Below are 278425 nucleotides of genomic sequence, written 5' to 3'. Positions count from 1 at the left end.
AAAAAAACTTGAATTTTCTTCAGATTTAAGTGCATTTTTTTTATTTTAAGTATTTAAAAAGATCCTACGCGTAATAGAAACGTTTATTTTTAGGATAAAATCTGATAAAATTTAGTAATTTAGGCAAATTACGAAAGTATTTTAGCGCTTTTCAACCTTTTTCTTATCCCTTTAGAATAGTCATCATCTCTAGGGTTCTCGGTCTACCGGTTGAAAAATTAGACTTATAATTTCTACGAGTAGCGACTATTGCTCTTATATTAATTTTTAATTATTATTTAAACAAAATACAACTTTTTTATGTCCAAGACACAGGTTCGAATCTTCTTTCTTCTCAGTAGATGTCGCCACCATCGAACTACATTTAAAAAAATCCTCCTCACTGATTAATCATTTATTAATTAAATATATATATATATATATATATATATATAATACGTAAATATTTAATATAAATTTAACATTTACATATCTGAATTAAGGAAAATTCTTTTAAATTAATATACTGTAACGTGTAGGACAGACCTACGAACGTGACCTTTGATCTTGAATAGCTTTTGATCCTCCCTTAATAATTTTAAATTTATTAAGAATTTTTATTAATTAATTAATTTATTTATTTATTTTCTTATTAGTTAAGCTTTAAATATGCTAATTTGTAAGATAAATTTACTGAAAATCTCTTAGAAACATTCAAATTTCTTCCTTGTTACCTTATCTTACGTTCTAATTACTTTTATATAAATATTACATAAATTTATATTTAAAAATGATTAAAAATTGTATAGGGTCTTTATTAAATTATCAATATAAAATATAATTTTTTTTTTTAATATATTTAAGTGCGAATTTTCTTCTCATTTCGAATCAAATTCATTTGACATTTCTATTGAATAATGTAAACTAAAAGCGAAATGTTGATGTAATTTTATAATTAAATTTTATGAGGAAATTAATAATCACTTTAAAATAATATTTACATTATTTCAAAAATCAACATAGTAATTATCATTTTGATAATTTGATGCAGCTTATAATAACTAATTTTATGGATATATTCAAGGGTTTAAATATATTTAAAATGAATTTTATTACTTTTTTTTTAAATTATAAGGGAAAATAAGGGAATAAAATTAAAAAAATCAGCAGAAAATATACCAAAAAAATAAAAAAAAAACAATTTATATCGTTCAATTTGTGTGTTTTTAAAATGAAAAATAACAATATCTCCATTCAAAAACACAAATTCCCTTATTAAAAAAAAATATTATGTAAACTTATCAAAAGAATTTACAAAAAAATAAATATATATTCCATTGTATAATTATAATTTCAACGTTTTTTCCCTCTAATTTACACGAAATTTCCCTAAAAAAATCCAAGTGTTAAGGTAGTTTTTTCCCCACGTACTGTACGCTTCAGTTCGTAACTCTTATAGTTTAACTCTTACTTACTGGACTCTAAATTTAACTTATTCCTATAATAATCAGTGAATAAAATAAAAGTAAATTGGAAAAATTGATTACAAATCAAACCGAACGAACTGAGAAAACTTTTTTTATTTTATTTTTTATTTTTTAAGTAAAGTAATGACAAATGCAGAGACGTCAGATGGTTGGTGAGTAAATCTTATCATTTCAGAACAGATGTTGCTGACAGAAGATCTAGTGACTTGTGTAAGTTTTTTCCTTTAATTAGAAAAATCCTTCGATAGAAAATAGGATCGGTGAAAGCAACAGAAAAGCATAGTTTGTACTCCGAGTGTGTCAATCGCATCCCTCCTTGAACCACGTTTAGATCCTTATCTCCTCTACGGACTGTCTTTCATTAAATCTAAATCTTATAAAAGAATTTTTTTTCTCTAGTTTAAATTACATAAATTTATTTTACAACTTGAATTAATTAAAATTAGAATAATTTAATTAATTTGTTTTTTTACAAGATTAATTACAAGACTTAACGGCTTTTTTGCTTTAAATTAATCCTTAAAAAACAAACAATTAAATTAATAATAATAATACAGTAGGAGCGACTTATTAAAATTAAAGTGTGAAAAGGAATGATTCGAATTGCTTCTTTTGTTAATTTTATTAAAGAAGAGAGGAAGAGATTATATTATACTTTATAAAATTAATTATAATTATGATTTATAGTATGAATAATATCGAGAAAAATAAAGGTTTACCGAATATTATGAGAGTTATCTTGCAGTAACGCTCCACAGCCTCCAGTCATTTTGCATCAAAATGAAGTGTGAGGAACATAAATTAGAGGAAGCTAATATCATATTCAATAACAAATGATAAAGATCATGTGAATGAGTGTGATATAATCTTTTGTCAAATCGTAGTTAAGCAGATTAATTAAATACATTTCTTCTCGGATAACAGGAGAAAATGTGCGAAGAGTCACATAAAAATGGTTTACATTGAGATTTAATTTATTATATATATATATATATATATATAAAAGTTGAAAAATTAATTTAATTTTTATTTATTTAAAGTATAAATTAATCGTTATTTAATTTTTGATTGTTTCTAATTAAAAATTCTAAGTTGTGAAGCGTGGATTACATAACGTTGTAGTAGTGATATTTAAAGAAATGTTTGGAGTAATATTTAAAAAGAAAATCAGTTATTTAATATGATAAAAGGTTTTTTAAAGAGATAAATATTTATTTTATATATTTAGTCAACATTAAAGGTAACAAACACCTTTATTTTGAGCGTATGAAAGGGGGAGAATAAGCCGTTTAAGAAACGTTTCTGGGTTGTGATCCAATTATAAGCATCTGTTAAAGATTGAAGAGTCGCCATCTTCTAGAAATGTATAAAAAAGTGAGGGAAAAAAAGGTGTTAAGTCAGTTGTAGAGGACAATAAATATTGATACAACATTAAGTTAACTGCAAAAAGCAGCTTGAACATAAGAATATTTTAAAATCTGTCTTGAAGATGATCTGAATGAGAAAAGAGAAAAAAGTGATTAGAATTTATTGAACGCAGATTTGAACATCATTCGGTCAGGGTAGGAAGAATAGTGCGTGTGTAATCCAAGAGAAAAACTAGCAGCTTTACAGATTACCCGATACGTTTCGTTTAGTTTTAAGTAAACAGAAAATTTAATAACTTGTAAGAATTACGGAAACGCCTGCGGAAGGGACTTTCTTCTTTGATGTAGAAGATGAGGAACGTGCAGAAGGATTTCCTGTGGTTCACTTACAATTCAGAAAACGATGAACGTTGAAAGAGAAAGAAATTTGTCGACAATTTTTCCGCGCAAAGGGATTAATTCCGGTAGCGTTAATCCCCCCTCCCCATCGTGGGTTAAATCCGGAAACAAACTTTAATCTTTGAAAAGCAGTGAAGAGAAGAGAAGGAAAAAATCCAGCAGTTTTGAGTAGAAGTTATTACATTTTCCAAGTGAATCCGGTAAAAACCGGGTTATTGCGGTTGTTGCCCGAAGGTATGTCGTTCTGTAATTCATTCGCCTCCTTTAGTTTCTGTTGTTTGACTGAGAAGGATTATAGACGTTGAAATTTCAGTGGCATGCAACCACTGGGTAGACATTTTAAATCCTCAGAAATACCGCTGAGTCGGTTGCGTACATAGGGGATTGCAAATAGCCGAAAAGAGATAGAAACAGCGATTCTTTGTGCATATTCAGCGATTATATACTAGAATATGCATGTTATGTATGGTTGTGCGATTTTAGTCACCCCTATGACGTCTTTGTCGGTTGCGTTTCCTTCCCCTTATACGGAAATAAAGTGCATTGAATCAACATTATCACCCCAAAGTCTATAGCAAGAGGCTTTGATCCACACCTCTTGTGCCGATGTAGAATTCATCGCGCGATGACATGGGGAGATTATGTCAGTAGACACATTTGACAGCAAATACAGTAGAGTTCTTTCCGTGAGTACCTCAAAAACTATTCACGATGAGGGAGGATTATTGAGAACACAAGTGTCTGCCGTCTGCTAAGCCGATGTATGGACTTTTCAATTCTTTTGCCTCGCTACAAAATGTCTGCTCTTTTCGGCGTCCTCTGCCTCACCACCTACCGACAGGGGGTAGAAACCCCCCCGCAAAACGTAAAGTTGGAAAGCAAACACAAGCCTGACTCATTCTTGTGGGACATTGGCTATTACTTCCCCCCTCAGGTCAGTCCCATTCATAGAATCGTTGTTGCAAATGTAATACTGTTAAATAATGTGCTGTTTAACTTACAATGATGTTAGAGAATAATGTGTTAAAAAACTGTCTTGTCCTCTCGATAGAACGTTCATCCTTTTCTGTATACAAATAATATATTCTTTTGCAAAGCTTCCTAGCGGGGTACATTGTCACATCTGTTACAAATGATCTATAGTTGTGTAAAGAAGTTACAGTAAATGTTCTTGACATAAAACGATGGTTCCGAAGAAAGACTTCTAGCACCTGTTCCAAACAATTCACATTCAACCACAACAAAAATCATTCAATTTATTCATTAAAAATTTAGCAGATGTACTGTACGGCCCGGAAGCTTTCAAAATTTCCTCCCCTCCAATATATTTAAAACAACTTTAAAACTAAAATAAAATTCTAATATCTAATAGGAAACGTAAGCAGCTGTCCGTGTAAGAAAACATTTAATTTTAACTGGAGTATTTAATTAATTCTTTTAACTAAATAAATCCTGTTGTGACGAAAGAGTTTAAAATTAAATTTAGAAGGAACGGTTCTACCTTGCTGACACATTGCTGTGAAATTTATTTATTTAATGTCAAAGTAAAATACATGTGACAGTAAAACAAATAGGCTCATTAGATATAACAGTGAATTTCGATTTCCTCTCTAAAAGCTTTTATAAATAGCCAATAAAGAGTTGGACAACACAACACGGAAACAAATTTTCTATAGATGAAAATGATCTTAGATAAGATCATTCTTTCCTTTTTTCTACATTAATTATCTTCCTATCCTTTCATGCAAGCATTTTAAACTCTTCGATTTTACAATTTTGCATCCCATTCAGTGAAAATATATATATTATTTAGTGAATGGTTATCTACAGATTTCCTAGTTTGCATGGTTTTCTACGGGTTTATATTGGGTTTATTGCAATTACGAGACTGACCAAAGAGTTAAATGGATGCAATGTTTACAACATAATGCAAGATTTGCTATAGCTGCAATGCTTAATGATTCACTAAACGAGAGTACGTTGTAGTGCAAATAATGTAAATTAAATTAAAAATATTACATTTGTGTAATAAAAAAGTAGTTAAAATTTTCAATTCCCCAAACGTGTAAAACCTTAAAAATATTAAATTTGAAGCTGCAATTTTTGTTATTGTTAATGTTAGATTCGATATTGAAGAAAATATATTGATTGTCGGATCGACAGAAAGACGGATAAGATTTCGGGAAATTTTGTTTGCATGGAAGAGGAATTTATAGGGGAAAAAAGGAAGAAAAACGCAATTTTTTGAGAAGAAATGAAGGCATTCTTTTTGCCTTTGGAAAGCTTTATGGTAAGTTACAAACGAGTCGTTTTAGGGGACCATCCAAACAGCTTTTGACACGGTCAAATATCGAAAAGGTCGAAATCGAATTTAGCATCCTCCCCCAGGCCTATCTTGCTGTTTTCGCCAAGCGATAGAAGAGGGAGTAGATAGGCTTTGTTGTCTGTCTACTTAGCAGCCAATCCCGAACGTCACATTCGATAAGGGGTAGCCCGACACCTAAACTCTATGTTGTCACCGATTTTAAACTTGCCAATGCCCATCTCCGTCAAACGAAACGGGGGGACGAGAGAGAGAACAACGCAGTCGTTCCTACAGAAACGAGCGGTTTTCCGTGTCGCGTAGTCCATATCTACGTCTACCCCATCACTTCCAATAAACCGACTGCAACGTGTCCAGAGGCTATCGAGGGTTGTCGGTGAAGAGGGGGAGGACAGCGGACAGATTAGGCCATCCCCCACTTCTCCAGTCTTGGTGATTTGATTTTAATTTAGGAGCTCGACGGCAGTGGAGCAGAAAATGACTTTAAAGGACGGCCATTATCGCTCCAATGCCAGCCAATTGGAAAAGTGATAAGTAAATACCTATTTCATTAGGTGACCAGTTGAGCATGCGCGAATACAGTCGATCTGGCCAGATCTAGAGCTCTCCCTATGCCATTTCGTGCATGCAATGGCTGCAGGAGCAAGGCTGGAGAAACGGCTTCCGGCTTAAGTCAATATTTGACCACGTTCACGGGTTATCCGTGTGCGAAGAAAATAGGTCCTGAGAGTGAACGAGGGAGAAAGAGGGGGATGCAACTCGTCTCTTCGCCTCCTCCTTGTGCATCCCACGTGGCAGTTCTCTCCGGCTTGGATCAGAAACTTTTCAAAAATTAATTAAAACGCCAGGTAAATATTGACCACGGCATATTAATTGTTTGCGAGAAACGGAGCAGAGAGCCCGGGAGGAAGCCAAGCGAACTGATGGATCCTCTAAAGCGGGAATTACTAGTTATTCATGCTGGATTGAACCAACTGGTAAATGTCCAACTTTCTTCCATCTCCCAGTCAAGTGGAGGTGTTACAGGAAAGCTCTCAGACGCGACTTTTTTTGCACTTACCTCTTTTTTTATCACGTGCTCTCCATCTTCCTCCCTAATGTATATTATTCGTTTTTTATCTCCTCCACCAGTCATCCTTGATTGCAAAGTCTAGATCTAGTTAACTGCATCGCTTCTTCTGCATCTCGAGATCGTCTCTCTCTCTCTTCAAAACAAGAAAAAAATAAATAAAAAACTCCCTTCCACTGGACACGATTAACTTCTCGCTTTTTCCATCGTTAAATACTTATCATCTTTTTTTATTTTATTAACAATTACAAAAATTTAATTTCTAATTCAAATATCTGATACGCGAATATTAAAATATTTATTTAATGTTTAAATTATATTTTTCGTTGAGAAAATCGACCAGAAATTAGAATTTTGTATATAATTTATATTTATTTAATTTACGAGTAATCTGGGATTAAAATTAACGTATTTAAATGCCTTATAATTAATACTTACTCACAGTCTTTAAGCAAAATGACAATTGTATCGTAGGAGAAGATGTTCTAATTTGAATTTATTATTAAAAAATTTGAATTCTTCGAGCTGAAGACATTCGAAACGAGGGATGTTGCACGTTTTACTAAGGGATGCGGCTTGTTTAAAGTTATACACAAAGTTACGTTCCTTTAAGAATTGATAAAACGTGTGTGTTTACGTCAGTCGAGAATAGTTAATTCTGAACGAAAACAGAATTAAACTAATGACGTCGAGAATGCTTAAATCAAGCGTTAAATTCAACAAGGTAAGTAAATTGGTGTGGCATACGAATAGCGCCATCTAGTTAGTGATGTCCAAGACTCTATTCGTAAAATATATTTGAAGTGTCATCGTTTGATAGCAATCGATATCCTTCGAAGATCCTCCCAAATTGCTCCTACGCTTCTTCTGCTTCTATGGAAAAATAAACTAATCCTTTGTGTATTCTCTACGTTCCATTTCGTATATATTAATTTGTGAAACTTAAACAGACTGCAAATATAAATTAATAATGAATACGGACGATGACAAACATAAACAATAAACGTTTAATATATGAAATATTAATCTATAGATTGAATTTCTAAATGTATCGAGTGAATATTTATGGGTTAAATCTACATTGTTAAACTAGTATCTCCCCCCCTTCAGTTAAGCTTAAACTAAATAAAAATTATTATTTCATAAATTTAATCTCATCATTTTGCAATAAATTAAACAAAACATGCCTAAAAATGTATATATCATACCGAAAAGAACAATTTAAAGTAGGTTAATTTATATCAGTATTCAGTCTGTTATACGTTAGCATTGACGTTACAATGGAAGAGATAGAGGTGATAAGACACCCAAAAATACTCGAAGTTCAACCGAGTACCTGCATTTATCTGGACTTCAGACGAAGGCCGAGCTAAACAAATAAGGGTGGACTTATAGACGAAATCTACCCATTTATTGTCAGTTAAGAGGACCTCCAGGCGATCTTTCCAGGTAAAGGGAGTAGTAACTTAAACACAGATTTGGAATGTTTTACAACCAGAATTTAAGCGAAATATATTAAAATAATAATTACTAGAATGTAAAAATAAACGTTCTATATATAATCCAGGAAGTATTATAAAATTTAAAGCATTTTAAAATAAATTTATTAACATAATTCTCACTCTACTACTATTTATTCCTCTACAAAAGTATCCTGTACGTAAGCTACAATCATTCTATCATTGACATTTCCTTACATGTTGTAAATATAGATAAATGAAAATTATTATTTTCTAGTAGTCAATCAAAATATATTTGATCAGACCTTTAATTAATATATTTTTATTGCCGAGTCCTTCAATATTCGCATCAACAAGTGATGTCTTTTCAAGCAATTCATTAACTTCAATTCATAAACTATACCTAATACAATATACATAAACCGAAAGCTTATAATTAACTCTAACATCAATGGTACTTTTTTTTTAAGATTCTTCCTTATTTTACACTTCAATAAGAACTCGAATAATCTTAATTATGTAATTGTTTGTACAAGGAAACATTCCAATGAGAAAAATTAAGGATTTCAATGCAATTAAATATAATTCTTTCTAATTAAAGCGCATAAAAAAATACAATAAATCCTAAAGAAACGTTTCCTGTAAACACACATTCGAATTGCTTTAATTCATTAAAAAAATAAATAAAAATCAATATATATTTTACAATTTTAAAATATTAAGCAGTTTATAAATTTAAAAATTTTCTAAATTAATAATTTTTAATAATAATCAGAAAGTAAATTAAATAAACTTATTATCTATGAAGAATAATTACGCATTTAATAATCCAAAATTATTCGAATTAATGATTGCGTGTGTACATGAAAGGATAGGCATAAAGTGATTAAAATTCTAATTTTCATAATGATTAATTGTTTATTTAATTACTGTAAATATTATCTTTTCAGTCTAACAGATAAGCCTGTAAGCTATTTTGTTTAACGAACGAATTTATTACTTAATCTTTTGTTATGTAGAAAATAATATATAAATAAATAAATAGAAAATCATTTTTATTATTTTTAAGTTTAAAAAGTCTTATTATTATTATTTTTTTTTTTTCCTCCTCAATTTTATTAAAGTTTTCATATTTTTATAATTTAATTTGACTCGAAACGTATCCATCTTAATGGCTAATTACTAACATCGTGTAGGATAAGAGTATTAAGAGATGAATATTTATATTTTATATTAAAAATTTAGGTTAATTTTCTATAAAATTGGATGTTATAATTTTATATTTTTAAATTGTTTACGTTTTTATAATGATTAAGTTTGGAGGAAAAGAAGAGGAGGAAGAGCAAACGAACCTTAATAAGCTAGCTTCAGTAAAGTAAAGAAAATTCATCATTTATTAAAAATATAAATGTAGATGAGAATTAACATAATTATATTCATTTTATTACAATATAAAACTTTTAAAATTTATTCTATATTAAATTTACTTTATCTCGTTTCGTATAGGTTCAATTTATAATTTTTCTACACGTGTTTAATAATGAATAGTAATTATATATGTATATATATGGAAATATCATAAATTTATCTAACAATGCGTATACATTTTAACTAACCATTCTATTTTACTCCTATTTATTTTGAAATTTATTCTCGCCAATTTTCATTTAACCATGTGGAAAATGGGTAATTTGTATACATCATAAAGTATAGTGAAGAGTGTATGGACGGTGCACTCATTGGTAGAACAGTCCCCTTGGGAATCACTGAAGTGTGTGATGTATATTATGTTCACTTTTCACCACCCATTGATGCAGTTTCGCTATGTGGAAAGTGTGGGACCACTTTTCTGCCGCTGTCCCGTTGGACAAGTTGTTTTTCCCTTGTCCAAATACCAAGAAAGACGTCATTTAACACGTTAGTCCAAAACGACACGTTATAGCTTTTAGTAGGGATGTGGTTAAGATTTTTACGACCCCCGGTTTCCTGCTTCATCTCATCAACTTTATAATCCTCACGCGTGGCACTTAATCCATTAAATCACGCAAATGTATGTATAATGTAATCATAAATTTTATATATTTTACTAAAAGGACAATCCTCCGGAGCCATTTCTGGATCATTTAACTTCAAAACAAAGAGGGGTGGAAGACGTTTAAATTTTAAAAGAAGAGCATCACTAAAGATAGATGAGAAGCGATAGAGGTTTTCTAACTATTAAATCGATGGAGTTATAGTTAGGAGGGATGAAACCGAGAGCCATAACGTTGGAGTCAATAGGTAGATGTCAATTACGAGTCAAGCTTTATTTATATCGCTCGACGTCGAGAGGTCATTATCAGAAATGTGGCCTCATACGGTCGACGCTAAGATGGAAACAATTTAATGTTTAATTACAGGCCTCAGTAACGAACTCGTCTAGCTGGAGGCAGCGTGATTTAATTTTGTCCTTATGAAAATCGTCCGTAGTTCAACATTAATTTGTGTAACTGTCTTGGCGCCAGTCGAGCTGCAAATTGAGTTTCCGGACGACAAAAATTGGGTCCCTTCCGACTGAGAGTCCGTTCAGTCGCTAAACGGATTCAACGGAACGTTTGAGAGAAAATGGGTTTTCCACCCTCACCACTTGTTGGTGTAATTAAGTTAGGAGGAGAGAAAAACTCTCCTGTCCATTAGCCGCCGGCTATCGACTGTATTTACTCACAACCAGTAATCATTTTTAACGTTTGTAATTTTACAGCTGGACTCTGCTCCATTGAATCTCATTTCTAATATCGTGTTGATGGATCTTCCAATAGTAACTGGTTATTAGAACAAAAATTTCCTTTTTTTTTCTTTTCTTTCTCTTCCCCCCTCATCTTTCATCTCTCCAATTGCATCGTTTGTAAGCTAAAACTTCATTGGTTGTAACTTACTGCATAATGTAAATCTCTCCATACTCCTTTCTTCTTATAAATTTGGATGGAAATATTTATTCTCTATTTTCTTCATAAAACAATTAAATTTTTGATCGGCTTTAAAAAATTCTTTTCGTTAATTTCCATTATTATTTTTCTAAATCAAATTTTCTCGTTGAAAAGAAGTTGTTTTTTTTAAAAAAAAAGAGTTCAATGAGAAAATTATTAATGTAAAATGAAAGAAAAAAAATTAGATTTTATTAGAAAAGAATAAAATTTTTAATGTTTAATTTTATAAATTGAAAATTAAAAATTTTTAAATAAAAAAAAAAAACATTTGTTTTTACACATTGTAGCTTTTATTTGCTAATTTTTATTAATATTTTTAAATAAATATATTATAATTTAATCTACTTTACACGAATAAAACAAATTAAAGATAATATATAATATTAATAAATGCATAAAAGGAACGTTTGATTATGCAAAGAATTAAGATAATTTTTCAGGATGCAAAGATAAAAATATATTTTTCCCCTGCTAAACTTAAAGAAAAATCCTTAAAAATTAACTGGATTCTATTCAAAAATTAAGAATTTATTATTATTATTATTAAATTGTATTAAAAGTTAAAGATAAAATCAATATTTTCTAACGATGCTGATAGAGAATGCATAAAGCAAAGCATTATAATGCCATTCAGATAATCTCACGCTCTAATGAATAATTAAGTTCATTCTTACAATACCAGATGGCGCTATTAAGGGGTGATAACATTCGCAATTTTTTAAAAAAATATTTTTTTTCATCTCCCCAGCATCTCCTTTCTGCTCCCAACTCATCCCTTTACATCTCTATGGAGAAAGATTCGGTAAATCTCTCACAATTGAAAAACTGAGAATAAATTTATGATTTTATTTTTTAAAATTATTTTTTAAAAATTGTTTATTATATTTTTTACAATTTTTTAAAATAAATTAAATCAAAAACATACAAAAAAAAAAAAATAGTAATAAAATTTTTAATCGAATTCTCCACTCGCAACAAAGAGTGAATTGAAACAAATAACATCTTTTTAAATTTAATTTTATATAATATATTTTTTAAATTAATTTTTTTCTAAATAAAATATTTACTTTATATATAAATAATTTAATAAAATTTAATGTATTTTTTTCTATGGCAAAAATAAGATGAGTTCTTATCTACTGTATATACTTATAATTGCATTTGTTGGAGTACAGCCAAGAGAATTTCTGTTTTTCTCCTTTTTTTTCTTAACTTTATTAAGTATTTTAATTAAAATATTTATCAAATATGGTGCCTTTTCTAAAATTTCCATCCATTTTAAATATTTTCTTTTAAAATAATTACGTTAAATGTATCTAATTATTCATCACAATGATCGAAATGCTTTAATTACATCTACTAAATCCAATCACTTCTCAATTAAACTTAATGTTCTGTTCTTATTTTTATCACGAAATATTCAAAAAAAAATATCAATTTTTTTCGTGTTTAATATGAATATTTTATTTAAATTCATCAGAAATTAAAGGGGGAAAAGCCTCTATATCTACACTTGAAAGTTGTATTAGCTGTAATAGTTTCCAGTGTAGAAAAACTAATTTAATCTTTAATAAATTAAAATGCTTAAATTTTAAAAAAATTCAAATTAAACGATATTTTTTAACCTTTAAAATTTATTGATTTAATGTGCTTTTATATATATATTTTTTTTTACATAATAAATTGTATTTAATCTTGTGTAAACTTTGTTATATTTAGCATCTTACCATTCAGATTTTATTAAGTCCTGTTTTTTTTAAAAAAAAAATATTAATAATATTTTAAAAAATGAAAATTATGAAAATAATATTTTAAGATTTCTTTCTTTACTAATAAAAATATAAATTTTTTAATAGAAAAATTTATTTCTAACTCTGAAGTGGAGAGTCATCAATTATTTACACGTATAGATTCTGTGTTATTAATGTCGTGTATTAGTTTATTTTACAGTAAAATGCTTTATAAAAATATTTTAAAAAATTATTTAGATAGTTTAAAATACCGCCAATCATTAATTTATCGAATATATTTTGAAGTAAATGCGTAATTTCTCAGTTAGAAATCATAAACAGATAATCGTTTAAAGCGTGTTAAGTATCTCGAAAGGTTATGAAGATGGGGGAATTATTTTCGATTGGCTAATCTCCCAGTCTAGTTTCAGAATCTTCAGTTCAATTCCAGAGTAAATTGCAACCGTGTCATTTCCTGCGATGAATATGAAGCAGGAACCATACACTCAGAGTTGGTTTTTAGATCGATTTGAGAGCAGGAAACTGGCTAGAGACTTCTATTGTCTCCAGTATATACTTCTCTTCATTCTAAGAATTAGATAGAATTCAATTTTGACGGGGGCAAACACAATGTAATTTAGATAATAGTGTTGGCGAAAGTGAAATAGATTGAATTCGCAATATTGGATGCACCTTCTTCACAGTGAAATATTCCTAACCATTTGCAATATCTTGTGCATTCTATTCATTCGAATAAAATTATTTTCTTTCTAGTAATTACAAAATAGCCAATATTCACTAAAAAATCATCGTCACTCTCTTAGAAAACGACGCATCTCTCTCTCTCTCTCTCTCTCTCTCTCTCTCATCTTCCTTATCTTTTTTTTCCCTTTATACTAAATTTAATTTTAGTCCCGAAATTTTGTTTCTGTGCCGTTCTTGATTTTTGGATTTCATCTAAAACTATATTTTTATACTTAAATTTATTATGTATATATATATATATTCAACTATTCATAGATTTGATTCAAATTATATTACATTAACATAGAGTAAAATCTAGTTTTTATCTTACAAGAATGATGAAAATTATATATTATTAATAATGTAATTTTTCTATCTTTAAATGGCTAAATATTCTTTCAATTTATTTTTTGTTTCTTTAATATTTTCCTTGTTTCCTTTACGTTATTAATATATAATTACATCAGCTACGTTTCGCATCAAACACTTCAACGTTTGAAATGAAAAGAAATCATTCGCCAAGATGAATTTTGCATACAACATTTATCAGAATCTAATGTATTTATGTTAAGTTAAAATTAAAAATAAATTGTCTTTAAGTTTAAATTTAACTTAAAAATATCTTTCTGAATGAATAAAAAAATATATAATTATAATTAATTTGAATAGAAATTAATGATGGTGTTGCCTACGCGTTACTAAATAACCAAGCTTACAACGAATAAATTTCATATCTATTTTAATATGACTTGGTCAAAATATAGAAACAAAACATGGGAACTACCAGAGGATCCGCGAAAACATATGATACGCGAGATGAGAAATTTTACATTCCTATTTTGTTTTTTTTTGTTTTTTTAATGGATAGGGTAATATCTACACTAGGGCATATCCTTTGTTAATCAGTTCAACATGTTCTTTAGCTTTCATCCTCAAAGCAACGATGCTCGAGCTTCGAGGATCTTCCGCCAATTTCTCGTTGGAGGCTACCGAAAGATTTAGTGGACTAGATGGGTCCAATGCCGCTGTCGTGACCGAAGAATTGGGCAAAAGTCCATTGAGCCCTCCGGATAACGCGAGTGATGTGGGAGCGGCGGGTGTCAGATAACTGGGATATACGGTATGAGGATGAGCTAAGAATCCTGGCAATCCTGTCAACGAAGAACCGAGTAGAGGAGATGTGATCCAAGGATCGAGAGTCAATGGACCAGATGGACTGGTCGATGCTGGAGAGCAGGTACCGAGAGACGGAGAAATTCCTGGAGTCGGTGATTGAGACCTTGGAAGATTGGAGGATGCTCCCGAATAATCTGAAGTCACGTGACTACCCAATGTCCGTAACGCGTTTTGACTTTCCAATTTCTCTTGTCGTCTCCATTTTGCTCGTCTATTTTGAAACCAGACCTAAAAAAAAAAATAATAATAATAATTAAAATATTTTATAAAGCTAAAAAAAGTTATCTAATTTTAATAAACTGTAAATTACTTTCTTTAATATTTAGTCGCTATTTAATTACGATAAACTAAGAATAATTGAAGAGGATAAATGATTATAATTCATCATCTTAACTTATTTTTTTAACGTTAGAAAGTAAGAAAACGGTACAATATATTAAGTTTATGTGAATAGAATTTTTAATAATATCCATAAAATTATTCAAATTAACTAAAATATTCATATTATAAAAATTATTTTTTAAATTAAAATGTAGATCAACGTCCTATAAAGAGGAGAGAGAGAGAGAGAGAGAGAGAGGAAAAAATGGACTTTTCGTAAATAAATGATTTACTTAATCACATTTTAAGAGTGATGATTCACTCGTATCATATTTAATTCGTCACGAAATCATCCTCCTCTTCTATTTACTAACAAATTTCTAAATTATTTTAAAAATTGCCACCGATTTTTACAGGTTTACAAGTAAAAAAAAACGAACCTTTATTACCGACGATACGAGTAATTCATGTATTGACGATACAGAGAAAATTAGTTTGAATAACATTAGGCATTAAATGAATTTAGTATGCAAGACGAGTATGCATATATCGGTATCAAGGGGTGGACAGAATTGCCGTGACGCACGCACAGCCCGTCAAAAGTAACAAACTGATCCGAGAAGACGATTGCGTGATACTCCGCCCCTCCATTGGTACAGTTCGGGGTCAGAGGTTGACAAATGGAGTGCTGATGGATTCAGAAAGAAGTGAACAGCAAAGAATAAGGAACAGTGCCAGAATTAGCTGATATCACGCTATCAAAACGTCAAACTAGTAATCAGCATTTGCTCTAATCAGTTCTCTTTACTTTATTCTCTCATTTATAACTCCCATCTCAAATATTATTCACTAGTTTTTATGACTCGACTACTCTTTATTAAAATATCCATATTAAAACAATGATTTGCAATAGTTAAACCGCTTTAATCGATAAACAACTTTCATTCAATAAATTTAAAACTTGCGACGTACTGTACGTAATTAAAATATTTATATATACGATTATTTTGACGTGATAATATAAGTGGAAAAGGTTGATATATATTTTAAACAATTATATATATATATATAATTAATATTAAATTATGCAATAATCATTAGTTAGACTTTAATACTATTTAGATAAATTAGGAGATAAGCATTATACTGAAATGTAACAATGATTATTTCCTGATCTGCATATCAAGGCCGCATGTAGCGAATATCTTTACATTCTTATTAGGTTATTTTAAAAAGGAATTAACCCATATAAAAAATTTTAAATAAAATTAACAAAATTTTTAATTTATTTATAGATCTTTTCAGCCTGTAAAAAACCTATAAACACATTTATATTTTAACATTAACATATATTTTCGAGATATCTAAATAATGTATAAATTTAATACAGATAATAATCATATATTAACTAAATATCGATTTTCTAGAAAAAAAACTCATTTTTTAACTCATATTTATGCAAAATTTAAAAGCTAAAATAGGCTATTTTCTTATTCATAGAACCTTTCCCTCATTCATCAGAATAAATAATAAAAAATATATGTAATATATTATATATAAATCTCTCTACTTTTTTAAAGCATTTTCTCAGAACCAAATTTATTTTATTTTTAATCCCTTTTTTTACTTTAAAAAAATGGTTTTTAAATATTAAAACGATGGGAAATATTTCGGAAAAAAAATATATATATATATATTAATTTTTTGGTGTGAAAATGTCTATCATAATACAAATAAATTGCCGTGTTATTTTACCATTGAAAATCATAATAAATCATGAACGTAGTTATTTGTAAACTGTATAAAAGTTGTAGGAAAACAAATTAAAATATCAGAGTTAAAAGTCGCAGTTTAATCATAACTCATCAAAGTTTTAAATAATGAATGTTATAAATATATAATGAACTCATTAGCCTATTTGTTGTAATAACAAATAAAAAGCATTACCTCGTCAATTCTGGGAAAATTGAATAGTCGAGCACTAAAGTAGACTAATTAAAACATAGTACTTTAATTATATCTCGGTGGTTCCATTTTGTACACGTCCACGTACGCAGAAAACATTTTATTCGTTCGAAATTCCAGATTAAACGGAGTGTGAAGTTAAAGAGTAGAAATATATTTTTATACATCTAAATGGTATTAAGATTTTTTTCTTTTACGTATAAACTAATAAATCACACAAAATCTCAACTATATTTTATGCTAGAGAATAAATTTACACTGATACGGTAACATTTTAGCGCCCCTGTAAATCAATCTTTCCTGTAAGATTTTAGTATTATACAGGCGTGCCTGACGTACAGGGGCAATAATAATTTCAGACTAGAGAATAATAATCAAGGAATCTCAGTGGATTTGCATGTAATTCTTGTAGATTCAAATCTTTCAGATAACGTCAAAGATAGTCAACTCCACCCCAGATTACTTCTTCAGTAAATTATTTTTGACCTTGACCTCATCATTAAAGAAAATTTTTACGCTTTGTATAACTCAATTATTTTTATCTAAAGGAACAAAGATTTAATTACGTAATTATACGAATAAATTAATTAACTTAATAAACGAACTTCATACAAAGTTAAAACTAAAATTTTTAAGGTTTTATTTTAAAATATTTTACATCTTTAATTAACTTTAAAGCTGCATTTGATTAAAAAATTAATTATTTAGATTTTTCTATTAGCAATTAAGTAAAGAATGTTATTTTATTACATTTATAACATATATTTTTTTTTTCCTCGTATTTTTAAAGATATTATTATTATTATTATTTTAAATATATTTATTCGTTAAAGGCAATCGATTAAGTGAATTCTATCTCACTAATTAAGGAATTTAAAGTAAAATTAATTAGGTATTAAATTTTAATTCTGTAGATTATAAAAAAAAAACGTTCATGCATCATTATTTATCGAAGAATAAAGTAGCTTTCATACTAGTTTAAAAGGAGGGGAGGAAAAAAAAAAAAAAATTCAAATTTACGAATTGTTACAAAAGAATAAATAAATAAATAAATAAAAAAGTGGAGAGAATTTTTTTGAGTTTATACCAGATCAAAATTTTGTAGAGGTTTCCAAAGCCAATATTTCAAAGAGATTGACCAAAATTTTTATTCATGGATGGAAATGTCAAATAGAAAATTTATATTTCCATTCTTGGAAAACATCTAGAAGCGACTGTTGCACTTTATACAAATGGTTGACGCTTAGAACAGAATAACTTCACTCTTTACACAGGAAGAATCACATTTTTTTATTTTTTTTATTTTTATTTTTATTTTTTCTGATTTTTCTAAAAGAAAGGTTATCCTTAGAACAACTGGGTTTTTCGGTGAAAAATGTTTGAAATCGCCCGGAGATAAAGAAAATTTCTTTTGGAATCTTTTAAGTGTATAACAGTAGAAAAGAAAAAAAAAAACCCTCTTCAAAAGTATTGAAAATTCAATGACGTTAATATAATGTTTAATACATAAAATGGGCTTTGTAAGACCTGACCTTTACATGTTATATTTTAAACATAAAAGTCTCGTTTCTAAAACATTCAGTTGGAATATTTGAATAAATTAAATCGAAATACGTTAATAATTGTTAAAATTAAAATAATATACGATAATTGTGTATTTTTAGTGAGATATAACGCTTTATTACACGGTGAGAAAGCTGTAGGTTTATCCTCTACTTTGTTTTAATATACATTGAACAGATATTTAAAATATATATATATATATATATGTATTCTTTAGCAATAAAAAAATTATGGAAGGAAAGAATGTTTCATTTTAGTATTTTTGTTTCTAGATATTAATTTCCCTAGAGATTAATTCGTTTCTAGCTGATTCTACCAAGATACTTCCCGTCTTTTAAAGCAGGAAATGAAGATGCAATTTCCTGAACACGTTTCTAGCCAATAGTGAAGAAGATAGACCTGGAGGGACGTCTTCTGTGTGAAAACAGCCATAAGTTTTGTAAACATACCAAGTACTCTTTTTATCAAATTGTACAACTTAGTTAATAGAGAAGAGAGTTACTAAAATCGTGATAAAATCTTAATAAAAATTTTAAAAAGAGGAGGAGAAAAAATTCTATAACTTACTTGAACTCTAACTTCCGGTAAGTTAACCTTCATAGCTAACTCTTCACGGCTATACACATCTGGATAATGAGATTTTTCGAAAGCTCTTTCCAATTCGTGTAGTTGGTAGGTGGTGAATGTTGTCCTGTTTCTTCTATGTTTCTTTTTAGGACCGTCGTCTGTACCTCCATCTTCCCCCAAATCGTCAGAGGGAGGGTCTTGTCTCTCTACTCCTTCTGCTGCCAAAGAGAACGAAGCCGGTTAGCCACAACAGTCAAAACTTCTAACCTAACATCTGTTGTAAACATTCTCCCATTCACCTTGCTCCCAGCGGGGAAGGAAATTGGGCTAAGCCTTTGTGAAACATTCGCTTATTTACAGATTAGCTGGAGCCAAAAACTGGCGGCACCAGGCTTACCCCCAAGGCAAAAAGATCTACTGGTGAATAGAATACTTGTCAGCCTTATAAACTACTTTAGAGGGTTAATTTTAAGTACTCTTGGCTCAAATTACACATTTTGTAGTCGCTTCTTTTTGTACAATAATCTTTAAACCGTTTAATTTTGCTATTCTTAACGATAATTTTTCACCGGTTTTCTTTAATATATATATAAAACCGGTGAAAAATTATAACGTTTAATGCATTCGTTGAAAAATTATTAAATCTTTTCAAAGATATTTCCATGTGTAATATTTCATGCCATGATTTACCGTATCGTTTAATACTTCGCTATAAAGCGATCACGCAATGTAAAACTCCCATTTTTTTGATAATTATTAACATTATATGATTAAGGCCAAAGATTATTCTTACATTATAACAATTTATGTATATATTTATATAATTTTATAATAAAAAAAATGATCTTAATTAACTTCTAGCTTTATAATATATTATATACAAGAAATTCTAAGCTATAAATAAGTTATAAAAAATGATTTTTGTCTATTTTAAAGTAGGCCCGTATTAATTTAACGCGAAATAATAATAATAGGCCTGTATCTTTAACATTTTAAAGTAAATTTTTAAGTAATTCTGCTTACAATTTCATAAAGAACGAATTCTATAAGCGGCTGAAGATGCGGATAAACTCGTATCAATTTATGGATGCTATAACCAACGTATCGTATTTAGAATAAATAAAAACAAGGATATTTTAAAACCATATAAAATTACGATTTTAGGATATATTAACTAATTATTTACTCTATAATTTATTATATATATACATATCTTCTGTATAAAAGCCGTAAACATTCAGAGACGTATCAGTTAAATTCGCCTACAAGAAAATAGAAAAAAGTCATTTTAATATTAAGAATTAAAGCATTAAATAGAGAAGGCCTACAACTTTATAAACATTCGCATAATATTCTAAAGAGATTCTAAATAATTTTAACAATATCAAATTAGAAATAATGTCGATAAATTTAAATCCTACTCGACCCAGTATGCTTAACGACTATTTTCTAGATTTAGATGCTGTAGCTGTCGATATATTTATTTAAAATAATAATAAATAAATTTATCGCTTGTTCCTTTTTTAAAAAAAATCGAGAAATTTCATTCTAAAAGCGTAAGAATTTTCATAAAGACCCTTACATCAATATCAATGGATCAACTAGCGAATTTAAATTTCTATAAAATTCAATCTTAAATGCATTTTATTTCTAACTTTCTGTATTTATATTTTAAACATTTTATTGCTTATATTTTCCTATTTTTAATATTTATCTCGAATAAATTTTCTACTAGATATAACATTTTTATAAATATAAATAACCGAATCGAATGTGTTTTATTATAAAGAATATTTTTCGAAATACCTTTATTTATTTATTTTAATTAGATATTTAATTCTACTTAAATTTATATCTTGTTAATAAAAGTAAGTTTAAGGCCTGCTTAACAATATTAAATTTATGAAATATAATTCTTCAACGAGGCCTTATAGGCTCTAAAATGCTTGAAGATAGGTTCATTTCATTGAATTTATAGAGAAAGAATTCATTCCTAAAGTTACAGAGTTTGTTTCGTGTTGAAATTCTTCTCCATAATTCCTACGAGAGACTTATTCGTGCATTTTAGAACCTTACCTACGCAAATTCGGGCATTTTAGGACCCGTTTCGTGTAATTTAAAGCCTGAATAAAGCATTTTGGAGCATGTATCGTGGCTTAATAACATTCAAGTACATCTACTCTATCTAACGTTTTATGCAAACGTAAAAATATATATTTATATTTAAAGCATCATTTCTAATAATTTTAATGTTTTCCTTGTGATTCTAAACAAAACCATTACATTTTATTTATAAACTTATTACTTATACTAATATAAATTTACCAAGTATATGTTTCTGAAGATCTTAACCTGCTGTAAGCATTTTATACAATGGTATATTCGTAATTAGTACCTGAAAATTGACAGAATTAATAGTTTTGAAGCTGTAAGAATATTCTATCAGTTTAAATTAGTCATAAAATTATTTAAAATTTACAAAGTTATAAACAAAAGCATTTACATAAGGTAATTCAAGATGTCGTGCAGAGAGTTAACGTATGAAAACTAACGTGATAGGCGTAAAAATTGAATTTTTCATTATCCCAAACTACAGAAATTACACAAGAAATTATAAAAATTAATTATCCGTATAAGAGCAGTAGAAATATATACATACAAACCCCCACGCATAAGCTGGAAATTCACTCATTTATCATTAAAAATTCGTCACATCTTTCCGAAATTTATACAAAGAATAAAGATATTAAACACCAAAGAACCGTGAAATTGCCTTTAATTGACTTTAAAATGAGAGATTTTTTTCACTTTAGACACCGATCTATCGGCTTTTTTCTCTATATAATCCTTTAATAGAGATGTCTTTAGTGAATGGTCTGTTGCACTTAGTGTAATGATGGTTCACTTATTGCTATCATCGACGACGTAACAATAATACAAAAAAGTGAACTACAACAATTACTTCGCTCCTATCTATCTAATCGTCGGACAATTAATTGAAATCATTAGAAAAGATGAATATTTTGTTAACAATTTACATGATTTAGTTAGTTCTTCCGTAGAAATTTCGATTTTATAAGACCAATTGTCCATAGAGTAGTAAACGTGACCGTCTGTCACGCACCCCAAGCAAAATGATGGGAAGTTAAAGCCACTAAACTGTGGCTGCATTTGTTTTCCCTGCGGTGACTCCGATAATTGATCAATTGTAAATTATATACATAAATTTCCCTTCTACATAATCTGTAAAGATTAAAATAAATATAATTTATTGCGCTATGAAACTGTAATCGCATATATTTAAATGTCATTATTTATCAATTTATCATCTTGTTTTTTATTATTATTATTTATAAAAATTTAATCTTTAATAGATCTAAATTTATCTTCGTGTTCCCATTAATTACAGTTTAGTTTAATAATAAATATATATATATATATATTAAAAAATCAATTTTATACTATAATTTCGTACGTTCGTTATGTCTGTATATTTTTTTTTAAAATCAATATCATTCGACTGATACGCTCCTTACTTGTAATTTTCTATAGGCCTGAAGTATGGATGTAAATTTAAATTATTGCTGAAGAATTAAGCAGGGATTAAATCATACCAATTTGAAAAAACATTTAGGCCTATTCCTTTTGAGTTATACTCTTAGTAAAAGAGCAGATGTGCATTAGGAGGAGAGAATTCATTCTTATCTTTGGTCCAACTTGTAAGTGGAACTTCTAACACACCAAAAAATCGATATCTATCGCCTTTATCTAATGCCATCTGCACTTGATTTCTCTTGAAAGAAAATAAGACAATTTCCTCTCGAAATTTCATTGTTTATGCTATAATATATATATATATATATAATTTAAAATTATGTATGAAATTTTCCTTTAAATTACACCACACGACGAACTTTACGTGTTTATTTTAATAAATTGTAACTTGATCCCGTTGATGATTACAACCGTTTTAGATAATTTATCGACTCGCTAATGGATTTAAGTCGTTGTTTTCCTTAATTTTATATATTTTTCTACAATTTTTGATCCACTTATAATCAGAAAAAACGTTCCTAAGACGACTTTATCACAATTTTAACGCAGTAATTTGGTAATTGTCAATTGAAGAGCATTTACTAAATTTATAGACAGGAGTAGATAGATCTAATAAGATTTTAGTCCCCGGAGATCTTTCTATCTCAACAAGATTATAGAGAATGGAGAATCAAAGAAAAGAAAAGAAGAAAAAAAAAAAAAACTATATGTAACTCATAAAAACGAGAAAAACATTCGAAATCTGTTTATCTATAATTATTTTTTAAACTAAAATATCGATTTCCTTATGGAAGTTTCTTCAATTTATTTATTTGATAAGGATATATTTTAAGCATTTATTCCTCTTTTCAAAGATGATAATCAGATTAAAAGAAGATTAATCTTTACTTACCGAAGGAATTCTGGCAAAAACTAGTCGAACGGAACTGTTTGAATAAGAGAACCAACAGATTGAAAGTAGAAAGGTGTCGACAAAGTGACAAGCTCAGTTAAGTAGTCCTCCATCTGTCTGGTTTGTCCTTTCATCGCTCGTACCGCCATTGATGGGTAAAACTTAAATAGCCGCTATTAGACACAGCGCAAAGATATAGAATTACAGTACAGGTGGGGGGAACATTCCGTCTTGTGAACAAAGAAATCCCCCAATTGCCAACAGCATAGGGAAGGCTATTTAGTGACAGCTTAAGTTCGCTACCGACTATAAACCTTTATAGGCCCAAGGGTTTCTCCAAAGAAAAATAAGAGATCTGCTCTTCTAATTCTATACATCAATGTACATCATCCCATTCATTAGACTTCTATGTACTTTAACAAATAAAATTTTTACAAGATAAATAAATTTCCCTCTCTTTTTTTTAACGTTCAAGAATCTTTAAAAGAAAATAATAATAATAATAATAATTCGAGATTTACGCGATTTAATTTAATTTTATTTTATTAAAAATCTATCCATTAACTAAAGATCTTTACGAAGTGAATCTTCTCGTCTTTTGTTTAAACTTGTAAAGAGCAATTAGAAGACTTAATTAGATTTTTAATGAATCTGTTTTAAATTGGAATTATCTGTAAGAAACTAAAAGAAAAATATATATATATCTAAAACTTTAATTCTACGTAATTGGCAAATGTATTGGTTTGTACTTTAATTCAAAGATTTGAAACTGTACACTAAACCTTTAACTGAAGAAACTGTTGGTGAATATTTAATTGAATAAATTGTACAAAGAAACAGTATAAATAAATCTTAATTGAAGAATCCGTGCAAGAAACTATACATAAAAAGCCTTTAATTATATAAGAAAATGTACCAAAAAAGAAAACATCTTAATTAAAGAAATTGTGTAAGAAACTTTAACTTAATCGCTTCTTGAACGTTGGAAAACAAGATTTTCTAGTATAAATTACTGTTCTAAATTCGAAAATCACAATAGAAAACGAGAAAATTAACAAATTACAACTTTTTATATATCTCTTTTGTATGAAATCGGTTGAAATTATGGGAAAAGAAAAAGAATAGAAGCATTAGCTATTGTTTAATTGAAGACTTGGTACCCAATGACTCAGATTATCAACGGCAATTGTAGAGTAAACAACGAACTAACACACAACGGTGTGTAAACAAAATTATACGTCTCGTCTGAACCCAACAATATCAACGGAGGTCCATCAAAGTACCGTAGTCTTCCCCACTGTTCAAATCCGCTGGAGCATAGAATCTGTATTGACAGGTGGGTTTGTGAATAGTGTTCTGTCACTCTACAGGATGAAGCTTATGGCCGGCATCTGCTAAAAGAAACTTTCAACAAAATTCAAAGAGATTTGCTAATATTAACAAGAAAGACACAATAGATAAACCCCAAAACTGGATTTTAATGATGTAATTCTCTTGTTAAACAATTTCGTTTTACGAAAAGAAAAAAAAAAAAAAAAAAAAAAAACGTTAAGCCCTTCTTTAAATAATTATTAAAACCATTTTAAATAATTTGTAAATCAAGATTTACATTTTAAAATGTATACATTAACGTTATATCCTTCATAAATATTCATACAAATCTCTTAAATAATCGTAAATTATTGAAGATGCTAGAGTGATAAGGAGGATAAATTGATGCGGAAGATGCTGGAATTTTAATGCTAAACAATTTTTCTAATTATATCAACGTAAGAATAAAACCCCTTACACAATTTGTAATAAAATATATAACATTACAAACTTTAAAATTATAATAATTGTGATTAACATAACGTAAATTATAATTAATTTAATTTATTTTATTATTCCGAAACTTCGTAGGCCTACTATAAAATGTTTAAAGTAAGGACGATACGTAGACGTATATAAAAACATTTTAATTAATATTTAAATTATAAGAAAAATAACGATTTATCGTATTTAATTTTATATTTTTAATCACTATCGTTTAATTTAATTAGGAAAGTAATAAGCTAATGTGTGTAGCAGACTCACCTAATCAATTTTTGTTATTTATGCTATCGGAAAATAGAAATTAAGAAAAAGAAACATTGTTCTAATCTACTAAAAATATAATAAAATATGCTTAGACATTCATTTATAATTTACTAATGCTCTTAATATCATGCGTGATTTATTTAAAATATATTTAACCTTATTTTCTTAGGAATTTAAATATCATTAATGCATTTGAATGATATAAATTCTCTCTACAGCTGTTTACGTTCGACGAACAGATTACGTATCTGTAATAATAATAATAATATTTAAAAAAAACCCAATTTAGAACCTATCTGGATTGAAGATAATGGATATTGAGCGATACGTAGGACGTAGAAAGTGCTTAATGTAGTCTATTGATCTAAAAAAGGCTAATCAATAAAGTTCAATCATATAATAGGACCAATTAGTTTTATCTCAAATATGATTGATCTTTAAAAAAAATCCCTACGCTAATGAATTTTGAATAATTCTTTGTTTAATTTTAGGTAATGTAAATAGGTAAAATGGTAAGTCTGTTCGATTTTTTCTGTATAAAATGAACTTTTAAAGTGGATTTTAAGAGTGTTTTGCTGTACGCGAGGGCCTTTTTTGTGTTGTAAACTGGATCATTTTAGTTTTAAACGATTTTATTAAGTTAAATAACTAATTTATTGTGTGTAAAAGTAAGTTTTTAAAGTAGATTTTAAAGCCATTTTTATTATAAAATGAAAGTTTAGTTTGTTTTTGTATAAGAGAGAATGACAAATTGTTACGTTTAGTGGTGGAAATTCTTTCTGTATATCTCAGTTAGATTTTGTTAATTGGGCGAAAAGAGATTTTTATCGAGTAATTTTAAATGTAATTTTTCAAGTTAAACAGATTTATCACCTTATGAATAGCCCGTTCTAAAGGTAAAATAAGATTAAAGTGGCGACTCACGAAATTTTTACGCCGGCTTTTCAATGTCATCCATTTATGTTGAGTTGGTTGTGTTTGTATAGAGATGGGAGCCGTGCTTTACTTGTATGAATTATTGTAACATGCTAACTTGTCACGCGAACAGAAACTTGTCCTGTTCGAGTCTAATTTGATCAATGATACACAAGAACAGGGTCTAAGGTCTGGAAATCGACTTTAGTTACAAAACCGTAAGTGACGGGACTTACGTTTAGATCTTATTATTTTCCACAAATATTTAAATTCACGCAATTAGGTCTTATCACGTGTCATGCAATATTTAGCATACAGTCACCGAATAGGCGCTACAACGGCTCAAACCAACGGTACAAGCTAGATAAATCATGTACTCCGCCCAGTGTCGCACGCTGTCCGCATGTCAAAGAGGCAAAAGCACACGATTGTCCACCACAATCGACCCATTATCTTAATTACTGTTACAGAGGGAGGGTCGGAAAAAAAAATATATAACATTCTAGCTACCGACTTACCGTTATTGGTTTGTTCACGTTCGTTAGACACCAGACTCAACAGGGGAGATTCTAGAGTATGTTGAACACTGTCCGAATCTACCGCGGGTCTCTTCCTTCTTTTCAGTCCCAATATGGCATCGATGGTATGCGTAGGTGTAGTATTAGGTCTATTTTCGTCCTGACCGTGTCCGTTACTGGAAGCCTTAGCTCTTTCTGTAGGGCAAACAGTACACTTCTGACTTGTCAGACCCACGTCCATGTTTGTATAGAGTTTCAAGGCACCAATGATGACGAAACGTCAGGAAGCCATAATCTGAACCATGCAGCAGGTGGATAGGGCACAGAGAGGTCGCGCGATGTCCAGACAGATCGTGGAGGTTCGGCTTTCACGCGCCAACAACTCTCTGTGATTGGGCCTTCCTTTTCTATTAAGTAAGTGCACCGTGTTGTTCTATTGATCGTCGACCAATGGGATTACGTAGCTGTATATGACAGAAGCGAACGTCTAACCAATGGCACACGTTGGTAAGGGTGAAGGTTAGTCGAGATTTGTGCAATTAAGTGTTGTGTGCCGGACTGATTAGAGATGAGGAGTTAAAAGGATGGGGATGTTGCCCCGTTTTCAGGAAACACTTGACTTTAATCGCTCGATAACTTAACCTGGAAATCCGCAAATTATTTGCATTTATCTGGATGATTTAATGAATCGTTTCGCCCATAAACTAACATTATTCTATATAGAAATGCTCCTTTCTCTCTCCGACTCTGCATCTCTGCTACAAAAAAATAAAAAATAAAAAATAAAATTAAATATATTTTTATTTTAAAATCAATTTTTATATAATTAATTCATTTTAGAAATTTTCATTTTTTAAACTAAACTTCGCCTTTAAAAATCTACACATATTACGGCAATTAAAGTAATTAACGCTTTAATTCAGAAGAATTTTTCTACACGAAAATCGTGCAAAATATATTTTTTAAATTGTCAAAAGAAAATGTTTTTATCATAAAAATAAAATTAATCTAACGAAAATTTCTACAATTATCGACAAATTTTCATTGATAAATATAGATAAACTGTACTAAAGTCTGGGGTGTAGCTTATAAATCAGTTGTTTATCCAGGTTTAAATTCATGTTTTTTTTTTTTTTTTGAAAAAACATCGAATGCTCTGCTGCTAGAAAAGACGTTATTTAGCCCATATTTCTCAACCAGTAGATCGCGATCCCGAGAAATCCATCCAGATAAATCCACGTTTCTCCAAAAGAGACACCGACCCCCCCCAAAAAAAAACAAGTTGGAAAACATTAGTTTAAATTGCACACAGCACATAAAAATAGAGAGAAAATTAGCATTAATTTTTCAACCCTTACAAATAATAATTTTCGGTTATGCGGGTTCGAACCCCCCTCGATTAATCATTTTATTTTTAAAATAGTGGATTGTATTGACAAATCTTAAACCGTCGATAGCACATTTCTATCCATGCTGTTACGAACCATTTTAAAATACCTTTATAGTAAGAGGATGGGGGTGTTTTTTCCCCTGTTTGGGTCTTCAATTAATTTTTTATACCCAAACAAACGGAGGATTTCTTTGTAGAAAACTAAAAAACTTATCGATTATATTTTTTTAGCTAATTGTGGCTTATTTCATCCCCCTCTTTCCATAAAGTCGATAGAGTTTCTCTACGCCCCTGCAACGGTGAAAGGTCTTTACGGCCCTTCTATTTTCCAATTGATCCATTTTTCTACTTTGCGTGTAATTATATATTTTAGTTATTTATAAATTTCAATCATAATTTTTCAAAAATACGCGAACATTTTTTTTTTTGGCAAAAAATTACAAATTGATAAATCTATTATTTTCGAATCAAAAATTAAATTTTGCAATGGATGAATTTATAATTTACCTGTATTTAAATTACAAATACGAGGGTGTGGCATTTGTAAACGACGATCTCGAGCAGTAAAAATATTTAAAAAAATGTATATAATGCGATTATATTATTCATGAATATATACTTTTTTTTTTCTTTTTTAAATATATAAATATATTTAAGATACGTTTCGTTGATTATGGATTAAAGTACGAGAATCCCCCTCCTCCTCCTGTAATACTAAAAACATTACTAGTTAAATACTTGTGTGAGTTATACTTTACTAACAAACTCCATCACGTAATTATACTTAAGTTTTCATTGATTTAATATTCTAGACGGTTTTATGTAATAGGTTTATCGCAAAATAATACTTGACAGTATAGAGTATGGCCTTGTGATAGTTTCCATAATACACTCCACGTGACCATATCTGTGTAATTACATTAGCAGTAATTATTAATTTCACTCAGGTAATTATGAATGTATCAGTTTTTCTGCACACATCAGGTGTCAGCCTTAAGTGTAATTAAGTAAAATAATAGTTAATATAAGCATAACAATGAAAGATATTAATCATTTTAACGACTGGGGCCTATTTTAAATTTAATTGTAAAGTAATACATTATCTATGGTATATTTCGTATCGTTTATGTTACAATATAGCTGTGTGCTATGTTTAAGTATGGAGAAAAGTGCCCAATTTTACTCGTTTTAAATGGATTCGTAGTTATTTTATAATATTTTTTCGTCATTTTTATAAGAAAAAAAAAAAAAGAATTTTAAAACGTCAATAGAAGGAGTAGAACTGTTTATTATGGAGCCGTACACAATTCCTGAACACCATTTGAATGGGTGTTGAGAATGTGCACAATTCTATTCTACTTTATACCAATTCTTACATTTTCTTACTCGAGATCATAATCTGATTCTTGTCAACACCTTTTCAATAGGCATATCTGTATAGATGGTTGCACTTTTGCTATTTGTCCCATGGGGTGTCTCCTACTCGTGTAACACCAGAGGCTTCATTGGAAATTCCGTCTGTGTCACCGCATGCAATAATAGTAGCGTGTCACAATTTACATACCCTCCGTCTTTATTCATATGTGAATTGGACAACCTCTATTATTCACAGATACTCATTAGCGATATTTATTGTTGTACCATCAACCCAGTAAATTAATCAAACTTTCTAAATGTAAAAAAAATAAAGGAAATTATTTTTAAAAATCTCATTAATTTTTTGAGTTAAATATATATATATATATACAATTAAAAATTAATTAATAAATTCGATCAAATTCCACTTAAAAAATTGCAAAAAAAAACCAAGCGTGAAATGGTTAGTTTTTTTGCGTTAAATTTTTTAATTAATTGCCTATTATTATTATTAAATTGCTGCTTTTGTGTTAGGGAATAGAAAGAAGAGATTCTCTGCAATTCTATATAATTAAATATTGAAGATCCACCCCCTGCTGTATCAAATATTAAGTTTTGTAACAGAGCCGAGCTAGTTGTACCGTTAGACACGTTCGAGTTTTTGTAGACAGGGTGTGGAGATATCGAACACACATCAAACTACCACGTTATTGCTGTAGTCACAATGGTAACTCTATAATTCATGTTACGACTCACAATTTAATGGCGCAATATAGGGTATAAAAACTCTCTTTTCTCTATCCTTAATGCTGCTTATTAGGCTGATACATTGTAGTTAATTCGTTTGTAATACAAGTTGCTGATTTTAGTGTTTTGTTCTACTGTAATTTTCCAAGTTAAATTTATATTCTATGCAATGTATAATGAATTTATCATCTCCAATATAATATGGATTTTAAATAATTGACTTTATATATATATATGATTGCAAGGGTGAATTGAGTATATTATCAATGAGTTAACGCTTCTTATATTAAGTTATATGGCTTATACTCTGCATCATTATTCCTCGTAACAATTTTGTTACACGCGCCATTAATTTTTAGATTAAAGCTGTGTAAATTTTAAATGAATACGCAAATTCTCATTATCTTTCTGAATGTTTAATTTGCATTTTTGACACATTAAAAATAGAAAAATTTAGTAAAAAAAAAATCGATTTTTAGACTAAACAAACGTGTATTTACGTAGCTAAATACGTGGCACATAAACTTTTGTCATGGTAAAATGGTAAATTAAACAGTTTACTAAAATGATTTTAAACTTTTTTGTGTAAAACTTTAACAAAATTATCAAACCATCCTTGGGAAAATTGAATAAATCAGTTATGGATAAATAGAGTGTGTCCGTATGACGTAACGAAATGGCTGTAATTTAAAATCGAAAGATTACACATCACCCAACTATGATTTTCTTAACTGTGGCTGCACTAAGTGCACAGGAAATCAAACGAGGGTACACAACAGTGCCAGCACTCCCATGTCGGTAATTGTATTAGGCGTACAAAAGCCGTTTTTCTAGGCCATTTGCTACTCCCTCATACTGTCTATTACATCCATTAATGGGGTAGTCAGGTACTAGGAACAACTACGCCCTTCAATCGAGCGGGGGTAGCTGAAAATATTAAATATCGCGTAATTCGGCGGACATACAAATCTAGCGCTTTGTACTGTCGGTGCAAGGTCGGTGTATGAGTTTTTTTACGTCAGCGGGACTCGGCAGATGCACCAGCCGACCCCACGTGGTGGGGTTACACATGGACGCACTTGAATAGGGTGCCCTGTGTAAACCTAGAACCCTATAACATAGTTTACCTGTACGAGGCATTCTTCGGCCGAGACCGGTGTCTTGAATAACTCCTGTGGAGAGCCTTGTTTGTAAAGTAAATTCTACTTCCTCCTCTACTATACTTGTCATTGGCTTTTCTTTGCGGTAAAGAAGTTTATTCTTTATTGTTCGTGGTCTACTATATGTATTTCTTCTTCTTTTTTGTTGGTACTCCGCCGAGGATGTGAGCAGACCCAATGAGACAGGTTAAGAAAACTCTCCAGACCACACCAAGTAGAAAAAGTTGAAAAAGTCGAGTGGTCCTTCTAACAAAATGGCTCCGTTTGTAAGATTAACTCACTTCTGTCGTTTGCTTTGCTGATTGGATTAACTTATTTAGTTATAAGGCTCTTTAGTAAAGGAAACTTTGATTTTTCTGCCTGTTTTAAATTCATTTCAAGCCGTCGAATTGCTCGATTGTCTAATACGGGCGAAAAGTGTAAATCCGCATATAACTTGCAAATGCTTTCTAATGTAGCCCATATCCGTGTTAGAAGGTGTGAATGTAGATCGATGAGTAAAATTTCAAAGTATATAAAAATTAAATTAAAAGAGAATGAAAGCTGAGTATAATAAGATCAGTCATCTCGGTCGTTCTTTACAAATAATGTCAAGGCATGCAATAAATTAAATATCCTTAAAAGCGCATTTCTTTCTAGTTACTTGGCTGTACTTTGACAACTAGCTATTCACAAGGGAGCCATTTTCTATCGAAACCTAAAAAATTCTTGTTTCCTCCCTGCAACGTCCTGCTAGTCAATTCTATTTATTTGTCGTGTCATCTGTAAAACAGGGTTTCCATCAAGACTAGGCATACAGGCGATAACAGGTAACTCAATCACTAGACCTTTTGATGTCGAACGGCGGGAAAACTTGGTGGTACTATTATTAAATTTCCTTACTCCATGGAACGTTCAGATCCTGCCCTAAGTCATGCTGATTCAATTAGTTAAAACGCCTGATGGAATTGGACAGCTACTTCTTGTGGCACATCAACTGCTAGGGGTATGCTGGTAGCAATGTGGCAAGTCGACTCGACTTGTCACCTGACAACTTAATTGCTTTTCTGTTAATTACTCACCTACCTCTCTAATCGTTTTTAAAGCTACGTCGGTGAATCATTCTACCTTTTCCTAACTCTTCCAGACATCTTCCAGCCAGTTACTACGTTGTTGTTTGCCTATAATTTGTTCGAATTTTCAAATTTTTCCTAAAGTAGTTTGCTCACATAATATAGTTCGAGTTATTTATTTATTTTTTTTAAAATACGTACAATGAAAGGTAATTAGCGAAGGAATTAATGTTTCACGCCAGTTATTCCTGAATGAGTAGCGTAGGAAACGTCAGATAGGGTCTCTTCTATTCGACATTTCCACTAATAACTGGAGCGATAAGATCATGAAATTTTTATATACATTAAGTCAGTGACGATTAGCATACGTTTCATATTCATTTGGCGAGATGAGATAGACAGGGAATTATGTAAATGTATGAACTGAAGTGCTACCGATCAAATATTTGTATTTTACGGCCAAATGACAATAACAGGGAATAGGCGGGTCTCAAACCAGATTGCTACTGAATAGTAGGTCTATCTCATTTGCTTGGTCTCTTAGAGCTTCAAACTTCCTCCTAGTCGTTAACTCTTGGATAAATCTGATCGCGCCAAGCTCCGGAGGGATCCTAACTCCTTAACTCATCCCCTTCTTTTCATTAGTTCCTATGGACCAAACTTGTTCCAACTCTCTCGGCTTTTAAACGCTCTCTGCTTTATCTTTTCTAGAAAAAAAATCGATATATTTTAATCCCGCAGAGCATTTCGGATCGAGCAATAAAGATAAGGTAAAATAGATTTTATTAGGCAATGTTTAATTATGAACAATTCCCGTTTGATAAAAGTTTCCCTCTCTTAGATAATCGGAATTACTCTAACTTAATCTCGTATATTTTTATTAGAAAACCAGCTAGAGTTATGTCTATAATTGATTAAACTTACATAAATTATTAAATATCTTATAAAATATTTGTATAACGTGCCTAGTTAGTCGCACACTTTAAAATTTAATAACCGTACACGAGCCTACGCGTTGATACATCATAACTACTAATATTATATATATATATATTTTTTTTAAACTAAATAATTGATTTTATATTATGGTAGCGATTAATGTAAATTTACGAATCGAAAGAAAATTGACTATATTTTTTGCCAAAGAAATTCTCGACAATAAAATGGTTTTTATGCGTACAGAAGTGCAAGCACCACGCGAGTGGATTGTATAGTAGCTATAGTTTGGCGAGTGATTCCGCCCACCCAACAATATTTATGAATGTCAAACTTGTCTAGTACGTGAGAGTAATCTCTAATGTAATCACCTATTAAATATCCCGCTCGGTAAAGCCAACACAACACGCTATTTAATTTCCTCCTCGCCCAAAGCGTAGTCCGGAAGATGATAGCGTGATCACCTACTTGAACTGTATCTGAAAATTAGGACTGGCACATTGAAGAACTGTTTCTCTTCGATGTCACGTTCGTGTGGTGTCTATAACACGTGACAAATCACGTTCGTTTCCCTCGTGACATACAGTCCAACCTTCGCTTACGATAATAGAGACGTCGACAATGGCACAGCGGGATCGGCCTACCTTAATGTAAATCTTAGTAACTAACTGGATGTTGTCTAATCTCGATAATGCAACCTTTACGTGCAGAAGAGTCATTTCGTTCTCATCTTATTTACAATGTGGTTAATTGGTACCTAATGATCTAGCCAATTAGGATAGTGGTTGATATAGTAATGCTTGGCACACTATGCTATTTTGTCACGAATTAGGGCGACAGTTTCTTACCGATTTGACGTAAACATCGACTTCCTCCGTACAGTTAATCTTATTATAGATCTACCACATATTAAATATTATATTTTAGCTTTAGAAATTAAATTTCTCGCTATTTTCCTACTTTGTTTCCAAAATTTAAATGTTCAAAAGCTTAAGCCAACTCATTAAAAAAACAAAAAAAAAAGTATAAAAATTTAATTATTTTCTACCTGTTTTTATTAATTGTGATTCATTTTAAAGCGTAGGAACCAAACTGTAGCACCAATTCGATCATATCGATCACATTAAAACCTTTCAAAGGGGAAGAGGTTTCTAATCCAGATCGGTCGTAAAGTAACCACGAAGATAACTCCTATGAGAATTTAACCCCCCTAACAAAGTGGATCTTTCCATATTTTATCTCGTATAAATAGTAGAGAGGAAAGTAAGGTTGCCAATTAACCTTCGAGTCCATTGGACACACCAATGGGACACATTTGCGAGTAGAGACGATGAGATGAATACCGGAAAGAGAACGATCTCAGTATAAATGGGCGCTAATAAATTTCTTCCGGGCTTCCCTATTGACTGCAGTCCAGCAGAAAATAGGAGGGAAGTACCGGAAATGGGACGTAAATTCGGTAGAGAACGTACCACTCAACGTAATGGTCACGTCATCTCGAAGAACAGTCGAGCTAAAAGTCCGTCAACATTTCGTTTTCGTGTAAGCAACACACACACAAAATGTCAGATGCATCTAATGATCGAGAAAATAATTTTTCCTTTATGTAATTTCATTAAAAATATTTTTTAATTATCAATATAAGACCATTATTAACTATTTTATTTACAATTAGAGAACGTCCTATTACGTTTCCTCCCCCACATCAATAGGGATTAATAAGCCAATTTATACTAATTTTTAATTATTAATGATTAATTTCTGCATTTAAACTTTATATTAATTATAAATAAGGAATTTTTACTCAAATAAATGACGTTAAATGACATTTTTTTTATCGTTAAAAATCATTAACAAGGAAAAAATAATTCAAATTTCTATAAAACGTTACACGTTTCGGTTTAAATTTATATCAAATGCACGTCTAATTTCCCTTTTATTAATTATTAATTTAGATTAATTCATTATTTTATATCAATTATCTGCACTAATTTACCTTTAATCACTGCGAACAGAACAAATGACGAATTGGTGAACGTGATTAATGATTACAAGTAATATTCATTATTATAATTTAACTTAAAAGAATGTATATATTTATAAATTCTTATCTCTATATAATTATCAATTAATTATTACAAATTTAAATAATTATATATATATATATATTTCAACTGTTTATCTATTTATAAATCACTTCTTTATTTCTCAATTACGTCGATAATAATTCGAATTTCTGTGGATAAATCTTCATACACGTCATTTCTTTTTTAATTAATTATTTTTTCGCTATCACATCAATTTAATTTAAAGTTTTTTTTACTTGTTTTATACTTAATTAAATAGTTAATTTGAATAATTTTTTAGTCGTTTTATACTTTAGGACAGGTGCGTTAAGATGGTTTTATTCGAAACAAAGTTAAGATTTCTATTGTTTCTTCCTTATTAACATTAAAAAATGAAGATTTTCTTTAATTTTTTGACTATTTTGAACAATAGAAAACAAAGATTTTCATTATTTTCACGAATTTAAGCGGTAGAAAATAAGGATTTTCATCATTTCCACGTAGTACTTGAAGTAGTAGACAGTAAGGATTTTCATTATGTTTTTTTCGTGTATTTTTTAGTAAAATAAACTAAAGTTTCCATTGTTTTTTTTCCATTCTACAGTGTGGTAGTTTGTAACTAACTCGGACCCGAAAATTAGCATAGAAGTAAAAATACGACTAGACTAGAAGATGGTTGAGATGTTATGACGTTTACATGGATTGTAAGAGGCAGTCAATGGATTAAAAAAGAGGCATCATTTATTAATAACGAATTTGTTAAGGGAACAAAAAGTCATCAATTGAGAGTTTTATTTAATCAGCGCTTATTGGTTTGCATTCATATCCAGATGCGACGACTTGTTTCCTGCAAGTTTAACCGATTGATCAATATTTGATGTCATTCGAAGAGAAACGAACGAACGAACGAACGAACGAACGGTCGCTCTTAGGCCAATTTAAAACATCTCGACTGTAGTATCCCCCCTCCAACTTGTAATTACTTTCCAACATGGCGACTTTTTTTTATATTATTTGTAAGCGTAGAGAGTGCTTTTTATTAAAACTCGTGAGTGACGAGAGCAATCGAGTTATCTACAGAACTTGATGAAAAGTCGACAACTTTTCCAATCCCGTTTCCGTCGAAGATAACAGCGTTGGCAAAAGTACACTATTTGCCATTTAACCTCTTTCTAAGCCACACTTCTATGTTAGATATTAAACTTCTGGTACCTAATCTTCGATGGATGATTGATGTTGGTCGTTACAAAGTTTCTTCTCCCATAAGATACGTGTATTGCAATAGGTACTTTATACTCTCCTTGAATGAATAATCTCCGTCCTTGAAGACCAACACACGTGTTTTCTACTCCAAGTTTTATTCACTTTTCCACATTAAATTCCATTTCCCCCCCCCATTTTTTTTCTAATAAAAATTTACCTGGATTTATATTAATTTTTCCAATAAATTTTACTCTTTTTATCCCGTTAAGAATTTTTGCTGATTTTGATGTTTTTAGCTACGATTTTCGTGTTATTTACTGTTCTAAACACATTAAAATAGTTAATAATTCACATTAAACAATAAAAATTACGGTTTATATTAATTTTTTTTAAAATCATTTAAATAATTAATTAAATTATTGTTAAATCTCAGCCGAAATGACTAGAATTTAACTTGAATGATAATCATAGAATTCAATAAATTCATATAATTATTCCATTCATTTATATAATTAAATCTAAAATATATCTTAAATGAAATTTTATGACCGCCACATCAAAATTAAATTCTAGTTTAATAATTATTAAAATTATTCCATTCATTCATCGCAGAATTTAATTAAAATCTAGAGATTCCATTTTGTACAATTGTTACCCTCTCTACGCCATTTTAGTTATAATTGTAACATTATAATCTACACAATATAATATTATAATGTTTTTAATTCGCAGAACCATAAATTAATTATAAATAAATATGAAAAAAAAAAAATTATATATATATAATCAGTTTTTAAAATGTGGCATAAACATTGAGGTTATATCTATGGAAAAATGGGGTTTATAGGCCTATATATATGGAAAAATGGGGTGTATATATGCAGTTTTAAGCTTGATAAATAGGGAAAAATCATTAGATATTTCTTTAAAATATACTATATGCAAGGGAATGATAACAGATATTGATAACTATGAAATTGATAACTACAATAACTAAAATTGATAACTACAAATTGATATTGATAACTATGAAATTGATAACTACAATGCAATTGATAACAGATGGAAAAATAAGTGTCAGAAGATGGGAGATGCGGAAAAATAAATAGTGATTATGGAAAAATCAAGCATATATGATGGCTGTAGGAGAATAAAACATGAATAATAAGTAATGGAAATTGATATAAACTTAATGGTTATGGAGAAAATAAGCTCTGAACAGTAGCTATGGAGAGGTGAGACGAGTATCATAAGTTAGATACATCTCTGTTTTAATATACATTTTATTAAAATTAAACTTTATTTTTATTTTAATTTACAGAATAAATATACACTGCTTTAATTTTAATTAATTAAAAATATATAATTTAAAATTTTAATAAGAATTCTTTTTGGTTTAAATATATATATAAAACAGTCTACTACTTCAATTAAATTGACTTTATTCTCATTAAGATTTTTCTAATTTTTCTACGAATATTCTTTAAACGAACAACAGGAGTTTATACATTTTAAATCAATGCTACAACAAAATCGATATTAGTTATCATTTATAGGCCCTATACTAAGAAATCGATCGATATATGTTTACAGTATTGTAAACGTTGAAGAAGATGGAAAAAGTTGAATTTTTTTGACTAAATTATTAATTAATATGTTATAAAATTAGCAATTTATAAGCATTTTTAAGCAATAAAACTATTTTTATTCTTGTTTATTGCATCCTAACGGGAATAAACACGGTTTGTTGAGAACCATTCGTTCGGAACATTTAATCACGTTCGATCTGGACCAACTAAAATTCTATTGACATTTCCCTTGTAGTCTAACTCGGGTCTAACGTCACTCATAATAGCCCGGGGTAAACTCACCTTACGATACAATTATTGTTCTTGTTTCTAAATGAACTAACAACAGATATTAGGACAGACAACCTAACGCTCTTTTATTATTATAAAATAATACACGATATTACTTCTCCACCGATCGATAAATTTAAATTTTTATATATTTATGAGAAAGGATCGAAACTTATTTTTAGATGAGGGGAGAGAAGATGAAGAAGATGAAGATTTGAGTGTGATATAAATTTAGAAAAGGATGCGGTGGAAAAGATGCATTTAGAATAGGATAAGGACGGTAAATTAAAGAAAAGGATGAGGATTTAAAAATCAATTTTATTGAATAAATTTAAATTAATGCATTAAACATTTTTCTAACAAATCAATTTGAAAAACTACGATTCATTTTATTCTTTAATTCGATTTAAAATCTGTTTATTAAGTTACAATTTCCTTTCTTCCATTTAACAACAGAAAGTGGAAGATAAGGATTAATAAATAAAAGTTCACAGTAACAATCGATCGAAGATATATATATTTTTTTCCTCCCCCATATTTAATTAGTAGACGGTCGAAAATAAGTAATTAACAGGAAATTCTTCATAGAAAAAAATTTAAAAAAATAAAAAATAAAATAAAAATTGACTAAACATGGATCCACTTACAATAAATACACAAGGAATTCTTCTAAACACGTAGGAGATGGGAAGCTAAAATGACACGTGCACAACTCGCAACAATACACAGTTAGGCAGATAATTCTCTTTCATATCTATCTAACCTTCGGCCTTCTGGACTCCTAATTAGGGATTGCAGGAAGAGACAGACGAGTGAGGAGCAGTCCACCCCCGTGAGACTTCACTGACTGCGGTCACAAGCGGATTAGGTTAAGAATCCGCGACGCTCATTAAGCAAACTTCACAATGTAGTCATATTAACATGAAGCACATCCTAAATTGCCTTAATCGGATAGTCGCCTAGGCTCCCCGATTTGGTACCACTCACAGCAATAGAATTACCTGCAACGGAGAGAATGAGACCAGTTCAGAAGCTTTTATAAGCCATTGAACTCCATAAGGGAAACTAATATAAGAACGATGTTTGCTTAAGGCAGCTACTAACATAAAAAAAAGAAAGAAAAAATGATTAGAATTTACTCTCTTCTACGTAAGAAACGTCATTCTTCTTCCCCCTTACTTTATATGTATATAATAAATCTTAACATGCCATACAAATTTGTACTTTAAACCCGCATTATTATTATTATAAATTCAAATTAATATTTTCTTTAGTGATTTAATAAATAATTCATGAGCTTATAAATATTTTTATTTTTATTTTTATTTTTTTGGATAAGCCCTCTTAAAGCATCTTTCCTATTGAATTACTTATTTTTGATTCGGTTAATTAGCAATTATTTATGCATTTAATTCGATTTTAAAAGTGTAAAAATATTTAAAATATATAATAATTTAATTTAATTTTTATATATATATATTTTTGGGGTTATTTAATAATAAATATGCTTAGTAATTAATTTAGTAGCGATATATTGGAAAGAAATAACGATTTATAGCGTGTAATTAGGATAATGAAAGTAATTATGTAAGTCGGAACACGTTGTAAACAGGTTTTTTTTATCGTTTCCGTTTGGAACAGGTTCCGTTTTAGACAGGTTGTACCGTAATAATTCTCAAAACTGCAATGGAACTCGCCATTGTATGTCAACACTTATAACTCCTCTCCGGATTGTATATTGTATAGAAGATTAATTAATTAATTAATTAAAATGATAAGCGTAAATATAAATGACGATTTTAATATTTAATAGAGTTATCGAGGATGCGAATTGCAAATTGGTAAGAATAATTTGTAAAGAAATGTCAATCAATGGCGACTGTTAATGTTATTAAGTCGCTAACACGTTCGGAGATTTCATATGAATGAATTGGAAATAATTAATCTGAAAACTACCCGAGTGTATAGCTTTGTTATTCCTTCGATAACCTATTTATATCCTTTGATACTCGTGTAATCTATGATTGTAGACAAGTGTAGGTTATCGATTGAATTCGCTTCCATGATTCATATCCTTCGCCCATTAACTAGATATAGAAAATTTTCTATGATTAACTTAATGTTTACTTTCATTAATGTCTCCATTTTATATATATGAGAAATATTGTTTAATTTATAAATATATTAAGAACTAATTACTACAGTAACAATCCATTATGGCTAAGTGTGTTTATTATAAAACGTTACCCCACTTACTAAAATTTCCATGGAGTGAAGCATTAATGGAATTATTTTAATAGGAAAATTCTATTAAAATGTGTAAATATAAACTAAATTTCGTATTATTATTTTAATGAATTAATGCGATTATTTCATAAATTAATTCAAATATCTAAGATCTTTATGGAGTAATTATATAAGTAAGCATCCTGGTAGGATAAATGTGGTGTTTGTATAGACGTGGATATCCATCAAATTATGAAAGGAAAACAGAAATTTCTAAGATGAAACAAACAAATTAAGTAGCTATTATTATTATTTTATAAGTTTTAATATTAGTCCATTTAGATACTTAGTGAAATTTCCATAAATTATTCTTAAATGTACAAAAGTTTATAATATATAATGCATAAAAGTAACTTTTATTAATAATTTATTATTGAAAGTTAAGTAAATCTATCAATTTTGTATTATGTTTAACCAATTTCTGACCGAAGTAGGCCGATCTATCATCTTCGCTCGTATAATTAGTATGGATGAATGATTGAATCTATATAACTGATGCCTTCCATATATAGTAATTGATAACTATCATTTTATGATAAAACCGTAATTTGGAAAGCTTAATCGCTTATTTAGTGTGATGTATGTCATAATAAGCTGTACAGTTTTCATTCGGATTAACTTGTATGCAATGGCAATGATTTCGGTTATGTCAAATGCCGTACAATTGTATGAAAAGACGTGTTAACAAAATGCAGTCTTAGATTAATTTTTACATTCAGAATGTAATGATAAGTGAGGTAAACTTACATAAAGATGCACTGCATGCCAGTGGCACGTTATGCTTTCATGGGGCCTAAGAGAATTTGAATTAGGGGGCCCCACGTACAGTGTCGACTTCGGACATTTTTCTTTTCGGGGGAATTTCTTTTTGCATTTAAAGCATAATAATTTTTGCATACAAAGAAAGAGAACGGAATAAGCAGCGAAAACGTACATTTTCCTTCTACATAATATAATATAAACCCCCAAAAAATATATTTTAAAAGCATACAGTGTACGAAACTCGTACACAAAAAAAGGTAGCTTATATGCAAGAGTAATCATTTTTAAAGCATCACTCTTCTTTGACAGCATTACCATTAATTTAAGCGAATTTATAAATAAAATAATAATTAAGAAATATAATATCTGCATATATTATTAACGATCATTGACTAATTATAATACATCATAATATCTCTCACTAAATGACTTACCTTTACTATTGGAAAGCATGGAACGTGAAAGCTTTTAAATGACGTGGCGCATTATTTGAAGAGGACGTTAATTATTAAAAAGCTAGAAATCAGTACATGACTCAAAAGCTGTTTCTAAATTGCATTTCTGCACAAATTTTATTGTGATGAACGTCAACCACGCCTCTGTCTCTCTACCTGTGAATGGAAACGATTGCACTTTATATCTTCAGGTATTAAGCTGATTACCTGTCACTTCTCATTATATCGACCGTTTTGGACATTTCAATCTAAAACTAATGATCTTATCTAATTAATTGTTGATTATCCATACTTTCGTTATCGTCCATCGTCTACCATCAACGGGTCTTACTTAAATTTCCATCGAAATTCCCCCTTCAATTTAAACTTTGAATCCGTCTTAAATATCGAAATAATTAACAATATTTCGATATTTATTAATAATTTAATGCCTTCTAATCATGTTTATCTTCGCATATAATGATATTTTAATTATATTTTAAGTTATTTCAACGTGTATCGAAGAAGATCTCGCCATTGTGAAGCATCGTTTACTCAAGCGATTTTATGTCTTATTTTTTAAGTTTCATTTATTTTATAAATAAATGAAATTTAATTCTTTATATTTAAATGAATTATATATAATATTTATACGTTGTTAATACTAAATATCTCTCAGGTAATCACGTATAAATTAGTCAATAAATCATCAATAAATTAGTCATTACTGATGATTTTTCTCGTTACTTTTGATGATTTATGAAGTATTCTCGATGTTTATCCATCGATTTTAAAGAATATATTACAATTTTTAAATATATTAGATATTTATTTTTATATTTATCTAATTTATTATCAATTTAGCATCAATGTTATTATCTCTTCTCCATCAACGTTACACAGTGTAAGATGTCAGATTTGAGGTAATTAAGATGTAATTAAGATGCGTAAAAATTAATTTCAGGTTTTTTTTTTATTTTAAAATATAAAAATCAATAATAAATCTACGACAAATTTAATAGAATTTTAAGTAGCTTCACTGTAAAGCACGTAAACGTTGCAGAGAAGTTGACTTTAAGGGATAAAAGGACAAACATTTTTCATCTGTTAAAAGCTAATATTTAAAACTTTATATTAAAAAATATAACATATTTACATCAATTCCTATGTGATAAATGTGTACAGATTATAATCCTATTACCCATATATTGTTAGCTGCAGCTCCATATCGACGATGGAAATTCTCATTAAAACATAGTAATTTGCCCACAGTTGTACATTATAATGTATTAAAATGGGCTAAAAAGTATCAAAATAATTTTATAATATAAATTCACAATTTATTTAGCAAGCAATAAAGCTTTTTAAATAAATTATTTCATAAATCTGTAAGTAAGATGAAGGCCATCCTCTCTACTTAGCATCATCATCAAATCCATCCTAGTATAATAATATATAATGGGCATTCTAGTTGTAATCATTTATCATTTCTACTACTAAAAATGATTCACACTGAGTGATAATTTAGTGGAATAATAAAAATTGACTTAATATAATTCCATAATATTTGACATACAATTATATAACAGAATCACATTTCAGGATAGACATAAATATTAAGGAGTAAGAAACTAATCGATTTGGATAATGGGCAAGTACTCAAATTATCTAAATCGATTTTCTTTCTCAACATATAAAGCTAATTTTCACATTTTAGAATTTCCTGTAGGGTATTTTATACATTTTTATCGAAATAATAACAGTAAAAAAATCACAATTCTTCCAATTATAATGTAATAATACTTATTAACGATTTAATTATTATTTTTTTTTAAATTTTAGAGTATATTTTTAAAGATTTACAACTATATTTTTAATGATTATCCTTATAAATAAGCAAAGAAATCCATCACCTTCCATCTTGGATGCAGATTTTCGATGTTGTTCCTTTATTAAATTAATTAAAAATATAATAATATAATTATATAAATATATAAATGTATTTAAAAATAAATCATATATAAAACATTTTTTTACAATTAATACTTTATTTTCTAAATTCTTCTAATTTGTCTCTATTCTCTCTTAAATTTCTACTTAAAATTTTTATATTGAAAAATCTTTAATTATAAATGGAAATATAAAATAATTTTGTATTAAAATCATATAAATAAAATCATAATCGAGGATTATTCATTATAAACAATTTATACTTTATTAAACATTATATTTTTGTATCTTATCAATGTATTTTTATGCTTTATTTTAATCAAAATAAGTGACTTTATGTAACATTTAACTTTAAAGGGATATATTCTAGACAATTCCCCCTTACTTTTTTTTTAATTAATTAGCAAGGAAAATATTTAAAAAAATTCAAATTAAAAAATATATTTAATAAAATTCACATATAGAAATGTTAATTCATTAGAAACATTTAATCTCAATTGGAAAAAAAAGTGCAATTAATCAATCCTAATTAGTGAAATGAGAAATTTAATGAATAGTCGGATAATATTTCTTTCATTTCAGATTTTTATTCGAGTGTGTACAGTACAATAAAAGAAGAATTTAATGCAATTATTTTTGGAATAAAAATTGATATTCATTAGACATTATCACTCTCGATTCGTCGAATGTACTAAAGTTACTAATCGATGCTAATATCGGGAATAGTTTGAATTGTTTGATTTTTTTCCTCCTCCTCCTCCTCCTCCTCCTCCCTTTTCTTTTTTTTTCCTTTCCTAGTTAACATGGCTCTGCTTTACAAGAAATTGCTCGTAATCAGATTGAATTTTTACTCTTTTAATCATTTATGAATCTCGTCTTTTTTTAACCAAAAATTTCTATTCTTTCTTCCTCGTTAACCGTGATTTATCCTATACAAAAGTGTTCGTTAGTCACTTTACCATACAAAAAAAAAAATATATTTTAAATTATTATTCTATACTTTTATCGCTTTTAATCGGTAATAATATTGTATACACTTTTCTGTACTTACGTGAAGTAAATTAAATATATAGGGGTATATATTGTGTGTTATACAAGCGAATTTTTACAGTAATGACTCGTAGTAAAAAAGCATTATATATATATATATAATATATATATAAAATGAAAAATAATTATTGTTTATTTTTAAACAATCTCTTTAAATATTCTTTCTTTATTAAAAGGCAGAGATTTTTCAAAGAGAAGAGCAAATAATCCATTGACAATATCTGCATTTGACTAAAAGGATTAAGCAGAAAATATATTTTTAACAAGCATGCTAATGATGTGTATAGATTCATGTAAAGGCTCTTCATACTAATCTCAGGTTTCTTAAAATTAAATAACTTATTACAAAAACAGAACTTCGAGCAATCACTATCGTAAATTAATTCTCCATCGTAAACCATACGCAACTTATCAATTAAAAAACGAGTAATCTAGCGTAATTTTTAATAATATGTATTCATTTATTTAAAAAAAACAATCGAATAAAGTTATATTTTATATCAATAATGCCTATAAAATGCTTATGTTTATATATATAATATATATATATATAATAACAAGATGGACCTTTAAAGTGTCCATATTAATATGGAAAGTAGTTATTTTATAAAGGTATTTTTTTGACTATTTAAAATGGATTTATATTTTATATATATTAGAAAAAATCGATAAAACTTCGTTGATGTCAATGAGAACAATCAGAATTATTGACAGCCATTGTAAAGTGAAAAAGAAGCTGATAAATGGATTTCCTTTTTTTTTTTGTTTAACCATTTATAAGATAAAAATTTCTATCTTTTCTACAAATATTATTGACATTTTTCTTGATTTATAGAAAATTCTTGACATATCCAATATGCCTAGTCTATATGAATTTCAGGATTTTTCTCAACTTCACTAAACAGAAGAGAGGAAAAGAACTATTTACAAGAATATAAAATTCTTTTTTTTTATTGATTTACGCATATATATGAATAATTTACACGTTAAAACATATTGTAATCATCGCTCTAATGTAAAATTCTAGTTTTAGTTAAAAATAACTTAGATTTTAAACAGTTATAATATAACTTCCCAACCTTAAGGTTAAACAGTGTGATTTTCCATTTCCGCGGCGATCGCGAACTACTAGTTGGGTAACTAGAATTGATAATATAAATCTAATCTTTTATAAAAGTGATTTTAATACGAACTTTCGTATATTAATTAAATGTATTTTTTGTTGATAGAATTTAAGAGTATTTAAGATAATTTCCATTGAGAAATCTTTCTTTATCTAACCAATTTAATATAAAAGAGATGGAAAACATTGTTTTGAATTACAAATGAGTGGAGTAAATGTTAATTTGTATGCGCTCGTTACCATCCAGTTCTTGATTCTTTGATGCTCTTATTACAATTGATTTCTTACCGAGTTAAATCGATTTTTATCGATTTAAGCATTCCACTCCAACTATCGCTCGTTTAGAGAAATTGCCACATATTCTGAAATTCCATCACATTTGAATGGAAACTTAATGGAGAATAGGCTCTATTTTATCTCTCCTTCTCCTTGCTCTTTTGAGTTTTCCATTGTTTTCACATCATCTCATTTTAATCTAACAGATTTTAAACATTTCTCTTGGAAATTTTACGTGGCAAGTGATTAAATCTTATGTAATTTCAATGAGGGAATATGTATAAAGTTATGGATGAAGTGGAAGCGTTGGAATTTGTGTATATATATATAGTTATACCGGGTTAAAATCATTATAGACACACCAATGACGTGACAGAATTAATAATACCTTGGAATAATTTACAGTATATAGGACCCGAGTTAAAAGTGTTACAGACGTCACAGAACTAATTCCTCCAAATAATTTATACGGGATCCAAGTTAAAAGCGTTACAGGCACACCAATGAGAATGAATACCCTGGAATAATTTATACAGGAGGCAAAAAGTGTAATTTGCAGATATTAATTTTTCAGAAAAGCAAATCAAATCAGGAGCATCTTTCGATAGCACATACAGGTAAATAAGAATAAATGTCAGTTGAACAGTCTTGGATAGGCGATCTATTGCGACCTTCCTAATACAATAACCTGAGCATAGTACGGATAATAAATCTAATCAGAGACTTTCTGACCTGTCTCACTCAGCTGTACTCTGCAGGAGATAAAACTAATCGAATAGAAATTAAAGTGGATTTGTCTGTCCTTTGTTCAACAACATCTTTTCCTCCGAGCCTTGTTTACATTGCTTATTGATACGCAAAATAAATATATCTTCTATATTTTCTGGATTTACAATCCTCAAGAGTTTAATTTTCTAATATCTTATTCATTACTTAATCTTCTAAATATGTTTCTTAATTAATTACTCTGTAGTTAAAGTTGTTCACACCTAAGACCAGCCGCATTTTCTTTTAATAAAATCTTTTGTAATATATATATATATATATATATATATATATATATATAATTAATATATTAAATTAATTTTATTTGCATAAAGGTGCTTCAAAAATGCTTAATACTTGTATGGGTGAAGGTGAGCATCCACAGCAGCAGATGTAATAGGGGCCATACTATATTAAGAACTTCACAATTGGCTCGTAATTCTCGCACATGATGGACCTGTTACACATTCTTCGTAACAAGTTACTTCTATATTAGACAGGAGCGTATCCGAGGGATCCTCGAGGTGCCTCAGCAGCCCTCTTGATGCAAAAACAATCGGTTTTGTTCGTTTGAAATAAAAATAAATATAATAATTAACTAACTAAATTAATTGTAAGTTAATTGAGTAACATTCTCCGAAAAAAAAGACAGGGGCACGTGCCTTATTCTCCCCGAATCTGCCTCGAGCAACACCCACATTCTCAAAATCCCGGTTACGTCATTGATTTTAATGTTAACATTTTTTGAAGCGTACTGTATAAAATACACACATGTACAGTACACGAATCCTTAATACACAAAATAATATCATATAAAGGCACATTTGTATGTGTATGTATGGCATTCTTATGCGCCCAATTATCGTAAAGAATTCGAAAATCCCACGGATGATAGATAATAAAAAAAAACCATAATAAAAACTTTGCATTAATCGATATTTAAAGAAGTTATTAACTAATTTAATTAATATAAATCGAGGAATGAGTTAACACGATTAACATTAACCTGCCCGTGTTTACCCGTGAATGGCCATGTTAAAGAATTAATATAGAATTTTCTGCGATTGTTTATACGTCGTAATCGAATTTAACTCATTTGAATTAAAGGCATGAATAATTAATAGACATTTTAATAAATGGTTAATGAGAAAACGCAAGCCATACTTTAGAAAAATCGTTCAATTGCGGATACAGACCGTTGAACATAAAGCTGTGGGTGGAGGTTGTTGTACAATCGTTTTCATCTCTGACTCAGTAATTAGTCGGATTGATTGCTACTAGTCGACATGCAAATGAAGACCTGAATTGCGATCCTTTGATTTATAATCCACGTTCATTGCCCGATGTTTGTCACTTTAGAAACTCATCCAGCGTGTCCGAAGAATTATTGTATGGTTCTCCCTCTTCCTCTACATCAAAAATATGTTAATCGACTTTCACTAATTGCCAAATGGGAATGAATAATTGGACATTTTAAACAAGCCTCGTACGGAATGTCAATGTTAAAAAGACCAAAGAATTGTTTAACAGCTTGTTATATTAACGAATGAGTAATGATATCGACGATTTATTAACTTTCTATGCTAAAATTAACCAACGTTATCTATGAAAATTTTATGCTTCTACAGTAATTTCTCTCTTAATTTATTCAAAATTCGTTTCCGGTTTGATGAATTGTGCAGTTGAATGCTATATACAAATTATCATCTATTCTATTGTCCGGTCTACCTATTACGCCAATGAGAAATGAATATAAATGTTTACTATTTTTATACTATATTTACACCCCTTACTGAAAAACTATTTTTCTATCATCCTCCATTAATTCTTCTTCTACAATCCTCCTCAATTCTTCGCGCAATGTTTAATACAATAAATTTTTAGGGAATTAAAATACCAATTCAATTGATAAATGATTATTTGTTTTTCCCTCATGAAATTCTTATAGATTTTTCTAATTAAGTTTCAATTTTTTAGGAAGAAAGATAAGATAAAATAAACATTAAAACGTGTTATTATTATTTATCCAATAATATTGACAAAGCGATTGATGGAAAGATAAAAAGGATAATCAAAAATGGCGGATCCTTCTTTGTAGGATTTAAATATAAATTTTTAAAGCTTAAAGTTAAAAAAAAAAAAAAAAAATATGATAGATTTTATAATTGAAACGTCTAAATTTAGTATTTTAATTTTAAGTAACATACTTAATATTTTTTATCGATGCTATTTATACCACGAAATACATCATTGTGACATAAATATCGGAAAGTTACAAGGTAAATCGAGTCATTTGTGTAGAAGAATTGGAGAAAAATAGGCCAATTTTTGATCTGTAAGTAGATTTATGCTTAATTTTCTATTAATTAAATGAATTTTTCCGTCGTTCCTTATTCCCCGACGCCATTGAAGGTTATACCATTCCGTAATGGAAAAAATTCTTCAAGAATTTAATTTGCGCTGGAGAAGTTTGAAAGGAAACTTTAGGCCATTCATATTTGCAACACAATGAAATTTTCCTACTTTAATTTGTAGAAATAAGCGCTATTACATTGAAATTTTCTCATTACAGATAGGGCCGACCCGAAATGGGGTTAATGAATAGAGAACAATAACTATCAATGAATAATCCGATTCGGACTCGGCGTTATTAGATTTTAGATGTTAAGCCGTTATTATATTTTAAAATACTAATGAATTGCTTGTTTTGAGGTGTTAACAAATTAAATACATGAACGGTTCTTACGTAGAGGAAGTACTGAAGGATATATTTGTAGCGCCATCCAGGAGCGGTTATCATAACTATTTTTGATTTTCGAGGATTATTAATAAAAATCCATCGACATTCGAATAATATAACGAATTTTAAAATAAAAATGTGTAAAAATATTATTTCTTTTATTTTCTTATAACTTTAGAGTAAAATTAATATTAATTATAATATATGATGAATGAAATAAATCTTACTAAAGAAATTTTTTATATATTAAATTATATATTTTTAAAAAATATTTAAGCTTTATTTAAAATTTTAAAAAATCTAAAAACTTAATAAGAATAATTTTTTAATTTAAACTATTTAAATATATTTTTATTAATGAAAATTAATATTAAAACAAATATTGGAACTTGAAAAGCATAAAAGCGACATCTAGTGAACTATTAAAGCATTAACTAAAACAGCCGAATTTTTCTAGTAGCGCCACCTGCAATTTTGTTTAAAAAAGTTTTTTTATAATAAAAAAATAAATGTGAATTAAAAACGATATAATAATATATATATTTATATTATTTTATTTAAAGAAATATATTTTACTTAATAATATTTTAAAATTCTATTGATATTTATATTTTAAGATGATTAATTACATTCTAATCAGCATTTTTCGTGAATGACCTCGTCGATTTATTGTAATAATCGAGTTTCTATTTTGATAAAACCGTCGCGTTAATTTATTCAAATATCTTCAATAAGCTCTTAGGAAAATGTTAAAGTTCAAATAAATCTTAATATCTTATTTTATCGTTTATTTAAATTACACGTTATAATATACACGAGATTCGCCATAATTTAATTCAAAATTCAAAATTTTAAATTAAAATACATATGTATTTTTTAGTTATTGTAAAATTTATAATTTTTAAATTTTATTTTTTAAATTTATAATGGTTCTATTACTTTATTTATTATTATTTCTTTAAAATGTAATTAATTAATATTTATTACAAATTATACGTAAAATAACCAATAAAAGTTTTTATATTTTATTATTATTATAAACTTTAATTTATTTTATAAAATATATTTTTAATAATTAAAATCTTTATTTTGTTTATTTTTTTTTAAAATTATTATTTATTATTTATTTATAAAAGAACGTAAACGTAAGTGTTGCCATCTATTGTGAGAAAAACAAACGATATTTGAAACTTTTAATTTTTTTCAAAATAAATAATACGAAATATTTATTTTAATGCATTAAATATAAATTATATTTTAAAATAAAATTATTTGTGAAAGATTTCGACGAAAATATTTCAATTAAAATACACAGACAAATACACAGAAAACACAATTCTATCACAAGCCTACCTGGCAGAGAAGAATAGAAACACAAATAAATGACATTAGACAGCAATTAGGCAGGCTGACACAATACACTAAAAACAACATAACACCCAAATTAAGGAAACAGCTCAAAAACATTTTCAAGAAAATAAAAACACACACAAAACATGAACGTCACAACACACACATTACAGAATACATTGATACACTAAAACAAAAACTTGCTGCCAAAGCACGTAGACTCAAACGATACAAAACATGTACACTACGAAAACAACAAAATAAATTATTTACAAACAATGAAAAACTCTTTTACAGACAAATTAATAACAAAGCAAACACTGATACACAGCACAGTGGCACACCAACAGAAGAAGAACTCGCAACATATTGGTCTTCTCTTTGGTCCAGTGCTGTCACGCACAATGCTGAAGCAGGCTGGATCGAGGAGGAGAACAGAAACTTGCACAACATACCAACTATGCCCTGTGCTGAAATAAGCATACATGATTTCCAATACACTGTTAACAGAACGCACAACTGGAAGACACCTGGTGTAGACAACATTCACAATTTCTGGTACAAAAAGTTTACATCACTGTACCAGGAACTAGCTAAATACCTAACACACACCATCATCAATCCACAAGACATGCCAAATTTTCTTACTCAGGGCATCACCTACATGAAACTTAAAAACAACAATACCACAGACCCCACACAATACAGACCAATTACATGTCTTCCAACACTACAAATTATTGACATCCTGTATTGCAAACAAAATATACAAACATGTTGAAGAACACGACATTCTAACGGGACAACAAAAAGGTTACCGTCAGGGCCGGTTCTAGGGTTTTGAGCGCCCCGGGCAAAACAAAATTTGGCGCCCTTTCATACAAGAATATACAAATTTACTGCAAATTAAAAAAAAAATAGTAAAAAAAAGGCAAAAAATCAAAATTACACAATAAAGAACTATGTAAAAAATTTATTTAAAGCACGGCAAGTGTTGTTAATGCAAAGTTATTTAACCATTAAGGCGTATGACAGGCGCCAGTATCACTTTGACTATTCATAATTTTGTTGATATTTGTAATTTATAAATTTGATCTCGTCCATTTTTTGAGTAGATTGTTGTGATACCTGATACTGATTACAAATTATCTTTTCAAAATAAATAAAAATAAACTTTTTAGAGATTAAGAAGCATTTGTCTGCATCAATGTTGTGTGATAAAAGCCATAAAAATTCTTAGGTTTCATTATTTTAATTAGTAAATTTTTGTTTTTGTCTATTAATTTTTTTTTTGAGGGTTTATAAATTCTGACTATACAAATAGTTTTCTTTGAATAATTTGAATATTATTTATATCTGTTGACAATAATAAAATAATTAGCGGTGTGACCTTTATTTGGTATTATGGTTAATGTTACCTTAGGATCCAAAATGGCGGCAGTGGAATTTTTTCCCTACTTCGGAGACTACTACGGGGAAAAAAATTTTCCCTAGAGTCGTGACGTCGACGCCATTGAGAATTTTTCCCCGTTCGGTTTCGACCCTGCGTTCGACGTGGCCGAGTTTCCTGTAACCTCGAAACGGACGGTAGTGTGTATTTGCGACGGTAGAGGGAGCTTTTTCGTAGCGTCGTGCGAGAGTAAAATCGGCGGGAAATACGTAGGGGTGTTACGAACGAATATGCAAATGCATGATCTACGACGTGATTCTGTTCCTTTCCGGGCAATTTTATGCAAATCGACTAGTTTCCAGTTGGAATCGTTTGCTGTAGTGTTGCGACGAATTGCGTATTGGAATAATTGCTGTTTTATTTCGTTACGATATTTCATTCTCGCACAATTTATTATCGGTAAACGTATAGTTTATTTGCAATTGTTCGATAATGAGTAGTTTTGCAGATTTGAGTTGCAACGACGAATTTTGGTCGAAATGCACCACCCGTGATTTCTCCATGTTAATTGAAGACGACTTTTTGGAACCAGGTTTGCCTCCCAGTATCGATAACGCATTGAAATTTGCTGTAAAATTAGGCATACAGCCGACCGAGTCCGTTTGCATTCATTGCGATTCTTTATGCAAATTATACTATCGGAGTAATAGAGAAAGCTGTTTCTTGCGATGTAGTAAGTGCGGAACGAAGACCTCTGCCTTTGATGGAACATTTAAAAGTAAATTTGGCCACATTTCTTGGAGTTGCATTCTGTCGTTTATATGGCACTAACTATGTCTGGAATGTACGGCGACGACCTCGGCGATTGCGGCGGGCAAATCCAGAAAAACGGGAGTCGATTGGTCCAATCACATACGGTTGGTATTGCTTATAGCTTTGAGTAATTTGACATCGTTTAAAAAAGGAGTGCCGAATAAAACGGTGGAAATCGACGAGACCGTAATATGTAAAAGAAAGTACGAGAAAGGGCGTATATTTAAAAATACGTTCGGAAAGGAAAAAAAAGATAGGAAGAAGCAGGCAACCACCATCGAGAAGTGAGTAAAAAGAATTCTTTATTTTTTTATTGTTTATTTCGGTTAATATCCGCGGAGTGTGCAGAGAAATTCAAGATGGCGGCCGGAAACGCAGCCATCTTGAATCGAGGGAAAATTTTTTTCCCCGTCGCAGTCTCCAACGTAGGGAAAAATTTCCCCCGCCGCCATTTTGGATCCTAGGGTAACATTAACCGTATTTATTAAAGAAAAAACAATTTATTGCTTGCTAAAAATTCGATGTCTCATGAAAAATGATCAATTTTAATTTATAAAATCTAAAAAAATAATGAATGTAAAGAAATATTTTATTTTTATATTGGCGCCCCTCAAAATTTGGCGCCCCGGGCAGTCGCCCGGCTTGCCCGCCCTTTATCCGGCGCTGGTTACCGTAGAAATCACAGGGGATGCAAAGAACAGTTACTCATAGATTCAGTCATTCTACGGCAAGCACACAAACAACACAGAAACATACACATGGCATATATAGACTACAGAAAAGCATTCTACAGTGTTCCACACAGTTGGCTGCTACATATTCTACACATGTACAAAATACATCCATCACTCATTGCATTCTTCCAAAACACTATGCAGCACTGGAGAACAACACTACATCTCAGGGTTAGTAACACTTCCATACAACTACATCTCAGGGTTGTAACACTTCCATACAAACAAACCAAATTTTTATTAGGCGAGGAATTTTTCAAGGAGATTCCTTGAGTCCTCTCTGGTTCTGCCTAGCCTTGAATCCATTATCCAACATGTTAAACAACACACAATATGGCTACAATATCAGGCATGAAAAAACAACACAGTATACACTGTCACGTCTCATGTACATGGATGACATAAAACTTTATGCATCCACACAAAAACAACTTCATCAACTCCTACAAATTACACATTCATACACCAAGGACATACAAATGGAATTTGGCCTAGATAAATGCAAAACACTTCACATAGAAAAAGGAATCCTGAAGAAAGAAGATTTTGCACTTGGAAATGGAAACGTTATTAAATCCATGGAAGAGGGCGAGTTCTACAAGTATTTAGGATTCCAACAGGCCAAACTAACAGAACATACACAAATAAAGCAAAGATTAATTAAAGAATACCAAAGTAGGTTAAATGCTATTCTCAGAACACAGTTAAATGCAAAACACACAGTTAAAGCAATAAACACATATGTCATTCCAGTACTCACATATTCTTTTGGAGTTATACATTGGACTCACACAGATCTTGAGCAACTCCAAAGGAAAACAAGAACTACACTTACTAAGCATAAACAACATCATCCTAAATCCGCCACAGAAAGATTAACCCTTCCACGTAAAGATGGCGGACGTGGCCTGATTGACATAGTTAACCTTCACTACAAACAAATAGTCACTGCGAGAGTTTTTCTACAAGAAACAAGAAACATCACAATTACATAAAGCAGTAACTCCAGCAGACTCAAACACATCATTAAACTTACACTCACATCATATGGACACAACACAACATATAAAAAGCATAGACACCATTAAGCAATCGTGGCTCGAAAGGCACTCCTTGGCAGGCATCCTTGCGACCTGGCCCAGGATTTTGTTGACAAAACTGCGTCAAACAGCTGGTTAGCTCGGGGATGCCTCTTTGGGGAGACGGAAGGATTCATGATCGCCATACAGGATCAGGTCATAAATACTAAAAACCTACAGAAAACACATACTCAAAGATGCAACACTCACAAATGACACATGCAGAAAATGTCACATCATGCCAGAAACTATACAACACATCACCTCTGGTTGCAAGCTCTTGGCAAAGACAGATTATTTACACAGACATAATCAAGTAGCAAATATAATACACCAAGAGCTTGCAAAGAAACACAAATTAGTAGACATCCACGAACCATACTACAAATACATTCCACAGACAGTATTGGAAAACAACACGCACAAAATGTACTACGACAGAGCCATAATCACAGATAAAACAATTTACCACAACAGACCAGACATCACACTCATTGACGAACACAATAAAATCACATACATTATAGACATATCCATTCACATACACACACAACATACAAAACACTCACAACATACAAAACGCATGCACTGAAAAAATTAGCAAGTACACAGAACTCGCCCAGGAAATAAGGCATCTGTGGAGGATGGATAGGGTGCTTATTGTACCTGTTGTTCTCTCCTCTACAGGTGTCATACCACACACACTACACAAAAGCCTGGGCACATTAGAATTGAATAGAAACACATACATCACACTACAGAAGGCCACTATATTGAATACATGTCATATTGTGAGAAAATTCCTGAATACAGACACACACACTGATACACTTCTTTAATTTCTGTTTTGGTTACTATGCCTTGACTTTGGTCCGGCATAGTACACAGCCACCGGTGTTAACCGAGTATATCTCACTTAACCCAACATAATAACAATAATAATAATAATAATAATAATTTTACTTAAAAATAAGAATTTAAAATTATTGATACAAATTTATTTATTACAATTATATTTGATAAAAATATATTGTTCCTTTCCTGAGAGTTTAACTTAAATTTCGCACAACAGATGGCGGCACATTTACTCACTTCCAAAATATTAATAATTTTAGATTTTTTTCCTCTCTTTTTATTAAAGTATAACATCTAAAATGATAGATTTTCTCATTTTCGAGTAAATTAATAAATTTATTCGTTTAATTTAAACCTCTATAGCGAACTTCTCTTCCTCATCTTTTGTAATGATCATCTCTTCCGCATCCTCCACGTATACACTTTTATAATTCTCTTCCAGGATGATTATTGAAACAGTAAGGATGAATTTAATATATAGATACAGGGAATATCATTAAGTACATTGTTTAGTTCATTGAGAGATTGCACCCTTGAAAAATTCCTAACGTGCTTACTCCTATTTGATCCCACTAGAAGTGAGAATGAAATGTAAAGTAGAAACGTGTGATTCACTCTGCTACTACTCAATTAACCTCTATAATAGAAAAACTATTCGCTGTTGTCGATAAATCCGCTCTACGACTAATCCTGAAAAGTAATTATAAACTAGTCTTCATCGGATCCTAAATATAAAACATTTAAATATATATTTAAACAAAAATATGTTTAAAATTTAAAGCTCTTTTCTCTTAAATTTAGCTGTTTTAACTTAACTTATATTAAATCTATCAACCTTTTCTTATGCGACGTTATTGAGAAATACAGTTTGTGGATCGCGACTCACCGGTTGAAAAGTTCTAAATTTATCCATTTTTCTTAATTATTTATATTGTATAAATTTATATAACAATACAAATAACGAAATTTCTTAAATTTTTTATCGTTAGAGAGATTAAAAAAAAAAAAAAATGGAGAAAGATTATCACCATTAAGTCCACTGATACATATTCAATAGGTAAGTATTTAAATCTCTAATATAAAGAGGAAAAAGGACTAATCCTGAGAATAGAGAGGAAAAAAATCTTTTAAATATTTTAAATAATTAACAAAGAATATTTTAATCGATCCTACAGTTTTCTTAGCAAGGTTTAAACTTAAGTCCAAAGAAAGGAAGTAGGGGAGGAGGAGGAGGAAGAAGAAGAAGAAAGAGGAGGAGGAGGAGGAAAAAAGAAATGCATTTTAATTTTATATTTGAATTTTGGTGTCTACGGAGCATTACTATATTTTTCTTTGATCCGAGAAGATTTTTTTCGCGGATAATTCACAGTAACAATACACTCTTTCACACCAAAATTCCCTACAGTGTATTGTAGAAGACAAGTTTTGGTATAGCAAAACATGTTTACTTGGCCCATCGGTGTAAAACACCAGATACTATCCGAAGCGATAGCAGTAAATCTTCTGTATCCTTCTGACAATTTATTACACCAGTAAAGTACACGGCATTAAAAAAAAAAAGAAGATAAAAGTTTTGACTTCTGATCTTTCCTGAGTGACAGCGCCCTGCAGAGACTTTTATTAAAAACCCTGTCCCAGCAAGTGGTCACGTGGCCTCCCCACTAACACGTGATTAATGGAATCGGATGCGCTTGCGCCAGCTGTAGATGACCAAAACGTAATCACATCGACCCGTTTAAAGTCCCGTTGGTCCAACTAATACGAAGTACATTATCCATTAAATGCATATGGCTGGGGGTTGTGACGGATGACATGGCACATCACGTGGCTTCATTTCGCTTTTCTTCCTTTTTAGCTAATAAAACGGACTACCAGTAATTGGTGGGGGGATATTCGATTTGCCGACATCCGATGTGTTGTCATCGCATCCGATCTGACGTAGTGCAATACGTTTGTCACGTGTCGATGCTTTTGTTCGAGACACAAAATGGAAGGCAGCGCATGTTAATTTATGTCTTTACTAATCAATAAATTGTCTGGACTACTTAAATTATTTTCTAATGTGACCTTTGTCGGGTTATTCTTCTTGGTCACCCGCTTCGTTCTGGCACGTGAAACGTTTATAACAAATAAAAAAAAAATGCCACGTCTTCAACATCAATGCGCTTTTTTCGCATAAAATTTACGCTTCTAACTACTTAAAGAATGTTTTATAATAATAATAATAATAATAAAATATGTATGATAAATGCTTTTTCTTTGTAAGTTAGATTAAGGAAATTAATTCTATATTTTATAAACTAAAATATATGAGAATTTATCCTGCGATTTTCACGAAATTCCAATTTTAATTTGCTAATTGAAGTCGATAATCGCGTTTATTCGCACAATTTATATACCTATATTTATATGTTAGACATAGAATCACGATAAAGCTAAGATTTAAACTAGTTTCTCGTTACGTGAAGCTGTATTTTGAATCAGTAATGGGTTGAAAAATATAATATATTGTTTAAAAATGTGTACAGAAAATAAAAACCATTGATTCTTATGTGAAGCACGAATCAAATACGGTTGAAAAATTTCAGGATTGATTTAGAAAATAGTCACGAACCGTCCCTACAAAATACGTGAATTTAGTCTGAATCGCAAGGGCTGATTCTTATAGAAATTTTAAGAAATTTGCCTTTTATTTCTTATGAAGTAAGTTGTCAAGGAAGCGCACACAGTTATCATCTTGCAAGTCTATCCAAAATAAAGAACTTTCAATCACGTTCTGTATTTGGATATATCCAATTTTATCAAAGGGGATTTATGGTAACCTTCCATAATATTTTTCTATCATAGAATGCTTCTCTCTCTCTTACTCTCTATCTAGATTTTTTGCATAGCATCTCAAGAGTTATACAATCATTGTTTCATTAAAGTAAATAATTAAAGCATATTTATAGAAATTATTCATTAATACAGTTATAAAACTTTTATAAAGTTATAATTATGTGCTTCAAAAGAGCAGGAAGAGCTGATTGTCTACCTTAGAAGCAGGAGGAATTGATTATCTTTTAAGAAAAATAGAAGATGAGAGATTAAGTGAACTTCTGCTGAATATGAGAGATAAAGACATTAAAATATTTTTATTTTTAAATTTAATATTTAATTGTTTATCTTCAAAATTTGGTAAATGATGTAGATGATAACTCTGATCACAAAAATAACTTTTATTTAATTTTCAATCATTATTATCTTTATCTTTCATTATTATTATTATACTTATCAATTCATTTAACATATCTTTAGATTGATTAAATTTAAAATAGGACTTTTAATATTTTTAAATAAGAAAATATAATTGAGTTGGGAATATAACACTTCAAAAATTGAAAACAATCACTTCTGATTAATTGCATTTTCTCTGCTTGTAATTTTTGAATTAAATGTAAATAATATATTTTAAAGTAAATTGATTATTTTCTGAGAAATTTAGTAACGTATAATATGGAAAAATATTACTAATAACTAATTATTTTAGTTAGATTTACCGTGGTCATTAAAGTTGCGGTTTTTGAGTTTGTAGTTGCGAATGATTTAATCTCAATTAAAAATCCCTTTAAATATTTATTAAATCTATATGCTTATATTATAAAATATACCAGTTTATACAAAAAACTGTATAAAAAGTTTATGTTAAGATCTAAATTTTAAATTAAAATTACACATTTTCTCCTCCTCATCCTGTTTATCCAATTCATTATTATTATTATTTTCTTTATTAAATTAACACATCACATGCTTATTCATTAAAACTTTTAATAATATATTAGTGATTTATAATAATAAATATATTACACTTTGTTATCTCTAAGAGTACTACCTCTGTCTAACAAAATTATATAATTAATTTGCATTTATGATCACAAAATTGTAAAATTCTTTTAAAACTTTTTCTAATTAATGTTTATTTTATTTTAATTTAAAATTACACTCATTAAAAACTGATCAATTGTGCTTTTTTTTTTTTTTTTTAATGGTTTGTCCTTCTTGTAATACAAATAAATTATTCATTGTCAATCACACATTGCTTGTTAAATTCACTTCCCAAGAGAAATTACTTTGGCCTATTCATGGATTAATTTTTAAAATATCTTTTAAATTACTTATAAAAAATTTTTAAACCCTTCTTTGATATATTAAAGTCATTTCTACAGTATATAATAGGTTTTTTTTTTTCTATTAATATATAACATCATATACAGTAAGCCTTCAATTTAAAATCACAAAATGATTTATTTTTTAAAATAATAAAATATCTTGTGGTTTTTCAACAATTTTGAGATTAATTTCATGTTTATTTCCTTTGAAAAATATATATTTTATGAATAATCTAACTAATCTATAATAAATAATGATGAGTTATCATAATAAAATTAAAGTTTTTTTTTTGTTTAATATATTTAATATTTCTTTTAATTTTCAGAAAAAAAAACCTTGCTATGATTATTATTCAACTGTGTGTTTTAAATTTTTATTTATCTCATATTTTAAGATGAGTTTTCTGTCCTTATTCATATTTATATTAGCAGATTTTAACAAGAGTATAGCCACTAACTAACCTTAAGTATAAGATATCATCATTATCATCATTGTCTATTCTTTCTCTCTCTCACAGAAGGGTGAGATCTTGACATACCACCCCTCCAAACTATCCTACTTTAAGCCATTTTCTCATTTAACTATATAACTGATTTAAATCATTCCTCACTGTTAATCCTCAACTATTTGTCTTCATCCTTTGCTCCTCTTCTAATCACATGCTCAAGCCATCTAAGTATATTTTCCACAATCTTCTCTCTAATGTCCTTGCTCCTAAACTATTCCTTATATGCTCATTCCTAATCCTATCAGCTAAGATAGCTCCACACACAAATATTTCTGTTACTTGAATCTTCCCACCTCTCTCTCTTTCTCTCTATGCCTGAAATTTCTTCATCCTCAACACCCAGATTAATGCTAGCTTTAAGAAATTTTAAATGAATAAATTAAAGCAAAAATTAAACATTACAAAATTTAAGAAAGAATAAACTTTATGCTTTATAATTAGATTTTACTTACTACAAACAGACAATCTGACAAACCAATGGAAACATGAAAGTATAGAAACTGGCATTAGGAGTATAAAAAAAAGGTAAAATTAAATATTTTAACCAATATTTTTTAATAATTTTATAATTAAAATTAATTTATGATATAATAAATATATTTATTTTAATAAATTTAATATATTTTCTTATTATTTTAAGCGCTTAAAACAGAAATTAGTAGAGTTAGAATTAAAGAAAGAGAGGAGAAAAAAAAAAATTAAAATAAAAAGCAACAATTGTTTAGTTACAAGGAAAATAATCAAATCATTAAATAAATAGATTAAACATGTAAGTAAATTGTATAAAATATTTAATGATTACTTTATTTGTAAGAGTTAAATTGTAATTTTTATATATATATATATTTTTATTTTGTCCTAAGACAATAAACTCGAAAGAAAAATAAATTATTAAGGAAGTAATTCGTTTATTTTGTTGTACAGTAATTTATTTTATTTTCCTGTACTTTAATTATTGAAAATATAGATTTATTATAAACATCTTACCCATAAAATTAAGTTTATCTTAAACTTTAAATCTCTTTTGTTTCTTGATTATAAATATTAAGTTTACATTTTTTTTTATTATTATTTTAATTTTTGTAAAGAAAAAAATAATTCCAAGATGAATATTTTCATCGTCAGATTTGAATAAATATCGTTTCATAATACTATAAGTCCCCCTTTTGAGCAAGGTAAGTAGACGTATTATGATTAGATGTGGTTCGAGTGTCTTATTAAGATTCAAAAAATTGGAATTTTATTATTTTTTATCGCCAAAGAAAAGTTCTAAAAAAGATTAAGTTGTCTACTAAGATATTAAATTTGTGCTCAGATAAATCTTTTAAGTCGCAGGATCCTTTGTTTAAGGATGCTGATCTCTAAATTCCTAATACTGTACGTGTTCTATGTCTTAATATATGTATATTTTTATGATAAAAATGAAGTTTAGAAACATTGTTTTTGAATAAAATTATCTATAATATTATCTACTAAGAGTTTTCTGAAAAATTTCGGTGATAAAACAATTTTCCATTGGTAAAAATCGTGTTGCAATATAGGCTTATCATTATAGATTAATAACAATTTGTGTAAAGATAATTAAATAAATTTATGATAATTGACTAAAAATTTTTAATACAACTCGTTGCTTAGATGAGATAAAATGATTTTAAAACAAAATTTGAACCGAATTATTACGTTAAATTATATTTCTGAATAGAAAAATTTCACTGTATGAACTTCATTACGTTATAATACGTCTTAATTGTAAACGGATTTCAAATAATTCAATTAATTTTAACTATAAAATTCTTATTACTAATAATTTAGTAGTAAATTTAGTTTATTTTAATTATAATTTAGTTAAATTTTAATTATATAATTTATGTTAGCAACAGGATTATTGGATCATAGTTTAATAACAATTTGATGAAGATAATTAGTAAAAAAGTTGAATAATTATTAACATATTGTTTTTATGATAAATAAAATAAGTTTAAGATAAATTTGGATTCATTTTACTTTACAACAATTATTTATAAATAAATAAATAAATCAAATACTTAATTATTTTATTCTTAATGAAACACTTCTCTAACTTATTCAGGTTTAAAACAATGAAATAAATTCAGTTATAAAATTCTTGTTACTAGCTCGAAATGCTATCGATTGTCAGCTGAAACAGGGTTCTATCCAAGAATTTATCAATATAATTCAGGCATTAAATTATTCGTTCCACACAATCGATTTTTACTATCACTTCTTAAAGATCATATATATATATATATTATATAAAAAATACAGAATTTTATCTTAAATGAAGGTCATAGATAATTATGTGATAATCTAAATTCGAATTTGAGCAATAAAACACGAATTTAAATAAATACAATTTAAGTTTTAATTAGATTTAAAAATGTTTAGAAAATTAATAGTGATATTTTAGCGAAAGAATTTTTTTTTTTTTTTTTATACAAGGATTTATTATTTATAATTCTCAAGAGTTAAAGTAGATCATTTTAAATTTATGTAGTAGTAGTCTGGATATTTTTCACTTATTCAAACATCGTCATCTCGATCCTCGTAAGCACAAAGATGCGGAGAAAAGAACAGTCAACCATTACAGCAACCTTTATATATCTTTGAACAATTCTTTGACTGTTTACAAGGACAATAAAGATATATATATATTTCTTTTTAGTTCATTTTAACAAATATAGTAGGCCTATTTGTACCAAAAAATATCAATATCTCTGTTATTTCATGTTCGTTCAAACGGTTATTGAAAAACTAAAGTTGACAAAGCGAAAATCTTTGAAAATAGCGGTCATTTTAAAACTCAGCATCCAGTAAATCGCTCGGTTGAGCCTCTTCTCCCTCCAGAAGAAGAAGAAAAAAAAAAAAAAAAACATAAAACTGACCGTCGTGCCCTTCATCTCAACGACGAAATAAATCTGATACCTTCTTTTCCACCCCCAAAAAAGAAGAAGAAAAAAAAACCACTTCAATAACTTCCCATAAACAAAATGATCTTTCTATGGCATCCCAGGCATCATTAGTTGACATCCAAGATCTGCTCCGCCTCTTCTTTCCGGTTGCTAGGTAACGACGACCAATGATGGTGACAGACAGTAACACTCCGCCCTATAAAATGGCCGATACAAAGTCTAGACTCGACGATAACAACAAGCAGAGAAGATATCTTAATTCCTTTAACTTTCTATCAATTGTTGCAGAAATTTTTAGTTTGTAAGAATTAATTTTACGTGTCTATAGTAACTGAATTGTATGTAAAATAAATTAAAAGATATTTAAAAGAGGAATGTTTGGCAATTTATTTTATTTTATTTATTTTTTCCTTTCTTTTCTTCTCTTTCGATTCGATATAATCCGGTTCTTTAGATGTTTAAAATAGAAAATATAATTGAAGAATTGCATACACATTTTGCAAATTATTCTTTTTCTCCGTGTATAGAATTAGAAATAAATGTAGAAGTAAAAAAAAATGAAAGAACAGACAATTACCTTCGCATCAGACGATAATATGACGTGGAGATTAGATCACGAAGAAAATAGGTTATTTGGTAAGAGAAATAAATGGCACTTTTATCACCAAAATTACTTGTCATTCTTCTTTGCAGAGTTTTTTTTATTTTATTTTATTTTATTTTTTTGACATAATCTCATCACTCGTGATCCGCAAATAGCTCAACGCTATTTGCTTCTATTAACTAGCAAAATAGGTCTAATTCCTTAAATTTTCACGAAAAAAAGTGTTTAAAAAACGTAATTATAGCGTGTATATTTTCTAAAATACATAATATTTTCTTTATTTAAGAACTAAAAATGGTTAAAACTCGAGTTTTAATACGAAATTATGATTTAAGAGCGAGAGAGAGAAAGAGGAAATTTGTTATCCGGATGAATTTCGATGAAGAAAAGTTGACAAATATGTATACATATTTTATTTTTTCTTCATTTTATTCAATTCCCAATGACACCTATTAGTTGTACACAGATGTACTGTACATTCATATGACTTTCACAAAGAACTACACGAGGTATTACTAGACAAACCGCTGTTTGTATTCAAATAATTAGCATACATGACGTTATATTGATTATCGAACAATTTTTATTCGTTGCCGATAACGTATTAATTCTAAGAGAAACAATCAAGATCAAGAATTTATACGAAGAGAGAAGAAAATCAAATCTTTCCAAAAAATTTCTCTATACTCAAAGTATACAATTGGATATTTCATTATTATTATTATATTTATTAAAATTTTAAAGGAATTTAAAAGAAAATCAAATATTTAATTCGTAAATAAATGAATTTTATATAAAGAATTTTTTGGAAATATTTTTTTCCTTCTTTAAAAAACATTTTTTTTTTAATAGTTGAATCGAGTCGACATCTTCAGATTATGTTGATTGTTTTTTTTTTTTTTTGTGTGTGTGTGTGTGTGTTTTGATTGGCAATGTTTTATAGTACATAATAATTTTATAACTTTGTAAAATTGATTTTAAATTAAATTATTTAAAAAAATAAATTTAATTATAATGTAAAATTGTCTACGCTTAATATAAAACTAAAGCGATTAAAAATTTTACATTACTTCACAGCATAATTCTTGATGAGTGTGAAATCAAATCATTAAAATTGAATAATTTCTTATTAATTTTATAGTCCATATATATATATATATTTAAATAAGGTTTATTGTTTTTTAAATGGAGATAAAACAGGAGCAATGACACAGTTCTTCAGGTTGAGTTCGGATGGAATTATTTGTAAACTGTTGATAGGCAAAAGCATTGTTCTTGATTCGAATGTAAACAAATTGACGTTAAAGGAAGAAAATGAAATGTGTACTTAGAAAAATGATCAATTTAGAAACACGAGATGAAATCGGTTCCTCTGTCTTACTATATTTTTTGTCTATTTTTGTGTATTTTTTGAAGCCGAGTGCGACTTTCTTTACTAAAAAAATCAAGGTTCCTAGAATCGATTCTTGGAACATTTTTTTTGTTTTTGGATATTTTCTACGGATATTTTAAATTGTATATTGGCTGCTATACAAAATAAAACAGAGGAATGGAGTCCAGGACATAAATTGGCATCACATTTCTTCACAAGAATTATTATTATTCACCTAAAGACGGACATAGAAGCTGTATGTTCGAGTGCTTTCCTTCGTAGGGATGCTATGCTTGATCCTCTCCACATATCGCACGTATCAGCCGTTCCTGCGTGGCCCATGCCCATACTACAGGCACCGGCGAGTTGCGGGGGTGAGGACGAGCCCGAATTGGGCGGACTTGAGGCAGTTGCCGTCTGCATACCGGCTGCTGTAACGGGTGCCAAACCCGGGGGTGGTGCCACGCCCGCGTGCGTGTTGAGCGTGTTGAGACCACCGTAAGGTGGCTGATAGACGGCCGAAGAACAGGCGCTCGTCGTGATGGAGGGGAGAGAATTGGGAGACAATGGGGATGACACTTGGTTCATGCCTCCTATAGCAGCCGCTGCCGAAGGACCAGATAATGCTTGTCCCAGAGTCGGTTGGCGGGATAGTGTAGGACCCAATGGAAGTCCCGGATTTCCCATTTGGGACATGCCAGCTGTCATGGACCAACGAGTATCTGGTGCGGCGAAGGAACAAAATCCGTCACTCATCGATCCGAATGGTGGCAAACTGTGTGATGGCAAAAGGGCACCAGGGCTCCTGAAGACGTTTGTCGTCTTCTTTCGTTTCTTCCATTTGGCTCTTCGATTTTGGAACCAAACCTGAACAAATTAACGCTTACGTTAGTGCATAATTCAAAACAAATCAACAAATTTACATTTCAATTCAAAATATTTCATTAAAAACATTTTAACGCTATACTTAGAAAGAATCAAATATTAGTTTCTATCTACGTCAGAAACACTTATTTCTATTTAAATAATAAATAAAATTCTTTATTTATAAAAATCTACTATCGACATTATCTCTTAAAAACCAAAAACACACGAATTAAATACATACAAGTCAAATTTTTGTAATTAAATAAAAATATCCACTAAAGATATCTTCATAAAATATATTTTTATTTATTAAACAAAATTATTTTTACATATTACCAAGTACCAATAGAAGCTGAGTATTTAGGACGTGTCACATTTTTCGTGACAAACATTCGACTGTATATTGTCAGTCAACGTGTATCTCAGATTACCAATTCTTTGAATAATTCATAAGAATGGATATTTACGGTGCGTATCCTCTTTTTTTCAGCTGCAATTTACGCTTATTTTGACCGTGTTAATGCATTAAATTACATTAATATGCAATTTAAAGCGTTTAAAAACACAAGCATCGCTAGCGACTTGTTCCTTGATTTTCTACTTTCCTCGACGAATTTCACGTTTGTAAATGGTTAAAAATCGATGATAATAAGTGAAATTAATCAAATAAAATGATTTTTTAAAAATAAAAATCAAAGTTATTTATTTCTAACAGATGCAATTTTCCTAAAGTAATATTTAGAATTCAACTACTTTCTATCAAAACTCAATCGTCGTGTACTGTACAAATGTTTTGATTTTATTTATATTTTAACAATTCAATTTATATTATATTTTAGTTTTTAAATGTCGTTAAAACATTTATTATATAAGATTTGTCTGCAATGTCTCGAAGGATCTACTGTCATTCGAAATGAAATAAATATATCTTCTCAAAGAGGAAAGTGTTACTCTGGAATTCTATTAATGAACGTTAGAAAATTCTATTAAATTTCTAAATATTTAAACGTTTGTTAATAATGTAGGATATTGAACTTTGCTCTTAATACTTGAATTACTTTATCGTTAATATTGTTAAATTTAAAGGAGAAATTCGCGCGTAAATCCTTTGATCTTATGAAAAAAAGATGCTAACATGAAAATCCGCATCCCTCTCTGCGGCCTATATAAACTGATAGGAGATTTTTAGCCTGTATTTTCCACCAAAAAACATAAGGAAACGATCAAAAATTAAATTTTTATCGTCTAAAAAAATCTTTTCGTGCTAAAATACTCTTTAAACTACCCCTATTTTGTGAAATTTTAAGCTTTAATTCTCAATATTGAAGCGTATAAGAAGACTTTTTTTAAGATGAAATCTCGGTCCTCCCAATCATAAAGAGGAATCCAACCATGTTATAAGATCAAAGCTATTGAGATGTTCTATTGATGATGCGGTTACCACATCATCCGTTGTTATTTGGGATGTGGATCACATTTTCTACAGCCTTAGATAAGCCAGCACTTATAAAAGAATGTTTACAAAATATTTAAATTATTATACAACCCTAAAGTAAGAAATAGAAGAATTTGCAAATAAAAATTCGCATCTTAATTTATTTTAAATCAAGTAATTTATATTTTAAACAAGGAAAATTCGAGTCCAAATTTCCTGCTTTAGCAAATTTAAGCTACGTTCTTCCACTTCTTAAGCATCAAATCCGTAACTAAACTACTTAAATCCACGTCTAACACTACTTATTAAAATCATACCTTAACCGATTTAAATCCGTAAATTAAACAGATTTAAGAAAATTAACGAATTACAATTTTCTCTCCTAATGAACATCACATAATAAATTTAAATTTAGAATAATTTAATTGTAAACGAATCGTGTATACAGGCTGTAATTAAAGCAGTAATTTTACCCGTGCCCTTATTATAAAAATGTTGTTATTATCATCATCATCATCATCATCCCAATTAACACGGAGACGAATTAAGTTACATTATATAAGAAGAAGTTTAGGACGAGAAGTTAAAAATTATAACCAACAAGATAAGCAATAAAAGGTGGTAGAAGGAGGAGGAGAAGACACTTTTGTATTAACCAAGAGGATAGAGAAAAAGCACGCTTTACGTCCTCCTCTATATTCATATTTTCTGTCCTATACAACGCAGGTATATATACGTGTCTTCTAATGAACGTCGGGGAGTCGGTCGGAAGCAGTCGAATCCCTGGAGAGAAGCGGAACCGAGTCAAACCGTGGCTCAGTTTATAAATTATCCATGAACACGTTGACAGTGGATGGTATAGATCGACTTCGTCCTCTCCGCTGCCAACTATGCTCAAGGGAATCGTTAGCTACGAAGCAATCTCAAGCAGCCAGTCCTCCACTAGCAGGAGAGTGGGGTGGACCGTACAGCAAACGCGCATTTGATATTAATGTGGTTTTGCTGTCCCATTAAAAAGTAATCCGTCCCAGCGAGACTGCATCCTTGCGGGTACCACCTGAAACAGATAAAATGTCACCTTGCATTGAAGAGGACAAACTAAGGCAAGTTCAACGTTGAAAGAAAAGTTCAGGGATTTCTATAGGGGAACGGGGGAAACGGGGGAAATGAAATGATGCTACTCCTATGCCACTCTCTTATTTAGATCACTCACAAAAGTTTCGTCTTTAAAACTTTTACTTTTTTTCCCCTCTGTTTATAACCTTCTATCAATCCAATCACTGGATACCATCCTGATTGACAACTGTAACTCTATTGTTAGATGCATCTGCTGATATTCTCTCGGCGCTAAATGCTCTCCAATCGATAGAAAAAACAAGAAATTTTCCTCTAAAACTTTATTAATTATGAACATTTCTTTAACACTTTAATAAATTCGTTTCTTTTCTTTAAAGATTAACCCGAAAATCTTCACTTTTAAGTGCTTTTTATAATGATAAAGTATCCTTGGTTAAAAAATTAATTGGTTATCCTTAAAAGTGAATTTTAGAAATTAAATACATTCAATTTATTTATTTTTTTAAATCTTCTATTTAATCTATTCTTATATCATCAGCGGAAATTCTTCGTTATCCGAGTTACATAATTCGAAATCTATAAACAATTCTAACTGTATATATATATATATATATATTAGAGATGATCTATAGTTTAAATGGTTGTTTACTTTATACGGAAGTAATAAATAAGATCTAAATCTTATTTATTACTTCTAGATCTAAGCGAGATTTATTTCATTTCGTTGAAATTTATGTTTCGAAATCTGATTTCCATTCCGTTATATTCTAGCCTAAAATGATATTTTCATTCAAACAAATTAATTTTCCATATTCTCTATAATCTACTAATATAAAATAATATAAACTTTATATAAATATCTTAATATTTACCGTAATTATCACCGATAACGTCTTACTAGTGTATATAAAATTTCCCAATCGGTAGATCGCGTACCCCGAATTACATTATGAAGTTTTTCCAGCGAATTAAAACAAATAATTTAATCCGAAATACGAGAAATATTAGTTTAAAGTAAGGCCTAATAACTTATCAAGTAATACTTGAAGTATTTTTTATATTAAGTTTCCTATAAACAAACTAAAAACTAAATTTTTATTTACGAGTATTTTCTCCAGAGAATCTCCATCTTTACAGCATTTTAAAAGTGCAAAAACCTGTATAACTTTGTAGATTATCCTTCTAAACTTTTTATTATATTTTCACTCGATAGGCCATCGATAAATTCCTCTTTTTTTTATATTAAAGTAAAGAATTAGAATAATAATAATAATCATTTTTCAATGCCGTATCTAGAAACTCTCTACCTTTGTATACCATTGGAGTGAGCCAAACGTAGCCAAACGGAACCATTTATAAATGTGTTAAAAAAATAACGATCTCGTTTCGGGAGAATACGACAAACTATTCTAACTGATAAAACATCGCATATCTTATCGTAAAGATGCTGTATATTCGGGATGAAGCAAGATCACTTAGAGAAGTAATGCCCCATTTCATAATCAACATCCGCTCCGCATCATATATATAAAACGTTCAAAATAATCAAAGTTTTAAAACATTTTAATGCTTTTAATTATATGATTTTTACGAAAATATCTTCTTAATCTTATCCACAATTTAACATTGATAAAATTAATTAATTACGATCTCTGGTTGATAAGAAATGATCATTTTAAAACCTTAAAATCCAATTTAACATCATCCTTTAATAAATAAATCTTCATAATATATTTTTACTTAAATTTATGTATAAAACTTAAACTTTAAATCGTTGAAAATATTAGTTAACACCTTAATTTAGGTTAACAATTTGTAAATTAATTGATTTATCATTAAGAAAATTCTTTTTTTACACAGCTGAATTTCGTATGCATAAAAATAAAATTGAATTTTCTCGATTTTCTTAACGCTTGATGAGTTTTTAATTACAAAAATTAGTGAAAAAAATCTATAAATTCGCAATTTCTTCAATATTTATTTATTAATTCTTTAAAATTTCTAATCAATTGAATTTATTTTAGTATTATCGTGAAGATTTCAGGCCGTTAATCGAGTGAAAAAATATCAATTTTTTTTATTGTAAATTTATATATTTAATTTTAAAATAATAAAAACAATTAAATTATTCAAAAATATAAATATTTCTTTAAGTATTTAATGTAAACATTTTAAATTTACATCAGGAATTAATGATGAAAGCGTCATCTTTGTAAGATTAAAGATTAAAGATGCTAACTTCATCATCATCATTTTTTTTTTTGGTTTAAAACCAATTTTAAAAAACACTTTATTGAATCATTATCTTTAATAATCGCTTATATTTTCTACAATGCTTACACCTTAAGGTCTATCATACATATAGTCTCGATAATGATCCATAAATTTTGATCAAGAAAATCGTTTTGTCTGCATTTAATTTCTATCTTGGAATTGACGAAACGAAACCAAAAAGAATCAGAAATAAATTAAAGTTTTATTATATTAACGTCTATTGATGTAAATTTTTGTTATTTAATAAAAATTTACTTGTCAAATTTATCGTATAATATATAATGATGCTGTTGATCCGACAGCATCCTCATCAAACAACATCTTCATCAATATCAACATAACAATGACTTTTACATAGATTAATTAAATTCCGATGAATTTTCTATTATATTTGAGTATTAATTAAACATAATTTACGTGAAAATGTTAAAATAATTATTTAAAACGATGGGATTCTTCTTACTGGATACGTCTTAAGTTTGCCTATTCTATCTGTAAACTTAACGCAAAATAACGAGTTTAAATCTAGTTAATTTTATAAAATTTTCTATTATAATTCTACTAAAGTTTATTTTAAATATATATTTATATAAATATGATTTTTTTTAGTATTAATATTCATTAATTAATTCAATTTATATGCTTATTTTCTTCCTTTATCGTTCCGACTCAAACCGAACAGTGATAAGTTTTTTGCTTATTTTTTGGAAATTTGAGATGAAATATATATTAAAAAACATGTTTAAAATTTAAAAAAATATATATTTTTATATTATAAAACTATATTTATTAATATTTTACAGAGTATTAAGCTAAATAATTTTCTCGAAAGGTAACCATCTCCGTAGAATGTAGCGCAATGTCATAGGCCTAGAAACGATTTTTGGTAGGTAGAAGTTAATTATTTTTATTTTTTAAAAAATCACCAAATAAATGATTAAATTTACTAATTATTTATTATATAAAATAAATATTAGATTTTATAATAGAACTTTTTTTTTTTAGACAAAGAAACGGTCTTGATACAAACTAGACGTGCCTTTTAAGGAAACAGGTAAGTATTTAAGGCAAATTTAATTAAAATATTTTAAAGAATAACGAAAATAAATACATATTTTAATAAAATAATAATAAATAAATCGTAATATTTAAAAAAATTTGAAGAAATTTTACATCTTTCCATCTTTTCTTTATTGCTGAATTGTTGTCGACGAATATCGCTTAATATTTATTCTTGTATATACAAAATTAGAGATAAGTGATCAAAATTAACAAAGATATTCTATTAAATTTAAAATATTTTAACCGAAAAACACTTAAATTTTGATAATTAAAAGTCTATTTATCATCAATTGAGCGTAGAAAATACATTGACCCATTCAATTACTTAGTCAGCTTTAAAAACTTAATAAAAATGACTAATATAAATTAATAACAAAATTTTAAGCTAATTAATCTATTAATTAGCAAAAATATTTTGATTATTAACATAAAATGACTTAAATCTGAATAAAATTTAAGCCTTTTCGATGATGACTTTTCCATACTTGACTATAGAATAATTTGATTTTCGGTGTTACATCACACGTAAAATTGAAAATAAAACTGAAAATAATAATAATAATAATAAAGACAGGAGTGGGAATTTTATTAATAAATGAAAATATTTTCTAAAATTCATCACAAAAATCTATCAACAAATCATAAGATCTATGGAAATAGAAGAAGAAAAAATATATAAGTCGATACATTTTGGAGATGATAAACATCTGGAAAATCTTAAAAAAACAGGGAAATATTTGATATTCTAGCTTTGTTACTCATCTAAAAATGATCTCGAGCATTCAGATTAGTTTTATTTTATTAAATTTATCAATAATAAAATATATAAATCATAGTTTCCATGTAAAAACATTCTACAGAACAATCGAGTCTTTGAATATTTTAGCAATTTATATATTTCCAGATCGAAGAAAATTAAAAAATATATATATATATATAAAATATTGATGGTTGTATACTTTATTTTGCAAAAATAATGGAAATGCATATCTTAGACGGGTATAAAATTCAGGAAATGTCAGAGAAATGAATATTTTCTGACGTACAGATGACGTTAGAAAATATGCAGTTCCGGCTGTTTTCTCACTCTACCGAATAATGTTATAGCCTATAGAAGCCCCATTTGGAATCGAAGTGGCAATAATGCTATAATTTACTAGCAATTCAGAAACTAATAATGTAATACAGTGGGTAGATCTAAGGAGAGTTAACTCGACCCTTCTCTGTGTATCACACTATCCATTGATGTTGGATATCATAACTAGAGAATAAATTGTAATATTTTCTGTAATAAAATAAAATTTAGGATTAAGAAATTAATTAGATTAAATTTAAATGACTAAAATTACATTAAAATTTTAAAGGGCCTATATTAAATTCTCGTATTATCGCTCGGCATATCTTACGGTTTCGTCGTCTTCATTTCGCCTATTTTTTTACATCTTTGGATGGGAATTTTTCAGAAATTTAACTTCGTATTGTCTGAAATTTTAGTTTAAAATTATATTTTATTTTCGATTTCTATTTATAAATCATAAATAGATCTAAATTTTACTTTTTAAAATGTGTTCTCTATGGATACGATCAGGAGTTACATGTGATACGTCTTGTGTGAATTTTTGGGTAATTTATAACTAAATCCGTGCTTAAAGTTTAAAAAAAAATGATTATATTTTGTTGTCTGTAGCCTTAAAAAGGCACTAATTAAAGAAATTTGCAAGAGTTTCCCTTTTTTTTCCTGTACGAAGATGAATACATATGTTACGAGAATATGAAAATTACTTAATTATTATCATCGCTACCTTAGCTGTCTTAGGTCTTTGGAAGCTTAGAGATAGAATTTATTTAAATATAATTCTATTTATAGGCCTCTTACGTTTCTAAATTTGATAACTGCTATCAATAGGATGGACCTAAACAAGCCCTGTTTATATTGTCATAGCATAAATAAACTTTTATATATTATCTTACTATATACATATTTAATAATATCTTATTCGAGTACTTATGTTGCCATTAAATATTTGGCCTCCTATCGTTTGAGAATGTATATAAGTCCACACCAATGAACACATTGGCCTGGGAAGATTTCTGGCAAGATAGCTTATATTAATTTAAATTTCTAGACGGAATAGGACTCGAATGTCTACTAGAGATATTAATACGATTATTATTAATACCAAAATCGCTAGCAAATTATCTTAGGCCACAGGTTGAAATCACCCAAAATGCTCTTCTATATAATAGCTATATAGTATGTTATTTTCTTTAGGCCGACGTTTCTCAACTGGTAGGTCGCGGCCCTTCCGAACTTATTTATGAATCTTTCAGTACGTTAATAGGGAGTGACCATAAAAAAAAATTGGGGAAACACCGCATTAAACTCACACAAAAGACTGAACTGAATAGGTTTATACATTGTTCACTTAAATAAGCCGCTTCCTGTTAGTCAATGAATCACCCATTGTACGTATATTACCATAAGAATATTATCCATTCTAAGCTATAAATTATAAATATTAAATAACTGTAAAAGCCAGAATCGAGGATGTTTTCCAGATTACAGAACATAATGTCGAACACATTATGTTCTGTATCTAGGAGCTTGAATCTTTTATATAATGATGAAAATTGTTGTTTACCTTAAGAAAATCTTAGAGTATAATTCTCAAAATTACATAATATATGCGTTAATCTATAGTTTATTGTAGATTAACACATTCAGATCATTACGAAAATCACCAGGAAAAAGTATTTCGCATCGTTTGTAAGCGGATAAGTCTTGGCAGCAAAATTAATTCAGTTATATAAATTGAATTATTTTATTATTTTCTTATTAAATTTATAAATTAAATTAATTTAATTTGATTTAAATTCATTATTTATAAGTAGTAGTCAAGTTATAACATTAAATTTAATCACCGAAACATGTTTTGGAATGAATAAATAAAATTAAGTGTTTGTTCGATAACTTTCAGCATCAATTGTATAGCAAATAATCGGATAAAAGATATTGTTTAATGATGTACAACTCGTTAATCAGCAAACCAAAGACAAATTCATTGGAAACCATTCACCGTAGGGATTCTCTATTTTGGTCTTTAATTCTGCTAATCCTATTTTCCAACTGATTTTATCGCTCCCTAATTGCAGTCGATTGGCGTGGGAACTCGAATGACCATAGTAGGCCACTTTAACCCGGTCTACTCCGTTTAACTCGGGTCCGTTACGATTCTAACGTCACGATTATCCATGTAAATCCGATATGTCTATTTTAAGTCATGCTCTGCTACCTTTCTTTACTCACAGTAGGCCAACTAAACCTCTTTTAAGTGAAGTCCTCTGTTTCTATGGCATAGCAAACGTTTTAAATCTGGTCTATGGCCCGGTAGGCCAGTTTAAATGGCAAGTAATAATTATAGTCCATAAGTTTCTTAGTAGTAGCATTTAAAAATAGGTTCTTATTTTATCCATCCCTCGTAAATCCGCCCTACCTTATGTTTGTATGATTTGTTACGGTTTATAGATTATAGGCCATATAAATCGGTTTATCATTTCGAGTAAAGTTTGTTATATTTCTTTAATCGTATTAGATCGAATTCATTTCGTTTAATTTAATCTATTTTAAATATATGGCTTTATAGTAGGCCGCTTAACTCAAATGTAATACATTTAAGAGAAGTTTGTTACGCATCTTAGGCCACTTTCAGCCATTGTACTCGGTTTAAATAAAATTTTGTTACGTTCCCGTATTCGTATAAAGCTGCATTAATCAGTATATAACGATTAACCGAATACTGTTACGTTTCTATAGTCACAGTACGCCATTTTAATTCAAATCTATCCGATTAGTGAAGCTCGGTACGTTTTCTGATCTCTGTAACGACGTCGAACGATACGATTTTTGAATATTAAAATAATCAACAATAAGATAATAATGATACTTGTTCTTTCTTCTCTTTATCTTCAATGAAGTCGAGTCAATAAGACTTTAAACGATTCGTAAATCGGGTGCCATTCGTCATTTATTCTTATTCTTCGCGCTATTTGTTCTCGTTAAAGATGTCGACTTCTTTCTTTCTTGTTTCTAATACTTAAATCTAGATCTTCTGATTAAGGAATAGATCGCTCGTGGCCTAATTAACAAGGTGTAAAATTTATTCCACAGTTTCGAGTTGCGGTGTGCTCGTATACAGTCTTAAATGAATGTTTCGCCTCGTTTAGAATAAACTATTTGCTTCACCTAATACCAACATCCTCCAAAATATTTTCTCCCAAGTTCTCTCGATCGCCTGAATGTCTCCTTAAGGAATGCTCTCGGTTATTTCTGTTTTGATTGTTAGTGCCGTTATGGTATCTTTCTGACCCAGTGCGTTACAGCTTCCAAAATTAGAAGAATAATTACTGCCTCATCAAGAAGTAGAGAAATTTTTACGCAACTCTGATTCTTAGACAGCTACTAAGCGTCTAAATATTCTAAATTATAAAATTTGCAGCGATTTGCAAGCGTCTAAAAATACTCCTCTCGCTCTCTCTCTCTCTCTCTACGAGTTAAATGATGCGATTCTCTAGTTAAAGAACGAAGAGTAAACTACTTAGTTAATATATGTAACATAATATATAGAAATAAATGTAATTCTCTAATCTAGTTTTTTACTATCCAAAATTATAAAACTTGGATTAAACACGTCGTATAAATCGAAATTTGATATTTTCCTTGGGGTTGTAATTTCATTACAAGTAAATTTAAACTTTGTTGTTGTTTGACAGTTTATTTCTTCTGGTTGGTACTCGCTTCACTTTCGGAATGGAGCATCAAACGAGCAAGACACCTTAATTCCCGATGTCGGCATTGACTGTTGTTTACGCGGCATGTCTACAGTACATGACATCTTCCGCCATTACCAACACACGGAGTAGGGCTTAACGAATTCGACCAAAACTCTGTTTCAGGTAAAGGAGAAAAACCACCGGATGATTAGAGAGTCGGAAACACCATAAATATTAGCGTCACATTTTTGTCACATGGTAATGTCCAATTCCGCCACCGGAGGTCGCTAATCCTACCGACAGGCAACCTCTCCCCTCCAACATTCCCTCCACCGTGTTAAACACAGATAAATGGCCGGGATTAGATGGACCACGGAGCGAAACGGGAGGCTGAAATTAGCCGGGGACCCAACACGTCGCACTGAATGTCAGCACAACTTCTCTACAAACTTCACTAACTTGTGTGATTTTTCGTCTTTTTCTTCCATGCGTCGACATATTTGCACAACACTTAATTGTTCTTTATTTAATTTAATACAAACGCGACTTGGTTCAAATGACCCTACTTTCCCAATAATGACCCTATATTAAAATAAAGATAGCAGCATTTTTTTTAATATTATAAACTCAAACAATCATAAGTCTTGACTGTTATATGATATAATTTCCTTGCCTATTCCGTCTCACATACTATCAAGAATAATTAAGCAAAAAATAATAATTAATCAACATCATTAATATAATAACTTATTTTTTATTAGTTTTGATCTGAATAAATGCTTTAATCTACGAGTATAAATGCTTCAAGAGTGAATATTTAAGCATCTTGATTTAGAACAATAGTATTATTTAAACATAGAGAGATGTATTTATGAATATTTAATATTGAATTTCTATAATTAGATTGCTAATAAATTTCTTTAGATACTTCTCTCTAACTTTTCAACTTTATAAAATTAAAATTAATGTGACAAAATGTAAATATTAACATTAGAATCTTTGAAATTCTATATGAATTTTGCTTATGAATGGAGTTTTCGAAGTAGTAAACACGATATTAAATATAGAGTCGTGTACACCTTTTATTTTATTTTCAAACTGAAGTCGAAAAGACAGAGCTTATTACATTAAAGCCTAAAATATTATCCTAAAAGCTAAGTGTTTTATAAAAGGAAAAAAAACGTATCCAAAAGTCTAAATCAAATTTATATACCTTATAAAATCAAAATAAGTAGGCATAGGCCTACGTTTTTATTAACTAATGAAAGTTTTTCTTTAGTTTAAACAAACGACAAACACATTAAAGAACAAAATAGTAAAACTTTCAAATATTTCGTTGTAGCATTTCCCGAACCAATATTTGCTCCAGAATTTCTAGAAAAATATAAAAAACAAAAGAAAAAATTCATTACCAAACAAGATTATTTCGAATATTACAATTATTTTTAAGGCCTTTAATGCTTTAAGCCGTTTGTATGTCTACAAATATATATATATTTTAAACGAGAGATGCGATCTTTAATGATACTATGAGATGTAGTAAGCATTGTAGGCCTTACACATTCTGTATGGCTCCGTATTTTGCCTTTCGTTCTTTTAAAACTCGACATTACGAGAGAGGAACCAAACTAAATTAGAAATTATTACGGTGGCTGACACAAGCCAGTGCATCTATAAATTATGACTGCTACCTGAAGTGATATTCTGACTTTGTTTTTCTGAAATTTATGGAGAGTTTTGTAAGATCGGATTGTATGTTTTGATATTGAGCGACAACATATTGTCTAGTTATCTACAAGCAATTGTAATATTTAAAGAAGAAAATAATTAAACAAATAATTTGTTTCGATTGAATCCAATCTAAGAACAATCGTCCAATCATTCAGAAAATAATATTTAAATAATAATGTAATTATATAAAAAATTTAATTAATTCGTAATTTACGTTTTTATCTTATAAAATTAAAAACAAATAATTAAATCACTGGCACAATTGTATTGCTCTATTCGGTTCTAAAATGAAATGTCGCGTAGATAAGAGGGGAAAAATAATATAAATTAATTTAATTTTGTAATTAATACATAAAACTTGAATTGGTCCTAAGTTCTAATTTTATATAATTCCAAAATAAATAATTAATTTTGGAAAAAAGAATTATTAATTAGCAATAAACGTATAACAATGACGAAGGGAGCTTCACTGCATAACAGAAGTCAATGCTGTAAAGAGACCTTTACAGGGGAACTGACTAGTCCTTTCAAATGAGTAAAGCTTAAGAAAATTATAAACCGTTTAATGATATTTAATCGGAAAGATGGAAGAAATGATTAAGAGTTTTTTGCACGTTTTTAAATTTATTTTTATAAAACCAAGATTATATTTTTATATTTCGTTAAAGAAAATTCAAATAACAATTAACACCATTAGTCTAGGAACTAAACAATTAAACCGCTTCACCTAGAAATAATTTGAATCAATTAATAATACAATAAATAATTGTAAATATTAAATAAAACATTACTTAAAACTTTCGACTAAGCTTAAATAATTTTTATTTTAACGAATTTACTGAAGTTTTATAATTTTATATCTAATATACAGTAGTAATGGTATAAATGAATTTAGATTTTTTTAAATATAAAATTTAAAGCGTTATATCGTTCCTGTTTGGAAATTTTTAGCTTTTTTTTTTTCTACATAAAAATCGTCCAATACCAATAGCACTCTCTTCTTCTATCAAGCAGACCATCGGATCAATTTGAGAAACGGTAGATCACAAGAAAAGTCCACTGGAGATTTCATCTTCTTGAGAGAAGCAAACCACCGAAAACATCAATGCATGTTCAGTTCCTCTTATTCAATTCGTGTCAGTTGTTTGTTGTAATCTGACGTATCTAAACCTTTCAAATCATATTTAACAATAGCGGAATAAACAAAACGAAAACTAAAATCCCTATTCCATATATACAAAGCATATCAGGTTTTACGGAAGCGCAAAGAAAAATTATAGAAAATTTAATAAATTAATCTAAAATTTAAATTATTTATTATGAAGCATAATTTTTCAGATAGAAAAAAAAAACATGGCAAATTTTCTTTGAATTAAATTGAAAACTTTTTATTTTTTAAAATAATATAAAAGAATAAATTTTATAATAAAATATACAATAATAACAATATCGTTAAATAAAATGGCGATTTAAATTTGATTTCATATTTTTCTTTTATTGTTATTTTATGGAAAAGAAAACTTATATAAATTTTATTTTGACGTCAAACATTTATAGTGATTTAATTATTTAAATTTTATATTTGGCTCTACTATTATTTAATTTTATGTCAAAATAGAGGAGAAATAATCTTATACAATATAGAATTTTTCCACTATCGAGTATCATTTTACAAATAAAAATGATTATTTTTTAGGAAGAAAACTAAGATTTTCATTATTTAATAATTGCTTTAAAGTAACTATTTTAATAAATATTACTTCTTAAATACTATCATTCTTCTTTTTAAAGTTATATAACATATAATTTATAATTATATAACTTATATATAACATAAAAAAATAATCAGTAGCATTTAAAAATAATATTTTTATATATTTATAAATTAATTTTTATGTTATTTAAATATGAGGCATTAATTTTAAATGGAAATTTATAAAACGCGTTAAAAAGCTTTTTCTTAATATAAATACAATTTAAATTTTTATTATATAACTATTTAAATTGTTTTTATTAAATGTTTTATAAATAATGGGATAAAAATAACAGATTTATATTATTATTTAATAGATTCAAAGCTGAAATTTTATTAAATCTTTAATATTTTATATTAATTTTAAGATGTAGAAATGAAAGCTGTTTATTTGCTTTTCAGTTTTATCCTTTGAAGTAAATTACAAGTTTTAATGAATTATATTGTTAATCTGATTATATTCTATTTAATTTGGCAGAAAATTAAGAATATAATTCTCAGTTTTGTATAAAAATTAAGTTTGAAACAGTTACGAGAAGAGCGATAAATGTCAACGACTCCAAGTGCGTTTATTAAAGAAAAGAAGGATAAATTTGGATTCGCAAGAGTTGTCGCACAGTTAAGAATGGAAAATAAATATTTATAAATGGAGAATTATGGTAATATGTGGAAAAATTATATGTTTTTTATAAATAAAATTACCTGAACTCGAGATTCAGTGAGTCCAATGCGCATGGCTAGTTCTTCTCTCATAAAGATGTCAGGATAATGGGTCTTGGCAAAACTCCTTTCCAATTCCTGAAGCTGAGCCGGTGTGAACCTTGTTCTATGACGTTTTTGTTTGACAGGTTTCTCTCCATCGCTTCCGGAAGGACCACCTGAATGCGAAGTGTTGTCCAAATTCTGGATGGTTCCTCCATGACTTACTTGCGTCGGATCGACTCCACCATTCGGCTTCAATACATCACCCGAACTGTCTTCTTTTGCCACTGAGACATGAGGAAAAACACTGTTTATACTCATCACCTAATTTCAGCTTCATTAGTTTTAATTTGTGAGGGGTCAAGCAAGTGACTCCCTAAACAAGAGAAAGAGTCCAACACTAAAGAATAAACCGTAAGAAAGTGATAAAAGCGAACGAGAGAGCGAGAGCAAAGAGGAAGAAGAGGATGGAGAGAAAAGAAAAAATGGAAAAAATTTTTAAGTGGGGGATAAACTACGAGAACGGGCAAGTGTCCGTTGACTGTAAAACTATGTACAAACACAGCGAAATGTTTGTTTTAGGAGGTCTCATTTTTCCACGCCTCTAGTACCTGCGCCGGAGCAGCAGTCCCGTCGTACCGGCAAATTACATTTAGGAGACTGCATAGAATAGGCCGACAGTAAACTAGTTAATCCCTGTTCACAAATTTAATCAGCAGCAAACCTATCAAATCAGAACGAGCTAATGAAAGAGCGAAATAACTCAATTAATTGTCTTCCCTGACTGCCAACGGCTGGGGAGTGTGGTCTTACCTAAGGGAACGGTTGCTCCATGGAGATTGTTGAGCATCGAGTCTGACTGAAGGCGCCAAGCAAAACTCGGTGCCAAAAGTTGCGAACGGTTGCAGCTAGCCACCACGACAGTTTCTGTCTAACCCCTCTTATCAATTGCAGTCCTGTAGAATTTGCCAATGCGTTTAAAACGCCAATATACACAGCCAGTCCTTTTGTTCTAGGCTTGCCACCGCGCGCAAACCAACAACGGACCAATCAGGTTCCAGCTTAGTTGCCTGTCAGCCATTGTCAGGCCGTGAAGCACACGTCTGAGGAAACCGGGAAGTGTTTCGGCCGGTTGCGGCAGCCTCGCCTCCTCTGCTTCCGTCTCAAGCCGTTAGAGGTGAGAGGAATTTCTATCCTTGCTTGATTCAAATTTCTTCTTCCTCTCGTCCTCCTCCCTACGCAAATGCACACAAACGTACTCCTTGCTTTTCCTATACTAAATTCTCCGTCGTATATCTATCCTCCATTTAAACATATACTCAAATCTTAAGCCATCCTCCTAAAAAATTCCTACAAAAAACTCTTCATCCCACAGGATCTTATCTCCTCTACATCCATTCTTCTCTTTACTCTTCCTAATGTGATTTTTATTTTCTTACAATTTAACATCTCGCTAACTTTTCTACAACTTTTTAATTTTGTTTAAACATCTCCAACATATTTTTAAACGCCTTTAAATTCTTAAATTAAGTAAGAAACACAACTAAAAATTTACAATTTTCGAGTAATTGTACAACAGAAAAATACAGCAAAGATCAGGTCGGATTTTTATTTCCTCTAACATCTTTATAAAGTAAACAAACTCGTCTACTTGTTTCAATTATTAATTTTTATTAACGAAGATTTTCTACAGGTTTTTTTTTTAACAGTTAAAGTTATACCTTATATTGAAAGTAAATTATAGTAAAATATATAGAGAAGAATTCATAATTTACTTTACATACATTTTTATTCCCTTGTTGACTTGATTTAAGTACAAAATAAGCAGAGAAATGAAACTATTTTAAACTTATTATTATTATATTTTAATTTCTATAACAATTCCAAAAATTCCTTATAAATTCTCACTTAAATGGCATAATATAAAAATATCTGTAGGCCTACTCCACTCTAATTATCTGGAAACTTTACTTTACTTCTTGTTAACTAGAAAAAAAATTATCTGAACAAGCTAATCTATTGATAAATTTGTATAAATTTTAAAAAAATTAATGGAAAATAAAACGTAAATAATCGAATTTTTGCCACCAAAACGTGTAGAAGTATTTAAAATTCATTACATTTAGTCTCCATCATCTGCATCCGCATCCTCATCCGCATCATCACTTAAATATTAATTTAAAAATTCGTATCGAATATAACTTAAAAATAATAAAAAATTTAAACTATTTATTTATTTTTATTTACAAATTACAGATATAAACTTACATAACTTAAGGCCTAAACATTTTTCTAGTTATAACTGATGCTCATATTACATAACCCGTTTGTATCACTCTTCAGAAGATACTATAAATATAATTAATTTTATAATATATAAAAGCGTTGAAATTACTTTATAATTATAGTAGAAGGAGTAAATTTTAAAATTAGAATTAAATAATAATATTTTTTATTAAGATATATTGTAAAATTTACAAATATTCTAATAATAATAGAAAATAAATTCATTTTAAGAAATAAATCTTATTCTGAAAAATATAATTATTTTTTAAGGTTTTTATAAGAATATTTTCTTGTTATATATCCTTATTTCAAATATAATATATCAACTTTATTTATAGAATTATTTAAACAGGAAAAAAAAAGAAGTAACTTCAAATGACATGTAAATTTTAATCTGAAAATTTATTAAATATTCTTTTTAAAAAAAATAAATAAATTATTAAATTATTATTTTTTACTCTAAAAAATATCAAATAATTTATTTTATAAAGAAATTATTTTCATAGATACACAACTTATTTATTTACAGGAGTAAGAATGATAATTCTTTAGAATTTTTTTTTTCTAAATGTATTTTCTAGAATTTAAATGATATTTTTTATCATTATAAAAAAATAATTGAGAGGGATTTTGAAATAATAAATTTAAAAAAAATTATTTATTTTAGTTGATAATGTGTATAAATATTATAAAATAATTATAAATTTTTTTCTCTTAATTATTTCACACACAAAAAATTTGTAAACATGTTTTATAATTGTAAAAATGTTAATTTAAGGAACGAAATTAAATTTTTGTCTATCTTTTTTTGATATTTTCTCATTCGATATAACCATTTTTACGAGCAAAAACATGGTTTGAAAAAATTTTGTTTGTTGTCCTTGATTGCCCAAGGTTTTGAGATAATCCTAACTCTGAGCTATTTTAGATGGGTCCTATGAGGATAACCTGGTTTTCTGATGACCAAAACCATGGCATTTGGGGATGCTTTCTATCAAGAACTTTAGACCCCAAGAAAGAACATAAAGCTACGAGCAGACTGATGAGACCGACAAAATTGACTTGTTCCTAAGTTGGATTAATCTTCAGAATTCGTTCAATATTCCTTTCTGTTTTACTTAAGATTATTGGGAAAATGTTGAAATTTTTTAAATGATGTTAAAATGATCATTTGGAGAATATATATATATATTTTAATTATTTTAAATTGTTTCTACCTCATAATTGTGTCATAGATGCATACAACGTTACAGCTAAGTTTCTCCGGGAATTACGGCTTTAAACGTCGTTAAATTTAAGTAAAAATAAACATTCTCGTCTAAGATTAACGTAAAAAATATAACATTTATTAAGGAATATTTTATATATATATATTTTTAATATATATATGTTTTTATTTAAAAAGAAGTAGAAAGGTTCGCATTTTCTTCTTTAAAAGTCATTTTTTATAAAGTTTATATAAATAATTTTAATTAAAATAATTCGAAAACTTTATTATAAGATTATTTTAATAAAAAAAAATTCATATTTAATTATAACTTTTTATGAAAAGGTCCCTAAACAGAAGGAAGATGAATCAGAAAAATTCCTCTTCTTTCATGTAAAAACCTATGTGAAATTTAATCAGGTGAAAAATCTTGATAATAAACGTTATCAATTGACTACTATTAATAATGTCGACAATATAAAACTGCTTATAATTAATAACGTTACAAATTTATTGTTAAGTTCCTCTTTTCATCGTTCTTGTCATGTTTAGGTGATGAGATATGTTACGGTTTCCTATTTCGCCAGTTGACAATTTTCCATGCTATAGCAGGAAGGGTGCACAATGGAACCTTTGATAATTAAGTGGTGAAGCCGTCTCGATCCACGTGATCGTTCGGGTGGACCATTGCTAACCATCCCCACCAATATAATGGCTTGTAAATAAATAGACACGTGACTCGATAGGGAGAGAAAATATACCATTTTTTTTCGCGAGATGTTGGCAATTTTGATGAAAAATAAATCATTTTATTAAAATAAAATGTCACAGAATTAAAATTAGATGCTTTTATACATTAAAATGAAGGATGTAGATTGATTTCTAAGGTAAAATTCGGAATAAAATGACACAACTCTGATAGTGTTCTGGATCAATGAAAATACTATTTTTTAATGCAGAATTTTATTATATTAATTCTTAAATAATCCAGTTTTAAATTTTCTAAACTTAAACCTTTATATATAAAAATTATAATACATTTTCAGGCATGTTCCCTCTCATCTGGAAACTTCTATGATGGATTTGGTTATTAAATTCTAATATTTCGTCTTCTTTTATCCAAAAATATACTTTATAATGACGAAAATATACTGATAAAAGTCCGAAAATTGATTCAAATTTCTCATTCAATTAAAAATTTAATCGAAAACTTTGTCTCTGCATCAATTTAGATCTTATTAAAAATTGTATTATCTTATTTAATGCGAATTATCTTAAAAATTTATAAAAAAAAAAAAATACTTTAGATCTAATATATTTTAAGTATTTTAGTTTATTTTCTATTTTAAATTCGGAAATATAGCGAGTTTATATACAAATGTAACAACATTAAATAGGTCTCTACATATATATTCAATTAATCAATTATAAAATCGTAGTATGTATACTAAATATCTATTTTATAGATTTAATAACTAATTTAAACGTGCAAAACCGATTTTAAATGATAAAAAAAAAACATTATTGGACGTGATTATAAGCAGAAAATTGTATGGAAAATCTGCAATTCTATATAAATTATCATAGTTATAAGCAACACTATCTTATGGAATTATATATGATTCTTAGAATTGATTCTTCTTTTTGATATTTTAAAATGCTTTAATTTTAAAAAATAAAAAGAAAAGTGATTAAAAAACAGTTTTAACTTCAAATAAATAATGTACATAAAGGAATATTTACAAAATTTTAAACGAATTTTACGTAACTTTTCGACTATTATAAAGATAAAAGGCGATAAAGTAAGAGAGAAAAGTAAATAAAAAAACACCCAAAATTTCGTTGTAAAATCTAAAAAGAACAATAAATTTTTTAGATAAAAATTAACTTTTTGGAAAGATATCAAAACGAATTTGTTTTTTTTCCTCTCCATTAAAAAAAAAAAAAAGATAAAGAAGAGCATCGATCGCTCCTCTTTATTAAATTACTTTCCAATTAAAGTTATGTAATAAAAAGTTAAATTTACGGTTAACTTAATTAATTAGGTCATTGTTACTCTATTAAACTATTAATGAATGGTTTAAAAAAGAAAAAAAAAACGCAAATTACTCTGTGTTTTTTTTTTCTACAAGTGCTGAATTTTTATATTCGTTTAAAGATAAGCATTTTCATTGATAAGAGTTGATAACGTGGGTTTTATACATTAAGAATTATAATAAATTAAAACACGTGTTGAAACATTAAGAGATAAATTTAGTAATCATTACGTGTGATTTTGTTCAATAGAAATCGGGAACATTGCCACGTTTGAATTATTTATATAAGAATAAATATTCTATTAACTGATTTGTAAGGAAACAAGTTGATCTTTTAGAAAGAGATTGTATCGAGTAACGCTCTCGTGAGGATGTTAGTGAGTTAACATCTTCTAGGAATTAGAAAATTCTAACTAAAAGAAAAATCTTGCGGCTTCAAAAATTAATTGGAAGATTAAGAATAATTATAGAGTTGTATTTTACTAAAGTTTTAACAAGGTTTAACCTACTAATTATCAACTAGAGACGATTCTCTTATACTATTTTCCAATATTTTGATTGGTTTCTTTCTTTTTTTTCTTCTTCTTCTTCTGCTTAATTTCAATACTTTCTTCCGTCTTATTAGGAAATTATAGGCCTGTATAAAAAGAAATTAAATCCAGGAATTAATATTAAACTTCTATACAATCCTAATTATAATTGAATTGTTGTTATTTAGAAACCCCTCGTGTTTACTAAACGGAGAATCTCTTCGACTTAATTTATGTCATTTATTAAGGATTTCAGTTAATAATACTAATTGTTATAGTAATTTTTATAAATTGAATATAAACTAAGCACGTAGGCCTTGCTAGATTTCGATATTCTTTGTGTGTGTGTAGATCCACTACTCTCTCTTGATACATCGATATGGCAAAAAGACAATTTACTAAATGATTGAGAATTGTATTTTTGATATTTATATACAGAAGAGAAAATAGAATTCAGGATTGAGAAAATTAATTTTGCAAAGATACTTACGAAACTGTCATAGAGATTGTTGCAACTTATTTATAAACTGCAACTTCATGAAATCTTCTGCCACATATTGTGATATACATCTCAATAATCCTTCACTTTTTTCCTCTCTCTCTCTCTCTCTCGTTGGCCTAGATTATTATTACAATTTAAAATTTAAAATTATGAATAGATAATATATTAATAAATGCACAGTTAGTTCTAACGATTATGAAGATCGAATAGATTATTGTAGAAGGGTTAAAATTAAAATCTACATCATCTCAGTGCTCTTGTTACTCTTTGTACAAATTTTATGGATCTTTATTGTTTATTGAGTGATTTTATAGTATTTTTTTTTTTTTTAAAGAATTAAATGATTTTAATCGTTGAAGAATGAGTGAAATGAATTCTATAAGCCTTTATAAGAATGAAAAAAAATGATTACTTATAGACGGTTTTTCCACGAATTTTGGCAAATGAAAAGAGGTTTAACAATCGCTAAACTGCATAAATTCTTACAATGACGACGTTTAAAATACATGCACAAGTCAGTAATTCCGAAATTCATCAAACGAATGGAAAACTCAAGAGGAAAATATTCGGAAATTCGCATTACACGAAGGCTTTAAAAAGAAAAAAAAAATAAAATAAAACATCAACACGAATAAATCTCATTTCAAATTTTTTATATTTTAAATATTCGAGATTCATTTAAAAAATTATATAAAATGAAAAAGAAAAAAAAAATGACACAGACGTAGGGTCAATATTTACTAATGAGACCTTCGAAGTACATATTTCGTCTCGACTTAATCGTGAGTATTATTTTTTAATCATACTAATCACTTTTCTTATGCATTATTAAGAATGTATTTTCTTTCTCTAATTAAATAATTTATCTAAGAATGTAATACACTTTTTAATTTGTTTGCATCCTTATTAAATATTTGTTACATTAAACTTGATCCTTTTCATTTTTTTTCCTTTCCTATCTCCTCCTGTTTATGATCATTTTTGCTAATTAATTCGTTTGTTTGAGATGGTAAAGGACTACTACTTATAATTACAAACGAAGAAAATAGCATGAAAAAATTTATATAAATAAATTATTATTATTATTTTTTTTATATAGATTACTTTTTAAAGTGATGATAAAGAATTATTTTTAAGTTATTTATAATCATTATTTACTTAAGGAAATTATAATTATTTTGTAGTTTTTAAACTAATTTTATTATTATTATTGATTTACTATTAACTTTATTAATATTTATAATCGTATGTAAACTTTACAAAATTGGCTTGACTTTGAAAAATTTAAATAAAAATCTGGATTTTTCAGAATGCATTTTGATGTAAATCGATGCAGGAAATTCTTTTTTTTTTTTCCTTTTTTTGAATGTTTAGAGACGATAAATAACCGAATGGCATAGATGGACTCATAAGTTCCAACACGCTTTTCACTACTAAAAGCAAAGTAAAACAACTTTCTTCTATGTTAATGTATATAACTTTTACAACAGTTTTTTTTTAAAGCAATTACGCTTTTTTTCTATTCTTTTCTTCTTATAAATTATATAAGAGAGAATATAAGTGAGTTTTTTTTTTTGAAAAACAATCACTAAGATAGCATTTGTACTTTTTCGATTTGAGAAACGAAGAAGAACCATAATAACACTAACCCATTCCTCAAAGAGGAGGAGAAAGACAAGGGAAAAAAAAAGAACACAAAACGCCTCCCCGCTGACGTCACAGAGGACGGGTATTGGGCACGTCCCCTGTTTATGGCAGTGATTTCCTGTGACGGACCGAGTAGGCAGGCGCCCGTTCAATTTCCTTGTCTTCTGTAAGTAAACGGGTGAGCAATTTCCGTTCCGAGATAAATGGTTCAGGTCTATAACACCTGCTAATCGCAACACATCATTTGCCAGATGTTCCTACCAAAGTCCTCCCCCTCAAAATGTATTCAATTGAATGACGACGAATTAATGCAGCCTTCTGCTAAAAACTTTTATAAAAAAAAAAGAAAATGCCGAAAAAAAATCTTAATTCTAAAAAAATACAAAAATCTTTAATTTAATTTAATTTTATTCTTCTCAATTCTCCAATCTTAGAACACTCCTTTTTATAGTTTACAGAGTAATGCGCTGCTTAAAAGTATATTTAATTAATAGAAGTAAGTCCTATAGGAGTTTTCCTATACAAATCCTATCTTTGGATATTACTTTATAAAGAAATCAAATTATAAAACTTAATATAAATGCGCTTATTCTTAAGCAAAAAATTCAATTACAAAACAGTGTTTTTCAGACTTAATCGAGGATTTTTTTAATATAATCATCACACGATTGATTATTTGTTTATATTCTTCGGTTAAAAATATAAATTGCCGCATTTAATAAAATATAAAACAATTATTTAAAATGAATAATTATTGTACAAATGAAGAGTAAATAATGCTTTTAAAACTTGCATTTGTATTCAGGTTATAGGTTTTGTAATATAAGACCTTATAACCAATAACAGTTACTTATTCCTTTGTAGGAATTAATAATAAATGAATATTTTTCTTACGTATTTCTACGAATTTATTTATTTCTGATATATTTTTTAGGACCAGGAAACAAATCTAATAATTTATTTCCCTAAAGGAATATAATTAATCAAGATGATTACATAATTTTGTTATCTTCCTGGTTTAAATTAATTATAGAATTATATTATTTATGTTTGTGTTAAAATTATAAATTACGAATTTAAAAAATTATTTTTAACGTATTTATTATATTATATTATGTAGTGTATGGTTTAAAGAGGATTGCATTCAGGCCTATAGGAAAAGTTCGAAATTCTTATGACAGTTTACTTTGTAACGATACTTTACTCAAAATTACTCTTATATATAAAGCCTAATTATAAATTTATGCCGAATAATAGTTTTTAAAGGGAAATTCAAACGTGTTTTATAAATATAAACGGATGTTTTACTTGAAAATTTGATCATAAACGATTTTCTCGTCATCTAAAGAACGTGATTTTAAGACACGATGCGTGGCTTCGAGAAGATTTTAACGATTAAAAAGTATGAAATATTCGTTTTTAAACCGTAAACTAATAAAAAAAATTGTCGAATTTGAGCTAAAAATGCGTTGAAAATGGTAAATGCGGATAATTGAAAAATAATTCATCTTAATGTTTCTGATTACAGGTGATGTATTTATTCTTCTTGCGAGTTTTTTATGCTTTTAGAGTTCTTATCGAGTCAACCTTCATCCGCCATAACACGGCTTGTTGAGGGAGGTTTGTTGTCTCGGTTCTCCATCTTCCAACCGTTGTCAAGGAGACCATACGTGTCGGGATAACGACTGTCATATTTAAAGTGTTGCCCGAACGTGACTGTCTTTAGATAATCAGTCGAATTCCGAGTTAGAAGAAGGGAAAAAACAAGCTATCATTCAATAATATTTTCGGCCTATGGTCCTATTTAAGGTCACTTTATTGTCAGATTGTTCTCCTGTTTGGCCAACATTAAAGGAGGGACACTAAGCCACCTAAATGGTTTTTTACTCTCGGTCTGTTCGTCTACTCCAACGTTCGACAATATAGGGTCCGAAGGCTAATAACACAGTCCGTAGGGGGTCCATCGGTCCCCATATCCAACCTTTAATAAAGACATCTAGCTTGTCGGGGTGATTTTCCAAGTCCAGCACGTGCGACCTCGACTGGGTCACGTGCCATAGATCCCACGATACACGTGTAACTCCGGATTACTGTTGGCTTATGAGTATTGCTACTGAGTGTTATCTCTGCGGCCGTAATCTGATCGCCGTAATCCGTTTTCTGGCCAATAACGCTGTCAAACGGGTCTTTGATAAGAATGTCTTGATTAATACGACCCTTTTGTCCACCCGAAATTGTTGCCGAGTTAAGTTATCTTCCGCACTGCAGACATTAACCTATATACATGGAGATAAATCCGTACAAAGGGGGGGAGGTTGGCATTTAATTGATTACGTCGAATAAACGTGTCGAAAGACACCAAAGAAAATTACATTATTTCCCATACGGAAAAACGCGTTTAACGTTTCTGTTTAACGTTTCTCCGCCGAATTATTATTTCGTAATCAGATGATGTCAATTGATAAGTACGGCTGAGAAGCGTTTGCGCTAGGATGCCGAATAAATCGAGAAGTTTACAGTGTAGAATAACACATGACATTTTGTCATCGTGCTGTTTTCACGTGTCATCGTTTGACGTAAATAGGCCTAGATTTTCAAAATATATCTACGACATATTTGGCATTGGACAGGTGTAGAATTGTTGTCACATTCTATATACGTGAAGAAGATGGAAAAAAAGTAGAAAAAATAAAATAAATAAATAAAATCTGTAAACTCGATACGCTTTACTATTAATGTCAAAACGTAAAATTTGGGAATGAGTTGGTTTCTGACGTGTCCTGAAGAACGTTCCGATTAATTATTTTCTTTTTTTTTTTTATACACTTCTAAATATATCACTTTCTTCCTCTTTGATGGAAGCAACTACTTTATAAAAATATTAAATTTAATTATTTTATTAAGTAAATATAATAATATAGTAAGCTTTTTACACAAGACAAACTGATTTAATGCTTTAGCAAGACAATCGAAGTTTTCTTATAGATTTGTTTATATTTGAAACTATTTTAAGAATAAAATTTAACAATTAAATTAATTAGAATTGTTTAATAGTTAAACTTTGTTTTAGGCCAATTATTTTAAACTGAGCTCTTACTAAATAATTAATAATTTACAATTTAAATTACAGACTTTTGTAGTACATAATTCATTTAATACTGTGAATTTAAATATGAGTTTTCTGTGATATTTTATGTCATTTATTTTAAGGTTTTTAAGGTTTAATGTAGTTATATATATATATAATATATTTATTTTTTATTAAAAATTATATAATTAAATTTATTAAAAAAAATTATTGCTTATAAACAGAACAAATAAACAGTAAGTGCTTTTAAAAGTTTTATAAATTAGTAGTGTTTAGGCGATGCAATCCTAGTCAAATTAATGCATAACCCATTTACACAGATATAAATTTAGTTTATTTTAATTTAAATATAAGAAAAAAGTAAGTTAATTTGCGTATAAATTGGTTTATAATACATTAAAGATGCTAAATAAATTTAAATTAAGGATATGCTCAAAATCATGTTACCTATCTACCTGAATGAATGCGATAATAATCTTACATTTTGGAAAATTCAAGAAGTAAATTTATGATAATTAAACATTTAAATCCACAGAATGGTTTAAAATATTTATTTATTAATAAGTTTTATTTTAAATGGATTATATATGAGTTTACAATTCCGTAGAGAAATAATGAAAAATTCAAACGTAATGTTAATCAATGAAAGACGAAAAACGAAGATAAAAATTCTTAAAAAAAAAAAAAATTAATTATTTCTAAAAAAAATTCCGATAAATTTATTTGTATTCATTTACAGATTTATTTAATAAATTTTATCAAATAATTCTGCTATATTTAATAAGAAATTTAACAGAAACTTTTAGTTTTGATCCGTATCCGTTATCCTTTCAGGATGATGAGGATAACTCCGTTATCCTCATCATCCTTTCAGGATAACGGACGATGGAAGATAATATAAATTATTCAAATTTTATTAACAAATTTTAAATTTATTTTAATTTCTAGATGAGCTAAATATAACAAAATGCAACGATATCATTTCTGAAGAAGTAATTTTTGAATTGAAAATGCCCTTTTTAAAATAATAATTCTAATCTAAAAAAAAAAAATGTATATAATTTAACTTAAACTTTTGAAAAACTTATATTCATATAATTTTTTAAAAATATATAAATTAAAAAGTTAACTTTGTACAGTTTAATCGTACACACGTTTGAAGTAAATATAAATTCTGTTGATATTCACTTGTTCGAAGAATATTTTACTTAATAAACTCAAAAAATAGACTATTTTTAGATAAAAATATTCTAAAATATTCATCAATATTTTTTTAATAAAAAATTTTTTATAAAATAAATCTCAGTAAAACATTTTTTTTAAATAAATAAATAAAAAAAAACATTTATTTTATGTAATTTAAAAGAAAAAATTTATTTATTATATTTTAATTTTTATATTATAAAAATTAAATAAATTCACTCGATAAAACACGCTTTACAAATTGGATTTTTATAGTTATTCACTTAATAATAATTATAATAATTATTATTATTATAGACATTCAATATTAATAAAATTAAATTTAATGATTTTAGTGACATTGCTGCTGCTCTATCTTTAATATTGCTAGATAATTGTTACTTAACGATCCAACTCTGTGAAATTGGGATGAGTCATGTTGCCTGACACAATTTTCAATGCCTATAGCAACAGGTATTTTGGATTTATTGAGTAAATTTGAATAAAAATCTCTATAAAAACCATAATTAATAATTACATTTTTCATGTTTTATCATTATTAATTAAATATAAAAGATTTCTGTATACTTAGAATTAATTTATAAATTATTAAATGTGTTTTATAACTCATAAATAATTAAAATAAATAAAATAAAAAGGATATTATCACTTTAAATTTTAGTTTATATATATATATATTTAATGTTTTCTTTTGTTAATTGTTAGAGATAAAAAGTAAAATTTGTAAAATAAATTTTTGCTTTTAAAAATAGATTTTTCTGACATTTTATTAAATAAATAATCACAGATTTTTATTAAAAAAAAAAAATTAAAATATTTAAAAGATTACTTTTTAGAAAGTTATTAAAATAAAAAATAAAAAATATGTATAAGATTAATTTTCTTAAATTATCTATTATTTAAAATGTTTCTAATAAATAATTTAAAAAATATATATTCTTTTAACAATTTATTTATTTTTACTATAATAAATAATAATATATATATATATATAATATAATTTCATTTATTTTTGATAAAGTATATGTAAGAAAATTTTAAAAAATAATATATATATAATATATATATATTTTATAAATTTAAATGGAAAAATCTGCTTATAAACATAAATTGAATTGAAAAATGAAGTTTAAATGGTAAAAAATTATTTAAAAATATAAATTAAATGATTAAATTAGTCAAGAAACATGAATTAAACCGAGAAATATATAAAAGTAAAATTGTAAAAAAATTGATCGAAATTTAATATTAAAAAAAAGACGAGAAAATATAATTAAATATAAGTAGAAATTGTTAAATATGATAAATATAATTAAAATTATAAATTAGAATTTTAAAAAGTATGATAAAAAAATTAACCTGAAATGTGACCAAAACACAAACTGAACAGTAAAAATATATTTGAAAATAATTATAAATGATAAGGTAAAATATATATATATATAAAGAAAAATAGTTACAATTTATTTGAAGAGTACATTTAAATATTAAGCAATAAATCTATTAAGTAAGAATTATTTTATCATCGGTTTTTATAAGGTGAGAGAGTTGTTCATTCAATCAAGATGATTTTCTTTAAGAGGCAATTCAAGCTCAAATGGACGATATTATTTCAGTAAAGAACCTCTTTGAAAAACTTTCATTAATTCATTTATTTTATCTATTATTTACGTTTTGATTTTTTCCCCCTCTTTTCGTGTTACGTTCGTTGCTGACACGACTCTGGCTTAAAGTAAGTTCAGGAAAGAATTGAACGTTCGTTGAATTAATTATCATCGTTTTCATTTATTTATCTAAAGATACACTCGTCAATGATAGAAATATTTAATTTTTCTTTATTACTAATTTAAAAAAAAAAATTATTATATGAAATTTAAATTCCCCATAATTTTCTTAAGAAAGATTATTATAAAAATGATCCCAAATCTTCCATGTTATTTTTAAAATTAGAGCTTAATCCATGTAAAATCGTTCTTAAGAAAGATGAAAAATCTTGGATAAATTTTTAATTTATCTTTTAAAAAAATAAAGGAAGAACTTGGATGAATTTTTAAGATCATTTCTAAGAGAGATCTTTCTTAAGAAAATGATCCAAGAAAAACCTTGATAAAAGTTTTTATTAATCATTATGAAAAGCATCTACGAATCTTGATTATTTTTAAGAAAAATTCAAAATTTATCCAAGATCTTTCTTAAGAAAGATCATAAAAATTCATCCATAATCTTTCTTAAGATCATAGAAAGTTGATCATAAAAATCATATACTAGAAGATTGAAATATTCATTATTAATATGCAATATCACATAAAGATATTATTAATATTGTAGATGGATAAATATAGTTATATATATATATATATATATATATAAAACGTCTTTGTTCGATTGAATACGTTTGAATTATATATGAGAAATATTTATTTAATAGAATTTATGTTTATATCAATTAATTTTTAATAGTTTAAACAATTTTATCACGATTTTCTAGTCTATAAATTTATAATTTTCTTATAAAACTTTTTCTTGGTTATTTAAAGTATAATTTAAACTGTTTAGAATTATAAATTCGGTTTAAATATTTTTACATTTTTAGAACTTCTTTTTTTTTTTTTTTTTTTTAAAGTAAATTTGAATTTTAAATGTGTTTAGATTATTAATAATTACGTTTTATTTATTAAATAATTAATTTAGCCTTAGATATTTTATATTTAATCGTTTTTTTTTTTTCCAATTTTTGTAAATAGGACTATAACGTCTATGTTCACGTTGAATTGAATTCATTTTGCATTATAAATATATCCTCTTTGCCGTAATATATCATTGTATAATCAATAAAACTATCTTTTTAATTATATTTAAGGCTTTTAACTTGAAAAAAATCGACGTTTTCGTTTATATTTACGAAGATTCTACCTCCAATTCCATTAACGAATTTGGGATGTTCTCGTGGAGTGAGCCGAACTTAAATACTAAATATAAATATTTTAAGAATATATAGGGCCTATATATATGTTTTTTTATGAAAATAGAAGAGATTCGTTTCTTTTTGTTGGAATAAATTCTAAAGTTTTAAATGAATATCGATTTTATATAAAGCTTATAAAGATATATTCTGTATTACTTCATGATAATGAAACAAAATGGAGGCCTTATCAATTTTTTTTTTTTTTACATTGACATAAATTCGAGGGTTTTTTGAATTGATTTACATAAAATTTAGAACTATATTTTCATTCGATGCCTGAAAAATCATATGCCAAAAGTATTGATATTTGCCACCATTCCGATTTTTACTGATTTCTAACTTGTTAAGCTTTAAAATGGCTAATACATTAAAAAAATATATTTTTAAAGTGCACTTATAAGAACTTATTTTATTGATTCTTATTTATATAAAGGTAAATTAATAGTTTTTTCGTCTGTAAATTAGCTTCTTAAGTGTTTACAGCGCATTGAAACTTCAATAGACTTACACCTAAAAAAAAAATGAATATTTTAATATTAAAAAACAAATTATAAATTATTCATTTATAAACTATTTTACTGTAATTTTTTTATATTAATAATTACATTTTATTGATAGATATTTTCCTGAAGCAATATCAGATAATGTATATGTATATATATATATTTTTTCTTCTATATTTTTAAGCTTATATAGTTTCGGTTTTTCATTAAATAATAATAAATTTTTTTATAATTTTATTGCTATTTTGTTTTCGGAGTTTAAAAAAATTCCTATCTCATTTATAACGCTGGAAATAAAAACCCGTAAATAGTCAAAAAGCTGTTTAATACTTGAACAGAAATGAAAGGCTATTTCCCACGTGGGATGTTAATTAGAATGAAAGAAAAAAAAATAAAAATAACAATTTTTTTCTTTTTTTTCCACACAGAATCTTTTAATTTAAAATGAGAAAAGAATGTAATTCCCTCGCGTCACAGCAAACGTCATGATATATGAAGTGTTCGGCAAGAACAGGACTAAAAATGAAGGCAAATGTAACAAATTTTGAACTTTACTTTCCTAGAAAATGTAAAGTTTTTTCGTTTCTCTCTTCCTTCCGATTGGTAAAATTAATATTATTTTTTTTATTTATTTATTTAAATATTTTTCTTGCTGATCCTTTTTATTATTTAAAAACTTCAATATAAATATTTGTTATTTTTACTACAAATATTAATATGAAAACAATGCTTTTCTTTATTAATTTTGTACGAGAAAAGAGGAAATTTGAGCTTAGCCTATATATATTATATATATATATATATATTTATTTATTTTTCTTAAGATTTAATTATTAAATATTATATTAGTAAATGAGATGCATAATTTTTCAATATTTAAAGAGGAAAAAAATGTATTAATCTATGAAAAATTCTCAGTATTTGGATCATGTTTAACTGGGAATCTTTATTACATTCTTGGCATTCAATGGGTTTTTTGAATATAAAAAAATACTTTCTAAAAATATCCTGCTTAACTCGATAAGATTATTATCCATTCTGAAAGCATTCTGATCATTTAATGCTTAATAAAAGTCGTAATTACGGTAGGAGACTTAAAAAAATCGTTTAGAAGACTTAAGACAAGGATGAAAAAAAGAAAAAATTTAATATGTTTATCTCTTCCGATCTCATATGTACTGTTTCTTAACTTTTCCAAAACTGGAGACGAAGAATAAATTAATTTTCGGTACTTCACAACTGTATAAAACCTTCATCGCATCGGGAGCAACAACGGAACTTGATTTAATAATATAGAGAAAATAAATTCACGTACTTATAAAAATAATAATTTAAACCAAGAAATAAAATAAAGTTTCTGATATTGATTACGTAAAGTTATTGAATTAAGCGCTAAGAAAGAAGAGATGACTGGCAAAGTAACATTATTGGGATGATGGATTGCTGCGTGTATCACATAGACCATGCCGAAGAATTTTTCTTTTATCAATCTATACGTTTGGAAAAATGAAAAGAAAAAAAGAAAAATTAATATTAGAACGTCTCGTATTATTTAATTAAAGCGTTACAAACGTGTTTGAGAATTTCTATCGAAGAATTTTCTTGTGGAAAGTGGAGCTCGTAGATTGACCCATCGGTGGTCAATCAACTCGAGAGAAAACACGTTACCAAGCAACGCTACGTCATGCGAGGATGGAAGGATGCTGTATGAATTCGTCCACTATAATAAAAATATATTAGGGAGCGAGAAAAGACAGGCTGTCACTACATATTAGGACCATCACTGGTTTCTGAGTGCCGTGGATGAAACTTTTATGGAGAAGATTTCTATGCCGTTTTCATAAATATCACCTCAATAGCTATACCCATAACGCTTCAATCACATTTACCGGATGGTATTCCCCCGGTATCGTTTTATCCAATTGACACCATATTTCCAGACGGGTCGTGTTCCTGGACATTGGACCGTCTGATATTGTGGAGTGCGAATGAAGTACACATCACCTCCAACAAAATTGTCTTCGTCATCCACTTGGATCTCGACCACTGCAAAAACTGTCAATGGCTACCGAGAAACGAGAATTTTATTAGTAAATTTAGACTGGCTCTCGCATTCCCATCAACTTTCATTACTTTGCTTTGATTGAAGATAACAGTTTTCTTACAAATTTCATTGTCGTTAGATTACGTTCATCCAACTTTTATTGCTTATTAATTTATTATTATTTTATTTTATTTTTTCCGCTGCCTGATTTCATCGTAAACTCATCGTTTGATCGTGATTTAATAAAATCGTTTATAATAAAATTTTTTAATTAATTTATTCTTGTTAATTTTTTAATTACTTTTTTACATCTTTCTCTCATATTTAATAGGTAAATATTACATAAATTATTTAAGATTCTTGAATTTTTCGGTTTCCTCGAAACATTCGGAGTTTAAATATTTGAATTCTTATGAATTTCTACCGTAGGATATTGTAAATTTTTTAATTAATTTATATATTCGGTTTGTATCTTAGAATTTATTTATTTATTTTTTGGATTCTCGGAGTTTTTAATCGACGAAACCACGCTCTGATGTATTCACTTTGAATCAAGCCTGGAACTCCTTCCATGGTTTTAACAGTATTCTTTCATGGTTTCTCCTATTGTTAACACCACAGATTTAACGAATATATAGTAAACATAACGATGCATCAATAAACAAGCATTATATTTACAATCTCGAAACATAGATTGAAAATATATCATTATAAAGAGGAGATAAATACATATCAACTATTGAAGAATGTGACTGAATAATTTATTAAAGAATTGCTAAATTACACCTAAATGTTTTGTTAAAATGACATTTTGACTCTTAACATTCAGTAATTCCAGCAACTATATGGATACAATGCAGTAAAAGGGAGAAGCTTACAGATTTCTCCAGAATCATAGACTTAAGCTGGAGAAAATTGGATAAGATAAATGTAGAAGACTGAATAATTATCCAACAGGAGAAAATCTATTAAAATTCGAGACATCAATGAATATATTTACAATCATTTTCTCTCAAAAATATATTTTTAAATGAATAATAGAAGTTTTAAACCATCATCCCAGGAAAATTTAACAAGTAAACAACGTGGATGAATGCAAATTATATCATTTAAAAGCATTAATTTCACAATGGTCTCTCTTAATTTAATTGTGTTTGTAAATGTCTAATTAATAATTAAAATTCGAATTTATATATTTTTCATAATAATTTGTTATTTTATATATATTTTAAAAGTTAAAATTTTAATAAGAATCGAATTTAAAACAATGAATTTTTTAAAATTACTGTTTAAAATGTAAATCGCTTGATAATCTTTAGAGAAAGAGAATAAAGTATTTAGTATATTCTCTGTTGGACTTAATTGAAGATTATTTAAGTGATTTTCTTTAGTTTTATAATACAATTCTATACGCATTACACTAATTTTTATACCTGTAAATATTTTTCTCGTGTCGTTCCTTTCAATATCCATATATTATAGCGGATATCAACTAATTACAGTGATACACGCGAATGTTTTAACTGATTTAAAAGATAAATATTTCAATTCTTTATATTTTTATGTATAAGATAAAAGATAAAAATGGAGTTTAATATTCTTTTTTTTTCCAATAAAATTTAGAGAAATAAAAGAATTAATCAAGAATTTTAGTGATGAGATAGTTTGAAAATAGACTTCGAACTGCAGAGTCGAAGATCATTTCAGTCTCCCTCTCTCTCTCTTTTTTTTTTTTTTTTATTATTATTTCTTTTCGTTTTATAAATTTCAATTTCATTTCCATGCTTGATTTTATAGAAACAAAGTTTTTGAAAAAATAAAAATAAATAAATTGGTATCATTTTCTTCAAGTAGAATTCAAATTAATATACAAAAGGAAAACACTCGGAAATAGCATCGTTCAAAAGAAACTACAAATTTTAGAATAATGAATTATTCATTTGCCAATATTTGCTCTAACCGTTCTCTTGGTGACAGTAGAATAGTGTGTGACAACAAATCCAATTTCCTAGTCAAAAACAACTCTTAGATGAATATTCTTCTGTTTGATAAAATAAAACTTGTATCGTGAATTTTCTCAATCACTTTTTAAGTAAGTCTTTATAATAAAATGTCGCTTTGTTTGTCCGTTTTCTTTATTTCTCTCATTGAAAATGCGAAAAATAATTCTATTTTTCCTATTCAAATAGCCAATTTTGTCATCGGGTATCGGACTTTCTTCCCCTCCTCTTTCTCTTCCTACTTTACACAAAGAATTTTTTTCTTCTTCTTCTTTCTCTTCTTATATTGATGTGAGAAAGAAAGAAAAATGCAAACCTCAGTTTACTACAAGTTGAGAGAGAATTTGCACTTTAATATATAGCAGTATAGGCGTGGTATTTTTTTTAATTATAGAAGCGATTCACGCGTAGACATTCGCACTGTATTAATATTAGTTTATTCATTATTCAAAGCGCTTTCATTCTCGACTTATCAAACCAGTTTTGGAGTTGAATTCTAGTAAGAAAAGCGTTAATTTTAACCAATATAAAACCGTCCAACAATATAAGTCAATCCCTCTTTCATCTCTCTTGAAATATCCACTAGATAACAAAGAGAGACGGCAACTGTTTGCAGTAATTACCAAGCACAGACAATGATGTATTTAGTTGGATGAACAATCTCCCAGCGTGGCCTAGTACTAAACAAGCGGTTACTGTAACCACCACACCCTCCATTAGAGAACTAACGGAGAAATTACGTCTGGACGAAACGTTGTATATTCTAGCATCAGAAATCTAGAAAAAAAAAACTAGGTTTTGCTCCCTCGATACTTACTCAGACGTTTGTTTCTGACAATAACAGATTGCGTCCGATGGCTCGCATCCGGATAAGAAAGAAACGAATAAAAACTTAAATTACCGTAAAAATCGTAACGCCAGAAAGAAAATTCTCCTGGAGAACAGTAATGTGACTAATGGTTTTTCAGGGAAATCCGCCGGGGTTGGGTAAGTGCAGTGCATTGTAAGCTTCTGGGTACTTTGATAAATCTCTCTTCTTTGAAAATTTCCTAAAGTCGGTTTGGATGTACGAGTAATGACAGTCAGCCCCTTCTATTTATGCACACACACACACACACACACTACACCTCACTATGTCCATTCTCTTTTTGCTCCACTTCCTCTTCTTTAATGTTTAAATCGGTTTTGAAAATTATCTCACGATTCTGCTAGAAAGTTCATCGTATTATTCCAATCGTCTTCCATTACATAACGCACTGAAACCTGTTCGCAACGTCGAAGTAATCGAATAATTGAACTGATTAAAGATATTCGTATGATAATTTTGTATCAGAAATACGTTCTTTGGTTGGTTTATATATGTTTTATTCGATTTTAAGTATTCATTTTGGCACAGTTGCTATCGTAACTTTAACTTATGAGCCTCACTAGACTTGAAAATGAGTTTCGTAAGGCTGAAATTCTCTTCGGATATTCCATTTTTTTAATGTTCTTTGTTCAAAAAATAGAAAAATTTCACGGAAATTAACAAATTTTACATCTAAACTGCATTTTTGAAGTGAATCTAAGCGTTATTCATCAGAAACTGTACGAAAATGGTGATTATGAAGAGTTCGATTATCTACCATTATTCCTTTATTCTTACAGGCCTTCTTTACAAAATTAATATATAAAAATATACATATTTAATAGATCAGAATATAAACATTACGATTATGAATATGCGTTAAAATATTTTTCTTCCCTTCTTCGAACATTTTTCTTTTCTTTAAGTTTTACCATACATTCAATATTATATGTTGTTATGAAAAATAAACGTATTTCTTTATTAAAAAAAAAAACAAAAAATGTCTTCTATTTTATTCATTTAAGATGCTGTACGAGATATTCACTAGAATTTGCTATATCCTTGTAAAGACTGAATGCTAAAAAGGCCAATGCTCCGTAGACCTATCCTTCAATCTTACAGTCATGCTGACACCATTGTGGATTATTGATCGTGACATCATAATCAGCATCTTATGTCTTATGTTAGAATTTAGGAAGATTTTCAACTGAAAATTTAAAGAAAATATTCTTATATATCGTTAATTTATTAAAGTTTTATACAAGAAGGAGAAATGTATGTAGAATTATGTGTAGAAACAGTTGCAAAAATCACACCGAATTTAATACCTGTAAGTAAATTTCGATTGTTTAAATGAAGAATACTTTAATTTTTATTAATTTCCTTGATTTTTTTTTAACCTATTTAGCAATTTAAAATTTGATTTTATTGAAATTAGAGCGTATAATTGATATTTATTTATACTTTTATTTGAATTCTAAAAGTTTGGATTATTTATAAAATATCTGAATTACTTATAAATAAAATTTACTATTTTCTATTTTAGTCACAACAGTTAAGAAGCACAAGCGTTTATTCGATATTTCTGAATGATGCCAGATGGCAAAAGTGAGTTCCCCTGTCGATATACTCCACCGCAATCCACCAGTGCCTTGCACGAAATGCCAGTTCTGCCACTTTCGACGTAGCAATGGGTGGAAAAAAAAAGGAGAGAGAAAAAAAAGAAGACATCAGGAAGTCCCATCGTTTTCTTCCACCTTCTGACAGCTAGGGGTGAAATTTATCATTCTGATAGGTGACAGTTGATTTATAGCGATACCCGGAAAAGAAATCCAGAAGTTTGTCGTAGCTAAGACGTTGATGTCCAAGTTTTCGCCATTTACGGAAAACTGTAGAGAAGAGAAAAACACGAGCTTCTTAAAAGGAAGGTGAAGTCTTTACTTTGTTCCAGATATATACTGATATTAAAAAGAAAGTGAAATTTCCTGTCAGGCCTCTATTGTCCACGGTCAAATCGTGTTGAAAGTTTAAGAACTTGACTCGATTCAAAAAAGTTCCATCTGTAAACACAACTTCCAGTAAAAAAAGAGAGGAAAAATATATATATATATTGTTTTGGCTATCTTTTTATGAATTTTTCTGAAGATTCACGTATATTAAACTGTTGCTTTATATTTTTTTTCACATTTATACAGTATATCTTTCATAAATTTGCATAAAAACGTCAAAAATATGCTTTAAATTTTTACATGAATCAATAGAAAACTTTCTTATAAATTCGTAATTATTAAATTTTGATGGTGTTTTCTTTTGAATTGAGAATGTCAACTGAAAAAATCTGCATTTAGATAATTATTTATGAATATAAATTTTCAAAAAATAGCTTGGCGATTAACAAAACTTTTTTTAGAATTATCATCATCAGTAGCAGAGTTTTCCCAGTTCTTTCTTTATCATATCCCGTAAATCTAGGTGTCGGGTCTCCCCATTGTCCCACTAATGTGGCAGGAGGGTTTTCCTGGCGGGCCATTATCACTGACACCACGTCGGAAACCCGTGAAATGCTTTATTTACCCCTGGGTACATCGCCTTCCAAAAGATACTGGATCGATTTCCTTTATGGTTCAGAAATACAGGAGAGGGTTACCAAGTGTTTCTTGTGATTCATTCGCTTATTGCTATAATGAAGACGGTTAAATCAGTATCACTTCTCTACATACCCTCACGCTTTTAAGAAGAAAATAATCCCATTTTAGTATAATATTTATCTGAGACTGTAATAGATAAGTGTAGAAACAATAAATAAAGATGAGTAACAAAGTTAGAAAACGAATTTATCAGTTGTTTTCTATCAGATATCATTTATTGACAAGTTATTCAGATAACAATTTGCGTCTAAGATCCGAGATGTTCTGGAGCAGGGAGAAGAGAGCATCACTTCTATACTTCATCATTAGATGCGTCGAACGCAAATATTTTCAGTTACATGATTAATGTTCGCTTTAAATGTAAAATCCATTATTTGAGCGGATACTTTCGTCGATCCACACCAATTTTACTTAAACATTCGCATCGTCTAGACGTATAAAGATCCTTTACGAAACTGCCAACAAATAAGATTTATCGTCTAGAGCGAATTTAAAAGTCTGGTTTTCCTAAAATTTCAAAATGAATTAACGTTTATTTTACTATAAAAGCTATTTCGGATTTAAATCCGCTTGCCTAATGCATGCATTTTATTGAAAACTATACGCGAGTTTTAAATATAGTTAACAAGGATAAAAATGAGAATTCGACAGTAATTTTGTGGATTATATTTAGGATTTTTGTATAAAAAGTCATTTCTGTTTAGCTATATCTCAGTTGGGTTAAAAGTCTAGGACGGTTTACAAAGGACTAAAAGTGTTGGAGATTTTTGAATAAATTATCAATTGAACTATTCTTGGTTATGAAAAATCTAAATTAATTACAAAAGTAACGAATGTTCATTTATAAGGAGACGCAAGAAGCAACTGGAAGTTCCATTGACATGACAGACATCCCGATACCAGAAGCTCGTCTCCGAGGAGACGGACCGACTAGGAATGTCACACACAGACAACCACGACACAATCCATGTCAACCACTCTCACTTCATTAACGAGAAACTTTATTTCCATCCCTCTCCCAACGCTCGTCTCTGGGTTTTTGCTACCCCTCGCTCCAACGGAGACAATAACAGGAGCAACGTATAAAGTCTGCAACCCGCTACCTCCCATCGTTTCTCGTGGACAGAGGGCGGGATTATATCAACGGTCCAGGTATTTGTCATCGGGCCTGATCCGACTTGAAAGTTTAATACAGGACCCAGGTCCCTTTGGACGTCAGTTCCCCGTGGCCAGCGAGGTGAGAGGCCAGGCGCTAGATACCATCCGTCATCATTCTCTGGCACCTCGTGGGCACAGGGTGTCGATTTGTCACGGAGCAGCCCCCGGTCCCAGGGATTAAAACACAAGCCGTGTTTTGTGTTACTTCCCTCTCTTCTCCCCTCTATATCCTTACTCCTATTTGTTATCTGAGCGACTAAGGAATGGCTTCTTTTCTAGTTATTCTGTCTTCCAATAAACATTTAACCGAGCTGTTGTTTACAATTAATAACACTCGGCAGCTTCAACTACTGTGTAAAATTCTCTCTTTCCGATCTCTGTAATTTAGCAAATATTTATGAATTTATACGGAAAATTTTGAACCCAGGATAAATCCACAATTTAGAATCGTCGCATAATTTGACTCTATTAAAAAATTACCATAACTTCGAATTCTTCCAATGGAACTAATTAAAAACAACCGAAAGAACCCCTTATTTTCTAAATAAGAGAAAGTATCCCTCATCAAATGGTATTCTCGTATTCCCTAAACAAAACGGACATAGAAAGAATTCACTTTTCCAATTCGTCTCTGTTAATTTACAAAGCGTTGTATAACATATTTTGTAAAACAAAATACCATAAAGATACCAAATATTTTCATTTTATTAAAGAATTTTCCTATGGTAAAATCTCATAAGATAGAAACGTACAGTATTTTACGACAGAGAGACAGTTTATGTAGACCTCATCTTAACACCACCTAAGATAAATCTCAATAAAATCAAATCTCTTTTTATGGACTCTTAGTGTGATTTTGACGTTAAAATCTTCGAGCAGAAATTTTATAGGGATTGCCAGTGAGTTATTTCTGTTTAACATAATAAAGGCCTACATAAGTTATAATTAGTTATAACTATCGATTATCATTTGGCATGGGATCTTCTTACTTAGTTTTGCCAAAAATATTGAATTTAATTGGATGAAATTCGTTACAAATTAACTTCGGATAATACCGAATTCGGTAATAAGTTGTACGAATGGAGTATAAAGCGCTACATGATAATCTTCCGTTTGGACATGGCGATCAATACATCAATCAAATGTTCTGGTCTATTCTTTTCCACGCCTTCGTTCACGCCTCCCCACCACAAAATATCGTTCAACGATAACTGGAGGAGTGTTCTCCACATTTCCAAATGACATCTTTCTATCTTGCGCTTCAACTCGCTTATTAAATAACTTGAATTTCTACAATTCTTTACTTACCTCACTTCTAATTAATAGCAATGAGCGAGAAGGTATCAAATATTGATACCTGCACTCTTATCTAAATACTGATGAATTCATTAGAGGAGGAGAAAAAATTAAATAAATAATATAATACTAAGAGTAGATAAATACTTGTATGCCTTTTATTAAAACTATCAATTTTCAGTACGAATTATAGAGTTTAAATAAATATACAAAAATATGTAAGAAACTAAATTTACATGCTTATATATTCTAAAACTTATATTCCCAATGTTCATGCTATTAAAAATAATTAAATTTATCATAAATGTTTTTCTAATTATTGTTTTCTGAAGTTAACTTTGGATTTTGAGTGAATTATGTCTATCTATTTCCCAAAGTTGCCTGTTTTCATATGAAATTCTCTACAGTTTATGAGACTGTTCTACTGTTTTTTTAATATATATATATACTGTAGATCTGGTTTATAGGAAAAGTAATTATTTACAGTTCATTTATATACAAATTCGACTTGTAATAACTTGAAACCGATGCAAAAATTTGCTATCAAAAGTCAAAAGATTGAATCATAATCTAAACTTTGGATTATGATTCTAATTTTTTTTTGTTTCTTTCTTTAGATTCTAAAGAAACAAATCCATGCTTAGAATATATAATCTGTACTGTTATTAGTTTGATTATATCATCTAGACTACTTCATACATCTGAAATTATCCATTTAAAAGACTGATCTAATATATATATATATATATATTTTTTTTTGTAGAAATGATTTTGTGTAGATTCTAATACTTAGATTTATCAGAATATAACTTCAACAACATAATATTAAGGAAAATTTCATAGAAAGAATTCTAAAAATCTGATTTTTCTAATGATTCTTTTTATATTTTAAATCTAAAACAAGCATATTTTGATAATTTTTCATTGATTTATTAATGTATTGATTATTAATATATTATAAAAAAATTACCTGTAAATTTCTTGCTTTTAGTGATAACCAAATTACAACTTTCTCATGAATAAATGTACTTAAAAAAGTCAATCTACTATATGAAGTCTCTTGTAATTGTTCTAAAGATTATATTTTCATATAATAAAATTTATTTTAATTATTTTTCTTAACATTCTTTTTGTTCGTCTTCTGAATTTATATCTGTCAAATATAATCATTATATAAATAAATATTAACGAGTTTTCCATTAAACACTATAGCAAATATTTGAAATACATTTTTTTATTACTAATTTAATCAATTGTAAACATTTTAGAACAAAATTTATATAATTGTGTACTGTGAACATTCCACTGTCGAGATCTACCGGATAATGTGTAACTTGAAAAACAGAATTTATTATTTGGCTATAGAATTAAATAAATAAATTCTAATTTATTAAATATAATTATTAATCTATGATATATATATATAATAAAAATTTTTAACTTTTCTCTTTTTGAAATTATCGTCTATCGTTTTATTTAGAAACACAGTTAAATAAAGTAAGTTATTAGTACGAAAAATTCTCGCGATCATCCACAGAAAATCCTACGAAGTTCGAAAAGTCCGCTTATAAAAGAATTATAAATCTGTGAATTTTTAAAATATTTAAATATTACAGATGACGACAGTTGAACTCTACTAAATTTATTTTAAATAAGTTTTAATCTCAAAAAAAAAAAATGTACACATTTCTGCTATCTTTAAGAACTGAACTGAAAATATAAATATGGAATAGGATTTAATAAATATCGCACTCCAATTTTTTCCCACTTTCTTTAAGAATATTTCGAATTAAAATGATAAAAATTAGAAAGTTCCAAAAAAATTTTAAAGAATAGCAATGCAAAATTTATCTTTTCAGACATTCGGATTAAAATACAAAAGAAAAGCGACTCCGAAAACTTTTAAATATTTAACAAAAACAAAAAGGGAACTTGATTATTTTTTAAAAGTAAATGGTGCGAATTGTGAAGATTCTATTATTTTTTCATCCGTAACATTTCCAAGTGTGGACTTATTATAATTCTAAACACAAATTTAAAAGTAATTTCCCTATGCTTATACTTAAATTTGATAAAATATTTTATAAATTTAATTTTTAGTTGCATCAGTATTAAAAATATATGATAATTATTATTAAAAATACAGAAATATAATCAAATATAAATTACTAAATGCTTTATATTTTTTAAATTCATAAACTCTAAACAAAGTTAAACTTCTTATTAATTATCAATACAGAGTTCTGTCCATTTAATACAATCAATTAAATGAATAGATTTTAAAAAAATTAATTTATCCTAATACATGTATACATAAATTATATACAGATACACAATACTTTTTGTATCTTTAATTGAATAATATGTAGATCTACTTTTAATATCTTTATTACTTAATTAAAATATAGAAATTATTCCCAAATTTTTTATTTATTTAAATCTCTTGTAATATATAGGCCTACATTATCTATTTATCAATGTAATATTCTATTAAATTAGTGCATTACTCTAAAATATAATTTCTACTTTTTCACTATTAAAATATCATGGTCTTATTTAATACATTCACTAGTATAACAGTATCCGCTATCTCTTCTAACAGATTTCTTTCTAATAAGAATGCAATCAGCATAAAAATTACTTGCAATACATATAAACTAATATTAGCAATAAATATATTTTTCCAACTTTAAAAATGTAATATATTCACACAGATATTTTAAAAAAGTGATTTACCGTACTTTCCGGCGTATAAGACGACCCCCGACCTTTGAGAAGATTTTCCCGGGTTAGAAAGTCGTCTTATACGCCGGAAAATACGGTAATTTTCCTATGCAAATATGTAATAAATTTAAAGTGATTTATTAATACAGTATTCTAATCTATAATAAAAAATATTTGGTAATATAATTTAAATAATTTAAAATGAAAAAAAATATTAGAAATATTTCCTTTTATATTGGTATTACATTAACATAACATATTTAAAGTTTCTATTTAAAGAATTTTTCTTTTGTATGAGAAATTTTTCTAATTTATTTATTATTACATATTATAATAAGAAATCAAAACAAACAACAAGATTAAGTTATTCAAAACAAAATATTAAAATTGTTTTATAAAGAAGTTATTCATAAAAATTCATTTGTTAATTTAAAAAAGTCAGTTTTATTAATTTGTATATTCTTAGAATTCTACTTCAGAATTCTTTCGATATTTCATAATGTTAAGTTTTCAATGTCATAATATATATATATCTGTTTCTGAAAAAAAAGGAATGATTTCTTTAGAAAACTGTTAAAAAAATAACAGACTAATTTACTTAAAAGCATTGTCATTTTTCTTTTCTTTTTTGATAAGTCAAAACTATACTGTCAGTTTAACTATGTCAAAACAGTTACCGTTTTAAATTTAAAAAATTATTTATATTTTTAAGAAGGCTTTAACAAATATTATGAATAAAATTGCAATTACTTCAACAAATCAAAGATTCACAAAAATGATATAATTAGAAAACGAAACATTTTCAGACAAAGATTTATAAATACTGTATAACTTTCTCTTTGAAAAATAGTTTTTAAAGTAAAAGCAAATGCTTTTTGAGTTTATAAGTTCAATAATAATAATAAATATTTGTTTATGATAATTTCAATAAAAAAATTTTTGAAAACTTTTAAATTTAGTATCGACTTTTTAATCAAACAGGAAAAATCAAGTTTGCCGATACCATATAATGCATTAGCTCACCATATAAACTATCTATACGCTTTCCAATATATACATAGAAAATGCTGTTAAAAACAAAAGAAATAAATATAAGCATTAAAATAAATACAAATTATCAGATTTGCAGATGATATAGCAATATTGTTAAATAACAGAAAATTACATAGATTTCTAAACACATTAAATAAGAATCAGAAAGGATATAAAATAAAAACGAATGAAGGAAAAGTAAAATTTTAGTAACGTCAATGATATCTTGTAATAACCAAGTCAATAAAACTAAATGGCAAAGAAGTAGATTATGTCAGCAGCTACAAATATTACTTGAACAATATAATAACAGAAGATAGATCAAAAACAGATATCGGAACAAGAATTAGCTATTGCAAAAACTAATTTTTAAAATTATCTAACTTATTACAAGGACTAAACATCACAATAAAAAAAAATCTAATAAAAGATTATATTTGGACTTCCAGAAGTGAGATATGAATTTTAGAAAAAGACTAAATGAGAAAACTGGAAAAAATATATATATATATATGATGTTAGAGACTAATGCTGAAAGTAAAGTGGTCAGACAAACAGAAAAGAAGGGAAGTTGATGGAACACAAAGTATCTTAAACATAAGAAAAAGGGAGAATAGAAGGAATTATCACATTAATAAACAACATAGTATACAGAATACTGGAAAAAGTATTAAAGGTTCAAGATTGGGGGACAGAAGAAGAAAGAATTATACTGAACAGATAAAGGGAGAGCATAGTATCAAAATCAATCCAGGAAATGGAGATGAAAGTACAGGACAGAGGAACAGAGAAGACTGTTGTGAAATTACGAGATCCTAAGACTAATGCCACTGAAAGATTATAATGACACTAATGCTTCTGAAATTATCTGTGGTAATATACTGGCAATAATTTTCCAATATTCCATGGAATGATACAATATTTGAACCATATTATATATAAACATTAAGCCTAAAGAATAAATAATATGGTATAGAAGAAAAAATTTGCAGCTAATTAGGAAAGGAACAGGATAATATCAGTTATCAAAAATCCAAAATAAGGTACTGTACATATTACTTATGCATTTCACGTAAAATCTCTACAGACTAACACTGATCCATAGAGGACTATTTTGAGCAGAGCTGCCATGCACTATCTTATAATAATGTAGAAATCAACTTTTTGAGCATCAATATAACCCAGTGTTTTTCAACCAGGGTGCCACCATTGGGGTGTCGCAAAGTTTAGAAACTTTAGGCATTTTCTTGGAAATTTAATTAAGTGTAGTTCAAGATAATTCATTGTCAGTATTTTGGCAAAATTCAATGGACTTAAATTTTGATTTTGAACACATAGAAACACTATTTTTGCATTAAAATACTACTTCAAACTGTCAATTTTTAAAAGTTTTCTTTCTGGGGAGGGAGTCCCCGGACCCCACCCCAGCATTGCACATAACATTTGTTTTCACAAAAAATTCATCTCCCCCCATTAAAACCCTCCTTTTTCAGATTTGAGATCTGCCGCCGGTTAAGGGTGCCGCGATTTTTTATTTTTCAATCAGGGGTGCCACTCAATGAAAAAGGTTGAAAAACACTGGTATAGCCAATAGAAATACTGCTTATCATATCCATATTTCAGTTCTAGCCTGCTTTATGTTTTAAGGTCAATTTATAAAGTTAAGTATAAGGTTAAGCCAGAACAGCTAAAAATTGAAATCCACTTATACGCTACAATCTGTATATATATTAAAAGCAAAATGTTTCATCCCACCGAAACTGAAATAAACACTTTATAAGAGGGAATGAACAATCTGACACAGCTGCAAAGTCAGCAAGTTCTTTAGAGCATACAATGCCTATTGAAGGAGGTGATTTGAAGCTAGTCATAAAAAAACGACTAGCAGAGAGATGGCAAAACATGTGGAATGCACAAGTCCACAATAAACTACATGAGATCAAACCACTAATAGAAAATTGGACTTACAATGAAGTACAAAAGAAGTTATGAAAGGAGATCTGAGGTTTTCCTTACATATCTGAGGATCAGACATACTCGGCTGACTCATCAATATTTTTTGAAGGGTGATGACCAGCCAGTATACCAGTATTGCAATTGTACTTTAAGTGTTAAACATATACTGTGTGAATGCCCTGAATTTGAGGGTGCTCGCACAAGTTGGTTTGGGATTGGAAGTTCGTTAAGAATTTTGGGTCACAGGCCCAAGTCTTGAGAAGATACTGAACTTTGTGAAAGTCATTAATTGTTACAAAGAAATCTAATCAATGAGTTATTTATTTATTGTAGTACAGATTACACAATTTTATTGCCATTGTAACAGTTAAATAGTTATATTTTGTATATATGTATTTACCTATTTATTTATTTTTTAGTACTAATTGTACCATGTGTCATGGCACAGTATAGCCTGTATGGCTCTTGTGCCAATAAAACCCAACCAACCAACCACTTTACAAAGAAACAGTGTATAAGTAGGTCACTTTGGGTCACAGAAGGGGGTCTACAATTCATTCCTCGAAAAAACCGCCCATTAACTTCCCCTGTATACTTGGCACAAATTTGTGGAAAGGGTTAATTTAATGATATACATTTTAAAAAGTTCAAAACAACTTTAAACAGTTTTTAAGAATGTTTTAATTTTGTTTCGGTGTAAAGGCCAGAGTTTTAATTTTATTATTTTTAAATTTAATTTATTTTTAGTATTAATTTATTATTATTTATTTAATTTTTCCTGCATTTTTTGAATCCTTAATTACAATTTTTTAAATTAATTGCAACTCTCTTTTATTTTGCGACTTAAGTATTGAAATTGTTTTAGCATTGTTTCACACAAAAAATAATCTAATTTAAATTTATTTTAAGTGAGTTAACATTAATTGAACTATCAGGCTACCTAGTTTATAATAATGTAACATATTTATAAAGATTAACAAAACCTGAAATTCAAAGGATTATAAATATAACAAAAATCAAATTACAAATGGTTAATGACAAAAATTCTTGCAGTTAAAATCTGTTTAATTAAAAAACCAAAAAAGCCATCTTATAGATAGTGCACTGTTTTAAATGTTTTAAGAGAATTTCTAGAGGCTACATTATACATGAAATAAAAGGTTTTCTAGATCAAGTGCTTTGAAGATAATGGATCAAATATGTCAAACACAAGTAACAGATTTCTTGCATTAATAAGATAATAATATTTTGTTGTTTGTACAATATACTGCACTGAAATTTGACCAGCGTATGTTATATATGAATGGAGTTGTTGATTACGGCAGTCTCCTGATCATAGATTCCACATTTGTTACACTTGATAGCTAGCTAAAAAAAAAATTTATACACACTGATCAAACTTTACTGCAGCATATTGTACTTTTATGTACCTATCTATGTACCTAAGAAATAACAAAGATATATATATATATAAGCATCACAGTTAAACTTAAATGTATCACAATATTTATGATTTCATTAAAATAACTTTCCATAACTTGCAAATTCACTCTTTCTACATCAAGTTTTTGAGACATATATTATAAATTTTTATATATAGATATTTTAGATATCTATTACTCTTCTTCAGTTTATATTTTATTGGTTTAATTAAAATATATTTAGTATATTATTTAAATCAGTGTTTCTCATCCTTAACCCAGTATTTGTCTATGGAATTCTGGTCTGTAAAACAATGATAAATTTCTAATTAAAATAAATTTGATATTTTTAAAAATATTACTACTATTTAAATAAAATACTTTTTATATAATATTGTGCAACGTTTATAAACTTCACAAGATTCTAATTTTGATGGAAGTTAATGCACATGCAAAACGCATTTTTATGTTCAAGGTAGTTCTGAAGGAAAATTACTGGAAACCTTTGGTGCCTAGCTAGAAAATTTGTAAAAGAGATTTAAGAGAAAAATGTAATTCAATAGATAATAAAATATATAAAATAATATTTATTTAGTACAATATTTTTATTATAATATTGTTTTGTAAAGTCATTTTCTGTGGTAGGTTTAAGAATGCATGATGTTATTACAAAAGAATTTTAAAAAAAAATAAATAAATCACAAAAATTATTTATCAACTTCATTACCTAATACTTTAAATTTTGTATAAAAGCTTTTTAAACATTGATAATTCATTGCTTATAACTCCAAATATAAGTGTGAATAAAACATGGTCATATTTTTATGGTATTTTTTTTAAATATAAAAAAAATATTTGTTTAAATTAATACGACATTATTATTAACAACCATGATTTGAAAAAAATCAATTATATTCAATCACATTCTATTTAAAATCATAAAATTTTGAAAATTTTGATGATTTAATTGTAAAGGTAAATGAATGAAAATATTTAGATTGCAATTTCTTTAAAAGGAATATTAAAGCTTTAAAACTCTAAAATATATCATTATTGCTAAACAATGATCGTCTACTAGAAAGAGAAACCACTGTTTTATAATATATAAAACATGTTTTTTAACACAAAATACACAACAAAAAACCTAAGTCCTTCCAGTAACAATGTTTTAATGAAATACAAACATTTTCCTTGTTATTTCATTCATATTTATTACCTTTTCAAATTTATTGATTTAAATTTGAATTCTGCAGAATTTATAATTATTTGAGTTTTGCAAACATTCTGTTTGTTGGGGCATTTGGGGCCTGTGCCCAGGGCCCCCACAAAACTGAAAAAAAAAAAAAATTATGTTTAAACATAATTTTTTTTTTCTATTACCATGACAGCCTAGTGTGGCCTAATCATGAGGGCAACAGGCAGAGAAAACCAAACCCGGGAAAAAACCTATGAAACATCGGAAAATTTCGGGAAAAAATTTCACATAGGTATTTTTCAGTTAAATTAAAATAATTAGTTTTACACAATAAAATATATGTATGTTTACAATAATCTTATTTTTAAATGAAATTTACAACTTCCTAGTTCAAATCTAATTGAAAGTACAGTATTTTGTGTAAATTTTCTAAATCATCAAATTTGCCTACTCTTAAAGGGGGGACCCCCACCGAATTTGTGCCCAGGGCCCCTGGATTGGTAAATCCGGCCCTGTCAGGAGGTAGAAAATGTTCATATTTTGTTAAAATGTTCTTACTGGAAGGACTTAGGTTTTTTGTTGTGTAATTTGTGTTACATACAGTTCAGTTTGCAGAGAAGTTTTTTAAAATATTTTTTCCGTATATTTTTTTTAATATCAAAAATAAATGGATGAAGATGTTCGTCATCCACTTCAATTTCTTTAATTTGTTATTGATGCAGACTGAAATAATATGTTAAACTAATTTTATACAAACTTTTTCAAAAATATTTAGTAATGCTAAATTTTTAATATCCATTATATAATTTTACAAAAAAATTATAAATTTATCAGTGACACTAATATTCTCACAATATGTGATATTACAATGCAATATTAAATGAAAATGCTCTAAATAACAATCATTTGCAATTCAGTAAATATTTTTAATGACAAATTTAATAATTTTGAATGGTGTATGCGATGTGTGCAATAGTTATAAAAATCTTATTCACATTAAAAAAGAAAAATAAATAAATAAATAAAAAATGACTTAAAATAATCCAAATAAAAATTGGCTTGAAACTAAAACAAACCATAACTAATAAAATATTCTCGACTTCATTAATGCCATCATATTTGTATGCAGATGCTACTCTATTATAATTTTAAATTAAAGAACAAAATATATATATTTTGCACTCAAGTGATAAAAATCATGTAAACTTTTAAACTGAATTTTATTTATGTATCATCATTAGTAACTTGCAGTTTATATCACAATAATTTCAGTACAGCTGCGATAGATTTATCAAATCTATCTTAAGTCTTAAAGTGTTTAAAATACAGCAAATTAATTTAATGAAAGAATTATTATTTTTTAATCAAAATGTACATATATTTTGAAATTGAAAATTATAAAAAAAAAATGATCACATTATTTCATATTATTTGGATTAATTTCTTTTTGCAAAGCATTGCAGATTTAAAATAAAAATTTACAATTATTTTAAAGATTCTTCTGTCTCCTGTAATATTGTCTGAGCTAGTTGATAGTCTTCATTTTCAGCTAAATCATTTTCTGAATCCTAAAAGAAAGAACAATTATTATAAATTATATTATTTTAAATTTTAAAATAAGTTTATTTAGTAATAAAGAAAATTATTCACAGTAAAGTTTTAATTAACCAAGACATATTTCACAAAGATTCTACATTATTCAACATGAATTCATGTATAAAAAAATAAAAATGATATAATTCAGTTCATTTACATATCTCGGTCAGGCAAGTTGCAATATTTGAAAAAGTTTCTAGAAGTTTTAAAAATTTATTCTGATGACTTCTTACAACAACATAACTTAAAAAAGTTCAGAGGAATTTTTAATTATAATCATAAGTTTACATTTATTTTAATATAGTTGTAAATAAAATTGAGTGTTTAATTGTGTCATTACATTCAATCAGAAGATAACTTAAAATAGAATACAGTAAGTCTTCTACTTGCAAACTTAATCCGTTCGTAGCGGTTGTTCGCAAGTCGAAAAGAAGATGTTTGGCGCAAAAACTCAAATACAACAATGTTTTTACAATTATGTAATGTTTAGGCTACTTGAATAATGTTGAATTAAGATTGTTAAAGGGAAGTATAAATTCAAATCAATCACATGTACAGTACATTATTTATTAAAATTACTCATTTAAAACAACTACAAATGTACATATGTATGTACTGTAAATGTTTTAACGTAAAACTTCAAAAATAAACTTGACTATACATAAAAAAATAACCAACTGCACTTTAACCCACCATCTGTCGGCTTTGTTCGTAACTTCGAAAGTTCGTAAGTAGAGGACTGCCTGTATATCACATCAGATACAAAATTATAATATACAAAACATAAAAATTTACATATTAAAAACAATTTAATACGTGATGATACTTATAACTTTCTATAATGCAATGCAATATCTTGAATATAATAATTAATATTACATTCTAAACATTTCAAAATGGCATTCTTATAAAAGAATAGTATTCTTTTTTCTGAACTTTTATCCTTTATCCATATTATTCAGAAAAAAATTCAGCAATGAGTTGTGTAACTTTTCTGGAAAAAAATACTTATAATTAAATTTAAAATTAAATTAAATTCTACAATTTTACAGTATTCTACAACTGAATTTAAAAATACTTATGTTTAAGAAACACATTACCACAAAGATAAAATTGTTTGTGAAGCCATCTATTATGAGATGTTATTTAAAAATAACTTTTATATTATTAATTTTCATAAAAAGGCTTAATTTTAAGGATAGAGACAAGTTTCTAAAAGTATTGTGCATGCCAATAACAAGTAAAACTTTCATTAAGTCTGACTCCATTTGAGATATAACATGACCTCCCCCTCAATCTCTCCATCCCCTTGATGCTTAACCACCAAAACTTAATAGCATCAATGGCCTTTACATAAAAGCTATCAGGCCAATTTTATTTCTTAAACTTAATATTAAAAGATATTAAAAGAAATAGACACCAACACACACACACACACGCACATATCAATTTTTTTCCCCTTGACTTTTTTAGCTTCTCAAAATGTCAATATTCAAAAAACACAGAGAAACGTAATGTGACACAATTACATTATTATATTATAACAGCCAGGAAAGTAAAAGTCTCCACTGAGGATATGAAGCTTTCAATTTTTTGCTAAATCTATGAAGAGTTTTTGTAATTATACCTTGACTCGTCCTTAAAAAAAAAAAATTTTATAAAAATTTAATAAACAGCGTTTAAGGTTAGAAATTTCTATTATTTTATGAACATGTTCTCTTGATGATTAAAAAAATAAATGTGAATACTGTTATCTTTAAGTAGGGTGAAAAAATTAGACTGAATTAAAATTAAGTACTGAATATGAAAATTTATAAAAATTTGGGTGTACGCAAACCATTATATGAATTATCTGATATTATAAAAAAAATGTTCGACAACAAACAAAACAATAAATGAAATTTCAAGAAACAAATATTTTACTATTCTGTTTTTTGTAAACTGCTTTCTGCACTTTAAAAATTACAAAAATAATTGAAAGTTCTATTATTATTTCATAGAATAATATTTCTTACATTTTCATATTCAAAATAAAATTGATAACAATAACTGTGCTCAAATAAATGCAATTAAACAGATCAACATCTTATTTTTTAAAAATCTAATATAAATAACAATAGAATCTTAAAGGAATTCTAATGAAAAAAAACAATCTAGAATATTTATGATACAGTATTATCCAATAAATAAAAACAAATTTGATAAAATTGAAACAGTAAAACTCCTAGATAAGTATCTCAAAAATATTCTAATGTTTTTAGATTATTTATTGTACTGTATATAATTGATATTGTAGAAGATCACAGCAAGATTGTTCTAGAAATATATTATAAAACAACCAGTTTAATCTTTAACTTCTGGAAATCAAAGAAATGGATTAACTTATTTTTGTGCTTATGCATCTTCAAAGAGAGAAATTTCGAAGAAATTTGCACAAATCTATTTCTCTTAATATGCATAATACAGAGTGCAATTCTGTTAAAATCTCCTCATAAAACTTTAATTATCCCAAAGTAGTGTTGAATAAACTCAAACAAATTCTCTTTAGAAATGAGTTAAAATTTAGTCTTCATACTGATTCCTAATGAGTCAGTTTTTATTTGGGAAAACATGAACATGATGGTCTTTACATATAAACCAGTGATGAGTTGGTCAACTTTCCCAGCAACATTTAAATTTTTGGAGGCACCATCTGTTAAAAAGTTTTTAAAATAAAATATATATTTTTAAATGTTATAAAATGGCATAAACCTTAATTTTGAGGGCAGGGATGAGTTTTATAAGAAACTGTAAATGCTAATAATGTGTAAAATCGTCATTAAGTCCGACTCTACCGGAGCTATGCACGATCCCACGTTATCTCCCCATCCCTGCAACCTTTAACCACAAAAATTCAATAGCCTCAATTCCCCTAATAAACAAACCTCCCTGCAAACTTTCAGAAATTTTTGACAAGAAGCACAGGAGTCAAAGAGGATGAACAAAATTGTGCCCCTCCCACATACACACACAAACATCCATATGTACTGTACATAAATTACCCCCCAATTTTTTTTACATTTCTTGATGTGTTCTATGTCAAAAAATGTAAAAATCTTGTGGGTCATTTCTTGACCAATCGCCATACTTTCCCTGTTATATATAACAGTCGGGAAAGAAATATATACATACAATGCAATTTAAATATCTTCTCAATGATGCCCGATGAAACTATTTTTAACTGTGTTAAAATATCTGCTATAGTTAGGTTTTATATTTACTTATTAAAAAAATTGAAATAATGATAGTGATTTTTATGCAGTCCTTATATCAACACTCATAAAGTAGATATAAAAACATTGGTATTCAAATGAAATTCTAAAATTACATTTTTTTGTATGCTTAACTGATCTACGATTTATCTTTGTAGATGGCAATTGTCACGGTCACCATATACACAGTTTGAATGATGATCTGTAAACAGATAATTAATCATACGTTTATTAAACTTCTTTCTTATCAACATATCTGGGATGGTATAATGAAATTTGATACCTTAACTCTTCAACAAAACTAAAAATTATTGTACTACAACTTTAAACTTTTCAAAAAGTTTATCAATAACTTGAAAACTATTGGTTTTTTACATTCCTAACATAAGTGATGATAATTGCAATAAGGGATAAAATTATTATTTGAGTTTAAAGATAATTATTTAAAATTTTTATGAAACATATTTTTCAAATATATAAATTTCTTTTAAGATTAAAAGACAACTTTTATAAAAAAAAAACAATACTATGTGTTTTTACTTTATATTCAGTGATATAATAACTGTTATATTTTGAAATAAAATGTCTATTAAATCATCTATTTTACTCATTAAAAAATAAATATTTATTCAAAACTACTACAATACTCTCTCTCTTATATATATATGATTGTCTTATTTATATTTTATACATATTTAATACTGCTTTCAAAGATATTTTGTTTTTCAATGAGTATATTGTACAAAATTTATTTTGAACTGCTCATATAAAGGAATATCAAAATTTTCTACTTTTCTATTTTTGTATTAAAATTTAACACACTGTTCTAAACTGTATTAGACTAATGCACTTTAAAAAAAAAATAATGATTAACATTATGAGTGTTTTAGCATTAATATTTTATGTAATTTAGTACACTTTTATCATTCAGTAAATGGTTATTTGGTTACAGTTTAATTATTGAGCTATTGAATTATTTCGTGTTTTTTATTGTTTGTAATAATTCATTGCCATTATTTAATAATGAATTATCATAAAAAAATAATTTTTAATAATTTCATAATGTAAAGGATTGTATGTTCTAAAGAAGTGATATTTCAAACAAAGAATATTAATGACCTTATTGAATATTTTATCTGCAGACAATATGCCTACTATTTTTATTAGAAGTTTAGAGAATAGTTTTGTAAAGAAAATATTAAAATTTTGACAACAGATTTTTTAAAATAATTTAAATTTTGTGTTTCTCTACAATTTTGAATTACCATATCTATCATTTTATTTTCAGTATTAGTATCTAGAGCAGGCCTGGCCAACCTGCGACCTGTCACGTTAAATTGTGTGGCCCGCTAAGCGATATTATATATTTATTAGAACTTGTGTTTGCCGTTATGTCTATACCAAAACAATTAAATAAATGAAAATTTGTCTGTGTCATTGTTATAATGCAAGTACAAACTCTTGGTATAACAATAAAATTTTACTCATTCTGTATTTGTTTTACTTTTTTAAAAGCATGTTTGTCTAAATTGTGGCCCACCGTAATGTTACGCGTAATCAAAGTGGTCCGCAATTTGGGTTGGCCAGGCCTGATCTAGAGTTAGAAGTCTACTAGCATTTGCATTAGCACAGTGTTATGTTACATTTATTATAAAATTTTGCATTAACAGACAGTTATGGTTAAGAAAGCAAAATTTTATTTTTATTACATAAAAATGTTTTAACAAATTCTGCAATATTTGAAATTTTACAAAATTTTGAAGGAAAAAATTTTAATTAATTTGTGTTTAATTTAAAATTCTTTTAAATTATACAAATACAATGCAAGAAAATTATCATTTCTGGCATATTCAACAAAATTAAAAAGTGAATGTTCCATGCAAAATAATAATTTTTTTGAAAAATAATTGTTGTTTTCATTACCATCTCAAAACACATGTTTTTGTATGTATATTTTAATTACATCATGTTTTGATGATGATGAAATTTATAACATCAAGACATGATATAATGAAAATCCACATACAAAAGTATTAAGTATTAATTATAAGTATTAATTATCATTTTTCATATTGTTAATATGCTTTGGTAATTAAAAATGTGAAGACTAAATAAATATTCTATAGTGTATAATGAAATATTCCTTACCATATGATTTGTTATATACTGTAAATATAAGATTAGTTTAAAATATTTGGAAAATTTTTTCAATATAATAATACAATTAAACAAAATAAAAAAGTAATGTTTAGGGATTTCCTGATATCTATCAAAATAATATCTAATTATTAAAAAGAAAATAAATATTTGGTTTTTACCTGTTTTCACTATTCTCTCAAGCAGTGAATGCAGTGAATTAAAATTTGTTTATTTCAAGTAAAATAAAAAATTGAAAAATCAGCAAAATAAGAGAAATACATTCTAAATCAATAATAGTGTAATGCTTTTTTTTAAGTTTTATTTTTATTCAACTTTGTCATTCAACATAAGCAAAAACAATGCTATCATGATAAATGGAAGTCTAATGGAATAAATAAATAAATGATCCCAAATTATAAACCATATTAAAAAATAATTTTGCCAAATTAAGTTTAAGTCAAAATCTTATTATTATTCAACAAAACAAGCACTTTTATGATTGCTATTCTATAAATCTTTAAACTGTTTTATGAAACAATCATGTTTACACTCCAACACACATGGGTATTCAAAAAAGTTCCAAGAAATGTAAATAAAAAGACAGCAAATTAAATTTAGCATTTTATTTTTAACATACAGTATATTCAAGTTAAAACATTTTTATATACAATGTCACCGCCCTTCTAAACCCTACCAGTAGATATCTGTGCTCTTTCTAGCTAGTGCACTAAAAAAATATCACTTGATCTATTGGCTGCCAGTTATTGCTTTTAAATTCTTCTTTTTTTTTACATTTAAGAATAAAAAAAAATCTGATGGGGCTAGATCTGGACTACAGGGATAGCACAGCAAAATTTCCCATTGGTATTCATGCAATACTGCCTTGGTAAATCTTGCAGAAAGAGCCAGTGCATTATTGTGATAGAACAAAATGTGCTGATGAGTTTTTTCCAAGTTGTTTTTCTTTGAGCTGCAGGCAGTTTTCTTAAAACTCTCTCATAATAGCTTGCAGTTATTGTTCTTTAGTCTTCAAGATCTATAAGCAACATGCTATTAGAATCCCAGATAATTGTAACCATTACCTTTATAGCTGATCTTTCTGCTTTAACTTTTATGTGAGCATTTGCTTTGATGATTGCTTGCTCTCAAGACCAAACTAGTAGATCCAAGTTTTATAACCTGTAACACTCCTGTTTAGAAAAGTTTCAGTGTCAAATTTTTTAAGAAACTGAAGTAGGTAGTAAATAGACAATGCCATCTTCATGCAACAGCTTTGGAACCCATCACAATGAAAGCTTGCTTACATTTAGATTATCTTTTGGAATACTCTCTGCTGATTCTATAAGTATATCTAAAGTCTGTGCTCTCACATTTGTACTGTTATTTGATCATCACTTTTTACTATAGTTCCAACAGCATGGATATTTTCTTCAGAAACTGAAGTTGGCAGTCTCTCATTGTCACTGTTATCTTTAATGTTCTCTAAACACTAAAATGATTACTCCATTTATAAAGTGTGGTTTTCTTTGGTACATTCTCTCTATAAACATCTGTGATGGCCTTAATAATATCAGGTTTTTTTCCAATCCAATTTAACTAAGAATTTAATGTTAGTGCCTACTTCAAGTTTGACTGAATCCATGTTTGCAAATGCTTGGGTAATTTCAAACTGATATAACACCACACACAAATCTAGTGAAGTGCTGTTATGAATATCAGATAAAAACAATGCTTAACAAGTTTATGCTCACATCAATTAATTATAAATATAGCACCCTATTTTATGAATAATAATCACTATCAGGGAACTTTTAGAATGCCACTTGTACATATATCAATATATACATATACAAATACACACGAAAATTAACAGGCAACTTAGTATTAGTATAACATTCCAAAATACTTGTTGAATATTTTTCTCGGTTTTCAAACAGCTCATCAATATTCTATACTATGTAATGTGTATTTCAAAATCTAAGTAATATTCTGTTTTGGGATTATTTTGTGTTCCATGTTTTGAATTTTTGTAATGTGTAAACTTATAGAATGAGTGTTGTTCTTAAAATTTCGAGTTACTGGAAACAGTTTGATGCTAATATTTACAGTGTCGCCATCTGTTAACAATTGGAGAACCTGGTAAATTTTGAATTTTTTGGTAATTATTAGAAAACAGAAAATCTACGGAAATAAGGTTTCTTACAACCAGCACAGTGAGTCCTTGCTTGTATAGTTGTGTCATAACTCTAAAAATCTTATACATACAAAACTAATTCTATTCAGTAAACTCAGCATAATTAATGACAGATAGATAAATCTGTCATTAATTATGCTGAGTTTGGGAAAGTTTGGGAAGTTGTAAAAAGTTTAAATATTTTTCAAAGTAGAATTGCCATCTTTGGAAAGTAAAAAGCAAGACAAGCAATATTTTTGTTGTTGTTAGGGCTGCATGATGTAAAATGGCATTGAAAAACCAAAACAGTAAAATGTGCAAACATAAGAATGAAATACATTAATTTATTAGATCATACACTTAAAAAAACACATGCTATGGCTACCAAGAAAAAATACTGCAATCCTATGGCTATTCTCACAGAACAGCAAAGAATATAGCAAAACTGTGCATGTTAGATGAGCTATCTAACATGCTCTGTTCATTGTCACTTGAGGCTTATTAATGAAATGATCATTACATACAAAATGGCACCAAATAAATGCCAAATTAAAAAATACTTATGTTGGAAAAGTGGGACATTTTGAAAATTGAGTGAAACATGAGACTAAATAAAAGAGGAATAATCCCACCAAAAGTAGGATAGTGACAACCTTAATTCCAAGCAATGTTATTACTTTTCATTTAGCTGATTTAGAGATGAACTAAAAGATAGAAATTGCTTGACCATTTTTGTCTTAAATTATCTACAATCATGTAATTTAGCATATTTACAACTATTAGCAAATTCTACTACAGTACACTGTAAATATGTAATTATTATATTACTCAAACTTAACAATATACATGACAATATAAAACAATAAAATTATATTTTAAAAGCACTGTCATCCTGGAATAATTTAAGACAACTTTAGTTACTTTACAAAAATTGGAATATTTGATTATTAGAATTTTAAACACAATTTGCACATAGTCAATATATAAAAATCAAATAAAACTATTTACCTTATACTACCATTGACATAACAGAAAGACCATTAACAAAACAGATTTTAGAGCATAAAAAAGATAAACAAAAGAAATAAAAGTGGTACTGGAGCAGAATATAGTAAAATTATATATTCACTTCTGATTCATGATCTAAGGTTTTATTTTTAACAAAATCAATATTTAATTAAGTTACATAATTATTGTAACATACTAACATTACATCTGTCTGAAATTTGAAACTATGTGATGTGATAAAATAAATATTTTCTACTTAAAATCATTTATAATAAATACTGTAATAAAATTTTAATTACTTTATTTAAATTTGTTATAATTTATAAATATTTATTTTATATTTAGTTGAATTATATATTTTATAGTTTCCTTTGACATTAATATTTTGAATATATTTGATACAATATTCTACATTTAGACATTTTGATTTTGCAAAATGATTGAAAACATCTTAAATATATTACAGAACACGAGTACTTTCTATTTTAAAGGATACTTTAATAAGTTTAATTAATTCAACAAGTAAAGTTATTGAATTATATGAATTACTGTAATTTCTAAGAATAACCTCATTGATTAGTTGCCAATTTTAATATACAATTATGAATTTATCAAATGGTTTTTCCTTTGTCTAGACTTTCTTCAAGCATCTTTACAAATGTAAAATATTCTTTCTTCACTGCAGACATATTCATCAGTGAGTAAAGGATTTTCCAAACAATATTACTGTATTACTTTTCATTTAGCTGATTTAGAGATGAACTAAAAGATAGAAATTGCTTGGCCATTTTTGTCTTAAAATTATCTACAATCATGTAATTTAGCATATTTACAACTATTAGCAAATTCTACTACAGTACACTGTAAATATGTAATTATTACATATTTACAGTGTAACAACCAAAATCGCCAAAGACATACATATGCCTCATCTTTAGTTCTGTTCCATTCATTTTTATACATCAATCCATTCTTTAATTGATGATATTAAATACTCCTACTTTAACTTGTAAGCTGATGAATTTCTGATAATTTCTCTCTTTCTATATACTAACTCTCAAGAGAGTTATTTAGAAGCTAATTTTATCAATTTTAATCATACATTAGCTCTTTACAGCAAACAAGTTTTCAAGATTTACAGAGATGGGCACTAAAACCCATGTCATTGGATATAATCAACATTAAAATTTTTATATTTAATTTTTTCAAGTTTATTTTAGCATTCATTATTATTATATATTTAACTGGCTGTTATCCATCAAAAATGAAGGAAAAAAGACAAAGAATATTTTTACTTGAAACTATGTGTCGTGGCTGGAATCACTCAGACGTGTGATTCCCACCTTTTTCGATTATAACGGAATTTGTGTAATTCAAATCGATAGCCGTTACAAAGTCCATTGGAAAGCAACCGTTGGAGAACAGTGGTTAAGAAACTGCCGTTTGTTTGAAATCTACGATTGGCGATTGGCTGGCGGAGATCGTACGTTGGCCGGACAAGCTGGAGACATCGGACACTGATTGGTGGAGTGGCATCTTTAACTTCAACGAGTATAAAAGAGACAGCTTTAGGCGGAAAAGAGGTTCCCTTTAAACTTGAGAAAGTGTGTAGCTCTCTTTAGACTACCAAGTGCTGGGTGTGCTAAAAGGACTCGAAGATTCTACTGCAGATATGTCTGTGCAAGAAAGGTCGCAAGGTGTTCTTCCAATGGACCTGTTATGGATTCAGTAACTGTCTGAACTCTTAGTTGTATGTGTGTGGAAATCTGTTTAATCATTGCATCTTTGTTTTCTAAGTGTCGTGAACTTTGTAACCTTTGTAATATTCATCAGTTAATATAAATGTTTGTGTTATTGTCAACTATATGTAGTGGTGACTCATTTTGAATTTGACTCTATGCAAGCTTTATCAAACTATAAAATTTTTAAAAATCAAAACATTTTTCATATAGATTTTGTTGTCTACTAGTAATTTGCCTCAGAACCCTGAACCCAAATTATAAATGTTTAAGTTCTCACTGTAACAGCAATACAATCTTAACTTACCCAATTTTGCCAGTCTGGAATTTGGATATGTATCAACAAGTCAAACAGTATTAGATTGGGTGATACATATCCAATTTTTAGTGGAAAATGTCATCTATCACTATTGTAGTGAATTTTGTCAATGCTGTATTCTAGATATAATTTTATAACAATTTTTAAAGTTTGATTCACATACATTCAAGAAAATTAATTACTTCCAGCTATTGCCAAATTTAAAATTAACTAAAGTACACTGTAAAATGCAATACACTATATTAAGATTTATCAAATGATAATGGTGAGCAAAACCAATTGATAATTTTTTACAAAAATGTAAGAAAAGTAATTTTACAAATGACAATGACAAAATCTAAAGTGATGTGATTTACTTTGATAAAACATATGTTTATACTGCAACTTGTCTAATATAAAAGCATCAGTTAGAAAGTTTTTTTCCTGTATGTAAACTAGAGTTCTACAGATTTATTTTGAAAATTAATTTACAATACTCACAATAATATTTTTAAGATCAGAATGTGCTGCAAAAAGACGTTTTCGACAATCTGGAACCATCATGATTGATTCTTGTAATACTTCTTCCTACAAAACATTTTTTACTTTTCATATTATTATTCCTAAATATTTAAAACATTTAACAATTCTTATATTATTATTATTAATACTTATAATTAATTGTAAAGCAATCCAATAGTTTTTTTCCGTATAGGGCAAATGGCATCATTATTGAACAGCAGACAGTAATTGGCAATTTCAAATTTAAACCTCTTTAATAAGCATTCTTTAAGAGCTATTCTGGAAATATTCCATGGCAATATTAATACAAGTTTCTGATGTCACTAGATAGCAAAAAATCCTGCAGCTTTTTCTGATTTGCATGTAGCCAATAACTATACAATTTTGCATTTTGTTAAACAAACCAAATCTTGGATTAAATTATTGGCATTGTAATTTCTAGATGTTGGCAGTTTCTACTGTCAACATCTAGAAATGAAATTCTTTTTCTTCTATACAAAACTGGATACATATAAATGATAAATATACACCTTTAAAACCTTAAAATCTGGGAATTAGGCTATATGAAAAAAAAGAGTTCATTGTTTTAACAAATTGCTTGGGTCACTGAAAATCATCCATTGTTCTGAGAATCTGTTATATCGAGAACAATGGATTTCCTGCATACCCAGGAAAATGTGTGTTACTAGCATCCTCTGTCACGGCCTTGCCCACTCTTATATAGAACTTTAAAAATTTGAAGTAACTGTTCATTAATTATTTTTGGGTAATCAATGTGTAGTATTGCAATAGAGTATTGCAAAATATAAAATCATAATACTTCTGAATAAGTTATATTTCGAGTTTTGTCACCCGTTGGTATCAAAATTATTTGATTGTTATGATTTCCAGTTCCGGAAAGCCCTACATACAATTGGCCATGGGAGAAACTCTCCGTACGAAGATCCACTCCAATGTGTTGGAATGTTTGGCCTTGCGATTTGTTAATTGTAATAGCAAAAGAAACTTTAATTGGAAATTGTAAATGCTTAAATTGAAATGGTAGATCGGTAGGAATCATTGGGATTCTAGGAATAAATGCAATTTCCCCAGTCGCTGGTCCAGTGAGAATTATAGCTTCAATGATATTGTCATGCATAGCTGTAATTTGTAACTTGGTACCATTACAGAGATTGGGAAGTTGAACATTATGTAACAACATAATTGGAGTACCAATTTTTAATTTTAATTTGTGGTGGGAATCCAGATGGGCTGAGACCATTAAGAAACTCTTGTGGATAATGTCCAGGAGTTTCATCATACCATTTTTTGGCAAAACAATGATCACATATTTTTGATCATTTTACCTATTCGAACCTCTTTCATATCCAAATAGTCATTTTCAGGATGATAATCAAAAGCTGATTTGAAACCTAAAAAATTCCTTGCAATACACATTCGATTTTGAGCTGAACGAATTTGTTGCTCTTTGAGACCGCTCTGCAGTAAATTCACGTTGTCTACAATTATGATCAAAAATATTCACTTGAGATAAATCTAATAACTATTTCGAATATTTTGTACAATTACCTGCAGAAATTAATGCGTAATGATTCGAAAACCCACCATACGTACTGCCATCTAGCATGATGACGTCACTTTTTTAATTCCCCGAAGATTTTGCTAATTAACTAATTATAATTTAATGTCAGTTCTTCAAATATAATAGTAAACTTCAATATAATAGACTTTTCTTATAGACAGAAAGTACTAATTCATGTGTCGCCATCTAGTGAAGAGAGAGACAAATAGACAGACAAAAATCCATTGCAGTTTTATTTAATTAATAATAAATCTGAAAGTTTCATTAGTGGTAAACATTCCGGGGATCATAAAGATGCTACAGTTAAAATTTGGTAAAGATTGGTTCAGTAGTTTTCATGGTTAGTGGTCACAAACAAAAAAAATACGTTCTCTCTTTATATAGTAGTATAGATATAGATATAGATTTAACCCCCTACATATAAGAAATACCTGTACTTGAAATCATTCAGTCTCTTGAGATCTCTATTTTTTTATTATATAAAAACGCGTTTGTCACAAGATCGTATATTATGCCTTACATGTATATGATAAAGCTGATGGAAACTGTATACACTGTATGCACAAAAAAGGGCAAATTACATTTGAACATTAGCACTTCACTCAACTTAACGATTTGTTAAAAAACTCGTTCACTTTGGTTTGTTTTGATGCCACTTTTCTGCCTATTGAATACAACTGCTTGATAATAGCAATGTCATATACAGCCAGTTTGTTTATGGTGAAACTCGTCAGAAAGGTCTTCACGTCTTGAAAAGACTTAGTGGCCTTGAAAAATTTTGGCACTACATTTGGACCTGCGTCATAATGTTCATTAGGTGGCTCCAGCTCAATCATATCAGCCTGCTGACTCTCTTCGTACAATTCTTCAATTGTACTGTACATATCCCAGATGTATCAAGTTTATCAAACTGTATAAATTCCCAGAAACAACCAATAATTAACTAAATATTGAAAAAACACAAAGTTTACAATAGATGGGGGCTAGAAAAAAATCTGTTGTTCTATGATCTGTTAAAACAAATTCTACTGTATACATGTAATATTTTTAATGTTTTCTAGACAAACCAAAATTTTCATGGATTACCCATTCTCAAGTTGAAAAAATCTTACTCTCAAAATATCCAATGTTTATTATTATATTTTTATTCTGTGAATAATGTAAAACTGATAAAATTATGAATTTCCAATAGTCATAAATAATATATATAAAAAAAACCACCTTTTCATACCTTTCCAGCACTTCTTTATAGTTCTAATAAATATTTTCAGCTTGATTTATAAGCCTTATTTAGGCTAGAAGCCATTCTAAATGGAAGAACTTATGCTGTGTTCCAAAATGGAACAATTCAAAGTTTCTTTGAGGTTATTTAAATTTCTTATGTTGTAACTTGTTATGTATATATAAATTTAAATAAAATTATTTTTTGAAAATATAAAATAACCTATAATATTAATAAATATTAAGCACATGGAGGTGATTAATAAAAATTATTAATTGATTTAAGTACATTTAGATAAAAACACTTGCCAAAATTGGGATATGTTTAGGCTTTCTCTATTGTTAATGGCTTCACTTTTTAATTTTTGTATATTAAATATTTTTCTTAATAATTTTGCATATTTCTAACACAGGGCCACCCCGAGCTCGCTTGCATATTGGGCTAAGGCAGTGTTATAATTGCCTTTAATGACGTCATATTTATGTTCTTCTATTCTGGCCTCGATCGATCTGTTAGTTGAACCTGTATAGGTTAGGCATTGCTGAATCTAGAATCTTCTAGAGATATGGTGTACATTCCAGGGGCTTTTTCTCATTTATTTGATCTTTTCCATTGGTTAATAATGGTTAATAACCTGAATATTGTTGGGTTTCTTTTAAATGCTATATCTATTTGTATACCTTTCACTATGCTAAAATAAACTTTGTGTAACCTGGGATCAAATTCTACTGTTACATATTTGCAGTCAGGTTTTCATTGTTCTGTTTCCTGATCTGATTTGGTTTTTAAAGTTCTAGCCAATTCAGTAATTAGTTTAATACTGTAACCATGTTTACAGTTTATTTTTGTATGCTCAGTGACTAATGCTCTAGCTCCATTAAGTGCTTTTCACTGCTGAACTAAGAGAATGGGTTCTGGAATATAGAGATTGAGCAGACTGTTCTTTTTTCTGATAAATCATGATTTATTGTAAAGCCAGATGACAAGTCAACAAGTTCACATCTGGCAAAGCAAGGAAGCCACATTTACCTCTTCTTTGTACAACAATAGCAGTCTTGGTGGAGGAAAAATTATGGTTTGGGAAAGTATAACTCATGATGGTGTTATAGATCTGTATACCATAAGGAATAATTCACTAATAGGAGTAAGGTACTAAGATAAAATTTTGAAACTTATTATTCTATATGATGCAACAATTGGAAATTTATTCATTCTCATGAATGATAATGCATGCTCTACAGAGCATAGCTAGTTACAAACATGCTTGAAAAAGGTGTGAAACACATGGACCATCCTGCAAGTTTACTTGACAAACCTAATTGAACGTTATTAGAAGCAAGCATAAAATTTCTTAGGAGGATTAATCATACAGGAACACAATCATGATAGATCATACAGGCTTTATTGACTACAAAGAAAATGCATTTCAGACTATTACCACCACAGAGAAAAAAGGGGCCTGGTAGAAAAGTGAAAATTGTAATGAAAGTCAAGTTGGAAGGATAAAAGAGAACTGTTGAAGACAGTGACAAGGTTTCAATGTGATCTGTAGCCCTGAAACAAAATTTCATGTAGTTGGCTCTATGAGGCTTTGAAAACAAAAAACACATATTAAACATTGAAAGGAGGAGATAACTCAAGACAGAATGACATGCAAAGATCACTGGCAAAAGACAAAGTGCAGAAGGTTGTTGCAAAAATTCTCTGAAAAGTTCTTCATTTTAGATGATGAATCTTATGTCACCCTTTTGCACTTGATAATCAATGGTAATGGTGGATTTTATACCAGTAATATCTCCTATACACCTGCTGATGTAAAATTTTTCAAAAAAAAGAAATATGAGATCAGTCTTGGTTTGACTGCAATAGGACCAAACAGACTAAGTCAAGCCCTAATCAGAAAATCGAGTTTTGCTATCAATGTCCAGAAGTAGTTAAATGAATGTATATGTTGCCTTATTGTCTACATTCAAAAGAACGATTCTCAAGCACAATATGTCTTGGCCAAAAGAAGCAAGATCCCACTATGTCAAAACTATACTTGATTATCTGTGACAAGAAAACATCGACTTTGTCAAAAAGGTGGGCAATCCTGAAAACCTGCCAGAAATAGTCAAATTGAGGATTTTTGGGAAATTCTCAAATTTACAAAATGAAACAGGAAGCAAAAACACAGATCAGCTGATCAGTCACAAAGTACTGTCTGAAAAATATAAACTAAAATTTTATACAGTAACTTGCCCTGCACACCCAAAGTTGAATCTACTGTGTTTGACAAAGGAAAATAAAAGAAAATGTACAGCTTTTCATCACCTTTCCAATGACTATTTAGTTCAGAGTTTCCTTTTTTCAAAGGTAAAAATTACATAAATTTGTAAAGATTTTTCTGGGCATCTGTTATAATAAACAAAAACAATGATGATAATCAGTTCTGCAAAGTCAAATACAAACTCAAACCAAAGTAAAACAATTCAACAATATTTTCCTTGCTGCTTTTCCAAAGACCTGATAAAATAGCAATCATCTTTCTAAGTGAAAAATTTTTGTAATTTAATAAATCTGATTCTGCTAGAAAATATTGTAAATTTTGAACTGATTATTGAGATGTTAGAGAGCATGCAGAAAAATGCTATTGCCTGTTTGTCAAAAATGATATTATGTTGATAATGACAGTTAACAAAATGGTACTATTTGTAATTTAAAAATAATCTGATATTGTCTTCTCTTATTTGTTACAAAAGTATGCAGTTTCATGAAATGTAGCAATAATTCTTTTGCTACTGCTAATTTTGATTTGTTTGCTACTGCTACTGATTTGTTAATCTAATAGAGAATTAAAAACAAATTAGCAATAGCAAAAGAATTATTATTTGCTAAAATTAAATTTTGTGATCACTTGAAAGAAATTTGTGTGGACTTTCACAAATTTTTATATAAAATGTAATGGAATGGATTCATAGCAAAGCATATAAATAAAAAGAAAGATAAATTTTCTGAAAAAAAAGTTTAGAGAAAAGAAGACAAAATTTAATGACATTGTGTAAAGCACAAACATGTATTACACTTTTGATACAACAGATACAATTGTGGAAAAAAAAACCATACCAGGGGATATTATATACATATAAACTATATTTTGTTTCACACTGTTACATTTATTACTGCATGTGAAAGAGTTGTTTGTTTTATAGAGTCAAACAAATTCAGATTTTAAAAATGTCTTGAAATGATGTTTACCATTCTAAATTATTGTCTATATAACATTTAAGAATTCATATGACATAGATAATTATGCATTTATTTGAAGTATTAGAACTGCAGATTAAAATTGCAGTCTACATTTTTTCCATATTTCAAAATTTACTAATTAAAATTATTTAATCACAAATATTAAAATCAATTGATATGGAAACTTAGAATTGAATTTGTTAAATCATTAATAAATTTATCTACTTAAATTTAATTTTTAAAAATTGTATGAATTGCATAATTCAATCATTTTCAGTACTAACTATTTATACAAGGTAATTTATTCAGAATTGAACACTTATTATGTGGAGTATCTGTATAAATGAAAAAATGAGCATGAAATATGAAGGGATGCTTGGGTGACAGCTTTGTCATTTCATAACAAAGCAGTCAACCAAGCCATGTTTTACATTATATATTCAAATGTGACGGTGCAACTGAACAAAGCAAGTGTTCAACCCCAAGTGAATTGCTCTGTAATGTATATAACAGAGGTGGGCAAGCAAGAGTTCAGTGGGAGCCAAAATGTAGGTTTTGCAAAATGCATGGGAGCTGCAATTCTGTACTGTCATGGCGGATAGTATGGTAAGGCTGGGAAGGATAGCACTTTCAGCAAGAGCCGCATGTAACTCAAAAAGAGGCTCTCGAAGCCACATTTGCCCATACCTGGTATATAATGTGCTTAATTTTCAACAACTGGATATTTAAAATTAGTATATTGCTTAAAAATTATACATTATACAAATCACAAAGACTAATAGACCTAATTATTTTAAATGACGATAGAGTTGAATTTTATTTTTTGGTGTAACAGGGATAGGTCTATAAATAAGAGAATTTTGATTGTACATGTATAATATGCAGAGAAATGACACAGTTGACAGGCAAACATTTAATCTAAACATTAAAAGTAAATTGCACTTGAACAAATGATACATTCATTTGAATTCTGTACAATGATATTTTAATACAGATCTATTTTAAATATTCACTGAAAATCTATTTAAATACTGTTGCACTTGAACAGATTATAACAACAGAAAATTAAGCACATTATATACCAGGCATTATAATAAAAATCTGTAATGTTACAAATTTTTATCTGAGTAAGTTAATTTATTAAATTCAAATACATTTTAATTAATCTTCGACTAAAGAATCTTCAATTATTATATCTGAAGTATCGTTAATAATTCAGTCTTTCAATATTGTGATTTCCAAGAACATGAGGTCATCTCAGTCTAAAGCAGGGGTCGACAAAGTGGTTGATATCAACCTCCAGGGGTCAATATAACATATTGGAGGTTGATTATAAAACTTAAGCTAAGGATAAGGGGGAGCTAAGGATCAAGCTTATCCATCTCATTGATTATCTGTTACAAAAATTATTAACAACATATATACAATAAATGAAAAAAATGTAAAAATTAAAAGAAATGTATTAAAATAGTAAGGGCTTTTTTTGCTTGTAACACAAACTTTTTGGTGGGGGTTGATGTGAGGTTTCAAAAACTTGTAGGGGGTCGATGATCAAAAAAGTTTGGCGATCCTTGGTCTAAAGTATCAAAATTCTATCAAATCATCCTAAAAGTTAAACCATTTTAGTCAAGAATAAATAGACATTGCAGTCTTCTCACATAAATTTACAGATAAAAATATATATGTCACAGTGAAAGACTGAAATTAGAGAATGTCGACACACATGAAAGACTGTCGGTGAAATACTGAATATTTGGTTATATTATAAATGTTATGTTATGTTAGGTTAGGTAAAAAATGTCCCTGACAGAAGCAGCTGCAACTAATTCGAGAAGTGGAAGGCAAGGCTATACACGGTGTAATTGCAAAAAGAAGTGTTCCACAACTAAATGCTAGGAACAATATTTTTATTCAACATTCACATCAGTGCATGCTGAATGTTGACATTTGTCGGTGTAAGTGAGAAATAATGATATTTAGCAAATATTTCGTACATACATGAAACAACCGTGTGAATGCTGACATTCGCCAGATATCGGCCTTTCACAATAACATAATAATATATTATTGAATTTTCCAGACAATCTATATCATTAATTCTGAAATATTTGAGGAAAGTGATGAATAGTAGAAGGCCATATGATACACATTTGTATCCAATAAATCTATATATATAAAATTACATGTCCTGACTGACTGATTCATCATTGCCCAGAGCAAACTGCTGAACCTAAAGAGGTGAAATTTGGTACACAGTTAGGGTACATCATAAAAATGCACACCAAAAAGGGATTTTTCGAAATTGTCCCCCACGGGAGAGAAGGAGAGGATTAAGGCTTAACCTGAAGAACAGCTTCTACTGTACTATTTTAGATGCAGTTTTTTTGTTTTTGATAGTAATAATTTAATTTCCAAATGTACAATATTTACCAAATCATCCAAAACATTTGCCTGAGCAATGCCGGGTTCATTTTCTAGTATTACATAAATTAGAAAAGAAGCTCTATATACTTTGAATTACATTTTAACAACAAAAACTTCAAAATTTTCTATTGTTTATAAATTTTTTTAAAAATTATATGAAATTACAAGTTTGTAAACTGTTTGGAAAAGAGTTGTAAATTGGATTATGAAAACCACTCTTTATAACTTGCTGGAATAAGGGCAATTAGCCTGGTGGAGTTAGGAAACAGATCAGTCAAACCATGGGGCAATGGTTGGAGTTATTTGTACAAGAGCAATCTAGGATTAAGACCTCTGTATAAAGAATATTTTCTAATATAATCAGTTTCCTTGCTTTTATTTTTATACTGGAGTGTTGTAGAGTTTACAATAAAATATATACAAAAATCATTATTCTATCTTCAACTGATCGACAGTTCAAGAAACAAGAATTATATTCAATGTTATATGCAAAGTCTTTTCAACTGCTTCTCATTTATCACTATTAATTTTAAAATTATAAATTAAAAAGTTTCATTATGGAATTTAAGATTTTCATTAATCTTAAAGCTTTTGAAGCTTTTTGTTGAAGCAAGAAAATAATGTTTTTGGCTTATCATCGGCTAAATAAACAAATATTTAGTCTAGATATGTTTCTTTAAACTTTTGGTAGATAATATAGTTGTTACTTTATTCTTTAGAAAATGTTTATGCTTATAATACAGAAAAATAGGGCTATTTTAAATGATATAAAGCAAAATGAGAATTAAAAAATTACCCTTCATTAATTACTTTTTATAGATTTCTAAAAAAATATTAATTTAAACTTTTAAAAAACTCTTCTCACCTGTTTTTTAATTTCATATTCATCTTTTCCTTCTTCCTTCATTTTTTCCACTTTTAGTCTTTGCAACTCAGCTTCTTTTTCATACATTGCTTTTTCTTTTGCTAACCTTAAAAATGCAATTTTCATTCTGATTAAATTAAAGTATTTTATTCAGTTTATATATAATTTTTAAATCTTTTTTATAGTAATTTATTACTTAATATAAAATAATTATAAGTTACAAATATGGAACTTTACAAGAAGCTTTCTACGTCACTGTTTTTTGTTTATATTGTCTGATTGAAAGAAAATCAAATACTTTCAAAATCTATTTGGAACATTTGAAAATTTTGAGTTTTTCTTTATAGTTTTGTGCTAATTTTTTACTCTAAAGTTTTTCCTTTCAATACAAATAGTAATGATTCATTCGAAAATACTTCAAAATATGTTCAGTCTAAGTATGAATTTGATACCAGTAATGCATTTTGTTATAGACTTTTAAATACTTTTACTATAATAAATAGAATGCTTGAAAAAATTTCATTTAGTTACATTTTGTATCTGAAGAAATTAATACAAACTTTAAATTTTGAGATTCAAACATCAAGATTTTTTAGATTAAATTAATTTTTCCAATATTTTTAAAGTGTAAACAAATTCAAATTAAAAGGCAAAAAAATTTTAATGAACGCATAATATATTTTACAACAAACCTAATGTTTTTAAGCAATATTTTCATAGTTTCCACACCGTACATAAATATGTACCAGCTATAAGGGTCTATGTCAGATGAAAGGGATGGAATGAGACATGTGAAAGTTGAAACATGGATCTTTCTCTTTCAGCTGTTTTGTTTTTTACATTTTTAAAATGTTTTTATACTATATTTATCATTTTATTGGTTTAATTTTTTATAAATTTTATTACTGTGATCCATGTGTCAACTCTATATGTCTCCTTTCATCCCTTTCACCTAAAGCTGACTCATGTCTATTCTTTCACTACTCAGACTATAATAGAATCTAATAATATATGGCAATATCTTATAGAAATGTTTTTTACTGGTGATGATAATATTGATTAAAAATTTAATAAAATTAAAATTAATATAGTTTAAAAGAACTAATATTTTAAAGACCTGTTTATATATTAAAATGTATTTAAATGCTTATATTTATCTTATAAAAATTATTTCAGCAGTTTATATATTTCTAATATAATCTGTTAAAATTTACAAATCTCAGAAAACAAATGATTTATTTCTTGTTTGAACATTTTTCTCATAAATCATAGGACTAAACCATTTCCACAATGTAAATATAGAATCTTTATTTCTATCAAGAATGTTTTCTCTAAATTAGGTTAATCTATTATAGTGCCAAGTTTTGCATTCTTTCAATAATCTATGATCTGTTGGTTGTTTCTTGTATTCAGTTTTATAACTAATTTTTCTAATACAATAGAAGTTTGCTGATCTGGCACTTAAAGAATCAGAATGATAACAGATTATTGAAAATGTTAGGATTACTGAATGTTTTTTGTATTTCTGCAAAATTCAATAAGTTATGTGCAATCTGAACATTGCAAACATTGCTATACATTCTGTACCAGTTTAAGCTGCTGTATGCTTGTGATTGGTTTATGCACACTCTTGAGGAGTGTCTGAAGATAATACAGTGCATGTAATTGATAAAAATAATTTACACTTTTGGCTGGGATGTTACAGAAGAAAGTTACTTTTCCAATACAGCACATGAATAAACTTTATTGTCTTAAGATTAATTGAAAAACCTGAAAAATCATTAATGATGACGTTACTGTACAAAAATAAACATTTACAATGATTCAAGGACATATTATTTTCCAAATATGCACAATAAAAATACAATTCACAAATGCTACATATACTCTGAGTATCAAAAACCAAACATGTAGCAACATTTAAGGCTGCACTCCACTTTCACCTTGATTTCTGTTTGGGTCTTTAGCACATCATGTGACCAAACAAATTGGCAAATAGCATGTAAATTTAAAAAACAAAATAGAAGCTAGTGTTATACATGGTGTCAATTATTTAGATAAGAATCAAGAAAAACATCACCTTTTCAAGTTTATTATGGATTATAATTCAATTTAACAAATATTCTTAAAACTATTGCTTTAAGAAAAAGATTATTATAGAAATTAAATTTATTAAAATAACTAGCAGGTAAGCCCGGCATTGCTTGGGCAAAAGTAACAATAGCGAAGATTAAGATTATTACATTATAGTCAGAAAAAAAAGAGTAATTTCATCAACAAACTAAGTTTTTCTAAAGAAAGGTTGAATTTGAAAATCGAATGTTCTAATATTGTTCGATTTTCACGACGTGTTCTGATTATATCCTTCGATTTTCATCAAATGTGCTAAAGAAGAAAGGTCGAGAAAAACCGAACTAATCTGTTTAAATTTGAAAATCGAATATGTTCCAACATATTACTCTTTTTCTTTTTTCTTTTTTTTTCCAGCGCCCGTAAATCTTGCACGTCGCTTTCTCTTGTTCTCCATTGTTACTTAACACTTGCACTGTTACTTAACACTATCATTGTTACTTAACACTTTGGTACTTAAATCTGGTACCCTAACTGTGTACCAAATTTCAACTTTCAACTCCTAACCGTTTTAGCGAATATTAAGATTATTACGTTATAGTCAACCTTACCCGTTTTCACAGAATGCAAGAATTGGGTCCTCCCTGTTTCCAGACTAATTACAGAATTTTTAGATAGGTCTAAAAATATGTTCGATTTCCCGCAAAAACGAAAAAAAACTGCATCTGCGTCTTGCACGTCGCTTTCTCTTAACACTTCCATTGTTACGTAACACTTCCATCGTTGATTGAAGTGTTAAGACTTAACCCTGTCCTCTTCCCCGTGGGGAGGAATTTCGAAAAATCCCTTCTTAGTGTGCGTTCTCGTGACGTACCCTAACTGTGTACCAAATTTCAACTTTCAACTCTTAACCGTTTGGACATGTCTCGATAATGTATATAGAGGCTTTAATCCCCCTTTCGAAATTCCCCCGTGGGGAGGAATTTCGAAAAATCCCTTCTTAGTGTGTGTTCTTGTGATGTACCCTGTGTACCAAATTTCAACTTTCAACCCCTTACCGTTTGGGCTCTGCGCTGATTATTATTATCATCAACTCGTCTCGATTATATATATAGGTAATAATAACAGGCTTTAAAACTAACATGCTAACAAAGAACTATCAATAACTTTATTTATTGACTGTTCTTTCTTAGTTACTTGTTAAGTATTGGCAAGGTATCATACAAGCTAAAACTAAAGTAATTACATTCTCGTGTGTCTCTGATTGGAAGGAAATGTATAGTATCATGTACGACCATGTTGAATTTACATAAAACTTCAAATATAAGGCTTACACAACACTACAAAAACCTTAAAATTGCAGTGATAATTTTAATCTTATAATGTTTTCATTCATTTTTATTGACCTTCTTAGGAAAAATACAAATTGATTATCAGTTTCATTTGAAACGAATGGAAACTTAAACATATTCTGGCATACATATTTAAATATTGACATTCTATATCAAGTATTTAAATGAGAAAATGCTGGACTTTTAAATAACACACCTGTATTTTAGAACCCTTGTTTAACTCCAATAAGTCCTTTTTGTAGAAAACAGACTAATGTTTTCAATCCTTCTCTGTCTTACTGGAGTTAAACAAGGTTTCCAAAATATAGGTGTGTTATGTACAGAAACTCCAATCTATAAAGAGTTTATGATATTTGGACTTTTAATAAATAAATGAAAAATGTACAAAAAAAAAAAAAAAAAAAAAAACTAAAAATACAAAATTCATAAATGAGCTATACAATTAACAAAAATATTCAAAGAAAATTGTTTAAATTCTAGAGTAAACTCTAGAATACATTTAAGTTTCTGTTCTTTTTGAATGAAACAACATTTGGTTTGTATTTTTCCTGAAGCAAATTGGTAAAAAGATTGAAAATGTTAGATTAAAATTGCAGTAATAATTTTAAAGTTTTTCATAGTGTTGTTTAATGTAAGTGCAGTATCCAAATGAGTAATATGAGGCTTATTTTTAAGTGTTACACACACAATCTAAACAAATATATTTAAGTTGTTTGCTTTTTATCTAGTAGAATCTGTTGACTACTTTATGAATTACTCGATCTACTTTTACCTATATTTGTCATAATGGTCAACTTAATAGACACTTCAGACTTCTGATAAGTTGATCATAATGACAAATCTAGGTAAAAGTATTGCAATACAACAAAATTGCACAATGTTCTAGTATACATCTCTCTTCAGCACATTATGCTTCCTTTTATGTTTTCCAGTACACAACAGTCAGTGATGGTTCTTGAGGATATCTCTCTTTTCATCTGTAACCTTATTCTTGTGTAGTTGCTTTTTCTTTGTAAGTTATATAAAGTAAAATAATATCAGATACTTGAAAAAATTTTTAGTATCTAGTGTGTTAAAGAGAAAATCAAAACTAGAAATCATCAACCACTTAGACAAAGAAGAAAGTAGTTTCTTTAGCTGGAAGCTATAACAGGAAAGATAACAATATCAGGCATAAAAGCCAACTGATAAACAATCTTAGAATTTTCTGCCAGATTCAAGTCAGATAATGGATCTAAGAAACTAAAAATGACAAAAGATGCAAATGACATAACACTAGATAGCACACTTCATTTGTTGTTTCATAAGTGGAGGAGCAGTGGAAAATCATATTACATTTTTCATATAACATGATTTTCCACTGCTCCTCCTTTTTTGGAAAAGGTGCTATATATGAACAGACACTTGGATGCTCTCCTGATTTCAAAGCCAGCAATGGTTAGTTTTAGAAACCAAGCCACAACAAACCACATTGTCACACACACCACAAGTCATTGTGACATTAAGAAAATGTTACAATGAAGGAGAGTCATTGTCCTATAACATGGCTGCTAACAAATTCAGGAAAAGACTCCTAAAATTCACAGAAAGCAAGGGTTATTTCAATATCTACAGCACAGATAAAACAGGGATAAACTATAAGGCACGTCCTGAAAGTCACTGGCTTTAAAGTTAGAAAAAGGCAAATCACTGCATTGGTTTGCACAAACACCAATGATACTCATGCATTGCTAGTGATAAGTCTAAAAACTTTATTTCAAAACTGTTGCTTGCAAATTTATCATTTACAAGTCACAAAAAATGTGTGGATGAACTCCAATTTTGTGAATGATATACTAAATACTTTATACCAACTGTTAAAAAGCATTGTGAATGCAAACAACAACAGGACAAAGTGTTGCTGATGCTTAATAATGAACCATATCTTCAACTGATGTGCTAAATGCAATTGATAATGATTTTGAGGTGATGTATCTTCTAAATGTCATAGCATTAGCTCAATGCAATGGATCAATGTGTAATTGAGAAACCGAAGACATACAGAAAGCTAATTCTATATCATTTACTTTTGGCAGAAAATAACAAGGAAAATGTAGTTGCTTTTACTAAAAAGCTTAATTGAAAGAGTGATATGTCTGAGTGAAACTAGTGAACTTGTCAGAAATGAAATAAAGAGGTCAATGAGCAAGAACAAAGAAAAACAGGTCTGATGCATGCTGAGGCATTTGATATATGACAGAAATGACAGGGTATGAGTCAAATTTTCTTCTACTCAACTGCTTCTTCTCAAAGAGATAAGGGATTTTGCAGATAAGAGAATTTTACATTTGTGCAAAGGAAAATAAGCAATTACAGGGTCAGCCAAAAATCCATACAAACTTTAAAAATTCATAAAAAAAAAGAAAAAACATTGTATTGAAGTATAGTTTGTATTATAAGTATTCTCAGAATGGGAGATTTTTTTGACAGAAAAAAACTGTAGTTTGAAAAGTTGTTGATAGTTGGTACTGAAGACATTCTTATGGCAATGAAAATGATTACTGTGCATTCAATTTATTTATTATAACAGCAATTCTGACAGCAAGTGTTTAGCATGTCCTCTACCACAAGGTATGATATAACTGATGCAAGTGACAATGCCTTTGAACTGTTCAGATGGAACACACTTCAAGCTGAATGGTATCTTTCAGTTCCAACAATGTGGAAAGACTTGACTGGTACACTTTACACTTTACTACCATTACCAGATAAACTGGCATCAAATCTGGAGATCAAGAAGACCATGAGATCTTGCAGTGCCTATTGATAAATCAGTCATCACCAAATATTTTGATCAAAACTTTCTTTACTAGAGAAGTGATGTGAGAAGATGCACCTTCCCATATAAATATGACTGTTGGCAACATCTTCCTTTTTTGAAAAAAAAGAGACAACTTACTCTTGTAGTGTCAAATAATGTTGTGCATTGTTTTCCAGCCATTTCTTGAACAAAAAGCTCTTCAGAGGAAAAACTCTTCAATGTAGGTTACAGTGAAGTCATACCAAATTGTCACTTGTGGTGAGTGAAGCAACTGCATTGTGAACATATGTGGAATAGCAATTGCCCGTGTATGATAGCTGTGTATGTTCACTTGTCCATGCAAGGAAAATATGGCTTCATCTGTCCAAAACTACACACCATTGTGCAATGTTTGATAATGCCCATGTAGCAAATGTATGGTATCTGCTGGTAAAAGCTGGTGCAATGATTGCAATCTGTACAGACATAGATTCAAGACACCGTGAAAGATAAAAAAATTAAATACCTTCTAAAACCGATAACCGGTGCGAACTATTTTTCGAAATGGCGAACGTTTTCACTGCCCCTCCTGGGCTCTTCCTCAGGCCAATTCTGGATTTGATAATCGAACAGCATAAATAAATGGAACGTGTTCCGTAATTTAAACGATCGAGTACGTTGGGCAACCGCGTGCCGTTCCAAATATTTAAATTTTCTTTTATTCCGTTTGGGAACGATGTGCGCCTCCTATGATAAATACGCGTGACGTCAACTGATTTACGGCCTTTCTTCTAATAAAAACTGCCAAGCAGTGGAGAGTTTCCTTTCTTCCTTGAAATTAATACATGTTGTTGTGCGATCGGCTTTATAAATTTCAATTTCCTCCAGAGTTCTCAGATGTTCTTGATGTTGGGTGGTGCGGATCACCTTTGCCTCATTAAAATTCGGTGTTATATCCGGGTTTGCTGCATACGTTGACAATGCCGTTGTGTATTTATGGCGGGTAATGTCGGATTTATGCTCCTTTATTCTAGTGCATAGTGGGCGTTTAGTGGACCCTATGTACAGTAATTGTTTCTGCCATCTGTCGTCCTGTAGAGGGATACTATACACTCCCGGAAGCCTATACGGGTTAGGTGCGTCTTTTCCGTTTCTCAATAGGCTGTATATGGAAGGGTTTCTCCGATAAGCGATTTTAATTCCCCTTTTTTTCGCAATTGTGTTGTATATTGTTTTAAGGTGCGGGTTGTATGTCATCGGGGTCCTTTCTGTGTTTTCTTCTCTGGTAACTTTTTTCACTACGCTTTCTTGGTTTGTTATACTGCTTGTATGGAGGTGCCGGTTATATAACTTTTTTACGATGTTAGTGTAACCGTGCTCTCTTGCTATTCTATTAATAAACGTTAATTCCTGTTGTAGAGCATCGTTTGTGGAAGAGTGCGTGTAGGCTCTTTCTATTAAAGCCCTAAAGGCAGCCATTTTATAGGAGTAGGGGTCACAGGAATCGAAGGGGATGTACGATGGTATGGTTGTAGGTTTTCTGTAGACCCTCGTTTGTAGTATCCTTTTTTCGATCCTTATTTCTATATCCAAGAAGTGGATTATTTCAGGACTGTGTTGCTCCATTTCCAGTTGTAGGCCATAGGGGTTGTCGTTCATGACCGTTTTAAACTGCTTTAGGTCCGGCATCGATTTCCAGAGGATAATGATGTCATCTATGTATCTTCCGTATAAAATTATGTTTGAGAGAAACGGTGACAGTGTTTTGGCTTCCAATGCTCTAATTACCATTTCACATAGGTCCCCGGATAGCGGACTCCCCATGGGTACACCCCTCTCCTGTGCATAAGCTTTTCCTTTGAATTGGAATACTGAACTATAACACGCCAAATGGGCTAACTCTAAAACTTGATGGTGCAGGCTGTCATCATTTACTTTCTCCATGAGGAAATCTCTCAGTGCACAAAAACAAGGTTCTATTCTAATTGAGGGGTATAACGATCTAAAGTCCCATACTGTGGCATAACCGGGTGTGTCTATGCCTTTAAGTTTTTGTATCAACTCTTTCGGACTTGAGATATTGAACTGATAGCCATTCAGATGTGTGGATAACATATTATGCACTGATTTCTCCAGTTTAATATGTACACTGGAGAAATCAGTGCATAATATGTTATCCACACATCTGAATGGCTATCAGTTCAATATCTCAAGTCCGAAAGAGTTGATACAAAAACTTAAAGGCATAGACACACCCGGTTATGCCACAGTATGGGACTTTAGATCGTTATACCCCTCAATTAGAATAGAACCTTGTTTTTGTGCACTGAGAGATTTCCTCATGGAGAAAGTAAATGATGACAGCCTGCACCATCAAGTTTTAGAGTTAGCCCATTTGGCGTGTTATAGTTCAGTATTCCAATTCAAAGGAAAAGCTTATGCACAGGAGAGGGGTGTACCCATGGGGAGTCCGCTATCCGGGGACCTATGTGAAATGGTAATTAGAGCATTGGAAGCCAAAACACTGTCACCGTTTCTCTCAAACATAATTTTATACGGAAGATACATAGATGACATCATTATCCTCTGGAAATCGATGCCGGACCTAAAGCAGTTTAAAACGGTCATGAACGACAACCCCTATGGCCTACAACTGGAAATGGAGCAACACAGTCCTGAAATAATCCACTTCTTGGATATAGAAATAAGGATCGAAAAAAGGATACTACAAACGAGGGTCTACAGAAAACCTACAACCATACCATCGTACATCCCCTTCGATTCCTGTGACCCCTACTCCTATAAAATGGCTGCCTTTAGGGCTTTAATAGAAAGAGCCTACACGCACTCTTCCACAAACGATGCTCTACAACAGGAATTAACGTTTATTAATAGAATAGCAAGAGAGCACGGTTACACTAACATCGTAAAAAAGTTATATAACCGGCACCTCCATACAAGCAGTATAACAAACCAAGAAAGCGTAGTGAAAAAAGTTACCAGAGAAGAAAACACAGAAAGGACCCCGATGACATACAACCCGCACCTTAAAACAATATACAACACAATTGCGAAAAAAAGGGGAATTAAAATCGCTTATCGGAGAAACCCTTCCATATACAGCCTATTGAGAAACGGAAAAGACGCACCTAACCCGTATAGGCTTCCGGGAGTGTACAGTATCCCTCTACAGGACGACAGATGGCAGAAACAATTACTGTACATAGGGTCCACTAAACGCCCACTATGCACTAGAATAAAGGAGCATAAATCCGACATTACCCGCCATAAATACACAACGGCATTGTCAACGTATGCAGCAAACCCGGATATAACACCGAATTTTAACGAGGCAAAGGTGATCCGCACCACCCAACATCAAGAACATCTGAGAACTCTGGAGGAAATTGAAATTTATAAAGCCGATCGCACAACAACATGTATTAATTTCAAGGAAGAAAGGAAACTCTCCACTGCTTGGCAGTTTTTATTAGAAGAAAGGCCGTAAATCAGTTGACGTCACGCGTATTTATCATAGGAGGCGCACATCGTTCCCAAACGGAATAAAAGAAAATTTAAATATTTGGAACGGCACGCGGTTGCCCAACGTACTCGATCGTTTAAATTACGGAACACGTTCCATTTATTTATGCTGTTCGATTATCAAATCCAGAATTGGCCTGAGGAAGAGCCCAGGAGGGGCAATGAAAACGTTCGCCATTTAGAAAAATAGTTCGCACCGGTTATCGGTTTTAGAAGGTATTTAATTTTTTTTGTTTTACAACCCGGTGTGGGAGAAGTGTTAGTTTATTAAGGCTATACCGTGAAAGATGTTTGGTTTAGTTAATGGAATCTGTCAATCTGTCAAGGATGCCTGCCGGAAAAACTTTCAATGGAAAACTGGTCCTTACATTCTCATTTCTTTCAGCAAGGTATTCATGTCAGCACAAACTATTGGTGACTTTTCCAACTATAAATTTTTTCCTGTCAGAATCCTTCATCCTGTGAATACTTATAATATAAACCAACTGATGTAAACCATACTTCAATTCAATGCTTTTTCATTTGTTTATGAATTTTTAAAGTTTTTATGGATTTTTGGCTGATCCTGTATTTTTCAATAAAAGTAAGGTTCTTTTATAACACTCATTTGCAGTTCTTATTATATTATCCCAACATGATGCATTCATGTGAATTTTTTTCTGGAATATTTATAGGTTAGTTACTTGAACCATCTCTAGTCCAAATTCATTTAGATAATCAAAGTTGTACTGTATATCTCTTTATATATAGATTTTCAGATAAAAGTTAAATTGGCATTTTTAGGAATATGTTATTACTTTTTTCCTTTAAGTTTTTGATATTCTTTAAAGAATAGCTTTTCCAATAAGTTATTTTTTTAGTGTTTAAAAATTGTAAATATAGTAATAATCTAAAAGTTTCTTGTTGAGATAGTCTTTCAAAAAGTGTGGCAAACATGCAAACATTAAAACAGTGGAACAATTTTTGCAAGATAAAAGTTGTATTTCAATAAAGCAAAAAATAAGTAATATGTTACATATGACAAAGTCTAAGAGGTTAAGTTATTGATGTTAAGTACTAAAAAAAAGTATACTGCAGGTAGATTTTAATGTTAAAAACTCATTTAAACAGATGAAACTATAATAAGTATAAATTTGTTTTCAGTCTACATTTATATTTAATTCTATATTATACAATTATTTTAATTTATTTTTAACTTGATGATGACTGTAAATAGTGAAAATATTTCTTTACAATAAAAAAATTTTACTGGATTAAAAAAATGCAATTTAGGTTAATGTTACCTATGGTAGCAAACATGGCGGCTCGTCTCTGAAACAGTGGGGATGCACGTTCTAACCTAACCTAACCTATTCTAATAAATTACCATAATTACTGCCAACCAAATTATTAGAATAAGTTAGAACATGAATCCCCACCATTTCAGAGACGAGCCGCCATGTTCGCTACCATAGGTAACATTAACCTGAAATTTATTTAATATATATTGGAGCAGAGAAATAGGTGGTCTCACAATTACCATTGGAAGAATAAACCCGGGACAAAATCAAAAGAAACAAAAGTAAATGATCCAGAAGTAGCAGCTAAAAGGTGGCAATCGCATAGACTAATTTTGGGAGAGTTTAGAGATAAAAAAAAAAAGCATAGAAATATGTCACATAGAGTAATTTGGGGACTGTATATATCGCAAAGAGGTATGGTTCCTTTGACTTTTTTGCTCGTACTGATATGCTCTACAGCTCCGTTAAGGTCCCAACCGTCTCATTCAGAGCTCAAACCGAACCGGATAAACTCGAACATCGAAGACACCATTCAATACTTCTGCAGACAGAATATCCTACATATTAGTCATCAACTTTTGATTTTAAGATAAGATCTAATAAATGTAATGAGGATGCTGATAATGAAGAGGAATTTTACCCAAAAAAACATATTTCTAAATTATAATTAAGAGCTATTATGGAGTATATTTAATAATTCTAATTATGAAATACCAAAACATTTTTAAATTTGCATTTGCATCAACAACCACTTTTATATATAAAACACTCACCATATGTTTTATTTACATAAATTTTAAAATGATATCTTTCAAATTATAATTAACAATGTTTATATTTTAAATATTCAACCGATAATATCTTCTTATACAAGGAAAAAATCACATTTATTTTAATTTAATCAAAATATAGGGACAAATTAATATTCAACTGTTCAATTCATTATCGATTACCGGTAAATGCGTCGAAACTTTATTATATATTTTATTATCATCAATATGACAATTTCACTTACCGCTTCACTACACCAGATTTAATCTTTATCTGTTTAATTCTTGAATCGGCCATTTCTCTTCTATTTAATGTAATTTATTAATTTTGTATTAAATGTAACGGACAAATATCTTCACCGCTTGGCAACCAAGATTACGCTTACTACAGCGCCATCCCATGGTTAAAGCGAATATTAACGTAAAAATTTAAAACATTTAAATCTATTATTATTAATTATTAAATTACTTTTAATATAAATAATTAATAATGAATTATTTATAACATTTATTAATTTATTAAATTAATATTAGCTATTACTTATAAGTACTATATATGTATATACTTTTATATATCAATAAAAATAAACTTTTATTAAATTTAATTTAGATTCTTTTAAATTATAAATGTTACAAAATTTTTAATTTAAAATAATTCTGTTCAAAACTATTATTTTCTATATTTTTAAACAAGTTTCATAGAACTAGAGTGTGCAGAACGAGATAGAATAACGCAGAGTTTTTCGATATTCTCCAGATTCGATCCCGAACCCCTTAGACCAGAGGTCGCCAAACTTTTTTCACAGCGGACCAGATAACTGAGAGAATGACGAGCGCGGGCCTCATAACTATTTTGTTCAAGCGGCGGGATGGCCGAGCGGTCAAGGTGGCAGCCTACCGCTTTGGGGGACCCGGGTTCGGATCCAAACGGGTCGAAAAATCCACAGGAATTTTTCGGTAGGGTGGTCCGTCCGGATATGTCGGGCCCCGTCCCTCACCACTCGGCCGCTCCATTGTGGGCCTGGCCGAACCCATAATGGGCTTGCTTAAAGAGGCCCTTAGTGCCCACAGGGCGGAAAGAGTTTAAAAAAAATTTTGTTCAATACAGCACACCGAATATACAAAAAATAAAGACAACCAACATATTTATTTACCAATACACAAACACGATCGCTGCAGCAAGCTCGTAATCGCTTAGACACTTCATTGCAGGTACTGTACTTGAGAATGAAACTGGAGAAAAAATTTCGTTCATCACAACTTTTTTCTAGTCATTCATACGAGCTGTTCAAAATAAAACATGCAGATCGAAAAAAAAATTTTAAATCTTTTTCTTTTTTTCTCGGCGCCTCTTTCGGCGACAAACAAAACCACAAAATCCACAACAACAGCAGCACGCGACCAAGTTAAATTGCGTTCGATTTCGAACACGTAAATTCAGTTGAGATTTTGCAACGAATAGGAGTACACGATGGACAAGGCTGCTGAGAAACCCGAAAGCGAAGATTGCCCTTCGGATAGAGAGACGAAGGAAATCCATCTTTATATCTGCATCGAAGCAGACGAGGAAGGGAAGAAGAGAAGTCGGAAAACATCCAGGTCCAGGACACGCGTAAAGAAACAAAAAAGATCCAGGTCCAAGACACGCGTGAAGAAACAAAGAAGATCAAGTCGCAGACCCGCTAAGAAAAGGAAAAGGTCAAAATCTAAAAGGAGAAAGATTTGTTAGAATTGGCAGTCAACACGAATATTTCGTTGCAACGCGACGGGTCCGAATTTGTTAATTTCTTCGAAATTATCAGCCAAACGGCTCTTTTCAGAGCCATTTTTTCGTGATAGAGGGTAGTCTAATCGTACCGTTTAAAATAATACGTAATACACACTGTTTTCTTCTTATCTTTATTTATTCAGAAGAAAATGATAAAGGAGAAACGGGATTAATTGTCAGTTTCTTAAAAGTTTACAAATTAAATTAGCATAAATGTTAAAGTTTTAATAAGATGAATTATATCAAGCCATTTACAGCACAAAATATTATATTTATCGAACGTTTTCGGCTGTCCTCAGTATCGAACATCAACTGATTGGAATTTGTAATATAGAATGCAAGTTTTAAAATTTAAATTTAAAAAGTTTCAGAATAAATAAATAAAATAAATACATAGAATAAAAATAAAGCAAAGGTATACTATAAATCAGCGAAATAATAAACTAAAATTAGACTTTGTTGTTAGTAGCTCCTTTACTAATCTAAAACGTATTTCCAAGCAGTGTCTTTGTGGTTGATGCATAAATGTTTAATAACGTGATTGTATATTGTTATCTTATCATAATCTTTCTGGAGACTTGATCTCTGTTTGTAGAAGTTTTGCGTCTTAAAAGTAGGAAATGTTTTCTGAATTTGTGGCCACGATTGCTAAGGGACTGTCCATATATTACGTAAGGGCGATTTCGGCCATTCTAGACCCCCACCCACCCCTGTGTAAGAAACTGTAATATTTTCTTTGATCCCTCCTCCCCTTCCCTATCTTACGTAGTATTTAGGCATAATTTTATCGAAAGATTTTAACAAAAAAAATTTTTTTAATGAAACCCTAAAAACCTTAGGTCCAAAATATATAATTATTAATTAGTTAATTAATATGTACTATTATTTATAAAAGACTTTATGTGAACAAATTTAAAAATATAAAAATTTAATGAATTCGAATGAACAATTTATTTTAAGAACTTTTTTTTATTATTAACAATCTTTTTATTATTATTATCATTAATTAACGTCATAATATTCATTTTTATATTAATTTTAATTTTCACAAAAGGACGCAAAAAACTTAAAACAAGAGAGAATAGAGAGAAACCACATTCCGTTGCCATGTTGATTACATCTTGGCTAAGGCCAAGAAAATAAACTACATGCTGATAAAATGTGCTAGGTGCACCTGGGGACTAAATCATAAAGCTTGTAAAATTCTACATAATTGGGCAATACAACCAATGCTACTTTACACAACCTCTAGTTGGGGTCATGTAACTAGTAAAAATTCAGTAAAGTAAATTACTCTCTCTTCAAAGACAGTTTGCCATCAGAATTTCAAAGTGCTGCAGAACTGTTTCTACTAATGCCTCTCTGATACTAACAGAGCTCCTTCCTTTGCCACTATGTATTGTAGAAAAGGTTCTACACTACTACATCAGAACTACAAACATCAAGACTCAACAGCGGTCTCTACTCCTATCTACGGCTGTTCATATGCTACCACATTGTAATTACCCTACTATCTCAGATCATCACTCTGTAAACAAGGTTATTTGGTGTCATCTGCTTCCTCCATGGATACTCATGCAGACATCTAAACAAATGGGTCCAAAATCCCCTTTCATGTCGGCTCAAATATCTGTATGTTCCTCCAAACTGACATATTTTGCCCAAAATATGTTAGAATGTATAGATACTCCCACATACCTCCACCTATCAAGCTGACGAAGATGCTGTCTACCAAGCTGTTCAGTGGGCCACTTCACTACCAAATAAAACTCTGTCTATCAACATTTACAGTGATTCTCAATCTGTCCTAAAAGCTCTATTAAATCCCAATTGCAATAGCAATAAAATCACATATATCCAGCACCATATTAAAAGTCATGTAAGTAAGATAACTTTTATATTTGTTCCTGGCCATACTGGCATACTAAGAAATGAAAAAGCCGACTTTGAGGCTACGTCAGCTGCAAAGGACACTGACTTGGACTACACTCACATCTCTCTCTCACGTAGCAGCCTTAACGCTCTAAGGACCCAGAAAAACGAATCCGGATGAGACGAAAAACCTCAAGAATTTCGGGAGTGGTCGTTTACCGTCCGGTCTCCCTATTGTATGGGCTTAACCGAACCCGCGATGAGCATGGTAAAAAGGCCCTCTTAGTGCCCATAGGGTGGAAAAAGCCGGGAAAAATAGCTAAATTCGTATTCATACAATTCTATTAACTTTTTACATTTAAAAACTGTCTAACCGTTTCTAATTGTTCCCACCTCTTTTATAACAAATAAATCATCATCTACATTGATACTGTAATGAATATAATTAATTTACGTTAATAACAAACATTATTAATAGACTTAATAATATTTATTATTAACGTAAATTAAGAGAAAAATGAGTGATTTTCAAAAAATATGTCAAAGAAGCAAACTTTACACACTTATTAGTGGAATAGGCATTTTTAGACACTACAGTAGAAGTTTATTAATGATTCGAATAGCCTACATTTTCTTCTAAAGTAGAAAAACGACTTTATTTGCATAATGACTGACGTCATAAATATTAACAGAAAGAGAATGACGAATAAAATATGAATCGTAAATAAATTTCATAAATAAATCTGATATGAAAATTAATTAAATTAAATATTGCACAATTTTATGGATTAACTTTGTTTTTACATTTCATATTGCGTAATTAGATGATTATTTTTGTATTATTTAATTATATGTAATTTAAATTAAATAGAATTGTTACAAATGCTCTAAAAATATATATATATAAATGTTATTTGAAATATATTTTTATATACTTAAATATATAAATTATTCATGTGAAGAGTGGTCTAGATACATAAAAAATACCGATATGTACTAGTATATTTAGAATAAAATTTAATTTATACAGTAAATCCCCTGCTAATTCGGACTAATAGGGGATGAAGGTTGTCCGAGTTATAGAAGAGTGTTTTCTCCGATGATGTGAAAAACGAGAAGATTGATATACACTACAGTAATTTATTACGATCAGAAGTTTTACTGAGCTTTAATATACTGCTGGATTTATTATTACAGGAAATGAGCTCAAGTGATATCAACTACAAATACTTTACTAATATTTAATTCTATAAAAAAAACTACCATTTTAAAATAAAGCACGAGTTTCATATTTTATTTTCTGTAATAATATAATTAATAATAGAAAATTTAATACGACTGATGTAAGCAATAACAAATTATCAAGTGTTAATACAGTTCAAATGCTTACAAATTAAGATATTATATAAATAAGTTTATATTTATTTACAATATTTTAAGTTTTTATCAATGATTTAAAGTATAAAAACAACTTTTTAAAAAAGTGTTTGATGGATAAAAAACAAATATAAAATTATTCTTCGTGGAAAGAAGTCGTGATTTCACCAATAGATTACGGGTTTTATTCTTATTTGTGTCCATATCATTGTTTAACTGCTTCTTTTATTTACTTTTTTTTTTTTAGCAATCTCACTATGGGTTCGGCCAGGAACACAGTAGGGACGGATGATGAGGGACAGGGTCCGACATATCTGGGACGGACTACTACTCCGAAAAAAGCCTGGGTTTTTTCGTTCTCGGATTCCCCAGCAGGATAGGATAATTGTTTATTTAACCAGGACCGGATCTGGTGAAGTGCGTGCATGCACGCAAGCGGCGAAATTTCTAGGACGGCGGATGGTGTACTTTAAAAACTAAAATTGAAACGAGCAAAAATTATTGTGACATCGTCACAATGCCGGGCTCGAATTTTTAATCATATTTTTAATTTTTTAAATTTAAGATATATGCTATCCACCTAAAATTAGTAGTGGCTTGTCCCTGTACATCATACTTTTCCTTTAACAATAGAGTCGTTCCGGTCATCTAACATTTTCAGGGGGTGGGGGAGAATTTTTTGAATGGAAATAATGTGACTTCCACTTTGCATTGGAAGTTTGTATACAAGTTAATCGGTGCCTTCTGTCTTTAAGGTTTCCATAGACAATATTGAGAATTTATAGGTCTACAAGTTTTTCGAATTGCAGTCCAATAATTTTATGGAGTTTTTAAATCCCTTTCAACTATACGAAACTGTTATAAATCACACCAGTAGGCTCTAATGAGTTGGGTTAGGTTATGAATTTACTCGCAATCAGCATTGATGGGGGTGGCGAAATATCTGTAGCACGCAGGAGGCTAACGGTCCAAAATTGGTCATGATTGTAACTAAAATTAGTACAGATGTATTTTCTGATATATTATTACAATATCGGAACTATACCAAATTGCCAATTCTTCCAATTTAACAAGAGAAGAAGGAGAAATTTGACACTATTATAATACTTCCCGTGTTATAACAGTTGGGAAAGTAAAAGTATCGTCTACCAAGAATGGAAAAATGCTTCTATGAGTTAAACAAATCTCTTTATTTACAAAAATAAATTGTAATAATAACTTATTCAAATATTGTCGTTGAGCTTCTAAAAAAAATAAATTATATAAATTATCCGAGTATGCAAAATATGTTAAATATAGGCCTACTAATTAAATTTTGGACTAGATAAATAATTTTATATATATATATATACATTCAGCAGAATTCTTCAATATAAATCTAAACAATTTAAAAATATTTATTAACAGCTTTCCTGCTGTAAGTGTACAGTATGTTGCTTAGTTTATTCGTGATTGTATTATTGTTGATCTCATGTCCTTGGCCTATATTGTTCAGAATATATTTAATAATAATTTTACTACAAATCCTGGATTCGTGAAATTACTGAAGATGTTAAAATTTAATAAGATTTTCATATAATAAAATAATAATTATTTATTAATTTAATAAAAACGATTTAGTCATATTGATCATGTTTTAATTATTTATCAGTTTGTGGCATGAATTGTAAAATTTATACATTATTAAATTACGTTTTTAAGATTGATATAATTTATTTTTATTGTGATAAAATCTAATAAGAGTTTAATTAATAAACAAACACTTTTAATTCTCGAAGAACCAACTTTAAGTTACACTGAGATCTAATTTAAGATTAAAAATTCGGAATAAAACAAGTACAAATATTTTATTTATATCATATAATATTTTAAATTTTTTTTCCTAACAAATTATTAAATTTATCTAAAATTTTAATGATAATTGTTAACACTACATAATATATTATTTTATTGATGGATTCAGAACACCTTGAAACATCGAGAAAAGCAAAAAAATTCGGGTTTTTTTTTTTTAAATTATGTATGGAATTACCCTCAAAATTAAGTTTTCTGCTATTTTATAATAATTAAAAATATAAAATTTTTAAAATTAAAATATCAAAATTAAGTTTCTGCTATTTTATAATAATTAAAAATATAAAATTTTTAAAATTAAAATATCAAAATTAAGTTTTCTGCTATTTTATAATAATTAAAAATATAAAATTTTTAAAATTAAAATATCATAACAGATGACGCCATCAAATGTTGCCGGGAAACTTAAGCAACTCTTTGCCGGATTTTTTTAAAAAAATTAATTATGAATAAATTGAATATTTTACTTTGGAATTCGATATAAAAAAATGATGCTATAAGTAAAGATTTTTTCATCCAATAGTGATATTTATCACGTCTTTCTTAATTATCCGCAATTTCTCTTATTTAACAATGCATTTCGTATTGGTAATTGTCCAATCCCTCTTCAGGCTAAAAAATTAAAATAAAAAATTAAATTAAATTAAATAGAAAAAAAATTTAATAACTTACCAATTATAAAAGTTATTAATATAATATATAAAAATACATTTATTTTCATAAGTTCAATCAAACGATTCGAACAAAAAAAAAAAAAAGAAAAAGGAAGAAAAAATGGTGACGTCGGTTATAATTGGGCTATTTTTGAACTGATTAATCCGACTAGAGATGACGTCAGTGTCATCATCAAAAACGCCATTTTGTTTTCAGTACAGAATGACAGAAAAATGAACCGTGTTTTAAAAATAAAGAAAGTGCATTGATGTAATATATACGTTAAATTAATCTAAAGCTTCGCGTATCGCTTTTCACTATGAACAGAACAGAAGGCTTAATACAGAGGAAAAACGTAAATAGTCAAGCGAATGAGAAAATTTCCGATGACGAAAGACGATTCAACCCATCAGACGACGACGATGATGTTGACTCGAAAGAAACGAGATTAACGTTAATGGAAGAGGTTCTACTCTTAGGACTGAAAGATAAAGAGGTAATTTATATTTATACCTTCTTAACACTCAATGCATTAATAACATTATATACTAAATTAAATATATATAAATATGGAGTACAGTACAATATCCTGTTTGATGATGCACCATAAATTTAATATAAAATTAAACAAACACTTAAGTAGAAAATTGATATTTCAATGTAATACATTAATTAAGCTTAAAAATTTTATTCACAATTTTACATACAATTAAAATGCATTTTGTTTTTTGTTATATGAAGATTATTATTATTTTTTAATTATAATTTTATGTAATTCAAGTTTCATCGAGCATTGTAAGGTTTGTTTTTAACATTACGGCATTCGACGAAACGATATCAAAAAGGTTATAATTGTTTTTATATACGAAATTGAATAGAATCAAAGTTTATAGTTATTTTTCTAGAAATTTGATGTTTAAACTTTGACTCTATCCGGTTTTGTGTAAAAGTTGATAGTTATTTGTTTGAAATTGTAAGCAAAATTTTATATGGTTTTATTGACCGGATAATATTTTATGATCGAATGTATTGCTTGTTCAAATTTAATTGGTATATCCTTCGATGTTCTTGTGATAAATAAAATGAAAACAATCTTGCAATGTTAATCATGTAATTGAATCAAAAACAATAATATTGTAAAACAGTTTATTTACATTTTAGGTAAATGTTCACCTAGGTAGCCCCAATGGTGGCACCTCTGTTATCAGAGTGATGGTTGTTTTCACTACTTTTTAGCAAAATTGATGTTTTATTTCGTATTTTTTACATAAATCACACTGCCCCCACAATAGTTGATCCTTCATCTTTGAAGATCAGTTTTTAATATGTATTGGTCTACTCGCTATCCTCCGTGCTTTGCATGTAGGCGTGCGCTCAATGTTTTCTATTGCTTGCATCTTAAAAAACTATATAACATCAAGTACGCCACGAACAGTCAAGTGGGCTACTCGAAGCTGGCACAATTGCTTGAGCTAAATTGTTAAACACAATACTGCCATTAGGACTACCTAGGCGAACATGGTAGATAAGGTTTAACGTCTTATTTTTTTTAACAAAAAGATTTGGATTGCTTAAAAGATTTTGTTTCTGAGGTTGTTTTTTTGTTCAGAAATTAAAATTTATTGGACAGTTACTTTTTAGATATTATATTATTTTTTAAAAAGGAAACAAAGATTTTAAACTATCTACAATGATAATTAATTAGCATTTTTACATTTTTATTTCCTATTTATTTTTTAATTAAAAATAATAAATGAAGGAAATGGATCAGTGTTTTAATATATATTGTTGTTAAAGAATATAATTTAATAGTTTTTAGTGTGTTTAGTTGATTATAAATAAAAGCAATTTGTACCTCACATGTATAAGTCATTCTTTCATTGAATGTATTTCTTGCCTTAAATTAAAAAGCAGATAAATAATTTATAAAAAACAGCAATTATTTGTTATGACATCATCATAATACCAAGGCTGCAATTTTTAATATATGCTCTCCATCTTAAATTAGTAGTGGCTTGCCCCTGTAAATCATACTTTTCCTTTAACAGTAAAGTCATGCTAGTCATTTATCTAACACCTTTCAGGGAAAAATTTTTGAATTGAAATAGCATGACTTCTGGTTTGGACTAGAAGTTTGTATATAGTTAATTGGGACCCCCTTCTCGTAAGCTTTCCATATCTGGTCTCAAATTTCATCTATCTAGCTATGTTCTCAATATTAAGGAAAGACAGATGAACAGACAGATGTTCAGACAGATGTTCAGACAGATGGATGACAGTGGGAATTTATAGGTGTACAATTTAAAAAAATTGTAGCCCAGTGACTATTCAGGAGAAAATTAAAATACTCTATTAACAGTTTTATCATCTAGAAATGCATTTTTATTTAAAAATTGATAACATACATGTATTTTCTTATCAATTAATTATATATACAGTATATATATAACTAGCTGTTACCTGCAGCTTTGCTCGCGCGGATTTTGCAAGCAAACCCTATTTACATTCAATATTTCAACAACCATAGTAATTGTTATTTAACACCTACCACTGAGAATGACGACAATTGCTGAGAATCAGACAAACTGTTTTTAATTTGATAAATTTTCTGGAACGTTTACAATCGTTCTATAATCGAACCAATATGCAAAAAGAAATTCGAATTTAAAACGGTTTGAACATTTGGTTGAAAAATCGAAATATATAAAAAATATTTATAACAATGTCTGAAATGTTATCAATTTAATACTCCTAAGTACTCAGTGAAGACTAAATGTAATTAAAAACAAAAATCGCATCTAAAATAGTACAGTAGAAGCCATTCTTCAGGTTAAGACTTAATCCTCTCTTTCTCCCCCTGCTGGGGAATTTAAAAAAAATCCCTTCTTAGTGTTCATTTTCATTGTGTACCCTACTAAAATGTACTTAAATACAAAAATTTGTATCTAAAATAGTACAGTAGAAGCCATTCTTCAGGTTAAGACTTAATGCTCTCCCTCTTCCCTTGCGGGGGGAATTTCGAAAAATCCCTTCTTAGTATACGTTTTTATGACGTATCCTAACTGTGTACCAAATTTCACCTCTAGGTTCTGGAACTTTCTACAAAAAACTGGAACATTCTCATTGAAGCGTCACACATTTTCGAAGTTAACCACTTTCAACTCCCATATCTCTCACACCCTTATAGCTATCGAGATGCAACTACCATAGTGCACAATGGGAGACTTGGGGTTACTACCACACACAAACACCATTCATGTGTGATGTGTAGTTTTGGCTGCAGAGTGAAATATAGGCACAAACATGTCCATATATATATAGATGATTACTCTGTGGCATACATATACATACAACAGAATCTTGTTAATCCAAACTAATTGTGGCTTGGACCTTTTTGGATTAGCAAGTGTTTCAGATTATCCAAAATTTATATTTTTTTATGTTAATATCAGATTTCTCAACATATTGTAGTTTGATTAGCTTGTTGTATTATGTCAGGATGACTTACACTGATAAATTAATTTTTTTTTTTTGGAATACAGTAGAATGTCGATAAGTGGAACGTCGGTAAGTGGAATGGCCGGAAAGTGGAACGATTTTCAGTCGGACTGTGTCGTGCTGAATCGAATGTTTTTGATACTAAATTTACTTCTAAAGTATAATTTTCATGTTTTTTATATTCTTTAATATATTTATTTTGTTTGTACAAAATGCAGAAATAATTTTTAACGATACGATAGCCTCGATGATTATTATAAAAATTTTCGTTAGGCTTAAAATCGACGAAAATTCAACACGAAGCGACACGCAATGGAGAAAAATTCAACAGGAAGCGATACGCAACGGAGAAAAATTTGAACATCGGACAGGTTAATGTATTTTTTCGTACAAAGTCGGAAACTGGAACAAATCATTAACTGGAAGGACCCCAGTCCCCAATTGGTTCCACTTATCGACGCTCTACTGTACTGATAAACTCAATTCATGTATGTGGGGTTTTAGCCTCTTTCTATAAATACACTGGTGGAGAAAACTTAAGGATGAAGAAGAAATGGACATGTATATGAAAAACTACACATGGTTGTAGACCAAGGAGAAAACAATAGTATTGACAGCATGTTCAACATGATTTAATATAATAATTATGTTCAAAGGTAGTACTCAGGATGTCAAAAGAGGGTGTTTTTGTAAAAGGTGCATATTGTCCGAAGACATGGTTGTACAAAAAATGCACAATACTTACTACAAACAAGGCTGAGTGCCATGTCTGTAAGGGATATGGCCACTGTGAAGTGCAATGCAACTTTGCTCATGACATGGCATACTCAGAACATGATCTAGAAGCTGTTGAGGCAAGTTGTCCCATTCCTCTTTTACTGCACAGATGAGAGTCTCCTTGTTTGTTAGTGGATATTGTTGACCAGCAATATGTCTTCCCAAGGCATCCCACACATTTTCAATCAGATTCAGGTCAGAAAAATGGGCTGGCCAGACTATTGCAATGAATATTCTCGCTGTCAAGACACTCTTCTACAGCTTGTGTGCGATGACAAGGTGTGTTATCATCCATAAAATGAAACTTTTCACCAACAGCACCTCGGAAAAATCGAAAACGTGGGAGAAGAACTTTGTCAATGTACTGTTGGCCAGTCATGGTCCCTCAGTCAACCATATACAGGTTCGTACGGCCATTGACCATGATGCCTACCCACACCATGATACTGCAAGTTGGATATTGATCCTTTTCCTGAATATTTTCGGGACGATAAGCACTGCTAACCTCGTGCCATATCAATTGCTGTCTAGAATCAGACGATGGACTGAATCTACTCTCATCTGAGAAGACCATGGTAGCCCAGTCGTCATTAGTCCAATTGCAATGCAGACGGCACCATTGCAAATGGGTACTTCGGTGAACTCTTTGGGCATATAGTCCTTTCTTTCACAAATGTCTTGCAACAGTTTTACAGGATATCTTAGTTCCTGTGGCTGCCTGTAAATGACTTGCCAGTTCACCAGCTATGCTGCGTCAGTTCCTTTTCGCTGAAAGAACAATATACTGATGTTCTTGGGGTGTCATACTGCTAGGACAACCTTCCCATTGTGCCCGCTGCACATTCCGCTAGTTTGAAATGCTGCCCATAATCTAGAAACAATACTGTGTACAATGTTAAATTCACACACAATATCTGTTATATTCTGCCCTTCTTCCAGCTTTCTGATTATTCCTCCACGAGTAAAATCATCTAAATGATGTCTGGAAGAATTTTATTATTGTAATTTCACTTCTACCCATTCAAATTTCACATCCAATAAAAACTGACTGCATGCACAGATTGCCTGAAATCTTTTATCTGTGCAAATGTTTTAGTGCCGCACGTGACTGTACATGTTTTAGTGTCGCACATAACAGAGTACATCATGATTTTAAGCATATTTCAACAGGCTGCTGCTGTTCAATTTCTAACTGTAATTGTTGAAAATAGCATTCGTCCTTAGGTTTTGTCCACCAGTGTAAGTGTATGATCATATAGGAAGGATGAGACAGAAGACTAGCCTTTGAGAGAAAGAGCAATTTATATATGTTATTGGCAAAACTCGATTTTACACCAAACTAGTTTGGCGTAAGCATGTCAGGCCAAACTAGTTTAGAATTATTATTCAAGTATATTAATGGTTAATTTAAGTTCATCATAAAAACACAAATAAGTTCATTTTTAATTTTAGTTTGATTTTAATAGTTATTTTTATTATTTCGTTTGAATTTTTGAAAATATTTTCGAAAGTTAATTACCTTTAAAAGTGCATGGCTTAATAAAAAAATACAAATTGATAAATACTTATTAGCTTATTTTTATTTTATAGTTTTGTACAAGTGAAGTGTCACTTCTAATCAATACCGTTTTTGGTTAATGTTACCCTAGGTATTGAAGATGGCAGCTTGTCTCCGATTCCAGCGATCAGAAGACAGGGAACAGTGGGGACACATGTTCTAACCTAACCTAACCTAACCTATTCTAATAATTTGGTTGCTAATAATTATGGTAATTTATTAGAATAGGTTAGGTTAGATTAGAATGGGCATCCCCACTGTTCCCTATCTTCTGATTGCTGAAATCGGAGACGAGCCGCCACCTTCAATATCTAGGGTAACATCAACCCCGTTTTTTATAATTAAGTAGATTATGTTTGAATAAATATTGTTCATCTAATTGATTGCCTTTTAATTTTATTTTAACTATTAATATATTTAACCATTAATACTTGAATAATACTTGAACAATTACTTGAATAATAATTCTAAACTAGTTTGGCCTGACACACTTACGCCAAACTAGTTTGGCCTAGGCAAAACTAGTTTGGTGTAAAATCGGGTTTTGCCAGTAACATATATATATATATATATATATTGAGGATATCCACTCCAAATACACTTTGTATATGTATAAATCCTAATAATGTAAAAATCCTAAAATTCTTGGTAGCAGAACCCTAAAAATATATACTGTATTTCCTTGATTAAACCCTGGGAATTTATTTTCAAAACATATGTATTCTCCAGGTTTATTGCCTTGCAACAAAAGATGACTGGGTACAAATTGAAAGAAATACCTTAATTAAATTTAAACAGCCAATAATCCGATTTTTAGTTTAACACCAAACGATTGTGCTCTATGTAATCCAGCAATCATTTAACATTGAAATATCTTAATTATACATACATTCTCCAAATTATCAACTGTATTTGTGTGTTATAACTACATTTGAAATAAACAACACACAACACCGTGGAAAAGTTCCAATCCAAACAATACTTGTAGAATTCAGTTTAATACTTGTTTGATACTGATAAGTAAGTCTGGAATAAAGCTATAATTACTTTTCTCACTCCATGCTTAATTATATTGCACATGTAATAATGTTGATTAAAACTATATTGAATAAATTTTTTATTATTAGGAAATTTATACAAATTTTATATAAATGATGATAGGCTATATCAGGGGCGGACTGGCCATGTGGAAAATGTGGAAAATTCCACATGGGCCGTAAACAATTTGGGCCGTTTTTCTAAATATGTACATAATATACCATTTTGTTCAGTTTTATTTTTAAAAAAAATTCATTCATTTTTTTCGTTAAGTAAGATAAATTTCAATTTTTAGGTGTAATATAGATATGTGTAGCCCTTTATCGTTTTACCCGGTTCTACAGAGGCCGAAGTTAAATTAGTCCAGCCGACCCGAGTCCAACACTACATTGGCCGACTCGGCCCAAACAAAGCATCCTAGGAGAAAAATAATCAAAACAGACAAAGTTGGTCATTTGTTTACGTTGCTAGAAACTATTCACTACCCCTATGAATCTTTGGAAGCACGAGTTACTGGTTTTTCACCCAGCCACCAAAACGTTGATTGTAATCATAATGGATTTAATGGCCAATTATATCATTTCCTTTATTTTAGATAAGTAAAAATGTTATTCAATAATAATTTCTCTATATTCCAAAAATTTAATTAAAAATAATCTATTTTTTAGGTTCGGCTAACTAATTTTTAGTTTGCCATTCACCCACAATGGCGTTGATTGTAGATGGGCAACCTGCGGCGTCGTACATAATATTACAAAACAATATAACGCTATATAAAATAAAAATTTAAAATACTGACATCTAGTCATTTGCAATCGCACTAAATACCAAGAGCCCGCTTCGTACATATATTCGACGCAACTAGAGTTGGTCCTTGGGTTAGTTCATTTTTGCGTCTTTAAGGGATGATAGAATTGTGTACAAATGCACATATACTTTCGTAGACTGTCCATACGTGCTTGACCCCTTTTCAAGACTAAGTGAAGTCCAAGGGAGTATACGTATGTACTGTACAGTACATTCGTAAACGATTCTATCATCCTTTAACTAAAGACGCAAAAATAAACCAACCCGAGGACCAACCCTAATTGAAAAGACTATTTGGTATTTTAACCCGACTTCACTGGACACTTCATATAGAGCTGTAAAGTGTTACTACAGTTTAATCCAGAAGCAACTCAATATTATTTCAGAATTGCAACATTTTAAATCGTCATGGAATATTTTAAAGGAAAATGTCAGTGAAACTTTTATAAAATTAAACGAAAATGAACATTCTACTGATGATCAACTAGAAAACGATAAAGATTCGATTTCATCCTCTTACTGCAAAGCTTGCAAAAATTGTCTTATTTGTTGTTATAATATATTATTCGGATATAACGTGTTAAATGGTGCTTATTCTACACTTGGTCAAGCATACAAACATTTACTATCTATGTCTGTAACACAAGTGTCCTGTGAACGGAACTTTTCTACGTTAAAATTCATTAAGATCAAGTATCTCGCAAGAAAATCTAGAAGCTTTCGTGTTAATGTCGACGGAGAAGGATATTTTAAATGAAATAGATTCTGATGATGTCATTAATATTATTGCTCAACAAAGCAAACTTCTAAATAAAAAATTAATGTTCTAGACTTGTGCTTATTGCAATTTTTGTCAACGTTGTATTTTGAATATACTGTATTTAAATATAAATAGAAAAAAGTCATTTTTTTTATTTATGGGCTGGGCCGGTAATGATTTTTTCCACACAGAAATTTTAAGGCCAGTCCGCCACTGGGCTATATGCATTTTTTAAAAGTCGTATCTATATCAAATTTTTTTTCTTTGAATTTAGAATATTTTGTAAACAATTTAATATGGATTTAATTATTTTTTTTTTTTTACTTTTGATTTATGTTTTACTTTTTGGGATTTCTTTTATTATAATCATTCATATAATAATTGAATGATTATATATGTAAATAATGATTTAAAATTCATAAAGCAGATACTAGCTCAGCCAATAATTAGTCTAATTCACAAAACAACACCTTTACTTATAGCTGAGATAATTTTATTGAGAAAACTAATGTTTTCGGCTTACTCAATAAGCCATCTTCAGGTTTTAACTTTCGAAAAAAGGAACATTATCGTTCCATTGAAAGAATACAATTGTTTGAAAAAATTCAAACCATTAGTAACGGACAAAAATAAAAAATAAAAACAAAAAGGAACAACATGGTAATATAAATAAATAAATATACAATAAAATTGTTATAGTGGGAATAAGAAGTAAAAAATGAAAATAAAAATGATTCCACTGGTGATACTTTTTTAAAAAAAATGGCAGATTATCGAGGAATGATGCCAAAACAAGCTAAGACAAGCCTACGAGTTTGTGATACATTTCTTGACTACGAATTTCCAAGCTGTTGGTAGGCTGTCAGCGTCCCTTGCATTTATGTATGCCTCTTCCAACTTGCTTTTGTAAATTTCAATTTTTTCTGCGGTACTTGCTAACGTTGGGGAGCTCAAGGATTTTACAATATCCGCTTCCTCCCATTTAATTATTGAGCCTTGGGTCTGCGCGTATTGTGAAAGTACTGTTGCGTCGGAGCCTTTCCTGACGTCATACTTGTGTTCTTTAAGTCTTATCCCTAAACTTCTTGTTGTGACTCCAATGTAGTCTTTTTTGATACCTAGTTCCGTGTTCTCGTATGGGATTTTGTACACTCCTGCTTTTTCTTCCTTTTTAATATGATCTTTATCATTTCTTAAGATTGTGTATAGGTTCGGAGCCCTTTTTAGAACTATTCTGGTCTCCTAGCGGTTTGCAATTTCTTTCATAATGCCTTTTGAATTCTTGTTGTAAGTAAACATTGTGATTTTACTGTGAACGTATTTTGACTCTCTTGTGCCCATCTCATACTTTTTAACTAATCCTGCTATTGTGCCTTTTTTATATCCTAGGGATTCGGCTACTTGCGTGATTCTGTCGATTTCCTTATTTCTATCAACAACGTTATCACAATAGATAAAGGCCCTTCTGATAAGAGCTCGGAATGCTGCTAGCTTGTAATGGTACTTACAACAAGAATTCAAAAGGCATTATGAAAGAAATTGCAAACCGCAAGGAGACCAGAATAGTTCTAAAAAGGGCTCCGAACCTATACACAATCTTAAGAAATGATAAAGATCATATTAAAAAGGAAGAAAAAGCAGGAGTGTACAAAATCCCATACGAGAACACGGAACTAGGTATCAAAAAAGACTACATTGGAGTCACAACAAGAAGTTTAGGGATAAGACTTAAAGAACACAAGTATGACGTCAGGAAAGGCTCCGACGCAACAGTACTTTCACAATACGCGCAGACCCAAGGCTCAATAATTAAATGGGAGGAAGCGGATATTGTAAAATCCTTGAGCTCCCCAACGTTAGCAAGTACCACAGAAAAAATTGAAATTTACAAAAGCAAGTTGGAAGAGGCATACATAAATGCAAGGGACGCTGACAGCCTACCAACAGCTTGGAAATTCGTAGTCAAGAAATGTATCACAAACTCGTAGGCTTGTCTTAGCTTGTTTTGGCATCATTCCTCGATAATCTGCCATTTTTTTTAAAAAAAGTATCACCAGTGGAATCATTTTTATTTTCATTTTTTACTTCTTATTCCCACTATAACAATTTTATTGTATATTTATTTATTTATATTACCATGTTGTTCCTTTTTGTTTTTATTTTTTATTTTTGTCCGTTACTAATGGTTTGAATTTTTTCAAACAATTGTATTCTTTTAATGGAACGATAATGTTCCTTTTTCGAAAGTTAAAACCTGAAGATGGCTTATTGATAAAATTATCTCAGCTATAAGTAAAGGTGTTGTTTTGTGAATTAGATATAAAATTCTTTTAAGGTTAATTAATGATTTCATAAACAAATTGTAATTATGATAAATTTATAGATTATAAGTCAAATAAAATATGTTAAGTAGTACGCAGGTGTAAAACTAACATAAAACACATTAATGAAATGGTTTAATATTATAAACCTTTCATGAATATTTTTATAAATTATTTGCATTTATTTTTTACTTTAGTTATTTAATAATAATTTGTGAAAAAGTTTCTATAGGGTACTCCCCCATACACACAAAGTTGCATTCATTGCACATAGTTTTAAACCAGAAAATTTTAATTTTTCATATTCATAAGTAACAAACAATTACATTATTTTTAATTACATTACACAATTACATTACATTTTTATGAATCTTTCAGATTTTATTTTTTGTTCCTTTGTTCTTTGTATTTAATTAATAAAAGAATATATTTTTTTTTGCCTTTCAATATTTTTGTTTGATTTATGTACTTTAAAAAATTGAAAAAAATTCATAATTAATAAACAACGAAATTATGCGTTTTTTGCATACTTTTTGATTTACACGGTTTTACATTCAAAAAGATACAAATTCGATTTACACGTTTTTCTCAGGAACCTATCTTCCGTGTAAATCGAGGGATAGGTGTAATTTCTTCCTAAAGGAGTACAATGTAGAATATTCAAAGCTCTATTTGTAAACATTTTATATTATAAATATCAAATGGACAGTCAGATTTGTTATCAGACTATTTGTTTGTTATTTAAATTAATTATTGGGTTGGTTGCATGTTTTTATTTTATATTATCATTTTTAAAAATTGTTAAATAAAAAACAAGCTGAAATTTTCTAATATTAACATTGGAAACTATTTACAGTTGAAAAGTAATATTTAAACAATATATAAATTTAGCATTATTTATTGTCTTTATGCTAATATTAGAAATAATAATAAAAATTACAATAAAAGGTATTCTAAAAATTAGGACATTCATGCAGGTATACAAATGTCTCCAATTTCCAACAGGATGTGACAGATTAGTTTTAGAAATATGTTAGTGAGTAAATTAATGAAGCTGAAATAAACTTATTATTGTAGGTATAGTTAAGCATACAGTTTGTGCAGTATATGAATAGCAAGTTTGTTTATTTCAGAAGTATTCATCTTTTATCATGTTATTAACTTATGTTGGAATGGTTTAAACTTTACTAAATTTTTTTCATGTTAACATTGGAAACTTTATAAAGTTAGAAAATTATAGTTTTTTCTGATAATACTAAAACAAAATACAAATACTGCTATAAATAGAAAAAGGAGATTATTTTATGGAATAGATATCCAAGTATTTTCATAACAAAGCAAAAAATTTAAAAAAAATCTTTTGAATCCAGAATATTACTTTATATTCTTTTTAAATAAAAAAGAAATTATATTTATTAAGTATATTTATTCCTCTTTATCTTGATTGTATTGTATTATTTATTAAAACTGAACAAATATGTTTAAAATATATAATTTTTCAGCAATAAAATTATATAACTTCTATTAACTTTTGAAATTTTACTATAATTCTCTATATTCAGTTTATGAATAGAGATTTATCTTTTCCTTGATATTTACAAAAATATGTGGCTATGCATTGTATTCAACATTCATTTTTCACTTTCTGGTGGCATTTTTTTTTTAATACTGTAATTAATGTAGTATCATTATAGTATTATCTATTTATAGTATTAGTATTCATGAAATATTATTTTGGAAATAAATTACTCTTACAAAGTGTTAGTTTATATTTATTAAAACATATTTAATATAAAATTCATTTGTAAATATCTGATATTTATTTAATATAAGATGAAAATATATAAATTATAAAATTATGTTTAAGATTTAGATTAGATTTTTTTCTTCAGTTAAAAATATTTTTTATAGCTACAGACTGGAATTTAAGTGTGAGACAGTTTTTTCCCCCCGTTACTTTAAAATATTTTAATGCATTTAAAAAGTAAAATTCAAAAATGCAAAATTAGGGTAGGTGATATATAAAGATCATTCATCTCAGTAACCTTAGTCTTATTCCAGTAATATCTTAAAAATGACAAATGTTTTCAAACAGTTTGACTGACCTGAAGCAGAATAGTCAAACTGTTTGAAAACATTCATTGTTTTTAAGATTTTACTGGAAAAAAACTAAGATTATTGAGGTGATTTATATTTACACTTTTCCAGTTTGGATTTGTTTTTCTTTAAGTAATAAAGATCATTCAAAAAAATTCTCAGAATGAAATAGAAGAATGGTTTGTGTGTTTTTCTGAAATTATTTTTATTTTTTAATATAGTCTTCCCTAATATCAATACATTTTGCCCAATGACACTTTAAGGAAATGATGTCATTCCTGAAATGTTATTCTGGAAGCTCTGCAAAATAAGTTTACTACTATTACCTCTTCATTTGATGAAAACTTTTTCACACACAGAAATAAACAGAAATAGGCTGAAGCTAAATTAGATTTTAAAAAAAGTTCATTTAGCATCAAATTGTATTTCAGTTTGTTGATTTTTCTGGTCACAAAAATACATTTGTGAGCAGGTTCATTGTCTTGATGAAAGATATCTTTCTTCTATGCTGATCCAGATTTCTTTTCTCAAATATTTTGTTGAGAAATAAGCTGTTTAATAAACTTTGTTTCTTTCTTTTGTTTGTTATCTTTGTATTATTTATCATTAAATGTAGGAAATTGGATTACTTGTAAGCAATCAACTTCTGACGACATTTTCGTATAGTGTTTTTTTCATCTAGAGCTATCTTTGTTATTCACTCACTTGCATCATCCAATTTAGCTCATGCTTCATTGCGCAATAAAGTAATTGCTTAAATTTAATTTACATTATTTCCACCAATTTCTGTTAGATTAAAATTTTTATTAAATTCTTAGAGTCATATTTATGTAAAAGTATTTTCTACATTGTTTTCCTAGTAGTAAACAAAATCATCTCCATCTTAATCAGTTATAATGGTCTGAAGATGAGATAAATTTCTTGAGAAACATTTAATTAAAAATAAATTTATGACTCCTTAAAACTTCAGCATTTAACTGAACTTGTTAAAAATATTTATTTTATTTTGATGATAACACTTTTTTTATTATTATTATTGTTTCATATAGAAATAGGAAAAAGCAAATTAATCTGAAACAAGAGCAAGAATTTAGACAACAAAAGTCAAGATAGAATCTATTGAGAAACTTTGGAAATTGTGATTGGTTTATATTACAAGTAAAAGTACAGTATGTATTGTGAAAGGAAAAATCTAATCTTATTCAGTAATAAATAAGAAAAAGAGTACTAAGAATTTTGATTTTGTTAGCAGAAAATGAAATGAAATCTTTATATAAGGCAGTCCACACTTATATAGATTTTTTCATCTGCAAAGTGTTACTGTTATCTTCATATAAAACTAACCACTTCCATTTTGTGAATAATTTTTTTGTTTTTTCATGATGATTGCTCATTGTGAATGCTGTGTTGTTTTAGTTGTAATTTCATCATTCAATTTTTTATGTTAATTTGCTTTTGTATGTAATTCAGTAGTCACAAACAGATCTTATTGACTTCTAGCAGTGGATTTAATACACTAAAAACATATTCAATCTATTCATAGGTCTTCCTCAGTTAGAATGTGCAGAAATAGAACAAACTAACAGATCAAATACAAAACTAGCATTTTAAAACTAAAAGAGAACAAAATACAAATTTGAAAGTTCTAAATTTAAATGTAAAAATAAAAATTTGATTGCCAACATTTAAATTTTAAAAATTTAGCTCAGATACAAATTTATTTATTTATTTTAATATAAATGTTAATGTCAAGTTTCAAAAATACATTTCCACACCATGATAGACTGTCTGCATCCCTAAAATTAATACATATTTGTTTTCTATGAACTTTAAATATTTCCATCATTTCTATTTCCAAGTGATAGGATTTCTATTAGGTCTGAATATTGCTGTTTTCCATGAAGCTTGTAAGTCCTACTACCTGGCATAGTTTGCTAAGACTATGCTATTCGTGTTCTTGTTAATTGAATATTGATGCTCCTTAAGCTTTGCTTTCAGGTTTTGCACAGTGGTTGTCATGCATGTAAGCTTTCATTGAAAACACTGTTCTTCCAGTGGAATGGAGTAGACTCCCAGTGTGGTGGAACAGTTTTCTTTCAGCTTATCATTTCTGGGTATACTAAAAATTGTAGGATTTTGTTCATAGGCTATTCTTCTGTTGGTACTCCTAGCAATCTCCTTGTGGATTTTTTAAGTGTGCAAAAGTGATTTACCATCCACCTTCTTATGTATTCTGTTGTGAGGATACATTTATGTCCAATTATACACCAACATTAAATTATGTATTGTTGTTGTGGATAACCATGCTGTTTGCAAGCTTATTGACGTATTCTAATTCTTTTATGATGTCCATAATACTTGTACGTACAGTATGTGTAAGCTCTTTTAATTAAAGATCTAAATGTTGAGAGTTTGATGTAGAAAGGGTTGGATGAGTTCTACAGAATAAAGATTGGTTAGTATTTTGATTTCTAGTTGGGGTGTATCCTACAGTCGTTAAGATTGATGGAGATGTCCAGAAAATGGAAGTGGCACTTTCTTTTTCAAGTTTCAGACATACCAATAAGGGTTAATGTTGAACCTGTGTAATAGGAGATATAAGTCAGGTTTCTTGTGTCTTAAGATGAAAAAGTCATCCACATTTCAGGCATAGAGCAAGATGAGATGTTGAAATTTGAATTTGTTGATCTCCATTTTTTCCAAATTTGCATACAACTAATTCACATGGGATTCTCAATATCAGGCTGCCAATTGGGACACCCTTACCCTGTATGTACATCTCATTATTAAAGAGGAAAGAAGAGTAGCAAGTCAAATGAGCCAATTCTAAAATGTACTGGTGATGATTATGTGGTTGCAGAATAAAAAGTTCCTCAGTTCACAAAAGCACGAAGATAATTTGATGGAAGAATATAAGGCTTTGAAATTGAATAATATTTTATTTTGTTTTTGCATTAAATTTTTAAAATTAAATGTTGGTAATCAGATTTTTTTTAATTTTTACATTTAAGTTTTACATTGTATTCATTTAAATTTAGAACTTTCAAATTTGTAATTTGTATTTTGTTCTTTCAGTTTTAAAATGCTAATTTTGTATTCAATCTGTTTGTTCTACTTTTGTACATTCTGACTGAGGAAGACCTATGAATAGGTCAAAAATGTTTTTAATGTATTAAATCCACTTCTAGAAATCAATAAGGTGTTTTTTTTTGTATCTTATCGTCTCACATTCAGTTTCCTGTAAGAGTATTTTAATCACAAATTGTTAATCAACCTTTATCAAACTATATGTAATCATTAGGGTTAAGAAAATGTCTTTCATTGTATATCTTATGACTTCTACTTGCTAACTCAACTGTTCTATTAGCCTATAAGTTAATAGTTGTTACAAGATATATTTCTAAATGAGAGAAATGACTTGATTAAATTGTTTAATAGCTACAAAAGTAAAGAATGGTAAAATTGGTGTCATGTACAGTAGGAATTGTAATGTTACACTGAAATTTTTTGATAAGATATCAGCTATGTGGAATCATCTTAAATCCAAGCATACTTTACTGCCTGACAACTAAAAATCAAAAAAGGAAAATAAGCACAGTGATAACAATTTTATTGCCTATTCCAATTTGATTTTGTTGCCAGCACTAGTTATATATATTATATACAGTCAACAAAAAAAATTATTGGCATGCCACAAATTTTCATTTTTAATAGACGAAACAAATAAAATACTATTCAGAACTTTCTAAAACTTATACATTGTATAATATAAACTATATTCTATGTTTATGTACATATATTTCTATTTTAAAATAAAATACAATGTACAAAAAAACCTATGTTAAAAATACTATTGAAAATTATGCAAAAGATATTATGGTGTGGTATTGATTTCTTTGTTTTTATGTTTTATCACCTGTAAAAATGGAACACTACAATTATTTGCATAAATAACAGAAAAAGCAAGATTGTTGAAAGATGATTTATGATTTTACATCTCTTTGCAGAGATGGCGTAAGGCATGGGCGACGTGGGCCACCGCCTACGGCCTCGCGGTCCAAGGGGCCTCGTGCCTCGAAGGTTTATGCATTACTTAAAAACCATGAACGCAAAGAAAAAATTTTACTCGCCATAAAACGATAAATATATTGACATACCAAATTTGTTTTTATTTAGTCTAGCAACATTTGCTGGTGTTACATTGCTATTGCGGGGAATCCCCGCCAGCCAGAGCTGGGGATTTCCCATTCTGTTTGTTTACGTTACTTTCACGCTGGATTCGAAAAATCCTTGTCTGATACTCGTCAATTTACTGAGAATAGCAGTTATGAACTGCCAAAAGACTTTAAAAATGAAAGGATAACCAAAAAGAAAAGAATGTTTGATTATGAAGGTAGCGATCAACCTTATACAGTATCCCAAAAGCTGGTACAAAACAGATTTTTTTAACACCGTGATTGATTCTATAGTAAACAATATGGATTTGAGATTTGTGTCTTTAAATCAACATTTTGAAAATTTGGTTTTCTCTATGATCTAAGCAAGTTAAAAAATATTCCAAAATAGCAAATATTAAAAAACTGTCAAAATTTACACTCAGCCTTGCGAATGGGTGAGAGCAGTGACTTCCAACCTTACGAATTATATGAAGAATTACAAACAATTATTCCAAATTTACCCAACTTCATTAAAGATGTGAAACAGCTTCTCCAATACATAACATTTAATAACTTGAAAGAAATTTACCCAAATATTTACATTGTCATTCGAATTTTGTTAACAATACCGGTAAGTACTGCCTACGCTGAAAGGAGCTTTTCAAAATTAAAACCAATAAAAAATTATGTAAGAAATACAATGGATCAGGAAAGACTCAGCTTTGGCAGTTTTATCTATTGAAGCATATATGGCATCTAAGCTGAATTACAATACAATTATTAAAGAGTTTAGTAAGGCTAAAAGCAGGAAATTTCTTTCATTAATTTTTTTTTTAATTTTCTTTAATGTTAGTCAAAGAATATAGTTTGCATTTTTATGAATAAAAATTTGACAGTTTCAACTGCTTTTTATTTTATAAAATCCGTCTTCTTGCGCCACAAGAGGGCCTTGCGAAATGTACCTTGCCCACATCAACTTTAGGTCATGCCCCACCATTGTCTCTTTGACATGACTCCAAACAAAATATGAATGGTCTAACGATATTAGAAATTGTCACTAGCAATTTAAACATAGCAAATCCACGGTAAAATTGGTGAAAACCTGGAAAGATCCAAGTCTTCTGTCAAAATTATTGTTAATAAGGTTAAATCCACTGAGAAAGTAGGAAATAAGACAGGAAGAGGAAGAAAGACAAAAACAAATTTAGCACAAGGTAGAGTGATCAAGAAGAAATAGAGAAATAATGCTTTTATAAATATAGTTAAAATAGTCAATGAATTGAAAATAGAAAATAATGTCAGTATTATACTTCAGATTGTTTGAAATAGATTGCATGAGTCTGATTATCATGGAAGAGTTGCTTGGAAGAAACAAAGGATAAGCAAACAAAGCAAGAAAAAATTACTTATGTGGATAAATATATATAAAAAAAAAACAACGTTTAACAAATTACTTTGCTTTTCGTTTATTCTTCCGTCGTTCGCTACCAGTTGACAAGTCCACATTTCCACAAATACGGAGGGGACCTTTCTTTTTAGGCTGCTGCCACCGTAACAAAATGTAAAATAGGTAAAACATCCTCTGGTGCTATCGCCATTTTTCGTAAATTACAATTTAAGTAAATATAAAATATAACACATGGCTGACGGTAATACATTGTATAAATATATAAAAAAACAACATTTAACAAATTACTTTGCTTTTCGTTCATTCTTCCGTCGTTCGCTACCAGAACGTTTTACTTATTTTACATTTTGTTACGGCGGCAGCAGCCTAAAAAGAAAGATCGCCTCCGTATTTGTGGAAATTTGGACTTGTCAACTGGTAGCGAACGACGGAAGAATAAACGAAAAGCAAAGTAATTTGTTAAACGTTGTTTTTTTATATATTTATACAATGTATTACCGTCGGCCATGTGTTATGTTTTATATTTACTTATGTGGAGTAAAAAGTATTTTGAGAGCCCTGTTACATTTTGGAACCATGGGTTTTGGTCTGAAGAAAGTAAGTTCAACCTGTTTGGACACAAAAAGTTTGGAAAAAAACAGAAGAATTTAATCAAATATATCTTGTTAGACCAACTGTGAAATATGGAGATGGTTGGTGATGGTGTGGGGGTGTATGAGCAGCAATTGGAAACCTGATATTTATTGATGAGACCTCGAGAAAAGGATAGTGTGTAAAAATGTTGCATTAAAATTTTTTATTTCAGCCATAAAAGTTCGTTGTAGTACTAATTTAGTCTTGTAACAACAATAATCTGATTCATGCAGCCAAGGCAGTGACAGAATATTTGAAATCTCAGAATATTATCACTTTGTTGTGTTCAGTCATCAGATCTAGATCCCATTGAACATCTATGGGAAGAAATAAAGAGAAAACTAACCAAGAGACAGCCAAAATGCAAAGATGAGTTGAAATGGTACAATTGGCATGGAACAAATACTAAAGTTTGTAATAAACTAGTTGCAAGTATGCCTTGTTAATTGCAATGCAATTAAACAAATGGGAAGTAGTAAAAAGTACTAAAGAGTTTCAATATGATAAAGTTTGTCACTTTGCCAATAATTTTCAATGGTTTTTTTAAGATTGTATTTACTTTATGTTTATATACATTTATTTTTATTTTAGAGTATAGTTTGTAGTATATAAGTTTTAGAAAAATTTGAAACTACTTTTTTGTTTCATCTATTAATTGTGAAAAATTTGTGGCATTTCAATAATTTGTTTGTTGACTGCACATGCATGCACACATGCACACCATGTTAGAGTTAAGGCATAAATTGGCTTAAAGCCATGAAGGTCTGTGGGCACTCCAATATGTCTCCAGTTTGGTGTCAGAAGTTAACCAGTATGTCAAAAACTTTCACAGAAACTAGAAATGAGATAACTAATAAATTATCTAATGCTTTAATACTTATTATTTTCTTTAAAAAAAATAATAAACAAATGCTTTTGGACTCTTCATCAGCCCTCTTCAGGTATATGAGCAGAAAAAGAATTCCAAAAGTTTCATAGAATTTTAATGCAGCTAACAATGTTGGAGTGTTCTATACATTTGGAAGATTAAAATTGGCAGATATCCAATGTAGCTTAGTAGTGTAGTGTAGTGTATGCACATAAGTTCATGCTTGTATATTGGCTTTGCTAGTTGAATTTTGAAAATGCCTTGTGTATGTAGGGTTGCTGGATCTTGTTTTTATTTATTTATTTTACAGCTTACATTTTTCTTTTGCCTGAAAGATGATTTCTTTTTTTTTATCCTCTCACATTTATACACATTAAAAGATTTTATTTTAAAACTCCCAGAATATTGTAATTACAATAAGAATATAGTACCTTTGAAAATGCTGTTGATATACAGGTATCCCTCATACAACATTGCACTTCTTCGACATGATTTCACTCTAACATGGTTTGAAAATTGGGAAAATCCTCTGTACTACACAGTTTCTGATTTCACTCTAACACTGTTTTGGAAATCCTCTGTACAAAATTTCATAATTTTTAAGCGTAAGGAGCTTACACTAAAAAAATTGTGAAATTTTGTTTGTTATTCAATAATTTTTTTTATTCAAGTAAGCATATGTGTTGTATCAAGTTTGCCCATGGACATTAGAATATTGAAATTTTTAATTTATTTTGTTCCTTTCATCAGGTTTATTTTAATGAAAATTGATAGTGCAATTTTTTTCTTCCTTGTCCTGGCATTCCTATCAACCAGGTGTCATTGTCATTGCTTTCAGACTGTCACTGTGTTTTCTTTTTATAGATTAATCTTCGTATTTACTAAAGTTTATTTAAACATTTTTAGGTATTACTTACTAATAAATGGTTACTTAATTTGTAAAAATGACAGACAGAATACAGTGGTATCTTAGTATTTGAACAGTTCTCAACTCAAACAATTCAGTATTCAAACACAAATTCTGGGGAAAAAAATCACTCTGTACTCAACTGAACAAATGTGACCTTCTAGAACAAATTTTCGATTAATAACATATTTTTTATTTTGTCATCCATAAAAAATTATGATTAAAAAAATGAAGATGTTGCTGATGTTTTTGATCAAGATCAACAAAATAGCTCAGAAAATGACAATACTTTTTGTAAAAAGAAAACTCTCATTTAACTGAAATTAATATTAATGCATCATACAGCACTTTTAATTGCAGTTGTTAGTTAATTATTGATTGTTTTTATAAATATATTTCTTTTAATAATGAAAAAGAATAGTATACTTTTGTTAACTTTTGGAACCTAACTTTTTGCATTAGTCCTTTGTTTTGTATAATATGGATTTGCATAACATGGCACTTTTTCGAAACATAACTACCATGTTATATGAGGGATACCTGTATATTAAAATTACAATAATTTGTTAACCTTGATGAGCTATATGAGCAGTTTTGTTAGTGTAGATGTGTTTTATTAGTGTGTTTAAATTATCAAGACCGTGATATTGATAAGTGGCAGTACTTTCTCTAAACTTTCTAAGGAAAGTGTTCTAAACATAAATAAAGTCATAGGGTTTTTACTGAGTATTCCAGACTCTAATACTTTTGTAGAAAGGGTTTTTTTCAGTAATGAAGAATAAATGGACAGATGTTAGAAACAAGAGCCTTTCAGAGCTAATCAAAGTGGAACTACAGATTGTACACAATTTCCCTTTCATTTGTAAGCAATTTTACCAATTTGCAAAACAGGATGAAAAATCATTAAGAGTAGCTAAATCACAAGAGAAATATTAGAAGGCATAGCATGAAAGTTAATGTAAACAATGTTCTATACAATGTAATAAAATGTTTGATCTGTGGTAGAAAATTTTTTTTTTTTTTTTTCTGAAAAAGCCTGGCAATCCTATGTGTATGGTATAACTTAGTCTTAATAAGGAAGTGCTACTGAGAAATTCACCTCTATACTCAGTGGACATCCCATAATTTAATTGTGTGTTTATGAACTGTCCAAAGCATGTAAATAAATAATTAACACTTTACAAGCTGGAGGTTAGTCTTGCAAATGCACATGCAGACCAGGGGTGTTGGTTATTTTCAAAAATCCATAAAGAACCAACAGTATTTTGGAATTTGTTACTTTGTGCTTTTGTTAAATTTAAAAAATTAATATAATTATTGAAAAAAAATCTTAAAAAGTTATAGTAAAATATCTTTTAAATTTAGAAAGTCTTATTTATTAATCACACCAGCTAAGATTAAAAAAGCTTCAAACATTTTATTTGGTATTTATTTTAGTGTTTTTAAATATAAATGTAAGCTGCCGACATATGGGGGCAATTAGTTAATTGCACGTCGGGAAAAACCGAGGGACCGATCGTATGTGGGTGGTGGCGGCAGAGGCAAAGATGACAAGTGTCTTACAATAACCGTTTATTTTAACCTCAAAACAAACTTACAAGGTAGGCCTACAGTACAAGATGCGATCTAGATCGTCTGCGGCAGAAGGCGCTCCGGATGACGGCGATCGGAGAATGCTGTCGGAGTCGTCGGTAAAGCCCCGGGGCAGTCGGGTAGGAGAGTCCGATGGGGTCGGTGACGGACGTCGGCGAAGGAGTAGGTGGCTGGTTGGAGTACCGTCGTCCACTTCCGGGTAGAAAGCTCCGTCGTCTCTCCTTCTGACCTTGATACGGGGGTTTTTATACGATTTTCCCCCGAATCTTCCCTCTTGATTGGTCTTAAGTCCCTTTTTCCTTTTTTCGATTGGTCAGTCTACTGTTTCTTAGCAAGACGAAAACCAAATTCGGCCGGGGACGGCTCCCGGGCGTTGACAGCTACTCACATAATTTACACAGTTTGCCCCCTCTCGCGGACATCGGGCTGAACCGATCCGCCAAACGTTCTGTGGCTGCCCCCCCTTCGCGACGATCCCGGGCTCATATGGTCTACAGGTGACCTTGACCATCTGTCTCTCTTCTTTCTCCCCTTTTTTGTTAATTGTTTACATCTCGACTCTTGTATACGAGCACCGCGACATTCCCTTCGTCGTTTATTACCGCGTTGTGTTTGTTTTAGAAGAAATGCTTTACAGATGTCCGGTTTATAGCCCGATGCGCGTTCTTGCTCCGATTGACTTTCCGAAATTTCCCGAGGTAGCGATCTTGTAAACAACCGAATTCTCGGCGCCATTTTAGGATCTTCACATAAACATTTAATTATACAATAATTAAACATACAGATATTAACATTTGTATAAATACAATAAAATGTCAAGCAAACCATAATAATTCAAAACATTAAATATTATTTCTAAGAAAATTTACACGAATAGACTGAGTTTTTATTGCTTCATTGATAAACTTTATTAAATTATTTAATATTTCTATATGAAAATTTATATATGTGCTTATGATTGTGTTTTTATGCCATAAATTATTAAAAAATATTTGTTTTGATAGGGTTATACTTCATTTTGGAATGATTGCATTTCATCTGGTTTACGTGGATGTATTTTGGTTGAATTAGCATTAAGAGGAAGAATAGAACTTGAACGGGCAGGAATGAGACGAAAAAGTCTTCTTATGCGTAAAGTTTTACTAAAGAATGATGTGCCAACTGGTGATGTTTTACTTGATGAAGCTCTGAAGCATATCAAAGAAACAAACCCTCCAGAAACATTACAAAATTGGATAGATTATTTAAGTGGCAAGTATTTTCATCTTTTATATTCTATATATAAAACAATTTACCATTATTATTCTACTTTGATTTTTGTATTTATAAAACATATCTAAATTTCCACCTATTGAGATATAATAACAATCAAAATTAAATATTAAACAAGATTTATCATGTATTTTGTAATACCACTGATCATCTTGAACAATTACAAAGAACTGGTATTAGAATGTTTAAATTTCAATACGTGTATTGATTGGAATTAAGAATATGCAGTTCAAAAACAAATAATAAAGTAAAGAATTTTAGTGATGATAATTAAATATAATTTAAAAATATTCCATTCACTTTGAACAAAGTTTTCCAATTTTAAAATTGTGGTTTTTTTTTTTTTTTTTTGTTTAATGCACATGTACAGTACATTATTTGATATAATGGAATAAAGTCAAACGCATCATTCAACTTATCAAGAAAAGCAATAATGAAAAATATGCTCCATTAAAGTTGTTTTAATAATCATATTTTATTAAGCATATTATATAAATATTATTTTATTCAGAATGGCAGCTGTATAAAGTACAGTTCTAACCACATTTATATTATATATATATTTTATATTTAAAAAGTATTAGCAATGTAAAAATAATGAATAGAGAAAGATTTTGAGATAAAGCTTTCAATAGTATTTAATGTAAATCAGCTTCTAAAATGTAATCACTAGATAGAGAATTTTTTCTAATTAATTGTTTTATATTAAAGCAATTTAAGCATAGTTTTATCAGATTGTATTTTAAAAAATGTATGAATAGAAACAATATCAATTGAAACAAGTTGGTGTGAGAAATTACCATGAAATCAAGTGAGTTTTATCATCAGAAGTGCAATAAATTAGTAGTAGTCACGAAAGTTGGATCAGCATCTCTTCGGGTATATGAAAATCACACTGATTAAGATGAAAATATATACTATAAATGCACCATTTTTCTTTATAAAATTTGCTCATCTAGCTCAAATGACTAAGTTTCTGTATGTGTATTAATATATTTTTACTTTATGAATATATTAATAAACAAATAGAATATACAATAAAACTATAGTTTTAGATGTAAAAATGGTAATTATTTAATCAGTATAAATTTTTTTTGAAGTTATTAAGAAATTTTCTCTTACTTTATTTATTGGTTTTTGGTATGACTTGTAACTCTAAGGGGGTATTCATTTATAACTGCACTTCCCAAACTATGATCTGAGGACCCCCGAAAGTTTGCAAAAAATTCAGAAGGTATCTAGTAATATGTATTTTTTTTTCCCTCCTAAAAATATGCTGATAGAATCACAAGTTTTGTTATAGAACATTATTAGTTTCAATGTGATTACTATGTATATGAAGTGCTTTCCTCAAAGATCATGTTCAGTCCCATCACTGATGTATGTTTATGCTTATTTATATATATATCATTTGTACATTCAACGAAGGAAAAGCAATTTGCAAACTGAAGTGAACTTTTGATGCAGTGCATTAGTTAAGTATTGATCATTTACAGCCTGTGTATTATTTATATTATACATGTTTATACCTATATACAGACAGAATATATATAGTCAAAAATAAACTGAACTTTTTGCACATGCTTTATTATACAACATACATAAATTTTTACACCATATTACCTTCAAAGTAAGCTTCTGTTCCTACACATTTCTGTCAGCATCGACACCATTTGTTGAAGCAGACCTGGAATTCAATTTTTGTGAAGTTTTTAATGACTTTTGTTGCTATAATTTTCACTCTGCTGCTTATTGGAATCTGCATCCCTTTAGTTTTTGTTTTGGGAACAGATAAAAATATGCAGGATCAAAATCAAGGGAAGATTTGGAGAACACATGCCTTTCTAGGTCAGCTAGTCACTGACCATGAATGACCAAAGGAAAACAAAGTGAAAATTGCACTGACTAGAACTCTTAACATCATGAAAGATTGCATAGATGTTTGTTTAAGCAGTCTTCACTTCCAGACTACTTATAAAATAAAAAAATAAAAATATTTGTCTAAGAGGCTGTTAGATCTTAATAATTTAGGAACTGCTAATCTATAAAATATTACTTGTCCTGGATGTTGACTTTGTAATTTATTTCTTAAGTTTCAATAATGTAAAAATTGAAACACAGTTGTATCAAAAAAATATTATTTGATGTAATGTTATCTTATGATTGGTTAAATAACCTATTGAAATAATGAGTATTTAACAATGAAGTGTCTAGAAATTGTAGGAAATAATGAATTTTAGTTTATATAAATAATTCAGAAAATGAGAGATTTGATTATTATAAAAAATTGTTAATTTTGCTGAAATATTTTTATGTTCATAAAGATTATTAAATAAATCAATAATAGTCTGAATGTGAAGTTTTATCTTTAGCATTCTAGAGATAAGAACATTGTAAAAAACCTATACGCTTGTTATCATACATGAACATTGTATATTCCTTCTGATAACTTTTTGTTAAAATAATTCTGTTAAGTTAGGGAAATTCTATAAATTGGATATTGTTTTTCAAAATAAAATTTAAATTACTGTAATGTTTATATTTTATATTGGTTTTATGAGATTAAATAAAGGTATAAAACTGTACACATCCATGTTTGTCCACCAATCATTCTTTGAGGAAAGAAAGAGAAGAGAGAAATTAAATAGATACAAAAATATTTTATATAACATTAATATAATAAATATAATAGTACATAACATTGTATAAAATATCAGGTCCTATTATCAACTATTACTAAATATGTAAAAATATTAAATTTTTGTATCCAAATTTAATATTGCTAAATATATTCACTGTTAGTAAAAATCTGGTGTGCTAGAGGAAAATGTGTGTGAATAACATAAGAATGGAATAATCTTATAGTGAACTTACAGAGTTTTTCAATTGAAGGGACCAATTTACAAAATTCCTAAATGTGTTTTTATGACTTCTGAAATAACTACACCATCTTACATTGTTTTTGATGGTCATTTTACTAACTTAGTGGTTTGTTTGTTGACCAGAAACCATTAAGTCCTACATTTAACACTCTTGTATTGGCAGTCACATAATTTTCATTTAAAAAAAAAATCACCAAGTCTATAAAATCAAGCCACCTATTGATAAAAAAAAAAGAGTTTCAAATTAATTACTATTATTGACTTTATACAGGGTGGGCCAACGAAAACGAAACGGCAGAGTGTTCGTGTTCGTCCAAGCAAATCGCTCGGACAGGTCGATTTTATTCTCGAGGGGACATCGTTTGCAATAAAGTTTTTGCGATTCTGAATACAACAGACAACAAAAAATTTTAAAAACTCATTTATTTTGTATTAACTAAACAAACATTTATTTCGAAAAAAATGTTTGTTTAGTTAATATTCAGATTCGCAAAAACTTTATTGCATAAGATGTCCCCTCGAGAATAAAATCGACCTGTCTGAGCGATTTGCTTGCACGAACACGAATACTCTGCCGTTTCGTTTTCGTTGGCCCACCCTGTATATATAAGTCAATAATAGTAAATATATATAAACTGGAAATCAGATGCTTATTGTATGATGTACTGCACCTGAATCTGAAAGAGATGCTCATGGACACTGAATGACAATAGTACTTGTAATGTTTGTCAACACTTAAAAGTGCCTGAAAAATATGTATGAAAGATATACTTATAACATTTTCTTTTCATTTACAGTATTAAAACAACTGATTGTAAACTTCAAGGCACTGTAAAAACATTCTCCAAGTCCATATTTTTTTCTGTTTACCAAATGAATATGTAAGGTTAACTAATGTTCAATTGCATAAAATACAGGAAAAAGATATATTTTATAACTTATTTTTGTTGATTTAAAATCTACAAAGGAATTATTTCAGGAGATATTTTAAATCTAACCTTAATTATCTTGATAATAGGAAAATGTGACTTTGTGATTTTGAAATTAGGACCTTCACCTGAAAATTTTTAATAACATCATGAAAAATTTAATAATGAACAAGAATAAAGTTGAAAATCTGTAATTAGCAAGTACATAAAATAATTTAAATTGATGTTTTTAATTAATGTTCATTTTATAATGTATGCATCATACCATTTAATTTATTTTTGCTAATATGTGATTGAAATAAAAGATACACTTTTATATTCTGTTATTCTTCTCTGTCTTGATTTATTCTTTATAATGTTAATGATCATCTAGTTAGTAAATAAAAACCAGAAATTAACATAATTATCAAATATCTTACCATACTATTTAAACAGCAGATAAAGTATAAATGTGAATAAACGAGAACATTTGTAATGTTCTCGTTTAATTTGTATAATAATTGGAAATTAAAACATTGCATTGATTATTTTTATTATTCAGATGCTAATCAGGTAAACACTACCTCCAACTCTTTTCTTTTTAAAATGTTGAATGTCTATTGATGTATGTTAATTTACAAAAATATTATTTTTATTAAAACAATATTCTGTAATGTAATATCTTATATTTAATTGCTGATTGCTAAAATATTTTATTTTACAGGTGAAACTTGGAATCCTTTGAAACTTCGTTACCAGCTAAGAAATGTTAGGGAACGCCTGGCAAAAAATCTAGTCGAAAAAGGTGTACTGACTACTGAAAAACAGAATTTTGTTTTGTTTGATATGACAACTCATCCTTTGGTAGATTCAACCTCAAAAAATAAATTAGTGAAGAAAGTTCAAGATGCAGTTTTAGGTAAATGGGTGAATGACCCTCATAGAATGGACAAAAGGCTTTTATGTTTAATTATTCTAGCTCATGCATCGGATGTTCTTGAAAATGCCTTTGCTCCTCTTTCGGATGACGATTATGAAGTTGCAATGAAACGTGTCAGAGAATTGTTGGATCTAGACATGGAAGGAGAAAGCATGAAGCCTAATGCCAATGAAACTATGTGGGGAGTTTTTGCAGCTTTTATTAAGTGATTATTTTTGCTTTCATCTATCAGGTTAATTTTCTTCTGAGCATTGACAGAATGGCACATCGTGTTGAGTGTACTGTAAATTTTTCCGTGCTTTTCGGGATAATTCCTCCCAGGTGTAAAGAACAGTGCTATCTGCCATGTCTTTAAATTGGGAACACTAATTAGAATGGATCAAGTAAATTACATTCTTTAATATTTTGGGTGACAGGAAATATATTGTTAGATAAATTGTCCTGAATTAAATTGGGCAATGATACATGTTAATTATTATACAGAATAACTTTTCATTGTTGGTCCACCTATATTTAATTAAAACAATAAAGAAAATAAAATCATTTTAATAAATTATATAATTTGAGTAAATATATTTATGTATATATTTGAAGTTTTTCCATTTAATCATACACATTTTCCACATGCTATACCTATGTATAAAAAGAAAACAATATTTAACAGCATACGTATGTATGGAGAGATTGCAATAAAATGTCTGATAAATAGTTTGTGTAATGTGAATTATACATATATTATTGTTTATTAATGTATGAAGTAAAGAATATAATTATTTTAATAAATTCTTTCAACATAATTTGTATACGTACCTTAAATCTGGCAAAAAATCAGATATAAAAGAACAAATACTTGCAAAGTTTAAAAATTTTTCTTTATTGTTTTATGGAACTAATAGATGTTAAACTATCATAATTCTACATCAAAGCTTTTTAAGTAAGAAATAATTAAATCACATAAAGTTTAATTTTATTGAATTAACATTAAAATTGTATGAAATGTTTATGGATTGTTCTATTTTTCAAAATAAGATTTTCATTTTGTAGCTCTTATTACACATTGCTTTATTAATTACATAAGCTTTATTGGAAATTAACAATGCAATTAGTTTAAAAAATGATATAAGTTAACATTTTATGTATCATCAACTGTTATAAGTACCAGTAATTAAATATTTGATTTATTATATTTATGATTTATTGCATTAGTTTGTGTACTGGTTTAATCCTATACACTAATTATTTTTCAGTAATGTTAGATACTAAATTTTGTGTTGTTTTATTTTCCAGGTACATTTCCAATAGGATTTGTGTGTGGGATGTTTGATTCATGATTTTGACTACATTTAAAATTGGCTTAGCAGACAACTGTACTTAGTGGGAAAAAATATCCAGAACAGATAAAAACACATTAATAGTCATATTTCTATCTTGGCTAAGTGGACACTTCCTTCTGTGGATAATGGAAAAAAATTTCTTACCACTCTGATTTGCTAAAACCTGTTAAGTGAGCTATACAGTGAATTATGTTTATAATTAATACCATTTAAAAAGTATCTCTCTTCAATGCCATTTTTTCATAGAATTTCTTTGTAATCCAAAACTTGTCAAGCAAAGGTTTTGCATTTCCATTTTTAGGGATACTTCATTGCTCTTCATATCAAACATTGGTAGATTGAATGCCAGTATTTCTCCCTTGCATAATGGAAGGGAGACATTAAGAAAATCAGAGAATTTTGAAAGAAAGAATAACAGAAGTAGAGTGCATCAAATGGTTATGTGCTGAGAAAATTAGCATACATTCTTTGGGGGAAGCCTAGAAAGCATAATTAGTAATATCGTCTGACTAGCTAGCAATAGTTGCAGTTTTGAGTTCCAACTCTTTTCTTCTAGGTTTCTCTAAATTAATAATAATTACAATAAATCCTGTGAAAGTCAGAATTACATGAGATTCTGACAACTTAAGCAGTGTCTTAGGCCACTACTACAAAATATGAATATATTTTTTACCAAATTTTAGTTAGACTTAGTATTTGCTATATTTATTGACATTAACTCAAAATTAAAGGAAGGGGAACTGAAAACATATATATAAGACATGTAGAAAAAGCTTGAATTCGAGTAACTATCCAAGATAACATTTAAGTCAACACTTTCAGTGAGAAAACAAGTTTTTATATACTGTGTATGTTAAATAAGAAGGACCAGAGGACAGCCTTGAGTGGGGTTGTGTGAAACCAAAATTTTTATATTGAGATTCCTTTGGTATTACAGTCTTGAAAACATGTCCTGATTTAAGTTGATATATCAGTTATCAGAACTAGTTTTGAGATGTTTCTCCAATTACTCCAAATTCTCAAAAGTGTTGAGTTAGTATTTACATAAAATTTTCAAATTCTGAGAAAAGAGACTATAACAACAGATACCTAAAGCTTTACTTTCAATATATTAAGGCCAGTTTATATGTTTATGCAATTTGTACAAGGTACAAGTAAATCATTACATGTAAACAAACTTGAAGTTTTTGTAAGCTAAAAGGTTTGGCTTGAGTAAAATTGTTACTGATAATTTGCATGGGTTTATGCAACCGACAACGCAAAAAAGCATTGGAATATCAAACTGCAAATGTGCAAATGTCCATCGCACACCCCCCGTTGAAGACTGTGCACTGCATAGTATTTACTATTAAAATCAAAATGTAATGCTTATTTATTAAAATGGATTGACTGAATTTAACTAAATACAGGCAACATAGAGGATGTCCACGTAAAGATTTGTCCAGGGTCAAAAGAGATCTTCCAGCTTTGCATGAGTGTATGCATGTAGTGCATGCTTGTTTCAGTGCTAAAATAACCAAAAGGTATCAATTTAAGAATATTTAGCGTAACATGAAGATAATGTCTGACTGTAAAGGATAAAGACAACATTGCAGAAATAGAGAACACGTTCAAAATGACTGTCTTCAGTGGCAATCCAAATATGAATGTGGTCAAGCGCGACAGCATGAATGGCACAGCATTTCTGGTAGCTGGTGTTACCGTTTCACAGGTTTCTCCTATGCTTCTTTTCAGTTTTCAACATGCACACTGGTGGGTATGCGATGTATACCGATACTTTCAGGCGATCCCAAAAAAGACAATCCATAGCGGCCAGATCTGGGAACGAGGTGGCCGTAGAACAGGATGTGGAACATGAAACATCTTGATATAAAGTTTAAAAAGTTACATTTCAAAGTATTAGCCAATTTCAAAAGTTATATTACAGTTCATTTAAAAAATAAATTGTAATGTAACTTTTTAAATGTAATGTAATCTTTTGTGCCTGGATAGGTTTTAATTAAACTCATTTCACTCTGTAAGCAATAAGAGGATCTTTCTTCAGCAAATCCATCATGGGTTCAAAAAAAGCCCGCAATAGGGCGACCAGGTGGTGAGGGATGAGGTCGGACATAGCGAGAGAAAGACATTTTCGCAGGATGAATCCTCCAAAAAATTGCTGGAGTTTTTCAATATTCTCCAGATTCGATCCCGATCCCCTTATACCAGAGGTCGCCAAACTTTTTTCAAAACGGGCCAGATAACTGAGAGAATGACGAGCGCGGGCCTCATAACCATTTTGTTCAATACAGCACACCGAATATACAAAAAATAAAGACAACCAACATATTTATTTACCAATAGGCCGCGTTTCTTTATGCAGCGCTCGAGAAGCGCTTTACAGAGAACATAAACTGGTTTCTAATTGGCCAACACTGCTCGTGACGTCATTTCGCTACACTCGCTGCATAAAGAAACGCGGCCATACACAAACACGATCGCTGCAGCAAGCTCGTAATCGCTTAGACACTTCATTGCAGGTACTGTACTTGAGAATGAAACTGGAGAAAAAATTTCGTTCATCACAACTTTTTTCTAGTCATTCATACGAGCTGTTCAAAATAAAACATGCAGATCGAAAAAAAAATTTTAAATCTTTTTCTTTTTTTCTCGGCGCCTCTTTCGGCGACAAACAAAACCACAAAATCCACAACAACAGCAGCACGCGACCAAGTTAAATTGCGTTCGATTTCGAACACGTAAATTCAGTTGAGATTTTGCAACGAAACGAGTACACGATGGACAAGGCTGCTGAGAAACCCGAAAGCGAAGATTGCCCTTCGGATAGAGAGACGAAGGAAATCCATCTTTATATCTGCATCGAAGCAGACGAGGAAGGGAAGAAGAGAAGTCGGAAAAGATCCAGGTCCAGGACACGCGTGAAGAAACAAAAAAGATCCAGGTCCAAGACACGCGTGAAGAAACAAAGAAGATCAAGTCGCAGACCCGCTAAGAAAAGGAAAAGGTCAAAATCTAAAAGGAGAAAGATTTGTTAGAATTGGCAGTCAACACGAATATTTCGTTGCAACGCGACGGGTCCGAATTTGTTAATTTCTTCGAAATTATCAGCCAAACGGCTCTTTTCAGAGCCATTTTTTCGTGATAGAGGGTAGTCTAATCGTACAGTTTAAAATAATACGTAATACACACTGTTTTCTTCTTATCTTTATTTATTCAGAAGAAAATGATAATGGAGAAACGGGATTAATTGTCAGTTTCTTAAAAGTTTACAAATTAAATTAGCATAAATTTTAAAGTTTTAATAAGATGAATTATATGAAACCATTTACAGCACAAAATATTTTATTTATCGAACGTTTTCGGCTGTTCTCAGTATCGAACATCAACTGATTGGAATTTGGAATATAGAACGTAAGTTTTAAAATTTAAATTTAAAAAGTTTCAGAATAAATAAATAAAATAAATACATAAAATAAAAATAAAGCAAAGGTATACTATAAATCAGCGAAATAATAAACTAAAATTAGACTTTGTTGTTAGTAGCTCCTTTACTAATCTAAAACGTATTTCCAAGCAGTGTCTTTGTGGTTGATGCATAAATGTTTAATAACGTGATTGTATATTGTTATCTTATCATAATCTTTCTGGAGACTTGATCTCTGTTTGTAGAAGTTTTGCGTCTTAAAAGTAGGAAATGTTTTCTGAATTTGTGGCCACGATTGCTAAGGGACTGTCCATATATTACGTAAGGGCGATTTCGGCCATTCTAGACCCCCACCCACCCGTGTAAGAAACTGTAATATTTTCTTTGATCCCTCCTCCCCTTCCCTATCTTACGTAATATTTAGGCATAATTTTATAGAAAGATTTTAACAAAAAAAATATTTTTAATGAAACCCTAAAAACCTTAGGTCCAGAATATATAATTATTAATTAGTTAATTAATATGTACTATTATTTATAAAAGACTATGTGAACAAATTTAAAAATATAAAAATTTAATGAATTCGAATGAACAATTTATTTTAAGAACTTTTTTTTATTATTAACAATCTTTTTATTATCATCATCATTAATCAACGTCATAATGCACTACAGAGCTTGTGCCTGCGCCATTTTGGACAAAACCGTTGCGTTAGACTCCTTTCTGATGTTATATCTACGTTTCTTGAGCCTTAGCCCCAAACTCCTGGTGGTGACGCCGATATAATCTTTTTTAATATCCAGTTGCAAGTTTTCATAGGAAATTCTATACACCCCTGCTTTCTCCTCTCCTTTTATACTATCCTCATCATTTCTCAAGATCTTGTACAAATTTGGGGCCCTTCTTAGAACCATTTTTGATTCCTTTCGGTCAGCAACCTCTTTCATAACACTACTCATACTCTTGTGGCTGTACGCCATATTTTTGTACATGTATTTTAGATTTAATTAGTTTTAATAATTTTCTCTCCTTCTTAACCCTTCTTTCTAACTTCCTTTGTTCATTGTTCTGGCTTCTGGGAACGCGGGCTTCCCACTCCCCACCCACCAGGGGGTCGTGTGGAACAAAGAGTTCGAGTGGAGGACGAGTAAAATCTGGGTCACGAAGGGTCACTTTTTCCCCGGCCGGACAAGAAGAAGCACGGACGAGAACGGCGAGCTCGTGAGACGGAATTCTACGAGGGCCGAATGGAGAGCCGTGAGGTGAGGATCTGGATTTTCGAATCAAAGACCCCGAAAGGAAATTATAGTAGAGATATTTGAAACGTTGACGAACCCAGAGACACGGAGAATAAACCACCAGCCGGCATCGGAGTTCAGCGAGAACAAGGGTACCCCACTGTCCTATCAATTCTTCTCACTTCCTACTTTTATACTTTTCTATCCTTTTAGGTTTAAGTTAGTTAAGAATCGCGCGGGTTTTATTAGTATTGTAGGGCAAGTAGTTGCCAAGAAGGTAAGCTACTTGGGTTATTGTTACAATCGGACAATAAGAGAAATTGGACTGAGGGAATCCAAAAAGAACTTATTTGTATATATTATTAATCGCGAAATTAAATTCGTTTTAATTGAATCCACGTGTCTGTGTATTCCTATCGCGCTTCACACTTCACACACTCATTGTAGGCAAATTTCATGATTCTAGTGGGAACATTCTTAAAGGTCCTTTTTTTTATGTTCGTTTCATACTTCTTTATGTAGGAGTAGGCTGGAAGAATGCTGTTTGAATGCGAGGGATGCCGAAAGTCTACCCTCAGCGTGGAAGTTCATGGTTAAAAAATTTGCTAGGAACTCAAACCGGTGAAAATTAGTAATTTTGTTAGAGGTTTTATGTTATTTTTATTATTTGTATTTTATCTTAATTTATCTATATACTTATTTTTTTATATGTTGTTTCGTTGGTTTTTTGTTCCCTTTTAAAATTTTTGATTTAAATTTTTTTGTATTCCATTCATGGAATGTATTCGTTCCAATTTCGTTTTCGACCTGAAGATGGCTTATAAATTAGGCTGAAAACGTTTGTTTTTTGAATTAAATGTGTTTCTCGGCAACGGAAAAGGTGTTTTGTATCTGTTTATTGGTTTGCTGAGTACTTTCTGATACTGTAAAATTTAACTTTGTAATTAAGCTCAGTACATTGCTTAGGCTTTCTTTTTTTGCCCAAAAGCGCAGATACTGCTGAAATTTCCTCTGCTAATTCTACCCATTTATGTCAACAGAATCACCATCAGTTAACCGTGAATAAAAATTCATTTATAACACAATATACTGTATTGTATTGTTTTATTTGTTGTAAGGATATATCTTCAAGTAAACTCACTCAGCAAAATGTAAACCACATCACAACACCTTAAGTTGCTGAAAAATTTATTAAAAAAACGTAACTAACGTTTTCGGCCAAATCTATTGGCCATCCTCAGGTTAAATGAGAAAAATAAATATGTTCTAAAATATATCAATTCGAATACAAATACAATGGAACGAATTCAAATACAGTACAAAATTAACGGAAGAATTATAACAAAATATGTATATACATGTATAAAAAAAAAATTCATTATAACAAACTACAGTATACGTATAACTCGTATATATATAAATACACTCTAAACAACAATTATAACATTATATAATAATATCGTATATAATATACGAAGAAATGCATAAACAAAAAATCAAGGCATAAATTATGAACTTTCAAAAAACGGTTAATGCTACCTTAGGTAGCCAAGATGGCGGCTTGTATCTGATTTCAGCAAGGAAACAGTGGGACGCACGTTCTAACCTAACCTATTCTAATAAATTACCATAATTATTAGCAACCAAATTATTAGAATAGGTTAGGTTAAGTTAGGTTAGAACGTGCGTCCCACTGTTTCCTTGCTGGAATCAGAGACGAGCCGCCATCTTGGCTACCTAAGGTAACATTAACCCAAAAAACTTTTTAATTAAGTACTTCCATGCAGATGGTAGCCCTTCAGCATCCCTTGCATTAATGCAGGTATCCTGTAACATTAAGTCATGGAAAGTTCGACCGACTCAACAGGCCATGAATAAAAAAATCGCTTATTCGATATAGCGTTCAAGTTTGCACGAGTGCGGGCATATTACAATTCAATAATCCGATACTGTTTTATAAAACAGTTAAGAAGGGTGACACCCACGGTATGACTTGGGGTGACACCACGATATCCGCCCCGGGTGTCACTTATGCTAGCTACGCCACTGCGCATGCAGTAGAGATTATTATAGTGTGTTATTATTGCAATGAATAAAATGTTTCTTTTATTTACAATATTTTTTCCTTCAATTTATGTTCCCTCCTTTTCATTATAAAAAAGTTGGTCACCTTATAAATATAAATTATAAAAATACATTAAAAGGCCGTTGTAAATATTACAAATTCAAAATTATCACAGGTGATGTCTCACAAGTGTAATAGTTTCAAAATCATCACTTTCTTGGCCTTGGGAACACTAAATACAATTTACTAAAATTGACTTTTTTTTTACAATTAAAGTATTATAAATGTACAGTGATGGATATATACTCACAATAAACACTTCAGTTGAACTAGCTGAAACAACTGCTACACGACAGAAACACCGGACTAATATTACCCACTACCACAGTTTGAGCTTTACGGCTAATTTGTATATTTATACACACATTATTACGCCATTAATTATTAATTTATTTTTGTTTTTATCGATGAAATCATACCATCCTCCTGGGATTGAATCTTTCACTATTTCACAACCTTTAAAATTACAATGTTTAGCTACATCTGAATTATGCATATTATATTTGATTGCGTTTATATGTTCTTTCACCCGTATTATTAAACTTATGTTTATCTTATATATACCATTTTTTTCAACACTACAGTTAAATCTATAGAGTACGTTACTTTTTCTAAATCATTTGTATTTTTTTCTACTTTATTCAGAACAATATATTTTTGTATTTTGTTTCTTTGGTCTGGTATTATTACTATATTAAACTTTTTAAATTCATTTTTTAGTTTATCAAACATGTTTTTGACACATGTTAATTTAAAATATTTGACTGAACTTTGATTATTAACTTTTTTGCTATTATTATTATTATTATTATGTTATTTCAAATATATGCCTCAGCCAGTTCTCAAGAAGTTTCTTTAAGTAATTACAGTCAAACCTGTTTTTATGCGCTCTTTTTATGTGCGATTTTTATTTGTGCGATTTTTTTAATGCGAATTTTTAATTTGTGCGGTTTTTTTGTGCGATTTTTTATTTGTGCGGTATAGTTCAAGGTCCTAGAATATATTCTAGGACCTTGGGTATAGTTGGCGACTAGTCTCGTGCGATTTGTCATGTCTCACGTTGACTTATTATAGCTAAATAAACTTATTATAGCATAAATGCACTTATTATAGTAATATTATTGCATGAATATGCGAAAAATGAAATAATTTACTTTTTAAGTCAACAAAACATCACCTGGACAAAAATATGTAAAACAGACGATAGACCAGACGATGCAGTCAAGTGCTGACATCTGTTGTCAATGAATTCTATTTCGTACGGTTTTGAGTTATTTTCTATGTGAGACTTTTTTTATGCGGTCCCTGTTGACCGCATAAAAAATATTTTTTAAATTGTGTTGCGAAAACTATTTTTTATAGCCCCTCGTGAAGTTTCGTGCGATTTTTTTATGCGTTTTTTTTAATGCGGTCCCTATCCACCGCATAAAAACAGGTTTGACTGTATTTAATAAAAACATTTTAATAACATCAATAATTTCATTATTTTTATCATGTTCCAATGTAGTTCTATTCATAATCTTTTTTTGTACAGTTAATAAAAATATTTATTTTTATATAAATCGTGATTGCCGAGCGGTCAAGGTGACAGCTTACCGTTCTGGTGAACTCGGGATCAAATACGAACGGGCCGAGAAATCCCCAGGAATTTTTCGGGGGTTATTCCATCTGGATATGTCGGCCCCCGTTTCTCGCCATCCAGCTGCACGCACCATAGTGGGCCTAGCCGAACCCATAATGGGTTTGCTAAAAGAATCCTTCTTAGTGCTCCCAGGCTGGAAAAAGTAAAAAAAAAAAAAAAAAAAAAGCCACTCTGAAGATAAGATAAAATACATCTGTTCTAATATAATTTAAATTTGTTGTTTTCGCCAAATAACATAAATTATTTTTGTTTTTGTATCCTTGTGTTTATTGTTTTTATACATTTTTCTTTTTGTAATTTTTGCATTTTGTTCAATAAACTTATAATTATTATATTTTGTATTTCATTTTTACTTACTGATACGTTTTTATAAAGTGATTTTTTTTATTGGGGAGGGGTGTAGGGGCGACAACTAAAGTTTTACACACGGGTGCCAGACACTACTGGCACGCCCTTGGTCACAAATAGTTCCACGCTCAATTAGTTATTACTTGCTCATTATGGCCCATAAGAATTAAATGATTTGGATGACTGCATTACAATGTCAAACACTACATTTTTGTCAAAATTGATCAAAATGGATGAGGAACATAAGCGTGGCCTCAGGGCGAAACAGTGTCAAAACTCTGAAAAAAAGACTTGTATGAAATCGGTCAACATGGATGAAGAATTAGAAATTATACTCTCGGTTTATAATACGCTCAAAAGGATTCTTTTAATAATCTGTCATTGTTAAATTGATCCATCTTCCCAAAAGTAAAACCATTTCCAAGTTTCTATCTTCTAAATCGGCGGTGTTCAAACTTTTTGATTGGCAGACCAAATTGCGCATAATTCATCATAGGTAGGTAGGTCACAAAATATTTGTGACTTACCTACCTATAAAAGTGGATGTATATTCCATATATGTACGTACTAAAAGTAGATCTAATTCTATCACTAATAAGTAATGTATCAAATATGTTCGCGGACGGATTAGCGTATGCCGCGGGCCTTAATTCGGGCACTACTGTTCCGAAAGAAACATAAAAGCCAGAAGCGACAAAATAAAACAGATAAATAATGAACAAACAACAAAAGCCATTGTTGAAATCATTTTAAATAAATAATTTTGAATGTTTTAGTAGAACTTATCATCCTATTACCGATCACATATATAAAAGTTAATATTTATTTTATAAATACGTTATATTAATAATAATAAAAAAATTAAAAAGTTTATAATAATAAAAATAATAATTTTTAAATGAGGATTTTATACTTATTTGAAATAATTTTTGACTAATATTTTCGTAAACGAAAAAAAAAGAAAAAAGAAAAAACAAACAGTTAGGGTGTGCTGTACGAAAATAACCAAGGTCGGCCATGTTATGATTGAAATATTATACCGATGCTATATTAGATTTAGATAAGCTATAATGGGATAATATATTTTACAGGTTTATTTTACTAGGACTACAATGCACGTAGACTAAATTTTAAATCCGGATTGTTTATTATGCAAAGGAACGAGTCGATACGAATATTTAAAAATAGTCGTCGTGGATGTCGTAATATTTGGTAAGTGTTATGCGAGAGAATATATTTCGTTTTAAAGGCTGTAACTGGTATATATATTTAAGGTAATAAGGTATTATGATTTATACGTAAATCAGTGTTTCGAGGTATTGCAGTTGCATCAATTGCTTTGATTTTTAATGACATTTCCGTTTCAAGTCTACTGTGACATTGGACTGTTTCCTCTCATTTATACTGAATTTTATTATAAATTCGTATTATGAATTGAGAATTGAAAGATACCTGTTGCTGATGACAGCGTTATTTAAACCCAAAGTGGTTTTTATATTCAATTTTTGAATTTTAATTATTAAAATTGGAAGTTTTAGAAATTATAACAGGTAAATCTATCGTGATTTTTCAACTAATAAAAATAAATTACACTGAAATAGTTTATCAGTGTAATAATAAATAAACTGTCAAGATACAATTGTTTTTTGAAATTAAAAGATATTATAATTGACTTTAAATTCTGAAAATAAACTTCAATTTTTAATTAATAACAAACAAAACTTGAATTTGATTTGAAAAATGTCATTTTGAATTAAATATATCACACTAACCTTATAATGCTTTGCAGTTATTTTGTAATGTATCGCAAACATTTTTGGTCCACCCTAGGACCTTCAGGTGGAGTTCTAGAGAAAACCTTTTTTGGTGCGATTCCTGTTCTATTCTATTTCCGACACGTTCTATTTTCTTTCGAATTTTCTTTATAAATTTTAAATTTCTAACCGTGTGTGTCTGCGTTGGCTGTTAATTTAAAAAGGAAATTCGAAAGAAAATAAAATGCGTCAGAAACGGAATAGAACGGGAATTGCACCAGAAAAGGTTTTCTCTGGAACTTTGCTTGAAGGTCCTAGGGTGGACCGAAAATGTTTGTGATACGTTACAAAATTTACTGCAAAGAATTATAAGGTTAGTGTGATACATTTATCGGCACTTTGTTTATTGGATGGATTTTATATTTTGAATTGTGACTGGATGAAGATATTGCTTACTGTTCCAAGAGCCTCGTTTTGAATTTGTGTCGGAACCTTGGGAATTTTTTTTGCAAATTGTCTGACTCTGTCGCGCTCTTGGTCTGTTTATTGATAGGCCGGTACTTGTTACAAGTACTGTTTCTGTTTGTAAGAGACAACATTGAGATGAAGCCATTTTGTACTAATTATTTGCATTAATAAATCACTTATTTTCTTGAATTATTTTTTTAATGCATTTATAAAAGAAATTTATTTTTCCTTTTATTAGTAGAAAGAATATTAAGCTTCTGAATTCTAAAATTGTTTATTCTGATTAAAATTAACTTTTTGTCTTCTAGTAGATGTTCAGGCATTTAATAATAATTGATTTATTCAACATTAATCATTGTATGCTATACTTTTAAAGAAGTCAGTCTTTAATATTACTAAAATGGTTTTTGAGATGAATCTTTCATTTGTCAGATCAAGTTGACTCCATTTCAAACTATTATTTTCCATATCAAACAATTGTAGAATGATATTTAAACTGAGTGTGTCAAAGATTTAATTTATTCAATATAATAGGGTAATGGCACCAGTAGTTGATCATTTAAAGCTGTTTTGACTTTGATATTTTTTGTTACAATGTGTTGTAACAAAAATGCAAAATTCATATATGAAAATAAAGTTTGTTCTATAGTTGTCATGGAAAGAAAAAAAAGATTTTTCATTAGACCTTTGTTTACATTATGAAAAAAAATTCACTGGCTGTTCACCCAGTAGTCAATTAGCAGGCTGCACAATTGTTTATGGTGGTTGACAACTGGGTTTTCTGTCATCGAGAGCCTGAGAAATGTGACAACTTGAAAGGATGAGCAAGCTCAATAATAGGTATTTTGTAGAAAATATGCAACTGAAACAGAGTTTGCATTATCTTCTAAAGACCTGACAATAACTCACTACGTGGTTAACTATCAGAAGGGGTGTTGCACAATAATTCTTCCCATCATTGTGAGACAACCTGTTGTTCGTACATGTCATTGAGAAGGGGATCATCTCATGATGCTTTATGTGAAGATAGTTTCAATAGACTAATTACACATGGCTTACATGCCCAACTACTGGAAGTGGTTGGCAATAGGAGTCCCAGCTGTATTTATCAATGATTTCTTCAAATTTTTGAATTGTTAATATCTGATTGAAGGTGAAATGTTACTTAAATAAATAATACTTAAATAATATAAATATACTTATTTGATCCTTTCATATACTTGTCGTTAAAATAAATAATCAAAATAAATTGATTGTCTTTTGTTATTACAAATTATTTACTAATTAAAATAACCTACAGATTGGAAACAAGTTTATAAATTTATGTTTACATGAAAACTCTTAACTAAAAAGAGTAAAAACAGCCTAAATGTGTAAAATAAACATTTAGGCTGTTTTTACATAAAACTTGTATACCCTACACTCTCTGGAACCTGTAACCGGCACGTAACGCGTATATATTGTATATCGTGGGTGACAAACGTTTTCAAACAAGCACATTGCTCTTCTTCAGGTCAACTGGTTAAGGAATTCCCTGGACGGAGTGTATGTTATTCGGTGGGATCAGGTGTCATTCTGCTGAAGTGGGTCATGCACTGCAGGTGCATGACCCGCTTTGGCGGAATGACACCTGATCCCACCGAATAACATACTTGATCCCACCGAATAACATACTTGATCCCACCGAGTAGGTAGGTGCGAGTTGGCATCTAACAGGGATTGCCAGGCCAGAGATAGACTCAGCTCTTCCTTCCAGTTGATGACGTGGCTACCTAGCCGGCATTATAGATGGCTATAGTTTCTAGCCACCTGAGATGTTCCTGGTGGGATGTGTTTACGATGACTGTAGCTTTCTCAAATCATGCCTTGACCTCAGGATCAGATGCAAACGTGGCAAGGGCTGTGGTGAGTCTCCCGTGCCAGATTATCGCCTGGTGTTCTCGTATACGAGTGTTTTAAGGGACGCTTGTTCGAATCGATGTATAACAAGTCTTTGTTCTGTCTGTTGTCCCTGATTGGGATAGAATAGATACTAGGGGAGCCTGGTGCAATCCGGGGCTCTTTTTTATTCCGTAGGATACGGAAAATCGTAGGACATCTGTATGCTATCTGTGTGTTATGTTCGTTGGCTATCTCCTTATGCACTGTCTTAAGGTATGGGTTAAATGTGATGGAGAGCCTTCCCGAACCGTCTGGCTGCAAGTCGGCATTACTATTTGCAGTGGAGGCATGCTTTATGCATTGGTGCCATTTGACCAAGTGGCGTGTCAGAGTCCAGAACCCGTGCTCGGTTGCTAACTTTCTAATGCGGTCTAACTCAGTTGCCAGGGTTTGTTTGGTTGATGAGTGTGAGAATGCCCTTCTGACTAGAGCGTTAAAAAGCAGCTGCCTTGTACGAGAATCTTGTTTACATAATGTGTAAATAAAACCATCTTGTTACATAAGTAAATAAAACCATGATTAGTTAGAAGTGTCTGCACTTCTGACTAATCATGGTTTTATTTACTTATCTCACTTAATGTTATCAGTTAATTATTAACATCAGTATAGATGAATCCCAAACTGATTTACAATAATAGATTCTACTGCATGTGGTTTGTAAAATCACATCAATATTATTCAAAATATATTATGGGGAGTCATGAAAATGAATCTAATTAAATAGTTTTATTAGGTAAAATTATTCAAATATTTAAATAACAGATAAAACTGTGTAAAATTGATTAAGAAATCAAAAACATGATGCTTTTCATTTCTTAATCACTGATATCTGTGTATTGGATTACAGAAAAATTAAATTAAAATATTTTTTTAAAATTATGTTCTGGACATGTGAAATTGTTAAAATTTTGGGTATACTATAGATTACTCCCTATGGAATTTCGTGTGTTTGGGTATATATCTGAACTCAGGGGACCGAGACGAGTTCAACGATACTCTACTTTTGGACCGGAGACGAAAAATAAAAAAGTTATCATACTTTTTTCCAGCGATCGCGCGATGATAGGGAGTCGCGTCGCTCTCCGCTAAGTCGGCCTCGCTATCGCGATCTGGAGTCCCGTCGCTTGCCGTTAAAATTGCCTTTAGTAGACGTTTCTCCCTCTTTTTTACTTTGTTCAAGAACTACCGTGAATCGATCACTAGTTTAGCACATGGTGGCGTGTGGTGGCGCCCATACGAGAGGTCAGTCAGGCCGCCATGTTCGCTGCCATAAGTAACATTAACCGAAGTGGCGATCGCGCGATGATCGGAAGTCGCGTTGCTCTCTCCGCTCTCATATCGCGTGTTTAACCCTCCGGGAGATGACCGTAGTCTGACGTCACGGTTTGCAGACTTTACCGCAAGATGGCAATACTAGCAACTATGGTGCCGTCTGCATGAGAGCATTAAAAAAGTATGGTAACTTAAAAAGTATGATAACTTTTTTATTTTTCGTTTTCGGTCCAAAAATAGGGTACCGTTGAACTTGTCTCGGTCCCCTGAGTTCAAATATATAATCAAAGTCCTGAAATTCCATAGGGAGTAATCTATAGTACACCCAAAATTTTTGAAAAAAATATTTATTGGGAAAAAAGTTCTAATAATGTGAAAAGTTCAACATCACCCCCTTGGGTCAGGTCTGATACCATCTGTGACTTTTGGCCCACAGGAACCTTTTGAATAATGTGTGAGTGGCCATGTATGTGGGAACTTAGGGTAAGGGGATGGAAGAGGAAGTTGACAGAGAAGGAAGTAATTCACTCTACAATGTAGATAACAATTCAACAAACATTTGTTTTCCAATTTAATGTTATAACAAATGGAGTGAGTTAAGTTTACAGTTTACAATTTCATGCATGATGATAAATACCTTTGAAGTTGTGATCACTGGCTAGCTTGGGTTTTCTGGAGAGTGGGAGGAGAGTCTTTCACTGCTACTGAGAATCTTAAGTCTAGGTAATAATCTGTGATATTAATATCCAGAATTGGTCATAACTGGTTCAAGTCAAATTGTTATGTAATCCAGAGTGGCTAAGGTCCGGTGGAAATGACTAGAACCTGAGAAGATCAGCGATGGCAGAGTACTGCGACAGATAATCACACTGAAAAGGTAGACAGGCAAACCCTCACTTTTCCTTTTATTTGGTTCTCACCCCTCTCCATTCAGGCTGCTAGTCCAATCTCTGATTTTTGGCAAAAGTTTCTTTGATGAGTAGGTTTTTGCTGGATGATATGTCATTTATGAAGGAAATGTTGTCAAAGAGAAAATCTCATGTACTTTCTCTGTGATATTTGTGATCTTGGGCTTAAATAGCTTTTTTTCTCTTTGAACAAATATTAAATTCTCTAAATTACAAAAATGCTAGCCCAGGTCCTCACACAATAATAAATGTTCTATTTTTACAGGATTTAAGGTTTTTAATGTTAATTTTTTGTTTATTTATTGTAAAACAAAAACATTTCATAAATGTTGAAATTTTTTTTTAAGAAAAAGTTTCATGATAATGGTTTATTTTTGCTGTAATTATGTAAGGAACCAACCTTTTTTATTTTACTCAATTGAAAGCCTTACCTTCCTAATCTCAGTAACCTATACAAAACATTCTATATTGAATACTTAAAGTAGTTTGTTTGAAAACTTTGCTCAACTATATTTATTTTCTATTGTTCATTTATATTTTTGTACTAAAAACAATTTTTAAAAATTACATTCTGTCTTGATTTAATTTCTATATATCTAATATTGCATTCACATGTGTTTTAATTTCATAAATAATGGTTTGTTTGTTGGTGTGATTGTGTAACATGGAGTTATTTCATTATTTAGAAGAATTTTATGACGACCTTAAACTGCCAGTTTGATGGTTTTTAGAGTGTTATATTTTACATGAACAAATGCAAGAGCAAATTGCAAAAAGAGAGTAAATTTAATTATGGTCTAATATATATTTTTAAAGAATACTATGTAAAACAGTCCATGACTTTTGTATTTGATTTTTAATGTTGGCCAAACAATGCATGATACTTAGAGTTATAGAACTTTTAAAAGAATTTATTTTTATTCTGACTTCTCATGTCAATACAAATGTTAAAAATGCTTAATAAAATTTTAATTATAATTATAGGTTTACATTTGTTTTAATAAACACAATTGTAATAAAATAAAACTTTCTAATTATACAATAAAATATTTTCAATGTATTAAGATTATGTTTGACATAAAAATAGAGAAAATCAGAGATGTTAATGAATCCAAATTCAATATATATTTATTTATTTAATTTACCAAATGTTCAATGTTATCTAAGTTTATTATTTGCTAAAGTACCCAAGGTAGCTTCAATCCACATTATCTTGGATAATCAGGAATCTACTATACTCATTAATTTTGTTTTGATTTCTTTGAATAATTTTAGCAGATTCATTGTTGATAAATCTGTGAATCATAATATTGAATATTTCATAATTCAACAAGAAAGGTGTTTCATCTGTTTTTTAATGAGAATGTAAATTTGTCAATATCAATAAGTATTACCTTATGTTTTCTGTTGGAAATACATGCAGAATAACTGATTAATATCAAGTAATTTGATTCTTCAACAGTAATAATGTATTAATTCAATGTATCTTTTCCTATCCAAAATCTTTAGAATTGCAAGAGATTTAATTGAATTTTATTGTATTTAGATTTGTATCATAAATTTAGTCTTTATCATATATTAATTTCAGGTAATTTTAATAATGAAGAATGGAAACTATATTGTCTGAATTTATTGCTCGTACTTCAGCTGAACCTGGATTAGCAAGAGATCTTTTAGAAGGTAAAAAATTAGTTATTAAAATAAATTATTAATTACAAGTGTAATATTTTTATAGTACCACATTTATGTATAATAATTTATTATTTGATATTTATTAATATGGATTTACAGCAGTTTGATACTTTTTACAAACATATGACTTCTGATAAAATCAATAGATTTTGAAATTGTTGAATTAAAAAATTTCAACTTTCTTTTATTGATAGTCATTTTACAGGCATACCTTGCTTTACAGCATTTTACTAATATGGCACTTTTCAATAATAATGGTGTTTATTTTTTTGTGATTTGTCTTTTACTCTTAAGGATTTTTTTGTATTTATTATTATTATTTTCATGGTTTTTTTAAGGCCTGATGCTGTTGTATACCTAAATGATAGTGTAAATATTTTTAAGCTTTTAAATGTACTGGCTGTGATTTGTTTTAAGGTTGTGATTGGGAACCTCACTTGCCATAATAGTAACATATAGAAACATCACTAAATGATTGTCTAAATAATCGGGTTATAGCCGGATTATTTAGGCAAATATTTGGCGATATTTCTATATACGCATCGAGCTTTGTGATGTTTGTTATATGCCCGAAGTAGGATTTTCATTATTTATTTATTTTTGTTTTTGCCTATTTTAATTCTTGTTCCATTAACTCTTTAAAAACAAAATCGGCTTAAAATAGCCTTATTCATTCAAAACAAAATGGAAAATTGGTCAATGGAAAAGTGATTTGACAGGTTTTAGTATACAAGTTCCCTGCGTAGTCTGAGGGGTAAAAACAATTTAGTCTTTAGTACATGAATAGAAAACATTTTCAGTGCTTAAAGAGTTAAAAGAGCTTAAACATCTGGAGGATATAGCTATAAAACATTGTTACCAAAAACACCTTATCCATAATTTAGTTAATGCTTATTCCAACAGGGGCACTCGTTCTACACCCACTAACAATACCAGTATATCACAGATTGGGAACACTCACAACACCCGCATCATTATAGATTATAACCACAACATGAGAAGCTTATATAAAAAAATTGCCTGTCAGAAAGGTGATAGATTAATGTATAAACGTGTTCCCACTATCTATAATATCCTCAGAAATGGAGAGGACAACACCGACATGCTTAGAATACCAGGAGTTTATAGGATTCCATTGAGAGACAATAGTTTCGAATGTGATCTTGAATACATCAGTACCACCACATGATCATTCAAAATAAGGCTTGTGGAACACAAATATGATATTGATAAAAGAAAATACAATACCGCTCTAGCCAGGTATGCCACAGACAACGAAGTTCAAGCTTATCTAGGCAAAGCTTTCATTATACGGCAATCTAAGCATGATGACCAAATCAGGACACTAGAAGCTCTCGAGATACTCAATCTTGAGAGCTTCTGAAAAGAGGGGCTGTTGCATCGACTTCAAAGATGAACAACAATTATCTTATGCCTGGCAACCTTTATACCAACAGGAACAGTCAATTTAAAAAAATTATTTAAAAAATTTTTTTAAATTCTTGTTTATGTTTTTTCAAATAATCTTAAGGATGTTCCATTTTCTGCATTCCATTTGAGAACGCTTTAACCTGAAGATGATCTATGTAGATCGAAAACGTTTGTGTTTTATCTGCATTAAACTATTCTGGAATTGTACTTTTAAGGTTTAGAGGTGTACTGTTTTAATGCCTATGTAAATAGTCTGTTTATGCTAAGAGCTTGCAAACAGAAGTTATATGTTGTATTGTTTCTGGCAGAATGTGGCATTTTCTGCAAGAGTCATTTGTTAGTGATGTTTCTTTCCTTCAGGATGTATTTTTTATAGTTTTTAGTGTTTATGACCTGATCTTGAATGGCAGCCATAAACCTCTCAGTCTCTCCAAACAGGCAGCTCCTAGTCAGCCAGTAGTTTGATGCAGTTTTGACAGCATAGTCCTGAACTAGGTGTAGGTATGCCTGCCATCAAGAGCTTTTTAGGCTAATGGCTACTTAATATTGTGTATATTATTTGTGTATTGAGCTATGTCCAGGTGTTCAGTGTTTAAAGTATGTTGTTACTGTCTGCCAGAGTTATAGCTTATTATTATTATTATAATTATTAATTTTATATTTATTTTAAAGTTTTAATTCCTAAAAATATCATATTTTAAGACCACATTAAAAATTACTGCTTTTTTATTTATTTCTTTTATTATCAATTTTAATGTATACTAAATACTAGAGTAAATTAAGAATTTAATTTACTGACAATAAAATATTCTTGATGATTCAAAATACTGATGCCTGACTAACCAAATATTAATGTGATGCATACTAACAAGTTATGTATATGACTTGTTAGTTGCTATGTGTATAGCAAATAAATGTTTCTCAACAGCCAAAGGTGTTTAGTGATGAATTATTCTTTCTGCTGAGTATGGGTTTGGTTGTTACATATGTAATTTTTTGAATTCAGTTTATTATTTGTGATGTAATTTTTTTTATCAGTGAACTGAGGTTACTTTGTGACATTTTTCACATTTTTTACAATGTTAATTACTGCATTATTGGACCAAACATGTCATTAATTGTTATTTTAGGAAGATTTAATTTTCCCTTTTCTTTACACACACACAGTTCTTAATTGTTAATTTATTGTTTCTGTCTCCTTGTAATTAATTACTGTGTCTGTAAAAGATGCTTTGAAAATTTCCAACCTCTCTAGGTGTTTTAAGTTGGACCAATCAAAGCTGGGATGTATAATGATATCTTGGTTATAGGCTACATCAATGTCATCTTCACTCCTGCAAGAACTCAGGTTGGTAGAAGCTAGGTCTCTTAATAGAATATATATGCTCCTTAATCCATTTCTACAATGATCTTTTAGTGGCTCTGATGTATACTAGTTTTTTGTAAAACCATTTGTCCTTAAGGGGGATGGAATAGACAATCTGAATTGAATTTTAATTTATTGGATCTTACGAGTTCCTTAATAATGAATAAATAGTAGGGTTCTGTTTGAAAAGATTGGATAGGTTTTAAAGATGGTTAACCTGGACCACTTTATACTTTGGGCATTTGGAATTATCATTGTCAGTGGACTGAATTTGGAAACAATCAGAGTTTGGAATCTTGGAGGATCACAGATATCATCCAAACCTCATAAAATCGCTATTTGACATTTCCAAATCCACTCCATTGACGACAATAAATCTGAATGTCCAAAATATAAAAGTGGTCTGTTTTAACCATCACCTATTCAATCTTTACAAGCAGATTAATATTATTGCATTTAGCAATCTGGCATACAAATGGAATTGTATGTTTATTCATTATTAAGGAACTCAAAAGATCCAATAAGTTACAATTTATTTCCAGGGGTGTGTTCCATCCATCTCAAGGTCAAATTGTTTAACAAAAACCTAGTATGCATTGAAGCCACTAAAAATCATTGAAGAAACAGATTAAGGAGCATATATCGCATGCCAGCAAGAAAGGTGACACAACTCAAAAAATGGCAATTTTGAGGTTATGTCATTGAAAAATACATATGAAGTGCCCCAACGTTCACAACAAGTATCACATCTCTATCTTGCAAAATAACAAAGTTATTAGAAAAGCAAGAAAAGTGACATAACTCAAAGACCTCATATATATTTAACTGATAACACCTCACATTTGACAAGAGCAGAGCTACAGATCCATAATTACTATACTATAGAATATAATAGAATTTACTGCCATAAATACTTGCCTGAAATTTAAAAGCAGCTTATACTATAAGTTTTATAGTATTCTTTGAGTAGATTTTTCTCAAATACTGCATTTTTGAGTTGTCACTTTTCTTGCCGGCATGCGATATATCCTATTCAAAAGGGTCCATACTCCACCGTCCTGAGTTCTTACTAGTAAAAATAACATTGAGGTAGCCTACAACCAAGATTTCATTATACATCCCCACTTTGATTTAATCCAACTTAAAAGATTTCCATGCACGGATATCTTTTGTAAACCTAGTTTGACATCATTGATCATGTGTCAGAGGCAACCAATTATATCATACTATGTTTGGTTTTTTTGAACTCTGTGTTCTGTATTTCAAAGTACTTTTCAACCTGAAGATTATGACTCAAATTAGTAAAAAAATGCTTGCTTTTATTAAGTTTTTGTTAAATTAATATTATACTGATCAATTTTTGATATTAGTATTAACCTAGTTCTCACTTGTTACTATATCAGAGTATAATAACAGTTCAAGATATAAATGAAGATAAATAGGAAAAGGTAGAAAAAAAAAATCAACTTAGATTGTTTTATTGGTAATAATTTATTTTAACATGAGAAAACATTAATTGAATACATTTAAAAATAAATTTTTTGAATATTTGTAATTTTTATTCAGTTTCAAAAACAATAGAATTTTGTATTCTTGGAATTAAATAATTTTAAAAAAAAATTTTTTTTACTGTAACAAAATAATAATGTAGATAAAATTTATGAAAATTTATAATTGTTTTATTAAAAGAAACTTTAATTTGGAAAAGGCTGGGCTGATGGATTCCTGGAAATATAATAATGTTATTATAAATGTCAAACTATTTTTTTATTGTTATCTTCTTTTTATTAAGGTAGTAAATTTATTATTGTTTTATTGAATGTAAGTATAAAAGTACTTTATTTTTAGGTCATAAATGGGATTTACAATCAGCATTATCTGCTTATTATGTTTTAAAAGGAATCGTACCATCATCACCACCTTCATTAAATTATAATAATTTGGATAATCCTCTTCCATTAAGTACATTATCATCATCATATGAAACAAGAAACACATATCCTTTGTCAGTTCAGAGACCTCAGTTAAAAAAAGTAGAAGCAATTGATATTGAAGATGGTCCAAGTAAGTAAGAATTTATGTTCGAGCATTTAAGTAGTATGAATATTATCTGTAGTGAAGATTTGAATTACATTTCAATATGACAACTTTTAAATAGAAAGTATCTTCTGGTTTTGTAACCAGTGATTTATAAATTATGGCTGTAAAATAGACATTTGATTTTATATTTTATAGATAAAAATTTATACAAAAGATTGATAAAAATAAATTTATTTTCAGCTAAGAAATTGACTCGTGGAATATCTAGTGCAACAGACAACTTAACTTTAGTCACTAAAGCAAGAAATGAATTTGCTCAGGATTTTAGATCAGCTGGTACAGTGAGCACAAGACGTACCCATATCAGATTAGAAACACCTGATTTTACTTTTACTCTTCCTGATCTTTCAATTTATCCCGACGATTTTAGAGATTTTTTAGAACATGATTTAATTGAAACCTCTACGCTTGTTTCTTTGGAACAAGCAGGTAAGATAATTTTTTGTTCTGAAAAAATAATTATTGATAAATCAATTATATTCATTTTCATCATTGAAATTAGTAAAATGTGCTAAAAAATTTTGAGGTTACTAAGATGATTTTGTGAGATTCGTGTTTTGATAATGGTATAAGCGGTTACCTTACAATCTCAAGTATTAATTTTTGATATTCTTGTTAAAAAAAACTAAACATTTTATATTTTTCAGATAGAAAATAATTTTCTTATTTATAATTAAATGAATATGTATTAAACATACTACTACATAGTTTCATTTAATAATAGAATGAATTTACATGTATATTTTACTGCTTAAATATATTTATTATATCAAAATAAAATTTCTGGAAGTTGCATTACATTGAAATTTCCTCATATTACAGTTTCATAATCACTTTGGAGAGTGTTATGACTAATTTATATAAGCTTATTTCTACATATAGTTTTTTGAATTGCAAAAAGCAGAATTAACAAGTATAATGAAGTTCACAAATAATTTTCCTGATTTGTTCTGATCAATTAAAACTTTCAAGAGAGACTTATCTAATAGATCAATTGATTTAGGTAGCCAGATTTTTTATTGGCTAATGTATTTAGAGATTTGCTGATTGATTATTATTAACTAATTACTAAAACTTCTACAGATATTATATTCCCTAATTAACAGTAAGTTGTTGATTTGAAAACAAGAACATTTATAACTTTAATAAGAAAATTATTTATTTAATATATAAAGACATGAAATACACTAATATTTCATGTGTTTACTCATCCAATAAATTATACACTCTATATGCAGTTATTCTCCTCTAACTCAAAGCACCAAGGAGCAGGATAAAACTTTGAGTTACAGATGATTTGAATTAGAGAGCAATAGAGTGAAAAATATTGATTCTGAATATTTTTGTGTGTTTATCTCTCTTGCATTATATAAAGAATCTTTGATAGTTTTTTGTTTTAAACAGCTTTCAGCAGAATGTTCAATGTATTCATTGTAACTAATGGAATCAAACACCTTCACATGTATGTACAGTACATCTTGTTGAGATAAAGTGGCAGGTACTGTTGCTTTGGACTGGAACATTATACAAATGGGTGTTGGGCAATAGATACAACTAACTCTGAAAATTTTGCAGAAATCTGATAATTTGGATCACTTTGGATGGAATAAATATTAAAATTCAAGTTGGGGAAGTTGAAAGTAATGTAAATCTGTGTCAGAGGACCATGAAAACCTTTGACTTGGAAGAAATTTGAGGTTAAGACAATTTAAGTTGGAAACATTAAATGACTGTGCTATTCCATTGAGACCTGCCAAGTGCTTCATTTTCTTTGAGTTAAAGAAATATTGTAGTTACAGATGTTTGAATTAAAGAAGTTTTATTGTACTCTAATTTCAAAAAATATCCAATAATAAATTAAACTGTTATTTATTTTAAAATTGTAACAAAATCAGAAAATGTTTAAAATGAAATGACTGTAGTTAGAGTTGTTTTAAACACACAATTTTGGTGTCTTAAAAATAATTAATTTATTTAAAAAGATCATTTTAAAATTCTTATACAGCATAATGCTATTGTGCAAGTTTTTAAAATTTTCTATAGCTTGCTTGATTATTTGATTATAAGAATGTTATATTTCATTATATGTTTAAATAAAAATTTTACCTGTATTATCTTATTAGATTTTCGAGACAAATAAAATATATCTGTAGAGCTTCTGAATATAAATCATTAATTGAGAGGTGACATTGTTATGAAATATAAAGATTTTTATTAACTTTTGTGATTATTTAAGACAATTCAAATGTTCTTCTAGATGTTTTTTTTTTTTTTTGAATAGTTAACTGAAATATGTCATAATTGTACATTTAAATTAATAATAGTACAAATTTGATATGTTTATATCTATTTTAATATTTTAACTATTTTTAATTAAATATTGTATCTCATTTCTTTGCATACAATATTTTCAAATATTTGGAATTAAAACCTTTATTATAAAGATTAAACTAATATGCATAAATAAAATTTATCTAATTATGAATTTATTAAAAATGTTTTGTTGAGAGCTGAATATTTAAGTGTAAGCTGTTGTTGGATTCAGGCTATTGTTTGTAATAACAATAGTCAGTACATGTTACTGTAAGTAAATTTAGTAACATTGCATTTGTTGTTCTTTGTTTTGAATGATACAGTTTACTTTATCAATATAATCTGTTGTCTTTAAAAAGAAAAGAAACATTGTATTATTCTTGAGTTAGTATCTTTTCACTATGCCATGTTTAATTTTGTTATTCTGTCAAAGAGAACAAAGTATTTAATTCAAGCTGTTTATTTTTATTCTTTGATTAATTGTTTAACTTAAACTTCAGAGTAACATAGTGACTTTTTGTTTGTTTTTTTATTTTTATTTTTTAAAAAGCTGATTTATATTATTGAAGTAAACTGTATTATATATAGTTTTATACTCTATGAGACAAGCAGATAGGAATATAAATTAAAATTATTATAATCAAGTCTGGTGTTTTGAAAACATTCCCATTTGTTCCAATTTTCCTTAAAATAGCCAATTTGTCCCCAAATTTCCCTTGTTTCTCATGTAAAACAGTTTATCCTCAACTTAATGTTTTTGTGCCATTTTGATTATATCTGATTGATTCCAGTGTGTGCGCATTCCAAGACATACACTAAGTATAATTTTTAATTTATAAATTTTTTATTGATTTAGAATATAAAATTAAATATAAGGTCAAAAATTATGGATTATAAACAAATTATTTAACCAAAACTAATTTATATAATATGAAAATAGACATTTTGAAATACAAATTGATATGATTAGTTACTTCTATAATGTTCCAAGCACAAGTGATTGCTTCTCACACTTAATGTCATGTACTGCATATTTTTGAAAATACTTGTGCATCTAAAAGCCTTTTAGTCTTTAGTCTAATAAGAGTTTTTATCTGCCTGAAGATGGACCTTCTTAGCTTGAAGCAAAAACTCAATGACTAAGAATTATATTGTATTCATGTAGATACAAGTCATTTCCACTATTACAGCATATTGTATAGCATGTGCACATTCCTTTGAAGTAACAAAAACAATCAATGAAGGCATTACAGAAAAGAAACATTTTTATTGGCATCTGACAAAACATTTCTGAGGTGCAATATCTCATTGGCCAACGTGGATCATCCTGCTATGAAGGAATTTCTAAAGGAGTTCACAAAATTTGAAAAAATTTACATCTGGAAAGTGAAATCATAAAATAGATGCATGAACTCTCACATGTTAAATTATATAAAGTATCTTGTCTTTGGTTTGTACTGATGTAGAGTATACTTCTTCTCAATGTACAAGTCTCATTTTAGATCAGACAGTTTTGTTCTGAATACCATTGAAAAACATCATTATTTAAGTGAACGTATCCCAGAGTAATTCAGAGTAATTTTATAATTAAAGCAATCTATTAAAAATGAAAGTCTGACCAGTAATAATTAAAAAATGCTTGTTGTTGATTTGTGTATTATAGATTACAATGAGTACTTGTTTTCAATTTATATTGTTTGTAAGTCACCAAACCTGTCCTCTATACATTGTATTCAAAGTTGTAATTTTGTTCTCAAGTTTTCCCTGATTAAACTAAATTTTTGTTTCTAAATTCTCAGTTCTGAATATAATAAATTATTTATGTAATTAATACTCATAAAAATTTTAATTTAAATGCAATTATTTTCAGGAAGACTTAATTGGTGGGCTGACATTGGAATTTGCCAAAGATTATGGCCTCTTGCAACAACTGGAGATGGAAATTGCTTACTGCACGCTGCTTCACTTGGTATTAATATTTATCATGTCATTATATTTTAATAAATGAATATTTATAATAAATTTTACAATCTATTAATTTTAATAAGAATCAATGAAAACACAATAGACTAAACAAATAAACACATAACACCATTATATACATAGACACTACTGACTCACTGTTTGACATGAAATATGTTTGAGCAGAAGCAGATTTTTTACAAAAATTGAAACAGCACAATATTCTATCAAACTAATTTGAAATTTAAAAATTTCAGTAACAAGTTGCTTAACTTTCCCAGCAACATTTGTTGATTCCATCTGTTATCATATTTTAACAATTTTATATTTTTAACTATTATAAAATGGCAAAAAGCATACTTTTGAGGGTAGGAATGGTTTTTATAAAAACTTGTAAATGCTAATAATGAGTAAAATTGTCATTAAGTCCATCCCTACTCGAGATATGACACACGACCCCCCCTCGATCTTTAATCTCCGAAATTTAATAGCACCAATCTCCCTAATACACAAACCTCCCTGCAAAATTTCAGGAATTTTTGACAAAAAGCACAGGGGTTATTAAGCTTCAAACAGGGTGAGTAAAATCATGCCCACACACACTAACATATGTACAGTAAATACAAGAAAAAACCCCAAAGCTTTTTGCATTTCTCAACATTTCAAGTTTCTGGGTCCAAAATGTGAAAATCTTGGGTTGTCATTTTTGACCAATCACCATACTTTCTTTTGTTACTATGTCCATACTACCTCTGTTATATATAACATAGCTGGGAAACTAAAAATAAAATATTTTATGGGCTATGAGACTTGATAGTTTAATTTTTGATCCTATAGAACAAAATAACAAATGATTAATTTAACTACTGTGTTCCTATTTTTGAAAATGCTTTTTACTATTAATTTGCTTTACATTATTTTAAATAACATTTTATTTTGTCTTACTATAAATTATTTTTTATTAAAATTTTTTCATACATAAAATTTAAAAACTGTAAATATGTAAATTTATGGTTAATGTGAGCCTAGGTATACAAAATGGCAGCGCTTCCGGTAACGTCGATGGTAAGTGTTTTTAGAAAAAAAATGTAGATGGCGCTGATAGTAATTATCCCTTTGTATGCAAATATCCATAAAAAAATTCCGTTCAGGAAACATGAGGAATAATGTGAATTTCGAAATTTGGTTACGATGTAGACGGATTATGCACGCTGTTAATTTTTTTAAAAGTGTCTGTGTTTTTTTAAAGTTTGTACAATTTACTCAAAGTCTAAAGTTATCGAGGAGGAAAGTTTGTCAATGGTAATTAACATGTTAATGTTATAAAAGCGTAAAAGGTGTGTTAACATTCTGTAAGTGAGGTAAAAATTTTGTAAAGGGTTTATATGTGGTTCAAGTGTGCATTTAAAGTGTGTAAATGTGTTAAATGTGTTTAAAAGTGTGCAAATGTGAGTTAAACGTGTTAAATTTGTCATAACCAAGGATATGTAATAGCGATTTCCGACCTGAAAGACAACGTGAACGACACATGGAAGGCTAGGTGGCCGTGGATCGCAGGTGCCACCCTCTGTGGAGACGCTGCCTATCGTAGATGAAAAGGCGAGAGATGTGAATCATAAGACTGCAATTCTTAAGAGGAGTAAAATTTATGTACAATACAGGGAAATTTTGTTTGAACCACTGATTATAGAATCTCGTAATTCACTTCGTCCATGCATCAATTGAATTTATGGGTAGTATGATGACTTTTTTATTTTTCGTTTCTGGTCCAAGAATAGGAAAAGTAACCAAAAGCAGGGGAAAAAGTAAGCAGCAAATTTATGTTTTAAAAATGTTTTAGTTTTAAAAAAGTTTAAATATAGGCGCGTTTAGGTTATTGTCGACGGTCGCCATCTTGTTTGCACATTTGCGTGTGCAAACAAGATGGCGACCGGAAGAGCCGCCATTTTGTATACCTAGGCTCACATTAACCAAATTTATATATAAACAATTAAGCCTGAACTTTTCATAATAATCAAATCATTAAATGCTGGATTAATTTTGGACTATAACTTGGATTAAAGTGTTATTTATGAAAATGTCTAATTTGTTATTTATAAATCAATAATAATTGCCATTAATTTTATAGTTAATCATCATATATTCAGCATAATTATAATCTGATTACTTAAATAATAATTTTTAATGGATAAAATTGAAACAAGTTTATAAACATTCAAATTCATAGCACAATTTAGAATGGAATGATTCAGTAGATAACTATCCTCAGAAATGAAATTATCAACTGTTATAATTACTCTATTTTCAATAATGTGTACCAGTTCCTATATTGTTTGGTAAAACAATATAGGAACTGGTCGAACTGTTGAATTATATTCCATATACATCACTTAATATAAAACCAACAAACATTCTATTCTAGAAATATATTATATTTTAATAATTCAGAAACATCTCCCACAGCTATGAAAAATATCAATTTTTTCAAACGTTATGACAGTTTAAAAAATAATTTATGTACAGAGTGTAATATATATAGGTTTTCTAAATTCCGTATACACTCCTGAATAAAATGATACCATTCTTTCGATCATAGACAAATATTAAGTTGAGATATGTTGATTTGAATACTCCTAACTTTGAGTCAAAATGTCGTGATTCTAGGATTTTCTAAATTATTAAAGCTATATTATGAACAAAGTTATTAATACATATAAAAATGAACTGTTGAATTATATTCCTTATACATCACTTAATATAAAATCAACAAACATTTTATTTTATTAAGACATATATCATATTTTCTTATCGCTTCTTATATTAATTTTTCTTATAAGAAGAAAAATTAATAGTCAGATACAAAGAAATATCCTCCATTCTAAATTTTCTGTTTAGTCAGGTTTCCATTTTATTCAGCTTCTCTCTTAGATAGGTTTTACTATGAATTTAAATTAAGTTTTTAAGTTCTTAAATTCTTTATAGTATAGAGTTTGAAAATAATGCAGCATATTCTGCTAAAGTTAATTAAAATTAATTGAACAGTGTTTTTATTAAATGACTTATAACAATAAAGGTTTAATTATTAAAGTTGTTATTAACATATGGAATTGGCCTAGGTTTTTAATAAAACAGTATTTATTATTTACGTAAAATTTAATTGTTGTAAATATTGCTTTATTAAAAATTTTGAAATATATTTGTATATATACCACATAATTTCATTAATGGAATTATTCAATTTTAATTAAATACAGTCAAATCTTGATACAGTGGTTATCAATAAAATGATTAATCTTTTCATAATGTTATGAAATATAGTTATTTATGAATTTATCTTAGCTTAATAAAAAATTTCTGTACTGCAATAAATTTTTGTTTAGTGATACATGTTTTTTTATACTGTACTTGTTGTAAAACACAGGATTTTCCTTTCTATACAATGATGATAATGCAGTAAATTATATTTTAACTGATACTAATTTATTGCACATTTTTTTTGAATTAGAATGTACACCTTTTACACACAGCAATTCTATTACGAACATTAGGTGCAGTTGGTAGTTATCGGTACAAATGAGAGCAGAGTTGCCAAATTTAGCATGTTTTTGGTATTTTAGCATCTAAACTTTTTGTTTAGCATTTTAATATTATTTATTTATTTTTTACTTTGTTTACCTGAAACATTAACTTTTCAGCAAAATTTATTTTGACAACATTTAATACTAAATGACAAAGGAAATCTTTTTCAACTTTTTTTAGAGCAATTTAGTTTTTTCCTTCAAATCTGTTATTTCTAGTTTTTTCAAGAAATTATAAATTATAGTTAACGTATATGTTAGTCAAAAACCAAAATCTGCCAGAATTTGATCTTACTAGGTAAAAGTAATAAATTTTAAGAAACCTCACTTTTAGAATTAGTATAATTTGCAACACTTAAAATAGTTCCCATATAATTTATGGAACCATTATGTTAAACTCCTTTAACATAATGAAGTTATCTTAAAAAGTGTACACAGATGTCTTAACGTTACAAATTCCATTTATTAAAATAATTACAAAAGGCATTTTCATTAAGAAATTATATTTCAAAATTAGTTTAGTTTTACTTTCATTTACTTCATTTTGCCTAGGAAGATTCAGGTTCTGAATGATTTTGATGTGTAGCATATACTGTAGAAACAATATGCAATAAATTATTTAAATCTTGTATTAGAGGAGACTGGGCTATTTCTGTAATATTAAATGAGGAAGGAGATACTTTTTAAGACTCACTTAACAATAAATCTCTCTACGACAGTATTTTTTCTTGTTCTACTAAATATCACTATAGAGGGGTTTGACTGTATTTTGTATATTTATTTGTTGAATATGGAAAAAAATTCATTTGATATAAATAAAAATAAAATTTTCAATTAATATACTAATATGATACAGGTATCCCTCATATAACAAGGTAGTCACGTTCTGAAAAAGTGTTGTGTTATGCGAATCCGGCTATATGAAACAAAGAACTGATGCAAAACATGGGGTTACATTCCAGAAGTTAGCAAAAGTATACTATTCTTTTATTTCCAATCAATAATTAACTAAAACTTACAATTAAATGTACAGTTCTGTATTACATGCTAATATTAATTTTAGTTAAACGAGGGCATTTTCTTTTTACAAAGTATCATTGTCATCTCAGTTCTTTTGTTGATCTCGATCAGAAGTATCAGCAACATTTTCATATTTTTTATTTTTATCGTGAAAAGTTTTTAAGAATGACAAAATAAAAATATGTTATTAATTGAAAATTCTTCTAGTGGGTCGCATTTGTTTAGTCAAGTACCGAGCGACTTTTTTTCAGAATTTGTGTTTGAATACCGAATTGTTCAAGTACCGAGATACCGCTGTATTTTGTTTGTCATTTTACAAATGATTGCTTACCTACAGTTAAAAAAAAACTTTAATAACACTTACCTAAAAATGTTTAAATAAACTTTACTAAATATGAAGATTAATCTGTAATAGTGACAGTCTTAAGGGCTAAAGTCTGAAAGCAATGACAACAACACCTGGTTGATAGGAAAGTTAGTGCAATTTTTTTCTTTCTTGTCCTGTCAGTTTTCATTAAAGTAAATCTGACGCAAAGCACAAAATAATTTGAAAATTTCAATATTCTAAAATCCATGGTCAAATTTGAAACAAAATATATGCTTGCTTGAATAAAAAAAGATACCAAATAACGAAGTTTACACTTAAAACATGTGAACTTTTGTACGGAGGATTTCCAAAACTGTTAGATCAAAATTGTGTTCTATGAGAGATACCTGTATTGTATTTTATAACAGTAAAAGACATTTTATTGTGAATATTATTATTATAGAAATAAAATTTATTTATTGTTTTTTTTTAACATTTGAGATGCTCAATAGGATTATGTTTTATTTATTTATTTTATATTTTAAATACTCTAAATTTAGTTTAAATTTGAATAACTTAAGTATTTTTATTTTTTTAGGTATGTGGGGTTTTCATGACAGATTACTAACTTTACGAAAAGCGCTTTATTCATTGTTAGCAAATAGCTCATATACCGAGGCATTTTATCGCAGATGGCGATGGCAAACATCTTTACAAAATAAAGAAGTAAATATAAAATAAGTTTTTAAGATAATATATTGCTTTGAATAAAATGAAAATGCAAAAGTAAAACTAATTACTTAATTTAACTTAAAACTTTGTTTTTGACATGCATATATAAACTGTTAATTAAATTATCCAGTTGTAATAAGTACAGTACACCCTTAATTTAACAGATCTGGATTTAATGAACAAAAACTATGTCCTATAGAAAAAATTTAAAACATGTTTTATTCACAAGTAGTATGCTAAAAGGTTGGATCAATAAGTTAATTAGTATAAATTATTCACTGTAAATTATTATATTATTTTATTCATACTTATATATTATAATAACATATTAACACATCTTGCACATTTTAAGTTCATTATTAATATATGCTTTCAAAACACATTTGATTTAATTGACTTTCAGCAATAGCAGATACCCCTTCTCTCAAATTCATCTGTTAAATTGAGGGTCTATTGTATTAAACTTTTAAGTTTTGATAATTACTATTAATATTACTACTATAAATCAAACTGAAATCTACTGAGACATTAACAATTTTCCACTTAAATGAATTTTAAAATAAATGTTTATCATTAAGTTTAGGTTTATAATTCTTAAGTTTAGGTATTAAGTTTATTTTTCACATTAAATTATAGGTTGAAATGCTTTTGCTTTTGGCTTTGCACCCCACTTGCACATGTACACATAAAAATTAAATTTGTAATTCTTACAGTGTATAACTTATTTTAATGTTTATAACTTAGGCTGGTCTTATATATTGTGAAAATGAATGGCAGCAAGAATGGAAGAATTTAATAAAAATGGCATCTACTGAGCCTAGGTCTAAAACTTTAACAAAAATCCATCGTGATTTATTTAGTAGAAGAGGGTAAGATTTTCATTTTTTAATTAAAATTTTCAAATTGTTTAAATTGAAACATTAAGTAATTTGGAACACTTAAAAAGTAATTTTGTAATACTTTAAATAAAATGTTTTTACAAGTGTATAAGTTTTAATTAGAAATACAGTCAGAAACCCCATTAGTACAAAGTTGAAGGAACTTAAAAATTGGTATGTTTTATTACCAAGATTTGCATTAAGCAAACTTTACAAAAAATGAATGGTCGTATCATTAAATGGCAAAATCCAATTTTTTCCCAGTAATTTCGCTATATTTTGTTTTTGATATGTTTAAAAGTAAATAAATAAACAAAACACAGACTTTATTGAGATACATTGTCTTGAAGAAATTTCTGTAATCACTGCAGGAATGTTTGTGGAGATGCATATTTCTACAGTAGATTAAGGAAAGAATCAATGCTTGTTTTTTGATGTTAGAGTTGATAGAACAACAATTAAAGTTACTGGATATAATAATCTGACTAGCTGCAAATTGAATCCAGAGGCTGGTTATGTGTGAAACTTTACAAATTTAAAAGTAACTTATATGCTTGGATTTAAATGGAAATGATTTGTTTTTAATTATAAAATTATGAACTAATTACTGTATTTAATATTCAGTTGTTTTGTTATTTCTGTTATTAAAGCAATTAAAAATAAATATTTCATAAAACTACAGCTTTTTATCAAAAAATCTGTCCTATTAATTTTCAGTTTCCAATGTCCAAGTCAACTGTCTTAATTATTCATCATTGTTATAGCATATAAAGTGCCAAGTATAAGAATCAGTTTATGAAATATAATTATTATTTCATAAACTGATAATGTAATTAAGCATTTAAAATTAAAACAAAGTTTAATCAAAATAAAACATTGATTTATTATCTGTAGGCACATAACAAATTATGTGTGCTTTTCAGTGTGTGTAATGAATGTAAGCAATAATTGTATTAAGCAAACTTTAAGTATTTAAATTTTAAATATTTTAATTTTCTTTTCCATTTGAAGAAAAATTAATAAAATAGTTGATTAATTCTAATATTGTCTACTATTTTACTATCACTACTAGACAGTAAATAAATAATGAAAATATATGATTGCATTAAAGAGAAGAAAGAATAAAATACTCACTTTTACTCTATTTTAATAGAGAGTAATTATTTCATTTTAAGTTTATTATTTCCATAATCTATGCTTGTGTCCTGTGTTGTTATTGTACATGATTTTTTACATTTTAATATTTTTTGTTTTATGATGGTTTATATTAGTAATATTTATAATACATTAGTATCTAGATAAAACGCTTTGCCATTTTTTCTCTTTCAGATTTTTACAATTTTTTAGCTAAAAATTATTAGTGACACACAAAGTATCAATTACATAAACTTAATGTGATAATTATAAATATTGATATATTTTATATAATAATTTAATTTTTTAATTCAATTGAAAATATTTGATATTTGTCTATTTTACTGTTAAGTTGTATTATAATGTAATTGAATTTAGCCAAAAAATTAGTCTATAAAAATAATTTGGTCCTCAATTTCACAGAACATTGAGCTCTTTGAATGAAAATGAAGAAGGACTACAATCTGATGTTTATGAAAGTTTAGAAGAAATTCATATTTTAGCATTAGCTCATGTTTTACATCGTCCTATTATTGTAATTGCTGATACAATGCTTAAAGATGTCACTGGTGAACCATTTGCTCCTATTCCATTTGGTGGCATATATCTTCCTATAGAATGTCCACCTGCTGACTGTTACCGATCTCCTCTTTGTCTTACGTATGATGCTGCTCATTTTTCTGCATTAGTTAGTATGGAAAAGGAAAGTTTTGCTGATAAAGTACCACAGTTACAAGGTAATTAATATTAAAGATTATATAGATTTCATTTTATTTAATTATGATAAATAAAAATTTTATAACCTGTTTCAAAACTACAGTTTGGAAAGACTTATAAAAACATTACATAATTTGTTTTTGAAATTAGTATAGTGAAACCTGGTTAACTTGAAGTCATTTTTTTTCCTCTGATCTTCCAGCATAGGAATTTGTGTGTTAAATCAAACTGGTTAACTTGAATTCATTTGAACTGTTTAATTCAAATGAGATTTTGATATATTATTTTCATAAACTGTCTGGAATTTTAATTTTTCATTAAATAAAATAATTAACATTCATCTGTTGAATAAACTAATCAGAAACATTCTATAAAGTGCAGGAACCACATACAACTAAAAATAAACATGTGATATGACTGCAAGTGGGGAGTAGAGGCTTCCAGACAGTGTGTGTGAGACCTAGATACTGTAATTTCCATTCAAATTGCTTTTTTTCCAAACTTTTTTTTTTTTGATTACTGATGGATTTTTCCAACTACCTTATTTAATAAATAAATGAATTTTTGATAAATTAATTTAAAAAAAAAAAATTATAGTCAGATTCTAAGTAAAAATTTTAACCTTTGCAGCACAATTTTAAAAATATAACAATTATAGAGTGGCATTTTTTGTGATAAAAAGTAAAAAAAACAGATCAATTCTAGGCATGAAATATTGCAATTAAAAAAAAACTTACTAAACACTTAGGAGTGAATAGATCAGTCATTTGGTAAAACATTTCTGAATATCTTATTTAGCCACTTGGTTAAATGTTTTCGAGTTTCTAAACAACACTGAGAGGTTTACATTGACACAACTATTCTATGTAATAAGACCAGGGAAATATCATATGGATAGTATATTATGAGTTACCAATAATCCTATTCACAAAACCTTAATTTTTAGCTGAACTTTTAAAACTTAACTTTTTAACTGAAAGTCCAAATTTTTTCCACAACCGATTTGAATTAACTGGGCTCCATGTGTTTATTTCAAAATACATTTCATTGACACACTATTAATATATGATCTTATGTGTTTAGTGTTAATAATGACCACCATTTTGCTGTCTTGTCTTGCTTATAATAAGTTTCTTATTAAAAGCTTAAATATAAGGATACAGGTTTAATTTCAAAAGAAATAAATATTTGAAACAATGCCTCCTCCTGATTGATGTAATAAATTTTTAATTGTACAATTGTTTTAAATTTGAAAACTAAGGAGAAAAGTTTATCAAAAGAAAAAAAATCGACTTTTTGATCCAGAAAAAATTATTTCATAAACAAATGTTTTCAGTATTTAAAACTCATCATCAAGTTAGCCATCGAATTGAACACAATATACCGTATTTTACGGACTATAAGACGCATTTTTTTCTTCGAAAAATTGCCTCCAAAATTCAGATGCGTCTTATAGTCCGTAGCATCTTATATGTATTTTATATGTATTTAAAAAAAAAAAAAATGCTTAAAAATTAAAGTGCGTCTTATAGTCTGTAGTGTCTTATAGTCCGTAAAATACGGTAGCTATACTAAACTCAATTTGATTACTAACTTACAGATAGCTTTTAAAAAGCTTGAAAATATTTGTTTATTAAATACTTATTGCTGGATTAAGAGAGATACTTCTTAAGCACTACTTTACAGAGTTTATGGGAGTAATGGATTTTTCACCCTTTCTATTAAAGGCACTAAGGGGGCTTTTTTAAATCTATACCATTGTAGATTTGGACAGCTGAGTGATGAGGGACAGAGTCTGGCTTATCTGGGACAGACAACCTCCCCGAAAAATCTGATGTTTTTGTCCTGGAACCCCAGAAAAGCAGGCTAATGCCTTTATTGCCTCTGTCATTCAGCCATTTAAGAGAGCAATGGATTATCAGTTTCAATTTTCATATATCTTGGCAACTAATCACTAGCTTTCACACCTATAAGATCTTTGGTAATGCAACATTTGAAGAACCAGATGTTTTGGAAAGGATGTCATATCCTAGTAGATCTGAAGGAAAACATTAAATGATATCTTATGTTCTACTGAAAATTCATTTTTTGAATAGAATCTGTTGTTGCCTGTAATGGAGAGCATATTGAACAGTTATTGCATTCCTCAATGGATACATTGCACCACTGAACCATTGGTGAAAGTTTTGTAACTTTTTTTAATTAATGTCTTTTTCATATCTTGAAATACATGCTCTCCAAGTTTTGTTGTATTTCGAGCCTTAGAATTTGCTCCAGTCACCTCTAAGTAAGAATATTTTAATTATAAGAATCTTGTATTTGAGAAGTAATTTATGTTGTAAAGAAATAATTTTTTTAATTACAAAAATTATTAATCAGTGTGTGAACCTATAATTATTCAAAGATTGAAATCATAATTCATACTGAGAAATTGATATGACCATAATGGAGATTTAAGTAATTTTTTACATTATATCAAATTCTGTAAGTCAAAAAGTTATTGATAAGTCACATACCTTTTCCTGAATTGGTTTTTTAACATTTTCTTTTAATATAGCTTGCTAGTTTCATGTTATCTGAATAAGGCTCTGAATTTTTTAGAGATTACACATTGGCAACTTGAGTTATATTCGTATCCTGTTAAATTTACATAATCTGTATTTTTTGCATACTAATGTACCTTGTTGCTATAGTATATCCAAACAGTGTGCTGAATTTGTAATTGTAGAATAAAACACACAATTTATTGAATAACTGTGGATATTTTTATTTTAGTAACATTACGTCCCATTTTAGTGCTAAATCATTTTTACACGCGGAAGACACTGTCTGCCAAACATTCCCCATGATTCTGGCAGCATACATATGCTCTTTTCACAAAATTGCTTTTATGACACTACCACCTAATTCAGGCCCATTTTGCCAATAACATGTCGAATCTCTATCTTGAGGTCAGGGATTATTCACATAAACACAAGATATGACCAACCCCCATGCTAACGGTATGCAATTTACATTTGACATTGTTAATGGGACATCCTTTACATATCGCAGCAGCTCGGCCAAGATTCATGAAATGCATGATACATTAAGAATTTTTTTGCTTTGAGCTGTATTTATTTATTTATTTAAAAAATCAGTTACGAAACAAGTTTCTTTTGAATTTACATATAAAAAAAATTATGGTTTCTTGGGTTTATAATCATTTTAACTTGAATGGCTATGGATATATCTAGCATTTTTGAATTGTTAACTAAAAGCTACAGTAACCAAATTATGTAGAAATAAAATATATCTATATATTTGCTTACTTTTTAAAAAAACTCAAAACTCATCAATAAAGTAAAAAACTAATTAAATTGATTAGACTTCCAAATAGTTCAAACAAAAAAAAATAAAACCTTTGTGATCAGATAACAAATTTTTTATTTTGAACTGTTCATAATTTTTTAGTTATTTATTACTCATGATTTTAATAAAACATTTTTTATTTATTAGCTGCCATACCACTCTGTGATGTAGAGCATAAATTATTACCTCTTCAGTTTGGAGTTGATCCTGGACCAGATGTGCAGTGGAGTCATGATGAGAATGATCCATGGATAATATCAAAGTTGACATTACTGGATAAAGATAAAGTTGGACTACTAAGTGAATATCTTGATGTTATTGAAATTTCTATTCCATCATATGGACAAATTATATCAGAATCTCAGAATGAAATATCGAATCTAAACAATAGCTATTCTGAAGAGAAGAAGTATTTTTCTGAAATATGTGATAATTATAATGAAAGCAGTAATAATATTTATCAACAAAAAAGCAAAGCAGCACGTCAGCTACAAACAGTAGCAAAACAGTTTGGCAGTATTGGTAAAAGTATGAGCAAGAAACTAAAGAATTTTGGAAATATTACGCGTAGAGCAGGTTCATTTAAAAATGATTCTGAGAACTTCAAACAGAATTCTGAAGAACTGAAAAATAAAAGAAATTTAAACGAACCTTCACCAAAGATAAACTGTGAACAGGATTGCCTTAATTCTCAACATATAATTGCAGCTATACTACACACAGAAAAACAACACGAGTATCAGAAGAAATGATAAAAAATTATTTAATTTCTGCACGCTCCCGATTTGTTCAAGAAAAAGAATTAAAGGCAAAACAAGGAAATGAGTTCCTTACTACTGGGTTTAGAGATACATATTCTTCCTCACAATGTGTTAATCCTGGATGTAACATGTATGGAACTGCGGCTACTAATTATTTATGCTCTTCGTGCTATTCTAAACAAAAGCAACAAGAAGAGGAATTAAGAATGAAAAATTCAGATGTATCGTCTTCGGTTGTCGAAATTATTCCCAACGATCATGTCATCCGACTCGGAAATTCTGCATTTTACACAGAATGCGACAAAAATACAATGGCTTCTGTTGCAAAAGTGCCCTTGGGAATCCGACCTTCTGCCGATTCTGGACATTATCATTCTTTGTCTAAATCAGTGTTTTATGATGGTGATGTATCCGGCGAATCTATGCAATCTAATTCATTTTCAAATTCTACATCTCACCTTTCAAGTGATAAAAACACTTTAGTTAATTTTTCTGATAGTACTCCATATCAAATTTCAAGTGCATCTGGATGTACAATGAAAGTGGGCCAGAGAACTTATTTGTAAAATATTAAAAAAAAATCAAGCTAAGTATATTTATGTAGTCATAATTATAGAAATTATAAATGCACAGTGCCTTTGCAACTATTTTTTTATTTAAAGATAGACATGCACAATTCTTAATATGTTGATGATGGTTTTGGAAGTTGTTTACTTGTTATTTATAATATTTCTATTTGAAATAATTAAACAAATGGCTTAATAAAATATTAAAATTTATTTTAATAAATAAATTTTACTAAATAGAATTATATACCATGTATTTTCAAATCATGATTATATCAAGAAAAAATTTTAGAAAGTTTTGAAGTGAGCAATATACATTAACTAGAAGGTTTTAAAAATGATAAATATAAATACATGAATAGTTTTCACACTTATGACATGTAATTTTCCATATTAAAATTGTTTGTAGAAAGTAATGTGGAATGTTTTATGATGATATAATAATAATAATAATGTGATTGATTTTATAATTCTTTTATTAAAATTTGTTAGCAAATTTGTAAAACTTTTAAGTTTTAAAATTTGATATATAATCTTTGTTATCTTTCAGATGTGAAAGAAAAATATAAATCTTTTATTATTTTTGAGAGAGAAAAATATTTATTTTGTTAGAATTATCAAATATTATTTATTTTATATTAAAATGTTTGCTTTGCAAAATCAGATAATTCTAAATTTACTTTTGCACAATTTTTAAAATTAGTATTCTATATATATATATATAAAGAACTGGAACTAATCAAAATAGTTTTTAAATTATATTATATAATAGTATAATGAAATAAAGATATAAAAGTTTTTGCTATGATTTAGAGTTATCTGACATTGTAAAGTTTCTTTATAAGTATAATATTTTATACTGTTGCTATAACTTGATGTTATTCTAGATTTAATAATGCTATAACTGGAATTTCATCCTATTTAAGTATTAATATTTGTTTTTTTTTTTTTTTAAATTATAAGAATTGTTGAGCTATATTATTTTCTTCTGAAATCAAGAATAAGTAATAGCATTTATTATTACTTTAAAACCAAAGGAACCAATGAAAGATATTGTTTATAATGATCCAAAGAAGATTCATCTCTTTGAAAATATAAATCTTGTGTATGTAAAAAAAAGAGTTAATAAATAAACTAATGATATAGGTTTGTTGTTCAACTGTTCTGTTGGATACTGATGATGTTTATGGCTGTCTAAGTGAACTATATACAACTAATTAAAAATCTCACTGTTTAAATAAATAGTAACAAATAAAAAAGTTTATTAACCTATAATTTATTGGAACTGTAACAGTTATCATCTTTTAGCTTATTTGCTCACTGGATATTATTTCAGTTACAAAGTAAGTGTTTTAGTTCATTTTAACCATTACTTATAATTTAAAATTTATGAAACATGATTTATATTTTGTGCTAATTTGTTTTTTAAGTGATTTATGCTACCAGTTTTTAATCTAAAATTATTATGCACATATAAGAATTCATTATAAATAACGAATGACGAGGTGAGATTATTCGTCTACAGTTTTATTCAAATGCATATTGCTAAATACCGTATTTTACGGACTATAAGACGCACTTTTTTCTTCGAAAAATTGCCTCCAAACTTCAGGTGCGTCTTATAGTCCGTAGCGTCTTATAGGTATTTTTTTTAAAAATTGCTTAAAAATTAAGGTGTCTTATAGTCCGTAAAATACGGTACTTATGGCGTTATATTCAAATCTTCAAGTATGTGTCTTGTTTTACATACATTGTCATACATTATTGAAAATATTTAACAAAATAGATAATTTTGGAGTAAGAAATTTTATTGTATGAATTTATTATTTCTTGTATCCCTCATCACACTTACTCTGTTTTCTTGAACATAATAAACATTTTATATTTGACAACAAAAAAAAAAATAAGAACAACAATCTGTTACTGAATATTTAATGTGTGATATGAGTTGTTTTCATCCATTTTTTTTTATCATTGTCCTCTTTCACTTTATTCAAATTCTAGAATTCGTTACTTAATTTATTTCCTACTAATGTCAGGCAGATGCTTACATAGTACTGTCAAATGAGATCTAGATTCAAATGTTAGTCTTTCTGATTTTCTTAATGGGTAATCCATACTAGTAATGTGTCTACCTCACATCTTTCTCGGTCAACTTCTTTACAAAACAAGCCCATTTATAGTGGTCAAATAGCGGCAGCATAATAATTGCACTAGTATTTCTATTCTTTTAGTGATAACATTGCACATTAAAGCAATGTTGTTATAATAATAAACAATTATAAAAATGTTTACTTATGAAAATTAACGTAGTATGTAGAGTTATTATATGGATAATCAAATTGTTGAAGTTTTTTCAACTTCAGTATACGCTTTTTGATAATCCTTGATAAGAGATAATTAAAATAGAAAGATTTTCAAATTTACTTCCCACTTTTACTTTTGATGTTTTTACATCTTGGTTTTAATAGTGATATTGTTCAGGTACGATGCCTATAGCCACAAAAATCTGTGATATTGTGTATAAAAACACTTCTGTCCCTTTCATTGTAGTTTATAAATTAGAGTTCCTAACGTTTACTAACATACAATTATTGAAAAATAATTTCTGAATTCTTAAGAGTAAATAAGTAGCAATTATAAAGATTTAAAAAAACGGTAAAAAAGTAATTAATTTGATTTCAGCTGCTTTTAATTTAAAAAAATTTTGATTAGAAGAATGATCTTGAAGTATGAAATTAAAGAAATATTCAAATATATTTTTTCTTGTGAGTAGAAATGTTTAACTTATTTTTGTGTCATAATATTAGGAACACTTATGTTTACTAGTAGAATATAATTTTGTGCAAGTTTTAGGTGCGTGCTGGAAAATAACTTGCTTATCTCCAAGTAATTCTTAAATATTAGAATGACAATTGCTTCCAAAATATAAATATACATCTCAGAATTGACTGATTTATTTATGATATATAACTTTCTAGATTTTATACTGTAGATAGCATGGAAAAATTCTGAAAATTTGACACTGAAGTTAAAATAAATAGCCTTTGTTAAATTTTTTATTTATATGACATCAGACAAAAATTCATTACTACACTTTACAGATATCTAGAATTTGTTATTTGAATATGTATATTTTTTCCTAGTCATTATATATATACAGTCGACTCCGCATAAGTTGACACCCGGATAACTCGACACCGTAGGTTAATTAGTCAGTATTCTGTAGTCCCGGCCGACTTACATAGGCAATAATGTTATTAATGTTAAAAAACTCTGTTTACTCGACATCGTTTAACTCGTCACCACTGGATAAATCAACATACTTTTTCTGTTTCACACTTTTTAGACATCTGATAAGTCGACTCCCCTTCTGAAAAAATGAGTTCACACCGTACAATAAGCTGTGTGGTGTGAACTCATTTTTCAGGGGGGAGTCAACTTATCAGAATTCTAAAAAGTGTGAAACAGAAAAAGTATGTTGATTTATCCAGTGGTGACGAGTTAAACGATGTCGAGTAAACAGAGTTTTTTAACATTAATAACATTATTGCTTACGTAAGTCGGCCGGGACCACAGAAAACTGACGAATGTCGAGTTATCAGGGTGTCGACTTATGCGGAGTCAACTGTATATATCTTTTTTCCCCTACTTTATATAAGTTTTTTTTTACTTCTTGATAAGTGTCAGCTTAACTTTAACTTGACAATAAAATGAAATTCGAAATTTTTAAATAGTTTGTTATATAAAAAAATAATAATTTCTAATTCTCCACTCATTATTTAAGTAACAGTATTACCTTAAAATGACTCAAATTTGATACGTAAGCAACAGTTTCAAGGTTTCTATTCATCAAATCATTTTCAAATTAGCTTTGAGTTTCTTGAAATTATTAATTTCATCAGAGGTTTGTGTATATAATAATTTTAAGAAAGAAATACATTTTGGATATTTAAAAATATTTAATTTATCCATTGTAAAAATTATATAGAAAGTATTGAACATGTTTTACATGTATCTGAAAAGAGTAAATAATGTAACATTTATATGACCTTATCATTAAAATGTTAAATCTAACTAAACTGAATGCCATGTGATATGATATAATTTATTTAGTCTAATTAAGTTATTAAACTATAAATATAAATTCTTACTATAATTCAATATATTTTGTGTTTTCAAGATCAGAATTTTTACTCTTATATGAAAACTTTGTAAAAGTAAATTGTGCTATTCATTAGGACAATAATATTGTGTAGAGTTATAGTGGAAAATAAAGATATGAACTTGATTTTAAGCTCAAAAGAATAGTTTAATTAATTAATGCATCAAACACAAGGCTTACATAACTGAACCACATACAAAGAAAACAAAACTGACAAGTGAGACAATATATAAAAACAGTAACACTAGTTCCACCTGCTCTATAAAATGCTGCACAAATATCAATAATCTCCTGATTGGTGCATGGGGGATGAACTGTTTGTCAACATTTGTGCCAAAGCACAGTATTCTCTTTGTGTGTACAAACTTACTTCCACTGTACTTCTTGCAACAAACAGACATATATGAAAATGCTTGCTTTTCCATGTGACCGTTGGAGGCTCGTGCAATCAACTACAGTGCTCAGTATCACTACCTTCACTTACTCTGCTTTGTTTTTGACAAACATCTCATTCCAGAGTTGCTCAATCCAGTGGCTTTCATGAATGCCAATTATCAAGACATAAAATTCAGCCTCCCAGAATCACACACTTCTTTTTTTTTTTTTTTTTTAGACCAAAATCCTGGTGATTACCAGTTTAGCATGTTTGTCAAAAAGTCAAAATATTAGATGCAGGGTTAATCCTCAAGACTTTGTTTATTGATCATGTAGGTAGGGCTTCGGAGCAAGGTCCTGATCATGGCTCTGGCTCTACTCCAGGTTGAATTTCCTGGTTCTGTCTGCAGCCAAATGTTTAACTTTTAAGTGCAATTGTTTGAGATAGGAATGTATTATTCAACCATTTTATTTTGTTACTTTTATTTATAATTTGTTTCTAATGCTTTATATATATTTTTTATAAACAATAGAAATAGATTTTGTGATTTTGGCTGTGGATATGGACAAGATAATTATTTTAAATGAATGCTAGAGAAACAAGAAGGCAGGAAATTATAGAAAAGAAAAATAGATACCAATAAACAATTAACTAATATAACTATTATTCACTAGTTCTTCCCTATTGAAAAGTGGTTGTTTGTCTTTACAATTCCCCGCTTATATTAGAAAGATTATGACAAAATTAATGTTATAACATTTTAATTATTATTTAAAAGCTAAAATATTGTCTATATTAAAGTATTATTGATTACAGTTGATAAACATTAAAAAGAGTTTTGTTTAATTCTGAAAAAATAAACAGGATGTGTCAAGAATACATCTCTGGTAGCATATCAGAAACGTAAGCTGTTAGAGGTTCATTGGTTAGATTTACAAAATTTTTAAAATGTAAAACGCTCCAAAAAGTACCTTAAAAATTGCATTAATCACTTTAATTTCTAATATTTTCAGTCGTATTTAACCAACCTTCTTCAGAATAAACTTACAAAACAAATGATGGTTGCGTTCGAATAGAACGAGAAATAAATGTAATTAATGCAATTTTAAGGTGTTTTTGGTTTACTAGTAAGCATTACATTTCTCGGGAGTTATTTTTAAAATGTTTACAAGATAACTTCAAAAATTAATAGAGAATAGCTGAAGAAATTAACACCTATGCCTATTAAAAAAACTAGAGCTGGAGCCAAGAATTAAAGAATACACCAAACTGCCAATTATCTGTGTGTGGATTATCCATGCATTGTCAAAATATTAGAATTACTATAAAATGACTATGAAAAGTATTGTGAGGCTCTGGACAAGTCCAAACCTGTACTAAAATTTGCATTAAAATATTTTTTAAAGAAAAAAAAATATATGCTAAACATAACATTTCTTTGTTTGAAAATGTGATGTGAATTTTGTAAACAAAAAAGGAATGTAAGTCCTAAGATCGATCATCTCTGGTTGGAGATCAAATTAAACTTCAATTCTGACCTCTCCTGCGATTTAAGTTGGGATCCCATTAGACATAGTAATGAGTGATCGACCACTTGGAGAGAGAGGATGAGGAAAAATGACCAATCGGAGTGGGTGATTGAGGACAGAAATCTTATATAAAACCCAGATTTCGAGGTCAAATTGCAGTTTTTCTGGTTTGTGCTGCCAGCTCAGATGTGTCACCCTTTTTCTCGAGCGACATCGGTATTACCCAAGTTCCTCTCATTGCCTCATCTTCTCTGTCCAGTGTACGCCACGTCTTGTTCACCCACCTGCTGAACCCATCTCATCACTCCCTCTGGGCCACCATCAGATATCCATTCGGGACAAACCGTCAATGGCTATCTGAATGAACTCTCTTGTCAACGATTGCCATTTGTGGAAAGAATCTTTGTACTAAAATATGTAAGCAAATCTTTCATTTTGAATAAATGGGATTTTGTAAAGGTGTCTAGCATCAGTGTCTTCATCACCATCACCCACATATGAATTATGCCCTTATCCTCTTGACATGGGACTAAAGATCTTCCCTGTAATTGGAAGCTCACAGTATTGTAAGAAACATTCAACTTTTCTTTCCTCCCTCAACTGTCAGTTCTAAAGGACAGAAGTGAAGTGGGTCATTAGCCCTAGAATATTACTTTGCAGTAGACAAAGTTGGTGCTATAAACAGCAGATTTGAAAAAAATATCCCACTAGCCCTAAAATTAATTTGGAAAAAATATAAGAAAATGTAAAATTTAAATTTCTACACAATATTTTTGAAAATAGAAAATATCAACATTTTATGCTCATTGACTAAATATACATTTCAGCTTATGAAACTTGGGACTCGCACGTGCATTGTATTATAATGGAGTTGAGCTGTATGTATACTATACTTCATTTAAAACCCCTGAATAGTTTTTTATAGTTTAAGAAGGTTACTTTGGATTATCTGTGTTTTTTGGTTTAACATGCACACCTGTGCACTAATTAGTACAGCTAATTAAGAGTGCGACTCGTGCTCCAGCTCCAGCAAAAAAAAAAAATGGAAGCTGACCAAAGCATGTATATGATAAGCAGTGAAACTCTATTGTAAATTTGGTTGCTTGATTATATCAATGCCCCCAGTAGTGGTTGCATAAAAACTCACTCATTACCAGATTATACTGATCATTGTTAGCATAGTTTTTATTTATTTTGTTTCTTTTATAATAGATATCATCCTAATGAGGATACGTTTATTTAATGTTTGCATGCTATATAATAAAGTCTTCAATATTAAAAAATGCAATTATACTGAAAAGAAAGGCATATCTGGATAGCAAAGTTAAAACTTCTATATCATTTATTAATTAAAGTTACATACAGTATATTTGTTTAATTCATGGGCATCCACAGAAAATTTTCCAGGGGTGCAAAGCTTTTAATAAATTTTTGGTTTGTTTTCCTGTAAGTAGATTATAGAATACAGTATTGCATCAATACAAAAAGACAAAGCATTCTGTGGTTGAAGGTATAAGGTTACATATCTTAATCACTTTTATTATAATTATTTGTGGAATTTTTTACTTGATCCTGGGAAGCAACTGCCCTGTTTGCTCTCCCTGCAGATGATCATGAATACAATTATAATACAATTTTACAATATAATTAATAAAGTTACAACTATATTCCTGAGTTTCAGAATTTTATTTAACTAATTTAGGATTTTTTCATGCTGTTACCCAAAGTTCACATTTGTAAAGAACATGCAACAAAAATAAATACATGATTATTATTCACATAACATTTACTGACATAATTTTATATTTTATCTATATTTTTAGCAAATTAATTAGGATAATTTCATATACAGATAAAAACAACTATCTTATTTAGAAACAATCAATTAATACACCTTATACATGCTATAAAATTTTGGTAGTTAAAGGTCAAGGAGGTGGGGAGATAATAGGTCGTATATATCTCCAACAGGGTCGGATCTAACGTTGATTTTACTCGTTATTAGCATTTACAATTCTTTATAAAACAAGTTTAATAATTATCAAATTTTCTTAAAATCTCTTAGGCTTAGTAATTAAGATCTAAATACTGTGTATAATGGTAGAAATATGTTTGGTCTAATTATATGTATGAAAATGTTTATGAATACTTTCTTATATCATTATAATTTAAATTTCAACATTATGATAAATTATAATTTAACTAAATGTAGGAATTGCTGTATGATCACAATCATTTACCTTTCTTTTTCCTGGGAAATCGATATAATCACTTTCCAGGAGTTGAAAACACTTATACAGCTTGCAAACATACAGATAAAACATCCTACTGGTAGAAAAAACTTCTCAGTTAAAAAAAAGTTTTTGTTTTCAAAAGTTAATGATGGTCAATATGGTAATGAACAAGTGTCTACACACCCAGTAGTAGGGATGCTGATATCATTGAGTGACCATACTTACAATGGAGTTTCACCATTTACCATATGCAGGCTTTGGCTCTGACTAGCTGTAGCTCCAAAGCCCTGCCTGCAGGTACTCAGTATTGTATTCTGGGATTTTCAAAGAATCTCTCCAACATGGCCATAACATATGCCAAGTCAGTGGTGTAGTTAGCATGGGTGACACCCGGTGCGGATATCGTGGTGTCACCCTTTTTAAGTCTTTTATAAAACACTGTTGAATTGTAATATCTTCGCACTCGAGCAACTTGAATGCTATATTGAACATGCGATGTTGCAACGTACGAGTTTAGATTTATAGTATAAATCATAGTAAGATTTTTAGCTGGTGCGAGCGCTCATGTGCATCTCCTCGTAGTGAAGAAACTGTGATGGGAGGCAAGCAGTTGACCCTTTTTTTTTTTTTAGGTACAGGCCTACTGGGTGTCACCCCTACACGGATGACTCCCACCACCCTGCCCTAGCTCTGCCTATGTGCCAAGTCCAGTATAGTGGTACAAACTAGATACTTTATGGATCCCACAAGTTCCTTACATTGCATACCTATCATGTGTTCCTTTTTATTTTCAGTCACCAGGCTATCATCTTTGTTTAACACTATACCTGGCACAATAGAAAAGTTTGCTGGTTTACATTTTAACGTGTTAAACTGTTTCAATAAACATTTGATGTAACCATATGTGCCATTGTTGTTCCTTAGCACTTTGACACCAAGCAAAGTTGGCTCACCAAGAGATCTGTTCATGTTTGTCTTTTAACATTTTCATGGTATGCTTATTGGCAGGAAATATTTTTGAAATCGCAATGTATACAGCTACAAGCTCATAAACCACTCATAATGACAAAAAAAACACTTGAATCATTTCCATTTTGTTTGATGAACCTGACTTTACCAAGTATTCATACATTTCATTGAAGCATGTACAACATCTTTATTTTAGGCTGTGTAAGTTACACATGAGTTTCCAGGCTTTCCTTGAGAATATCTTAAATTTCAACATAAATGTTCTCCTTTAGTTTCCCATCTAGATATGCAGTCTCTATATTGATTCATTACTTGTGCATTACATCAGTGCCAACAAGATATACAATGTAGTCTGTGATGTCACAGGCGAGTATGTCATGGTAATCAGGATCATAACACGTAGCTGTAATGCCATGTTTTTGTGTTATGCCTTGCACCAATAAATCTTTCTTTACGCTGATTCATTGTATCATCTACATTGTGTTTAACAGTTAACTCCCACTTGGGATCTATAGCATGAGCTTTATCAGGTTTAACCGTAGTGGTTTTTGTAATTCATAAGTTTTGAGAAATGCAGATGAACTTTAAAGAATTTTTAATTATATCAGTAAGTTTTATGTTCTTATGGTCAACAAAGAAAATGAAGATAATTTTTATTCTAACATAACATAATTCATCAGCATTCTAATTTTCCATTCATATTGGACGAAACATAAAATTGTCATATTTTTATTAGTGAAAAAAAAAGCACTTTGGTTTATCATTAAACAAGAGAGAGGGAAATTAGATGAAAATGGACAATTTTTTATGGCTTGCAATCTAAATTTTTCTCAATTTTGTAATCTATTTAATTAGAATAATTGTTTTTATATTATTTTCTTTTCAGTTTTTTTTCTTGTTCTTTCCTCTAAAAGTTACAACAAATTTTCCAGCTGTCTGAAACAATTGAATTGTAGAAATTAGAAACTTTATGTAAAAATGGTAAATTTGATTTTTTTTTATTTTTTGTTGAATGACAGTTTGAAAAATTTCAAAATAAATAAATACATATATACACATACATAAAAACTGTTTGAAAATACAATAATTATTTGATGATGATATAAATTTTTGATGCAATAATTCCACAATTGCTAAAAAAAAAAGAACGATATAACTTTTTATTACACAATAACATTTATTTCGTTAAAATTAAGAAAGGAAGATAATATAAATTGATATTTTTTTGAAATTATTAAGCATTTCCTAATATTTTCACTATTTTTATAAAAGATCTTTTAGTTGCATATTGTAATTGTATATGATTATTATTTGATATAAAATGCAAGTCAGCAACATAGATGATGATTCAGTTTAAAATTGTATTACTAAATAATGTCAATAACCATTAAAAAAAATTACAATGAATATTTAAAAGTAATGAAATCTATTTGTATAATATTTTTAGAAACTTTTTTTCTCATGCAATCCTTATAAACTTCATTTAATTTTGTATTATTTATGCTAATTCTTGAAGAACCTTTCTTAATTTTTCAGCTTATTTTATGTAGATGTATTATCACAGTATTGACTAATTTCATATTGCTGAAACAATACATAAATACATACAGTATATATCTATGTAGAATTGGTTTTAATTTTGCGAATCTTTGTTCGTGCAATCCAGAATGTTACCTCTGCATAAATCGCAATAGAAATACACAATTACGGTACATTTTCTAATTTGGACACGCGTTATGGCGTGCTGCAATGCTTCAATGTTTGCACCTGCACGTGTCTACACCCTGTATATTTAAATAATTATATTAATAACACGAGTCGTTCAAAGCGAAAATCTGATTCTTGGGATCGGTTTTGTTATATTTCTTGCTCGTCAACCTTTCTCGTATAATATTTTGTGCCAAATATCCAGAGAGATTCTTAGTTTGCCGGCATTGTGGCGGATTTGGTGGATTACGTTTTTTGGGTACAGAAGGAATATTTTGGCTTTCAGGAACTCCACGGTTGAATTTGCGTAGTGAGAGGAACATTTGTCAGATCAAAGGAAATCGTTATTTTGATGATGCCTGTTAAAAAAGGGATTAGGATTTTCTTCAGACATTCATTTTGGTATGTGTCAGCATCAACTGCAAAGGACAATAATCCCTTCTTAAAAGTAAACCATCAACGAGTTGCTCAACTTTCCCGGCAACAATTAACATTTTGATGGAACTATGTTATAAAAAGTTTTTTTAATAAAATATATATTTATTATAAAATGGCAAAAAGCTTAATTTTGAGGGTAGGGATGGGTTTTATAAAAATATTGTAAATGCTAATGAGTAAAATCGTCATTAAGTCCGATCCTACTGGAGATACATATGACCCCCATGATCTTCATCACCAAAATTTAAATAGCATCAATCCCCTAATACACTAACTTTCCTGCAAAATGTCGGATTTTCGACAAAATGCACAGGAGCTTTAAAGATGGTAAACAAAGTCGTGCCCCCACAGAGTAACATCCATCCATACATACAGATATTACTCCCGAATTTTTTGACGTTTCAAGGTGTTCTAAGTCCAAAAATGTAAAAATATCTTGGGGAGTCATTTTTTGACCGATTGTCATACTTTCCCTCTGTCATATATAACAACCGGAAAGTAAAAATGGCTTCGAAACACTTGCTGGTGAAATGGCAATGTACTGTACAGCATGACTTTTGCTTTAAAAGTGCAGTATAAATTTTCTTCTTAAATTTATACTGTACTTCGGGAGGTGCTTTATATTCATTGCTCGCGTAGTAAATTACATTTTCTAAAATTTGCATGCCGGAGAGAGAAAAGTGTATGCAAATGTATAACGCGTTTTCTTAATATGTCCTCTTGCCATTTTTCCGAACTGTGCGGAATTTCAATTATTTATCAAAAATTGTTCGGAAGTGTTTTGAAAAATAAACGAGGAATTGTTTATTCTTTTTTTTTTTTTTTTTAGTTTTTTCCTTTTCCTCATGAGAAATTGTAATCCGAATTATTTTCATCCTGCTAATTTACGTTTGTTTCCGTCTGTCTCGCTCTGTCCTGTAGACACTAAGAACTTTTTTCAATCCCATTGTGAGCTTCGCCAGGTCCACAATGGGGCAGCAGTAGTGGCGCGTTATAGCGTCATAGATCCCAAGAAAATTTGAATTAGGGATCCCCATGCAAAGTGTTGACTTCAGAAATTTTTCTTCGGGAGAACTTTTTGGGGAAATTCCCGGTATCCTTGATAGTTTATTAACACTACCTCTGGAGAGTTAATAGAGAGGTTGCGGCCGAAGTTTTCATCTCTTAAACGTGAACGTTGAGCGCCGCCATCCTGTAAGCCTAGAAGTTTGACAATGGCGTTTGGAACGTCGAGCATGATTCCAATGACTCTAATAACAATAAGAAATATACAGAGATATACCTCATACATTAATGACATGTACAGTACAACGTGTTTCGAAAAGATTTTACGCTCTATCAGTTTATTATAAGACGACAAATTACTAGGAACGATATGGTGATCACCAGAGAATTGAGCAGCTACCAAAGTTTCGCAAGATAAATGTGCTTTATAAGTTTATAGGATATCATATAAAGCACATTTATCTTGTGATCAAGATCAGAGTGTCGTTTTTCTTTGCGAAAGACATTGTCACTGGAATAACGTCTGTACCTACAAATACTACAGATGTGGCTGATGCTCCAACTTCAAGAGGAGGAGTTTGCGGACTTTATTTTTCAGCAAGATGGAGCATATGCAGATATGATTTACCATGTGGAGGTACAAGCTAATCTGAATAACATTCTTACAGAAAGATGTATTGGCCGTCCAGAAATAATGGCTCTTCTACGTTGGCCCCCTAGATCTCCAATCTTACTCCTTGTGAATTTCTTTTTTTGGGCTACGTGAAAAGCCTTGTGTTTTACCACCACTGCCTCCTGATTTGACTGAACTGAAGATTCGAATAAATGAGGCATTGTGTACTGCCACATGGGATATGGTGTTTCGTGTTTGTTATTATCGGTTAGACGTTTTCCATGTAACCAGAGGTATGCTTAGAGGCCAGGCAGGTGGCCGAAGCGGTTAAGGCGTCAGTATACTGTTTTGGTGAGATGGAATCTGGGCGATCGAAAAATCCCAAGAATTTTTTATGGGCGGTCTGTCCCAGTCGCGACCTCTCACCATCCGGCTGTGCCACGATAGAGTTGACCGAATTCTCACATAAGGACTGAAAATAGTGCGAAAACAGTAAAATATAAATGAAGTAATGCGTATATTGAATCGGTGTATACTGTAAAAACAGAATTTTTCTTTCCTGTATTGCAAGTTTCATGTTACCAACTCTTATAATTGCCGAGGAAAAATTTTCAGAAGTGTCAAATCTTATTGAAACGCGCTGTATTATAATTTTAATTGTCTTGTAATTTTTCCTACGCTTTTATTCTTTGAGCTATCTTTGTATTGTATCGTTTAAACAGATTAAAAGCAGAGAACAATGGACAATCTGCAAAACAAAACCTTTGTTTTAAAGTCTTAGCGTTTGATAATGTGAGAGTTTTATTTGGTACGAATAATGTAATAATCAAACTAGACACATTCGAAGCGCGACTGTCTAAAATGGCGTTTTAAATCCATAAACGTGTCTCCGATTACATTTTAGAGATAAACAAATCGTTACGTAATTCTCGTCTCTAAATGGTACACGATGGAGCGTAATTATCACGTGACCTACATATTATTATTTTTAAATTTATTTTTTAAATGTAACGAAACAATTCATTTTGAAATAAAGACGTTTAAATTTTATGTAAAATAAATAAAGAATAATATAAAATATTAATTTTTTTTTTAATAAATGACGTTTTTGTGTAACAAACTGGCTGCACTTTAAAAAAAAATATGGCAGTTACGAATTTATGACGTAAATAATTTCATAAACTTTTAAAATAATTAAATGACATAAAAGAAAAATTCAATTAAACGTATTAAATTAATTAATTTATTTTTCAAAATTAATTCCAAGCTCGATACAATGCGTTCAGAAACAAAAGGCGACGGTACGGGTGACAACGAGAAGCGACTTCGTAACTATTTTTAAAATTTATAAAAAACAAGAAAATAATTAAAAAAAACAAAACAATTTTTTTTGCATGTATTAATAATCTACAACGAAAAGAAATCAATAATAAACGCGATCCGATCAGAAAGTACGCTAGTGTAGACGTTATCCTATTTAGTATTAATTACCCGCATACTTAATTTATTATGAATAAAACGAGCAATCGACCCTTGTTGCTTCTATGGCGTCCCCGTTGCTAAGTGACGAGCGATGATGATGTTCTTCTGTCGCGACCGCCATGTTAGACCGGATGTCAGCTGGAAGTAGAAAAGGAAACAAAAAAGTATCATGACAACGGGATAAGGTATTTCTTATTATATACTAAACTAGTCGAATATAACAATAAAAATTACGTAATATCCCCATATTACGCGTAAATAACAATAAAATCGATCACTTTCCTGTGTAATTTAAACATTTCAAAGTTTGCCGGTCCGAAACCATTAATAAGGCTTAACTTAATGAAAAATAATAAGAAAGATTCGTTATAATTAACTATTGGATCACGCATCAGCTTTTATTTTCCTTCGAATTTTAATGTTTAATGGTGTAATTGGTAGGTTAATGCTTTAAAAAAACTTCAGTAAGTTTGTTTAAGGCTAAATATAGATTGTATCAATGTCTAAAGGGGGGGGAAAATGAGAGCATTGGTGATAATATTTAACTTATTTAGACTAATTCACTCATTTCTACACCATTTAAATGTGTTTTATTTTATATTTTACACATATTTATTTTTAATTTCTTTTATTTATTGTATTTTACATAATATATATATATATTTATTATTTTCTTATATACACTTGCTAAATCTCTAGATGTTTTACCAATTACCAAATTTAAAAAAAAACTGCTGTATTTAAATACAAGGTGTGGAGCCATTTGATTTTAAAAATGTATTTGTTTTTAATGAAATTTTAATGAATAATCGAAAAGAAGCAACTTTTTATTATATAATTACCAAAATATGTTCATTTTTTTTACTAAAAACTAAATTTAAATCTCATTTTGGCTTTACCTAAACTAGGCCTAAATTTTCTTTCTTTTTTTTTTTTCCTGATGTGAATGATTTGCTATTTTACAATTATAATCATTAAATTAGTGTAATTAAAATTAACTTTTTTTAAAAATTTAAAAATAAAATTTTAAGAATCATAGTTTTTGTGAAATGCGAATTTTTGTTTTGGTTTTAGAAATTTCTCAGATTTTTATGTTTAAGGTAAGCTTAATTTTTGAATCGTAAATTTTAATTTTATCCAGGAAATCTTTTCAGTAAAATTTTTTTTGGAAATCTTATACCGGTGGTTGCCAATCTTTCGCAGACCACTAAACTCGCCGTTTTGAATCCCGTAGACCGCTATCGTGAATTTTTTAAATATGATATATAAATGTATATAGGACGATCGTAAAAGTTGTATTTTACTTTATTAATATGAAATTCACTTGTTTTATTATAACAAATTAGTGTGAAGTTTGTTGCTGGTTGTTCGAAATAGGTTTATAGATTCTTGGCTCTTTTCCACCATGACAATTACACTTGCAGCATTATTTATTGTTGATTTTTATTTATTGATTTCTTGACATTTATTATTTATAAAATCATTTTGTATTTGGACAGTGTTTTTTTTTTTTTTATTTGAATCTAAAACTGACGAGTGAGAAAAAGCAACCGAGCCTTTTGCATTTCTTTTGTAATACTATGCCTAATCTTGAGTTGATCGATGTCCAAATGTCTACGCGGACTACCAAAATTTTCTTGTGGACCATCAGTCGTTGACCACTGTCTTGTACACATTTTTAAGTTCTGGTAATTTATTGTAATTTCTTGTTTTTGAAATCACTTTTTTCTATTTTATTCAACTATAAGCTAAATCTTTTGTTAAGCCTATTTTGTTTGGTGATCTGTTTGAAATTGATTTTTGAGTATTTTAGATTTCTTTTCTAAGTATGATTCTTAAAGCATGCATGCATATAATATAGAAGATATAGGCCTATATAACTCACATGATCATTTTTAATGGTAACAAATGTAACTTTAGCAACTGGAATACCAGAAATAAATTTTTACACCTTAAAATAGACCTTAAAATGCATTAAAATATACAATTTTAATGCATTTTAATTAGTGATGTAACGAATATTCGGTTACTACCCAGTATTCGGCCTATTCGGCTGAATACCGAATATTTAAATCACTATTCGGCCGAATACCTGAAAACAGGAGTAAGAAATAACAAAAACACAGTAAACTAATCATTTTGGTAACTTTTATTAACGCTGAACATTAAATTATAATTATTAAAGTTAATAAGAAATAGCGTCTAACTCTAGTATTAAATTATTTTGATTAAATAAATTAAATAATAATATAGCCTTTATCTAGCCCGATATCTTATGGCATTGATGGCGTGTAGGTTAGAATGTATCAGGCATTAATGTCATTGTGTAGTTAATTACGTTATATTCGTATTCTCGTATATTTTAATATTTTTCACGATATTTTAAAATGATTTACGAAACGTTTTATTGAAACTTATTGTATTTAAAGAAAGAATTATTTATCTATTTCTAGAAGATGAGTAACTAATATATAATTTATTTTATATATAAAACAAAGAACGAGCATTTTTCATTATATGCAAAAGATAACATTTGAAATCATGTTAATTTTAAAAATATTGACAAAAACGATAGCAACAAAATATCACAAAACTTTACAAATAGAAAACCCCCAATAATATATTTGAACTGTTTCACAACTGGACAGAAACTAGACCATACGTCGGGCGTATCGTTAAGCTCCATCTCATATTAACTTTAATAATTATAATTTAATTAATTAATTTAAATAATTTAGACCTACTGGAAGAAAAAATCGTAGTGACAGCGGGCAAATAGAGAGCAGGGTGCGCGATCCTTGCCATAATTTTCGTGCCAATTTTTGTACGTGCGTTAATCAAGCCGAATAGTTTGGCCGAATATTCGGCCATTCGGCCACGCTCCTGGCCGAATATTCGGTATTCGGCCACTCTCCTAGCCAAATATTCGGTATTCGGTTGAGGTCAAATATACTATTCGTTACATCACTAATTTTAATAAATATTTGAATGTTCTTTTCATTCAAGTGTATTCTATGTTTTGAACATTCGACTGATGACGACCTACGGAGAGGTTTCGAGGTTGCGTGTCATGTGATAAAATGTACATTTGCTCTGCCCCTTCACCATGTTTGTGGTCTAGCTTCTGCTTGCTTAACTTGCATATGGTTTGTTATTTGACAGGTTGGCAGCAGTTTTTTTTCCTATTTAAACATAATAGAACTGCAGTATTTTTATATCATGGAAAAAGTTAAAAAAGATGCTTTTCTGGTGGGCTATTCTTGTAGTCTGACAGGATGAGATACTATTTTATATGAAGAGAGTTTCATTACATCAAGGTGTCGAACCATACGAAGCCAGCATTTTCATTGTAGATCAAGAGTAGTGACCTAAAGTAGAATTTGGTGATGACATAAATTATTTGGTTTTGACAACAAATTACTACGCTTACTTTAATTTGTAAGCTTTCATTTGTGAAAACTTACAAAGTAGAGGCCCATAACTATCTTACAAGTGGCTGGATTTCTCCTGATTATGTGCTCTTTCATAACACTCCTGATATGCAGTTGGGTTGTGGCTACACTCAAATCCCATGTTGGCATCCAGTTTGGTGATGACTCATAAAATGAAGAATGTTTTTCTTTGGATAAAAATCTTTTTTAATAATATATTTTTATGATAAATATTAAATTATTGTTATTAATATATATAAAATTATTAATATTAAAAGGAATTTGTGTTGAGAACAACTTGGAAGGTTACTATGTAATGATTATTTGTTACTAATGAAAAAAAAATTGTAAAAAGTAGTCTCTTAAAGAAATGTTAAGTTATTTTGGTGGGCAACAGTAACTTAGCAATTAGTAAGTGATCAATGGAAATTATTGATTTATATCTTAAAAAATACACAAACTTTTATTTACGTAAATTAGATTGGAAGAACAATTGATTCAAAATGATTTCTAATTCTTCATCTGCTAAGCAATTATCTTTGCTTAACACTTTAATATTAACTTTACCGTATACGTATTGCAGACAGACACTAAGAAAACAAAATAATTGTATTCTAACTATTTCTTTCAATATCTATTTAAACTAAAATCTGCAGTTGTTAAATAATTTTAACTTTATTTTGTCGGTAATAACAAAAGGATTTATCAACCGACTTGTACACACTTTAGATAAACTTTTGCACAAGTATCATAATCATTTATTGATAACTAGTAATCTGATTTATTGCTTACTTGAAATGAAATGTTTCTGACAGACTTGTGTATTAACAATTACTTTATCCATATTGAAATTTTTCCAGTTAATTCTTGAGAGTCTTGCAGATTGCCTTTGTCGTGAAAACTTGTTGGTTTTGGATTCTTGGTGATAAATAATGCCAGGAATTTTAAAAAATGATATTCCTTTGTTCTTGAGTGAACTAGCATTACACCCAATTACACAAGAAGTCACCACAGTGATATCTGCGATGAATAAACATGAGTTCCAGCTAAAGCATGCGTAAACAAATAAAATGTAAATGAACCACAAAGATGATGCCAGACAATTGCACATGCTCATGACATCACTTGTGATATCAACTTGAAACCCCTCTACAAACTTAAGGTCAAAAATATTTTTGTTCATTAAGATTGTTACTAGAGTATATTTTGATGTTAAGAAATTATATATGTAATAACTTTTGGCATAGATTAACTGATTAAATAATAATATAAAACATTAGGTTCAAACACAACCAACAACAGACCTTTCATTGTGTTTGAACTGAATGTTTAATTGATTATCTAAAATACAGACAAAAAGTATTTGATGTGTGAATATATATTTTAATATATGAATATGATTATTATTTATTTGAAACAGTTGTTGAATTCAAAGATTCTGAAATATAGATTAATACAGGTAGGCCTCCTACAACGCGGTAGATACGTTCCTCGAAAATACCGCGTTGTGGGAAATTGCGTTATAGGAGACACCAACTTAATACAAAAACTGGGATTCAGTTCTAAAAAGAGAAAAACTGCCTTTTATGGTGAAACATTTTCATCATTTTTTAAATTTAAATACATAAAAAGCTTAAATAAAATTCAACATCATATAAAAACTAAAAAGATTATGGTTTCAAGTCAAAATCAAAAAGAAACATAATGTTATGCTCAAATTCAGTCCTCATCGTCACTTATTATAGTTGTTCAAGAATGTTTGACTGGCCTTATTTCAAGATCTGAGCTTGTTTCATCAAGTTCCACTGCACTTATGTGATCCGTTGCGATTTTTCTGTTATGTGAAAGATAATTTGTTTCTAAATACCCTAAACCGCGTTGTAAGAAAATTTCTGCATTTTTCCAACCATGTTGGAGCGAAAATGCGTTGTAAAGGTACCACGTTGTAGGAGGCCTACCTGTATTTTGAAATGTAATTCATTTGATGCCATATATAACTTATTATAACTTTAATATATATCATTAAAGTTATATAATCATTCTTTATAAAACACTTTTTCAAAAATCCATCAATGCTGCAAAAGAATGTAAACTTTAATTTGTTTAGATATTTCGGTTAATGTTACCTATGGTCCCAAAATGGCGGCTCGTCTCCGATTCCAGCAAATAGAAGAAAGGAAACAGTGGGGATGCACATTCTAACCTAACCTAACCTATTCTAATAAATTACCATAATCATTACCAACAAAATTATTTGAATAGGTTAGGTTAGAACGTGCATCTCCACTGTTTCCTTTTTTCTATTTGCTGGAATCAGAGACAAGCCACCATTTTGGAACCATAGGTAACATTATCTGATATTTCTATGTTTTGGAAACATATGTTTGATGTGCTCTTTTTCAGTTTAATGAAGTGTCTCTGCATTTCTTTATGTAATGAGAGTGTAGTGAAAATGATGTCATGAGCAACTATCACTAGATGGCACTGCATTATTGTCTAGAAACTCTCTGCTTTAGCTAAAAATGGATGCCATAATTCAGCTGTAACTGGAATTAAAGAATAAAAGTAGTGTTTTAGTTAAAGACCTACAGGGTAACAAAAAAACAAAATATAAAGAATTGAGTATTTCTCTTTTTGAAAATGTGAACAAAGAAAAGAGATAGAAGATGAATAATTATGTTTAAGTAAATAAATAGATATAGATGATATAATATTTTCCTATTCTTTAGATGAATGAGTCATGGAAAAATTAAGGTTTAAATTTTCTAAAAATAATATTTTTATCAAGAGTAACTTTGACTTTATTTTTACAGCATAATATCACATTACACATAAAAGTGTCCATTTTGCTTTATACATGTAGTGGACATAAAAGCTGCTTTATCTTTGCTGCAGTGACCCCCTTGCAGCAAATGTTTAGAAACAGTTTGCTACATGATAGCACTTCATGTAGAAATGCTTTGTTGTGTAGCAATCGAACAGTGCTGCATAAAGAAACATGACTTATTTATTAATTCCAGTGTTGTTGCATTTAACTGCTTCAAGAATTTTCTTCATACCATGAAAATAGCCTGTTTACTTAATTTCTGTGTACTGTTCATGAATGGTTTTGGCTTAGACCTGAAAACTTTCCTTTCCAACCCCATAAGAAGATATCAGTGTGTGATGCCCTGTGATTTTTGTGGCCAGTCAATATCATCATTATTGGAAATCATATGACTGGGAAATTTTTCCTTTAATCACTTCTCAGGGATTTGATTTTTGCTTAGGAGTTTGACATAGTAATAACAGTGACATGCTAAGCTCAAGTAGCCTTCTCAAATGTTTTGTCTCAAACATTTTTCCAAAGTCCAACATTTGATTTTTGTTTGTTTGTACAGTTTAGGCCTACTAGCCATTCCTTTTCTTTGGTCTTTGTTATGGAGCTGGCACGCTAGGGAGCGTGCAAGAGGAGACGTCCATGACTAATGTAAGAGTGGAGGTCGCTCGGGCCAAGAGAGTCCAAAATAAAATATTTAAAGTAAGTGTGCCTATGCTTATCAGTCTCGCAAGGGTTTAAGATCCTTATAAACGGTTCCTAAACATAATGCACCACTTAAAACATGGTGGCAGCGGATAATTAAGCGAGGGAAGGAAACGAGGCTTAACGAACGTGCGCTAACTTAAAGACGAAATTAGACACTTAGTTCAAAGGTTGACGCTGCGGCAGACAAAACGTCTCCTTATTATATTAATACAACGCTTATTCTAAACTGGAAGAACTATATCTATAATTTATTTAAAAAGCAAGATGAATAATTTAACTCCCCCAGAACCTTTTTCAATGGACACGTCAAATCCAGAAAATTGGAGTTTATGGAAGCAGCGATTTGATATTTATGCAACGGCTATAGATTTACCTACAAAAAGTATTCCGCAGCAGAGAGCTATCCTGCTCCATATTATCGGAGAGAAAGGCTTAGAAATATACAATAATTTCCATTTAGAGGAAAATGCCACAAATCCGACAGTGGATGAAATCTTAGCCAAATTCACGGACCATTTCCAGCCGTATAAGAACACTATCTATAGTAGATATGTATTTTTCTCACTTGTACAGAAGCCAGGACAAACTGTAGACGAATTTGTAACAGAGCTACGTACAAAGGCTCAAGGATGTGAGTTTGGCACCCTAACAGAATCTCTCATAAGAGATAGAATTGTCTTAGGCACACAAGATGATAGCATCAGACAAAAAATGCTGCAAGATCCGACATTAACATTGGCCAAAGCAATAGACATGGCAAGAGCATCCGAATTATCGAAGCACCAATTATCTAAAATTAGGGCAACAGAAATAATAGTGAGTAAGATGAAAACTCAGTCTCCAAGACAAAAAGATAAACCGAAAAAATCGAATACGTACACGATGAATAAAAATAGCGCCAAGAATAAAAAATGCCACAAATGCCTAACTATACACGAGTATGGAAACTGTCCAGCTTTTGGAAAATTTTGTTTTAAATGCAAAAAGAAAAACCATTTTTCTTCAGCATGTAAGGCGAAGAAAATAAATTAAATTGATAATCCGAATTCCACCGTCATCTCAGATCAGGAAGATTGTCTATTGGATAGAATTGTTGTGCTGAACGAAGTCACGCATGAACACTGGGAAGACGTCATTGAAATAAATGGGAATCCCACTAAAATCAAATTAGATACTGGAGCGGACACTAACGTTATCTCTTGGACGTATTTGAAGCAGTGGACCAATTCTCCAAAGATAATACCGACTAAGGTCAAAGCCTATACATTCACACGCGGAAGAATACCTATCGTCGGTGAATGTCACCTCCGACTTAAGTCTGGAAGCCATGAAACCACGAGCAAATTCCTTGTTGTCAGAACGCGTGGACTACCTCTGTTGAGTGGAGATGCATGCAAAAAACTGAACCTTATTAAAAGGATAAATTCTGTTACACCTGAACTTAACCCAGAAGATATTTTGGAATCTTACTCCAGTGTATTTGAGGGAAGTGACAAACTCAAACATGAAGTTACAATCAAACTAAATCAAAATGCAATTCCAAAACTTGTTCCTCCTAGAAGGATCCCAGAAGCTTTAAAAACAGAAGTTAAACAAGAATTGGAGGATCTGGTTAGAAAAGGAATCTTAAAAAAGACAGAAGAAACTTCTAGTTGGCTCCACCCAATGGTCATCGTTAAAAAGAAACAAGGGAAATTACGCCTGTGTATGGATCTGCGTGAGTTAAATAAATACATTATTAGAGATAATTATCAGATACCATCGCCAACAGAACTATTAGCCAGCATTCCAAAAGCCAGATATTATACAGTTATGGACGCTAAGTCAGCCTTCTTTCAGCTGCCGGTGGAAGAACAATCACAAAACTGTTAATAATGAATACACCTTTCGGAAAATATAAATTTACAAGATTGCCGTTTGGAATCGCAACAGCACCAGAGCATTTTCAAAGAGCTATTGACACAATACTTTCTGATATTGAAGGCATTTACACATATATGGACGATGTTCTAATCTATGGCGACACATTAAGAGAGCATAATCAAAAACTGATAAAAGTCTTACAAAGAGCAGAAACTCACGGCCTAAAATTTGAAAAAAGCAAGATCCAACTGGCACAAAAGCAAGTCACCTTTGTAGGGCACATAATAGGACCAGACGGTATAAAACCAGAAGAATCAAAACTTATTACCATTCAACAATTAAAAGAACCAGAAAGTCCAAAAGCACTACAAAGATTCTTGGGATTGGTGAATTATTTAGGCAAGTTTATACCTAACTTGTCAAATCTTACACACAATCTCAGGCAGCTTCTCAGGAAAAATATTGAATGGACGTGGACAGAAGAGGCAAGAAAGGATTTTGAATATATAAAGAAAATTTTAACACAGCCTCAAATGTTAGCACAATTTGATACAAACAAAATTATAACCCTACATACAGATGCCAGTCAACATGCTTTAGGAGCAGTAATTTCACAAGAAGGAAAACCCTTAGCTTTTTCATCATCATCTTTGAATGATACACAACAAAACTATTCCCAAATCGAAAAGGAACTACTCGCCTTATATTATGGGTGTAAAAAATTTGATCGTCTGCTACTTGGAAGATTGTTTCTAGCATATACCGACCACCAACCTTTAATCACGCTGATTAAAAAACCATTAAGCGCATTGTCTCCTAGACTGCAGAGATTAATGCTAAAGTTATTGGCTTACGACTTCAATCTATACTACAAGCCAGGAAGAGATAATCTCATTGCAGATATTCTTTCAAGAGACATAAGGCATTCTACACCCAATTTTGCAACACCGGATCTAGACGAACAAGTATTAATAAGAACAGTTGGTATGGAAATTACAGATACCAAACTCATAGAATTAGCTGAAAACACAAAACAAGATCAAAGTCTACAGACTCTAAAGAAATACATATCAGAAGGATGGCCAGTACATAAAAAGTCTATACCATCAAACATCAAACCCTACTACGATTTTAAAGAAGACCTATATCTATGGAAGGATATTGTAAAGGTCGCTTTTAACGTCCTAAGTCGAAAAGCCACGCGACCGAGATAATTGGACCCACCTGGCGTTGGGGCCATAAACGGCCGGAAAGATCAAAGGAGTGGCGCCTCCGTTTAAGGGTCAATGTGTTTGCTACGTGTCGGCCGGCTTGGGAAAAAAAAATGTAAACAAGGGACGGACGCGAATGTAAGCTACATCGTCGGGAAATAGGGCGGACGTCTTTGGAAGCTCCCAGGGGAAAAGAAGAATCTGATTGGCCGCAAGTTGTCGCCGTAGAATCCCTTAAATTGTATACGCGAGAAACGGGGAGAAGGGCAAGAGACTGATAATACGGTAGTCTCAGGCACTTGGACAGCCCGCTGAGCATAGAGAGAGTGTTCTCCTCTGACAACGATCTCAGGGACGGGTAAGTGCGGAGACTGGACAGGCCGTATAGTTGAGCCATCTCCGAAAAGCGACTTGAGTTCCCCGGAGTATAACAGTCCCCAGTAGACAAGCCGACGTGAGATACCACATCCTTGTTGCATAGTGTATGTAATGTTGTCGAACATTGTACATCCTGTAAATATTTGTTGTGTAAATAAACTGTAAATATTTACTTGTTGAGTGTGGAGGTGTAGCTTTCCTCGAACCATTGCACGGACATTCTCGAGTCACAAACCCCAACTCGAGACAGATCATCGTAAAGATCGTAACGGATTAATAAGGATCTTCACTTGAAATATTATATGTAAAGGACCTGCCATAATAATTCCAGAGAAACAAAGAACCAGGGTTCTACAGCAAATTCATGCTGCACACTTAGGAATCAACGCTTCACTTAGCAGAGCAAGGAATAAGGTATACTGGCCAGGAATAAATCGTGACATAGAAGAAGTAGTAAAATCATGTAGACTATGTCAAAGGTTTCGACCAGCTCAGACTAAAGAACCTTTGATACCCCACAGAATTCCTACATACCCATGGCAAGAAGCAACAGCGGATATTTTCTACTTGGCCAACAGTCCATATTTGCTAATTGTGGATAGATACAGCGCCTATCCAGAAGTTTATAAAATGCCATCGACCGACGCTTCCAAAGTCATTCCCAAATTCAAAGAAACTTTTTCGCGATTTGGAAGTCCAGAGGTATTGATGACTGATAATGGTCCCCCATTCTCGTCAGTAGCTTTTAATCGCTTCTGTGACAGATGGAGTATCAGGCATTGTACATCTAGTCCTTGATACCCCCAGAGTAATGGCCACATAGAACGGCATGTGCAAACGATAAAAAACATACTTAAAAAGACAGCAGAAGCAGGTCAAGATCAGTATTTGGCTTTGCAAAATTGGAGAAACACTCCTAGGAACTCATTGCCATCTCCATCCCAGCTATGCATTGGAAGGAACATAAGGTCAACACTTCCATGCAAATCATCCCATTATCGCCAATGCCTATTTTCTAGAGAGGATATCCAACAGCAACTGGAGCAGAACCAGCACAGGATGTCAATGTATTATGACAGAGGTAGTGTTCCCCTCAATCCATTGAGACCGTCAACGCAAGTTTTAGTGCATACAGGAAAAGAATGGTCCCCAGCAACTGTTGTAAAACCTCTAAATGAACAGAGATCATACTTAATAGAAGACCCACACGGACAACAGTACCGAAGAAACAGAGTACATCTGAAACCGAATCACAGACCCAGAAAAGCACCTCAAGAGAAAGGTGAAGAGAAGCAAGAAAATGAAAAGGAACAAACTGAGGAAAAGGAAGAAGCGGGAATCTCAAAAGAAAAGGGATTTCAAACTCCAACATGAAGAACTAAATCGGGAAGAATCATTAAAGCTCCTGTTCGACTTAATTTGTAAATATGTATGTGCTTGAGTTTTAAGTTTGTGTTTTTGTTATTTCAAAAAAAAAAAAAAAAAGGGAAACGTGTTACGGAGCTGGCACGCTAGGGAGCGTGCAAGAGGAGACGTCCATGACTAATGTAAGAGCGGAGGTCGCTCGGGCCAAGAGAGTCCAAAATAAAATATTTAAAGTAAATGTGCCTATGCTTATCAGTCTCGCAAGGGTTTAAGATCCTTATAAACGGTTCCTAAACATAATGCACCACTTAAAACAGTCTTGAATTTTAAATAAAGAACTGTTATCACTGGTCTATAAAGGAGTGTTGATTCCTCAAATTTTTTAATAAGTGCCCTGAATGTACAACAGATCAAATGTTAATGACTATATCATACTTTCTTTACAAGATTAGTTATAAGAAATTTTTGTTATAACCGAATTCTACAAAAATATATGAACAATTTTGAATATATTTTTTTAAGTCAAAAAAAGGTAGAAATTGTACATCACCACATACATACATTTTTATAATGTATATGAAAATAATCTTTAATAATATATTCATGCCCAATGTATTTCTTAAAAATAATATAGCAAATTGATAATTTAATAGAATATAATTTATAAGTAATTTTATTAAAAATTCTCGATGAAAAATTATAAATATCAAAAAGTGTGCATTAAAATTATTAAAATATTTTAATAAATTACTAAATAAAATATTGACTATATTTATAGCATACTAATGGGATGAATGTATTTATTTCAAATTTTTGTATTATTTTGTGAGAATTCCTAGTACTGTTTGTAAATACTCATTTGTTTTGTATATTCTCAATAATTATTGTGAATTGACTTGTTTCTGAATTTACTAAGGGCATAGAAATATGTATATTGTAACTTATAAGTTTTATATTGTGATACTGTTATAAGTTCAGATTTAAAATTATTTTTTTTATGGATAGCTTTAAAGCCACATGGAAAGTTGATGAACTACAGGTTGCTCATGGCTGATATAAATTTTAATTCTAGAATAAATAATAATCATTCTAGGATTAAAATTTATTTTCACAATATGCAGATAAAAATTGAACCAGTTGCATTTATTAAAATGTCTACGACTTAGAACTAAGTCTTTTGTATTAATAATTTTATTTTCCAAAATTATATGGAATAAGAAATTTTAATTCTGGCTAGTTAATTTCAAAAATTATGGTAATTTTTTAAATATTTTTATTACCATTTTTTTCTGATTGTTAAATTAATAAAGATTAATTAAATTTAATATTTATTAATTTAGTATATAATTGATTCTTCATTGTGTTTTTATTTAACAAATTGAAATCAAAGTGTTTTAATGGTGACTAATGCGATCTATATTTTCAAAATATTTAAGTAATATTATATACAACATGTGTAATTGTCTGACAAAAGTGTCACTCAAAAATAGTTTTCAAAAGAGCACCTAATTTATACAGTATTTAAGAAATGATAAAGACGTGATTAAAAAAGAAGAAAAAGCAGGCATGTATAAAATTCCATTTGAAAATTAGGAATTAAGAAGGTCTATATTGTGGTCACAAGAAGGAATTTAGCTATCAGACTTAAGAAGCACAAATATGACACTAATAAAGGGCACTGCAACACAGTATTATCCTGTATGGCACAAGCAGAGGACTCTGTGGTTAAATGAAATGAAGCAATTCTCCTCGGGGCTATGCATTCCCCATTGTTAGCAATGCACAAAGAAAAAATCAAAATCTATAGAGTAAATTAATGGATAGTTGTATTAACGCTAAGGATGCGGATGGACTAGCTTCTGCATGGAAATTCTATATAAAAGAAAAACTAAAACACAAAAATTCTTAGTCTGCACCTGCCTTTATACTTAGAGGCATTTTTTGTGTATTTATTTCATTTTTATTTTATTTTACATATGTTATTTTTTATTTTATTTACATCGTTATTGTATTAGTTCATTTAGTATATTTTGTTTTGTTTTATTATTTATTTGTTAATTTATCTAGTATTTTGTTGTAAATTTAAATGTAAAAGTGTTTGAACGTTCTGTTTAAATGTCAAGGTAAAATACATTTGAATTTTGGTTGTATCTAAAGATGGCCAATCGTATTGGGTTGAAAACTGTTTGTTTAATAAACATTTCTCAGCATCAGGTGTTTGATGATTCATTAAGTATTTTAAAGAGCTGAGTATGATATTTAGTTAGTTGTCTTGTACTTTTGTGTCAAATGTCCTCCTGGAACAATAAATTAAAGTCTAATTCAATTTTTCCCATAGAAATAATGGAAAGTGAATTAATCTGTTCCCAGATCCCAAACAATGTCCAGTTTGATAAACTTAAATTCCAAATACACAAAATTTAAGATAAAAAATATCACAATTAAATGCCCTAAATAATAAATTAAAACATGAAAACAATAGATAAAATAAGTAAATAACTGTGTAATAGATTGAAAATTGTATTTACTGTACCTTGGTTCACTAAGGTGTAGTAAATGCAAATTTCACAGGCTTTCTCATAAATCAGCAGTTGGCCACTGGTTGTCCATGGACTGTTGATGGTCCACGAGAAAATTTGGGTGGTCCATGGAGAAATTTGGTCATTGATCAACTGAAGGTTATGCAAAGTATCATGAAAGAAATGCAAAATGCTTAGTTGCTTTTTTCACTCATTGGAGGTTTTTTATTTGAATCTAAAACCAAATATTAAGTGACTGTTATCAATAAATAATGAACAATAAACAATATTGTGAGTACGATTGTCGTCCTTCGTGGAAAAGCGCATAAACTTATTTCAAACAAACAGCAGTGAATTTTAGGCTTGCATTACTTTTGATTATAATTAAACAAGTGATTTTCATATTAATATAGTAAAATTGAACTTTTATGATCATTATTCTACAGATTTCCTATCATTTAAATAATTTATGATAGTGGTCTGTGGAATTCAGAATTGTGACTTTAATGGTCCGTGAGGTTGGAAAGGTTGCAGACCGCTGTCATAAATAATCCTTTCTCAGATGATATCACCAGTCAATTGCTTCTCATTTATCCACACTAGGAGTTTATCCTTGCTTATCCTCAATAACAAGGTGTGATAATGTTGATTTCTGGAAATCAATATGATCACACCTTTAGCTATATTTACTGCTTGTTCTTATAATGGTGCATACCATTGACTTCAGCTTCTTAACACTCTAAGTTCTGAAAATTTCTTTCTCTGAACCTGAAGACAAAATTGCTTTTATCATGGCTGCCAGATTTGCCACATACATACTGCTTTTATCCTTTAATAATTTTTTTTTTTCACCTCTCATTAATACTAATACAACTTTCCTCTTAGGCTTCATTGCTTCCCTGCTCTTCTTGAATGCCATGTTTAATTAATAGATACGGATTGTATATATAATCAAATATGCTAAAAATATCTGGGATCAACTGCTCGTGAAAAATGATACTGGGGCGATTGTTGAATATTGCAGAGATGTTAGGGACTGCTATAAAAAAAACTTTAAAGGATTTTTTAGAGAGAATTTTAAATTAGTAACATTTATCAAAAAATGATTTGTTTCTGTTCCTTTTATTGTTCAAATTCAATATGAGACAAATCATTCATATTAAAATGTAATTACAATAATACAGTAGAGAGTCGTTAATCTGAATCAATTGGGGACTGGGGTTGTTCGGATTAGTGATTTGTTCGGATAACCAATTACGTACGAAAAAATATATTAACCTGTTTGATGTTCAAATTTTTCTCCGTTGCGTGTCGCTTCGTGTTGAATTTTCTTCGATTTTAAGCCTAATGAAAATTTTTATAATACTAATCGAGGCTATTGTATCGTTAAAAATTATTTTTTTATTTTGTACAAACAAAATAAATATATTGAAGAATATAAAAACATGAAAATTATACTTTTTAGAATTAATCCAGTATCAAAAATGTTTGATTCAGTACGACACAGTCTGACTGAAAATTGTACAGATTACCGGGGTTCGGATTAACGACTCTCTACTGTAATAATAATCTTAAAATTATTGTATATATTAACTATATAATAAATAATGTAAAAAATTTATTCACAATATACCTTTCATACGCTTCCAGCACACAATACTTAAAATTATGGATGTTTTCAGTCTAATTCATGGGCTTGTTTCAGGTTATAAAGGCTATTTACAGAATGTTAGCTGAGACTTAAGGAGGCTGAAAAATGTTGATTTTAAATAGTATTGGAAGTTACAAAGGGTATATTGTGAATAAGTAACCAGTTCTAGTTTCTATAATCTTGTGTAAAAAAAATGTTATATATGATTTAAGCAACTTTTAATACCTTAGTGAATTTTAAGTGATGCCATTATAAGTTTTTTTTGAATATTATTGTAATTTTTATTCCAAAATGGCTATGATCATTTCATTTTATGAAAGTTTTCAGTTATCTGAGGTTGTATCAGTCCACATTACCTTGGATGATTGGGGATTCTACTATATCAGGCATGGGCAAATGTGGCTCCGAGAGCCGCGTGCAGCTCTTTTTGAGTTGCATGTGGCTCTTCCTGAAAGCGTTAATTTCTGTTTTTTTATTATTATTTTTACAATTTTATTTTTATAATTTTGTGAAAATATGTTTATTAAAAAAATTCAATATTTGTTTTATATTATATTAATATTATATAATAAAATTGCGCGCCTTACCATACTATCCGCCACGACAGTACAGAACTGCGGCTCCCATGCATTTTGCAAAACCTACATTTCGGCTCCCACTGAACTCTTGCTTGCCCACCCCTGTACTATATCATTAGAAAAATTCCCTGCAAGTAAATGTTCCATGAAAGCAACAAAAAAAATATTAATTGCACAATAGAAAATAATAATGTCACATGACTTCTATCCATTTGTTTTTAATTACTAGTACTAATATGTGTGATTTTAGTAGATTGGAAAACACATTTATCTGTTTACAAATTAATCAACAGATACACATATTTAATTGTTATATGTATTTTTTAGGGAAATTTTTAGTGAATCTATTGCTTTTAGTTTTTTTAAAGAATCTGATATACATTAAAACGTTTTTGCCTGTATTATAATTTTACAAAATAATAGTGAACTAGAACCAATGAATCAGGCTTATTACACTCAGCACTTTATTTGTCCAATATGCATTTCAGCCTCATCCTTTTCAATTGGATTTTACAAATGAAAATAGCAATTTCAAAAAGCAGAACCTCTGATTAGCAATTGAAGTAGAGCGTCATTTATCCTAATCAATTGGGGACTGGGGTTGTTCAGATAACTTATTTTTCACTTCGTGTTCAATTTTCGTTGATGTTCAGCCTAATGTAAATTTTTAAAAATAATAAGCATGGCTATTGTATCGTTGAAAATTATCGTTATTTTGCACAAAATAAATATATTGAAAAATATAAAAACAAAAAGAATTATATTTTGGAAGTTAATGTAGTATCAAAAACATTCTGATTCAGCATGACACACAGTCCTGAGAAAAACACCACACAAAACCAAAGCTCACCATTCACAATGAGAAAAAAGCCTCGTTCAAATACTGGTGCGTCCTTAAGTACCCTCTCATGGTCGCATCAATGCTGCCAGCTAAAACATGCATGCCAACAAAAGTAATATTGGAGTAGCCCAAGACATAGCCAAATATTGCAATGCCACAGCACTAGCAGAAATTTAAATTTGCTGACTGGAAAGCTTTCTGTTAATTGATGTTTTGGTTGATTGACATTCGGATAATCAACGCTTTATTATATGTTTATACATATATAATTTTAATTAAACTTCAAATATTAGTTTATTAATTATAATGTTTATTTTTTCTTTTATTAGACTAAAAAGATTTTCTTATTAACCAAATAAAAAAAATGGAAGAAGTAGTTACTGATCTTTCTTTGAAGTAAGTAGCAGTTTATTAAAACCATTTAATAAGATTTTTAAAATTATAATTAGTCTTCATAAATTTGAAATTTGAGTTTTTTAACTTCTATTTTATGTATATTTATAAATGATTATGTAAAAACTGAAAACCTAAGTTATTTAGACTAAACATTTTAAATTAGTGTATTGAATGTAAATGAAGTATAGTAATATCTTGATTAACACTACCTCATTAGTATGGCTTTTATCTTTTATTTAACATGTTAACTATTAAGCATTTATTTAATTTTTTAAAGGTTTTTTTTTAAATAACTTAGTTTTTAGTATAGTTTATAATTATTACATAATCATTTGTGTGGATTTTATTTTATATAGTAGCAGATGAGTCTGGCATTGCTTGGGCAAAAACTAACGATAGCAAAGATTAAGATTATAGCCGATCTTATCTGTTTTCACCAGGTGCAAGAATCAGGTCCCCCTTCTTCTGAAACTAATTAGAGTTTTTAGATGGGTCTAAAAATATGCTTGGTTTCCCACAAAAATACAAAAACCTTATTTAAAATAGTATAGAAGAAGCAGAGTTCTTCAGGGTAATCCTTAAGATTTTTGTAAATTAAATCCTGCAAGGGAGAGAATTTACAAAAATCTTCTCTTAGAGTACATTGTGCGAATGCACAGTGTACCAAATTTCAACTTTCAACTCCTAACCATTTGGGCTCTGTGTTGATTATTATTATGATGGGTTTTGTGAGTTATACTTGGTTGACCCTGATGGCTGTGTACTATGCCAGACCATAGTCAAGACAAAAATTAAATAAGTGTGTCAGTGTATGTCTGTATTCAGGAATTTCCTAACAATATAACATGTATTCAATATAGTGGCCTTCTGTAGTGTGATGTATGTATTTCTATTCAATTGTAATGCTCTCGGGCTTTTGTGTAGTGTGTGGTATGACATCTGTAGAGGAGAGAACGACAGGTACAATAAGCACTTTATCCGTCCTCCACAGATGCCTTATTTCCTGGGCGAGTTCTAATTTTTTTCAGTGCATGTGTTTTGTATATTGTGAGCGTTTTGGAATGAATATGTCTATAATGTATGTGATTTTATTATGTTTGTCAATGAGTGTGATGTCTGGTCTGTTGTGATAAATTGTTTTATCTGCGATTATGGCTCTGTCGTAGTACATTTTGTATGTGTTATTTTCCAATACTGTCTGGTCTGTGGGATGTATTTGTAGTATGGTTCGTGGATGTCTAATAATTTGTGTTTGTTTGCAAGTTCTTGGTGTATTATATTTGTTACTTGATTATGTTTATGTAAATAATCTGTCTGTGCCAAGAGCATGCAACCAGAAGTGATGTGTTGTATAGTTTCTGGCATGATGTGACATTTTCTGCATGTGTTATTTGTGAGTGTTGTATCTTTGACAGTGGCGTACTGTGACATTTGATGATAGGGAAGCTGTGTTTCTGCAAGGAGCCGATTTCCAGGGGCAATCAATTAATTGCGCATCAGTGATGGTCTGGGGTCCATTCGTATGTGTGTGGTGGCGGAAAAACAAAGACGACAAGTATCTGACAAAAACCGTTTATTTTAACATAAACTAAACATAAACTATGTACAGAATAGTTTGCTTTAGGACAATCAGCCATTCGACGTCCTGAGTGTCGATGTGGTTCTTTGATTGTCGATTGAAGGTGGCCCCGGGACAGTGATGTTGACAAGTCTGTAAGACATGGGGAGACTTCGTCTGTTGGCATCAGGGACACTGTAAGTCCGAAGTGGCAAAGTTTACAGGTTGGCACAATAGATGAGAAACTGGTTTTTCCCCCCGCATTGACACATGGTGTTCTGGTTATTCAGAACGTTAACTGAGTGCAAGGTGTCCTCAATTGTCAGGGATTATATTAATTTCTGTTTTTTCTTTTGTCCATTTTGATTGGTCATTCTCCCTCAATTACACTTCCCGAGTGGTTGGTCTCTTGTTACTAAACGTAATGAGACTCTTACCTGGAGTGCGAGAAAAGTCGAAATCGAAGATGAATTCGTCTTCCACCGATCGTAGGACGGCTTCCTTCCATGATTTATGGTTTCTGTTTTGCAGTTTGATATAAACAATGGGTGTCCGACTACAAATGACTTTTTCCTTTTTTTTTCTCTCTTTTTTTTTAAACTAATAAATTTTTTTTAAATTAACTGTTTTTTTTTTTTTTTTGCGTCTTTCATGACGGTTTAGACCTGTCCGAAACCTCACATTTCCATAAAAGTTTTAAACAAATACTGGAAATGACAAAAATAAACAATTTATGTATTTTAGTTCTAAAATACAAATAATACATACATAATACAAATTGATATGATACAAACAATGATAGAAGAACTTGTTTTTTTAATTTTTTATAAACTAACTCTGCAGAAAAAAAATTACCAAATAAAGTCATTACTTTATCATAAAAGTTGCTGGTTGTTGATTCCATCAACGTATTTGAAAGCTTTTTCTATTGAAAGCAATGCTAGTGACGACAATCTTTCCTCTGACCAAATGTTCCTGGCTAATGTATGAATTTGCTTTGTGGTTGAAAAACTGCACTCAACAGACTCACTGGTAGATGGTACCATAAAAATTAATGATATTAAATCATATAATTCTTTTAGTACATCTTTGTTCATATTATCATTTAATTATACTTTTTATGTCTAAGAGTTACTGGTCAATATAGTCCAGACACAAATATAAATACAGTAGAGCATCGTTTATCCAAAAACCAGTCAACCGAAACGTTGGTTAACTGAAAGCTTTCCAGTCGGACTGTGTCATGCTGAATCAAACGTTTTTGATACTAGATTAACTTTTAAAGTATAATATTTTTGTTTTTATATTTTTCAATATATCTATTTTGTTTGTACAAAATAAAGAATTTTTAATGATACAATAGCCTCGATTATTATAAAAATTTTCGTTAGGCTTAAAATTGATGAAAATTCAACACAAAGTGATATGCAACGGGAAAAAATTTCGACATCAGATAGGTTAATATATTTTTTTGTATGTAATTGGTTATCCGAACAACCCCAGTCCCCAATTGATTCGGATAAACGATGTTCTACTGTATTGCGATTCACTATGTAATTTAGATAAATCAAAAAATTTCCCATAAAATTTACTTACTTTAAAGAATTAAAACACGCTTGGAAAAATTGTTAATAATTTTAATATTATGAAACACATCTGAAAGTGATAAAAGTTCTAAAAATTTTGTCTGAAAATCTGTCAATATAATTACAGTATAATTAAAAGAAAATTATAATTAAATATAACTTTGCAAAGAAATGTACATAAAAATAATATTGAATACTCTTTACTTTTTAAATCTTAAAACAGTTCACTTAGTCAGATAGCTCCCTGCCAGTGGCTAAGGGATAGAATTGTTGGAAGCGTTATACAATATTTTGGTGTGTAGCTTCCACCAGCTAAACCGGGTGAGGTTGGTGCTCTGTAAAGCGCATGCACCAATGCCTATAATCTGGCTGCTTTACACAATTGTTATTTTCGCTGTGGAAACTGACCCGGTTTCGACAATACAGCACTTCCATTCCATCATTGATATTCGAATATACAATAGCAATCTTATTGTTTTTTTCACATGTAGTATAGAAATTTGTAATAAGATACATAATGCAGTTATAATAAAATATTAATTTTAATTAATTCAAAGTACTTTAAAATATGAAAATAATTGCCCAATATGAATTTATATTTTAGAAAATACAAGGGAAGCAGTGCTTCCACCGCTTTCAATGATGGCACGCCACTGATCTTTGAGTATGTGTTTCCTGTAGTTTTTTAGTATTTATGACCTGATCCTATATGGCAATTATGAATCCTTCCATCTCTCCAAAGAGGCATCCCCAATCTAACCAGCTGTTTGATGCAGTTTTGTCAACAAAATCCAGGGCCAGGTCATAGGGATGCCTGCCATGGAGTGCCTTTTGAACCCACAACTGCTTAATGGTGTCTGTCCTTTTCCTATGTTGTTGGCCATATGTTGTGAGTGTAAATTTAATGGTGTGTTATTTGAGTCTGCTTTATTATTATTAATATCAACCCATCTTGATTATATTATAAGGTTATATTATATGGTTTTATTTGAATAATTTTAAACTGAATGTTTTCTCTCTGGTTATTATTCAAGGGCATTGGCATTGTTATTTTCTCTTATTGACCCTTTGCACATACCTGTTATCCATTATTAATAAAGTATTTAAATATTTATGAAAGTCTGATGATTTTTTTTAAAGAAAATATCTGAAATGGCAACTGGTATCTTCATAATGAATATTACTTTAATTATTTTCTTATTACAGGTATATATAAAAAATACATCTATTCACAAACCCATGAATAGATGTATATACAGAGGGGGGGGGGTCAAACGAGCACTTGCCCTTTCTGGGATAGAGTAAAATATTCCACAAATCATAATTGTAAAAGTGATTGAGATATGTAATCTTACATCCTTGACCATGGGATACTTTTATGCAATACTGTATTCTATAATCTATTTATGAAAAATAAAACCCAAAAAATTAAATAAAAATTTATTGATGCAATTATTTGTTTCCAAACTGCCCCTTCCTTGAAAATTTTATGCAGATGCCATGCATCTATTATATACAGGATATTTTACATATTTCATTTTCTATTAAAGTTTGTTTGTTAAATAAAGATGGTATCTATAGTTTATATTTATTAATTTTACATTGTTTCCCTAAATCCTTGAATAGTAGCCATGTATACTATTTGAGGGTTGTTATCTGAATAAAAGTGTATAAAACAAGTATATATTTATACATATACTTCTCCATTTAAGACACTCTCTATATGAAGTGTATCTTTTACCATTGATGAATAATGTTCTGTGCTGCAGATGCACTTATACACAAAATTATAAAAAGTATGATTTTTATTTTTCATGATTATGATGATGATAGTTGAAGTTGTTGAAAACATAAAACAGTTGAATTTGCATGTGTAACCTAATTCTTAACAAAGAAATTTCATATATGTATTTGAACAATATATAAAAAGAAATGTAAAACAGTGTAAAATTAAGTCATGTATACTTTAAAAAACCAGCAAATTGCTTAACTTTCCTGGCAACATTTAAAACTGTGGCACCATCTGTTATGATGTATAAAACGTTTTATATTTTTATTTGTTATAAAATGGCAAAAAGCTTAATTTTGAGGGTAGAGATGGGTTTTATAAAAAGTGTAAATGCCAATCAGGTAAAATCTTTAAGTCTGACCCTACTTGAGATACGATACAAACCCCCTTTATAAAGGTGAAGAAGGTGGGGAGATAATCACCAAAATTTAGTAGCATCAATCCCCCCAATACACAAACCTCCTGCAAAATTTCAAAAATTTTCGACAAAAAGCATGCATTAAGCTTCAAAGAGGGTGAACAAAATCATGCCCCCCACACTAACATTCATACATACAGAAAAAAACTCCCCCCCTCCTTTTTCTGCATTTCTTGACATTTCAAGCCAGAATCCAAAAATGTAAAAATCTTGAAGGTCATTTTTTGACCTATTGTCATACATTTCCTCTGTTATATATAACAGAGCCTGGAAAGTAAAAAGTGATTGAGTTTTGTTTGTTTCTGGTTTATTCAATGGACTTGTCATCTATTGGTATAGTATGTGATATCAGTTGTCTTCTACCAAAACTTTAGTAACCTGAAAGAATGAACAGCAATTCTAAAAGTAACTCATACTCACATTGAATAGTGAAAAGAAATGAGAAACTGGAAAGAGGTTTTTATTCACTTGAAAAATTGGTTTACACTATAAAATGTGAAAGGCAAAAATTTTTTGTGTTGTGCTGGTAGTGATTTTCTAAACGGAAATTTATCAGAAATGGGGTCACTGTTAATGTTTTGGATTCATTAAGGAGACAGAGAGATAAACATTTGTAACAGAGGCAACTCCTTTTATTCTAAAGACTAAAACAAGAATAACAGGATGTGTATGCAACAGACTGGTCCCATATGAGGGTATGATGCAAAACTGCAGGTGTGAGACAGAAGGAACAAGGAGAGTTTGTCCAAGGTTCCCCTGCCAGACCAAATTGATCTTCACTTGCGAGTACTAAGTCACATGTTATGTATTATTTGCTCTGCTTTTTGCATTTGCTGAAGATTCACTGTCAGTATGACTAACCTAAAGTGAATACATTATAATCATTAAAAAAGCAAAATTATTTCCCTTTCAAAGTGAATAATGCACAAGTGAGAAAAAATTACTGTAGGATACAGAAAATATGATGTATAAGTGTGAAATCATATAGTACCATGCAGAAAATATTTAAAGTACAATTACAAAAAATGTACAGCTGGTTTTACACATAAATGGGACTGAATTGTAATAATAATAAATGAAGCTTGGATAGCTACTTATTTGGAAAACCTGGAATTATCGGTATTTTTGCTGAAATAATAATAAAATTTAAGAAATAAACAATAAAAACATTATCATAATTTCCCTATAATTACTAATATTTTATTTACATTATGACAGAATATTAAAGAATTATATCTGATCTTCTATGTTCAGACATTATTTCAGTGGACTTCTACTTCTAAATCAGTGAAAAATAAATGTGTGCGCATTTATTTTTCACTAGACATTTATTTACTCACAGACCTATGCATGCATGCTTGTGTTTTTGAAATTGTGAAATTAGTGTAGTAGTATTCAGGCTTCAGTTAACTGCAGTTTAATTTATTGGAAAAATAGGAAATAAATTTGACTGGATTTAGTAATTCACCAGAATGACCAATAACAGCCAACTGCTGATAGTAAAAACAATCAAAACCCATTAATCACAGCTTTTAATTATTGTTACTGTTACTAATAGAAAAAAGAAAAATTAAGAACTTTAACATGAACAGTTATTGGAAAGAGTTGCATTTATAGCTGTCTTTATAAAAGAGGAAATATATTAAAAAATTTGTCAATTGCAACAATAACTTCATAAACAAGTAATGATATTCTTTATTTGTTTATGAAAGTTACATAAACAACATAACTATTCTTTCAAGATTTTGAAAGAATACTTGTTAATTCACATGTTTTAAAAGATGATTAAAATGGATTTTGAGCTGTTTCTGTAAATAATAATGTCAATAAAATCTTCATATTTGAAATTCAAAATTTATAGAATTTCTTGTATTATATTTCCTCATTTCTAAGATGCAATTAAGTTTCATTAAGCTAAGATATTGAATTAGAGATTTTATTGAAATCAATTCAAGTTAACATCTTACATGTTAGTTTCTGAGTTGGAAAGTAAAAGAAACATTAAAAATATTGAACCAACAAGATACATTTCATTAAGCTTTTCCTTCATAAAAAATATTACACTGTGATTTTGAAATTTGAATTTTCTTTTAGAATTGAATAATTATATATTTTACTTTTCTGGCTATTATATATAACAGGGGGAAAGTATGGCGATCAGTCAAAAAATGACACCCCCAAGATTTCTACATTTTTGGATTCGGGACACCTTGAAACATCGAAATGCAAAAATCTTTGAGGTTTTTTCCTGTGTGGGGGACACAATTTTGTTTACAGTCTTTGAAGCTTAACAATTGTGATTTCTGTCAAAAAATTTTCAGATTTTGCAAGGAGGTTTGTTTATTTGAGGAACTGATGCTATTAAATTTCAGTGATTAAAGGGGAGTCGTGTGTCTTCAGTAGGATTAGACTTTATGATTTTACTTGCTATTAGGTTTTATAAAAAATTGTAAATACTATTTCTATCCTCAAAATTAAGCTTTTTGTCATTTTATAAGAGCTAAAAATATAAAAAGTTATTTTTAATAAAATATGATAACAGATGGAGCTACCAAATGTTTCTGGAAAAGTTAAGCAACTCATTGCTGGATTTTTTCTTGTAGATTGTAAATTCTGCAGGTGAGGACAAAGCCAAAAGCATTTTGACCTAAAATAGCTATTGTGCATCCCAGAAGAAACTACTTTAGAAGTTTGATTTCTTTAAAGAAAGACAGCAGACCTCTAAAGAAAAGCTAGATTCACCAGGGCCAAAAATTGAAGAATCTAGATGAATGACTCTGGCCCAGTAAAGGTCTGCCCACTTGCAAATGAGGTAGAGAGAAGTCTTCTTAGTAGAGCTACAAAAGTGACCAAAACTGGTCACAATGCCAAAAAGCAAACATGATTCTTGCCAAAAGCTAGGAAGTTTATAATTAGCTCAGAGACCAAACTCTGCAGTATTTTGCCTTAGTTTCGGTATTATCCTCCACTGCTTTAAATGATTGGAAAAATAGTTCAGTCTTTGACAACTTCAGAAAAAGTACTGCAAGAAATACTGAGTTGGGTCAAACTAAAATAAACCAGCAACGAGTTGCTTAACTTTCCTGGCAGCATTTAAAATTTTGGTGGAGCTATAGTTTTATTAATAATTAATATAATCATTCACCACACCACCGTGACTTAAAAAATTATACAGTTTGAACCAATATACAGTGTGATAACGTCAAAAAAATTTCGAAAAACATCAAAAAAACAAAGGTTTTTGAAACCCTGCTGGGATCTGCTTCAGGTTCTTGACTATTTTTTAGATGGAAATTCAATAAATGAATCTATTTGTATAGATGTGAAAACGTTTGTTTTTTCTGTTTTTCAAAATTTTTTTGATGTTATCACACCATATATTGGTTCAGAGTGCATAATTTAATTAATATAAAAGACTAACATAATTTTTTTTATAAATGTAGACTGCTATCCTATTCTAACATTTTTTAATTAAATTTAATAATTTTTATTTTTATTTAATAATAATTCAAGGATTGCTGTGGAAAATTTTAAATTGCCAACCATTTTGTCAGTTTTAAATTTTTTTCACCACTTCAAATTGTTCATTACCAGTTTTACTTACTAATGCAGGTGCTGGTAGCCCTATCAATTTGGAGTCTGGAAAGCAAAAGTAACATGTTAAGCTGTCACTTAGAAATAGGAGTCATTTTTGAATAACACAATCCTTAAGCAATATTTCAACATGTTCTGTCATGTCAGTTTTTATGCTTTAGTCTGCTGAAAAATGATCAAAGTGGAAAAAAATGTTACCCCAAAAAACTCCCCAAATTTTCTGTCAGTTGATAAAAAAAAATTCCCACTCTGGAAACACTGGTTGGTATTGCACGAAAACTGCCTTCGGTTCTCAACATCACTTCCTGCTTTCCTGTCCGAACTTTCCATGTAACATCATTACATTGCTAGGTATATAGTGCACAGGAATGTGATATTCTGCTGTTTTTCCTGAAGCATGCTTTGTGATTCAGTTTCACATTGAATGTTGAAATAAGTGGACTAGGTTTTTATCACCACTTTAATAAAAAATATCACCTAGTGACAAGTTTGGTGCTATGCAGTACAATCCCTTATTAAATTTAATTCAAAGAAATAACAGCATTGAATCTAAAGATATATATATATATATATATATTTTTTATTTATTTTTTTTTTTCAAATTCTAAATTACTTGTTGGGATTTGAATGAGATTGATACGATGAGAATAGAGTACAGTAGAGCATCGATTATCCAACCCCCGATCAACCGACACATCGGTTAACCGACCGCATTCTAGTCGGCAAATTCAAATGTCTGCTAGCGATGTGGCGCTACAATATTTGGCTATGTCTTGGCTACTTTAATATTATTTTTGTTAAATTTTTGCGTGTTTAGCTGGCATCACTGACTCGACCATGAAAGGGAGGACAGTATTTAAACCAGGCTTAATTTTATTTAATGACTCTATCCAATTGTTGTTTTTAAAACGTGTGCGAGATTTAGCAGCAAAAAAACGAGGGTCAGCTGTGAAACAAAAGAAAAATTTGGACTTCTTTTTGTAATGTATAGGCCTACTTTATGTAAAATATGTAACCCGAATATATATATATATAATTTTGTTTTATACTGTATTTTTCAATAAAAAATACAGTACTTGTATTTGTTTTGTGCAAAATAAAGAAATAATTTTTAACAATACAATAGCGATGATTATTATTTAAACAAGTAATAATATAAAAAAAAAATTTTTCTAAGTTAATTCCTACTTAGGTCAACAAAGAAAAATTTTATTTTAGTTACTTTTTATTAAATAATTTCAAAGTTTGCTTTTTTTCTCCTCGCGCCCTCTATCGGTCGGAATCGGCATATTGCTGACGGGCGCCACAGTTTAAATTTAATTAATTAATGAATTAATATTTGAAAAAACTGTATTAACATCAAGTGTCATCCACTACAAGTTTTAAAAAATGTATTTGAACTCGAGTGGATGAATAATAAGTATTTTATTAACGATTGAAAATTTGAACAAGATAAATATAGGAACTAATAGTAGGAATTTTAAAAAAGACTTTTGTTAGGCTTAACATCGATGAAAATTCAATGCGAAGTAGGTTAATAGTGATATACTAATTACTTGGGATATACTAATACACTATACTAATAATGTATTTTTCATACTTTTTGGTTATCCGACCAACCCCAGTCGAGTCGGATAATCGATGCTCTACTGTATATAGTACTTCCTACTATGACAGATGTAAAAACATGAAAAACTTGAACCTTGAAATGTAAAGAATATAAATTAATAAAGTTTTATTTCAAAACTGTTCAGCTTAAAACACAAATTATGTATAAGTAACATGATTGTAAATACATAATTATTCATGTTAATATAAATAATTTGCTTTAAATTTAAAATCTGTACTATACAGCTGCATATTACATTAGATATTCCAAAATGAGGTTGGAGAATAATAATTGCAGGGTCTGTACAGACCTGGAAAGTCAGGGAATGAGATTTTTACAGAAAAAATAATAGAATGGCATTAAATGTTGGAATCTGCAAATACTGTGAAATCTGTCTGTTGCTTTCACTCCTCTTTGATCTGAATACATCTTTAAATAGAATTGGCCAAATATTACATAATGGAAGGGGGAAATGCAGTGACCTTAATAGGTCAGGGAATAACGTCATAATTGGTTAGGGAATTGCAGATGGAATTACCTGTACAGATCCTGTATTTGGTAATATATGCCAATGATTAAATATGAAATTCTAAAAAACTACAATAGTTATTCTACATAGCTGCTATTAAATAAATGTAATTCACTATATGAATCAAATAATTTATAAACGTACAAATTAATCTTACATATAAAGGTGCTGAAACTCTACAATACTTAAAATTTTTTTTTAATTTCTAGAATGCATAATAAAACTTAGTTACTTATATTAATTTTAAACTTTTTCTTCAAATTTTATTTACATTTTGATTATTTACATTATTTCATTAAATTTGGTATACCCTGGTGTTTATATTTATGCGATGTTATGTTGTTGTTATCAATCAAATACATGATATAAACATTCATAAACTGTGTTCTTAGATTAATGCCAAACAATTGCCGCATTACATCGAGCTATATTAATGCTACTTATTAATAATTAAATGTTAAATCATTTGAATTGGAGGTACGTTTTAGGTGCCATCTCTTGATAAATTTAATAATTTTAATATTTTAATTAATTGGACGATTCTGGATGAAAAGAATCAGCCGAAAGTGGGACTTGAGCTTGCAACTCCTGCTTGCCATGCTGTTCAAGTCTGACTTTGAGCTGATTCTTTTCTTCCAGAACCTTCTAAATTAATTATTGAAATATATGTTACCTAAATCCTACCTCCAGGCCAAATGATTTGATATTTAATTAGTAATTAGTAGCATTAATATAGCCCAATGTAATCTGCAATTGTTTGGCACTAAAATGATACCAGTCATTGAATCGATTTATTAAATGTCTTTAATTAATTAATAGCTGTAGTAAAAATGTTCATGTTAAATCTGAATTAGAATTTGTCAAAAATAAATAAATAATTTAGATGTCGTTTTACATAGAAAATCAAATAAAACAGATATTAATGGTTTGTTCTAACATCTTTCAAAATATGAAATGTTAATTGACAGTTGATTCATTATTGAAGAAATAATAGTGGAGTGCAAGAAGAAAAATTAATATGAGCTATTGAAGTTAGATACTCATTACTGGATTATCTATTTAAGAATCTTACTTTAATTTTATTATGATGAAAACTAATATTTATTGTGGGAATCAGGATTTTCATTGGTTTTTTGAGAGACACATTTATAAAGTACTAAAAGTACTTTTTGAGTTATGTGAGTAGATATGTAAAATCTAAAATGTTATTTATGTTACAAAATTTGTTTTGTAACCTAAATAACACGAGTGGGAAAGGTTGGGTCTTTTTGACTTAAAGAAATTAAAATTTTAAAATGTTTACCTTAACAAGGGATGAAAATAAACAGTGAAAATAATTTTAAGTAAATCCCATAGTTTATTTTGAATTTACACATTTTAAATTTTTTTTTTAAAATAAAATTTAAGTGAAAATGTATATAACATAAATTTATTTATGTGAGAACTTCAGACTTTTAGAAATATGATGCATTATAGTTCTAATTTAGAATATTCTGGAAGAAGAAAAAACATACAGGTCACTTGCCTTTTTAATTTCATAGAAATGGTTATAGATAGGGTGGTCCAATAAAGTGTTGTTGCTTAATCTTTCATTATTTTATTATTAGTTAATGATTTTTTAATTATTATTTTTTATTAATTAAAGATATTTAGATGTATCATTTTTGACATATAATATGGCCGAAATAATGGTCTGGAAGTGAAGAATACACAGAGCATAACTAGTAGTACATCTGCTTGTGTAGCAGGAATTGAGAATTATTCCGGTCAATCCTTCAGGTCAACCCTTTTCTTCTATAATTTTGGTTGCCATTTGAAAAACTTTTAGACCTATAAATTCCCACTGTTATCCATCTGTCTGCCTTTCCTTAATCTCAAGATTAGGGTTAGACAGATGTAATTCAAGACCAGATATAGAAACCTTAGGGGCAGGAGGCCCTGATTAACTGCATATGAACTTTTGATGCAAATTGGAAATAACATTATTTCAATTCAAAACTTTTCCCCTGAATGCAGTTAATAGATGACTGGCATGATTCTATTGTTAAAAGTATGATGCACAGAGACAAGACACTACAGTACTAATTTGAGATGGAGAGTGCATATTTTAAATTAAATAAATTAAAAATATGATTAAAAATTGTAGCTTGGCATTGTGATGATGTCGCAATAAATAATTGCTTGTATTAAACTGTATTATTTTAAATACTTTGTCTTCTTTTATAATAATAAATTTTTTACTTTAACTTTAAAGACTATAAATCATTATCAGAATATATAGTTTACCTGTGAGAATATTTTTAATGCGTGCATTATTGCTGTACTTCGTTAATTTCTTTTTCTGTGCAATGCTGAAATTTATTCATATAAAACCAAACTATTAATGTTTGGTTTATTAAGTTGAAAAACTTTATATGTTAAAAGCTAAATTAAAAAAGTAATGGCTCCTAAAAATAAACTAAATTTTATTTACATTTAGATACTTTGCATAAATATGTGATTATAGAAGTATACAAAAAAAAAATTTTAGAATTTAAACAAATACTTACTTTAAACTTATAATCAATAAATTTAATATGATCGAAATAATTTTTAAACCAAAATGATTTATTTTTATGCTAAATTTTAAAAGTAACAACTTTAAATTTTTGAGGTTCAATATTTTTATAAATTGATTTGTGTATTAATTTTTGATTCTAGATCTGAATCAGTTTGAATTATTTCAAAAGTAAATAAAATTTACTTTTGAAATAATTATAGTTGATGATTTTGTTGTTAAAAATCATCAATTGTTGTTAATTAATTAAAATGTTTTTCTACATTGATTTTTTATTTTTTTTTCTAGGAAGAAGAAACCAAATCTTGAAATAGAAAATAATGCTGTGCAAGATATTGATAGTGTGGATTTGAGTTTTAAAAATCCAATAGAAACAAACTATAATCTTACAAAAATATTAGACTCTCCAAATTTAGGAATCTGTAATTTACAAACAGTGGAAAGTAGAAAAAGGAAAAGAATAGAATTGCAGCAGCATAGAAATAAATTTCCTTTACATCCATTTCAACATCAGTTTTATAGGCCTACTACTTTTGTTGAACCTCCTAATATTAAATCTCCTGATGTAATTGTTTTAACTGATGAAGAGGACAACATGACTAATGGTCATGTTAATGGTGTAGAAAATAATTCTCGAGCTGATACTCCAGAATCTGACATGACCCTACCAGTTTCACCTCAGTTAAAAGAATTAACAGAGGACGAATGGAGAGAGAGAGAGAAGAAGATAGCAAGATTGAAACATGTATTGAGAGATGAAGAAATGAAACTTGTTTTATTAAAGAAACTTCATCAAAGTCAAATTATGAAAGAGAATTTAATTGGAACGGCTGTTAATACAGCAAAATCTAACATTGGACGGGTATCCGGAGACACTTCATTCATGTCTTCTCCACTAATTAGAAGCCATTTGTCTTCCTCTGCTAATAATAAATATTTGCTTCAAAGATCTGTCATGCAACCTTCCACGGTAAATATATTTAAAGTATTGCTATTTCTATGTTTTTCTTTTTAGAATACTTTTATTATTTTATTTTATATATATATATATAAAGATCTGTCCCAAAAAGTTTAGGTAATTTGACTTTTTTTGTGAAAAATTTTATTTAAATATAAATGTTGTTATTTTTATTTAATGTAATTGTTTTTAATACATCTATTAATAATTCTTATTATTTAGAACTTTGAACAATAATTTGTTTAAAAAATTGAAATTAAAACAGTTTCCAAAAAATTTAGGTAATTTTACAAAATAATAATAATTATTGAAAATAAATAATACATTTAACATTTAATTAACTTTTCTTTATATAAAATTAACTCAAAAACTTTATTTTCCATTGTTAAAATAAGATTTTTAATGGTTTCATCTGGTAAATTATTCCAAAATTTTTCAGATTTTAGGTCACATATGGTTGAATACTGCTTGCAATTGGCATGTACACGTACCTGTATAGATACAATGCTCCAAAGATTTTCAGTATGATTCAGGTCTGGGCTTCTAGTTGGCTACAGGGCCATCTAAATTCCACTTTTTTCCATCATTAAACATTTATACACTTTTCCTTGTTCTTTCCACAACATGTGTTTTCTTTCCCAGTATAACTTTGTCTCAATGTGTTGTGGTTGTAAGGGAGGTTGATTGATCATTCTTGTTGGTGATGATTTTAATATATTATGAATGGTGCTTTTTACTTTATGATTCAAATGTACTGAAATTTTTCAAACAGATTTAGAATTTAAGCAAACTTTAAAATTCTTCTTTCATCACATTTAATAGTCACTTTTGGTCTTCCAGATCTTTGTTTAGGTTTCCAGTTTTCACCTTTTTCAATAATTGTATGTGTTCCATGAGGCAGACTTATGAATTTCTTTGGCAATTTGATTAACACTAGTACCTTCTGCTTTCCTTCTCCAAATGTAAACCACATCATTGTCAATGAATCATTGTTTGTTTCTTGGCATGATTAATATTACAGATAAAGAGCTTGTTAAAATAACACACACTTGTGATATTTTAAAGAATTGAATAAAATTATTAATACTTGAAAAGTTAAGATGTAAAAAATCCAATAAATAAAAATTAGCTAAACTTTTTGGACACACATTGTTCAGTTTATTTGCATTTTTAAATTAAATTATTGCATAAAGTTCTAAATAATAAGAATTGTTAATTGATGTAATAACAATATTTATATTTAAATAGAATTTTTCACAAAAAACTAAATTACCTGAACTTTTTGTCAGACCTTATATATTCAATTTATTTATGAGAAAATAAATGTTTCATAAACAGGGAACACATTTTTTGGTTAAAATCTTTCTGACACTGTGGAATAAATATAAATTTTTAGAATTAATTTCCAAATTGAGAAACCAAAGTCTAAAATATTTTGTTACCAACTGTTCAAAACAATTAGTAAGTCCATAAGCATTATAGTTCAGAGCTATTCTATCATTAGTTTATAAATATAAACATTTCTAAAGATACACACACAGAATTTTATATATATTACAGTGTGTTACATAAACACACACAAACCTATTTAATATAATACCTATGGTACTGTCAGAATATGGTAACATTAAGAGAAGTCCAATAGAAGCAGAGTTACCAACTTTCTTGTACAAGAAGGACATTTATAACGAAATAATTTGATATAAATATCTGTTGATTGATTGTAAGTTATAAAACATTAAATACACAATAAATCGGATTTTAAACTGTGTTAAAATTATTACTAACTGTTGCATAATGCCACCCTAATTAAGTTCCTAAATTTTATTTATACAAACTATAACAATAGTCTCTTTCTCTTTTTGTTACTCTATAAAGACAAAATTATTTCTTTAGAAGAAGAAAAATTAAAATTTTGGAATGTTATCTGAAATTAATATTTCAGAGATGATAAAGTAAAATTAAACAAAAACAATTAAAATTGTATGGGAAGACATTGAAAGTGTCTGCTGTGAATTTCTTCTTCAGATCTGATTTTTTTTCAGTGTTTATAATATTCCTAAGGAAGAGCTGATTTTTTTTAACTTCATAATTTGTCCGCTAAATGATTCAAAATATAATGTAAATGTTGTTTCATTGATATTAAATATATAATAATAATTCTTGATGAGCTTATTTTCATTCATAAATAATTATTTTATATAATATTTATTTCAGGTTCCTACATCAATCAGTCCTGTGCCTCACTCAACAATACAGACAGAGAGAGCAGACAATCAAACACCTGCTCAACGACAGGCTGCAGCTAAGCTAGCTCTTCGTAAACAGTTAGAAAAAACTTTGCTTCAGATTCCTCCACCTAAGCCACCACCACCTGAATTACACTTTGTTCCAAATGCAAATAGTCCAGACTTCATATATCTTTTAGGTTTGGAGGTAGTTGTGAGTTTTTTCACTGGTGATAATATTTATAACAAGCTTCCTCCAGATCCATTTGAATGTGTTCAATGCAGTACTAATTTCACACCTGTTTGGAAATGGCAAGAGACTAGTACACTTAATAAGAAGCCATCAGTCATTTGTGAAAAATGTGTTACTTCAAATATTAAAAAAGCTTTGAAAGCAGAGCACACAAATCGCTTAAAGACTGCATTTGTGAAAGCATTGCAGCAAGAACAAGAAATAGAACAACGTATGTCTCAGGGTTTTTCATGTTCTCCACCACCATCATTAACACCAACTTCTCCATTGCATATTTCAAATACAGTAACACCAATTGTAGCACCAACTTCACCACAGAATCATATTTCGAATCCTATTTCAAAAATAGCTACAACTGCAACTGCTGTAATTCAACAACAATCATTATTACAAGCTCAGCAAATGCAGTTGAATCAAAATCAACCACAACCAGCACACATGCTTTCTTTTGCCCCACTTCTTGCAGCTCAGGCATATTCATATCAAATGATGGGTAAGTCTTCTATTTCTTCATCAGAGTTACAGAGACAGTATCTGCTTGATATGATCCCTCCACGTTCTCTAACTCAAAGTGCTATGAATTGGAAGGCATGATAGCACATAACTAAGTAGATGATAATGACATTATTGAGAATGTGATTTATATACCCATATAAAATATTGTTGCTAATGTCATTGATTCCTGTTAAGAAAATTTTTTTCATAAACTTAAAATTTTACTACCAGGAGAGAAAAATATTTATAAATCTGAATCATTGGATTCTGTTTGTGTGCTTAGGTTTTTTCTATGCATTCTAGTAAAATGCTTTCACATCTACAAATTTTTGTAGTATGTTGTTAGTAAATTATAAATTGGAACTAATTAGAATTTGATGTTTTACCAAATCAATGGTTTGTGTACGAGATATTTAAAACTATTTAGTAGTCATGACTGATATTCTATAAATTTTGAATGAATTTATATAATTGTGAAATATTTAAAAAATTTTACATTATATATTACTTAAATTTCATTTTATATATTAATTTCAAATATTCTACATGTTAAACTGAAAGGAGGAATAAATGTTCTTTCTTGCTCAGATACTAGGCTTCCACTATAAAATCAAGGTGCATGGGGAAAATAGTGCCTGAGAAGTAAAATAATTTAATATAAACAATTGCACAGTTATTCTTTTTCTCACTTGCACTAAATTGTACATTTATTAAAAGAATTTCTACATTCTATTATATTTCTTCAATTTTTGCAAACATTTATTGTACAAAATAACCAAATATAAATCTTCAACATTTGAAGATATTTTTGAAAGTATTGATATGCCATTTTTACAGTTAATAGCAATGTTAATAATTGTAAGATTTTTAGTTTTATCAACCATTTTGCCTAAGTGTTATGTACAAATTTCAATGCATGCAAATTCTTGTACGCATATGTATCTAGACAGTGATCAACATGAATTGTGTGAATAAATACTTCTAAATATTATTTGTCATATTAAGTGTGCCAGTAAATATAGAAAGTAAAGTAAATTCATTCATGTACTGTAACAAATAATTTATTCATTCAATTAAATTATTCATGTTCTTTATTAAAGTTAAGTATGACGATTATATTTCTAAATGAACACGCTATACATATTAAGTGTTTTAAAAAATGGAAGGAGAATATTCTTATTTGATTTTAATAATTTTTTTCTTGTGTATGATTGATTCAAATTTTTTAATGTATTTTTATTTGTGCAATTCTATAATAAAAATATGTAATGTAAATATATTCAAGTTTTCTCAGGAAAAGACAGAATATAGTTCAGATAATATGAATTATATTGTCTAATTTTAGATCATACATTTTTATCACAGCATATAATCATACTAATTTATTAACACATTTAGATAACTTTCTACATTGTTGATAGTGTTATATTGATCCATGAACATTAATGTTTATAATTATAAGCTTCTTGCCACTAATGATTTAAATAAATATCTCAAACTACCAATTGGTGGAGATATACAAGGCTTATCAAACTGTATTGGAGCATTAGAAAATTGAGATCACATTTTAAAAAAAAGCTTTAAAATTAAGCTTTTTTTTTAAAATGTGATCTCAATTTTCTAATGCTCCAATACAGTTTGATAAGCCTCCACCAATTGGTAGTTTGAGAATATGCTAATTTAAATAATTGTATTCTATAGAACTGAAGTTTTTATAGAACTGTAGAAGTGAATCAAATTTTAGAGCAATGTTTCTTCTTTACTGAAATTAAGAATCTTAAAAATATATATTAATGTTAACAGCATTCTTAATATAATCCAGATAATTTTAAGTATATATACAGGTATACCTTGGGTTACGTCGTTTTGAGTTAAGTCTTATGTCTTAGAGCAAACCACATTCCCAAATAAAGAGTCCGCGATGTACTGTAAACATCGCCAAATTGTAAGCACGTACTGTACATGCTTACAAGATTATTTCTTTTTTTCTGTACTGTATTAAAAACTAAAGTTTGTTTGTAAGCTTAAATAGATTCTTATTAACCATAAATTATAAAAAATGCATTTATAAATAAAATACGGAACTGGGAATGGTTATTTGTAGTTTAGCCCAGTGACAAGTAAATTCGACTTAAGTCGCCTCTCCCGGAACCAATTACCGACGTAAGGTGTTATACCTGTACAAATACATAAAATCAAAAATTATTCTGATATTTAAAATAAAAAATAAATTGTGATAATCAAATGTATATTTGATTGGCAATATGATGACGATTTTTAATTGCTTTGCTCAAATTTGATCTTAACGCGCTTGGAGACGAATCTCATTACCAAAACTTCTGTTGAACAAAAACTGATGATTTTCAGTAATAACTGAAATTTCTTCAAGAACCATTTTTATCATAACAATACTTAATGTATTATACTGTACAGTATATGGCACTTGGTT

General features: G+C 29.2%; 6 protein-coding genes across 7 annotated transcripts; 3 read left to right on the top strand and 3 right to left on the bottom strand.

Annotated features, from left to right (window-relative positions):
- Nucleotides 1-14246: 14246 nt before the first annotated feature.
- LOC136989965 (retinal homeobox protein Rx1-like) lies at nucleotides 14247-27433 on the bottom strand. Of its 2 annotated transcripts, none has more exons than XM_067288273.1 (3): nucleotides 27076-27433; nucleotides 19117-19334; nucleotides 14247-14928 (listed from the first exon to the last, which is right to left on the bottom strand). In XM_067288273.1, exons 1-3 carry the CDS (start codon nucleotides 27314-27316, stop codon nucleotides 14401-14403), a joined length of 987 nt encoding a protein of 328 aa, XP_067144374.1. In that variant the 5' UTR covers nucleotides 27317-27433; the 3' UTR covers nucleotides 14247-14400. The 2 variants fall into 2 exon arrangements, with proteins under 2 accessions (XP_067144374.1, XP_067144375.1); XM_067288274.1 differs by having other exon boundaries at nucleotides 19117-19331.
- Nucleotides 27434-65857: 38424 nt separating this feature from the next.
- On the bottom strand, nucleotides 65858-82907 carry LOC136989960 (homeobox protein orthopedia-like). Its single transcript, XM_067288268.1, has 3 exons — nucleotides 82499-82907; nucleotides 81686-81972; nucleotides 65858-66881 (listed from the first exon to the last, which is right to left on the bottom strand). Exons 1-3 carry the CDS (start codon nucleotides 82533-82535, stop codon nucleotides 66246-66248), a joined length of 960 nt encoding a protein of 319 aa, XP_067144369.1. The 5' UTR covers nucleotides 82536-82907; the 3' UTR covers nucleotides 65858-66245.
- Nucleotides 82908-116741: 33834 nt separating this feature from the next.
- On the bottom strand, nucleotides 116742-150216 carry Tbca (Tubulin binding cofactor A). Its single transcript, XM_067288317.1, has 4 exons — nucleotides 150060-150216; nucleotides 138021-138126; nucleotides 128679-128765; nucleotides 116742-117541 (listed from the first exon to the last, which is right to left on the bottom strand). Exons 1-4 carry the CDS (start codon nucleotides 150110-150112, stop codon nucleotides 117458-117460), a joined length of 330 nt encoding a protein of 109 aa, XP_067144418.1. The 5' UTR covers nucleotides 150113-150216; the 3' UTR covers nucleotides 116742-117457.
- A 7288-nt stretch (nucleotides 150217-157504) lies between these two features.
- sau (Golgi phosphoprotein 3 homolog sauron) lies at nucleotides 157505-187189 on the top strand. The gene is made up of 3 exons (XM_067288593.1): nucleotides 157505-157835; nucleotides 180766-181012; nucleotides 185548-187189. The coding sequence occupies exons 1-3, from the start codon at nucleotides 157659-157661 to the stop codon at nucleotides 185970-185972; spliced, it is 849 nt and encodes a 282-aa protein (XP_067144694.1). The 5' UTR covers nucleotides 157505-157658; the 3' UTR covers nucleotides 185973-187189.
- A 9647-nt stretch (nucleotides 187190-196836) lies between these two features.
- LOC136989955 (OTU domain-containing protein 7B-like) lies at nucleotides 196837-227268 on the top strand. The gene is given in 11 exon segments (XM_067288264.1): nucleotides 196837-196884; nucleotides 196966-197086; nucleotides 203806-203897; nucleotides 208555-208770; nucleotides 208987-209235; nucleotides 212990-213088; nucleotides 218585-218712; nucleotides 219463-219587; nucleotides 221154-221467; nucleotides 224946-225536; nucleotides 225539-227268. Coding segments are annotated over 9 exon segments (2382 nt in total). The 5' UTR covers nucleotides 196837-196884; nucleotides 196966-197086; nucleotides 203806-203824; the 3' UTR covers nucleotides 226126-227268.
- Nucleotides 227269-240525: 13257 nt separating this feature from the next.
- Nucleotides 240526-276967, top strand: LOC136989959 (transcriptional repressor p66-beta-like). The gene is made up of 4 exons (XM_067288267.1): nucleotides 240526-240828; nucleotides 258336-258402; nucleotides 272331-273012; nucleotides 275218-276967. The coding sequence occupies exons 2-4, from the start codon at nucleotides 258371-258373 to the stop codon at nucleotides 276073-276075; spliced, it is 1572 nt and encodes a 523-aa protein (XP_067144368.1). The 5' UTR covers nucleotides 240526-240828; nucleotides 258336-258370; the 3' UTR covers nucleotides 276076-276967.
- The last annotated feature ends 1458 nt before the right edge of the window (nucleotides 276968-278425 follow it).

Source organism: Centruroides vittatus, unplaced genomic scaffold (assembly GCF_030686945.1).
Source record: "Centruroides vittatus isolate TY-2023 unplaced genomic scaffold, ASM3068694v2 scaffold_861, whole genome shotgun sequence".
Taxonomy (NCBI): Eukaryota; Metazoa; Arthropoda; class Arachnida; order Scorpiones; family Buthidae; genus Centruroides; species Centruroides vittatus.
The sequence above is the reverse complement of the archived record's forward strand: the minus strand, read 5'-3'. Positions and strand labels throughout refer to the sequence as shown.

Excerpts from the sequence above, each read along its gene's own strand:
- Tbca (XM_067288317.1), bottom strand. The coding sequence starts at position 150,112 with ATGGCCGATTCAAGAATTAAACAGATAAAGATTAAATCTGGTGTAGTG. Across the intron at positions 138,127-150,059 it reads AAATCTGGTGTAGTGAAGCG|GTTAGCAAAAGAAAAAGCAA; the intron begins GTAAGTGAAATT and ends TGCATTTTTAAG. Across the intron at positions 128,766-138,020 it reads AATATGAAATTAAAAAACAG|GAAGAAGTATTACAAGAATC; the intron begins GTGAGAAGAGTT and ends AATGTTTTGTAG.
- sau (XM_067288593.1), top strand. The coding sequence starts at position 157,659 with ATGAACAGAACAGAAGGCTTAATACAGAGGAAAAACGTAAATAGTCAA. Across the intron at positions 157,836-180,765 it reads TAGGACTGAAAGATAAAGAG|GGTTATACTTCATTTTGGAA; the intron begins GTAATTTATATT and ends TTGTTTTGATAG. Across the intron at positions 181,013-185,547 it reads TTGGATAGATTATTTAAGTG|GTGAAACTTGGAATCCTTTG; the intron begins GCAAGTATTTTC and ends TTTATTTTACAG.
- LOC136989959 (XM_067288267.1), top strand. The coding sequence starts at position 258,371 with ATGGAAGAAGTAGTTACTGATCTTTCTTTGAA. Across the intron at positions 258,403-272,330 it reads GTTACTGATCTTTCTTTGAA|GAAGAAGAAACCAAATCTTG; the intron begins GTAAGTAGCAGT and ends TTTTTTTTCTAG. Across the intron at positions 273,013-275,217 it reads CTGTCATGCAACCTTCCACG|GTTCCTACATCAATCAGTCC; the intron begins GTAAATATATTT and ends TATTTATTTCAG.
- LOC136989965 (XM_067288273.1), bottom strand. The coding sequence starts at position 27,316 with ATGGACGTGGGTCTGACAAGTCAGAAGTGTACTGTTTGCCCTACAGAA. Across the intron at positions 19,335-27,075 it reads ACGTGAACAAACCAATAACG|CAGAAGGAGTAGAGAGACAA; the intron begins GTAAGTCGGTAG and ends TCTCTTTGGCAG. Across the intron at positions 14,929-19,116 it reads TACCGGAAGTTAGAGTTCAA|GTCTGGTTTCAAAATAGACG; the intron begins GTAAGTTATAGA and ends TTTTTTTTTTAG.
- LOC136989960 (XM_067288268.1), bottom strand. The coding sequence starts at position 82,535 with ATGCTCAACAATCTCCATGGAGCAACCGTTCCCTTAG. Across the intron at positions 81,973-82,498 it reads TGGAGCAACCGTTCCCTTAG|TGGCAAAAGAAGACAGTTCG; the intron begins GTAAGACCACAC and ends CTCATGTCTCAG. Across the intron at positions 66,882-81,685 it reads TCACTGAATCTCGAGTTCAG|GTTTGGTTCCAAAATCGAAG; the intron begins GTAATTTTATTT and ends TAATTTGTTCAG.